At 39.8% G+C, this 278,278-nt stretch overlaps 9 protein-coding genes, 3 long non-coding RNA genes and 1 other non-coding gene across 15 annotated transcripts in view; 5 read left to right on the plus strand and 8 right to left on the minus strand.

Annotated features, from left to right (window-relative positions):
* The window catches only part of LOC134219544 (integral membrane protein DGCR2/IDD-like), a 214,993-nt gene extending 190,387 nt beyond the window's left edge, over positions 1 to 24,606 (plus strand). Inside the window, exon 6 of the mRNA XM_062698290.1 lies at positions 24,080 to 24,606. The gene's annotated coding sequence lies outside the window, so the exon portion shown is untranslated. The remainder of the gene's footprint in view (positions 1 to 24,079) is intronic.
* A 10,750-nt stretch (positions 24,607 to 35,356) lies between these two features.
* Positions 35,357 to 35,872, plus strand: LOC134219886 (large ribosomal subunit protein bL34). The gene is made up of 2 exons (XM_062698773.1): positions 35,357 to 35,508; positions 35,571 to 35,872. Exons 1-2 carry the CDS (start codon positions 35,486 to 35,488, stop codon positions 35,812 to 35,814), a joined length of 267 nt encoding a protein of 88 aa, XP_062554757.1. The 5' UTR covers positions 35,357 to 35,485; the 3' UTR covers positions 35,815 to 35,872.
* A 2,904-nt stretch (positions 35,873 to 38,776) lies between these two features.
* Positions 38,777 to 41,306, minus strand: LOC134225225 (polypeptide N-acetylgalactosaminyltransferase 35A). The gene is made up of 4 exons (XM_062705105.1): positions 41,094 to 41,306; positions 40,443 to 40,982; positions 39,085 to 40,384; positions 38,777 to 39,023 (listed from the first exon to the last, which is right to left on the minus strand). Exons 1-4 carry the CDS (start codon positions 41,114 to 41,116, stop codon positions 38,892 to 38,894), a joined length of 1,995 nt encoding a protein of 664 aa, XP_062561089.1. The 5' UTR covers positions 41,117 to 41,306; the 3' UTR covers positions 38,777 to 38,891.
* Positions 41,307 to 53,114: 11,808 nt separating this feature from the next.
* Positions 53,115 to 121,551, plus strand: LOC134219463 (nuclear receptor subfamily 2 group E member 1-like). Its single transcript, XM_062698194.1, has 5 exons — positions 53,115 to 53,242; positions 82,696 to 82,834; positions 82,935 to 83,050; positions 98,442 to 99,074; positions 121,087 to 121,551. The coding sequence occupies exons 2-5, from the start codon at positions 82,698 to 82,700 to the stop codon at positions 121,428 to 121,430; spliced, it is 1,230 nt and encodes a 409-aa protein (XP_062554178.1). The 5' UTR covers positions 53,115 to 53,242; positions 82,696 to 82,697; the 3' UTR covers positions 121,431 to 121,551.
* Positions 91,866 to 96,698, minus strand: LOC134219464 (uncharacterized). The gene is made up of 3 exons (XR_009981574.1): positions 96,424 to 96,698; positions 96,151 to 96,348; positions 91,866 to 92,253 (listed from the first exon to the last, which is right to left on the minus strand). It is a non-coding gene; the product is annotated as an uncharacterized LOC134219464 (long non-coding RNA).
* LOC134219460 (probable ATP-dependent RNA helicase DHX34) lies at positions 121,504 to 148,904 on the minus strand. 3 transcript variants are annotated; one of them, XM_062698188.1, is made up of 8 exons: positions 148,766 to 148,904; positions 132,881 to 134,876; positions 132,614 to 132,808; positions 123,291 to 123,860; positions 122,590 to 123,001; positions 122,245 to 122,527; positions 122,059 to 122,180; positions 121,504 to 121,741 (listed from the first exon to the last, which is right to left on the minus strand). In XM_062698188.1, exons 2-8 carry the CDS (start codon positions 134,867 to 134,869, stop codon positions 121,557 to 121,559), a joined length of 3,756 nt encoding a protein of 1,251 aa, XP_062554172.1. In that variant the 5' UTR covers positions 134,870 to 134,876; positions 148,766 to 148,904; the 3' UTR covers positions 121,504 to 121,556. The 3 variants fall into 3 exon arrangements, with proteins under 3 accessions (XP_062554172.1, XP_062554174.1, XP_062554173.1); XM_062698190.1 differs by having other exon boundaries at positions 132,881 to 134,872; positions 148,766 to 148,898; XM_062698189.1 differs by lacking the exon at positions 148,766 to 148,904 and adding an exon at positions 148,445 to 148,609.
* Positions 144,996 to 148,901, minus strand: LOC134219461 (GPI mannosyltransferase 2). Its single transcript, XM_062698191.1, has 3 exons — positions 148,766 to 148,901; positions 147,000 to 147,866; positions 144,996 to 146,934 (listed from the first exon to the last, which is right to left on the minus strand). Exons 2-3 carry the CDS (start codon positions 147,766 to 147,768, stop codon positions 146,081 to 146,083), a joined length of 1,623 nt encoding a protein of 540 aa, XP_062554175.1. The 5' UTR covers positions 147,769 to 147,866; positions 148,766 to 148,901; the 3' UTR covers positions 144,996 to 146,080.
* Positions 148,905 to 153,711: 4,807 nt separating the features above from the next.
* LOC134219462 (bleomycin hydrolase) lies at positions 153,712 to 189,223 on the plus strand. The gene is made up of 7 exons (XM_062698193.1): positions 153,712 to 153,844; positions 159,626 to 159,923; positions 182,651 to 182,808; positions 182,889 to 183,272; positions 187,834 to 188,309; positions 188,381 to 188,501; positions 188,571 to 189,223. Exons 2-7 carry the CDS (start codon positions 159,914 to 159,916, stop codon positions 188,787 to 188,789), a joined length of 1,368 nt encoding a protein of 455 aa, XP_062554177.1. The 5' UTR covers positions 153,712 to 153,844; positions 159,626 to 159,913; the 3' UTR covers positions 188,790 to 189,223.
* Positions 157,387 to 157,844, minus strand: LOC134227088 (uncharacterized). The gene is made up of 3 exons (XR_009983608.1): positions 157,733 to 157,844; positions 157,581 to 157,639; positions 157,387 to 157,524 (listed from the first exon to the last, which is right to left on the minus strand). It is a non-coding gene; the product is annotated as an uncharacterized LOC134227088 (long non-coding RNA).
* LOC134225672 (uncharacterized) lies at positions 161,556 to 162,976 on the minus strand. Its single transcript, XR_009983302.1, has 3 exons — positions 162,266 to 162,976; positions 161,780 to 162,050; positions 161,556 to 161,711 (listed from the first exon to the last, which is right to left on the minus strand). It is a non-coding gene; the product is annotated as an uncharacterized LOC134225672 (long non-coding RNA).
* A 3,000-nt stretch (positions 189,224 to 192,223) lies between the features above and the next one.
* LOC134228317 (5.8S ribosomal RNA) lies at positions 192,224 to 192,375 on the plus strand. The gene has a single exon (XR_009983961.1). It is a non-coding gene; the product is annotated as a 5.8S ribosomal RNA (ribosomal RNA).
* An 804-nt stretch (positions 192,376 to 193,179) lies between these two features.
* On the minus strand, positions 193,180 to 195,311 carry LOC134219201 (uncharacterized protein F58A4.6). Its single transcript, XM_062697899.1, has 4 exons — positions 195,268 to 195,311; positions 194,932 to 195,227; positions 193,625 to 193,739; positions 193,180 to 193,557 (listed from the first exon to the last, which is right to left on the minus strand). Exons 2-4 carry the CDS (start codon positions 195,222 to 195,224, stop codon positions 193,279 to 193,281), a joined length of 687 nt encoding a protein of 228 aa, XP_062553883.1. The 5' UTR covers positions 195,225 to 195,227; positions 195,268 to 195,311; the 3' UTR covers positions 193,180 to 193,278.
* Positions 195,312 to 207,022: 11,711 nt separating this feature from the next.
* Positions 207,023 to 250,057, minus strand: LOC134220061 (fatty acyl-CoA reductase wat-like). Its single transcript, XM_062699012.1, has 7 exons — positions 249,507 to 250,057; positions 249,283 to 249,373; positions 211,672 to 211,920; positions 211,112 to 211,551; positions 210,824 to 210,888; positions 210,474 to 210,762; positions 207,023 to 207,756 (listed from the first exon to the last, which is right to left on the minus strand). The coding sequence occupies exons 1-7, from the start codon at positions 249,599 to 249,601 to the stop codon at positions 207,528 to 207,530; spliced, it is 1,458 nt and encodes a 485-aa protein (XP_062554996.1). The 5' UTR covers positions 249,602 to 250,057; the 3' UTR covers positions 207,023 to 207,527.
* Between the last annotated feature and the right edge of the window lie 28,221 nt (positions 250,058 to 278,278).

The raw sequence follows: 278,278 nt of genomic DNA on the forward strand, positions 1-278,278 counted from the left end.
AGCTAACAACCACTTGGTACTGGTGGCGCTCCGCGCCTTCTTTCGAGCGGAAGTGGAAAATACCGCCAGAAGTCTCTAATCTTCCTGAAATCAGCAGAAGAAGTCAATGTTTACGTTTGCGACTTTCGCCCTTTTGAAACAACAATGTCGATTTAATTACTTATGTCACTGGTTTCGAACGAAACTAGCGTATCTTAAGATAGTTGGGTACGCCAATTGTTTAAAAAATTTACTATGAAAACCCAAATTTATTCCTCAGTGGTAATGATGCCTTTCTTCGATCCGAATTGCCTACATTTGGGTTTTGAAGCTATTGATGAAATATTTCAATAGAAGAAGCCCTAGGGGACCATCCTCTTTTCCGTTTGCAACATTTATTATTCAGAAACATTCCAATCATAGGCATATCTTATTTTTCGTGCATCACTAGAAATCATAAAATGTACCCAATAATCCCAATTAATTTGATTGCGATGCGCGCGAGTAGTAAACGTTGCGGACGGGAAAAGAGGGTGTGTGTTATTATGTACAATCTAACTCCCACTGTCTGGTAGTGTTGGTAAAATCTCAAAATCTCAAATCTCATCGGCGATCCAAACCATGCGTGAGTCAAATCCCATCAGAATCATGGCCCAGAGATTTGCTCATGATTCGAATCGCAATTTGCATATTGCATGATATTTACGTGTTCTTCATTGTTGAATGCATTGAATTAACTGTTTTTTTGTCTAAAACAATGGCTAATAATTGCATATACAAACAAAACATACGCCTCGATTGCGATTTGACGCTTTTTAGAACGAAATCATTTTTCGGTGAGTGAGCGAAGCGATGCGATTCTGGCCGAGAAACTCAAGCGCGATACTCCCCCTACAGAATCGCAGGCGAAACCCCGATGATTCTGATTTGAGTAAGATTCTATCAACACTGAGTGTCACTTTGGATAAAATATTCGTGCAACCATTTTATTGATATTATTGCAAGACTTTTGAATCAGGGTGCAAGAAGTTGATACTTCGATTGTAATTCATATAGCCCGTTTCAAGAACGTATGCGTTACGAAGCTTTTGTCGTGTACAATAAGTACCGCATGATTGCACCCACGTATTATAAAAATATCTTAAGTGCATTCACACCACCTGAATCAAAGTTAAATCCTTCTGATTCAGGCGCGCATTTAATTGGACAAAATATTATTAGTAATTGGGAATCTCACGAAAAAATATTATTAGCCCGATATAAATAATTTTTTAAAATATGTCTCCCCCCCTTCGGATTGTTTTCCTCAAAAATAACAATTTGAGGGGCAACAAAAACATCCGGATAATTTTGAGAACTTTCTAAACATTCTTTAACAAATCCGAGGAGTTTTTTAAATTTATTTTTCCATTTTAATATTTATTTTTTACTAGCAGACCCGACGAACTTTGTTTCGCCTAAAATTGATTTATTCTCTGATTAGTTCTCGAGTTATGCAGAAATTTTTGGTTCATTTGTATGAGAGCCCCTCTTTCCAGAAGGGGGAAGCGTTGCAAACCATCACAGAAACATATCTTATCTTCCAAAACCTCCACACGCCAGATTTGGTTCCATTTGCTTGATCTCGAGTTATGATGAAATTGGTGTTTCATTTGTATAGGAGCTAGGTTTCAAAGAGGAGAGGGGTCTCGAACCATCTTAAGAACCTTCCCCGGCCCCAAAAACCTCTGCATTCAAATTTTCACGCCGCTCGATTCAGTAGAAGAAGAAGATTACCCCCTCCCCCTTGACTTTACGGAGACCATAATTCTTAATAAATCTGTGAAACGGCCTTATTAGTTTTCAGTTTACAAAAAAAATGCTCAGCATTTTTCCCAAGTCATTTTTTAATATAAACATGTTTGTACGGGGTTGGACTTTTTTTATACTGTGTATTGAGTGTAATATCACAAAATAAAATTTTTAATAGTAATATTGTATAGTTTCCCGTGGAGATTTTTTTCGATTATCATCTTTCTGCTTCTTCTTCTTCTTCATGCAACATCAAAGCGCCAATTACATTACTAGCAAGGGCATTGGCATTGATGACAATTGATCGTCTCATGCCTGCACATACATGCCCCTATCTGCATCACTTTCAGAGCGTTAATGAATAAAGCTTCCAATGAATGATTAAATTGGTTATGATTAAATCATTCAACTCTATGGTTAAAGATTATGATTAATGATTTATTAATTTTTGACAATGATTAATGACTATGATTAACGATTGAAATATATTTTTTACAATGAATAACGATTATGATTAATGAATAAAACGTTTGGAGTATGATTAACGATTACTGATCGTGATTAAATGGTTACACAACATGTGTATGATTAATGATTAACGATCGATATGATTAATGATTAATGATTATGAATAATCAAATTGAATGATTTGCATAATGACCAATAGTCAAGTAACCTTTCTTCCAAACTGGGTTATTGAAAGGTATAAAAATTATATGATTAAGATTAAAAATTATTGAATAAAAGCGATGTATGCCATGATTAAAATTGATGATTAATGATTAAACTCAAAACAATTATGAATATGATTAGTGATTAATGATTAAATCATATTTTTTGTATGATTATGATTAATGAATAATGATTAAATAACCCATTATTCATTAATCATGATTAAATCTATGATTAATCACTAATGCTCTGCTTTTTATACACTATGCACTACATTAGGCATTTTTGTTACATTTGTTCCGACCGCGGTCACTGGTCCGGCTCCATTGTTCTACTTTTTGTGCGAAATACCGCGCAAAAAGCAGAGTCCAAAAGCCAACCGCACTGAACGGCGACGGCCGAAACGAAACTCTTGCGGACAAGAAAAGAGGGTGCTGCCAAAATGATCCGATACCCTATTTTAACGTTCATAACCCAAAGTTTCAATATAATTGACAAATTGGTAGATAATTTCCGAGTCGATTGATATATAAATCTCAAAAATTCATCGGAAGATAAAGGCGCTATTAAAGTTCAAAATCTTACATGATTTCGTGACGGTCTCGAATTTGGAAATTTTCATTTGTCACCCTGTATCCGAGTCTTCCCTTAGACGTAGTTTACGTCAAAAACAATCAGTGTTTGGGTTGCATTTTTTCCCTGACCTCATTTGAAATTCCCTGACTTTCCCTGACATTCCAGGTCCAAATTGAAATTCCCTGACTTTCCCTGACTTTCCAGGTTTTTCCAGGTAGTCGGCACCCTGTCCTTTCAAGAGTCCCGGAAGTCTCCTTTCAAGAGGACAGGGAGCCTGTTTTAAAGAGGCCCGGAAGCCTCCTTTCAATAGGCCCAGAAGCCTCCTTTCAAGTGGGGAAGCCACCTTCAAGAGGCCCGGAAACCTGCTTTCAAGAGGCCCGCTAGGCTTTCAAGAGGCTCGGAAACTTCTTTCCAAGAGTTCGGAATAATGAAAATTCGCAGGTAATAATTGAAATGCCAACGAAAAGAAAAGAGCTTTCAGAATTCTTGACTTTGTGGCATCGTATACGATGTCTATAGGTAATAAAGATTATGCCACCGAAGAGCATGAACTTTCAGAATTCTGAGTGGATTTAGATATTCTGAAGGGGTACCGCTGTTCTAGAAGCTAGTTGCGATGAATAAGAATCTGGAATGCTCTTGGTCAAAGAGTTATCCAGAAATTCCAATAAAGCGATATGATGAATATTCTGGATTATTCCATCATATGGTATGGTGCCTAGATTCCGAATATGCGTTCCAGAACATTCGGGTCATACGCACTACACCATTGCTTCATTAGAATTTCTGGAACATTCTTTGGTCAAGAGAATTCCAGATTTTTCTATTCATCGCGACTAGCTTCTAGAACAGCAATGTTGTGTTTGGAATCGTATGCTCGTGAACAAGATAATCTTGCAGGATTTCTTGATATTGACAAAACTATGTATAGAGTCCTAAAAAATCAATGAGAATCCTGGTATAACGAAAGCACTTAACGAATTATATTTTTATATGATTTCTATGATTGTTTTAATTTTGGTTGTTTTCCAAAACCAGTTAATTTTGCACAACTTATAAACTCTACATTGCTTTATAAATACAGACAATACAGATTTTTGAGTCAAATATAGTCAGTGTCCAATATATTTTCGTCATTTGGCCGAAACCCATTCGGCCGAATGCCACTAGGCCGAACAAACCATTAGGCCGAAACCCATCTGGCCGAACAAACCATTAGGCCGAAACCCATCTGGCCGAAAGGGTCGTTTGGCCGAAGTGGTCGTTTGGCCGAAAGGGTCGTTTGGCCGAAAGGGTCATTTGGCCGAAAGGGTCATTTGACCGAAAAAGTTATTTAGCAGAATGGGTAATTTGGCCGAAAAGGTCATTTGACCGAAAGGGTCATTTGGCCAAAAGGGTCATTTGACCAAAAGGGTCATAGGTCTCTCTTCTCTTTCCTAATTTCTCACTTTTCAAATGAACTATTCAGCCAAATGTCCTATTCGGCCCAATGACCCTTTCGGCCAAACGACCCTTTCGGGCAAATGACCCTTTTGGCCAAATGACCCGTTCGACAAATGATCCTTTCGGCCAAATAGCCCCTTCGGCCAAATGACCCTTTCGGCCAAACGACTCTTTCGGCCAAAAGACCCTTTCGGCAAAATGTCCCATTCGGCCAAACGACCCTTTCGGCCAAATGACTCTTTCGACCAAATGACCATTTCGGCCAAATGACCCTTTCGCCCTAATGACCCTTTCGGCTAAACGACCCTTTCGGCCAAACGACCCATTCGGCCAAATGACTTTCGGCCTAATGGTCTGTTCAGCCAAATGGTATATTCGGCCAAACAACTTTCGGCCTAGTGGCATTCGGCCAAATGGCTTCCGGCTGAATGGGTTTCGGCCAAATGACCCTTACCCAATTTTCACACACTTTTTTATCTCGTCGTAGCTATTTGCAATCGGGCAGGCTAATGCTTGTTTTAATTGATAATATCATTACGATCGATAATGGCATTAACGTTTTAGTTTTGAGAATGTTGTGATACAATTTTTTTTAATGTATGCTTTTTTTACGATGTTATGCTTGAGAAGGATGGATCACTTTCTCGAACAGTGAATCTGGTCTAAAACTGGTGAATGGACTTCCAGTTCACCAAATGTAAATCCCTTGGATTATTTTGTGTGGTCTCTCGTGCTGTCGAGAATAAACGAGCATTAGTGCTCGTTGCCCACGTAGAGTATTTTCAACGCAACGTGCGCTCAGCTTTAAAACGATCAAAGCCGTAATTCTTTGTGCGTGCCGAATGCGATGGACTTTGAAAACGTTTGAAGAAACAGGTTAAAGCGGTATTATTCCGAAACACATGCTTTAATTGATCCATGATTATTAGCTTTAACCCTTAAAGGCGTAAGGCGATTTTTTTTAGAAATCGTCGGAAATATTTTTAACGTAAATAACCATTGAAATTATTAAAATGAACGTATTCTTGGTTAGTTGTTTTAAAACAACATTGCGCATTTAAGGGTTAAATAAAAACAATAAAATCAGAATAACTGAAGTGAAATAATCGAAGTTTTAATTTGTATGAGAATATATTGGACACCGTGTAGATATTCGTTCCACCTCTGATGCTACTGGTAGTCATATGGCTACTGCTTCTGCCTCATACGCAGGAGGTCGTGGGTTCAATCCCAGGTCCGTTCCATTCTCCTACTTTGTATCTTTCCCTTTATTTCTCATGTTCTAGCAATCGCTAGAACTGGAAATGGACTTCCATACCGTTTCCATTACTATTCCTATACCTTCAACTTGAGTATTCTAACAGTAATCTGCTAGAATTGGAAATGAACTATAGAGCTCGTTTCCTACATCCAATTAGAAATTCCATCAGTTACCTTCTCCTATCTATCACATTGGTAGCTCGTTAACCAAGACGGACCTCTGCCTCTCCAACCTAACCCAGAAATTCCAACAAATTCCGCATGAACTCGTGGCAAGTGCAGAGGCATATTCGGCTTGCAGTGGGCGAGTGATTGCATCATCATTTCCTCCCTACATTGACTTGCATTCTGACGTGGCAGGCGCCAGTATGACCTAACAAATGAGATCACCAGTACTTGTACATTGAAGATGTGTGCTAGTCCCAAGCAAACATCTGTTGGTTCCCTGTGCAAGAACAGCTGATCTGGTCATAATGGAGTAGCAACTACGAGCAGTCAATCAAGCTCAAGCTCAAGCTCACCTCTGATGCTGATTTTTATCATTCTGAATGGTCGGTGTTACAAGTTCGTAAAAGTTTAAAATCTGAGAGTTCTGAGAAACAGCGTTTCTAAGTTATGCCAAAAAACTGACAATTTTATGATTTTGGAAATTTTCCAAATTCAACGGACAACGGACTGACGTTTAGCATGTATGGGTACAAATGGATTACTTTTGTCTGTTTTACCGAAATGAAATTATACAACGAGTTCAAAAAATTTTCCGGTTGTTAAATAAACATAATTTTTAATGTATTGCGGATTTCAACTTGCGTCTTTGATTCAAGACACTTTATACTTTATCATAAAGCGTATATATTTAGTTCATTATTTCACACAATGCAATCTTTTATGGCAAACGAAGATTGAAAATCTCATACTGCGCCATTCTTAATATAGATATACATACAAGCTTCTATCTATCGAGATCGCAATTTTCGCAATATTTACACCTACATAAAGAGATCCCTGCTATGAAAATTAATCATCCATCTAAAAAGCTGCACTGCAACCTTCCCTGCTGGCTGGAGTGGATATCCTCCCTCATATACAGTTTTCTCTTTTATTTCGTTTCCAGATTTTCTTTTGAAGCTTTTATCCTCCCTCGCACAACAGAGCACACACACAGCACACATAGATTGAAATGAACCGCTTTTGGCATTCCCTTATGGACGTCGTGCTTTCCTCGTCCGTTGAGAAAATTAAACCCTTTATTCAACTACCTGGGGATGCAGTGCAACCCGTAGAGTTGTGGAACCGAAACTCTCAATAATTTGGTACACCATGTGTGTAACCGAAAATTTTCAATCCTTTTTATGATTATTTTATTTATTTTTCATCAAATATTCATTACTTGTTGCAGTAAAAATAGTTGATAATAAAACCTTTGGTTTATTATTAGGCGTAGCTTTTTTTTTACAAAGATTGACATACATTTTCTCAGTTCATTAAGCTGACAAAGAATAATATACGCCATACTGCGAATTTCCTTTCAACAATATTGTGATAAAATGTTAGCCCTTCACCACATCTCAGTTTTCTTCGTACGTAACTTGAGCATCTTCTGATAAATATTTCGATGGGAAGAATGCCGGAAACCGAGCCATATCCCTCCCATTCAAACATGACTATGTTGATTCCATCGCTCGAATTCCGCTGCATAGGAGAAAAATACCACTCTGTGTTGCTGGAAATTGGCTGACATCCGTTGTTTATCCTTCTACTAGTTAATGCAATATTTGATCGTGTGGAACTCGCATCTTATTACATACAACATGGGTTGTCATTGATGTTTGGCGTATCTTTTTTTGCTTTTCCATATTTGCCGGAAATACAAGCCCTGTTAAAAATAAATCGCAAAATATAAACCGAACAGATTCCACGCAAGGTATCAATCTCGGATTATTTAGGATATAATTTCCGACTGCCATGGGCGATTTCCCGCGTAATTCCTACCGAGTGTTCTGCGGTAATCTTATTTCTGTTTGTCGCTTAGTCGGTTTCGTGGGAAACGGGCCTAAGTGATATATGTTCACTAGCTAAAAGTGACAAAAACGCCATTTTGATTTAATTTGTTTTGTGCGACAAACAAACTTATCTATCTATATCAACAAATTGTCAAAAATATCTTAAGCGTCGAAATGTTCAATATATATTTGATTCCAAATATTGACTTCTGTCAGTATAGTATGAAACGAACGGTTTCTTTGAGATGCTTCTCGCCTAAACAATGGGGTGACAAAATCGTCGGCGTTGACACCAACGCAACATCGTCGTGTTGAACCAGGTGTCGGCCTCAGGCATCCGCTGTCTGTTTGCTTGAGAAGCGAGCTTATCATACAACTTTCCCCAAACAGTAACGCAACGACTATAGGTCTGGGCTGAGTTTCTTCAATCTGGGGAATGGAGGTGAGAAAGTGTGATCGTTGATTGATTTCTTCGTCCTTTCCTCGTGTTTTGCATTCTGTTTACAAGGATTGCAACTTTGAGGACTTTATCTGGCGTACATGTGTTGTCTCTGAAGATTATGAAATCAATGAACAAGATTGTTCTTTTTTCATCAAAAGTTTTGACTTAGGCCCAGAGCTGGTTTAAAAATTTGTTTGTAAATCATATATTTGTTCTTAAAACAAAGCTTTGATTTTCTATTTACAAGTGGATTATTAATATATGTGTTACATTAAGCTTGAATACCTTCCATGTTATTTTTGATAGTTAATTTTTTAACTAACAGAAATCCTAAATATTTAGCTTCGCTAGACCAATTAATTGAAACCCCATCCATAGTGACAATATGTCGCTTCAAATATGGAGCTCTCGACTTATGTAAGTGAAAAAATATCCAAACTTTTTGGCAAGGCAAAACCATGAAGGACGAAAGCTCGTCTTGAGATGTTCTACCAAATCGAAAAGAGAGTGTACAGACAGTTGAACTTCTGTAACTTCAAATAAGTTTTTATACATTCGTTTCGACATGGCACACCAAAATTGTGTTACTTCATTCGGATCGTTGGCATCAATCACCTACATATCGATTGGATTGTTATACGTCATCATATCACATCTCCGGAACTATCTATGTATACAGCAGCGTCCGCGCAAATTGCTCTCATAGGAAATTAAACGTCCTTGGAACCAGCAAAAATAACGAACAACTATCCAAAAGCTTTAGCGTTTCTCTTCCACCAATTCCGAATTTACTATATTTATGTTCAACTGTTGAGTATTTTATATATTCCAACAGGACCAGTCTTCCCGTGATCAAACAATGGTCATTCGCTACGATGAACTATTCCCCGTTCGACCCGTTCGAGCAGAGCAGTGTTCGTTACACTTGTTGTTAGCGGATACCGATATAAAAAATATAAACGTCCTTCCAATGCGATGAATATGAATTGTTCGAGGCTTTTTGGCGAAACAATACGAACTAAAACGACCCAACTGGAACACGTCGGGAAGTTATGCTGATACATGTGGATACGAGGAAAATCGAAGATACGCAACGCACGTGGTGCAAAATGCACCACCTTTGAGGTGATGAAATCCTCTGTAGTTTTTTTCAGTAGATCTTTCCACTTATTTCCCCCACTTCATGGTGAATCTTGACGTGGATTTTGATCTCCAATAGTGTGGTATTTTTTCATAATTTTAATCGTTATAATAATCAGAACTGGGTGAACTGTCCGATCTTGCTCGGGATATTTTTTTACATAACTGTCAATCGTCTGGTTGATTCCAGCGTCGCAAATTCGAACTTAATGGCCTTCTTCAGAACTCAGAAAACGTAGAATTTTAACATTTGTTCAAATTTCGCAGCAAAATGTTCTGTCTTTTCATGTATATAAACACAGCTGATAAGTAGGAAATCTTGCAAATCGGTCAATCTTGCACGGGTTTGTACCAATTTTATGTGTCAAGGGAAGATCCATTAATTACGTAACGCAAAAATTGGGCATTTTCAACCCCCCCTCCCCCCTATGTCACACTTTTTGTATGAAGCATCTAAAAATTATGTATGTATCGTCACACTTCGCCCAAGCCCCCCACCCCCCTCTAAGCGTTACGTAATTTGTGGACGCTCCTTAAGCTCATTGCAGCGCCGCACTTTATAGATCGACTATAGTGCGAGCATGATTGTTTTCTCCACAACACACCAGATCGTTGCATTTTCATCAAAATAAAGAAAACCAATGCTATTGATTTTCGCACAAAATAGATTAATCCCATATTTATATTATCAAAAACAAAGAAATGAGAAACTAATCCATTCTTATTTTTGTGATTTTTTCAGCAATTAATTTCAGCAATTAAGGGAAGATCCATTAATTACGTAACGCAAAAATTGGGCATTTTCAACCCCCTCCCCCCTATGTCACACTTTTTGTATGAAGCATCTAAAAATTATGTATGTATCGTCACACTTCGCCCAAGCCCCCCACCCCCCTCTAAGCGTTACGTAATTTGTGGACGCTCCCCAATAGTTAAGCTCATTGCAGCGCCGCACTTTATAGATCGACTATAGTGCGAGCATGATTGTTTTCTCCACAACACACCAGATCGTTGCATTTTCATCAAAATAAAGAAAACCAATGCTATTGGTTTTCGCACAAAATAGATTAATCCCATATTTATATTATCAAAAACAAAGAAATAAGAAACTAATCCATTCTTATTTTGTGATTTTTCAGCAATTAATTTCAGCAATTAAGGAAGATCCATTAATTACGTAACGCAAAAATTGGTCATTTTCAACCTCCCCTACCCCTAGTCACACTTTTTGTATGAAATATTTAAACATTTTGTATGTATCTTCACACTTCGCCCAAGCCCCCCACCCCCCTCTAAACGTTACGTAATTTGTGGACGCTCCCCAATAGTTAAGCTCATTGCAGCGCCGCACTTTATAGATCGACTATAGTGCGAGCATGATTGTTTTCTCCACACCAGATCGTTGCATTTTCATCAAAATAAAGAAAACCAATGCTATTGATTTTCGCACAAAATAGAGTAATCCCATATTTATATTATCAAAAACAAAGAAATGAGAAACTAATCCATTCTTATTTTTGTGATTTTTCAGCAATTAATTTCAGCAATTAAGGGAAGATCCATTAATTACGTAACGCAAAAATTGGGCATTTTCAACCCCTCCCCTATGTCACACTTTTTGTATGAAGCATCTAAAAATTATGTATGTATCGTCACACTTCGCCCAAGCCCCCCACCCCCCTCTAAGCGTTACGTAATTTGTGGACGCTCCCCAATAGTTAAGCTCATTGCAGCGCCGCACTTTATAGATCGACTATAGTGCGAGCATGATTGTTTTCTCCACAACACACCAGTTGCATTTTCATCAAAATAAAGAAAACCAATGCTATTGGTTTTCGCACAAAATAGAGTAATCCCATATTCATATTATCAAAAACAAAGAAATGAGAAACTAATCCATTCTTATTTTTGTGATTTTTTCAGCAATTAATTTGCGTTTCATTCTTTGTTTTGAAATTAGATGAATTTAGTACAGTAGGGTAGAAAAACGAACAACTATCCCATGCCTAATGACAGTGTCACGCATACGACTACAAGTTGAGTCAAGTGCGAAACATTGAAGATGATATAATGAATTAACTGTCGATATACGTATCTATAAAGTTACAAACTAAAGGAATTAAATGCAATGCTCATTTTTTAAAACGAACATCAAAGTACACTGCGAATGGAACCGCCTTGCCAGTGAGCGTTTTACTCCCAATGCCCCCACAGGGCTCTCAATTAGAGGAATTAGGGGGAGGAAAACTGGAATAACGACGAACGGCATAAATAATATCATAAAACTTTATCCCAGACGAGCAATCTAGATACATAAAATGAATGTGATTGTCAGCTTGTTGGTATGTAGAGAGAGGCAGCAAAAAAATCATCGTAAACAGCGCTTCACGTTTCATGGCAGACATCGATCCAGTTCCAATATGAAGCAAAGGGTCAATGATAGTAAATAGTGAATAGATCAACTCCGTTGAATTCAATAAACTTTGCAAAAGTTGATCTAGTTAAACTTTTTTTAATTTAAGCGAGTTGTTTTTACGCATTCAAGCCATGTGTTTTACCCAAGTGGGGTTTCTTTGTGTTTTAATTTTAAGTCTCAATTTAAATTTAATTGTTGTTCCGAACATTTTATAAATTCTCTATCTGTACAGTGTACACCTCCAACTTGTCCATCGGATCGCTATCGATAAACAATTTTCACCGGGTTGTTGTCCAACATTCTGGATACGTGCCCGGCCCACCACAGTCTTCCAATTTTCGCGGTGTGAACGATGGATGGTTCTCCTAAAAGCTGTTGCAACCCGTGGTTCATTCGCCTCCTTCATATACCGTCTTCCATCTGCACCTCGCCATAATTAGTACGCAACACTTTCCTCTCGCAATATCCAAGTGTGCGTTGGCCCTCCACGAGCACTATCCAGGTCTCGTGTCTGAAAGTTTTGTAGATAGCCAGTTTGGACGGCGGCGAACTCTATTCGATCGGAGCGATTTATGGAAGCTTAGTACGTAGAATTCCCTGCCATGATGCGTCTCAGAATTTCTCTGCTGGTATCGTTATCAAAGGTCACCAGTGAGCTCAAGTACACGATTTCTTCAACCACCTCGTTTTCGTCACCACCGATACAAACTCGTGGTGGATGGCTTACATTGTCCTCTCTAAAGCCTCTTCTTACCATATACATACTTCGTCTTCGACATATTGACTAGTATAATGTAGGCTTCTTCCATCTTCTCAAAGTTACGTGCCATAATATAAGTGTCGTCGGCGAAACCAAATAGCTGAACGGACTTCGTGAAAATCGTACCACTCATGACAATCCCTGCCTTTCGTATTATTCCCTCCAAAGCGATGTCGAATAGCAGGCACGAAAGACTTCGAGAGAAGCTGCTCCTAGCTGCTCTTCCGTTGGGAGTGCCAGTTCCAATTGCTACGCGTAGTCTTGGGCTAGTCTATCGTCTTGTAGCAGCCCAATGTTAAGCCACGGCGTTTGGCTTCGACGCGTGTTACACACTGTCGAGAGTTTTGAGCGCATGCATACCGCAACGAGGTAGTGGTCGGATTCAATATTCGCACTGCGCTAAGTGCACACGTTTATGATGTCGGAGAAGAATTTGCCGTCGATTAGAACGGAGTCGATTTGGTTCTCCGTTTCATTATTAGGTGACAGAGCTTAAAACATTCATCTTCATGAAGCAACCTCGGTCCGAATTTTGACAAACATCGCATGAATATTCAAAACATAGAATGACATAGTCAGATGACTACTCCACGAACTCATTCATTCGACTGTCACTGAGTGTGTTTACTATGTGCAGATTAAAACATAATTAGCATTGTTTATGTTGATGTTTACCGTTGAAAGTGCCTCGCGGATGAAAATCGGATTCAGTCCTGTGTGATAAATCACTTTACTCATTTGAAACGTGTTCAGATTTCAGATAATGTATCAATTTGTAAAATGTGTATAAATATTCAACTGAATATTGACTGTCCAGAGCCGACTATGAATGTGTTGGAAGTGAAATGACAGGTGAAGAAAAATGGACTTCACCAAAAAATTTCGATTATTTTACACTCTGTTAGCTGATCTCCATATGGCCTTTTGGATATTCTTGCGGGGGAAGCAAGTGCCTCGGACTACTATTCCGCGAAAGGCTGTAAAGTGTACGCATCGTTGGCCGTTATCGTTCGATACGGTATGCAGACTATCCGGTACAATAACCGGTCTATACATTTCATCCCTTTTATCGTATGTTTGCTTCAGCTCTGCATAGAACGCTTATTTCTCGTCATCGAGTATCCCCTCGTGTGGGCAGTGTACGTTGATGATGTTTTAGTTAAAGAAATGGCGTATCTTGCCCAGCACTATGAAGCTGGTTCCCATCTCGATAATGGAGCCACAGCTTGAGTAGAAGCTAGCCGCTCGATGGCCGCTTTTCCACACTTTCTGCCCAGTTCATCGTAGATTATCCTGTTCCAACCTGCGAAGCCTAGCGACTAGCAGTGAATCATGCACTTAGCTTTTAAGGGCCTATATTGAAACCATGGGTTGTTATTAGCTTCGGCCCAGTTGACTTGAAACATCAATTTGGACTGTATGGACATTATGAGTTTCTATTTGATCAGTTCACTTGGTAGATTAAGTGGTCTGAACTCCAGAGTGATTTGTAGAACTAAGAACATCCGATTTGAACATACAAAAATCGTAAACTATGCACATGGCTTCTAAGGGCTAGTATGGACACAATGGATTCTAATTAGCTATCGAGCCCAATTAACTTGGTAGACCAAATGGTCTAACCTCCAGTCTGATTTGGAGAACTTAGAACATCCGGATTGGACATATCTATACCTTGAATCATGCACATGGCCTCTAAGGGCAGGTATGGACACCATGGGCTGCTATTGTTTTGTACCAAGCGTAATTGACCTGGAAGACCGAGGTTCTGAGCTACAGAATGGATTGAAGAACTAGAAGCATCTGCCACCGTTGAAAATGTTCGGCCGATAATGTCCATGTCATCCGCGAAACAAATAAATTGACTGGATCTGTCGAAAATTGTACCCGACTGTTACACCCGGCTCTCCGCATGACACCTTCTAGTGCAATTTTGAACAACAGGCACGGAAATCCATCACCTTGTCTTAGTTCCCGGCGCGATTCAAACGAACTGGAGTGTTCGCCCGAAATCTTCACACAGTTTTGCACACCATCCACTGTTGCTTTGATCAGTCTGGTAAGCTTCCCAGGGAAACTGTTCTCGTCCATAATTTTCCATAGCTCTAAGCGGTCTATACTGTCGTATGCCGCCTTGCAATCAACGAACAGATGGTGTGTTGGGACCTGGTATTCATGGCATTTTTGAAGGATTTGCCGTACAGTAAAGATCTGGTCCGTTGTCGAGCGGGCGTCAACGAAGCCGGCTTGATAACTTCCCACGAACTCGTTCACTAATGGTGACAGACGACGGAAGATGATCTGGGATATCACTTTGTAGGCGGCATTAAGGATGGTGATCGCTCGAAAGTTCTCACACTCCAGCTTGTCGCCTTTCTTGTAGATGGGGCATATAACCCCTTCCTTCCACTCCTCCGGTAGCTGATCAGTTTCCCAGATTCTGACTATCAGTTTGTGCAGGCAAGTGGTCAGCTTTTCCGGGCCCACCTGAATGAGCTCAGCTCCGATACCACCCTCACCAGCTGCTTTATTGGTCTTTAGGTGTTGGATGGCATCCTTAACTTCCCTGGTTGGCTTTCATCGTCCGCTGAATTGACGTTTTCATCCATTGGCGTAACTACCTCCGATGTCTAGGGGGGGCTATAGCCCCTTTATATTTTTTTTCGTAATTGACCCTCTTTGAAAATTCTCGAACATTTTAACATCTCATCAAGTTATCAGCGGTTATTTCGAAAAGAATCCTCCAGCGATCCTGAAGGAATCCTCCAAGGATGTTGAAGCAAATCGTTGAGGGATTCCGATGCAAATCATCAAAGGATTTCGAAGCAAATCGTCGAATGGTTTAAAAACCCAGATTAATCCACCTAGCATTGGTGGTGCCTTTCTCGCATTTAGTTAAGACACCAACCTTACATGGGGTTTATATGGTCCGATGTACCATTTTCTTCATAACTTTTAAACGCAAGGATCGATCGTTATGAAATTCAATAGTGATCAACAAGGCTTTGTCCCCTGTCGAATGAAACTTGTTGCGAGAAAATCGGTTAAGGATTACTATACGAAAAGTTGTCTAATGTTTTTTATAGCTTTTGCGCACACACATACACACACACATACACACATACATACACACGGACAGACAGACATGTGCTCAGCTCGTCGAGCTGAGTCGATTGGTATATAATACTATGGGTCTCAGAGGCTTCTATAAAAAGTTCGTTTTCAGAGTGAAATGATAGCCTTTCGGTACAACTTAGTTGTACGAGAAAGGCAAAAATACGTTAAGGGACTCTGAACAAAATCTATGAGAAATTCTGAAGCAAACCGTCGATGTATTCCGAAACGAAACGTCGAATGATTTTGAAGCAATTCTTCGCGGGATTCCGAAGCTAATCGTCAGCCGGATTCCTTATCGTCTAGAGATCCCAACGCAGATCATTTGCAAAACGTCGAGAGACTCCGAATTAAATCTTCAAAGCAGGGTTGGTCATTTCTCACACTTCGTCTTGAAATGTGTAGAGATTTTACAAATAAAGAGAAGTGTATTGATTCACACTCGAGAGCGTTCACACGTACGTGTGATTGAAGCCAAGAGAAACATGATCGAAAAAGAGTGAGAATATTTTCGGTCGCATGTGTTTTGATATTCTGTACAAAATGGTCTATGTTTAGGCGCTCACAACAGCGTATTTACATGGAAGATTTAGAATATAGCCTAAATATATGCATTTTGGTTAACAGAAAATTACCATTTTCCTGTACTCTTTACACTTGTGGACTTGTGCGACGAAGAGTGGATACTACGCACGCTCCTTCATACAAAGATAAAGTGTATTTCTGCACAATACACTCGGATAACAGATCGAGAAAAGAGAAGTTTTTACACCTTCTCTTGAATACTCCTCAGATAGAACCAACCCTGCTTCAAAGTATTACGAAGCAAATCGCCGAAGGATTCTGATTTGTCAAGGAATTCCTAAACCAATCCTTCTCGGATGCTAATGGGAATCTTTCTCAGAATTCAGAAACAAGCTAATTTTTCTTCCACTCGTTTCATTCAGTATGATAGAGTGATTATGAGAGATAACTCTTTAGTCTTCAAACTTTTTCGGTAATTCATTTTGCTATAAGGTGAAAACTGATATCACTGCTAACTAACTTATCAAATCCTAGGGGGGGCTAATTTTTTTCTAGGGAGGGCTAAGCCCCCCCCCCTAGCCCCCCCTTTTTTACGCCAATGGATCTTCCGCTGCCTTAACTTTCACTGCCTGTACTCTCAGCGCCATTCAAATGTTCCTCGTAGTGCTGCTTCCACCTTTCGATCACCACACGTCCTTATCCTTGCACATTTTGTGGGATGCGTTGAGCTTCTGATAGAACTTGCATGTTTCTTTAGAACTGCTGTTCCATCTCCTCGCACTCCGCTTCATCCAGGCGGTGTTTCTTCTCCTGAAAAGGCGGGTCTGCTGTCTCCGCTTCCGTCTGCCGTCCCTTGCTGCAGCGCGACCGCCCGCGCTGCGTCCTTCTCCTCCAGAATCTGTCTGCACACTTCGTCGAACCAATCGTTCCGTCGATTTCGTCCCACATACCCGACGTGGGGCCCTCCTTAGCCGTGCGGTAAGACGCGGCTACAAAGCAAGACCATGCTGAGGGTGGCTGGGTTCGATTCCCGGTGCCGGTCTAGGAAATTTTCGGATTGGAAATTGTCTCGACTTCCCTGGGTATAAAAGTATCATCGTGTTAGCCTCATGATATACGAATGCAAAAATGGTAACTTGGCTTAGAAACCTCGCAGTTAATAACTGTGGAAGTGCTCAATGAACACTAAGCTGCGAGGCGGCTCTGTCCCAGTGTGGGGATGTAATGCCAATAAGAAGAAGAAGAACCTGACGTTGTTCTACGCTGCGTCGTTAATGACTGCTTTAAGTGTATTCCAGCAGTCCTCAGGAGGGGTGCAGTTTAACCATCACCAGATAGTGGTCAGAGTCGATGTTAGCGCCACATAATTTCATCATGAAATAAACATTTTTCTATGAAATTCCATCCTTAAATACTAATGATTTGATTACATGCATTGGTAACGCTATGGAAAGTAAAAATAGATGATTGATTACAATTTTGTAAAAAAAAAAACAAACACGAGAGTGTCTACTATCCAGCTTTTTATCCAGATCTTGATATAATTTTTGATTCACTACTTTTGACATTTACGTCGTCCATTATAATTTTCTAATTTACGAGTCAAAGTATGCTTTGACTTGTTGAAAAAAAAGTTGTTTACATTTATACGCAAATTAATGTCATTCATTTTCGATATTACGCATTGCAAGAACAATTTGGAAACCTGGAAAATTCAAAGCACTTGCAATGAATAATTTCCTGGTTGATGATCAAAGGAAGCTAACGCTAAATTGTTTTGTTTATATTAATATTTATGACATTTCTATATCTAAATCGTCCCTAATCATTCGGTGGAGAATGAACAATTAGAAAACACATAGTCTATGACAAATAATATGTTTGGATTTTAGGGGGCGGCAGGGATTATGTCCAAGGGATTGACAACCCGTACCCTGGCCACTGCGAGTTGTGGGGATTGCCTTTAGAATGTGATGGGGTTTGACAATGAGGCCTGTTGAACGTCCATGAAAATCTGCATATATAATCAAATATACCCTACCAAGCGAGCGTGCTCAGATCGCACTATCTCAAATCCTGGGGTTAGGTGGGTGACACGATAGACCTGACTCAACGCCCCCTGCGAGATAGAAGGTGAAAGTTTGATGACATGAAACTATACGCTAACGTTCTTTAAAATCTGGCATGACATCGATAGGTTTCATTGATAGTTAGCTGCCATAAACGCTAAACCATTGCAGATTCAATTTTTATGCGCTATGACAGTTGAATTATGTTGATATTTGAAATCAAGTCATCGCACACTATGTACGATTTGTTCTATGCGGGGATTTACCTCTGCGCGTTATTTCCGCGGAGCCATCCAAATTTTTCTTTTTCTCCGTAATAATAAGTATTTCATATATTTTCAATAGGTCTACGGTTCGAGGCAGATAAAGATAGTTTATATAATAGTCTAAAGAAGCTATCAACGACTAATGCTTCAATTATGTGGAGTGAAATTGATGCATTCAAACGACATTTCTATGAAAAAGTATGAAAAATCACAAACCTCGTTTGATGCACCTCTAAATATCCATAGATTTGGCTGAAAATTGGTCAGGAGACTCCATTTAAGACACTCATTGAAATAGAGAGGGTGGCACTTTGAATCTGGAATACTTTTGAACATCTGGTCTTGTACACTGTATCTGTCATGGTTGGCTAGCGTAAAAAGCTAGATAGGAATACTATGGGGGTCCATAATAAGAAGAACATCCTGAAACGGTACATGAAAATCAAATGATGTGTCGACTACAAGACCCCCAGGAAGTCTACTATAGGGCAAATTCAGTCAGACTTTGAAATGTTAATTTCAACGAATAAGATCGTGTATTTAAGTGTTTTATGTATGTATCGTGATAGGGAGATGCAGGACTTGATATAAGACATCATGCGAATTTAATATATTGAAAATTTCCCCTCTTTATGGCAGGAAGAGCGAAATTCCGCTTCTTGGGGAATCACTATTGGGCATTTTATACTTCGTCTAACAATTATTCGATTGACCACATTCCGAAACCAGCAAGTAGTAGTACGGGATTGTATAGACATTAGATATATTATTCAGAATAACATCATATGGTCTATATTACATGGATTTAGATATCGATTGATACCTAAAACTTTGCTAAGTTAAAGTTGATTGGAAAAGAATGATCGTATTCATCATATTCTTTTATTTTTATAACAATCAAATGCAAATTGGTCCTGAGATGAATTTTTTACCCTCCTTCTTCCGATGGCGATTCCGACCATCGAAAAAAAAACCACTTCAGAGTGATTTTATTGACCTAACAAGAGCCAATAGTGGTTCCAAATCACTATCAGACCCACTACGGAGTTAGATTTTTCTTGATCCAAATAGATTCGATAGCGATTTTGTCCGCCAACCGCTTCTTCCGACAAGGCCTATTACGAACATCGATTGACTCACTCCAGATTTGGGTTTTATCTGCCTAGCTAAAACTTTTAGTTTCTCCAAATCAACGACCAAGCCAGACTAAATTTAGATTTTTCATGATTTGGTTAGGTCCGACAGCGATTTCGAACATCGATCAACCGACTTCAATGCTTGGTTTCATTGACTCAACTAAGCCCAAAGACTTACTCCAGCGTGGATTTTTTTATTTGGATAGTTCCGATGGCCCGATGGTTCCGGGCAGACCGGAGTTTTGTTTTCTATTTGGCTAGATCCGATAGCGATTCTGACCATCGATCATTTCACTTCGGAGTGGTATTTCATTCACCCAACTATAGATCCAGTAGTGGTTTCGAACGACCGCCAACCCACTTCAGAGTTTAATTCTGCTTGATCTGAATAGGTCCAATAGCGATTCCTAGCATCTTCCGTTCCACGTCAGAATTGGATTTTTTCTAGATCTAGTTAGTAGGGCGTGGTTTCCGAAAAAAAATGCGTGTGTTTTATTGTAGGAGTTTTATGTTCCTACTGCTACAATCATATTCGAGAGTTTATGAAGGCTTATATAAATGCCTCCTTCTTCTCAAACCTCCCTCTTCGTAATATGTTTTAGATACGGTCGTATAAAAAATTTCCGCCAATGTTCATGCTAGTCAATCACAATTATTTAAAAAATTATTGAATTATTCTCTGAATGTAAAATTTGCTCTTAAATTTCCCTTAGTTAGAGGGAGGGCAAATCAGAGACGCTTAACTCTACGCTACGATTCTTTCTAGCCTAATTTGCATGAACTTAAAAAAAGACTTGTGAGGCAGCACATGCTCAATTTTTCATTCCCTGGGCAGAATTAAAAACATTTTATAATGATGTTTAAAAATAATGAATGATAAAACTATCAGAAAACGGTTCGTGAAAACTCCGTATAAAATTGGTATAACCTATGGGTAAAATTAGTGGATGAGATTTTCCCATATATTTTGTCGATTTCTTCAATCTAAACTTCATGCACCGTTGAGCCGCGAAAATTTTTTTTTGAGTTTTTCATACCTCATTCCTGAACCTAGGGGGAAAGACGGCTTTGGCAGGTTTTGTTCTATTATTGGCAGGGGGGTTTTTGTCGACCAAATTTTATGAAATTTGGCCACAATATTCTTTGATATGCAAAGAATGTTTAGGCCAAATTTGAGCCTAGTCAGTCATAAAAAACCCCCCTGCCAATAATAGAACAAAACCTGCCAAAGCCGTCATTCCCCCTACATAATCTATGTACAAAGTTTCATGATTCACTTTCCTGAAACAACACACCCTGTATCAAAAATACCACCCGTGAGTATTCGATTTCCTGCAATAATATGAAACCGAAGAAATCGATTTCGGTTCGACATCAAAACAAAACGATTTGGACAGTTTAATACCTCTCCCCGTACTGCCATGGAAGCCGAACGACACCGGAGCGGATGTTATTTTATCCCCTTTGAAACATTTCCTAAATTTTCCGGTTAACCTTTTTTCCTGTCCCATGCTGACCCAACACTATTTTTCAATGGAGAAAAAGAATCACGTCAAAGTGGAACGAAGCAAATAAACGCAAACTATGGTTCAGCCTTTTCGTAATTGGGAGAGGCTTATTTTTAAGATGTAATAGATATAATAATAAAATATATGTACTTGTTTATATACATATACCTTCCTATTCAGAATACCTTTTGTGTAATTTGTTTTTGATATTTTTTTTTACAAAAACTACTTTTATTAAGAGCAAGCCCATTGGAATCCAAAACTAAATACACCGTATTCAATACGGAAGCCACGCATAACTGTCTTTGATATTACAGTCGCCTCTCCACATCTCGATATTGAAGGGACCATCGAGATAGGGAGAGATCGAGGAATGGAAGGAAAATTGAAATGGGTACTAGATCCAAGAAAGCTCGTTGCTATCCAAAAACGACAACAAAACGAATGTCGTTTCCTGTTGTTGATGTGTTGTTGAGTTGTTATTGTCCAAAGATGGTCTAGTAACCAAAAAATCTGACCATATCGACATAAGGAGAGTGAATCCTGAACAAAATATGATCAAAAGCCATCCAGATGGAGAGATATCGAGACAGGGAGGTTATCGAGATGTAGAAAGCCCAAATGTATGTAGATTGAAGGGACTGAGGAAACCATCGACATAGGGAGAGATATCGAGATATAGAACATCGAGATGTGGAGAGTCGACTGTATTCTAGTGTTGCTGCGGCTCAGCATGCGACGTAGCATGACAGTTGTGCGTGGCTTCCGTTTTGAATGCGGTGCCCTTGAAATCGCGAAATCATTTAGTGTTGGATTCCAAAAGTAAGTAAGATTTGACTATCAAATTTAATAACGATCTTATGAAAACATGTAAGTATTTCACTCAACTTTTTTTCTATTGTCTATAGAATTTAACGTTTTATTTAACTTAATCATGTCCAAGAAAAAAAATACGCGAAACCACTTTTTGAAGCGACAATACCATAATTTGCCTTAATTAAGGGTGCGTTCGCTCCATAAACGAACTTTTCATAGGAGGCCCGAACACCATGGGCTTTATTTACCAGCCATCTCAACTCAACGAATGGAGGTGATGTCTGTTTGTCTATACGTGAAAATACCTCACTCATCTTTTTGGCACACCTTAACAAATTTGCTCGCTACAAGTTGCATTCGTCATTGCATTGTTTCCTATCGAAAATGGGTCAGATCGGATTATGAGCTCAACAACTATAGCTACAATACAATTTTCATAATAGACGAAAAAGGCACCATTAGTGCTAGGTGGATCATTCAGATTTTTTTCTTGCGTTTTGTCCAAAAATGCGGAGTCGATTTAACATAATTAAGTGCATTTGCCAAGTTACTTCTACACACAAGAGTTTACACATCAGTTATTATATTTTATACTAAATCCCCATTCTCAAACCAAACCTGACGATACAGAATTATAGATTTAAATATTGGATGAATGGAATGTTAAATCTAGTTGAATGACTGCTACCAAAGCCTGTGCAATATGCATAAATTGAATACGCACCGAAAAATATTTTATTGGATTTATTTAGGAACAGTAATAATAAAAAAAGATACACTTCTTTAAATCACTTGTGCCATAAGAGCAGTTTTAGATTTCATAGAATAGACCCATTCTAGAGAGTGGGATACTTTTTTTCCGTCTTATCAGGATAGCTCAATCTTGGTGCAATATGATGTCAAACTGATTTCGAAGGATCAAAACTATTACTAAGAAACGTTGAATTTTCTAAATTTTATCCAGTTTCTCCAGTTTATTAAAGTTTAGGATAGTGAGACCTAAAAAAATAATATATAACAAACTATGATACGATGCGAGAATGAAGCTGCATTTACATAATCTGGTGAACAAATCAAATTCTAAAATTACCTTTCATCAAATGAAAACGAATGTTAAAAAAGTTTCACTTTATTCTAGTACCTACAGTTGAGATTGCTAAACAACCACATCCAATTAAAAAGTTGATACTGCGTTCCGCTCGTGAAAGTTCCACAAAAAGCAGCAAAAAGTCAGTCAGTGGAGAAAATAAAATAGAGAAGAAGAAAGTCCTTTCAAAGGTTGCCTAAAGTACGCCTAGTAGTTAAATTTCAACTCCGTTTCCCTAATAGAGCAAAACGGTAAAAAGCTAAACATTTGAACAGGTACTCATCCGGTTACACGGTTTTCTACAGTATAGTTTCGATTAAGAATGCAAAGCTGTAAAATTGAATAAAAAGGATTGAGGATCAATGAACTGCAATCAGCATGTTCGCAACAATCAGAGTCAATAGCAGTTAACTAGTTCGAAAGTAAATTTGAATTGTATTCATTATAGACTGCTTTTTCCAGCCGAAATATAGTGAATACTTTTTTCTTATCCGCGTTTTGATTTTAAAAATTGGTTTTGATTGTTTTTCTTTAATGACGACGTTGATCGTTGATTCTCTTCTATACTACATTTTTATCTGAATCCAATCAACATCCAAAGAAGCTTTTCAACTTTCCAGAGGAAAAGGAAAACATCGCGAGCTAACAGACCGAAAAAAATATAAAGGAAAGAGCATCTGTGAACCACGAGAAAAGAGGATCTTCTCTCCCCATAAATACTTCAGAGTGCCTTGTTTGGTGTATAATACATTATAAGCTTATTTATGGTTTTATTCAATTTATTACTTCCTTTTTCGAAACATCGACAACGGATCGATACTTGTTTTTGTCCCATTAATCTATTTTTGTCATAGCGTACACATAAGTATTCATATATTATCATATATTTCTCATTGGAACAATCTAATAATTCAGACATGTACTGTTTAAATACGCTTAACCAAATAATTCAATGCCAATAGTCGCAATGCCCTATTTAACTCAGCAACTTTTGGAATTGCGTTTCTTACATTATTCTGTTATTGTACTCTCAGTTTTCTACCAGCTATCTTTTTGTTATCCTTTTTTTGCAACAGGTGCTGAAGTGGAACCAGGAGAAGCACGATGGAAAACTGTGCACGTCTGCGAAATGCTTTACCTTTCTGTTGTTATATCTACTTGTTGAAGCTTTACTGACTTTCGTCACATCGAGACATTTCTCAATACGAAGAAAAACGGACATGAAATTTCATTAACCTAATTGAGTGTAAGTTCGAATACACTGACATAGCTACCGGTAACTACCAATTAAGTCCAACAATCAAGAACAATGGAAAAGATAAATGGAGAAAAAGAATTCAGACGGTGGGGTAAATTAACTAAACAAGTGAAAACTGAATAATTTCACTAAACTGAATGGATAACTAGATAGCAACAAGAAGAGAACAGTGCTAAGCTTAAGTATGACGAATCGAAGCGTTATTTGTGAAGCTAACGACGGTTTGAAAAATCGATACACGCTGTAATACACAGTCAAGTAAAACTACAAGAAGCTTTATTTTTTGTATCAAATAAAACACGATCAGAAGAAAATAATAGTAAGGAAAAGACGATAGACTAAAAATGGTTTCCTGTGCGTTCCTTCTCTGGGATATATCCGAAGTCCTTGCAAATATATCATACCACAATCTTTTTACATGGGGGATGCATTCCGTGTGAAAAAAACAAGCTGTAAGAAAAATCCGTGCTAATTTGAGAACCCGTGCAGAAAAAATCCATGTTAATTCGAGAATCCGTATTAAAAAAGCCGAGTAATAAATTCAAAGGTGCATACCTTTGCCTTGGGATGAAACTCTCGATATTAAAGAGAAAAATAATTAAAAGGTGCAGCCAAATCGGTGACGTTGAACTACGTAACTGTAGGATTGTAATGCATATTATTTTTGAAATATTATTATGTGTGTCTTTAGTACGTTGAAATTTTACTTCGAAACTTTGCCATCACACGCTGGCTAAAATCGTGTTTTACCGCGTTTATTTGTTAGTGTCTTTATTATGTGATTTAGTTAAATAATGTCTTCGAGACATTTTATCAGTCTATGCGCTTCTTCAGAGGTATTCAGCATTATGATCAATCCCCCTGAAAATGAGATGATTTTTTTTCCACTTTACAACATGGAAGGTATCCGTCTTCACGAGAGTTGTAGCAAAAGATCTCCTGAAAAACTTTGTCGAAGACACCAAGTTCATAATTTCTCGCTTAACTTTTCAAAAGGACCTAAGTAACATTTTTTCATGAATTAATTTGAGTACTGCAATCAAAAGCTTACATGTTTTTCTGTTGATTGCGCTATTCAAATTAAATCATGAAAAAATGTTACTTAGGTCCTTTTGAAAAGTTAAGCGAGATTTCATTATTTTTTAGAGATTTATTGCTTCTTATGCCAACAAGCTTTGAGCATGTTCAACGTATGAGCATACGTATGGAGACGCATAGTGCATTGGTTCATCAACTCCTTGAGATGGGAGAGTGATTTTTGCTTTGCATAGTAGGAAATGGTTTTTGATGCAACATTCCTCACGTTCGCTTATAGCTCTACAGTTCAGTTTTACTACAAGTTTTATGAAGAATCAAACCTTATAGGGTAAAATACCCAATCATAGACCCCCTAGTAGCATTCAACATATTAATTTCGCGTGATATCTAATATCAAATTCTGCATCTCCCCTTCACGATGCATACATAAAACACTCAAATACACGACGTTATTCGTTAAAATTAACATTTCTATGTTTGACTGAATTTGCCCTATAGTAGACCCTACACAGAAAGAAAAATCATTAATCAAATTAAAAAAATCGTTGGTTAAAATAAAAAGTTTCGTTTGTTCTTTTTGGTAGAGAGTTGCTTGTGTTCAAAGCAAAAGTACGCAAACTTTTAATTTGCCTATGGTTTGAAAGGGGCATGCTGCTCTGAAAATAAAAGTTTTATACATTCAAAAAAAATTGTGGAACTGTCAAATGAATATGGTCACATTATGGAAAGTATAGTAGAATATTTTCATGCTAAAATCATTTTCCCAAAATTATTTCTTACCCTCCTTTCTTGTTTTTCTTTTGAATAAATTGTTTTTGCTTGTTTTTACATTATTTTAATAGTTAATTATAATTAAAGCAATCACAGTTTAGTCTCAAAACAGTGTCTTCTTATTCCGAACAGCAGGGATACTCGTCGGGGTGTTCATCGTGTAGAAATCTGGACACACGTTTACGAATGAAAGAATATAAAATGACTTACCTTCAGTTTTGCAAAATTGCCAGTAGTTCGGCCTTTTTTATCAGAGCACCAGCGAGAAAAAGTAAAAAAATAACATGCAAACTTTAGTTGCCTTTCGATGTCGTGACCTGGACGTAAGTAAGTTTCCTACCGCTGCTGTTTTCATTACTGTCCTCAGTAAACAATGAGAGAAAAAGAGAGCAGAGGTACTATCTTTTTCTTTTTGTCTATGCTTTATCGCGGGTATGTTTTAAAAGTTCAACAACTTTTAGGTCGATAGAAAGAACTTTTAATATTTTATTGGGAATAGGAGAAACACAACTTTTAAATCACCTGTCATAAGACGAGTTTATACAATCCCATTGAATTCCACCACTTAATTGTATCTTGACAGATACGTATTTCGACCTCAACAGTAAGGCCGTCTTCAGTGTCTCGTACTTGAGTCGAGTCAAGTACGAGACACTGAAGACGGCCTTACTGTTAAGGTCGAAATACGTATCTGTCAAGATACAATTAAGTGGTGGAATTCAATGGGATTGTATAAACTCGTCTTATGACAGGTGAAAACATTCCACTAAAAAGCTCAAAATAATTTTCTTATCAACTTTTAAATGAAAAAGTAATTTTGAATGAAAATATTTTTACTTTTAATTTAAAGAAAATAAAGCACTTTTCAACAGGAAAGTGCATCACATTCTATTAAACCATGTTTGTTCTTTGTGTGTAAGGGACCCTCCTTATCCTTGAGGTAAGACGCGCGGCTACAAAGCAAGACCTGAGGGTGGCTGGGTTCGATTCCCGGTGCCAGTGTAGACAATTTTCAGATTGGAAATTGTCTCGACTTCCCTGAGCATAAAACTATCATCGTGTTAGCCTCATGATATACGAAAGTATGTAAACGCCAGAGCCCAGCATGACGTGGTAAGGGACAATTACTGTGGAGGGTGCCCAGGCTCCGTTAAAGGCCTAGCTCATTATTTCACCCCCCTGGCAATGCATCCCCTCGGCACGGGTCGCTTGACGCCTTGGGATTAGGGGTTAGGGACGATGGTCCCGGTCTAACTCGCAGTGGCCATGGGGAGGGGTCGTCAAGCCCTTGGACAAAGTCCCTGCTGCCCCCGTGATATACGAATGCAAATATGGTAACCTGTCTTAGAAACCTCGCAGTTAACAACTGTGGAAGTGCTTGATGAACACTAAGCTGCGAGGCGGATCTATCCCAGTGTGGGATATAATGCCAATAAGAAGAAGAAGAAGATGTTTAACCATGTTACAACTGCACCTCAACGCCGTTCCCGCATCCGTCGGTAACTTCTCCGGTTCCCGAACGCCATCAGAACTAAACAACAAAAAGTGATTAGGTATCAAAGATTCCTGACTGGATGTTTCTAGTAGAATGAACGTCAACGGCCTTGAATTGACCATGCTTTCCGCCTCTGCCAATACCGTTGCAAACGACTCGTCATCTAATTAAAGCTCTACCAGAATAGACCCCAGTGCCGACTTCACTGCGCGAACCATTCCTTCCCAACAACCCCTCATATGAGGAGCAGCGGGCGGGTTAAACCGCCATTGAGTTTGAATTGAGGGAATTTGTAAATGTGCTCCCCAGCTCGGTGTGAATCATGTTGATCTCATCCTGAAGATCGCTCCTACAAAATTCGTACCATTGTCGGAGTAAATTTCCCGAGGCGATCCCGCCGTGCAATGAGCCTTCTGATCGCCTTCTTGCACGCATCGGTGGATAAACTGGCAACTACTTCGAGGTGAATGGCCCTGCACTTCACTGCACTTCGTCCCACTTTCATAAAATACGGCCCAAAAAAATCAACGCCAACGTATGTAAACGGGCGTACGTTCGGCTCTAGGCGCACCGCTGGAAGCGGACCCATCTTTGGAGGAACACGTACAGACTTGTACACGCGGCACCACATGCAGCGATTTCTTGTAAGTCGAACTTCCACTCGCAGCGGCAGGTTTCATCATTAGCATGGCCGTATATCCGATGATAGAAGTCCAATAGCAGTTCAGTTTACCGATGGCTTCTTGGCAGGATAATAGGGTATTTTGCATCGTATACTAGTACATGTGCGGCAGAAGCTATGCTGCCTACGCGCAACACCCCATATTCGTCGGCAAATGATGACTGCTTTACCTGACAACTGGAGGTCTCTATTTGCTTCTGTTGACCACTGCTTCGATTCAAGTTCTGCTTGATAACTTCAACTTCTTCTGGAAACACTTCGGATTGAACCATCGTCCACAGGGTTTCTCTCGGCTTTTTGCATTTCCACACAGGTCACTCCGATTTTGTCTGTAGAACGACTATACTTTGAGTTTCTCAAACTGTTCACGAAATGATGAACATATGCCACGGAACGCAACATTCTCTCGAACCGTGAAAATCTTGTATTAACGTTCACCATTGGTTGTTTGATATGATGGCAAAATATGTAGGCTTCGCGTAATTAAGTGTCACTTTCATCCTTATCTCTTCCGTATTCATCGAACAATTAGACCCGCTGCCGTAGAGGAATTCCGGACCATGAAACCAACGGCTGTCAACATTACATGGTGGACCTTTTCCCCACTTTCTAGCTTCATCTGCAACGTTGATCTTCGTAGAAATCCACTGTCTTTCCTTGATCTTTGTGAGACACAGTATTTCGTCAACTCTGAAGGCGACAAACTGCCGATATCGACGGGTATCCGTCGTTATCCACGAACACACCGTTGATGAGTCGCTCCAGAAGTACGTCTTCTGAATTTTCAAAGTGTGGTTTTCCTCTATCGTTGTTCGTAAGCGAGCTCCTGGCAATGCTGCCATCAGTTCTAATCGAGGAATAGAGACAATTCGAACTGGTTGCACCTTCGTTTTCGACGAAACAAGTGCTACTCTGACCTGTCCTCGGTCCAAGATGCGGAAATATGCCACCGCTGCAAATGCCTGAGCGTTTGCATCGACAAAAACACGTAGCTCCAGAGTGTTGAAGCATTGTGGATCGTATCCCGGAAAATAGCACCGAAGTATACGCAATTCACACATCTTCTCTAAAACTATTATCCAATCTTTCTCGCTTATATCCTCCGGAATCTTGTTGTCCCATTCTGTCTTGCTTCTCTACACATCTTGTATAAGGATTTTTCCATGAATTACAATCGCCGCTACCAAACCTAGAGGGTCGTAAATGCTCATGACCAACCGAAGCATTTCCCTTTTCGTATGAAACGCCGAAATGTCTAGTTGATCACGTACTTTCGCGTCGAACTGCAGTGAAAACGTGAACTCATCCTCCTTTTGAATCCACGCCATCCCCAACAATCGGTCGAATCCAATCTCTTTATCCGACAGCATGGCTTTAATCGACTCTGAATTATCTTCACCTAGATTGTCTAGGACTTTTCCGTCACTCGACATCCAGTTGCGAATATGGAATCCTGCTCGTCAGTGCACCTCGATCACTTGCTTCGCTACTTCAACCGCTTCCTTCACCGTATCAATACTATCTACGTAGTCGTCCACATATTACCACGTAGGAGAACATGGTACTCATTGGATGCTCCGGAGAATCTCTGTAGGGAAATAAAGTGCGCTGCGATCTTCTTGACGAATAGAAATTTGTAATGATATTCTTTGATGTCTGCTGATACGGCAACTTGACGCTCTCGATATGGGAACATTACAGACAATAACGGTGTCAGCAGATCAGGACCCTTGAGCAACATGCTGTTCAATGATACGCCATCAATCTTCGCCGCTGCGTCCCAGATCACTCGAACTTTTCCGGACTTTTCCTGGCTCGTTGTTCTTCCACACTTTTCACGTTTAGCACAACAGCTACACCCAGACCCTCGGTATCGAAAAAGCGACGAACGTACTCATGGAGGTCATCTTCAGGCGACATGACAAACATATGCAGTTGCGTATGCATCGTGTTCGCTTTTGTTTTCCGTAGACTTCCACACACTGTCCATCCGATTCTGGTCTTCGTTGCTATGGGGTCAGTCAGCTTGCCCTCGCGCAGTTTCAACGTGGCTAGTAAATGGCAATTGCTCTGTCTAATCAGGATTTCTGGTACTGCAGGCTTAAAACTCTTCACCGGAAGCTTGCTCAGATGCTTGAAACGTGTGGCTAGTTCTTCATAGTCAGTCGTCTGTTGCGGTAGACCAAGGTTATCGATGGTCTTCTTCTTCTTCTTCTCCCACACTGGGACAGAGCCGCCTCGCAGCTTAGTGTTCACTAAGCACTTCCACAGTTATTAACTGCGAGGTTTCTAAGCCAGGTTACCATTACCATTGAGGCTAGCACGATGATACTTTTATGCCCAGGGAAGTCGAGACAATTTCCAATCCGAAAATTTCCTAGACTGGCACCGGGAATTGAACCCAGCCACCCTCAGCATGGTCTTGCTTTGTAGCCGCGCGTCTTACCGCACGGCTAAGGAGGGCCCTAAGGTTATCGATGGTATACACCTCGGATAATTTGTACCGTTTGTTTTCACCGACCTCGGATATTACCAAAGTAACGATTCTGTTCCAGCGATGTTCTTGTTGATACCCCCTGTCCATTCAATGTGCAAGGTATCTACTCGTCCTCTGGCACCAAGAGCTTTGGCAATTGACCGTTCAATAAGTGTCACCGAAGATCCGCCATCAAGGAATGTGTAAGTGTTCATGTGTCCCTTTGTCCCGTACAAAGTAACCGGGAGAATGCGGAAGAGCATGGATGACGACAACTGACGATGAAAAGAAACCACCGCACTGGTAGTCTTGGAGATATTCGGTGGCTCAAAGTGAAGTAAACGGAGATGTCGTTTGAGACAGTTGTTGATTCCACAAACCTCCCCTTGGCAAGGCCATCGAGCGTGTGACGTGAGGCACACAATTTATTTGTCTTCACCGCCTTCCATTTGCCATCCAAATCTAATCCTTTAAACGGCTGCACGCTTAAAGTCAAGTACACATCGCATGAATAATTTTCACACATCACAGCGACGCCTTGACCGACTCTCACAATGATTGAAAATTTTGTGTGAAACACGCGCAGTCGCTGTGTACTGTCTCACATACGCATGATATGTGTAAGTGAGTTTGTCTCGAACTGTCAAAGTCCCTTCGGGTCGCTATGATTGCGAACGTGTGCAGAACGTACCGCAAGGACTCGTACTTTTTCGGAGGTTAGGCTTGCCAAAAACTCCTCGCCGAGTAGAAAATGAGCAAGAGCAAGCGTTTTTTTGAGGAGCAGAAGTAAGCATCAAAACTCACAACATTGTGCATCATTAAACCCGAGCATGTGCGTCGCAAAACAAGAGCGAGTCTATCTGTTCATCTTTTTCTTGTGGTGCGTCACTCACTTACACTCACACTCAAAACAGCCTCCAAGATTTTTTCACATACAAAGCGTCGCTCCGGAGGCTCAATGAATGCTCTTTCGCCTGACGCCTCACTCACATGTGTTTTTATTTTGCTTTTCCTCACTCTGCGTTTTTGTACCTCTGCTTTTTTACGCTTCCACTCAATTGTGAGGATGCGAAGGCAGTATTTTGCTGATGATGATTTTATTTGACTCTAGCGAGGGTGAGGAGTTTTGTCAAGCCTGGTTAACCTTTTGCTTCGATGGCGAAACAACAAAATGTGCGAATACAATCATCGCACTTTGTTTTGTTGATCGAAACGATTGGAGAAGCCTCCGAATATGTATGGAAAAGTTGGTTTCGTGTAACATTAATATGAAATCATACAATTTAGGTTAGGTCCGGTTTTCGACTGCTCCCTCGCTGTGTGAAATGAACTCACCGAAAATCGTTGGCCATCGGTTACACAAAAATGAGTAACATGGTAGTTACTCGTAATATGAGTTGTTCCAGGAGAGGCCCGTTTTGTGTGAACGGAACACAAAAATATGTAATTCATTTTAAGCGTGTGGCAGTTCTCGATTCAATCTGGTACTGCTCGCTCCGCTTATGGGTCAAACACAATTGGTACGTTTGCGTGCGTTTTGACAGTTTTTCCATGGGAAAACTGTCAAAACGCACGCAAACGTATCAATTGTGTTTGGCCCATTACTCTTTCCTTCAGCTTTCCACCATCAGTTTCAGTTTTCTCCATCTCTTCGCGAAAACTCGCTTTCGACTTGTCAGCGTACACGAGCGTGTTTAAGAACGATCTTTCCTTCTGTCGATTTTTCTCTTACCTGACAACATTCTGCGGAACATTTAAAAGCAGCGTTACCCCGCTTGCAGCAGAAGAAATCCTTGCCGTGTAGTCGCTAAACACATTTAGATCCACCACTGCAATTTGTTCTTGGTAGAGAGCCCAACTAAACTTCACCGTACCCGCAGGTATCCGTAGAGTGTTGGTAGCTGCTTAGAAACAGTGGCCAATCAATCGGATCTCCAGAGAAAGTTGGAAGCTCCCTTGTGACAACCTGTCTAGCAACTAAATGTTGAGGCGATGGTCCAAGTTGGGTTGCCACAAGCGACTGAGCAAACTGATTCGGTTGAATTCCTGGTATTAGGGTCTCGCCGACATTTCTCACCAACACGAACGCAGGTTCGTGGTTGCAAACAATCCCATTTGATTTTGCCGTGACAGCTGCTCGTGGTTGCAAACAAACCGAGTAAAAGTGTGAGTGAAACGTGCGTGTACGTACACGATCGCTGAAAGCCTAATAGAGAGGGAAATGGGAGGAATAGAAGCTGGTATGTTCGTTATTTCAACACCCTCAGGCACACCACATTGCGCCCAGGGTTGCCACATTTAAATCTGTATTTTTTCTTCCGTAAATCTCCATATCTGTATCTCAAGTCAAAAAATCTGTATTAATAATCTGTATCCATCTAAACCTAATTAAAATGGTTTTTGAACAAACTTTGAAAAATGTTTTGAAAAATATGTAAATTTGATAATTTTTGAACGGAATCTGTCGAGAGTCCGTCTTTAACTATTGTAGCCACTTTAGTGGACCAACCGCTCAGTCACACTAAACCTACTGAGCAGAACTACTGTTTCTGGATATGTGAATAAAGGCTGGATCTGATTCTCTTTTAATATTGCTTGAGCTTTTTCTGAGATCACTTTATTCAAATATAGTCTGAACATTTTACGAACCGCCATCGGGGGTGACAATGGATCATCGCTCTCACCGGCAGTCTGGTGGTCGTAGAGCAAAATAGTTCAAAATAGTCTCTTATATTTTAGTCTTCTTGCCCTCAGATACATTCAATCTATTCTACAAGCATTCTATGTAGTTGAAACAGTGACCCATTCTCACCCCCATTTGACCCACTGTTACCCCCGACGACGGGAGCATAATCTGGTTTCATTCATCGTTGATTTGCATAAACTGCCAATATGTTCTGTCTTTTCAAATTAAGATTTTGCTAATATGATAATGGTCTGTAATAAAATCAGTTTGTCAAAGAATTTAATTGTATAAGCTTAAAATATTATTGAAAACAGGTATTCACTGATAGCAAATTATTTATATAATTTTTATTATAGTTTTCAGTACTGTACTCTTCAAGAAATCTGTAAAATCTGTAATTTTGTCAAAAATCTGTATATCTGTATATACAGATTCTTGGTCATCCCTCTACCCCAAATATCTGTAAAATACAGAATAATCTATATATGTGGCAACCCTGATTGCGCCACGAAGCCCTGTAGATTATGACACACACCATCATCAGCCGAAGTCAGTATAGGAGGTGGAGGAAACGAAGAAACACTTTCTTCGGGAGAGATACCGCCATCTGCAGACCTAACCTGATTGCGGGTAACAAGCCGTTGTACCTCGTCGTGTAAGTCCCAATACTCTGTAGCTGCTTCTTTCTGCAGACGATCCGCCTCATAATCGCGCTGGCGAGCCGCCGCTATCTGGGATTATAGTTGCTGCTCAGTTCCGCGCAGACACTCAATTGCGTTCTCCAGTTCTGCCAGTTGGAGTTGAACCGTTGTGAGTTCCCTGTTAGGTCGGTTGAGTTTGTGAATAGTTTCATTGGCTTAACGGAATAGGTCCCCAAAGAATTCTTGTAATAGCTAGTGGAGGACTGGGGCCTCATTGCACCCTTTCGACATCTCTTTCGTATGACAGTTTGCATGATTTGCTCGAGTCGAGGTGCGCAATGCCACCCCTGGTTTTGCCTTCTCGAACATTAAGTGTACGTAAAATCTATAGGTTCACCCCAAAGATAAACTTTTTATAGGAAAAATGAGGCTTACAGGGTTATAAACTAATCAAATTAGTTTAACGAATTGAGGTGATGTCTGTGTGTGCGTGTTTGTATGTATGTGTGTGCGCAAAACATGTACAAAATTATCTCCTATTTTTAAACACTTGTCCTTAACCAATGAATTATTGGCAGTGGCTGATTTTCTACTCGCCGCAGCCACATCCAGGCGCTATAGTATATGTACAAAATAGCCAGCAAGAGTTAACCGCCAGAAATTTGTATGGCGAAAGACATCTAACGCTGGTTTTCTCAAAATTAGGAACTTTTCATGAAAAACTATTTGGTATCGGTTATGAGGGATGGTGTCCGCTACTACGCCTACCAAATATTTTTTCGATTAAAGTGCTTAATTTTGAGAAATCGAACCTTAGATGCCTTTCGCCATACTGATTTCAGAAAGTTAACTCCTAGTGTGCCGCTGTAAGCACGCTCAAAGCAGGCGATTCATTTGTTCGCGCGAAAAATTGCATTCAACGGTAAAACTTGCTATAAATATAAATGAATGTGAATTATGGAATATATGCACCTACCGGTGCTATTTTTTTTTTTCTATTTCAAACATTTTTTCATATGTAAAACAAGCGCTTGCTGGTTGCTGATGAAGTTACATTTTTCCTCTTTGCAAGTCCCGTCGCCGTCCCAGATCAAAATGAGCCTTCAGTCTGTTTTTTCTCTGCTCGGGATTCCAAACATTATGACAACTCTGAAATTGTTGTGTAATTTCGAATAATTCTTGTTTTCGTGATGAACAGATAGATGTCCGCTATTGCATTTTCGAGAGGGTTGTGTCTCTGCTGCAAATAATCCAGCGAAGACAAAAACGTTTCGAACATATGTCGCGTATGTAACGTACCGCTGTCAAATAAAAAATAACGCGTTACAGTAAGTTGAATGTTTGGGCTGGAAGCAATTTCGTTGAATCAAAATAAAACCTTTCTTACGTAAATTTTAGGATTTGTTTTCCAAAATTGGAATAATTTAAAATTAAAATGGCTTTGGTGCGCTCATTACAGTAAGTAATAGTACTTCTTTGCGTATATAAACAATTTTAAATAATTCATTTGTTTACTGCAGAATGCTCATTCCGCTGGCCATGCCTAAAGCATGCATGCCCGCTTTGACTGCCGCCAGTGCGATACCGGCTGGAGGCGCGTGGTCCACCCTGTCGGCAAGAACCGTAGTGCGGAATCAGTTCCCCAGGGCACGGGAAGTCAAACGTATCCGCGTACATGGATGGTGGAAGCGCATGTCCACTCCGGAAGGACGGCGCATTCTGATGCGAAGGATCCTCAAGGGCCGACACGTTCTATCGCACTGATCTACCATTATTTTGTTTGTCCCCTTCTAGTTCAAGGTAAATATAAAGCAAATGTGGAGCCGATGAAAAGTTCAGTCCATTCCGAAAAGCCTTGGTAAACGATTATTGTGTTTATTTGCTTTTTCGCATGGGTCGAATCACCTGGGCTAGAGGTAGATTCGATTTGCTCAATTTCGTCATTAATCAAATCGAACTGATTGCTAAGTTCAATAGGAGAAGAATTATTTCCAAAGTTAGAGTTAGAAGGGACATCATATTCATAATTGTTTTGAGTTTATTCATTCATCGTCAGTTTTAATCATTGCATGCATCGTTTTCATTCATTAATCTTAAATCATAATCATATAACTTTTATACCTTTCAATAATCAAATTTGATACCTAGCCTTTGAGAAGAATTACTTCATTATTGAGCACTATGCAAATCATTCAATTTGATAATGTAATAATTATCATCGATCGTTAATCACTTGTCAAGCACATATTGTGTCAACATCGGTAATCGTCAATCACACTCCAAACTTTTTATTCATTATCATTAATTGTTAATCATTGTCAAAAATTAATTTAATCGTTAATCATAATCTTTAATCACAGAGTTGAATGATTTCATCATAGCAAATTTAATCATTCATTGGAAGCTTCATTCGCGCTCTATTTTTAAGTAAGGGAACTGTTCCATTTTTCATCTCACTGGACATATATTCATCTAATCGCAAAACAAAAAATACAGCCCCAATCTCGTCGCTTCTTTTTGCTAACATGCGGGCTCACTGGTGAAAAAGATCACAAAAATAAAAAACAAACCAAATTCCTTTTCATTGCTTTGTTTTTGATGGGATGTGAATAGGAGTTATGGGATGAAGTGCCGAACCGTTCCCCTAGTTAGTTTCTTCAAATTTGTCATCAATATCAACACTAAGTCCATTGCATATGGTCATTATACTTAGTTACCAGGCATTACAAAACTTAAAATATTGTCGAGCCCTTGTTTTCACATATTTAACATGTTTTTTGCTTTACCAACGCCAAAGATATTTGAATTTTATGCCATACTGGTGCCAACACGGAGTGAAGGTAAAGTACTCACCGCATTTTTTCGCATTTGACACACTTTTGGCTTCTTTCACGCAAAGGGCAAATTTGAGTGAAAGGAACCATAAATTGAGTTGATCTGCGGTTCCGTAAACATTCCTATACACCTCCAATGAAAATTTAACTAATCTAATAGCTATAAGTTTTTTCCTACGGGATTTTTCAAGAGAAAGCGCCCGAAAAATGGTCTATTTGTGGAAATCAATGACACAAAAACCCAAAATAGAAGCTAAATATTTTCTAAATTTGACGCAATATCACCGCAGAAGCAATGTATTCGGCAAAATTACAACACGTTTATTACATGTATTTTTTTTTTTTTTGTATCTTTGTTATAAAGATTTTCAGCCCAACTAATTAAATAGATATCATCTATAATAGGATACATTGACTTTTTTTGGAACATTACATGCAGTTCAATTTTCCGAAATTGTTTTAGTGATGTTATATTAGCTGCAACAGTCTATAGTCAAATGTTCCATGTACGGATGGTGTTTCAAACGACTCTAAAACAAGTTTAATGAGTTTTTAATGAGTAGTGGCGCTTTTTGAAGAAAATGGGTGAATTTTTCACGGTGGGAATAATATCAACAATAACACAGTACCCATTAATGGGTAAAGTCATCTAACCGTGTGTGGCACAAGTTTACACTTAGTTACACAATGACAGTTGTCGCTTTTAACGTGGATCGCTTTTTAACGCTGTTTTTTAAAAGGTTGGGGGATACGGGAAACCGCAAAAAAAAACAATTTTTGTTGAAGTTGTTTTTTACGTGATTTATAGTATTCACGCATTGTTTGTGTAAATTTTGTGATTTTCGCGGTTTTAATTTATGCCCCGCGTAAGAACCGGTTCAAGTGTATTGTGTATTCAGTGGCGTCGCGTAACCTCACTTTTTACCTATGCACTGACCCAAAAAATGAAAATTTTGATATTTTGGCAGCCCAAATCTTATATATAAAAATGAAATGGTCTGTGTTCGTATCCGCATAACTCGAAAACGGCTGGATGGATTTTTTTCATTTCTTCAGCAGAAACATTCGTTATTTGAAAATAAAATTATCTGAGTCGTTTAGTCAAATCAAAATCTAGTTATTCTGTGCATTTCCGCACAACAATTCATTAAATTTAAGTACAGTGCACAGGTAGATTGAGGTTAGGGAAACGCCACTGAGTGTATTATATTTTAAATTTATATGATACAAAAACCCAGATTAATCCACCTAGCAGTGATGATGCCTTTCTCGTCAAAAGGTCAAAAAAGCTCTTTAGGAGAATAGATCACTTTTTTTCGATCATTTTGCATGTTTTTGCATTAGTTAAAATGTATTGCCCCCTTTTCCGGAAATTTTTTTTTTCGGTTTTGAATTTTTTTTCCAAGGGGAAAAACAATGATTTTTTAATAATTCCGAAATGCAATGTCCGATCGAGCCAATTTTCAATAGCAAACAATGGGACCGCATTCCCCGTCGAATGCAACTTGTTGCGAGTGAATCGGATAATGCTAAGTTCCAAAAAGTGTGTCTACAAAATTTGTACACATACACACACACATACAGACATCACCTCAATTCGTCGAGCTGAGTCGATCGGTATATAAAAATCGGCTCTCCGGGCCTCCTATCAAAATTTTATTTTTGAAGCAATGTTATAGCCTTTACGTACACTTAGTGTACGAGAAAGGCAAAAAGATGTATGGAATCAATATGGCGAATTATTATGTATCGATCGAACTATTAAAATGTTGATGTTTTAGGCTATGAAGGAGAAAGTGTGAGGAAGCTAATGAGAGTTAACTTAAAGTTAATGAATATCTTCCTTTTGGCTTATACCTACCACAACCCACCACCCATTGTAATAATAAATCTTTGTAGAAAAAGAAACATTGCTTATATTTATCAAGATCTGGAATTATTCGAGCTACACTACACAACAAATAGCTGGCAAAGAGAATACCGTCCTTCTTTCTAACATCCACGCTACTAGGAAATCACTAAATCCCAGGTGCTACGTGGCGAGTTTACGCACAAATCCAAACCAACAAGGGCGCCCTTTCGGGCTTCCGTGACGGCCAAGCAGCTGCCTGACGCAATGTTGTAGACTGGAGTTCCTTTCTGTAAATGAAATCAACATTTTCTGAATCTATTAATTTAAACAAAAAATGCCAAAACATACCGTCTTTCTATGCTTCCAAGCCTGATCGCCACCCATTTCGTGGCATTTGTTGAGCATCGGTGATCCTTTGGTTGCACTCGAAGGCGCTTCCAAGCACAGTAACTGCCCGAGCACCAGTTCTGCCCGTTCCGTTTCGTACCACGTCTGCGCTTTTACGCGCAAACAAGGATGCAGCACCAAATGAGATCCTTTCTTCCATAGACTCTTCTCCTTTGCATCTCCCGTTGTTATACATAAACTGCTATTGCTCAGCCGAATCTGAAAACTGCTTATGTAGTTGCGCTTTCTGGAATGCCACGGTTGGAATTTGGGTTGGGATACGTTGCTATCGGTAGTCTTCTCTCCTGGAAGCTTCAACTGAGGGTAAATGTTCTTCAAGTACCACTCGAAGGACTTACAGTCCAGACGTTTCCTCAAAGCATGGCGATCGGAAAGATCCCCAGCATCAACATTCTTGGCTTGCGGTTGATTTTCAAAGAAATATTTAATATAATCATCCATCCACACTCGCGACAGACGCAACGAATTCCTTATCATCGTATCCGAACCGTCAGGAGATCCGTAGGGCCGTCTTTTACGAAAAACATGTCCAATTCTCGAACAAGGGACCAACTCGATGGATCCACCGCACTGCCACGTGCGGAATGAGATTTCGAGATTCTCTCCTCCCCATACATCCATACCTGTGTCATATTCACCGAGATCCTTAAAATACTGCCTGTCCACAGCAAAAAGTCCTCCAGCCATGGTTGGCGATTGGAATGGTCCAACAAAATCACTTTCGTGTGCTAAAGTACCCTTCGGAAGGTTATCCCACTTAAAATGTAAACCCCAATTGAAGCCTCCCCGTACCAATGGGCTCGACGTGTAAACAAATGTATCGGAGTTAATAATGTCAATCACCGGCATAGCCAAAATGGTACGATTGAATTTGATCCGCTGCAACAACGGTTCAATCCAATCCACGTTCACCTCAATATGACTATCCAAGAAAATCAACACATCCCCTGTAGCATTCCGAGATCCATAAACGCGTGATCGCATCAGTCCCTCTCGTTCAGCATTTTTTATCAGTCTTACTTTGCTACTCTTGAGAGCGCTCAATTCATCTTCCAAATTATCTCGCAATTCGTCCAAATCACTGCAGTCATCGACCAAAACAATCTCCTTCAATAGATAGGAAGGAGTTCGACGTATAACTGAATTCACCGAACGAATCAACGTCTCCAAGTGTTCATTATAGAAGCACATTATAATAGATGCAGATGGAAGCACTTTATCGTAGCTTTGCTCTTGGCACCTAGAACAAAACCTCATTGGAAATTACAATCATTATGACCAACATCAAAATAACTTACAATTTATGTCTCGTATCGGGTACATCCCGGAACGAACCGATCTTATTACTGACCAGCACATTAAACGCATGTTTCCTATATCCGACGTCTCTGATGAACTGCTCTTCAGAATTCCGCACCATTCCAAATTCATCCGTTCCATTGGGCATTATTGGTTGCAGCTCATCCATTAGCTTATGGCTTATCTTTCTGTATTTCTGTTCCTTTTGGTATCTTCTGTATTTCTCTTTGAAAAAGCTAAAACTTTTCCCATCTTCTACTTTTCCTTCGAACAAATCTGGTCCCTCAAGATTGTTCTGGTGACCATTTTGGAAGACTGCTTGCTTGTCCACAGTATCCACCTGTTCCACTGGTCCAACAACTGGCAATGAATTCTCGTCGTCTTGCCGCAAGCCTTGTTGCAGTGCGGCTAAGGTAGGAGTTGAAGTTACAGAACCAGAACCACTGCTCAAATTCCAATACAGATATAAGCTGACAGCCCAGGTGAGCGATGCTGCAATCACGCCCCACAGAAACGATTTGCTTACCATCCTTGAGATTCTGTAACGAATAGAAGTTAATTAATACATATCGCAAAAATCGAAATGCTCCGTACGCTGTATACAGCACCGATAGCGGAAGCACTTTCACTTACAAGACCAAACCACTTACCTTTTACGTTTGTCTTTCGTCATTTATTTTGATCGTAATTAACAAACTTATGAACAATTACATAAAGCGTTTCATCATTGGTGAAAATTATCGTAATATTTTCGCTTCACAAGATGTTCAAATTTTAATTTTCAAGTTAATAATTCACAGCAAAGCAATGCCAGTCCAATTTTCATGATGGCTCACAACAATCGACTTCTGTCACTTTCTGACAGAATGAGAAAAATATTTCAGGCTGTTGCTGGGATTGGAGCATCGCGGGAAAAATATCAAAATAATTTAAATTATTTTCCTCCATATTCTCTTCTCGAAACCTGGTTGAGCCAATCCATGTAAAAGATAATACACATATTAATGTTATAAGAACATTACTTATACTAACAAACAATCAAAGTTCGCCTTTAGTAATAGTGTGATAATAGGAAAAATTAAAAGATTGTTTTTAGAAACTTACGACTTTTTTTCTGGAAAAGCTAAATTTTCCCTTCAGAAACAACTAGCGCTGATGGACGCACATTTAACACAGTGGACCCGAGCAAAATAAAATCGTTTTGTAATAAATAAATAAGACTGAAAATCAGTAGTGATTCAGTTTCATTCCGAATTTTTTTGATTCTGTTGCAATCGATCGTTTGTAATAAAATCGTTTTGTAATAAATAAATAAGACTGAAAATCAGTAGTGATTCAGTTTCATTCCGATTTTTTTTGATTCTGTTGCAAAATAGCACAGACTTGCTGGTTTCTCCAGCAGTGCACAATGGGGAAATCCGATTTCAAAGGTGGAATAAATTGATAACTTTCTTCACGAACCACTTACAGAAGAGATCAAGAGCTTATTCGAAAGGGAATTTTGCAAAGAATAATTCAATGAGTGTTTCATGGACTTGGAACGCTTCTGTATGTAGTTATTGAGAGTACAACTGTGTTGAACTTAATCCTAGAATTAAAAAAACACATTAACAAAGTTAAAAAAAAATGTTATTGAGCTCGTTTTGCCGTAATACTAAGGACACACCTGTGGTACTTGTACCATGGTACAAGAGAACAAGAAAATTATTCCAAGACTATCTTTGATAAAGACAATAATTGGTATGGTACTCATTTCAAGATTCTTGTACCATGGTACTTGTACCGCCAGTGTGTCATTAGTATAATGCCCCATATATCGCGAGGTTCCAAACATTTTGTCATTTTATCTTGAAGACATTGTTCTAAAATTGTGTTTATCTCTTCACTGTGGATCCACAAAAGGGCACTAAATGTATTTTGTTGATAAAAGTTGGAAATTTAAGGGATTTTGGGGTCAAATAAGCATCAAAGTGCATTTTATGTGCAATTTTCATGTATTCTGTAGAAAAATAGTAATATTTACAGATAAGTGTTGATATTATTGTCTGAAAGTGTTGAACAGATATTGACAAATGTTTGCCGAACAAAAATTAATGGAATAAATCGTTTCACAAATGTTTTATTTGGTTATTATTTTATTGAGTAAAAAACGATTTTTAAAAACTTTTGAATAGCACCGATGCCAAACATTTCCAAACCATACCCGATAGCACAACTAAACAATAATAGTCATATATTATGAGTTTTGATCTGATCATAGATAGGAGGTGATGGGAGATACTCTTTTTTCATACCTTTTTGCCCAAATTCCTCTATGAAATAATATAGCTCAATGATTCTGAGCAAGGAAATGATGTAGTAATGTTAATTTTATTGATATTTTCCAATGATATAATGAAAATAACAAATAATCATATAGTTCATTAAAATATTGAATTATAGGGGATGTAGGGATCATACAGCTCATTTAATGTAACTTTTTATACAAAATAGGATAACATTTTCACGGACGACGCATATAGAAGATTAAGGGCTTATTCGAAAAGGAGTTTCCCAAGAAATTCTGTGAGAGATGTTTTATAGACGTGAGACACTTCTGTATGTAGTTATTAAGCTCGATTGGCCCCAATGTCCCATACATCACAGTTTATCATATTTTTTGTGCTTTTATCTTCCAAGTATTGTACTAAAGATGTGTTCTTCTCTTCATTATGGATCTGTAGATAAGCACTATACATGCTTTGTTGGTAAAAGTTGGAAATTTAAAGGATTTTGGGGTCAAATAAGTATTAAATTGCACTTTACGTGAATTTTTCATGTATTCTGTAAAAATTAATAAAAATATTATTATTCTCCCAACATGTTGCGAAACAATAACTAATGAAGTAAATCAATAGATTTTATTGTACGTTTATTGGAACAACAATAAGAAAATTTAATTAGTACAATAGAAAAACAATAGAATTGATTGTTCGTCAATAAAATGTATTGTAATTTTATGATATTTTAATGTAATTCTATTGTGTTTTCTATTCGGGAATCTCAATTGCAAAGTGGATAAAATGCCGCATTTATACACCAAAACAATTGAAAAATATTTGAATCTCGTAATTCATTTGTGGTTCAAATTTGCAGAAAATAGAACTGAGCGTTAAACCAGTTTTAATTTTTTGACAGTTGACTGGTATAAAAAGGAATCTAGACTGCTATGGGAAAATTTATGTTTCAGATTCATATTCAAAACGACATCCCCGAACAATTTAGATCACTGCTGATTTCACTCTAACCAGGATCAGTTTTTAGTATAGATAGTAGATGAGCGAAAGCATGGCTGAGTCGGTTTTATGACGTCGGCGCATATGACGTCACAGCCCTTAACATTTCCATTGAAATTGTGACGTCATGCTCGTTTGGAGACACGTTTGACAGTTCGTTTGGAGACGGAGGATTTATCTTCGCTATCTATATATTCTATATATTCCACTATCTATAGTTTTTAGTAACCAATATTGGTCATTTTTTTCCTAGAAATACTAGAAATACTACAATAAGAGATCGGCGACGCCGACGCCATCTTGTTTCCAATTGAACCGTCAAAAGTGGTTCCAATTCTACTTGTTTACATTTTCCATTCACAAGAAGCAAGCAAAAAGTTCAAGTGATGCCAGTATTATTTTCACAATTTCATGCATTTTCATACGTTGAAATGGCAACGACAGTTTTTCACTCCGCCGGTCTCTGGTTATAGGGTGGCTAAGAAATACTACACGCTAACTGTCACCTACTCAGTGACTGAGTAAAAGTGTATTACTCTCTCTTTCTATCCCACGGAAATTTTACTCAATTTCCGTCAAAAGCAGGACAACTCAAAACTATGAGTAATTATCGTAATCGGAGAACGTGAATTCCGGGCGGTGGATCCCATAGCGAACACTTCATTCAAGTACCACATCTACTATAACGGCGGTGGTACGGAAAGCCTTCATTCCGTTACCAACGATAATGGTTTGCGACTTGTAACCTTTGCTGCTGCTAGAGGGATGGCAATAAGCAGTACCTACTTCGCACGTAAGAATATCCGCAAACACACCTGGCAACATCCGAGTGGAGATACTTGCTCACAGATAGACCACGTGCTGGTCGACGGACGACATTTCTCGGATGTTATAGATGTAAGGTCCTTCAGAGGTCCGAACATCGACTCGGATCACTATCTTGTAGTTGCGAAAATTCGGGCGCGACTTTCCAGCGTCACGAATTCACGAAACAACAGAACGATGCGTTTCATTATTCAACGCTTGTCAGTTGAAGGAGTTGTTGAACAGTACCACCAGAAGCTGGGCACGAAGCTGTGACTACAACAGCGCAGGCATTGTACAGCGACGCCAACGAAATGGTTGGGTTGATGAGGAGTGCCAGCGAGTGATGGGCGAGAAAAATGTTGCTAGGAGTCGAATGCTAGTGGCTCGTACCCGTTCCAACAGAGAGCGGTACAGTGTAGCTAGGGCAGAAGAGAAACGAATCCACCGCAGAAAAAAAAGCAAAACGAAGGGAGTGTGATAGCTGAACCGCAGGAGAACATAGAGAGAAACGATATGCGGAGGTTTTACGCAACTGCCAATGGCGCGCGGCATAAGACTGCGCCAGTGGCCGCCATGTTCAATGACCGAGAGGGGAATTTGCTGACAGACAAGACTATGGTGGCAGCTAGGTGGAAGGAGCACTTTGAAGCTTTGTTGAACGATGAAAATGAAGGTGTATTAAGAAGTAGGTCGGCGACGGTCAAGCTGTGGAACCACCAACGCTGGACGAGGTTGAGAAGGCTCTGGAACGAGATGAAAAATAGTAAAGCTGCTAGGAAGGACGAGATCCTGGTCGAGCTTCTCAAACAAGGAAGTGAGCAGCTGCATCAATCAATCCACCACATTATCCAGAAAATATGGGAGGATGAAGAACTGCCTGCCGGCTGGTTGGATGGCCTCATATGCCCAATCCATAAGAAAGGGCACAGACTAGAGTGTACCAATTACAGAGGGATCACCCTTCTCAACTCGGCGTACAAAATCCTGTCGCGTATCCTGTTTAACAGACTGAGACCGCTTGAGGAGTCCTTCGTCGGCGAATACCAGGTAGGTTTTCGTGAGGGCTGATCAACGACGGATCAGATGCTTAGCCTGCGGATGATTTTTGATAAATTCCGGGAGTACAACTTGCAGACTCACTATCTGTTCCTTGATTTGAAAGCAGCGTACGATTCAGTGAAGAGAAATGAGCTGTGACAGATAATATCCGGCGAAACTTATTAGACTAATACGTGCAACGCTTGATGGCTCGAAATCAAGTATTCGGATTGCAGACGAAGTGTCAACCTCGTTTGTGACCTTAGATTGATTGAAGAAAGCTAATGCAATTTCGAATTTATTGCTAAACATTGCACTCGAAGGAGCTATTAGGAGATGTGGCTTGCAGAGAAACGGCACTATCATCACACGGTCTCATATGCTCCTGGGCTTTACGGACGACATCGACCTTATCCAGTATTTTGCGCTCGGTAATGGCGGCGTGAGTTCCATCCAATTTGGCATTCAAGAGGTAGAAAACATTGGAACTCATCAAGTTTGCCTTGATTAAATAATTTTTCAGCATAAATAAACAGACGTCAACCATTTTGCGTGTCGATACCTGAAAATCAATTCTGGTCCAATTTTCTTTAGAAAATTTCTCTAATAGGTATATGTATTTATTATTTACGAATTCCAGGTTTTCCCCTAACGTATGTAGAGTAGAGTGGGGCAAGAGTGCGCGTGGGGTAAGAGTACGTTTTCGATTTTTTGAAGTTATTTAAAAAGATAAACTAGCAGCACTGCATCAGTTTGACAGGTATTCTGACCAACTATTGTCATGTGTAATTGTAAACGATTTGAATAAACGATAAGGGAGATATGAGGTTAGTTAACTTTTTGGCCATTTTGCTAAAAATAATTGTGTTTTCGCAACTAGTATTCCATTACCATATATACGTTCAATCAGGTGAACATTATACCATTTCGATAACCTATTGTACACAGTACTTTATGGTGCAGAACATCAATTGGGTTGGTTTTCCAAGAGGTCAAAACCATTAACTGTATACATTTTGGGGCTGTGGGGTAAAAGTACGCAGGAACGTGTGGGGCAAGAGTACGCATATGAATCTTCAAGTTCTTATGTCAAACCCGTATCTTCGGCCGAAATAAGATTACTTTCGAAGCGTAAAGTTCAACAACAATCAAAAAGGGATAGAAATCGAAAATTAATAATTAAGTTCTCCTTCTAAGGATAAGCTGAAGTCATTTGGTGTTAGCGAACAAAGCGCAAATCATGAAATTGTATTAGGTATTGTTTTACATCTAAACATAGTCTGAAAACATAATTTCATCTAAATGATTTTTTCATTTTATCAAAAGCAATATCCATTACTTACGCAACGCTTAGGTTACGTGGGGAGGGGTTGCGAGATGTATGTCGATCCATGCATTTTTTTTTTTATTTTTTTTTTTTTATTTTTTTTTTTTTTTTTTTTATTTTTTTTTTTAGAGGGTTCATACAAAAATTGTAAGATGTGGAGGGGTGTGAAATGGCCAAATTTTGCGTTACGTAATTAGTGGACTTTCTTTAAGGATAATGCCTTTGTTTACGCTACGCGAAACCTGATATATTTTTACCTCCTTAGTTTTTTGGTATATTTAGAAAAACACAATGTTTTTTTCGTATGAAATTTCACATTTCTAGGACCCCCTCCCTCTTTCAAAGTTACGTAATCTTTAAACATTCCACAATATACTTTCAGTAAACATCAGTTAAATGTTATTAGATCCTTTACGTGTTAATAAATACTTAAAACAGGAATGGAAAAGTGCGCACTTTTACCCCACCCAATGCGCACTCTTACCCCACCGGTGGAGTAAGAGTGCGTTTTTTAGGTGTCTTGCAATAAGGGTTCTATTAGAACGAATTTAATTATATCCATTATTTTTTTCACTGGGTAACATAAAGGAATAGTATTGCTTTTTGCATTGAAACTTTTCGTTTCGTCGTTGAAGACAATGACATTTGTCTTCAGCGACTGCTTTCCCGATAGACCTTTTATACATGTTTTTCACTCATGCATGAATAATACTGTCAAAACTTGCATTTGACAATGAAAAAATCAGCTAAAAGCTCTATTTTTTGACATCGGTGCACTCACACAAACAATCGACATTAATTGTCAAAAATCAGGGTTACCAACTTTATAACTTTCACCTTGTCGCCGAGTCTTGCGCTGAGTGCTCGGCGCGGAAACCCACAGTGGGAATAAAATTTCGGGATTTATTCGCAATATATGAATCGTCGACATTGATTTGATATGCAGAAGCTTGTTTCATAAGGTCTCCATGTTCGATTGAAAACTTAGTGCGTACTCTTGCCCCACTCTACTCTACTGGAAAAAGTATCTACAGAATATATCTAGAGTGCTTTGAGAATAGGTCGTATGTGCAAAAGAGAGTTTCTCTTTGCTTCCTTTCTCTTTCGACTATTACAGATCTATACTACACTTTACTCCATGTTTCTTGGCAGATGACTAAAGATAATAGCTTTGTCTAGCGTTCTGAAGTGAAAATGTACCAAAATATGCAAAACTAGTTTATATATTAGCGAAAGAGAGCGTGACCAAAGAGAGTCTCTCTTCTGCACATACGACCTATTCTCAAAGCAATCTAGATATATGGTTGGGCACCGCTCGAAATATGGAATTAGCGAATTCGTTATGTGGAATATGATCGAAAGAAAACTGGCGTTATCTAGCACTTGACTAAAATTCAGCAATGAAAAAATTGTGAAGCTGGTTCAGTCCTTAACCAAATTTATGGAAAGATTTTATTTAATTAGATTACTACTATATAGACTACGATCAAACTCAATACGGTATCAGTAATTTAATCATGTCCTAGCTCTTCCAAAATAGGATAGATTCACGTCTTTCAATACAAACAATCGAAAAAAAAACTTTCAATAATAACTTATATTTATGTACTAATTTGTTTATTCGAGCAATGTCTTTGATAGATGGTAGCCCGAATATAACGCATGCCATAATTGAGTACTTATGATTCCAAATTACAATTTCATAATTCACTGTGATGGCTCATTTAAAATCTCCAGCTTTTAGCAACCTGAATTTTATAGGAAATCAAAAAAACTATACATTCCAAAAGGATAGCACGATTGGTTTTCTGCATTTTGCTTTCGCAGATGTTTGACGTTAATTTATTTATCTTGGAAACATCCTTCGGATCAATGCCGACTAGATGAGTTCCAGTGTTTTCTACCTCTTGAATGTCAAATTTAATGGAACTCACGCCGCCATTACCGCGCGCAAAATACATACTGGATTGGAATAGATCGCAGAGCAGTAGTGGAGGCTTTTGTCCCACTGAAGAGGGAGACGGCGAGGATCACGTAAAAAAATAACCTTATATGTTTTGGCAAATAACTATTCGAAAATACTTATACTCTTCATTATGCCACCTAATGAATGATCCCATATCAAAAAGCTAATAACATTCATAAGTTAATGAAAAGTATAAGTTTCGGAAAGTATGTGACTAATGCGATGTATAAGTTTTTTCTTATACATATCATTAAGCGCCTGCTTTGGCAAAAAAGTATTAGAAATATTAATAATAAATAACATTAATTTTTTTTACGTGTAGGCTTAATCATTAACTCTACCAAGACAAAGTACATGGTGGAAGGTAAAGATAGGGGAAGACCTAGTGGTGTTGGTGCAGAAGTAGTGTTTGATGGGGATGTGGTTGAAGTTGTTAGAGAATTTGTTTACTTGGACAGCTTGTGGCATGTGACAATGTCGTGAAGTGAAAAGACGTATTGCAGCTGCAAATAGGGCCTTTTACCACAGAGAACAGACATGGATGCTCGAACAAAATTTCGTTTAAAACGTGTTTTTTTTTTAATTTTAGTTTTTTAGTAAACCAACAGGCTATAGACATCCCTATCTAACTCCCTTAGCCTAAAAATAGCCACCATGTCCCGGGCACAGTATGCAGATAGACCGCTGTCAGTTGCATGAGATGTCAGCAATCGTCAACAACACCAATGATTGTAGCTTGATAATTAAAAATATCCACAACAATAAAAGAGCAGGATTTATTTTCAAATTCCGCTCAAGCTTTTCACGGTGAAATAAAAGACAAATTGTTGTTCTCCATGTAAGTAAAATCAAAATTGATCATGTAGATAAGTTTAGAATCAATTAAACTCATTAGTCATATTTAGTGAATATCCCGATTAAAGTTGCATATTGAAGAAAGCTGAATTTGGATTTTTTACGATGTTAAGCTTTTTTAGATTTGACGTACGTTGCTCGGCATTGGTGTTGGTGTTGGCTACGCTAAACATGAGTTCTTAGCATAGGCCTGTAGACCAACGACGTTTGTAAGTAATAAACTCCCGAATCACGGTAAAAAAATATATTGATTATGTAGACGTGATGAAAAAATCATTAAATCCGTAAATTTCTGAACAGCACAAAAAGTCTGTAAAAAAACGCCACCGGTAAAAATGAAAATTTAGCGGCTATAGCTGTTACTTAGAACCTTTTGAAAAGTTAAGCGAGATTTCATCAAACTCCTGTATGAAGGGCCAAAAATGGGTGGGGTGGTTCCATAAGCAAAGACACTTATGCGAATCCACGGGATGACAATCTCCGTCCAGAAGAAAGTTCGTACATACAATAATATAATCTAGCCTTCATTACCCAGATTGACCCAATAGATAGTTTAAGATTTGTGCTGACTTCAGAGATGTTAAACCAATAGTTCGGAATATTCTTGAATAAGTTGAAAAATAGACTTGTTGATTTATTATCATATTATTGATTGCATATTTCTTACTTGTTGAGCTCAAAACCATTTTGTAAATTATTTCCATCTACCGTAATTCGACAAACTGGCAACCCTACACGAATGAAAGTTTTTGCAACTCTATTTGCTTTTTTGTTTTGGTTCATCCCATTGTGTTGTGTTTCGCGCCTGATGAGAAAGTGTTGGTTCGGCTAGAGCGAAATGTGACAGCTGAGCATGTGTTCCAGCACTTTTTAATTCGACAAGTGTCGAATTACCGGGCACGAATTAAAAAGTGTCGAATTATAGTGTCGAATGAGCGGGGTAATATATGTTTGAGTTTTCTAAATGTTACTTCGATCTGTCAAAATGGTGCACACCAAAAAAAACCTGGGCACTCACACAGCAAATAGATCGGCGTGTATTCGCATTGACGAAGTTGAGCTGCTGCCATCTCGCGGAGACAGACGTGTACGTGAAATCACGGTATTTCAACATGGTGAAGTATATGAAGTATATTTTAAAATGCCTCTAAAATGATATTAACAGTGATATATTGAAAACTTTTAAATACATAGGGTTAGAATTTTTTAAAACTACATGTTAGACTACAAATCTACACATGTTTTTTTAATCGAAATAATAAGACTTCGGGACTGATTTGCGATTTGGGCGTAACTTATTTTGTAAACAAACATTGTTTTATGGATTACGAAGAATGCAAGCGTTTTCATCCTAAACTAATTCCCTTATCTGGTGGAGGAAAGCTTAATCTGTCGGATCCATACCGTGGTTTCCTCATGAAATGCTTGTTTTAGCAGGAATTCGCCTTCCAATGTTTGTTTACAAAATAAGTTACGCCCGAATCGCAAAGCGGTCCCGACTTTTGTGTTGCTAATCTAAAAGTAAATTAAATTTCTAACCCGAAAAATCAAACTATTTTTAGCTAAAATGTGTTTTAACGTTTTAACAATCATTTTCAAATTGACGTCCTATATCCCTTGCCGGGTGAAATAAAAAAGCATCATCCGACCCCCATTTTGTTTTCTCGCTTTCGCTAACTGACCTGTGGGCGCGCTTGTGTGGCTCTGGCGTGCGAAAATTTCGAAAACTCAAACATCCATCTACCTATTAGTTAAACTCTTTGATTTTAGTCTATCGCCAGCTACTCTACAGCGAGTTTTTACAGCATACTTTCGTTATATTGTAGGTAGTGGTGTATTTCTTGTGTATTATGATTGATGTGTATGCTTGTATAATGATTAGATTCAACGATAATTTTGACCTTATAGTCATTGAGACATCATCATTATTATGGAATAAAAAAATATTTTGAAGTTTTTTTTATTGTAAAATAAAAAATAAAAAAAATCACTGTATGAATTTTACTTAACTGTTTTGTGAAAAATAAAAAAGCAGATATTTTGCCAACTATGTAGGGCAACTCTAACCAAAAGGAACCTAAAGATATTGAAGACTGAATATTTTAAATGAAAACTAGAATTTTAGGCAAAAAAATTATAATTATGTTACGGTTCTGATTATATTCAAAGAATTGTGGCATAATGAAGAGACTTTTCTGAATAAAACTAGCATTCCCTTAGGAAATCCTAATGAATATTAGAAGATAAACTAATTTGATGATTCTGATAACAACTGGAATTTCTGCAAAAATACAACTAAAAGGAACAACAGTAGGAGTATATTTGCATTTACAACATTTTTTCTAAGTTTAGAAGCTTCTCGAAATATATATTTTAAGATTGTCCACTTCCTGAGCTACGGAAGGTCCCAAATACTCTTAGGAATCAAAATCAAGAGATATTGCGGAAAATTTCTAAACCAAAACCGATCGAAATTCTTAAAACATATTCACGAGTCTTTATTTTGTATCCTGATGCATTGAAGGGGCGTGCGAGTTTTAGATATTCTAATATCTGATACACACTACAACATTTTCGAATACAGGAAAATTTGTGATTCCCATGGTGCATTTAATTAGATTATATATTCCTGTTTTTGTTCACAGTTGTGAAAATTGTTTTATTTAAGTACGGAATCCCACGATGGAGATAATCTTCTCTAGGGTACGTTCTGCTAGTATCATATAATAGTCTATCGATAATATCGATATTCGCTTAAAGACCACATGTGTTGTTCATCTTATTAACATAAGATCATTATGCGCAAAATTGCAGCATCAAATTTAAACAGCTGAAACATCGCGAGCCAGTTTCTGCTCTTATGGCTTCATATCAAGCCTTCATACCTCCATATGAGTAATCGCCTAATCGGTCTCGCTCGTACTCACGCATTTTCCGAGAGAGCGTATTTTCCTATCTATTACCCACCAGCATGGTTCTCTTGTTATTGTAAACTACATCACCCAAGGGGGCGAAAAGTCAACGCCGGTCGCGAGAAGACCAAACCACACCCACTTTTCCCTATCCATCAGCAGAAGGAATATGCGCGCTGCAGTAGGGTGTAGAATAGACCGCACGCGGTAGCACGCTGCTGTTCGGTGCGGGCAAATTAGCACAGCCACGTGCGATTGGGTCTCACGCGCGCGAACGATAACCGTTGCCTCTTCTCTGACCTCCTGAATGCGGCAGCATGCGGACCGGAGGGGCCGAGTCATGATCTTGCGTGATGATTGGTCGGTGGTCGAAGCAGCCAAACTGTGGTGACGAAGGTGACAAAAGGGCGAACATCGGATCACGACTCGACGGTCATCAAATTGGGTTCGAGTGGGTGTTTGCCTTTTCCTGTCGAACGATAGATCAATTGCTCGCGGAACGGCAGACCGGAAGGACACGCGTCGGCAGTTGGTACCTACCTAATTTCATAACTGAAGTTTTTCGTTCGTGATTGTGTAAAAGAAAAGTGGTTTCTGGTGAACTTGTGTTTCATTTCAGGTTAGTGAACTGTATTGAGGAGGTTTTACTTAACTGATAATTGGATAACACGAAGGAAGTACAGGCCTCATTCGACTTTGGCAAACATTCAGTTTGGCAGTATTCGATTTTGGCAACAAAATTTTGTATTTTTGATATTGTTTATAAACCGCGTTAAACTCATTTTCCGCTAAAAAAAATTGCTTAAATATCAAATCCAGCGTAAAATAACCGCATAAAAAGAATTTTTCATGAAAAATGCTTATATTTCAAAATCCGTCACAGTGTCCAGTGTCACAACAAGTGAAGAAATGTGAAATATCATGGAAAAATCGGTTTTGGAGTGATCCTATAGCCTTTACGTATACTTAGTTATACGCGAAAGGCAAAACAAGGACCATTCTATTTTTGTAACATTTGATTTTTGCTACATGAATGTACCGAACGTGTTGCCAAAATAGAATGGAATCAAAATTCATACCAACAAAAACGGATATTTTTGACCAGAAACATTTTTATTACCTATCATCAGAGCCGTAGCGAGGATGTGTCTTGTGCACTTCTGGATTTTCGTATCTGTCCGATATCTATCCGTAGTCGTGGGAGGTCGCGTACACGGTGGTTGTTTGCAGTTAATGTTGTAAAAACATCCAGAACGGGGTGGAAGATAATTAAAAATGCTTTACTTAAATTGTTTAAAGTTCTTATCACATGATTCATTCCATCTCATACTGTTCATATTAACTGGTTCTTGCACTAAAATGAGAAGAACCGACGTACTTTAAATTACATCACGAAGAAGGGGGACTCAGATGGTTAGGTCAAGAAAATGTATCTCCAAAATGGATCGGTCGATGGTCGGAATTGCTATCGGATCTATTCAGATCAAGGAAACCCCAACTTTAGGATGGGTCTGTCAATAGTTTGAAGGCACTGTAGTACTTTTTTGGGTCAATAAACTTTTGATGAATTTTCTGTTGAACTTCTAAAAGTAATCAGAAATAATTTCAAAAGTATGTTTATCATAATAAATATTGTGTTAAAGGGAAGTAAGAAAATTAAATGCATAAGGATTGGCATCAATTTATTCCTTATGATGATATTTTTTATCATGAATGGCGAAATCTGAAGAGGCTTTTAGATAGTTTTGGTGGAGCGATATTGAAAAATTTACAATTAAAATTCGATAGGGGGAGACCCCTCCGTGCCGGACACATAAGCTATTTAACGGAACACTCTCTAATTATTCGGATTATGTTTTCCATATACACGAAATATGAGCATTGATGATCCATATAAACTATATTTGCTCGTTTGAACACGTTTTTCGACGATGTGTGTTGGTGTAAAATTTCATGGTTCAGAAAAGTGTCCCCAAGTGAATTGCCTACCAGATAGACCTGTGCGCCGATCTACTTTGAATATTGTACGGTGTTAAGTATTCCTCCAGGACTACCATAAAATGATTCACCCAGGTTTCCTTTAAAAAAAATCAAAAATTTCTTTACGAACTCCTCCAGTGATTTCTCCAGGAAATTCAAGACTTCAAAGCAAGGCCTTGCAGAAGGTGACTGAATTCAATTCATGATGTGGTGTAAGTTTTTTTAGTACTTTAGTATGTCTAAGAACATCATCGTGTGAGTTTCATGAAACAGAAATGCGAAAATGGTGAATCACACAAACACAACATCGATGGTTACACGATCGGAAACCCCTTTCCTACGTCTAACTGTTCTTGCACTTTTATGAACACTAAAGCTGCGATACGGCAATTTTCAAATGGAAGCTGTAACGCAAACAAAAGAGATCTAATGAGATAATTCCAGCAGAACATACTTGAGAATCCTACGGGAATTTGCAGGAACTGATAAATGAAATTTTCTGGGAGATTCCCGTCCATTTATTCCTCAGAGCTTCTGGAGAAGGAAATACCTGAAACTCCTGACGGAAGAACTTCTCCTAATTTCTGGAGGAATGATTTCTCAAAAATCAAGCAATAGAAATTGCCCTGGGCACTTCTCCAGAATTCCTGAATGAGTATTCCGGAGAATTTATGTGGAAGACATTCTTGAAGGATTAATTTCCCAAAACTTCTGAAGAAGAATTTCTCCTGAAATCTTGAAGTATGAATATTCCGTAATCCCTGTATAACGAGATCCCAGAAGTCCCGAAGAAGAATTTTACCAAAAGATTTCCAGAGAATTCGAGAAAAAGAAGGAAAGGTTTGATGGAGGAGGGTAGGCTGCTGCTGCTCAGAACTCTTGAGTAAGGAATACCCCAGAATATCTGGAGAAGTAAGAACCCAGAATGCTTGTAAAATCAGTTTCCCAGAATTCTTGGAGCAGAAATTTCCTAGAATTTCGTAAGAAGAACTTGCTCAAACTTCCTTAAAGCTGCTGGGAAGGAATTCCCCAGACTTACCTGAGAAGGAACAACTCTGTAGATAGAATAGAATGTATAGAATAGCTCATATTACAGCTGATATTTGCTGTACCGTGAAAGCTTCGACTAGTTGTGGACCAGATGGAATTCCTGCGTATGTCTTGAAGAATTGTTCTAATAGTCTATCCGTACCTCTAGCCAGTCTCTTCAACGTATCGCTTCAAGTCGGAACGTTTCCGGAGCAATGGAAGAAATCTTACCTATTCCCGGTCTTTAAAAAAGGAAATAAGCGTGATGTCAGCAATTACCGTGGTATATCCGCACTTTGCGCCACCTCAAAGCTGTTTGAGAAAGTAGTCTATAAGTTCTTATTTCACAATTGTTAAGATTTCATCTCCGAGCATCAACACGGTTTTATGCCAAGGCGTTCAACGAATACAAATCTGACTCTCTACACGTCATTCATCGCCCAATCTTTGCAGAAAAGATATCAACTTGACTCTATCTACACTGATTTTTGGGCTGCTTTTGATAAGATCAATCACAGGATTACAATTGCCAAGTTTGAACGCCTAGGTTTTTCCGGACCCTTTCTGTTATGGCTTGAATCCTATCTAACTGCTCGGGAAATGGCCATCATAATTGGAGACTCTTTGGTGTTACGTCAGGTGTGCCACAAGGTAGTCACTTAGGACCTCTGATATTTCTAGTATATCTGAATGATGTGAATCTTGTGCTCGAATCCTTCAAGCTTTTTTGTCGATGATTTCAAATTATACTGGACTATTAATGATGATCAGGATGCTCTGTTTCTACAACGTCAACTCGACATTTTCGTCAAATGGTGCGAGATCAATTGCATGGTCCTCAACGCCAATAAATGCTCTGTAATTTCATTTTCCCGCAAGCGCTCTACTATTGACTTTTGTTACAAAATCGAATCTACAGCTATTAGACGAGAATCTGTTGTTAAGGATCTAGGCGTTTTATTAGACTCTAAGCTGACTTTCAAAGACCACATCGCCTTTATCACATCGAAAGCGTCGAAAACACTTGGATTTATTTTCCGCATTGCGAAGCACTTCGATAACATTCAATGTCTAAAATCGCTCTACTGCGCGTTAGTGAGGTCATTACTAGAATATTCATTAGTTGTATGGGCTCCTTTCTACCAAAACAGCACAATACGAATCGAAGCAATTCAGCAAAAAAATCGTTCGTTTTGCTCTACGCCGTCTTCCTTGGAATGATCCAAATAACTTACCAAGTTATGAAGCACGCTGCCAACTTATTGGTTTAGATCTGTTAAGTGAGCGTCGTGACGTTTCCAAGGCGCTTTTCATTGCAGATCTCCTGCAATCTAGAATTGATTGCCCGGCCTTGCTCTCTCAATTGAACTTTAACATCCCCTTTCGTCCACTTCGGTCAACACCTTTCATTTTTTTGAGAGGTGCTCGCGCAAAATGAGCCATTCACTAGTATGTGTCGTATCTTCAATCGCTGCTCCACCGCATTTGATTTTCTCACCTTTCACGGGGTGTTCTTCGGAAACGGTTTTCTACACTCCTCTCAGCTTCCAACAGTATCACACATTAGCATAGGCCATTAGGATATATTCTATAATATTAAGTAATTTAAGTCAAACAATGTATCATTTGGAATTATTGTATTTCTGTTGATATGAAAAGATGAGGAGGTTTTGCGCCCATTTGAGAAAGATTCCATGGTTCTGCTCAAATGGGCTTTTCCCTGCTCCAAATAAACAAATAAACAGCTTCCCAGAATTCCTGTACAAGGAATTTCGCAGAATTCGAGGAAAATGAAGTCCACAAAATTCTTAAAGGAGCAATTCCCTAATATTCATAGAGTGATAATTCTCCAGAATTCTTGGAAGAATCATTCCTCAGAAATTATTTAGAAAGTATCGCTGGTAGCAGAGCTACCAAAAATTAATTTTCCAGAATTCCTGGAGAAGAAATTTTCCACGAAGGGTTACCTAAAAATACCGTAATTCACCATCTTATGGCACATTAACACATTATATCAAAATGTCTGTCGTCAGTAATAAAGTCAGACTTCTTAAAAAAGATAGCATATCCGGTAAATTAGTGGCGTGTGGGAGGGGGCTGCTGAATTGAGTTCGATTAAGCAACTAAGATGCTAAGGGGCTTTCCTTAGCCGTTTGCTAAGATGTGCAGCTACAAAGAAAGGCCTGCTTTTGGTGACAATTCTGATCTGAGGTATAGGCCTTGAGCTCCTTGAGAGCTGCTAGGCTTTTTAGGTCAATTAGGCATGCTAATTGAATCATTTGTTTGAGAAACGGGATATATCTATTTTACACAATTTCGAGAAAACAACAAAAAACTGGCATCGATTCTTTCGATTTCTTCGATACAGATTGAATTGGATGAGCGTTCAACAACTTTTTCATTCCAGTTCATACAATAAATTCTCTGGAGTTTAGGTCTTAAGGTCACTCCTGACAGAATCCAAGCTTCAAAGTGCTCGCGTTTTCGGGGGCAAAACACTCGATACGGAGGCGGCGGACAACTGTCATTTTTGTTGATTCAGCTTTGATTCAGCATGCGTGAAAAAATAAAAATGACAGTTGTGCGTTGCTTCCGTATCGAGTGGTGTGCCCCCGAAAACGCGAGCACCTCGAAACCTGGACTCTGTCAGGAGTGACCTTAAGGTTTGCACGTGTTCCCAAATAACCGTTACTTTTTTCCAGGTATTCCGAAAATGGCCTTTAAGTCTTTCCAAAAATGTTTCATGCCCTATGGGATCCATATAACCAAATTGGAGTTCTTGGATGCTTTGGAGTGACACCCCAAGCAGCACAAGTTGTTTCACTATTGAACATTTCACTGTTTCAGCGCAAGAGGTTTTACTGCAATCCTCGATTGCATCGATTGCAGTAAAATTGCATTAATGTTGCAAAATACTACCTCGAAAAAAAAAAATTAAATGAAAATATAAAACTGGATTTGATTTATGGATCTTATGATTGATAGTCCTTCACTCTATCACAGCACCATTCAACACTTCAAAGGAACTGCATGTTGACTCACCATAAAAACCATACGATTGTGAAGTTTTGTACTCGGGTTTCTTGTTACTTGATTGCACCATCACAGGAAAAAAATGTGAGTTGTCAAAACGTTGAAGGATGCTAAATTAAACATGAAGACACACTCAACTTATCTGCAACTTAATTTAAACAAACAATAAAATTTTTAAAGACGCATTTACCCTAAATAGCAGCACACATGTTCCATTTAGCTTACTGCAACTCAAATATGACCAGATTTAGTCTCAAACAAGTTGCTGAAAATATTTTTGTCTGACTTGTGCTGCTCGGGTAAGTTACATGGTAAAAAATCAGAAGGGTTATATACAAGATACGACCGCCCGACGTAAACTACGTAAAACAGATCATAAGATAAAGCTATGTCCATTTAGAATCCAGAATAATAAAATTATCTGTATCTCGGTAACGGATTGACGTACAAATAAGGTTAATACATCAAAACAAGGGTAATTCACTGTACTTTAAGGAAAAAATATTGATAGAAATAATTTCTTCTTGTTTTTAGTGAAAATTCGCACTTTCTTCATTTTTCCTCTCATTAAAAGTTGCACACCTCCGGAGTCAACTTCCTTTGCACATTTGTTCCACATTTTGGTCATCTGAGTCGCGAACCGAGCTGTTTTTCCACTTTTCCTGAGCTTCCACTTCATTACTACCTAAAATGTCTCGATGGGCCGGAGCTGTGGGCAGTTGCGTGGATTTATGTTTTTATCGATGAAATCTTCGTTATTATCGCGGTACCACTGGATGACTTCCCGGCTGTAGTGGCAAGTCGCCAAACCTGGCCAAAACTTCACGGGACCTTTATGGGCTTTGTGGAAGGTAGACCGCGGTTTTTGAGACATTCCTCCTTGTACAGCTTCGAGTCCATCGTCTTCTTCGTCATAAACACTTAGGTCTTTGCTCCACAGCTGCATATCCTTTGCCAAAATCGTCTGTTTTTTTTGCAAGTTTGTCCAAAAAGCAAACTTAAACTTCTCAGGAACTACTCATATTGCTGTCGCCATGTAGAATTTTTGGCTAGGAAGTTGCCCGAAATCCTTTTTGACGTAGGTTCCATCGTCGATAAGCACACCCAAAATAATTGTCACGTTGTAGCTACGTGAAAACATACGTGGATTTTTTCCACAGCATTTTTCACGTAACAATTAAGTGATTCAAAGGTGCAGGAACTCAGTTCCACTCAATCGAATGTCACCAGTATCCCACATGAAGGTTACGTGACTGCTTCATGACCTTCAAGGTTTTATTTGAAATGGATTTATTTATTTATTTTATTTTTCGTTTGAAGAAATAAGAAACAAAAATAGAATTCGTTTTCAGTTTGTATTTAAGGAAAAAATTTAATTTTTTCAACATGTATAGTAAAATGAGATGTATAGTGAAAAAACTCGGTCGAATATTCCCGTGTGGTAGATTTCTTTTGCTGACCGGGGAACGGATCCGAAAGCGGGGGAAGTACCTGAGAACTTGGGCAGTTTATATGGCGGATTTGCACATGATCCGATAATTTTGCTGCAAAAGCATATGAAAGCATCATTACACAACGGATATATAATAAGAAAATAGTACTAACCTTATGAGGAACTGATTTCGCGAAATGAACATTTAGGAATATTATTTTGTACACAACACTGACTTGCAAATGCTGTAATGGTCGATTCTGACAGCTGAGTGAGTTCCCAGCCAATGTTATAAAGACATGAAATTCACGTAAATCGTACCGTTTATTTTGGCGAATTTCAAGAAATTGTATTTAATGTTCACTATATACCATTACGTTTTACATGTGTCAGGTGAAATTAATGGTGTCAATAAAATCTAGTGGTTACGTGATTTTTCACGTGTAGTTGACGGGTTTATTATTCTGAGTGCAGGATTATCAACGTGGGTGTGTAGATTTTTTTCTCTCCTTTCGGCTTCCATCTGGAATAATTTTTGACTCGCTGCACGAAACATCGTGAAATTTATACCACAGTAAGTGGGCGCCTAGGTAGACAAACCACTGTAAAAGAATTCTTGTAGCGGTCACTTTCCGTCCGCTGCAATACAATAAATGATTCCGGATTTTAAATGGACATAGCTTTAATTATTTTGGTCAGAGCCTAGAGTGATTGAAATTTGCGCACCCTTATGCTTGAACGATAACATTTGCTGTTTTGGTGAACCTCCTAAATTTTCAACTGAATTGGTTATAATTTAACTGAGTACGAGCAGTTGGAAGTTTGTATGGAAATTACTATAGAAATCGCCCCGTATGTGAGAGATCGTTTCATGAGGCGGATCATTAACTATTTAGGGAGAAATTTCTCACCGCCGGACACCTGCCAATACCGGACACTTCTTAAAACGACACTACTTGCAAAGGTCCGTCCAAGGTCCTCCGAGGTCCCGGCAAGGAAAATCAGATCTTCATGTGATAAACTTTGTACAAAATTTGAAGTTGAATAAAAATTCTTCACACCTGTTTTGTTACAATTGTTTCTTCTTGCTGAGAAAGCCTCAGAAATTAGCAGAAACAAAAATTGAAGAGATCTTTGAAAAAGGTGGGAATTTGGATTAGGATTTAAAATATTTAGCTGAAGAGTCAAATAAGCTCCACTAACAATGTTTAATATTTACAACTTAAAGCACGTGAATAATATTACTATTCTGAATGATGTCTTTATTCATGTAACAGGAACTTAATCACATTTTAACATGATGCAATAGCGTCCGGTACTAGAAGACATTTATCTAAATCGTAAAATTTTTCACCAAAATTCATCGTCGAAAAACGTGTTCAAGTGATCAAATTCAAAGTTTGTATGAATCATCAATGGTCAATGGTCATATTTTCTGTTTCTTTCTTCTATCTATTCTTCCTTTGAGGCATTATAACTCACGAAGAGGATGACCGATTTGCGAGATTTCCTCACTAATCGATTCGTATTGGGATCAGCTGTGTTTCTATATGCAAAAGGTTAGTACATTTTAAAGGAAAAGTTGGGAAAATTGTCAAAATACAATAGCGAGTTTGGAGAAAACCTAATGCGATCGCTCGAAAAATGATCTAGAGTGCGGCGTCGCAATCAACGCAGAAAATGACATTTCGAACGTTAAACGTAAAAACCCGAACAATGCAGGGTACGTTCTGCTAGTATGGTATAAAAGGAAACATAATCCGGATAGTTAAAGTTTTTTTTGTTAAATGGCTTATGTGTCAGGCACTGGAGGATTTCCCCCTAAATATAATAGACCCGAAGATTTCGTAGAATATTTCTAAATCTGTAAGGCGATTGTTGTTGCAAACCGATCGGATTTTGGTAAGCAAAGTTATAAAGAAAATAAAAATGCTCATTATTGATATGTTATTCTTTTACGTGCTCAATTGAATTTCCCACGATTTAGTATTTCCTTTATATTTTTTCTTGCAAGCAGCGAACTGTTTTGCAATAAAGACGGTTTATTCACTTGCTAAGTTTCCTATGTTGCCGACGTACTAATAAATTTTTAGATAATAATGACCAACGTTGCAAAACGGTTTTCCGAAAAATTTACTGTTTTCATAGTAATTCTCATAAAAACTTCGAACCACGCGTGCGTGCTTAGTCAAATTACAACCATTGGGATGTTGGATATATGGGGTCGGGAGGTAGCGAGGTTTGTTTTGTTAAAAGTTTTGCCGCGTGTAATGTGTAGTTTTTCCGCAAATCATGTTTGATCGCACACCAATTCATTTATGTTTCCAACAAAATTGACGTAACTTACTACAGTCAAACCTCCATGAGTCGATGTTCTACGACTCGATATCGACTCATGGAAGCAAATTATTCCATATTAAAATTTTTTTCTGGGTTACTATGATGGTCCCTTCAAACAGCTTCCCAATGACTTTATATTCCTCATCTCGATATTTCCATAAGTTGATGGTCCCTTCAATATCGACTCATGGAGGTTTGACTGTATATATGAAAATGGTTGGATATGACAATTTAAAATTTCCATTTAAAAACCCCAAATTTATTATTCCGCAGTGGTGATGATGCCTTTCTACGATTGTTATTCGTCTTAGAGTGATCAATGCATCTCATAGTTATTTGCCTATTAAATGGCGATTAAATGTTTTTGAAGTGCTATTTTAAAGGGATGCTGCCTAAATAGTAGGATACACGCTAACTTTCACCTACTCAGTAACTGAGTAAAATTGCATTGCTCTCTCTTTCTATCCCACAGAAATTTTACTCAATATCCGTCAAAAAAAGTTGATAATCAATTTTAATATTCACCTCTTGCTAACATGAACATGTCCAGCATCTGTAGCACTTTTTCATAAAAAACCCAGATTAATCCACCTAGCGGTGATGGTGCCTTTCTCGTTCGTTCAAAAGGTTTGGAAAAATCTAAAATAACACCAATATGTGGATTGGTCTTATTTTTCATATTTGTTTATGTACATAAAAAAAATGCTCGCCAAACGCAATTTGTTGCAAACAAATCGGATGAGCATAAGAGCAAAAAATGGCATTTTATTTTGGTTTTAAAATTAGTATTTTCGCCATAACTTTTGACCCAATTGTACGATCCGGCCAAGTTTCTATAGGAAACAATGGGACAAGATTCTGCGTCGAATGCAATCTGTTGCGAGCGAACTGAGAAGCACACATATTGCACATCAATCACAGTAACTTATATATGACCGGATTCAGTCACAATACACGGATACAAATTTCATCCATTTGCTTAAAAAATATGCATGTTTATTTCCAAAATGGTAATATGTTTGAATCAAACATATTTATTTTTAAAACCAAATTAAATTCCTGTTTGTTTTATATATACACTAGTGGACAGCCCCTCACTCGCTCTTGCAAAAGTAAACAAAAACTCGAGTTCGGATCGGATCCGATCGGAAGTCAGCAGAGGAGCAGGAGCAAAAGTAGAAGCATCGGAGACGAGCCAGCCTCGGGCTGAAAGTCTCCTTAATAAAGACACAAAAAAAAAAAAGTAGAAGCATTTGTTTTCTTGCTTCCAAATTGATGATAGGGATGTTTTTCAGGTACAGAAAGGTAATTAAATGAAATATGAACGTTTGGAATTGTGAAATCTGGTAGTCAAATGCTACCAGAATATGAAAATTGGTAGAATTGATAAGAAAATATTATGAGGGGTCGAACCAAAACAATAATATCCATGTTTGCTTCAAACATTTAGCTGGTTAAAACAACATGAAACATACATTTGATTCAATAAAAAGTTTTTGTTCGCTTCAAATGCAACAATATGTTTGTTCCAAACAGATTTATTTTTGATGCCAGAACAAACTGAATTTATGTTTGGATTTACCTAGAATATGTTTGTTTTTAACATAGTTTTTTCTGCGTGTATGGTTACTGCGAATCTATGACAAAAGGTCGAAAGACAAAAGGTCGAAAATACAAAAGGTCGAAAGGACAAAAGGTCGAAAAGACAAAACGGCGAAAGGGACAGAATGTCGAAAGGACAAAAGGTCGAAAAGGACCAATGTCGAAAAGAACAAAATGTCTAAAGGGACAAAAGGTCGATAAAAAACGAGTTGAGTGTATTCTAAAGGAATTTGTTAAATGCATTTATTTTCATGCAGAAATACCACACTTATCTCATCAATCAAAGTTGAAGAATGAGCAATTTTCAAAGAAGGAGTAATTACTATGAACCAATATTATGAATAGCTAGATAGTTCTGTTAGAAATGAATAAAACTTGTATTGCGCGAGACAGAGTTGTCCTATACAGTTGGCAAAAAAAAATGCCCTTTTATTTTTCACTATTTTTACAATTGAATAAAAATCGTTGAATGAGTGCAAATAATAGATGGAGATCTAGATTTTCTAAATGTCACTTCAATCTGTCTAAATAGTGTACGCCGTAGCCACGCAAGTGCGCGCATTAAAAATACACCGGTGTGTAAAGGCTCCTCAAAGTCTAAGCGATTTCATCCCCAAGACGGCGACAGCTTGTTGCGGCGATTATATCGTTGGGTGGATGCTGGCAATGCTCGATTTACGCATCCATACCAACAGAATCGCAGTCGCCAGGCAATAGAACCTTAATACACGCCGATGTGTTTGATGTGCGGCGTGCGCCATTTTGAGAGAACGAAGTGATATTTAGAAAACTCAAACATCCATCTGTACATATTGAATGAGTTTTATGTATTTGTTAAAATTGTGAAAATATAAAAGCAGAGTTTTACCAATTGTGTAAGGCAACTCTGGTGCGCAATTGATTCTCTCCGTTTCAGTTTCTTGTCTATTTCGACCTTTTGTGACTTTTGACCTTTAGATCTTATTGATCTTTTATTATTTTCGGCCTTTTGTTCCATTCGACGTTTTGTCCCTTTCGGCCTTTTGTCCCATTCGACGTTTTGTCCTTTCGACCTTTTGTCCTTTTCGGCCTTTTGTCCTTTTCGACCATTTGTCCCTTCAACATTTTGTCTTTCGATGTTTTGTCTTCCGACCTTTTGTGCTTTCGGCCTTTTGTCTTTCGACCTTTTGTCCCTAACCCGGTTACTGCAACCAGATTTGTTGAACTTGTGTTGCTTGGGGAATAGATGAAGTCTAAGCGCTAAAAAAGTGAGCTAGACTTTTTTGAACTCTTTTTCACAATAAATAGTAATTTTACCATAACTTCTAAGCCCATAGTCCAATCTGGCGAATTTTCAATAAGAAGCAATGAGACATTCTGCGTCGAATGCAATTCAATGCAAGCAAATCGGTTGAGGAAAAGTGCCTGAAAAATAAGTAACCTTTTTTTAGCGATTTTTCCATAAAAAATGGTATAATTTTCGATCCCATAGTCCGATAAGGCCAATTTCAATAGGAAACAACGGGACAGGATTATTCGTCGAATGCAACTTGTTGTGAGTAAATCGATTGAGGATAAGTGCCCGGAAAATGAGTGACATTTTTTACGCGATTTTTTCGTATGAATTTGTATTTTGGCCATAACTTCTGATCCCATAGTTCGATCTGGACAATTTCAAAAAGGAAATAATGGGACAGGATTCTGCGTCGAATGCAATTTGTTGCGAGTAAATCGGTTGAGGCTAAGTGCCCGAAAAATGAGTGACATTTTTTACGCGATTTTTTCGTATGAATTTGTATTTTGGCCATAACTTCTGATCCCATTGTTCGATCTGGCCAATTTCAAATAGGAAATAATGGGACAGGATTCTGCATTGAATGCAACTTGTTGTGAGCAAATCGGTTGAGGATAAGTTCCCGAAAAATGAGTGACATTTTTTACGTGATTGTTTCGTATGAATTTGTATTTTGGCCATAACTTCTGATCCCATAGTCCGATCTGACCAATTTCAAATAGAAAACAATGAGACAGGATTATGCATCGAATGCAACTTGTTGCGAGCAAATCGGTTGAGGATAAGTGCCCGGAAAATGAGTGACATTTTTTACGCGATTTTTTCGTATGAATTTGTATTTTGGCCATAACTTTCGATCCCATAGTTCGATCTGGCCAATTTCAAATAGGAAATATTGAAAAAGGATTCTGCGTCGAATGCAATTTGTTGCGAGCAAATTGTTTGAGGCTAAGTGCCCGAAAAATGAGTGACATTTTTTACGCGATTTTTTCGTATGAATTTGTATTTTGGCCATAACTTCTGATCCCATTGTTCGATATGGCCAATTTCAAATAGGAAACAATGGGACAGGATTCTGCATAGAATGCAACTTGTTGCGAGCAAATCGGTTGAGAATAAGTTCCCGAAAAATGAGTGACATTTTTTACGCGATTGTTTCGTATGATTTTGTATTTTGGCCATAACTTCTGATCCCATAGTTCGATCTGGCCAATTTCAAACAGGAAACAATAAGACAGGATTTTGAATCGAATGCAATTTGTTGCGAGCAAATCGGTTGAGAATAATTTCCCGAAAAATGAGTGACATTTTTTACTTGATTTTTTCGTATGAATTGGTATTTTGGCCATAACTTCTGATCCCATAGTCCGATCTGACCAATTTCAAATAGGAAACAACGGGACAGGATTCTACGTCGAATGCAACTTGTTGAGAGCAAATCGGTTGAGGATAAATGCCCGAAAAATGAGTGACATTTTTTACGCGTTTTTTTCGTATGAATTGGTATTTTGGCCATAACTTCTGATCCCATAGTCCGATCTGACCATTTTCAAATAGGAAACAATGGGACAGGATTCTGCATCGAATGCAATTTGTTGCGAGCAAATCGGTTGAGGATAAGTTCCCGAAAAATGAGTGACATTTTTTACGCGATTTTTTCGTATGAATTTGTATTTTGGCCATAACTTCTGATCCCATAGTCCGATCTGGCCAATTTCAAATAGGAAATAATGGGACAGGATTCTGCGTCGAATGCAACTTGTTGCAAGCAAATCGGTTGAGGATAAGTGCCCGGAAAATGAGTGACATTTTTTACGCGATTTTTTCGTATGAATTTGTATTTTGGCCATAACTTCTGATCCCATAGTCCGATCTGGCCAATTTCAAATAGGAAACAATGGGACAGGATTCTGCGTCGAATGCAACTTGTTGCGAGCAAATCGGTTGAGGATAAGTGCCCGAAAATGAGTGACATTTTTTACGCGATTTTTTCGTATGAATTTGTATTTTGGCCATAACTTCTGATCCCATAGTCCGATCTAATCAATTTCAAATAGAAAACAATGGGACAGGATTATGCGTCGAATGCAACTTGTTGCGAGCAAATCGGTTGAGGATAAGTGCCCGGAAAATGAGTGACATTTTTTACGCGATTTTTTCGTATGAATTTGTATTTTGGCCATAACTTTCGATACCATAGTTCGATCTGGCCAATTTCAAATAGGAAATAATGGAAAAGGATTCTGCGTCGAATGCAATTTGTTGCGAGCAAATCGGTTGAGGATAAGTTCCTTAAAAATGAGTGACATTTTTTACGCGATTTTTTCGTATGAAATTGTATTTTGGCCATAACTTCTGATCCCATAGTCCGATCTGGCCAATTTCAAATAGGAAACAACGGGACAGGATTCTACGTCGAATGCAACTTGTTGTGAGCAAATCGATTGAGGATAAATGCCCGAAAAATGAGTGACATTTTTTACGCATTTTTTTCGTATGAATTTGTATTTTGGCCATAACTTCTGATCCCATAGTTCGATGTGGCCAATTTCAAAAAGGAAACAATGGGACAGGATTCTGCATCAAATGCAACTTGTTGCGAGCAAATCGGTTGAGGATAAGTGCCCGGAAAATGAGTGACATTTTTTACGCGATTTTTTCGTATGAATTTGTATTTTGGCCATAACTTCTGATCCCATAGTCCGATCTGGCCAATTTCAAATAGGAAACAATGGGACAGGATTCTGCATCGAATGCAACTTGTTGCGAGCAAATCGGTTGAGGATAAGTGCCCGAAAAATGAGTGACATTTTTTGAGTAGTTTTGCGCACACACACACACACACACACATACACACACACACACACACACACACACACACACACACACAGACATCACCTCGATTCGTCGAACTGAGTCGATTGGTATATAACACTATGGGTCTCCGGGCCTTCTATAAAAAGTTTGTTTTTGGAGCGATCATATAGCCTTTACCGTATACTTAGTATACGAGAAAGGCAAAACTACTTTTTTGCTCCGACCGCGGTCACTGCTCTGGTTCTATTGTTGTACTTTTTGTGCGAATCACCGCACAAAAGTAGAGCGCAAGAACCAACTGCAGACGGCGCGGTCGTAACGAAACTGTGAAATTTTACTGAGTTTTTAAAGATTTGGAATTTTCAATGTTTAATAATCAGTAGTTCCAATGGGCTTAAAAAATTGCTGGAGAGTTACCGATTCGATTGGTAATAAAATCTCGAAAATCCATTGAAAGATAAAGGAGCTATTAGCGTTTGAAATCTATCCTAATTTTGTGACGGTCTCGAATTTGGAAATTTCCGTTTTACACCCTGTATCAGAGTCTTCCCCTTAGACGTAGTTTACGTCAAAACAAGAGGAAGGTGTAGTATATAAGATCAGGTCTATGAAATTTTGGAAATAAAATAATCACTTGTGTAATTAGCAATCATTCAATTTCGAATTAGAGTATATCTCTTTGTAGTATTTTTTTCAAGCGTGTAGCGCGCTACCTTAGACTTCAAGATATTTTGATTCTAGCCTCCAAGGGAAGAGTTCGGAATAAGAGTGGCAAAACAGAGTGAGATTCAGTTTGCTGAGTACAGTGAACGTTCGCTAATTGGGGTTTTTCTAGTTGGGGCGCTTTTTAGTTGGGGGTTCGCTAATTGGGGCGAAACCCAATTAAAAAGCGGTCAAACCTCAGAATGTGATGTCAAAAACGCGTTGACGTTCTGTTTCCGTGTTTGGCGGGATCGATATTTTCTGGCGCGTAAAATTTTCCTTTGTTCAACGCAAAAAGTAAACAACATTGACGCTTGTCAAAACGCCCCAATTAGCGAACGGCATTCGCTAGTTGGGGTGAGGTCGTGCCCCAATTAGCGAACGATCACTGTACTGTTAGGACGAACGGTCGAGACTAGATATCTCGTGCGGGTCACGACAGAAGGGCGAGTCAAAAACAAGGTTTCAAGACCGTCCTGCCAAAGCGCGGAAAAAATAGAAGGAAGCTGGAGACTTCAGATATTCGTTCTAACTCTAATATCGGAAATAATTCTTCTCCTATCGAACTGAGCAATCAGTTCGATTTGATTAATGATGAAATTGAGCAATGGTAAGCTTTACCCACATCGATGACATCGACGACAAATCGATAAAAATGCCATTATAGTGAATAAATGTCGGACCGACACTTACGCCATGATTCCTCTACCAGCGCAGCGCCATGCGATTATGTTTTTAAGAAAGTTTATCTCGGAAACGAAAATTCCATAGTGTGTGCGCAGAATTAGGAACAATATAGCAATTTTCAAATCGATCAATAATAGGGTAAATGTTCCCATATTAATAACAGCCCGTATATTAATCACAACCGTCGATAAACCAAATTAAAAATCAATTCAATTACAATTTCGCATATCGAATGTACACAATGATTAATGGAACACATTCTTCGATGTTTGGAATAATATTTAAGATTTTGTTTAGATAATATTTCAGTTCACAAGATTCAAATGATCAAGAACAAAATTGTAAAAGCCATTTATTTTCATTTTGATACCTCTGAACTGTTGGTTTGATGCACTGCTTGATTATTACTAGCAGATACATCTGTTTTACACGACATTGTTATCCACTCATTTTCTAACTAAAACATATGTATCCTTTTGAAATTCACATCACATTTTCACTGCCCTTCTACGCATAGTTGTCCCATGTTAGTTTTTGAGGATTTTGACTTTTCACCATAGAGCAGTCTATTTTGATGTATACTTTTAGAAAACTCTAACAGATTTCGAACTTTGTTCGGAAAATCATTGAAAACAACATCAAGTCTATTTGTCCCATTGCTTAATTTCTACGCATAATTGTCTCGCGCTGATTTGATTCATCATTATGGCGGATTCTGATATTTTATGAAGTAATACACATTGAAATAGCATTTTCTGTTTAAATTTTCCAATCTTAGCCAGTTCCACTGATTAATAGGGGGAAATTTGTACAATACTCATTTTATGCGACATAGTCACTTCAACCACGTGGATGGTTCACTTTCATAGATAAAGCATGTGGAGACATATGTCAATCGTAGTAGTCATTCACGAAATCATGCACTGAACGGGGCTGATATGCGTAGAAACCACAAAACAAGTGCTCTATTTCTCTGCATAACTGTCCCGCCAAACTATTTTCATGATCGTTGTCGCAAATTATATTTGTGGGTGAAAAATAAGAACGATTTTAATGAAATTAAGTCTTCTGAATGGTTCTGTGATGTAATAATCTTATATTTCATTCAGGTTATGCGTCAGCAATGAAAATTATGATTCAATTTCAAATGCCATTTTCTCATTTGTTGTTTTTTGAATTTGGTGCAAGCATGCGTAGAACGGCAGTTTACTATTAAGATGATTATATTTGAAAAACCAATGCGATTTCCAAAAGTTTGATATAGGTTTAATTCTAACAACGTCTCAATTATCCTTCACCGTAATCCAAACTGTTAACATGGCTGGCATTATCCTCAAGGGTTGCCGACTTATATTTTTATTTCAAAATGCTTGAATATACTTTCATTGTGAAATGATCACCATGATCGCAAAATAAATGCATATGATTTGACGCAAGTCATAGAGTAGAGTGGGGTAAGAGTACGTCTTTGATTTTTTTAAGTTATAAGAAAAGTTAAACTAGCACCACTGCATCAGTTCGATAGGTATTCTGACCAACTATTGTCATGTGTAATTGTGAACGATTTGAATAAACAACAAGGGAGATATGGAGTTAGTTAATTTTTTGGTCATTTTGCTAAAAATAATTGTGTTTCAGCAACCAGTATTCCATTACCATATATACGTTCGATCAGGTGAACATTATACCATTTCGATAACCTATTGTATAGAGTACTTTATGATGCAGTACATTAATTTAGTTGGTTTTCCAAGAAGTCATAAACATGAACTGAATAAACTTTAGGGCTGTGGAGTAAAAGTATGCAGGAACGGGTGGGGCAAGAGTACGCATGTGAACCTTTAAGTTCTGATATCAAACCCGTATCTCCGGCCGAAATAAGACTACTTCTAAAGCGTAAAGATTCACAACAATGAAAAAAGAGACATTAATCGAAAATTATCACAAGTTACAAGGATAAAATGAAGTAATTTGGTGTTAGAAAGGACTTAGCAAACAAAGCACTGAAGCGAAATAATGAAATTGTATTAGATATTGTTTTACACCTAAAAATAGTCCGAAAACACAATTTCATCAAAATATACACCCATAAATTACGCAACGCTGAGCTATGAGGAGATACGATGTATAACGATTCATACAATTTTAAAAAAGTGTAAGGTAGGGGGAGGGGTGATGAAATGGTCAAATTTTGCGATACGTAATTAGTGAACTTCGTGAACGCGATACTGCAGTTCCTCTCATTAATATTCCTGGCTGTATGGTGATTTCTAAAATAATACCATTGTCCCAAATACACTGGGGTCGTGACTTTTTGATGGATTTTTTTTAATTACGCTTTGTTTCTTCCCGCGGAATTTAAAATTCATGTCAATTCTGTAAAACATCCATCGATAATCATTTAGAAAATTTTGTATTTGGCTAAATCATAGGTCTGGCGTAAGTGTAAAGATGACCCTGCAGACGTTGTCCTGCACAGTAGGCGAGAATGCGTGTTGTGATTTACCTTTTAAAATTCCTATACAAATTCTAATTTCAATTTTTCATATTTTTTTCCAACTTTAGTCGAGATTTTTACATGAGAAAATATTCTGCAAATCCGTCGGACATGTTGATAAACAAACTTGCTGTACGAATGAAGAAAATCTATCAAGCCGTTTCTTAGTCATGCACAATAAAGACTAATACATTTTTATATATAAAATCAAGAAGAAGAAAAACATTTTCATACGGTACTTACGTCAAACTATGTCACATATATGTTGCAATGCAATCATTAGTGCATGAGTTATACTTTCCATTACCTAAATAAAATTCTGCCGCATTTTGCCCCTAAATGTATGCCGTTAATGTTAAAATGCTCATTTTTGAACCAAAAATCGTCAATAATTTTGTCAATATTGAAAATAAAACGAAACTGGCTTCGAAAGGTTCATGTTTTTTATCGCGATGGAGATCTTTGTAGAACATTTGAAAAATAAAAAAAAATATATTGTCGAAAGTATCGTGAAAAACCTGATTTTTGGTGGTCGTTCATAAATAACGACCCATATCTCAACTTCTATAGCAGATAGAAATAAAGTTTATATGTTTATATGTCGAAGCATCTGTTAACACTTTTTACAGATTATTATCTGACATAATCTCACAAGAAACTCCACTAAAACGAAAACGACGTCATAACAATAATCATAATCATAATCATAAATCAAGAATTTAAGAAATCGCAAGCAAAAGGCACACAAAATTTACAAAAGTCATAACAGTAATGAAAATTTAGCGAGAATACTTCCACCCTACATGCTCTGCGATCGCTACTGCTATGGCACAGCAGAGTGCGATTGATTCGCATTCTATACCAGCCCGCCCAGCCCGTTGCCGGGGGGCATGGAGTGCGATCCTTTCGTTTAATAAACAATGTGCACTCGCTTGACTGTGGATATACAACAGTAAAGCACATGTGGAGATTGGACAAATCAAGCATCCGAAAGATATTCAATTTGCAAAAAAAAGCTAACCGCGGTGGAGGTTGGTACTCGGATTCTGATGGCTTTTCCGCAAACGTGAAATTTAAGTGGCCTTGTTGTGTAGGGGTTATCACGCCTATCTAGAGAGTAGGAGGTTGAGGGTTCGAGTCCCTCCAAGACACGTGGATTCTTTTTCGCAAATTTCATATCAATTTGTCCATTTCGAAACATATGCTGTGCATATGCACAGCCAAGATATTTAACAAAAAAATGGTTCCATTGCCGCCAAGCCCATCGTCCCTTCGGTACAACCAGAAAGTAATGCTTCAAAGGGGGGTCAGTGCATAACGCACCCTCGAGGTTAGCTGCGTGTCCTTGCAGCATCGAACATCGTGACTCGCTTTTTTAGAAGAACACCATGGTATCGTGCCAGCGCATTGCCGGCTTTCCAGGTGGCCTTAAGGTAATTACCACGCCCTATGTCCTCGGAAGGTGGGAAGGGTCGACTTCGCGCCTGCTTCCCTCTGCACGACTGGTATCAAGAATGATGATGCCGCGTGCACCCCAAATTGATTTCTGCGATAGGGCCTATTCGCCAGCACACAGAGGGGGTTGCCGACGCGGTGCCTACGCCTGCCCCAGCCTTGACAAGGACCCCTTTCCGTCCTCGGGCTCGGAACCCGCCCGGTTGACCGACGCCGTGAAAGCGACGATACCATGTTGTTCTTCACGCGGCCTCTTGTTCGATAAAAGTATCTAGTTCGACCACAGGGCACCGGTATGACCCATGAAGCCGACTCCGAACCCTTGGACCACCTCTTATTTACGCCTGAACTAGCCATTCCTCGAGTCCACGCGCCACCTTCTGTGTAGCTCCGGGACGATTTAGACGATAGCCGATAAAACGGCGTTCCAGCCAACTTCATCTAGTAGTGTCCAGACCACATGTGGCAAGCATGTGGTCACGCATTGTGCGAAAACGCGGGCACACGAACAACACGTGTTCCGCCGTTTCCTCTAAACCTACGCACACCGGACACTCGGGCGAGGCCGAGTGTCCGAACCGGTGTAGGTACTGTCTGAAGCAACCATGGCCTGTAAGGACCTGGGTCAGGTGGAAAGTGATTTCCCCATGGCGCCTCTTGACCCACGTACCTATCTCCGGTATCAACCTATGTGCCCATCTACCCTTAGTGGAACTGTCCCACGCACGCTGCCATTTGACCATTGAGGCCAACCTGACAGTCCTACGGATGCCTCTCGTGCCGCACATTTCGAAGCACTCTATGTCTTCACCGATAACGATGTCAATAGGCATCATACCGGTGATGACGCAAAGTGCATCGTGCGACACGGTACGGTACGCGCTCGCAACTCTTAGGCACATGAGCCTATACGTACTTTCTAACTTCGTTCTGTAGCAGTTAATACGCAGGGCCGTGCCCCAAGCTGGCCCCCCATACCTCAGTATGGACAGAGCAACGCTAGCCAGAAGCTTGCGCTTGCTGGCATAAACCGCAGAGCTATTGGACATCATCCGGGACAATGCCGCTATAGCTGTGGAGGCACGCTTGCAGGCGTAATTGACGTGGCTACCAAAGGTGAGTTTATCGACGATCATTACCCCCAAGAGTTTGATGGAGCGTTCAGAGGTGACCGTGCAGTTGCCTGCCCTTATCACCGCTTGTTGCTCCGACTTTCGGTTGTTAACAACAACCACCTCAGTCTTGTGGTGAGCCAGTTCTAACTTCCTGGAACTCATCCACTCCTCCACAATTGCGATCGAGTTGGCTGCAGTCAACTCCACCTCTTCGATCGATTCGCCGTAGACCTCCAGCGTAATATCGTCAGCGAAGCCGACGATTGCCACGCCCACCGGGAACTTCAACCTCAAGACACCGTCGTACATGACGTTCCATAACACCGGACCCAGTATGGAACCTTGCGGAACCCCTGAGGTTATGTCAACGCACTTCCGACCTGCCTCCGTGTCGTATACCAGTACTCGATTCTGGAAGTAGCTTCCGAGAATCTTGTACAGGTACTCGGGAATTCCAAGACGCAGGAGCGCATCTGCAATAGCTGCCCAACTGGCACTATTGAAAGCATTCCTCACGTCGAGAGTCACTACTGCACAATAGCGAACTCCCCTCCTCTTAAGCTGGATAGCTATCTCCGCGGATTTGGTAACCGACAAGATAGCGTCTACGGTCGACTTACCCTTTCGGAAGCCAAACTGGTTACTCGATAGACCATCCGCACCCTCCGTGCGTATCAACAACCTGTTGAGGATGATCTTCTCGAGCACCTTTCCCGCCGTATCAAGCAGGCATATTGGTCTATATGCCGACGGATCCCCGGTGGTTTTCCCGCCTTTGGCAATAAGACCAAGCTCTGCCTTTTCCATGCTTCAGGGAAGACTCCCTCGTCCAGGCATCTCTGCATGACAGATCTGAACATCTCGGGAGCCTCGGCAATGGCCGCTTTGATGGCCAGGTTCGGAATACCATCCGGTCCTGGCGCCTTACCTACACTAAGGGACTGTGCAATCCCCGCAAGTTCCGCCACCGGTACTCTTCCCTCGTCGGCCACCCTGGCCCGTGGCAGCTGCACAAAGGGAGGCCAGGGACTTGGGTCGTGACGTGGGAAGAGTCCCGCGATGATCCTCTCCAGCATCTCTGGAGACCGCTCTGTAGGGGCCATCGCCCCACGTGTCTTGGCCATTACGACCCTATAGGCGTCACCCCATGGATTCGCGTTGGCACTTTGACACAGGCCCTCGAAGCAGGCTTTTTGCTTGATCTAATCTCAGTCTTCAGAGCGGCTCTAGCAGCCACGAACGCCACCCGTCGTTCAACACGCTCCTCTTCTGTGCGTGCTCGCTGCATCCGCCTCCTTGCCCGTAGGCAGGCGCGGCGCAGGTTCGCAATTGCTTGAGTCCACCAGTAAGCCGGTGGTCTCCCATTCCTAGGGTGGACTTTCCTAGGCATGGTGGCATCGCATGCACGCGAGAGTACTGTTACCAGCTGCTCGCCTCTCAGACCGAGAGTATTGTGCTCGCGGCGGAGCGCTTCCTTAAACACCTCGTCGTCGAAGTATGATGTCTTCCACATATCCCTTCTTCCGTCCGCTGAATGCTGGTCGTATAGTCGATACTGTAGCGAACCGCCAGGTGGTCGCTGTGAGTGTAGCCATCATCTACCCTCCAGTTCGAACTACTCGTTTGGCCAGGGCTCCAGAACGTAACGTCGATAATCGACTCGGCACCGTTCCAGCTGTAGGTATTTTTGGTACCGACATTAGCCAAGTCCACATCCAACATGGCCAGTGATTCCAGCAGGATCTGCCCCCGTTGATTCGTGGATCGGCTTCCCCATTCCACGGCCCAAGCGTTGAAGTCCCCCGCTATCACCACCGGCCTACGCCCCATCAAGTTAGCCGTCAAACAATCTAACATTCGACCGAACTGCTCGATCGACCATCGAGGAGGCGCATAGCAGCTGCAGAAGAAGACCCCGTTGATTTTGGCAATGACGAAGCCCTCGTGTGTCGAAGACACCAACTCTTGAACTGGGTATTTCCCCGTTGTCCATATCGCCGCCATTTGAGACCCATCGGTGACCCAATTACCGTTCCTGGCGGGTACCCGGTAAGGATCTGCTATGATGGCGATATCCGTCCCCCATTCAGCAACTGTCTGACACAGCAGTTGCTGGGCTGCATCACAGTGGTTCAGGTTTAGCTGCGTTACCTGCACTGTGATTTTGCAGCACGCTTAAACGCCGGGCACTTCGAACCCCCCATGGGGTGCTTGCTGTTCGCAGCTTTGCTGGAACAGATCAAACAGTTGGGAGGGTTCGCGCAGCATTGTGCCTTATGTCCCTCCAATCCGCAGCGTCGACAGAGCTTGCTTCTGTCAGGGCCTTTGCAGTCCCATTGCTTGTGCCCCTGTTCCAGGCACTTGAAGCAAACTTCGAGTTGCTCATATATGCCCACAGGGCATACCGACCACCCCACCTTGACGCTCCCTAACTTGACTACCTTGGAGGCGTCCGCTGCAGGTAGCCGAACCAATGCTACCTGTGTCCTTGCCGGACCTTTCCGTAGCCGAACGGCTGCGGTGGACGCCTCCACTTCGCACTGTCGCCGCAGTGCCGTGACGAGCTCTTCGACTTCGGTGATCTCGTCCAGGTCTTTAACCCTTAGATTCACCTCCGTCGTGAGTGCCCTCACCTTGACCGTCTCGCCTAGGACTTCCTCCGCCAACTTCTTGTAGGCGGCGCCCTTTTGCGAGACGCCCCGCTTTAGCTCGAGGATCATCTTGCCCATCCGGGTACGTCTTATTCGACGTACGTCGGCGCCGAGTTCACCGAGCTTGACGTCACTCCTCATCGCCTTCAAGACGTCCGAGTACTTAGCCTCGTCTGTTTTGATGACTAGGGCATCGCCCCTGGAGCGATTGGCGCCTACCCTAGACTTCTTACTATCCTCATTCGCCCGGGCCTTCTTTTCGGCCCTTGACGTCTTCGGTTTCCTCTTGTTCTTGACCAGGGTCCAGGAGGCGTCATCCCCCTCTATTTCCCTGGTCTGGGGCGGCTGAGAGCTCTCAGCCTGCCGTAACCCCTTACCACCGTCTTTCCTGGGTGGACGGACCTTTCCAGGTCCTTCCTCCCCCGGTTTTGGAGGTACCTGGCCGGGGTTCAGCTTCCCAGCCCCACTACCTTTGTTCGGGGTAGTAACCCTCCGCGTTTTGGGGCGGCCCCCAGGGAGCTCATCCCCTGGAGACTGTCTCCCCCGTTTTTGTGTCTGCTCCGTTGGAGCAGCCACCCCCGACGTGCCTGCGAATACTTGAGCCTCAGTCTTGGTAGACTTTGGCACCACCGTCTTCGCTGGCACGCCCTCGGTCGATTCGACCTTGCCCAAATCCGCGAATTCTTGGGCCTCAGTCTGGGTAGACTTCGGGTAGAGTCGATGATGGCGTCCAGCTGTTCCGTCGCCACCTCGAAGGCCGAAAGCCCGTCGCGTTTGCGGTTCATCGCCTCCGCAAGCCATGGGCCGTCAATAACCTCTACCGGCGTTTTTTTAGCCGAGAGGAAGGTTAAGTGACCCACGCTGGCGCTGCGCACTGAGCTGCCGATTATTGCCTCTGGCCTCCTAGGCGGAGACCTGAACAACCCACCTCTTGCGAAGGGGTTGTCGCCTACACTACTAACACTAGTTGAAGAATTGTCTTGGTTTTCCATTTTGATCCCACGAGTTGCTCGGGAAAAGAGGTCCACCACGCCAGAGCCCAGTATCACGCGGTAAGGGACAATTACTGTGGGGGGTGCCCAGGTACCCCACAGGCTCCGTTAAAGGCCTAGCTTATTATTTCACCCCCCTGGCCATGCATCCCCTCGGCACGGGTCGCTTGACGCCTTGGGATTAGGGGTTAGGGACGATGGTCCCAGTCTAACTCGCAGTGGCCATGGGGAGGGGTCGTCAAGCCCTTGGACAAAGTCCCTGCTGCCCCGAGAATTTGACTTGTGTGCTCACCTCTATCATGCCATGTGAGTCTGACTTGGATGCTCACCTCTTTCATTCAATTCGCGCTAACACATACTACTCTAGTCATTCGACCTAACTCTCACTCTGGCATCCCTTATGGGACATTTTGCTTAGGTTCCCACTTCTGGCATACCATGTGAGTCTGACTTGGGTGCTCACCTCGCTCATACCATATGAGACTGATTTGTGTGCTCATTCCTTTCATACCATGTGAGAATGACTTGGATGCTCACCCACACTCCTCTGCCACGCTGCGGGGTTTCAGTAGTCAAGCGGTAGGTGCTCTCCAGTTTCTGCAAGTAACTGCTTACCCCCAGTGCTTTTGCCCAGGACGGGCCTACGTCTACTGCCGCACACCTTGGAGCTGTTGGACATCATCTTGCACGCATATTCGACATGGCTACCGAAGGTAAGCTTGTCGTCTATGATCCACGTGAACAACTGCATGTGGTGCCGACTTACGGTTATTGACGATAACCACCTCCGTCTTATGTTGAGCGAGCTCAAGGCCTCTCGCATTCATCCAGTCCGCCACAGTGCTGATCGCGTGTTCTGCGGTTAGTTCTACTTCGGGGATTGACTCCCCGTAGACCTCTAGGGTTACATCGTCAGCAAAGCCGACGATCTTCACACCAGGAGGGAACTTTAGCTTCAGAACCCCGTCATACATCAGGTTCCATAGTACCGGGCCCAGGATTGACCCTTGCGGGACTCCTGCGGTAATTGGAACACTTTTCTGACCGGTATCGATCTCGTATAGCAGCACGCGGTTCTGGAAGTAGCTTTCCAAGATCCGGTACAGTAGCACCAACTTAGAATTCGGAAGTCGGGACTTCCGAACCGAACTTTCTTCCGAAGTTTTATCTGTCAAACTATTTGATACGTTGTTTAGCGCATCTTTAGGCGAATCCAGCGCACTACTTCCGAAGTTGGGAAAGTTGCCTGTATCTGGAGAAAAATCTAACTTCGGTATAAAATGCGGTCTAACTTTGTTCCGGATAGACAATAAATGGTTTGCTGCCTCGATATTTGTGTGATCGAATTGAAAGAGGAAGTGACATTCATAGATATAACACTAGAAACGCGGAAGATGTAAGAACATCTAACTTTTTGCATGGAGCTTCACAAAATTCTTTGTTTTTTAAAGGTGGTATCAATGATTTCAATTCGATGCCTACACATATCAAACGTGCAACGACATTATCACAATTCAAGAGACTTTGTGTTTCACACGTAAAAGCTGTATTTTAAGCTACTTAGTTGACTTTTTAAAAATCATTAATTATTGTATCTTGACGAAGTTTGACCTACGGATATTTTGTTTGGACAATTGTGTTTTTCAATTATTGAGGCACTAATAAACTATTTTGTTCGCCTCGATGATGATGATGGATTTTATATTTATTGACGTAATTGTAATTTGACCTTTTTCTTGTGTAGTCTACAAAAGTTTGAGTCTCGCGCGCGTAAAGCAGATATGAATGATTTTTAAATTTATTTACAGACTGGCGCTTTTTCGGCTGTTTGAATGATTCTGCGGATTAGTAATAGGCTATCTAGTAGAGTTTGGTTTCCGCGGTTGATACCGAAACTTTTGATATCGACGGAGCGGTAACACAGGTTTTGATTTTGTTGACAGCGACATAGTTTATTAGATTATTATTGATGCTTTCGTGTGGCTAACGTTACTTGTAATAACATGAAACGCGATTCTTGGTGGAACTTTTGAAATCTGTGCGAGAGGTATCACAAGTTTTGCATTTTAATGAACTCGAAGCATCACTACTGATACTTATGAGAATCTGTAGATGAAAAAAACAGTTTTTCACATTTAATATTTTTGCTGGATAGTAATGGAAAGTTATGAAATTTATATCTGTGATGGTAATCAGATCATTTTTGATTTGTTTTGCAAATCTGATTCTGATCTGATCAAAGATAAATCGTCTAGCTCAAACCTTTGTAGGGGTATGTGGCGGGACCATCATCATCATCATCATAACTCGGACAAAGCCGCTTCACATCTCCAATAAACGATTTTTTTTAACTTCGAGGTATCTAGCGAAGTGTGTTTTATGCGAATGGATTTAATAAATTTCTCGGTCTATCTGTATTTCCACAACTTTTGAAATATCACTTGATTTTTCTTCGTTTTTTCGTAGATTTTTTCGTGGGGTCGACCCAATGTTTTAATATATCCAGTTAGGTTATAAAATTTTCAAATTAAATTAACTAATGCCTCCTCAAATAATGTAAAATTTAATTTAAAATTCAGATTATAATCATGAAGCAAACTGTATGCAAGAAATTTATACAAGTATAAAGGAAATTTATTGCTGTTTAATGCTGAACCAGATGAATCCTAATATGAAAATAATTAACCGTGAAAATTGATTTGGACAGCAACTAAAATTGTTTGTCGCCGTTTTGCGAAAAAAAAACTTTTTTTTATATATTACGAACCACCCAGCATGATGTCCCATATGTGCCACACATGAGTAGGTTAAAAAAAAGTTTGAAACTGTCTTTAAAATAAGCCTTGTGATCGATAGCAGCGTAGTAAAAAGGAACTTCAATGGCAGTCATGCCTTTCTTTCCAACTCCTGAACTGCCTTTATTACGGCAAGAGTCAAACCCTATCACAGCCGACACTGCACGCCTGATTAACAATTGAATAATTGATGGGAGAGACATTAAATTTCCATCAACCGAGCTCTGCGTCGGGAACTTCGATCCTGGAATCAGGTAGGAAACACAAAGGGAAACCGACGTAATTAGCAGTAAATGGTGCGGTTTCCGCAGCTGTTCAGGTTAGTCCGGTGTTGCATTCCACGTGGACAGTATTATATCTATGATTGCTGCCGACTGATGATTGCGTATACGAGTTCAAGCTCTAATTTTCTCCGATATCAAAACAAAGGCGCGTGCGGAAAATTGAATGGTAAACGTTTTGACTTTTCCTGGCCGTGTTTGAAATGCAAAAGGGGTAAGAGGTTACATGAAAGTTGTTGGTTTGATTGAAAGGTTGTAATCATTACCGCGTGTCCTTAAGTGGTGTTTTCACTCCTCTGGCGGAGAGATAAAGGACAACACTGACCGACGACGACGCATATGTTGCAGGGGAGTTAAACGCAGGTGCGCAGTATATTCGCCTGGAAAACCACGAACGATATGAATTATGAACTGTGTCCTGCAACGCAAAGGGGAACGTAAAATGAATAGCGAAATATTCCTAGAAGAAAATCGATAGAGTTTTGATTTTGTACTATCGATGTTGATTTTTTTTTAAATTTGCATGGAGTAGTGCAACTATAGGGGTCTCCAGTTAAACCTTTCGAAAAAAAATTTGAAGGAGTTATGAAAATTCTAAAACCTGTTAAATTGGAAATTCAATCTAATTTTAATGAACAAAAATCCAGGAAAATTCTGAAATAATAATGAAATAACGCAATATTCTTCCGAAAAAAAAAAAATCATAAGTTTTCCTCGGTAAAATCCAGAAAAAAACCCGGAATCAATATTGAAAAATTGATGAGTAAGAAAACACTTTTCTGGTTGCTATGGCTCTATCGCGGTCATGACTTCTTTCTCATGGAATGTAAAACTGAAGTATTGCCAATGACAACAACTAATGATTGTTTGCCGCGTATCTATAGAGAAGTTGCCGGATCTTAACGATGATTCCTGAGCCAATCGAGCATTGAGAGCTGTCAGGATCTGAGCCAAATGAACTTTGTTATTGTTGCGGATTGTAATGCGATTGTAATGAAAAGGGTTTTACGAAAAGTTTTGTCGAATAAACAGTTTATTTTACATTGGAAAGTTGAAGTAGTCTAGTTTATGCATGGTACTTTGTTCATTTGTATTGCACTTTCATTTTAGTGATAATGCACTGTTGGACGTTAGACAACGACATCTGAAAATGCCATTATACGCAAACGGATGGATGTGCGTGCAATGACAGGCAAAATAATCGTAGACTTTATTCAAATAAGATTCGATTTTGTTCAATAAATGCTTTGATAATTTGGCTCATTTGCATAGCACAGTGTCATTGTGAAAAGTTGCACTTGAAACGCAGTAATAAATCAATGAAATTCATGTCATGATTTATGGATTGTTAATAATTAGGTTTTTTGTATTCCACATTCGTCTCCCCACAGATATGGTCGAACCCGGGCTGAAGCTATCTAATGGGCCAGGTGCCCTCTGTAAAGTTTGCGGAGATCGCGCATCCGGTAAGCACTACGGTGTACCATCGTGTGACGGTTGCAGAGGATTCTTCAAACGAAGCATCAGAAGGTACAACTTGTAAATAACTTCTCATCGCGTGAACACTAGAGCGAACGACCATAAAACGTTTGTGTTTTGTCCTTTCCATGTTTTCGCCATTCCGGAACAGGAATCTCGAATACGTTTGCAAGGAGGGTGGAAAATGCGTTGTCGACGTATCCAGGCGTAACCAGTGCCAGGCATGTCGGTTTGCAAAGTGTCTGCAGGCGAATATGCGTCGGGAAGGTAAGCAAGCTTCTATACTTAATCTAATGCTTTCAAAGAAATAGTTCTGTGATTTTTAAATTTAAATTAAGAGAAGAATTTTTCTTGTTATTTCAGTACTTTAATGAAAAATATATACATCGTTCTTCTGAATATTGCATAGTCACAGTTATATTCAACTTCTACACAAAATCACGAGATCATTGATATCTAAATCGCTAACCATAATCGAACACTCCACCCGAAGAGGTGAGAAAAGTTCAGATGGCCAAACAACGAATAACAACAAGCTGTTGATTTAGCAATTAGGAGTCCTTGAATGTAAATACATTTTTCGATCCTATCCATTCACCGCGGCGCTACCGAAAAAGTTTAGCCGATTCAAGGAGGGTGACACACCCAGAAGCGACAGACACCACCGAGTACAAGCATTTTTCCTCGGATAGGAAACCACACCATGCCATCAAAAAAAAATCCACTCGGCACAGATAGGAAGAGAGAGACAATTCACTTGCTAAGTGAGCGAGCGTGGCAAGGATTTTTCCCATTATACCGTGATCCGTTCAACGATGTTGTGTGGCGAAAGAACTATTTTGGGGTGAAAGGTTTTCCGCCTTGCTCACGCCACGTGTTCCGGCTCGCATACTGGTTTTCAGTTATAGGCGCTTGTTGGAGATTCAAGACATGGACGGGGTTGCACTCTGTGGTTAAATGTAAACATATTTTGTTCCGATTGCTGTTTGGTACTTGTGTCCTAATTGCACCCTGAGAGATGGAAGTGATATGACAAGTGTTTGATTTCAGTTCACGTTCACTTCCCGCCTTATGTCAAATGTCGGTAGCATTTTATTTGATTTGTCTGCTACAGCCGAAGCAATTGGCCTGGAAGTGGAGAAGTAAATACTTCGCGGCGTAATGTAGCGATTGTTTGGGATGCATGTTTTTGAAACTGTGTCAATTTTACGTCATGAAAGAGACATCCTCGTCGGTGATTGAGGTTTATTACATTAAACCCTTCATATTTGATGAGTATTTGGTAAAGTTTATACCTTTTCTTCCTTTTCCGTAAAACTAGCTCATAGAGAGCATTTTGACTGATTATGAAAATATTCCATGTTCCTATTTATGTCCTTTGTTTCTTGCCAATAGCCGTTGCCGTTAAATAAGTATCGGTTTTGGCCTAAGCTTCCTATCCACCGGAAGATGGCTGCCATCTCAGATATAGCTTCCGGGTAAAGCATGTCTAGATCAGTCGCTGCATGCCAGATCAGACGCTGTTGGAGCCGCACGTGCTTATTGGTGGACTGAGGCTCGATCAGTCGGGTCAAATTTGTTTAGAGTCGCACCAGGACTAGGCTATTGCGTTTTGAGTAGCACACCGTCGCTATGTTGGGGCTTGTTTGCAGGTACATGCAGCTTTCAATAAAAGTTTAGCAGAGGCTACTGTCGAGCCCTGAGGCAGGCCTCAGGTTGTACCCTTCACTCTAGCTCAGTGATCCTCGAAGTGCGGCCCTCGAAGCCTTTCCCTGCCGTCCGCGAAGGGTATCAGAATATGCACTACATGTGGCCCATTGAAAAACATCAAATACAGGAAAAGCTTTCATCGTGTCCAGTTTTTCGTTGTACTCTGGCTGGGCATATGTCAAGTTTACATCATTATGATGTTCAAGAAACATATAAACCAAGAATCGTTTTATCATCATGATTAAATAAATTTCTCACTTCATACATGCTTTGTTGGCTAACGGCAACATACTTTGATGGTATTTTTGGCGCTTTAACCGAGCTGAATATAGAATGTTCTTAGTTAAAAAATAATGATGTCATACATTGAACCCTAATATGAATTCTTTCATTCTTCAGAATAAGTTAAGTTGTGGCAAAATTCGATTGGAAATTGCTTGATTTATAATTCCTGAAAACGTACTTCACACTAAGAAAAATGTTCAACGAAATCAAGATTTTGTCATGCTGCGATCAGTTAGGATGATGAAGAAAAGGTTTCCGGAAAATTTAATTACTTGGAAATAAAGGAAACGCGATGAACAGTTCAGATTTACTTAATTTTCTATTAAATAATACTACTGGTAAGTGGTAGTAGTTCGACTGAAATAATTGTTCTTATTTTCTGAATTTGTTAGTTTGCCCTATTCAAATGGGTTTACATTTGCAGAGTCCGACGTTTCGGCCCGTTATGGAATCTTTTTCTTGATGAGCATTTCCCTTAAAACACGAGTCGACACGACACATGGCTTCACAAACACGTTTCAAACATGCTGTCGTTATTTGCAACAACTTTCATTGAACAATAATCCTCGAGGATAAAAACAGTTCGAACTCTCAGAATCGGTCGACAAATGGTAATGTGGTAAAATAGTTTTGTCAACTAAGCCGAGGAGATTTTGTTGCGAAAGAAAAATTTCACGCCAAGTCTGGTATCGCAGAAGTGTGTAATAATGTAATCTCGACTACGCTGTAGAATGTAATGCCCTAAACCCTACAAGTATGTTTTTAAACAGATTCTTTTAATACTTTGTATTATACTTCAAAATTCAATTCGAAATGACAAACAAATATTGCAAATATATTGCGGCCCGCTTCAACAGTTCAAAATTGCTGTGTGGCCCTCGATAGTAAGCTGGCTTTGGACCACTGCTCTAGCTGTTGCCAAAAGTACAACTGCGCCCAGTTACTTCTAGGAAAGTACGGGGCTAGTCCATACAAGTAGAAGGCCAAACATATTTTTGCGTAATTTCTTTAATATTTTACATTAATTTCGAAGATTTATGGCTGAAATATGTTTTGACGTAGGACTTACGTCTCTCTTCACTATACCGGGTGTCATTCCAAAATATTCAAATCGACCGCGTTACGCTGTGTTGAAAGATTTCAAACGTTAATAGCATTCGTCTCAATGGACGAATTTCTGCGGTAAACCCCTCAATCGACAGATTTCAAGTATGCTTTTCATGTCCATGCTTGATAAGACCCGAAAAACTTGTTTCAATAGGCATGAAACTGTTTTCAATGAAAAACATTGAGATCAAAGGAACCTATAAATATGGGTACCGCATAATTCTTGCATCATTCCATTACCACGTTCTGATTGGTGCAGACACCAGCGAATGAGCAGCCGCTGGGTCTGCCGAGAAGCCATAAAATAGCGCAACGCGATTTTTTTCCTTTCATTCTGACCGCGACAAGCGAAGCAACCGCATCATCGATTGAACAGCATTCACACCTTTTAGCAGGGAATGAAGTCTGCACCGACCGCTTTTTCGGCTCGGCACCATCGAAGCCACCATCATCAGCCGAAACCTAGCCAGTACATCAGCAGTCCATCCTACAGACCCGACAAAGCAGCAATGCTGAGCAGATACCGGCAGCAGCAGCAGAGTCGAGCCGAGACCGGCCGGCATCGGTGCTGAGCCGAGACAGGCTGAAGAAAAACCACATGATGCAGCATGTATGTCCAAAAAACAAACGGTTCTTCAGAGAGCCAATATCAATATCAATGCTTTCAATACACTTCGGGATAGAAATTGTACTTGGGTGTCAAATCCAATATTCTAGTGATAAAATTGTATGCGTGATTTTCATAAACAGCGTCACAACTAACAGTGGATAATTTTTCTGATTTAACCGCGAAGTGGACGAAGGACTTCACTTGACCATGCCTAAAAAGAGCAATGGGTAATGTTTTCAACATAACCGTGAGCAGACGTAGGATTTGTATGAACGTAACGTATTTACATTCAACTTCTAATAAATAAATACATAGTTTGCTTTGTTCCTAACTATTAAGCCCTTATTTACTCAAGCAAATGTAGGTCATTTATATATATATATATTTTTTTTTTATTAATGATAGTATTTGAAGTTCAAAAATTCTATTTATAAAATTTTCAGTCCTGGGCAAAATGTCCCGTTTTCCAAACAAAGAAATACAGCACCAATTTCGTTGCTTCTTTTTGCTAACAAGAAACAAGTCAAGGAGCAGTAACCCTACTAAAATATAGGAGGTACTGCTAATGCGTCAAAGAAAAATTATTCAATGTTTTGATTCCAAATTCTACGTCAAGTTTATTAATACAATTTCTCAGAAAATGCAAAACAAAGAATAAGATAAAGTTTATTTAAATATTATATTGGAAATCATTTTTTGAGAACTTTTTTAAAACATTTACAAGTAATTTGATATGAAATGACTCGTACCCATCCCGGGATAATGTGGATTATGAAACCAATCACCTGGATGAGCAGACCAAATCTCTCTAATTTTATTCTTCTTTGTCCACCACCGCTGCCCTCGCTGCTTCAGCCATCATCGGCCTCTAGCCGTGAACTCCGAGCGATACGATGGGCGATTGCATCCATCGCAACCGACCCCACTGCATCCGACCATCATCAAGCACAGAATGACAAAAAAATGCGCCCACTTCTTTCATGCATATTCGCAGACACACCGGCAGTTCTACCGCTGGTGACTGCATGATGTCGCTGTGTAGGTAAACATAGCGAACGAACGAACGAAACGAAAAAATGCGCGAGCAAAAAGCACGTCAGTACGCGCTGCTGTCACAAATTGTAATGACTCGCACACGGCAGACACTGCTTCTTTTATACACAAAGAAAATCTTCCGATAGACCCGAAGGCCCGTGACATATCGCATTCTGATGTCCGTGTTAGGAACGCACGGGATTGGTTACATATGAAATTTTTACTGGATTTGACAAGAATTGAAATTTTTAATAGCTTATCGTTAATAATCTCAAGTTTCAATAAAATACGCAAATTGCTGGATAGTGTTCGAGTCGATTGATATATAAATCTTAAAAATCCATCGTAAGATAAAAGCGCTAGTAACGTTCAAAATCTTCCCTTCCAGCGTAACGCTCTCGATTTCCAAAAATCTAAATGACACCCAGTATAGTAAAGAAAGACGTAAGTCCTACGTCAAAAAAACATGAGATGTCCAAATCTCTCACATAATATTTGGATATTTGGATTAAAAAAAACACCGATAACAGCTCAAACATTAATAAACTATCAATCGATTTTTCATCAAATGTTGGATTATATGGCATTGATCAAGAAATATGTAGATAAACATTGTTTGATACTGACCGCACACAAAGCGAACATGACTGAATGATCGTCCCATGTTACCAATTCTAAATCTTATCACCCGAAATCCCATGTCCGGGTGTTTCCTTCCTTCTACTACTAACAATGTTGTCTCAGAAAAGAACACGTACTTCTCACCTGAACTGCAATTCTAAGCTCGTTTGCCCGGCTTATTGGCCTGTATCAAGCGAAAAGTCCCGTTAGGAAATAGACGCCAGCAGCGAGCAACAAGCGTAAACAAGAAGAAGCCCTTCTCGAACGCGTTGATGATGATGACGCTTTGGCTGACAAAGAAGCGGGATACAAGACACTGGCTGATTGGCCCACCAATTGGGAAGCAGAGAAGATTCAAAATCTATATAATAAAAATGAATTGAGATTTCCTTCCTGACGATTTAACTAGCGAACGGGTTGATCAACTTGCAAGATTTATCCCTAACCAATTCGGTTTGGGATCCGCAAGGTTTGTATCTACAAAAAAGTTGGTGAATTTAACGGGGAAATGTAAAAAAATCATCTGAATACAATTTTGGGCCAGCTGTTGAGGAAAACATAACAAACGCGCGGAAATTGATCTAGAATGCGGCGCTGCAAATAGTTCATTTTGACATTTGCAACACCCGGGCAAAGCTGGGTCTCTTTCGCTAGTAAGGTATAAAAGAAAAGTGCATTCGCTCGCAGAGCATTCAGTCTTTTTTATACCACCACTAGAAATTCGCGGTTATTTGAAAAGATCGTTTTCTTACTTTTTGGACATAGCCGAAGCAAACAGCCTTTTTCAAGGCTCTAAGAGTTAAAAATAATGTTCTCCTTCAGTCGCTATAGCACGGATTAGGAGGCCCTACATCCCCTGCTGGGCCAACTTGTGGCTTATTTCAGGCAGTCCTTCAGTGGGAAGGTTGCCACTGTCGAGGCTAATATTCCGTGACCGGACAGATACTTCCTGAATTGCTTTTGATGATTCTTGTTCGAGGTAGATTTGATTTCTGTGTCGGTTTGATGAGAAGATTTTGCCAAGGAATGGTATGCAACGCCGATTATTTATCCAAAATAGTTGATGTGAGAAATTTGGACATATTATGTATCTTAAAGGCATGGTCAAGTCAAGTCCTACGTCCACTTAGCGGTTATGTCACAGACATTACCCACTGTTCGTTTTTTTAATCAAAATAATTCAACTTTCGTGTTACCTGTATGAAGGTAAATTAAATTTCTAATCCAAAAAAGTGAACAATTTTAGGCTAAAATGCGTTTTAACGCTTTAATAAGCATTTTAAAATTGACGTCCCATGTACCTTGCTGGGTGAAATAAAAAAGCATCAGCCGGCCCCCATTTTGTTTTCTCGCTTTCGTCAGGGCCAATTGGAAGTGAACGGATGTGTAAATTGTAAAAAAAAGGATGAAGAAATTTGAAAAAATGGATTAAATATACAACTGTATTTTGATTGTTATAAATGGTGTTTTGAAGCAGAACTATAAACGAATTCACCCGACACAAAAATATTTGGAATCAAAACCATTTAAGGTACCATACTAATCATATTGCTTGATCATGACTTTAAACTACCGGGAAAATCTATTACTTTTATTTTAATTCAATGGATTTCCAACTAAATAGTCGTTTCTAAATTTATCATTGATGTGGGCAGTGAATATTTTGAGCAATTAAATAATTGTGTGACATCGAAAACGATTTAGAATTTTTAATTGAAGGCAAAATCTGCAATTTTCATTTGCCCTTGAGTTTTAACATACATGGGGCAAGTGGGACATATTTGAACAACATTTTTTAAAAAGCTATTTTAATTGTTTTTAGATGGTTGTCTAGCGAAAAATAACTTCGTCATTTATATATCATATGGATCTGAATCAGATGCAGTTTGATTTCGTTGTTAAAAAGTATTGTACAGTTAATTACCAAATGTGTATTTTATATTCTGAAAATTATCTCCCGCGTGAAGAAGAGCAATGGCTATAACTATGCGATATTCTTTCGTTTACAGTACAAATCTAGAGTGCTTTGAGAATAGGTCGTATGTGCAAAAGAGAGCCTCTCTTCGGTTACATTCTCTTTCGATTATTACAAAGCTATACACAAATTTATGTTGGATTTTTTGGCAGATATCTAAAGACAATAACTTTGTCTAGCGTGCTAAAGTGAAAATGTAGCAGAAAATGCTAAACTTGCCGATCTATTAGCGAAAGAGAGCGTGAACAAAGAGAATCTCTCTTTTGCACATACGACCTATTCTCAAAGCAATCTAGAAATAATCTATTTTTTCTACAATAAGTCAACAGGAATTGTCTTGTGTTTTGTTATTTTCAAACTTCGCATTGATATGTTCGAAGAACAAGACTGGTTTGATTACTACACGGATAAAAATAAAAAAGCTAAATAGATTATCTTTTAATCTAAAACCATATTCGGTCTATCCACTCATTGAAAAGCTTAGATAGACAATAATGTTAACTTGCTTAACCAAAGTTTAATCATTGGAATGATTTTTTAAAAAATATCCAACAGAGATTAATAATCATTTATTCATTGGAAAGTATTGGTTTGACGTTTCAGAAATAAGATAAACAACATGTTTTCAAAATTTTATTTATTTATTGAATATATGAGCAATAAATATACAAACAGTATTAAATTCGACATTGTGGGGTAACAGCGAGAGGTAACAATAAAAGAAAAACAGTTCGAATCTAAAAAAAAATATCCGTCGTGACCCGACTATTCCGGATTTTTCATCTCAAACGACGGAACGGCGACGGTGAAATCCTGCCGTTTCCGTTCTGTGCAACAAATGATGAGCGCAGTGGTGTGTTCTGACATCTATTAGATGTATTTTCTGTCGAAGCACTCCGCTGCGCTCACTTTCACTTAGGGGGCTTTACAGTCTGAAACGTAATACCAAATTTATTCCGTATCACTATCGGACGACCTGATTTGACCCATTCAAAGGTGCTGTTTCCGTCATTTATCAACATCTTCCGCCATGCGATTCCTGGTGCGATCAAATAATTCCCGTGAACCAAATCCATCTGTTCCGGCTCCACTCCCATCATCACCATGTACAACACACGTTGGAGCATATTTGGACTTATTGCTGTGGAAATCAAAATATGTTTTCATATAATACTCCTCGTCGTATTTGGTTTAGGATAACACTCACCGTATAGGTCATCATTGCTCATTTTATTTTTAATCCTGCAGTCTCCTAGGGAATATTCCTGAACAGTTTGAACTAAATGAAGGGAAAAAATGACAAGTCCCAGCAGTAACGAAAAATCAGAGATAATATTAAACTCGATATTAAATACTCGAAAAGCATTACAATGATTAAAATAAATAAATAAACGTTTATTTTGTATGCTCTCAGAAGAATAAAATTTAGAAAAGCTCGAAAAATATTAAAAATTAAGCTAAAAACATTTTTAATTTTTATCCGTGTAGATAGAAACTGAGCCACTCACTCTTTATTGCTCATGCTATTTATAGATATCAAAATAATAATAAAGCTTTTGTTTACTTATGTGTAGCAAGTCTATGTACACTTTATAATAGTATTTCAATTCAGCACCGGGGGGCTAGCAAATCTATCAGAATAGGTACGGCTATTTTCACTTCCTACAACTAACTCAGACTATACAATATCTTCCCCCTTTAATTAACCTTCCTACAACCTTTTGATTTCAAATCGATAATTAGTTTTAATTTGTATAATTCAATCCTAGTTCAATAAACATATTCATCACACACTTTCTTTTTCTTCTTCCGTGTAGATCGCCTTAGAATAGGATGATGCTGTGGAGCTGTTGTTTCCGATGCTTGGTGACAGGGTCGTAGCGAATTTGGATGCAGTTCGCTCGACGCTGGAAGAGGTGGCTCTGGGCTAGGAGTAAACCCCCTGAATTCGTCTTCGCTTTCATCCAGCTCTGCATATTTCCTCTTTGCGCTTCGGTGCTCATTCGACTGATCATTCCCACTGCTTTGTTGTGGTAACTGGAGCGTCACAATACGCCTGCGTCCAGGTTGACTTCGAATCTTAATCTGCCCCTTGTGGGCCGAGACCAGAGTTGATCCGATGGATATCTGCAATATATTCGTAGAGATTCTTTTAATAAAAACTGCATCTAACCCATTTTTCAATGTCTTTAGTATTATGATTTTTGTAGTAAACCTTGTCTCCAAATTTCAAATTAGTATAAGGATCTTGATCGACATTTTCAATTTCTTTACTTTTTCGTTCTAATGGCTCGGCTAGCTGTCGTCTGTAGTTATTCTTTGGGTTGACTAAATCCAGTACTGTTTTAGGTTTATAATTAAAAACACTCTCAGACGGATACTTTCCTCCTTCAGATAGACAAGTGTTGCGGTAGTTAAAAAGAAAATAGTTTATCTTATCTTGAAGATCCATACTCCTCATATTTGAGTCTAACAGAAATTTCTTTAAAACCTCTTTTGTAACTCTCACTAACCGTTCCGCTTGCCCATTGCTTTGAGGATGGTAAGGCGGGCTTTTGAAAACTTGGATTCCTTGTCTTTCTAGGAACCCCACGAAATTATTTGAATTGAATGGTGGGCCATTATCTGTCACTACTACATCCGGAAGTCCGAATGTAGCAAAGAATGATATAAACTCTTTGACAACTTTCTCCGCATCTGTACCATACTTCATCCAGCTTATTTCTAACCATTTAGAAAAACTATCAACGATCAATAGAAAGGTACGTCGTTCGAAATAAAAAAAATCTGCATGAATTCTACTGAATGGCCTTGTAGTAGGAATCCATTCAGCAGTACCTTTATGTGTAGGAACGACTGATGTTTTAATGCATACTTCACATCTTTTACAAATGACTCAATGTCGTCATTAATACCGAACCAGTATAAACTCCTTCTAGCCTGCTGCTTCATTTTAACTATCCCGGTGTGATTTACGTGCAGTATTTGTAGAATCTTTCTTTGTAATGAAACTGGTACAATTACCCTATCTTGAAAAAGCAAACAACCTTCAATTTCCTCCAAGTCTTTATGCTGTGAGTAAATATTTTAAAACATTGATCAATTCGATCCGGCCAACCGTTTCTCATGAACGAAACGATTTGTTGTAAATAAAAGTCGTTTTTAGATTCTTTTGCTATTATTGTAGCGTCTAAAGGTAGCTCCTGAGAAAAATTTAAAAAATTTATGTGTTGTTTTTCTAAGCTTTTAGGGACTTCTATTTCCAACGGAAAACGCGAACAAAAATCTGCGTTCGCCATTTTACTCGCTGGTCGGTATTCAATGTTGTAGTCGTATATTGCTAATTCCATTACATAACGCTGTATTCTGGTTACTGAAATTGAATTCCGCCCTTCTTGCCCAGTATGCCTAACAAGGGCTTATGGTCTGTAAAATGGTAAAGCTTTTACCGAATAAAAATTTGTGAAATTTTTTTACTGTCGATACAACCGCTAACGCCTCCAAATGCAATATGGGCTAATTTTTCTGAGCTTGATTCAGAGAGAAAGATGTGAACCATATGGGTTGTTCCTCGCCATCTATTACATGTGAAATTACTCCACCAAGCCCGTACGAAGAAGCATCTGTACTAATCACTATGGCCTTTTTTGGATCATAAAACGTTAGAATGTTAGCCTTGAGTAACTTTTCTTTGCAATTCTTAAATGCCTCTTCACAATTGAATCCCCAATGAAACTTCACCTCCTTTTTTAATAATTGGTACAATGGGCTCAATGTAGCCGATAAATTCGGTAAAAACTTTCCATAATAGTTTATCAATCCCAGGAATGCTTTTAATTCTGTTGTGTTTTTTGGTTTTTGTGCCGCCACAATGGTTGAAACTTTTTCAGGATTAGGAAGAAGTCCTTTGTCAGTTATAAAATGGCCCAAATATGGCAGTTGAGTTACGAAAAACTTGCATTTTTTTAGATTAACTTTCACGTTTGCTTTCGATAATTTATCTAGAACCATTATTAGTCTATTGTAGCATTCTTCAAAATTCTTTCCTGCGATAAGGACGTCGTCGAGATAAACATAAACGTATTCAATATCTTGTAAAATGGTCTCCATCACCTGTTGAAATATGGCTGCGCTCGATGATGCGCCTTGAGGGAGCCGATTATAACTAAAAAGACCTTTTATTGTATTAATTACCATTATTTTTCTTGAATTGGTCGATAGCTGTAATTGTGTGTATGCTGTCGCTAAATCTAGGGAGCAAAATATTTTACATCCAGCCAATGACGCGAACAAATCCTGAGCAGTTGGTAACGGATAGGTGTTGGCAATTAAAACTTTATTAATTGACGCTTTGCAGTCTATGACCAGTCTGATGTCTCCATCTTTTTTAATAATAACGACAACTGGAGATGCCCACAGACTGGTTTTAATAGGAGTGATTATTTTGTCTTTCTCCAAAAGATTCAAATAGTCCAAAACTTTATCCCTGAGACGATAAGGCACATCGTAAGGTTTTCGGAAAATGGGGCGGTCTTCTTTTAACACTAATTCCGCTTCAAAACCAACAATAGGGGACGAAAAATCTCTATTAAAAATTCCACTGTAACGATGTGTTATGAAATCCAAAATTTGCCCTTGATTGTTTTCTATACTATTAACAGCCAAGTTCTCTGAATTAGGCAGTTGCAAAAACTGTTCTCTCCATCCGCTGTAAAATATATCCAACCAATCCCTTCCTATAAGCGAATTGAATCTATGGCCTCCATTTAAAACCACCAATTCCAATTTAGCAGAAACACCATTTAGGCAAACTGTAACAAACGCTTTTCCATAAATTTCCAAATTTGATCCGTTGATCACAACCAATTTCCTATCACTGTTTCTCAAACCAATACCACTGAATTTTGTTTGAAATTCTGTTCTACTAATTACCGACACAGCCGAACCACTGTCCACCTCCATTACACACGTCTTTCCTTCTATTCTTACTTCGAGTAGACAAGGCTTGCTTATTCTTCTTTTAGACGAAATCATAAGACACGGATAATCACCTTCTTCCTCGCTTTCTGAGCTATAATCAACTCGAAGACGCTTGAAATAATCGTGGACTTCCTTTGGTTTTACTTCTTCTTTCACCGCATTCACCGGTTCCCTCTGACTGTCCTTATACCGATAGCAGTTCTTTTGGATATGACCTCGCTTCCTACAAAAGTGGCAGACAAAATTGGCGTATCTGCCCCGACTCGAACTACGTTGGCCCGACCTTGACCGTCCTTCAAATTTTCTATAGCTTGTTCGATATTCACTGTTCCTATTATTATGCCTGTTCATGTCTATAGATCTACTACGGCTACGATCTTTTCTGTCTACTCTAGAATTCCTACCACCGAGTCGATTTTTAATTGAATTCACCCCAGAACCTCCAACTGCTTCGGCAAAATAAAGACTATTGTTGTTCGCCATCTCAAATCCTTTTATTATTCGCTCCGCTGACCGTAAATTTAGATCTTCTTCATTCAATAAACGCTTTTGCAATTCCCTATTAAACACGCCAAAAACTAGCTGATCTCGAATGGCGGAGTCACGGAATGCACCAAAATCACACGATTCAGCCAAATGCTTAACCGCAAGCACGTAATTTTCTCCAGTCTCGGTTGGACTTTGTCGTCTGCATCGAAACTTATACCGTAACATAATTTCGGAATCTATTTTATCTAAGCGTTCCTTCAATTTCTTCGTGATTTCCGAATACGATAACGTTTTGAGATCTGTAGCCGGGTACAAAAGTTTCAATTCCTCAAAAACAGCTAATCCTGCACAGCTCATAAAAATATCTTTTTTCCGTTCTTCCGTAATGTTATTTGACGAGAAAAAATACTCTATCAATTCTACGTAGTTCGACTGGTGCCGGGCACATACGGATCGATTGTGCCGATCAACGCCATTTTGGCTGCACCGAATCAAATTAACGAAATGTCCGCGCTTGAAACCAACAATAAACCAACAAGGAAAATGACCACGTACCTGTTATTCTATTCGTGCGAAACCCAAACGAGATGTCCGCCTCCCGCTGTTCTTAACCGCTCTTCTAGCCGCCACCGGGGAATTACGATGGATCTGGACCGGATTCTGCTACACGTCAGCGTTCTGCCTCCTCTAATTCACGTACCGCTACCTCTTACAGTAATTATAGGTGTACTTTTTGCGTCGCTTTACGACCGGCTAAAACACAATATAAAAATGTAATGGCTTCTCCAACAATAACTTTTATTCACTATTCGCCTGACAAGACCTCACCTTGTGCGAATCACCACCGTACACGAGCTTGAAAAACACGGTTATTTCACCGCCGCCGGTATTCAGTGCTCTGGACCACAAATCCCCAATCTGGAACAATCACGACTCTACCGTGTCACGAACACTTCACCAATCACAAACTCAACTAAATTCTCTAGTTTACTAGTTCACTTTTCGTTTTTCCCTCGTCGCCAGTTGATATGTTCGAAGAACAAGACTGGTTTGATTACTAGATAGAAACTGAGCCAATCACTCTTTATTGCTCATGCTATTTATAGATATCAAAATAATAATAAAGCTTTTGTTTACTTATGTGTAGCAAGTCTATGTACACTTTATAATAGTATTTCAATTCAGCACCGGGGGGCTAGCAAATCTATCAGAATAGGTACGGCTATTTTCACTTCCTACAACTAACTCAGACGTTACACGCATCAGGTTTTCAGATATATAAAAAGCTTAACACATAAATTGGCTAGTTTGTTCTGTTACAAATTAAAAACACTGCGCATCGCCTAAATGAAAATGTTTCTTCTGAAGTACTGATTTATGTAATAATTTGTGTTCTAAAAAGAGAAATATTTATTCATATGAAAACTGAATAAAGATTTGCTTATCCTTGCACCTAAAACATTTGATACCAAAGTAAGCTAATGGAAAACAAGACAACAGCCAGCTAAACGATAAATCGGCTGTTGTCTTGTTTTCATATCTGCTAACATTATAATCCCTTTCTTGTTGCAAAAATAAAGTCCGACATGCAACCAATCTCCATTCATGATGTGCCAATACTAATACTCAGAAATAATATGAACAGTATATCTACATTCCTCAAATTAGTTTCGTTCGACAGTAGAAAACAGAACAGGTCCCACTTGCCCCGTTTGATGGGGTAGTGGGTACCGAGGGTAAATTTATTTCTAGCACTACCAATATTGTTATAATTGAATAAATGGCTTCCAACACCTCTACACTTCAACAATGGAAGTATATAATGATGTATCAGTGGTTAATGTTCGGAAATAACCTGTGTTCTAAGCATGCGTTAACAATTTTGATGAACTAGCGTTTTTTTAGGTCCCACTTGCCCCGGGGTACCTTAAATAAAACGAAAAATGTGTGCAAATCATAATAATGGAACCCGATTTAGCACGAGGAAAAAAAATACATTTGCTCTGTTAAAGAAATTGGAACGCAGAACAAACTTTAAAACTTGAACTGTGAATACAAAATAAATGTAAGTGCTAACTAATTAATTTTGCGTAAGACGAAGTTCGGCGAGTCAGCTAGTATTAAATAATGAATTTATAAAGAAGAATCTCACTCCCGTTCTCCAGAAATACGCCAATTTTAATGTGCAACTGTGGTGCAACTTTTGTTATCAGTAAGAAACATGTCAACTGTCACAAGACGAGTTTGGTACTTTCCATTTAATTCCACCACGTTTTGTAATCTTTGCCGATACGTATTTCGACCTCAACTGTGAGGGCGTCTTTAGTGTCTCGCACTTGACTCGACTAAACCCATATGAGACACTCGGGACAGTAATGCTTTTATATGCAGTGATGTGCAACATATTTCAGTAATCGTATGTTGACTTAAATCAAATGTTACGAATACATATTTTAAATATAATTTCATAACTCCATAGTAAGATTGTGATTCAATAAGCGTTTAATCAAACGTAATACGCGTAAATTATTAGCAAATTGGCAATAACTAGTTATTTATCAAATTGGAACATTCCTACCTATGTAACAGCAAGATGTGTTCATTTAATGATCATAATCTTCAACTCCATTATCATTGAACGCCAGCTTTCCTTTATTCCAGTGCTCAAGGGTGACATGTTTACGACAAACACTCTTCGTGAGAACCACAACGGCTGCAATCAATACCATCATCGTTAACTTGTTTCTAAAGTCATTGTATTCCCGCCACCACATGCCCCATTACAATATACCACGCGTCACTTAGACTAACCGGAAGCATATTTGTCTTTTTTTTCTTGTTCCCAGCTGTTCAACACGAACGTGCCCCTCGCAATTGTGCCTCACTTGCAGCCATGAATGGAATAAATCCTTCCGATTTCTACACCTCGCGAACGTTCGCGATGCCACAGACAAATCTATTCTTCCCGCTCCCGCTACACATAACGGCTTCGTCGGCGTTCACCCCCATGGACCCAACCCGCTTCATTCCTCCGTACGGGAGTACAGCCATGTTCGATCACTTTCCGCCGACGGCATTCGGGGCATCTTCTGCGCCACCCATGTCCGCCAATGTGAAAAGCGAAAAATCAATTTCGGAGTCAATTTTCACCAAGATCACCGGCGACACGGCTCCACTTCAACCGCCACCGTCCTACACCATCAGCGCTATCCTGAACTCCAGTAGCGTGGCCGCGAAAGAGAACGAAGTGAGCAGCTCAGAGGAAAGCATCAGCAACCAACCGACGAATAGTGAAAAGTCGGAAACGGACATGCTGCTCGAAACTGCAGCCAAGCTGCTCTTCCTAGCCGTGAAGTGGGCTAAATCGGTGCCATCGTTTCTGCAGCTGCCGACCGCCGATCAGAAGGTGTTGCTGGAGGAATCGTGGGCGGAGCTGTTTGTGATAACCGCAGCCCAATGGGGGCTACCGATCGATAATGGTGAGTTTGTGCAGTGCGGATTTTAGCATTGGAATGGGGAATGGTGTTAGTGATTAATGAACAAAGACTTATAGGTTTGTGGTGTAGAGTTAATGCTCTCTGGTTTATGCTGATAGTCCATAGTCATGTAAGGAACAGTGGGGTAAGTTGGTGAAGCAAATCTCATAGTTCATATCATCATTAAGGTACAATTAAAGTTGAATATAATATTGAAATCTATCTATCTATATTTATATATATATATATATATATATATATATATATATATATATATATATATATATATATATATATATATATATATAAAACAAAGTTGGCATTTGTACGACCGCGCATCACTCAAGAATAGACAACCCAATTTTTGCTGATTTATATCCCTTTTCTTCTTCTATTTACGAGGAAAAATGTTAAGATGAAATGGAATACTTTAAAGATCAATGCCCAATCTTTTCGTTGGAATGGTTTTTCGTACAATTTTGCATGATTTTTTTCAATTTTGATCTTCTATATATATAAAACAAAGTTGGCATTTGTACGACCGCGCATGGCTCAAGAATAGACAACTTAATTTTTGCTAATTTATTTCCATTTCTTTTTGAAAAAAAAATGACAATCGAAATAAAATCTCTCCGATGAAATGGTTTGTCGTGCATTTTGTATGATAATTTCAAACCATGTCATCTAAGTTGACATTTTCATCAGATAACGGAAAGATCGATTTTTGTTAATTTTGGTTTGGCTACTAAATTAATTCGAAAAGTGTCATGATAAAATAATTTCGAAAAAGGAAAAATTATTTTGAAAAACCGGTTTGTTTTTTAGATAAATTGTGTCGTAAAAAATATATCAGCAAATTGATCAGTTTTGGGCCAGACAAAGTTCGCCGGGTCAGCTAGTTTATTATATTTATGACAAGATTTATAAAATGATTTCAGGATAAAAAATAATTGAAAAACCAAAAAATCCCTATCGTGATGTGCCCTAATTTCGCAGGCGCCCTAACTTCGCGCATTATAAAATAATTTATTTTTTTAAATTTTTAAAAATCTGGGGGATTATAAAATATCATTGATGTTGAATGTATTTCACGAAAGAATTTGAAAAACAAACTTGGTTTAGTACATCAAATAAACTTATTTCAATTTGATCCTCCCATCGACCGCCATATTTGCTTGTGCTTAGCACAAAGACGAAGAACATGACCCAAGTAAACAAATCATTTAATGATTTTACGGCACAAAACTGGCTACTTTTTGGAAATATTTGTATATGTTTATTCGTCATTACTATTGAAAAGTGTAAAATTTTATGTATTTTGTGTTTATTTAGACTTTCGCTTTGTGCGCGAAATTAGGCATATGAGAGTAATTAGGGTGCCTAATTTCGTTTATTGTTGTTACAACATTCTAATGAAATAAAAGCAATATACAGCAACAGGACAGTTTTACATTGAATAGAACCCGAAGAGTTCATTCCCATACGCTTTTTATCTAATTTTCAGGCGGATAACCACCGACATCGACTAATGTTGACTTGAAAAATCTCATAAATTGCAATACAGTGTTGACCCGATTTTGTCACTCCCCGATTTTGTCTACCCCCGATTTTATCACGTTTTCGACCCGATTTTATCACGTCCCGATTTTGTCACGTTTTCGACCCGATTTTGTAACCCCAAAATTTTTTGTCATTCTTTTTATTTTCGTAAATAATACCAAAAACAGCATTGATTTTCATGAAATAACTTTCACCGCCTGTAGTTTATTACGAAAGACTTCTGAGTACCTGGGAAATTTTCTGTAAGCAATTTCAACAAGAAATAACGGGTACCGTTCACGCATTTGGCTTTTCCAAGGCATAAAATGATTCATATTTGTGGAATTAATTAAAAAAAGTGATAATATTTTTTTTTCCAATTTTGTCACATACCCTGTTTTATCACCCCGAAATTCACCAGAAGGTGATAAAATCGGGATATTACTGTAGCTACCAAATCCGATGTGTAAAATTTTCCATTCCAAACATGAGCGAAGTTAGGAACACTTTTGCGCGAAATTAGGAACTATCCTATTTTTATGCGCGAAAGTCTAAATAAACACAAAATACATCAAATTTCACACTTTTTAATAGTAATGAATAAACATATACAAATATTTCCAAAAAGTAGCCAGTTTTGTGCAGTAAAATCATTAAAAGATTTGTTTACTTGGGTCATGTTCTTCGTCTTTGTGCTAAGCACAAAAAGATATGGCGGTCGATGGGAGGATCAAATTGAAATAATTTTATTTGATGTACTAAACCAAGTTTGTTTTTCCCTGTCCATGGATAAGGGGATTGACGTAGGTAAATCAAGTGTTGAAATAAAAGTACAATCAAATCGCAATTCCCTGTTAATGATTAGGTGTTTTCAAGCTAAAACTTATTTAAATTTGAAGCCATCATAAATCACGTTTAGCACACTAATCAATATTTTCTAGAAAATATTGTTCTATATTACGCGTTGAGTGAAATTATATACTGTAGTGAAACATTTATCACATTTGTCTTAAAACATGTTTTGGTAATTGACGCTTGATTTACCGTGCCTCCAAGCTACTAGTAGTCGTGGTGTCGCATGATCTAACAACATCTGCCTATCAGTAGAGTTGGGGGTGCCGGCAGGGCTCAGTAGGGGTCTAACTAACAATTATATTACTAACAAGACCCTGAAGCGAACGCTTATCCGCTTCTACAGTCCGATTCTATTAGTTATTCACTTATAGTAGTTAACTAATATCCAGTTGTAGTCAATTATGTTTGTAGCTGTAACTGTATACATAGATTCTACTGTAGCTATTGTAACTATAGATGTGTTTGGGGTTTGACAAGACACATATAGAACTTATAGGGTATATGTTGTGTTTATATTTGAATTTGTAATATCAGACATAACCAATTACTAACAATATTTTATACTATTTTGTTAACTGCTTTTGTATCATACTAATATTATAAACCTAGTTCATATTGTTAGGAGGCAACCCCTATAGCAAGCCGTCCCCATCTACATCACCAATAGTGTAGGTGCTATTATCATTCTCACCAGTTGACAGTTCATTTTATGTTATGTTCTTTTGTATTAATTATAACAGATAACCTTGTAATAACAAGATCGCGTGTTTTAGTTTCTTCCGTAATTTCGTGTTTTATTCCGGTTTATTCCGAGGCCATCCGAAAACCATTTCAGGTTATGGGCCCAGAACGTTTTCGGTATATCGGTCGAAGTGGTTCGCGTGATGGAGGAGAAGCCGGAACGTATGTTTTTGCCTCTGTTTGATGGCACAAATTTTTCCGCCTGGAAGTTCAGGATGATTATTCTTCTGGAAGAACACGAGCTCGTCGAGTGTGTTCGGACGAATGCCAATGAGATGGATGAACTGACGGATGCACCAGGGGATACAGCCGAAATCAAGAAGAGGAAAGAAGTGGAACGGCAGAAACGGTCTAAGCTCGACAGAAAATGTAAGTCCCTATTAGTGTCTCGTATTCACGACTCGCAGCTTGAATACATTCAAGATAAACAGTCCCCGAAGGATGTCTGGGATGCCCTGCAGAGAGTTTTCGAACGTCGGAGTATAGCGAGTCGAATGCACCTCAAGCGGAGGATGCTATCTCTCCGTTTCGCCGGCGGGAAGTTTGCAACAACATTTCCTGCTGTTCGATAAACTTGTCCGCGAGTATCGCTCAACTGGTGCAGATCTGGAAAAGTTGATGTTATCTGCCATCTACTGTTGACACTAGGGCCATCGTATTCTGCTGTAATAACGGCACTCGAAACGATGCCAGAAGAACAACTTTCCATTGAATTTGTGAAGTGTCGACTACTGGACGAGGAGACGAAACGGAAAGGAGTAGATTCATTTTCCCTCACCAACGAACAGACTGCTTTTGCCGGATCGAAGCAGCAGTATCCGAAGAAAACATTTAAATGTTTCGGCTGCAAGAAGGATGGGCATAAGATATCAGATTGCCCGGTCCGGAAAGAGAAAAGGAAGACAGAGGAAAGAAAGTCTAAGGCGCACCTTGCCAGTAAAGGTGACGTGTGTTTCGTAGGTGTGAGCAAAGGAAAAGAAGAAACAGTGAAGTCGGATCGAATACAGTGGTATATTGATTCTGGCTGCTCAGATCACCTAGTTAACGACAAAACACTTTTCGAGGAGTTAAAACCTTTGCGAAAACCGGTGTAAATAGCGAGTGCGAAAGTCGGCGAGACAATCGTGGCCAGGTATTCCGGCACGGTAAAGGTGATTTCAAGGATCGGCAATGATCATATTGAGTGCACAATCAGAAACGCTTTATTTGTCCCTGCACAACCATGCAACCTATTCTCTGTTCTGAGAGTAGCTGAAGCAGGCATGCGTCTTGCGTCTGATGGCGGACAGCTAAAAATCCATCGTGGATCGGAAGTTGTGGCATGCGGCTTTCGCACTGGAAAATTATACCAACTCGATTTTTGGAAAGTCGATAGCGTCGCGAGTGAGTCGATGCTAACGTGCGGTCGTGTTCCGATGCAAATGGAGCTATGGCATCGTCGTTACGGACACCTTAATGCCAAGAGCCTAGGAGAAATTTTTCGATGTGAAATGGTTACGGGAGTGAAACTGCCCCTTCATGCGAAAGACAAAAACGTTGTTGTGTGTGAGCCATGCTTGTTGGGGAAACAGACTCGGAATCCGTTTTCCATACGTGAAGCAAAAAGGTCGTCACGAGTGCTCGGAGTAATCCAGTCGGATGTCTGTGGACCAGTGACACCGGTCGGACTAGATGGTGTAAAATATTTTGTGACATTTATCGATGATTGGTCACATTTCGCGATGGTGTTCCTAATCAAATCGAAAAATGAAGTACTGGAACAGTTTCGAAATTATGAAGCTTTCGTGACCGCGAAATTTGGACAGAAAATAAGTCGCTTTCGATGCGACAACGGTGGCGAATATCGCAATAGTGAGTTCGAAAGATTCTGTAAGGGGCGTGGTATACAAGTTGAGTGGACGGTTCCATATACGCCCGAGCAAAACGGGATAAGTGAGCGGATGAACCGTACTCTTGTAGAAAGAGCCCGTTCTATGCTGGAGGATAGTAATATTGACAAACGGTTTTGGGGTCAAGCAGTTCAAACCGCGGCATATCTAGTGAACCGCAGTCCATCGAATGCGATCCAGTCTGGAGTGACGCCGTATGAAATATGGGAGGGGAGTAAGCCGAACATTTGCAAACTGCGCACTTTTGGATGTAATGCTTTCGTGCATGTTCCAAAGGAGCATCGAAAGAAAATGGATGCGAAGGCGTGGAAGGGAATTTTCGTAGGTTACGCTCCCAATGGCTATCGTGTGTGGGATGAAAAATCGCAGAAGATTGTGCATGTGCGTGACGTTGTGTTTGACGAGTCTCGTGTCCCGACACTGAAGAATCAGCAGATAAGCAATTCGGATATGTTTCTGTATCCGACTTCGAAGAATGAGTTAGCTGTTATTGACGATTCTCCTGATAGTGATGAGCAAGTTTCTTCCGAAGAATCTGAAGAAGAGTTTGGAAGTTTTATGCAAGATAGCGAAATTGAGCCGCATGACGACCTCGGTTCTCCGGGCGAGGATTCTGGTGATGAGCCACAAGTTGAGCAGCAATCACAGCAGCGTTCGCAGCGTGTACGAAGTGCCCCTGAGTGGCACAAGGACTATGAGGTTGAATATGCAGCATATGCTCTAAATGCAACAGGGTACGTTGATAACGTACCGAATTCCTTGACAGAGGCTCGAAAGCGAAAAGATTGGTTAAAATGGAAGGAAGCAGTAGAGGACGAGATAGTTTCGTTGAAAAAAAATAAAACTTGGTCTTTGACGGAGTTGCCTGAAGGTCGTACCGCCATCACAAGCAAATGGGTGTTCCGGATCAAACGTGGGATAAATGGACAGCTGGATCGGTATAAGGCTCGTTTAGTTGCGCGCGGTTTTAGTCAACGAAGAGGTTTCGACTACAGTGAAACTTATTCACCGGTCGCGAAACTAGACACACTTCGCACCGTCTTGGCGGTTGCAAATCATGAAGAGATGATCATCCATCAAATGGACGTGAAGACCGCCTTCTTGAATGGAGGGCTTTCAGAAGAAATCTTCATGGTTCAGCCAGAAGGTTTTGAAGCTGGGAAAAATCTTGTGTGCCGTCTGGAGAAATGCTTGTATGGGCTGAAGCAGGCATCGCGAGCTTGGAACGAGCGGTTCCATTCGTTTGTGGAAAAACGGCTGAAGTTCACGAGGAGCATGAATGATCAGTGCCTGTACACGTGGAAGACCAATAAAGGGACAGTGATTATGGTTATTTATGTGGACGATATCATCATCGCTGGTACTTCGTTGAAGCTTGTCGAGACGGTGAAGCATTGTTTGGCTAGTGAGTTCGAGATGACTGATGCTGGAGAAGTGAAATGCTTCCTTGGCATGCGCGTTGACCGTGATCAGCATAAGGGAGTGATGTGTATCAGCCAAAAGCAATATCTCGAAGGTTTACTGCGGCGTTTCGACATGGAAGACTGCAAGCCCATTTCAACTCCCATGGAAAATCGATTGAAGCTATCGCGTGGAGAAGAGATCAATCGGACGAACCAACCCTATAGAGAGTTGATAGGGTGTTTAACCTACGCTGCTTTGACAACTCGTCCTGATTTGGCAGCATCTGTTAACTATCTCAGCCAATATCAGAGCTGTCCCACGGACTACCACTGGGCCTATTTAAAACGAATTCTGCGCTACATTAAGGGAACGTTAGACATCGGTCTTGTGTTTCGGCGGAGTTCCGATGCGGTAACAATGGAGGTGTTTTCAGATGCAGACTGGGGAAATAACGTTATGGACAGGCGCTCTGTAAGCGGCGGCGTGTTCAAAATTTTGGATGTACTGTGGCGTGGATTGCACGAAAGCAACAAACCGTATCGCTCTCATCAACTGAGGCGGAATTAACTGCGCTGTGCGTGGCTGTTTGTCACGAGCAGTGGCTTATGCGAATAATGCAAGATCTGGGATACGATCCTGAGAAGCCTGTAGTATTTCACGAAGACAATCAATCGACAATGCGGATTGTCGAAGATTCGAAAGATTATGGGAGATTGAAGCATGTAGACATCAAGTTCCATTATGTGCGGGATCTAGTACGACTGAAGAAAATTTACCTTGAAGTATGTTCCTCTGACTGACAGCAAGCCGACATGATGACCAAGAGTCTACCTGTGGCGGTTTTTCGGAAGCACTGTGCTAGCATTGGGCTGGCTAACTGCAGCGGTTGAGCAGGGGTGTTAGGAGGCAACCCCTATAGCAAGCCGTCCCCATCTACATCACCAATAGTGTAGGTGCTATTATCATTCTCACCAGTTGACAGTTCATTTTATGTTATGTTCTTTTGTATTAATTATAACAGATAACCTTGTAATAACAAGATCGCGTGTTTTAGTTTCTTCCGTAATTTCGTGTTTTATTCCGGTTTATTCCGAGGCCATCCGAAAACCATTTCACATATTACCTAGCATTAAGATTATTGATAGTGTAATGAACAATATATCTGCTATTTAAAATATATCCCTAACCTATTCTACGTATCGACATAACTTTTAGCATACACATCGTATTCAAAACGAGGCGAATATCAGTACGGACACTATTCCAATGCAAGTTGAAGAACATACATATTTGAAAAGTGATTTCTAGTGTTTCAATAGTGCCAATATTCACGGAATTAAGACAAAATGGAAATAATGCGATATGATGGTGGCGCGGTGCTGGTGAAAATTGTAGCAGGAGATGGACACTGCTTGTTCTCTGCCATCGTCAACCAATTGTATCATACGGACGTTCGGAGTGATGAACACTACCGAAAAGTTTGGGAAACACGACGCCAAATAGTCCGGCATATAAGGTGCAACCTTCGATCATTTAATGACATATTAATGACAACTATCAATGAGCCGGGCGCATCCATGAAAGGACGTACAGAAGAGGAAAAAATTCAAAGCTTTTTACATAGCCTTGAAACAACATCCGAATGGGGAGGTGCGGAAACAATTGTAGCGGCATCCGAGGTGTTCATGAAACGAGTCGATGTTTACTGTGAAGGCGGAAATATACTGCAGTTCAATCAAGATGCTACCATTAATGGAGTCATAAAAATCGCCTATAGGCTTTCGGCACACACCAGGAACAGTAACCAACGTAACCACTACGACAGCGTAATACAAAGGATTAATATGAACAACCTACCTGAGGCGTCGAACGTGGCAAATCGCGCATTCAACGCCCCTATAAGTTCTGTCGAGGCATGGCAGATGAATCCTACGGTGGACGCCTCGCAAATCAGTATTCGCAGCAATACTACTGAAGTTACGGGTAATAGTAACGTAATCATTGATAAGGAAGAATTCAGATTTGCCAGCTGGAACGTTAGAGGCTGCACAGCAAACGAAAAGAGGTGTGAAGTAGATGAGGCTTTGATGAAACAACGTATTCAAGTTGCAGCGATTCAGGAAACACGGATGCCGAGCTGTATCATGAGAACTAATAACTATATTTGGTACAACGTAAACAATGACGATACAACAAGACAACGGGAAGGGGGAGGAACGGCCATCATTGTTCATAAAGAAATACACGTGCCTAATATGTTTCGGAAAATATCTTCTAACTCATCATCTTATTTGTGTCAGGTATTGGGACACTCCATACTATTTATCGCAACATACGTAAGACCAATAACCAACGAAAATAATGGAGAATTCGCTGCCCTGATCCAGTACACACTGAACCTACCTCCGGACATGCAAAATAAAATAACCATTCTTGGAGACTTCAACGCTCATATTGGGATTCAAAGTTTGACCGATGACGATAAGAAACGCATTGGACCAAACCTATTGCACCAACATTGCAATACCAACGGTCTTGAGCTAAAAAATCTAATACATTGCCTAAGACTGAAGAACTACCTCACATTCTCAAAGTCACCATCAGTGCGTGCCACCTGGTTTAACAGGAGAAGTGAATCACAAATAGATCACATTCTCATGAGCGTCATGAAAAGTTTCAAGCATCCAGAGGTAAAGGCAATTATCCATCCGGATAGACTAAGTGACCATAAAATGATAATTGGAATATTAAAAGTCAGCAATCCAACCAACGACAGGTCGGCTAATATAAATCATAATGTCAGCTTAAACTCCACAAAGCGTCTGAAACTTGATTTGGAAGGACTAAGAAATAACGAAGAAACACGGGAAAAATATCAACGAGCATTGCACGATAACATAGTTCACTGTAACCCTATAAATTCAGTGGACACGAATGTTAAATGGAACGTTCTGTCGAATGCCATAATGAAAGCTGCGAATTCAACGTTACCGAAACCAACATCACCAATGACACCTAGAAGAGAACATGCATCGAGGAACTATGTAGAATGGCATCAAAAACTTCTTAGGGATAGGTCCAACGCAGACTTGAAAAAGGAATGCTCCAGAGCCAGAAGAGAAAAGAGGATCGCATTCGAACAACACTTCGAGGAAAAAGTGCAAAAATTTATCGAAGAGACATCGAACGACAATGGATTGGACAAGATGATCAAAACATTCCGATTTATCAAAGGGCATAGGAGAAAATCGAACCAAGGACAACGAAAGTTTATACACATTAGAGAATGGGAAATGAAGATAAGAGAACAATCATGGGGAAAGGATGCGGAACTGGTACAAGAGTCAGACAACCGCTCTGTCGGACCTGAACCGACTAGAATGGAAATAGCGACGATCCTTGCGAACATGAAAAATAATTCCGCACCCGGACTGGATGGGATAGTCAGCGAGCTGCTTAAAAACGGATCTGAAAATATGATGGATATTCTGGTGGATCTTATTGTAACTATTTTCAGAACAAATAACGTCCCTTCGGAATGGATGAACACATTACAAATTCCTATTCCGAAGATCCATAATGCACAATCCGTCAATGATTATCGATGCATCACATTATGCTCAGTCGTGTATAAAGTGTATGCAAAAGTATTACTGGATAGACTTGAAAAGCAACTCCCTGCATTACCGCAATACCAAATGGCCTTCCAACAGAAACGCAGTGCATGCGACCAAATCTTTGTGCTACGTAGAATCCTAGATGAGAGATGGAGAAAAGGTAAACCAACAATTCTAGTTTCATTGGTCAAGCATTCGATAAAATTGACACTTCTAAGTTGCCACTAATCTTGAAGTCAATGAATATACCACACGCATTAATCAACCGTATACTGAAAGCCTGCGTGAATGAGAAAACATCAATACAGTGGTTCGGCAACCGTACTCCAGATATTCATAAGAATCGAGGTATCAAACAAGGATGCCCGATCAGTCCGATACTGTTTATCTTGATGCTGCATCATGTATTATCAACATTGAAGGAATTTTTACCAGAACTAAACATCAATGAAATCAGCACAATCGTCTTACCATTTATCCTTGCTTATGCTGATGAAAAATCATCGCGTTACTAGAACCTCTCCTTTTCTCAATTGGATTGGAAATCAACCAAGCAAAATCAAAAGTGCTGTATCGGATTCCACAGGTGGTGGACAACCGGAGCAAGGATCGTTTGCAGCAATTTGGAAAGTATTCGCTGACGGTAACTACGAAAATCCGTCACTTGGGTGCGTACATCACGAGCAGTCTTTCGAGAAAAGAAACCACGTCCGACCGCATCAAGAAGGCATATAAAGCATTTTATTGTCTAAGCAATTTCCTAAGGGAGCATACACTAAAATGGAGTACTACAAAAAAGCTGTACCATTCATTAATAACACCCGTAGTTACGTATAGCATGGAGGCTGCTACACTTCTGAAGCGAAATCGGAATTCACTACGACGGATGGAAAATACCATGCTTACTGCCCTCAAGTCACTGAGCGATATATGTAGATGATCCAGCAAATAACGGATGTTCCGATAATTCCAACCAACGAGATGATGACAATCTAGGCAATGAAGAGGAATCCAACTCTCAATTTCTGGCAGTACGAGAATTAGGAGGCCGTACAATCAATAACAAAATCAGAATCGCCCGATTGAATCTCATGGGACATGTATTCCGGAATGATCGAAATGGTATTATGAAAAAAGCGCTCAACTACAGGATTCCAGGGAAAAAGAAAGTTGGTAGACCGTGCTTTACCTGGAAAACAAGCGCTAGACAAGACGTGGAAAGAAGCGGATATTCTCTGGAATATTGGAAGGGTATCGCCAACGACAGAGCGAAATTCAAGCAAGTCACCAAACAACTATACCAGGAAATTGTTGAATCAGACTATGACGATGATGACGACTTCCTACAAACCGACAGTGATGACGATATTCGAGATTCGGAGTTCGAAGGCTTCAGCGACGAGGAACCAGGAACTTTCCAAGGATTCGATAATGACTAACCTCTGGAATGTTGAATCTAATTAATGAAAAAGAAAATAGATTATAGTTGATAAAAAGAACATGAAATTTAATTTTTGATGGTACATAACCCGACCTACTCTTAAAATTTATGGTTAATTTAATATTTTCTTTCTTTCTTTTATTTTTATCTATATGTTGGCTTACACGCTATATGGAGGAAACAGGTTGGTTCAATAAATGTTTGTCTTATAAACCATCGGAATCAAAGGTAAAACACATAATCATATTCAATAACTCTCCGCATAAATATCCGTCATAAAACTATCCCCTACCTACCCATGCTCCTTAGGCGGTGATATACTATCAGTGTGTCCAGCGAAACTTAAAACCCCCATGGGTAAAGATGTTGCGAAGCCTAATCCTTTATTCCCTGGTGTATCATGGACGATGTGAACTTCAAATTCACATCGGCGACCTGGCCCCATGGCCCCCTTATACATCAATAAAATAAAATAAAAAAATAAAATAAATGTACTAAACCAAGTTTGTTTTTCAAATTCTTTCGTGAAATACATTCAACATCAATGATATTTTATAATCCTCCAGATTTTTCAATTTTGACTGGTACCTAAAAATTGAAATAATAAATTATTTTATAATGCGCGAAGTTAGGGCGCGTGCGAAATTAGGGCACATCACGATAGGGATTTTTTGGTTTTTCAATTATTTTTTATCCTGAAATTATTTTATAAATCTTGTTTGCAGGCGTATAAAGATTGAATAGATGGTTTGTTATGTCATAAATATAATCAATTTCAATATTATATTCAACTTTAATTGTACCTCAATTATGACATGAACTATGAGATTTCCTTCACCCACTTACCCAACTGTTTCTTACATGACTATGGACTCCTGCATAAAACGGTCTCAAATTCATAACGCTATTTTTTTCAATAGTTTGCAAGTAACATTTTTTTGAGAACCTAGAATCCTTCTACTACGTGATGCAGTAGCAAATGTTCCCAAATGGCCACTACATGTTTTTCAATGAAAGTTTTAACTTTGTCAGATCTTAAGTGCGCGAAATTAGGGTACTTCACGGTATAATCTGTTGTGATGCTTTTTGAAAGTAAAGGCATCTGGAGTGCCTTTATTAAATGATTTTCAATTTTCTAGTTTTTGAACTATTTGAAATGTAACATTTCTTTTCCATTTGTGTCTAACATTACTTTCCGTTTTAGGTTTATAGCACTTTGTAGTAAGATAATGAATCTAGGTGATAACGTTGCTTTTAATGAAAATTTTCTTGTAACATTCATCAAACTTGGAATCATCAGAGTTGTGCTTCATGAATAATCCATTTAGAATTTCAAGTGAAAGAATCGCAATAACAAATAGATAAATTTTCTCAATTTCGACTAAATAAATAAGTTATTGATATACTAACTGCTGCAATAGCAGCGATTTTGTATTTAAGCTCCATAAATACCGCGTTTTTACGAATTATTTATCAAACATCGAGTACTCAATATGCTGACATGATTTTCACTTTAGATTCTTGATTTAGCATTACTTTAATGACATGCAAAAGCCTTTGAATGAGTTTGAATTTGTATTATTTGCTCATTTACGCTCAATAGAAATTATGTGTTTGAAAAAAAAACAATGAGAAATGCATTCACTGACAGGAAATTTTTACTTGCCCCAGTGGTAAAAATCAGACAAAGTCATAACACATTTTTTTCATGTCAATATTTTTGTTGCTTTTTGTTGTTCACTTCAATATTTTTGTTGCTGGAATTCAAAACTATAGAGAAAATCAACTTATCAATGCACTAATTTCAACGTGTTTTAAAAACCAACATAAAAATATTCGGGTGTTGACTCTTGCTAAAAACTATTGATCTGTATCGAAGAAATCGACAGATTTGGTGCCATTTTGTTCAAAAACAGTTTTTTGTTGTTTTCTCGAAATTGTGTGAAATGGATATATGCAGTTACTCAAACAAATGATTCATTTGTAGTGTCTGCGTGTAGTTATGAAGTTGTCTATATTTACCAAAAGCCGGACAAACTTTTTTTTATAGCGTCGTAAAATTGTTGTATCGTTGATGTGTGGAATATCACAACCATATCGCAATAAGCGGTTGTTAAGAGATTCTGAGGAAGGCCGAATAAAAATTGATTTAATTTTCATAAATTCATAAATAGTTTTGGGGATGGATTTTATTTTATCGTTTTGACATTATTTTTACATATTTTTCCCAGTGTGCGATGGCTATGACTGGTTGAACAATGGTTGGAATAAAATTCTTGTACAGTCAAACAAACTGTAGTTTGACAGAGGTTGACTTATTGAGTAAGAGTCCAATTATGATGCATATTCAGCAATTATTTATTTATTATTATTTATTCAGACTAAGGCCGAAGTAGCCTGTGCGGTATATAAGAGTCTTCTCCATTCGGCTCGGTCCATGGCTACACGTCGCCAGTCGCAGTCTACAGAGGGTCCGCAAGTCATCTTCCACCCGATCGATGCACCTTGCCCGAAGCGCACCTCGCCTTCTGCCCGTCGGATCGTTGTTGTTAGCCACGAACATAGTAGTCAATGATTACCACCAGTCGCGACCCTAGCGACTAGTTCAGCCATAGTAACTTGATAATCAACAAATGTGAAAATTTATTACTTTGTACCCAACCATCCTAGAATAAAGTCGTATTTAAAGTACAGCATTTTGGCGACGAGGAATTTTTTCAAGAATTCAACGCTTTGGAGGAAGAGCTGCAGTTCTCAAGATGCCTGGATCCGTCGACTTTCAAGTAATCTACCAGCAAATCCTGCGGCAGAATCAAGCGATGGCGGAGCAAAACACCCGGCTGATGGAGATGATAGATCGTTTCGGCAATCAAGAAAATGTATCCAATCGGTCGGCGGGCAGCCCGGAGTTCATCATCGAATCTCTGGCCTCCAACATCCGGCAGTTCGTCTACGATCCCGACAACGGGCTCGTTTTCTACCGGTGGTACCGGAAGTACGAAGACACTTTCCTCAAGGACGGAGCGAAGTTGGACGATGCGGCGAAAGTGCGGTTGCTGTTGAGAAGCCTCAGCGTGACTGTGCACGACAAGTACATCAACTTCGTGCTCCCAAAGCACTCCCGTGAGTACTCGTTCGATGAGACGATGAAGAAGCTGACAGAGCTTTTCAGCGTCCGAATTTCCCCGTTCAGCAAGCGGTACCAGTGCTTCCAGCTAACGAAGCACGACGCGGACGACTTTCTAACGTACGCTGGGACGGTCAACCGAGGCTAACGCGGCGGATGAATGCACTCTGGAATCACTCATCACGGAGTGCCAACGTCTGCAAAACCTCAAGCACGACACGGCCATGGTGGAACACAAAAAAACGGTGAGTACAATCTGCGCAGTCAAGCAGAACAAGCTTCCACCGATGACACCGAGTTCCAAAGAGAAGAAGAAGACGAAGTCCGAAGGTCCAAAAACACCCTGCTGGCAGTGTGGCGGAATGCACTACGTCCGGGACTGCACCTACACGAAGCACGTTTGTCGGGACTGCAAGCAAACCGGCCACAAAGAAGGGTATTGTGGCAGCTACACATCGAAGGCGGCACTCAAGAAGAAGAAGCACGTGAACGGAATTTTCTCCATCAACCAGGTCAGCTGCACTTCTAGACGGTGGATATCAACGGGTCTCAAGTCACTCTGCAGTTGGACACCGCGTCCGACATCACCATCGTTTCGAAGAAGCAGTGGAAGAAGAACCTGGGCTCGCCAACGCTGACTCCCACAACACGGACTGCCCGGACTGCGTCGGGTGACGCTTTTCATCTACTTGGTGAACTCTGATACCCAATCGGAGGTGTCACCAAAACCGCAACTTTCTACGTGACCAACAACAGCATCAACCTGATCGGTCTGGACTGGATCAAGCTGTTCAAGCTGTGGGACACCACGCTATCTGTAATCTGCAACCAAGTCCACGTTGCCGATGGTCAAGTCAATCAAATCCAAGTGTACAAAGCAGTGTTCAAGAACGGCCTCGGACACTGCAAGAAGATGAAGGTCCGACTCTATCTCAAGCCCGATGCCAAACCCGTTTTCAAGCCGAAGCGCCCAGTTCCTTTCACGTCCATGGAGAAAATCGATGCGGAGCTGGACCGACTTCAATCGCTGGGCATCATCACGCCTGTCGATTGCTCGCAGTGGGTGGCTCCGATCGTCGTAGTGAAGAAGCCCGGAGGAAAAGTACGAATCTGTGCCGATTACTCAACTGGACTGAACGCTGCCCTGGAGCCCAACCATTACCCGCTACCGATCCCTGATGACATCTTTACCAAGCTCAATGGGTGCCGGCATTTCAGCGTCATCGACCTGAGTGACACCTATCTTCAAGTGGAAGTTGACGACGACTCGAAGCAGCTGCTCAGAATCAACACGCATCGAGGTCTCTTCCGCTTCAACCGGCTCGCACCAGGAGTAAAATCCGCTCCCGGGGCCTTCCAGCAGTTGATGAACAGCATGGTTGCCGATCTCGAAGGAGTGGACACGTTTCTGGACGATATCTTCGTGGCCAGCAAAACCGAAGAGGAGCACCACAAGATGCTCAACGTACTGTTTCAACGCCGTCAAACCTACGGTTTCGTTCTGAGGGAAGAAAAGTGCAACATTCTGCAGCCGGAGGCAAAGTATTTAGCGCACATCGTAGACGAGAACGGTCTCCGTCCAGACCCGTCCAAGGTGGAAGCCATTGTCAAGATGCCACCGCCCAAAGATGTTACAACTCTACGCTCGTTCCTTGGTGCGGTGAATTTCTACGCAAAGTTTGTCCCGGAGATGCACCAACTGCGGCGCCCACTCGACGCGCTGCTGAAGAAGGATGCCAAATTCGTTTGGAACAGCGAGTGCCAGAAATCGTTCAGGCGATTCAAGGAAGTTCTCCAGTCGGATTTGCTTCTGACACACTACGATCCATCACTAGACATCATAGTTGCTGCCGACGCCTCGCAGTCCGGAATCGGTGCCTGCCTTCTACACAGGTTCCCCTATGGCTCACTCAAAGCTGTTGCACTCACCCCCGCGGAGGCAAATTACGGACAGATCGAGAAGGAAGGTCTTGCACTGGTGTTTGCCGTAACGAAATTCCATCGGATGCTGCTCGGACGCAAGTTCACCCTCCAGACGGATCATCAGCCACTCCTGCGGATATTCGGACAGAAGAAGGGTATTCCGGTTCACAAGGCGTTGGGCCCTGACGCTTCTGTGCTACAACTTCAACATCGAGTATGTGTCCACCACGCAGTTTGGATATGCCGACGTACTGTCCCGCCTCATCAACGGTTACGTCAAACCAGAGGAAGACTTCATCATCGCATCGATTCAACTGCAGTGGTGGAAATACTCGCTTCACGAGTAAGAAAAGAGTGTAATTGGGTCTATCAAAAATGCCATACTCGCGCGAACCTACTGCCTGCATTTTTCTGTCGCTTGCTTTGTTCGCGAGTATGGGCAGAGCAAAAACAAAAAGCCGGGCTGTATTTTGTTCGGGAGTAAAAACACGGTCGCGAGTTTTTGTGATTACTTCGAATACAATGGATAGATTTAACTGGGCATAAACACAATAACAATAAACAATTGTGTTCTTGCTCGAACATCAGTGAGAAATAAGTTCCGAGGTTGTTTTATGACTTTTAGCAAATTAACCCGAATGACTCGCGAAGCTTCACGAACATTTTTCGGGGTTCGTTTTTTTGTTTTCTCTGCGAGTAGTAGGTAGGCAAGAAAAAGGCAAAACAAATGTTCGCGAGTCTTTTGCATTGCCTACTTCTTGTTTTGTGAGTAAGATTCGCAGATTTCCACCACTGTTCAACTGGAAGACGCGGCGCTACACTCCAGTGACCGGTTCTCCAACAAGTGATCCAGTACAACCAGCGTGGATGGCCCTCCAAAATCGATGACATCACTAACCCTGAAGTTCGCCCTTTCTTCGCTCATCGAGACGCTCTATCGGTAGTGAAGGGGTGCGTCATGATGTCCAACCGTTTCGTGATTCAGGACAGTTTTCGGCAGCGGATTCTCAAGCAACTCCACCGAGGACATCCGGGAATGGAGCGGATGAAAGCTATCGCACGTACTCACGTGTACTGGCCGAGGATCGATGACCACATTGCTGATTTTGTGAAGAGATGTGAAAGCTGTGTCACACATTCGAAGACACCGTCTAAGGTTCCGCTACAGTCGTGGCCACTCGCTCAATCTCCCTGGGAGCGTATCCACATCGACTTCGCCGGCCCAATCAACGGTCTGCCCTTCCTCATAGTGGTGGACGCCTTCACCAAGTGGCCGGAAATTCGCATCGTTCGATCCCCGGCAACATCAGCAGTGACCGAGTTCCTCGACGAGCTGTTTGCCCGTTTTGCCGTTCCCAACGTCAAAGTCTCCGACAATGAAACGCAGTTCACGTCGGAACAGCTCGCGGTTTTGTGCAGGAAGAACGGCCATTCAACATTTCCGGACATCGCCGTATCACCCACAGTCCAATGGCCAGGCGGAGAGATTTGTGGACACCTTCAAGAGGTCGTTGCGCAAAATCAACGGGGGGGGAAGTATCTCGGAATCGCTCCAGACGTTCCTTCAGGTCTACCGAACTACTCCCAGTCGTGTTCTGAATGGCAGAACTCCTTCGCAGCTGATGCTTGGTCGAAACATCAAGACGGTTCTCGATCTCCTGCATCACCAACAACCGAAGCCAGTGGTGCTCAATCAACGCCAAGACGAACAGTTCAACCGGAAGCATGGCGCAACTCCTCGTGGCTTCCGAAAAGGCGACATGTTCTACGCCAAGGTCTACCGCAGCAACACCTAGTGGCAGTGGGCATCCGGCGTAATCATCGAGGTCATCGGACGGGTCAACCACAACGTGCTACCCCAAGTAACAATGTTCATGCTTGTTGGATTTATTTAATTCTTATAGCGGATTTGTGACAGCAGTCACCATGGCTAGTTGCTCAGATTTATTGGCGATCTTATTGCTATCAATAAACCTCTAATAAATCTGCACGAAAAGCTTCAAACGTCAAATGCCGATTGGTCTTGTAAGCAACTCTATGGTTGTAACGAAGAGCGTAATAAGTCCAATTTTCAAAGCTTGATCAAAGCCATAATTTTTGGTCATAATGTGGTCAAATGAATAACCTCAATAAGAATATTTACATTGCAAAGGGTTTATAACGGTATTCATTAAGAGCAACATTTTTCTAATCGAAATCTATGATGGCCATATTGGAAATGGAGAACCATCTTCAAGTCAGTGAAATTTATCACAGGAATTTATGATTAGACGGTGTTTTCGCCGCAAATTACACGTTTTTGGTAAAATCTATAAAAAAAAACAAACATATTTGAGTGTAATATCAATAAATTTAGTGAAGATTTACGTTATTGATGTTATAATAATTTTAAATTTATTGCCCAAAACTATATTATTTTGCGGGCGCGTAAAGCGGAATAAAACTTGAAATGTTACTTGAGACTGGACGATTGGCATGGACGGAAGAAGCTCATCAGATCGCACTCCAACCAGCTCAAACATCGTTCCAGTGAAGCAACAACCGGCGTAGCAGATTCCACACCACTGGGTATCCTGGTGGACATGTTTGGAATTCAATCTCCTGGACCAGCAGCAGGTCCTCCTTAGACGTGCGGTAAGATGCGCGGCTACAAAGCAAGACCATGCTGAGGGTGGCTGGGTTCGATTCCCGGTGCCGGTCTAGACAATTTTCGGATTGGAAATTGCCTCAACTTCCCTGGGCATAAAAGTATCATCGTGTTAGCCTCATGATATACAGATGCAAAAACGGTACCTTGGCTTAGAAACCTCGCAGTTAATAACTGTGGAAGTGCTTAATGATGAACACTAAGCTGCGGGGCGGCAATGTCCCAGTGTGGGGATGTAATGCCAATGAAGAAGAAGAAAAAGAAGAAGACCAGCAGTACAGCCCGCTCAACAAGGTCAAGCCGAGCAGGAACCACTTCCTGTTCCATCAACCTCCAACGTCCGATCCCAGGTCCAGCCACGAACCGAGGTGCAAGTAGTGCCAGCGGTTTCCAACCAAGAAGTCGAAGCAGGTTCCAGTCAACTCGATGATGTTCCCGAACGCGGTCGCACCCAGACCGACCAACCAGAACCGGAGCATGAAGAAGATAACCAGCCACCTATAGATCCCGTTCAAGAACCACCATCGGTCCGGCCACAGAGAGTGATCCGGATGCCGGATGATTCGAGCCGTACCTGTTCTGGAAATAAGAAGGGAGGAATGTTAGCCACGACCATAGTAGTCAATGATTACCACCAGTCGCGACCCTAGCGACTAGTTCAGCCATAGCAACTTGATAATCAACAAATGTGAAAATTTATTACTTTGTACCCAACCATCCTAGAACGAACGGACTCTATTCGATCGGAGCGTCTTGTGGAGTCCAAAGTACGTACGATTTTAGCCACTATGCGTCTCCGAATTTCTCTGCTGGTATCGTTATCGGCGGTCACCAGCGTGCCCAAGTAAACGAATTCTTCAACCACCTCGATTTCGTCACCACCGATAGAAACTTGTGGTGGGTGGCTTACTCTGTCCTCTCTTGAGCCTCTTCCTATTATGTACTTCGTCTTCGACGAGTTGATGACTAGTCCAATCCGTTTAGCTTCGCTTTTCAGTCTGATGTAGGCTTCCTCCATCCTCTCAAAGTTACGTGCAATGATATCAATGTCGTCGGCGAAAACAAATAACTGGACGGACTTCGTGAAAATCGTACCACTCGTGTTAATCCCTGTTCTTCGTACTACCCCTTCCAAAGCGATGTTGAATAGCAGACACGAAAGACCATCACCTTGCCGTAACCCTCTGCGCGTTTCGAAGGGACTCGAGAATGCCGCTGAAACTCGAACTACGCACATAACCCGATCCATCGTCGCTTTGATCAACCGTGTCAGTTTATCCGGAAATCCGATCTATTGTATCATATGTGGCTTTGGAGTCGATGAATAGATGATGTGTGGGCACGTTGTATTCGTGGCATTTCTGCAGTACTTGGCAAATGGCGAACACCTGGTCCGTGGTGGAGCGTTCGCCCATAAAATCCGTCATTTTCGTCTGCCACATCGCCATTCAGGTGTTCTTCGTAGTGCTGCCGCTACCTTTGGATCACCTCACGCTCGTTCGTAAGAAGGTTCTCGTTTATGCCCTTACACTCGCCCGTTTATACCATGCTTCGTTCCCTCGTGCGGCGTTGCAGCAGTCTCGCCCATGCTGCATTCTTCTCTTCGTTTTCTCTGAACGTTTTGAACGTGAACACGCGTTCTCGTATTCAGATGCATCTCTGTTCAAGATACGTTGCGCCTAGCTGCTCTTCCGTTGGGAGGGCCACTTCCAGCTGCTGCGCGTATCCTTGGGTTAGTCTACCGTCTAGTAGCCACCCAATGTTAAGCCGCGGCGTCCGACTTCGTCGCGTGTTGTACACCGTCGAGAGTTTTGAGCGCAGGCATACTGCAACGAGGTAGTGGTCGGATTCAATATTCGCACTGCGGTAAGTGCGACCGTTAATGATATCGGAGAAGAATTTACCGTCGATTAGAACGTGATCGATTTGGTTTTCCGTTTCTTGGTTAGGTGATCTCCATGTGGCCTTGTGGATATATTTGCGAGGAAAGAAGGTGCTTCGGACTACCATTCCGCGTGAGGCTGCGAATTTTATGCATCGTTGGCCGTTGTCATTCGATACGGTGTGCAGGCTATCCGGTCCGATGACCGGTCTATACATTTCCTCCCTTCCTACCTGTGCGTTCATGTCGCCGATGACGATTTTGACGTCCCGCAGTGGGCATCCATCGTATCCAGCTCCAGCTGTGCGTAGATCGCTTCTTTCTCGTCGTCGGGTCTCCCTTCGTGTGGGTAGTGCACGTTGATGATGCTATAGTTGAAGAAACTGCCTTTTATCCTCAGCTTGAGGAGAGGATAGAGGCAAATTAACCAAGGGAGTAATAACAAAAATCAATACGCACAATACTTCAACCATAACATACTCTGTTATTTACAATACCAAACGCATCGGATATGCATAGAAATGAACGTAAACACATGTAAATTGTTAGAAATAATGGGATCTATCCACCTTAAGTGCTTTTTATACCTTTCTTTGTGGGCTTCGTAGTCGTGCAGTTAGCGGCAGTCATCTATGCGCATTTGCATTCTCCACTGGTCTACTGGGGGTTGTGTAAACGTCCCGTCTTTTGTGTAGTGCTAGCAGTCAAGTTTTCAGTCTGTGCGACCTCTGGCCAAAGACGGTGATCCTGTCTTTTATGATGTTATTTTTGATACATTTTATAATGTACAAGAAAGGCATTATCACCGCTAGGTGGATGAATTTTTATTTAATAATAAAATTCAATCTGCTGATTAGTATTTACGAATTTTAACAGATCAACAAAGAGTAATCAATAAATAAAATAAGAAGTTAAAATAAAATAAATTTCTACTTTTGTACCCATTCCAGATTTCATTACCCGCAACCCATCGGCCAGAAGGCTGCACGCTGCTATCCAGCAGTTTGCCCTCGCACGTGTCGACTACCGCGAGGCAGCATGTTTAAAGGCGTTAATCTTGTTCCGTTCGGATAATTCGAATCTCTACTCGTCGCACGAGATACTACTGTTACAAGATCAAACCATTAGCTTGCTGCATGAAAAGTGCGGAGGAGTCCGGCTCGGTCATCTGCTGCTTTTGCTGCCCTGTATCAAATCAGCAGCCAATCCGAAAACGTTACAGGAGATGTTATTCCGGAAGACAGTAGGAGAGGTTGCCATCGAGCGGTTGTTGGGCGATTTGATGAGAACTTAATGAACACGTATGGAAGCGTAGGATCAGTTACTTCGGATATCATTCTAGTCATATAATAATGTAACATAGTGGATGTAATTGAATGCATTTTTATTGTGGTAATGAATAATAAATTATTCAAACGATTTACTCAACCTCTTCTTTGATTATTTTGGAACAAGATTTCTTATGCTTAAGAATTTCAATCGATGACAAGTATAGAACTTTCTCACAAGTTGGACAATCGTATCGTTTTGATCCAGGTTTCTGGTTGCTACTTGTCCCGGCACTTTCCGCTGACGGATCAATTTCCCTTGTACAGGGTTTACAAACTGCAAATCAATAGCAAAAACCAAATTTTAGATACAATTTACTACACTTTGAATCTATTTAAATTTAATATTTGATTTTTGATTTTAAATAACAACAAGGAAAAGGTCCGAATAGATAGCAATAAGAATATGTCTCGCTTAACTTTTCAAAAGGACCTAAGTAACATTTTTTTCATGAATTAATTTGAATAGCGCAATCAACAGAACAACATGAGAGCTATTGATTGCAGTATTCAAATTAATTCATGAAAAAAATGTTACTTAGGACCTTTTGAAAAGTTAAGCGAGATGTATTTGAAAAAAAAATGTTTTCTTACCCATTTTGTGCTGCAGTTTTTGCATTCCAGTCAAATTATACGTACAACTGCAATTATTGCATTCCCAATCATTGGATTCGATATCATCCAGCATTTGCAAACTCCAATCTGTTTCATTGATACTGAAAATAATAAAAAAAAATACGTTACCGATATAAACGGTTGTTGCAAATGAATTGTCTTTACCATCCGTAGATAATATTCTCTGTTATGTGCAGTCCTCCTTTGGTGTCATTGGCAATTGGTACAAACTCTTCTGCGAATGGGTTTGGATCTACCACAAGCATTTGATCCACGAATGGTCCCTTGTACATGGTTTTTACATCAGCGGGAAGCAGCCGCTTCAAAGTGTAGCAAACCTCCGTGTTCATAAATTGTGCCAAATCGTGCCACAGTTCGTAGTTCATCCGTTCAATCGATTTTTCGCGATCACTTCTGGATAGCTCTTCATCCGCTGTATGATTCAAAACTGAAAAATGGTTGTTCGCGAATTTAAACTTCAGTGAAGATTAAATCAATACCAATAAATACCTTTCAATTTCTCTGCCAACATTTTGTTCCATAGACGTCTCAAGTTTGACGCTTTATGGAGTAAAATTTGTCCACTTTCTGGTGATGGGAAATCAAGACACAACCAAGAATCACAGATTATCCGAGAAAATGTTAAATTAGTATCGATCGTATGTGCAAACAGTAAGAGCGTTTGTGCAGCCGGCATTCGTAATGTGTTCATCAGATATGTTTTGTTCGTCTCCAGAAGTGTTAAGTAGCACAATATTTGATGCTTCGAGCTCAACGGTTGTCGCGATTTGTACAAGCCAGATTTTTCTATTATGTCATCTTCCGTTAGTTGAAGAACGTCTGTATTATTACCGAAATAACCCATAGGATGAAGCGAAACATAAGGCTTGGTTTGGGTATGGAAAAATTGCTCAGTTGGATTCTGTGAAATAAATTTTCTTCGTTAGAGACAGAAGCAGGATACCTTTTCTATTACCTGAATACGCATTATTTGTAACATTTACATTTTTGATGATTTAGAGTCGAGTAATTTTTATCTACATTAATTTTTGTCAATCCATCAATTATATTGTGCAATTTTGTTTCATTTTCCATTTTTTTTGTTAGATTTTTTGGTACGATTGCAGACTTATACCACGAAATCAAGAAAATATAAATGTTACAAATATGCTACCATGAGCAGCATAGTAATTAGCATATAGTGTTCGTACCTTGCAATAATTGTAATCATCTGCTATAGCGACCTGTGGGTACAATCCACTGACCAGGATCAGTTTCAGTGTCATGAGGTCACGATAACTGCAAGCGGTAGCCCCGGATACCAAATCTTGAATCTTCGACGAATCGTGACTCAAACGAAATTCTACATCTCTTATATCGACTTTCCCATCGTTCTCTTCGCCATCATCAAGCCCCCAAGGATCCGATTTTAACAGCTGTCGTTTCCTAGGAGCTTCCATTCGGTGCGACTTTCGCAGTTCCTTGAGCTGTTTCAATTCGCCGTGTCGGATTGCACGCTCAGCACTGGTCATATTGTCCGCGTTGGCGTTCTCCATGAGACCGCAGTCTTGTAGCAAGTCTTGGAACTGGCGTCTCAGCTTGGTGATTTCGTAAAACCTTTGCTCTTCTAGGCCTCGTCTGCGGCACCAACTTTTCGAACTTTCACGATGTTCATCTCGTCGGTACTCAAACCCGTTCTGCTTTAGCTCTAGCCATTCCTTGTAAGCGTTTAGCAACGTAACGGGATCGCCGTGATCCGACTCAAACGACTTGCGAGCGCGCTAAAGTATATAACATAATTTTATTAGTTATTCTGATATTTTTTTTGTCATTTTTCTTTTTGTGAATTTTGATAACAAATTTTTTTCACTTGTAGCTAAAATAGTGGAAGGTAAGTAATAAAAAGATCTGGTGTGCAAAGAACCGGATCCATCAACAAGTAGTACATGCTCCTTGATTTTACGGATAACGTCGATATTATTGGTGTTGATCGTAGAGCAGTGGAAGAGGTTTTCGTGCTTTTTTAAACGGGAGACTGAAAGATTAGAGCAGATTATAACCTCTGTCAAAACAGTACAGTACCAGGTTGTTGGCAAAGAACGTGGCAGTGATGGTCCCAAGGTGGGAATGGATGGGATGCGATTTAAGATTGTCGACGAATTCATATATCTTGGCTTGGAACACTCGTTACATGTGATAATGACGTCAGCCGCGAGGTGAAAAGACGTGTTGCGGCTGCAAGTAGAACTTTCTATGGTTTGCATAGCAGCTGAAGTCTCGCAGCTTACAGAAACGGGCAAAACTAGCTCTGTACACATCGTTTATTCGTCCAGTCGCCCTGTACGGCCATGAAGCATGGACGTTAAAAGATGCAGACTATTGAATTCTCGGAGTTTTTGAGTGGAAAATATGATAGGATAAGTAGCTAAAATAGTGACAGTTACTTTAACATTGCTTAAAATAAGCACCAGTTTGGAATAATGTGTCGAGTAGGAGAAAGTAGGATGAAATGGCCATCCTATAACGAATACTGCAGATCTGTTTTTGAGGCATCTTCATAATGCCTTTAGTGTTATTTACTCAATTTTTGTTCCAAATCGCACGCTTTCACGGGTCTGCCGATGATAATCGCCAGTGAACCGTTGGGTACTTAGGTGATAGTGTAGCCTGTAGTCCTTCTGATATCAGCTAGAGTGAAGGGGTGCGACATGCGGGACCTGCCTAGGATGTGGTGTGGTTTTACAGTGGGTTCTGTAGAGCTTCTTATAACAAACTGCATGTATCCGCTCCGCAAGCAGGTCCTATCAAAGCGACTGTGTGGCGCTTAAACCGTACTAGCTTAGTCCTGGGGTAAGGATACTCTCAACAAATCTGCATGCATCTGTCTTTCATGTTAGGGGCGGCCCAAAACAGCGTCTGACCTGTAGCAGGTGGCTGAAACAGAAATGCGGTGCCACATCAGCTATTCTTATACTGGCATCCCCATCACCAAGGTAGGTATCGCAGCCCTGGTAAGGCGGCATATCGAAAAACAAACAATTAACATAAAAAATACAGGATTGGAAAAATCTCCAAAGGACACTTCATGGAAACTAGAAATACTAGAATAAGAGATCGGCGAAGACGCCATCTTGTTTCCAATCGAACCATCAAAACCGGTTCCATTTCGGCTTGTTTACTTTTTGCGCCCATAAGAAGCAAGCAAAAAGTTCAAGTGCTGCCAGTATCATTCTCACGATTTCATGCATTTTCATACGTTGCCATTTCGACAGTTTTTCACTCCGCCGGTCTCTGGTTATAGGGTTGCTAATGGAAACTGGATACTTGGAACCTGAACGAGGTTTCCTTCTTGCTCGAGAGCTAAAAAGTGTAAAGGTGGATTTTGCAACGCTTCAGGAGATCTGATGACGAAGAACAGGAGAACGGAAATTCCGCGAAGTGAACCCGATTGCGGGTACCTCATGCACGTATAATATCTACTACAGTCTTGCTGTCTTTGGCAAGCAACATCGTAGAATTATTAGGTGGAGGCCAAAAAGTGATCACTTCAGCGTGTTCAGAATAAAGGGCAGGTACTTCAACTACGGCTTGATCAATGCATACGTATACAAACCTGATGATGTGAAGCACGAGTTCTATGATAATTTCGAAAAGACCTACGGAGATTTCCCAGAACACGATGTCAAAATTATCATCAGTGACACAAATGCAGAAATTGGAAGGGACGTGTTCTTTGGCACAGTCACTGGGAAGGAGATCTTCCATGCAACTACCAATGACAACGACCTGAGGCAAGTCAATTTAGCCGCAGCCAGAGGAATGGCTATCCGTAGCACCTATTTTGCACCAAGAATATTCGAAAACACACCTGGGTACACCCGAATGGCGATACGGGTTCTCAAATTGATCATGTTTTGGTGGACGGTAGGTATTTCTCAGATGTCATAGATATGAGGCCAAATCTCAAGTCTGGCCACTATCATGGTCAGATTGGTAAGATTCTTGTAAGGCTGTTCAACATCACATGTTCTAGGCGTGAGAGAACCGTGTGAACGCATTGTGGCAGCAAGTAGACAAGAGGGTTAATGCAACAGCCACAGAGGTACCACACAAGGAAATAAGCGGAAAAGCAAGTTTGATGTGGAGTTCCACAAAACCAAAGCTGACAAAAACCCGATGCTCGTAGCTAAGAAAAAACTCCCCGACGTAAGAAACATGGGTACGACGAAAAAGTGCTGTCGGAGGCACAAGGAAGCTTTGCCAGGAACGACTCGCGGAATTTCTACAAAACCATCAACAACATTGCCCAAGAAAAGCTCACCGGCGCCAGTCGTGAACAATGATAGCTCTGAAAATCTGTTGACCGGCCGAGCGGGGTGGCTGCTAGAATCATTAAGCGCCTGCTTTGAAAAAAAGTATTGAAAATCTCAATATTAAATAACATTATTTTTTTACGTGCATCTTTCGTTGCCATGTTGACCCAATGTGTTTATTCTTATTTCTGTTCATGATAACAAAGCTTCGGATATATCGACGTGATTTTTTTTCGATTTCGGTCAAGGCAATTTCAAAAGATTTTCATCTTTTTGTCATACTCTAGAAAGATCGTAAGCTCAGGGGAAACGTACTGCTATAGTGAAGTTCCAGCAAGTGGGCGTTGGTTTCTTTGTTTTTAGCCCCTACGACGATGAACTGAAATACCTGCCGTGTCCATTGTTTGCCTAAACATCAATAAAGTCCGTCTATATTAAACACTAATGTAATATCTAAATGATTCGACGTAATTTCAATTATTTGAACGAGATTTGAAACATACTTGAAGCAGCATATTCGTTTCTGAAAGAATCAGCTGTCAGTTGTTTCAGAAGTTCGTAAAGTATTTTAAAAGTACACTACGTTATGGAAACATCGGAACATCGTGCCACTCAGGTGCACCAATTGTAGTCAGACAACGTGGACGACCCAAACTGCCGGATCAGCAGTTTATCCATTATAAATAAACCGCGAACGCGTGGCGCGTTCTCTTTCCTTTGGCAGCTTTGGACAATCACCGGTGGTGCTGTATTGTGTTAGTATTATAAATAAAAGTAGTTTAGAGTTACTAAGTCTTTTTAAAAAGTGAATCCATATCACGATTCCCATAAGTGGTGTCAGAAGTGGGATCGTGAGGTGTTTAAAAAGTGGTAAAAATCCCGTCGCACGCGAACCTGAAACAACGTGAACATTGTAACTAATGGGGCGATCCCTGCCCAGCACTAATGAGACCCCCCTTATTCAATAGCCTCAGGGTCGGCGTACGCGCTTGATTATCGCGGCCAAGAAAATACAGGAAACTTCCACTTGAACACCAAAACCGGATTCTTCAAATTACACACAGGTACCTTTATTACTCCTTCGTATTCCCACTTCCTTAATCTGCCTCCTACCTCACTTCTCTTCGGTGGGGGCCCCCTTTACGTTCCGCTACTCCAACCGCTTCCTCTAACGTCGCTACCGCGTAGCTCCAATTATAGCCCGTTTTGGTCTGTCTCGGGGGGTAGGGGGACTACCTCGAGGTTTCGATGCTGGCTTGTCTCCTCGAACCCAGTCACGGAGTGCCTGCAGCGTTGGTGATATCCACAAAATGGCGGTGTCTGGACAGTTGTGCCACGGACGTGCTAGAATAGCAAATCTGGCCCAGAGCGTGTAGGGTCGAGCTTCGGACGCAAGCGGTCCACCACTGCTTGGTTAATGGCTCCAAGAACACTCCACGGCCGAGTTCACGTAGACTGATGTGGGTGCACTAAGGTCTAGCCAAAAAAGGGGTCCTATTGGAGGGGGTGTTGGGGTTATTTGTGGCGGTTAGTGATGAGGGACGATCGATGGTCAGGTTTAAACCATACCTGGATATTTCCTCCTATGTCGCGCAATTCACTTTTTCACAGATCTTCGACTTTAACTTCTTGGTTTTAATTTTCCGGATAGCTAATCGACTCACGTCTTTTTCTAGCAAAAGTTGCAAGCTAATTGCCATTTAGCGATGGTGGTCGTTCGCGCGAAAAGGCTTGGCATTGGGCTTGACCGTTACCTTTTTCCCTCATCACATTTTCGCCCTATCGCTGTCCCCATTACACCACCCACCATGGCCTCCCATGTCCTTGCGTACACCTGGTGTTGAGTAGCGGAACTATCCTATGCTGCTGATGTCGGCACAGTGGGTGTTGATTGGGTCAAGTTTCAATGGATCAATAACTTTCAAGGCATATACAACAAAAACCGAATACAAAAACCACGAAAATCTCAACAATCTTTGACAGATCAACACACCACTGGTTACAACATCAAACCCCTCGGATGTGGATATCGGGAAGTAGACGAGCTATAATGCATAATACAGTGGCCCAGCCTAGTATGGGGAGAAAAAAAGAGAAAAAAAAGTCGTCGGATTCTACGGGGCACCCTCCAGGATTTTGCCTTTAGGTAAGAAAATCATTCTCTGAAAATTTCAGCCTGATCGGTTATTGCATAAGCTGCCGCAATTGATTTGAAGTTAATATGGGGGTTACAGCCGAAATATATGGGAAAATACACCTCTGTTACTATTTCGTACAGGAAATTGGATGGAAAAGCCCGAGTGAGCCCAGATTTGCTGGAAATGAAGTTAACATGCCCATGAACAATTCGACATAAAATTCTACTATTACTGAATAAACTTTAAATCAGTTTTTGGCTGATTTATTTGGAATTGGGTTGAGCACTTTGAAATTCATTAATTGCCAGAAAAACATACGCATGCAATCAAAGGTACCTGCGATGCGTGATTTCGCGCGCACTGAAACATAAGTAACTGCACGCGCGCCACAACACATATCGCAGCTACCTTCGATTACATGCGCTTGTTTTCAAGGCAATTAATGAATTTCAAAGTGCTCAACCAAACTCCAAATAAATCTGCTAAAAACTAAATTAAAGTTTATTTAATCATAGTAGACTTTTATGTGGAATTGTTCATTGGCATGTTAACTTCATTTCCTGCAAATCTGGGCTCAATCGGGCTTTTCCATCCAATTTCCTGTACGAAATAGTAACAGAGGTGTATTTTCCCATATATTTCGGCTGAAACCTTCATATTAACTTCAAATCAATTGCGCCAGCTTATGCAATAACCGATCAGGCTGAAATTTTCAGAGAATGATTTTCTTACCCAAAGGGAAAGTCCTGGGGGTGCCCCGTAGAATTGGACGACTTTTTGTATCCTGGGCCAGTCTAATGCATAAGCATACATTTATATTTTAAGTTGATCCGTTTAGTGTCAACCGGTTTCAAGTTTCAAGTTCTATTTCACGCAATAATGAGTGCTGACAACTCAAGCTACTTAAGATCATGAGCAGAACGGAGGTAGGCATAACTTCTAAGGATCAACCACCACCAAGGTAGGTTCTCCCTATAATATTTCAAAAAATAAAAATGTTTATATTATGCTGTAATAATACAAATATGACTGGAGGGCCCACTATTGGTAAGGGGTTCTCAACCTGGGGTACATGTACCCCTGAGGGTACCTTCGCTGGCCCTAGGGGGTACCTCGGACAAAAATGCGTAATGGCGGACATATTACAATTTCAATCAAAATTCATTGATAAAGTTTTGATAATTGTGTTTTTTCTATTTCAAAAATTCATATTGTACATAATATGTAATGCGATCAATAAATCCCAATTGACACAACCAGCTCAATGTATGAAGGGCTGCGAAGCGAATGAAAAAAATGATTTTTTTTTGCACGAAAACTCGGTTGCTTTGTTGCAAGAGGATTAGAAGCATCCTTTTACGCCTCTCAGAAGTCTTCTTCCAAGCAGCTCGAAGGCTTCCTTTTAAGAGGCTCGGATGCCTCCTTTCAAGAGGTTCGGAAGTCTCCTTTCAAGAGGTTCGGAAGCCTCCTTTCAAGTGGTTAGACTGCCTCCTTTCAAGAGGTTCAGAAGCCTCCTTTCAAGTGGTTAGGCTGCCTTCTTTCAAAAGGCTCCGAAACCTCCTTTCAAGAGGTTCGGAAGCCTCCTTTCAAGATGTTCAGAAGGCTCCTTCCAAGAGGTTCGGAAGCCTCCTTGCAAGAGGTTCGGAAGCCTCCTTTCAAGTGGTCAGGCTGCCTTCTTTCAAGAGGCTCGGAAGCCTCCTTTCAAGGGGTTCGGAAGCCTCCTTTCAAGATGTTCAGAAGGCTCCTTCCAAGAGGTTCGGAAGCCTCCTTTCAAGAGGCTCGAAAGGCTCCTTTCAAAAGCCTTTCTAGAGGCTCGAAAGCCTCTTTTCAAGAGGCTCAAAAGCCTCCTTTTAAGAGGCCCGAAACTTTTTTCCAAGAGGCTTGGAAGGATCCTTTCAAGAGGCTCGGAAGCCTCCTTCCAAGAGGCTCGGAAGCCTTCTTTCAAGAGGCTCGGAAGCCTCCTTTCAAGAAGCTCAAAAGCCTTCTTTTCTAGAGGCTCAAAAGCCTCCTTTTCTAGAGACTCAAAAACCTCCTTTCAAGATGCTCGGAAGCCTTCTTTCAAGAGGCTCGGGAGCCTTCTTTCAAGTGGCTCTGAAGCCTCGTTTCAAGAGGCTCTGAAGCCTTTTTCCAAGAGGATCGGAAGGTTCCTTTTGAGAGGCTCGGAAGCCTCTTTTCAAGAGGTTCGGAAGCCTCCTTTCAAGTGGTTAGGTTGCCTTCTTGCAAGAGGCTCGTAAGCCTGCTTTTAAGAAGCTCGGCAGCCTCCTTTCAAGAGGCTCGGAAGCCTAGCTTCAAGAAGCTCAAAATTCTTCTTTCAATAGGCTTGGAAGCATACTATCAAGAGGCTCAGACGCGTTCTTTCAAGATGCAACGGAAGCTTCCTTCTAAGTGGCTCGAAAACCGCCTTCAAGAGGCTCGGAAGCCTCTCTACAAGAAGCTCAGAAGCCTCTAATAAAGAGGCGCGGAAGCCTACTCTAAAGGGACTCAAAAGCTTAAAGGAGCTTCCCTTCAAAAGGGCTCGGAATTATGTTTTCAAGAGGATTGGCAGCCTACTTTCGAGAGGGGTACCTCAAACCATGCAAAAGTTCGAAGGGGTAATTCGAGACCCCTCCCCAAATAACCAGAAGCTCCTTTAAGAGTGCGTTTTTCGCTTAAGCAGCTCAGTGAAGCTTATTAAGCGAAAAACGTACTCTTAAAGGAACTTTTGGTTACTTGGGTCCCCTCTCCGAAAGGGGTGGAGCGGGGGGCTTATATACAAATGAATCACAGCTTTCTGCATAACTCAAGAAACGAATCAAGCAAATGGAACCGAATTTAACATGTGAAAACAAACAGAAGTTATGACGTTTGCTCTGCGATTACATTTTTGCCTCGGAACACATCATCGTCTCAATTAATTTTGGGCGCGACAAAGTTCAACCGGTCTGCTAGTAGTTATATGTATAAATGTAACAATTTATTGAATAAAAATTCAAGTCATTTTAGGCCAGTTGGCAAAAAAAACAGCCCAATCAAAACGCTAAGAATCAAGATATCGACCTCCCAACATAGTCATTTTGGATGGAAACTAAGCTTGTTTTTATACTTTCATTCTAGATACTACAAAAAAAAACCCTGATTAATCAACCCAGCGGTCTTGGTGCCTATCTGATCCAAAAAATACTAAAAACCCAGATCAATCCACCTAGCGTTGGTGGTGCCTTTCTCGCGCATTAAAATAATAAGAAAAACACATAAGAGAGGTCGAAATAGCACTTTAGGGGGATAGATTCTACTTTTTCCATCAATTCATATGTATTTGCGGTCATTTGAATGCATTGCTGCAATATTTGGAAAAAAAAATTTTTTTCGTTTTTGAAATATTTTTTCCCAAGGGTAGACCCTTGGCAGAAAAACAATGTTTTTTCAATAACTTTGGAACGCAATGACCGATCGGGCCAATTTTCAATAGGAAACAACTAGACCGCAATCCGCGTCGACTGCAACTTGTTGCGAGCAAATCGAATAATGCTAAGTACCAAAAAGTGTGTCTCACATTTTTGTACACACACACACATACATACACACATACAGACATCATCTCAATTCGTCGAGCTGAGTCGATTGGTATATAACACTATGGGTCTCCGAGCCTTCTATCAAAAGTTCGGTTTTGGAGTGATCCTATAGCCTTTACGTATACTTTGTATACGAGAAAGGCAAAAATATAAATAAGTATTTTTTAGCGTGTTTTGGGCATAAAAATAGTATTTTGACCATAACTTATGATCCCATAGTCCGATCTAGCCAATTTTCAATAGCAAACAATGGATTTCCCGTCTAATGAAACTTGAGTAATTCGGACAATGCTAAGTTTCAGTGTCTACAAAATTTGTACATATACACACACATACAGACATGATCTCATTTCATCGAGCTAGGTTGATTGGTATATATAACACTATGGGTCTCTGGGCCTCCTATCAAAAGTTCTTTTTTGGAGTGATAATATAGTCTTTCGGTACAACTTTGTTGTATACGAGAAAGGCTAAACAATAGACGCAGCAATTTAAGGTTCAACCAAGAATTATCTTAACCATGGCATACCTCGCACTCGGGTTCACGATAGGCGCGATTCGTAAACGGCGACTGGACACTCAGAGCTGCAGCTAGTGTCAACACTGGCTGTAACTGTTGGAACACACACCCCATCAGCAACATCTTACCGATACCAATATCCACAGGAATTTTCGCCAATGCTTTCCCTAGTGGTGTCAGTTTTTCATCCGCTGTCAATGCCTCCTGTCAAAAGGGAAATACACGATAATTACGAAAAATGTCTTCTAAAGCTGAACTTTCGTATATGATTCTTACATGGTGTTTCAAATTCATGATGGCATTCTCAATGTTCTCAGCGGGGGGCGATTCGATGAATGGAAATAATCGTGCATTAGGCAGCCCCATGGAAATCATCTGCAACAGTAGAGACTCCAGCGGGACCTTTAAAATTTCCGCTGTAGTGTACGACTCGAAGTCGCCGAACTGTTTTTCGGAAAACAAACGATAACATATACCGGGACCCGTTCGACCCGCACGTCCCTTGCGTTGCTCGGCCGAAGCCTTCGAAATCCAAAACTCTTTCAATCGCTGCATCTTGGTAGTAGCATCATAGCTCATTTCTTTAACTTTACCCGAGTCGATGACGAATCGAATTCCATCGATGGTCACCGAAGTTTCCGCAATGTTAGTCGAAATGATACACTTCCGAACTCCATCGGGTGCGTAGTCAAACACTTTGTCCTGTTCAGCGATTGACAGAGTACTGTGCAGGGGGAGAATAATCCAATTCTTGTTTTTCTCAGCATAGTCTTTGGCAGCATCCACGATTGTTGTGATTTCGTTTAAACCGCTGAGAAAAATTAGAACGTCACCTTTCTCTGTAGGCGGATACTTTTGATCGATCAACTGCAATATCTGAATGTATGGCTCCGGACTGATGCGATCAGAAGTCTTCTGTTTAGTTTTACCAGTGCTGGTGGTACAAACATCTTGAATCTGTGGCATGTAGTGTAATTTAATCGGAAATAGTCGACCGGGGACTTCGATGATTTGTGCCTTCTCTTCTGCAAAGTAGTCACCGAATAGTTTGATATTGATCGTTGCAGACATCAGAACTAGCTTTATATCCGGTTTTGCTCTTATCAGACATTTAGTGATGCCGAGTAGAAAATCGCCATGTAGATGTCGCTCATGCACTTCATCTAAGATTATTACCGAATACTGGGACAAATTTTCATCTGTGGATAGTTGGCGCAGCAACAAACCTTCTGTGATAAACAAAATATTCGTTTGAGTACTCTTACTTTTCTCGAACCGGATTTGATAGCCGACTCGAGTTCCGTACTCGCATAACATCTCATGAGCCACTCGTTTGGAGAGTGATATACAAGCAATACGCCTCGGTTGCGTGCATGCAATCTTTTCGTATCCAGCGTGGTACAAATATTGCGGCACCTGGGTAGACTTCCCACAACCCGTATCCCCTGCCAATATAATAATCTGCTCATTGTTTACCGCGGCTATTATTTCGTCACGATGACTAGCAACTGGAAGATTTGCTTGAGCTTTTCGGAGCTTTCGCAATTTGTTGTAACGTTCTTTCTGCCTAAACTCCAAATAATGCACGACGATCTGTAGAAATTGTTTCAACTTATGTTCTGTGATCCTTCCGCTTTGGTCGTAGTGTTGCAGTCGACTGTGCAACTCTTCAAATGGCACTGCAATCCTCATTCTGGAACAGAAAGCCTTTTCATACCGACTTGGAGAAGCTTCGGTTACCGTACGCGGTGCCGTGGGATCGGGGGGCACCGGTAGAATACACTGCCCAGACCGTTTCAGAAGATGTTCGTATTTGTTTAGAAATAACCAAAAATCGTTGGCATCGGTAACCAATTGATCTCGGCTGCAATAGCCGAGAAGAACACGATTCAACGAGCTTTTGTGATCCAGGAAAGAGAAATTAATCAAATTTGTTTCCTCCGGCTTATGGCGGGGAGATCGTTGTTTTGTGTCGGAGTTAATTGGACTTTGTGACGAATAACCGGTATTTGGACTAGTTGGTTCAACTTTGTATGGATTATGCTCAGAGCTTGAACTTTCACGTTTTAAAACACCAGACTCAGGACGGTTTCTAGAGCGGTATGCTTTTTCGGGTGTTCTCGAGCGTAATCTTTTACGTTTCTCTGATGGTTCGTGATCTGACTGGTGACTTCTCGAATGTGTTGATTTATTAGCTTCACGGTAACGTGAGAGATGTCCGCTGCTCCTGCCATCTTCCTTTCTATGGCGATCGTGATAGCTCATGGTCTACCTGAGAATATATAGAAATATCATTGTAATGATTTGATTATATAATAGGACGTCATTAATTTTGGGGAAGTAATTATAAGCGCATTTAATCGCATGGTGCTGCGCAGTGCGCTGCGTGGGTTCTATATCCTCACCTCATACACAAAAACACAAGTAAAAAGTTTTTGGCAGTGCCAATGGACGGTTGAATGGTGGCAAAGAGCGAAACGATCATACATGGGGACCAAATCTGTGACACAATTTCGAGTGTGTCACTGTAGAAGTATTTTATTGTTGAATCAATTTGGTAAAGAATGGTTAAATTTCTCGAAATTGAACAACTTTGCCGAAATAAGCATTTAGATGATGAAGTTGCGAACTTCCCTGTGCACTTGGTACCAAATAATCTTGACTTTGGCCTGGCCTCAACCATAGTCAATTTTCTGATCTGGTCATGATTTTACCCCAAAAATAATAATCACTCTTCAAATATATAAAGATTATTATAAATCACCGTACGGGGTACGTAATGTGCCCAAAATACGAAATAATTTTAATTTACTCGACATGAGCATGATTGACCACCCACGTCTGCTATTCGTTATTGCCAGGTCAGCTGTAATTACAAGAGAACCAATAGTTGATGTTTGATATTAACCCTCTCCCGCCCATGGTGTCTGTGGTGCACCATCAAATTTTGCACCTTCTAACCTTCATCGAATTGTTTCAACAACAAAAAGGAATATTGGACACATCTTTATGGTTCCATTAGACTGGAAATATAATCAATTTTGAGTACAAATAGTGAAACTATTGAAAACAATCAATTAACTATTGATTTACAATCAAAAACTTTTTTTTTCGTTTTCCATTAATTTTGGCTATGCCAAATAACTTTTGTTCTAGCATTTTTCTCAAAGATGATTCCTTCCCATTGAAATCTTCGAAAAAAGTCGTGGACGGGAAAGGGTTAACATCATCTTCAATATAAAAGAAATGGCGATTCAAAATTAAGGAATACCAGCGCCGGGCGTGTCCTTCTTATCTTCTTATGGATCCTTTACACCTCAGGTGTTGCAAGGGCCGACTTGAAAGATCTCCATCCAGAGCGTTGTCCAGCTATCGCTTTAACCTGTTGCCAGGATAGATTTCAATATGGTCCACACAGAATCTTCCGGCACGGAATCCGGCCTGCTGCCGCCGGAGAGTCGCATCGATTTTCTCCTGAATCCGGGCTAACTTTGCATAGAACTTTTAGAACGGTACACAGCAACATAATGCCTCGCCAGTTATCGCATACAGTCAGGTCACCCTTTTTGGATACCTTCACTAAGATACCTTGCATCCAGTCGACCGGGAAAGTTGCGGTGTCCCAGATATTACGAAATAAACGATGCAGCAGTTGAGCGGATGTCATGGGGTCAGCTTTGAGCATCTCGGCTGATATGCGATTTTATGAATTTCTAGCAGTAATGGAGCTTCGGTATTGACGCGTGTTATACGTTGGATCCTAGGCAAATCATGCAGAGGTGGTGGTGGCCTGGCTGGCACTTAAAAAAGTTGTTCGAAGTGCTCGAACCAGCGTTTCAGCTGATCGGTCAATAACTGATCATTCGCGTCTTTCACAGGCATCTTTATCGTTATCTTCGCCCCGCTTAAGCGTCGTGAGATATCGTAGAGGATGCGAGTGCCCATGGTTGCTGCGGCTCTCTCTCCCTCATCAGTCAGAGGATCTGCCCAAGCTCGCTTGTCCCGTTGACATGAGCGTTTTACTCCCTTCTCAAGAGCCGAGTATCGTTGACGGGCTAAGACTTTGGCTCCTCTGGTTTTTGATTTCTCTATCGCGGCTTTGGCTTCTTCACTTCTCTATCTTCCCCCAGGTCTCATCGGTGATCCATTGTTTTCTCTGGGTGCGCAATTCGCCCCGATTGTTCTCGCTGGTGGCGATGAAGGCAGTCTTGAAGGAGGTCCATTGTTCTCCCACGCTGCCACCTTTCGGAATATCTGCAGCACGTGACTTCAGTTCTTCAACGAAGGACCGTTTCACCGTGGCATCTTCCAGTCGGCGTGTGTTGAACCGTCGACCAACTCTCTCCTCTTGCCCACGAATCCGCGCAATGCGCAGACGTATTTCGTCGATGAGGAGGTGATGATCAGACGCGATATCGGCACTACGTTTATTCCGTACATTGAGAAGGCTCCGTTTTCATTTCCGGCTCATGCAGATGTGGTCGATTTGATTTTCTGGAAAGCCGTTACGGGAGACCCACGTGACCTTGAAAATCGTTATTACCACAAAATTCTGCAAACAGTTCTCCGTTTTCGCTCATTTCTCCGAGACCGTGGCGTCCCATAATGCGCTCATGGTTCGAGTTGTCGGATCCGATCTTCGCATTGAAGTCGCCCAAACAGATCTTGATATCACCCTTCGGAATTCTATCTACGACGGCATTGAGTTGACTGTAGAAATTCTCTTTGTCTGGAAACGATTATCCTTTTACTTCATAAGCGCAGAGTGTACCTGAGCGCCTAGTAGGAAGCCAACTCCGCGATGCCGGGGAGCGTGTTCACTCCGTAAACCAAAGTATAGCAGAACATGTCCCGACGGCGTTCTGTATTCTCCAAAGTTTGGCCAATGGACTTCACTCAGTCCTAGGATTTCATGCTTCATGCGGCGTTCCTCATTGGCAAGTTGTGCCAATTTACCCTGCTGGGCTAGGGTTGAAACGTTCCATGTTCCTATTCGTGTCCGTTGTTTCGCGCTAAAAATCGTCACCGTAAAATCAGTCCGTATTCTTTCATTATCGGATTCTCGAACAAATTGATGTTTCGGGAACAGTAGGTTGTAGGTTGTCCAAGGTTCCAGCCGTGTCCGAATACAGTTAAATTAGGGAATAGGTAGGAAAATGTAGACGTAATACTCGCTTTTATGAATCTGCCAAATCTGCTATTCTACGAGAAATCATTAATATATCAATGGGGATAGGAAAGAACCCTGTTTTAGTTAACGATATGTTGGATCTAGTAAATGTTGGGTAAAGCGTACCATTGGCACTTTGCATACTCCATTTCTCTTTGCCTAGCAACTCTTATCCCTACCTGCCAGTGGTGCCCGACCGGGATACGAGCAAGTTTAGGAAAGATCGGGTAACCAACCCTGATGGGATGGTCGAATGCTGAAAGGGTGAGGGTAGGGGGCTGAGGGAGTTGCGACACGACGCGCCAGTGCAATTTAACAGTTTATTGATATTAATAATAATTGTTATTTCTTTGCGTGAGCCGCTTCACATCACACTCGCGTTTACTCTGGCCGGCATCTAATACTGCGCCAGTGCTCGCCATGTGCAATGATCAAGAGGAGAATTTACTGACAGAACGATGCTGGCAGCCAGGTGGAAGGAGCACTTCGAGAATTTGTTGAACGATGAAAACGAAGGTGTATTAAAGAGCAGGATGGACATTGGACATAAACGACAACGGTCAAGTTGTTAAACCACCAAAGCTGGATTAGCTTAACAAGGCTCTAAATAAGCTAACAGTAAAGCTACTAGGAAGGACGTTATCCCGGTTGAGCTTCCTAAACTTGGAAGTGAGCAGCTGCATCAATCGAAGCCAGAGGCATTGCAATTCCTAAATGTGAAATTAAATTCAACTCCATTATTATTGACGACTTACATTATACAAAAATAAGGGGCCTTCCTCAATCGTGCGGTAAGATGCGCACGGCTACAAAGTAAGACCATGCTGAAGGTGGCTGGGTTCGATTCCCGGTCCGGTCTAGGAAATTTTCGGGTTGGAAACTTTTTTGGTTTTCCCTGGGCATAAAAGTATCATCGCGTAAGCCTCATAATATACGAATGCAAAATTGGTAATAAGGCTTAGACACCTCGCAGGAAATAATCGTGAAAGTGCTTAAAGAACACTAAATTGCGAGGAAGCAATGTTCCAGTGGGGGATGTAATGCCAATATCAAGAAGAAAAAAAGGGAGGGCGCCTACTGGCTGGTTGGTTGGCCTCTATTTTTTCACAAGGGAGAATGCAATTACACACACGTGCATTGTAGTTACCAAACTACCACACGGAAGTGTGCTGGAGTGTCGGACTCGACCGTACCGGTAATACCGACTAAACTCCCTTGGGCTCCGCCATCGTTTCCCCCAGGAATTACCTCCCAGTACTACTTCTGGGGGATGGCAGTACTAAACGTACTCGCTCATTCTCGCTCACACAGGCACCCGTCCCATGCGAGTCTTACTTGGGTGCTCACTCTATCGCACGAGGACATACGAACAGTATGTGCTCTGCAGTTTCGTCAGAGCAGACGGGGACCTCCGCGTGCCCAAACCTATGGTGGTACTGTCGGAAACAGCCATGGCCTGACAGGAATTGTGTCAGATGGAAGTGAACCTCCCCATGGGGTCTCCCCATCCAGCTTGATATGTTAGGAATCAGCCGGTGGGTCCACCTACCTTTCGAGGAGTTATCCCACTCGCGCTGCCATCTGGCACCCTGGTACGCTCGTGGGCTCCTCTGGTGCCACGTAGCTCAAAACACTCCTCGTCTTTCCGGATGACCAGCCCGTCACCAGATGCGTCGTGCGATAGCGTGCGGTAGGCCGATATCACCCTGAGGCACATCAAGCGGTAGGTGCTCTCCAGTTTCTGCAGGTAACTGGTTACCCTCAGTGCTTTTGTCCAGGACGGGCCGCCGTACCTAAGGATAGATGCGGCAACGCCTGCCAGTAGCCTACGTCTACTGGCGCACACCTTGGAGCTGTTGGACATCTTCCTCGATAATGCCGCCACAGCAGTCGAAGCCTTCTTGCACGCATAATCGACATGGCTACCGAAGGTAAGCTTGTCGTCTATGATGACCCCAAGAATCTTCAGACTCCGCTTTGAAGTGATCGCGACGTCTCCCACGTGAACAACTGCATGTTGTGCCGACTTACGGTTACTGACGATAACCACCTCCGTCTTATGTTGAGCGAGCTCAAGGCCTCTCGCACTCATCCAGTCCGCCACAGTCCGCCACAGTGCTGATCGCGTGTCCTCTGGTTAGTTCTACTTCGGGGATTGACTCCCCGTAGACCTCTAGGGTTACATCGTCAGCAAAGCCGACGATCTTCACACCAGGAGGGAACTTTAGCTTCAGAACCCCGTCATACATCAGGTTCCATAGTACCGGGCCCAGGATTGACCCTTGCGGGACTCCTGTGGTTATGGGAACACTTTTCTGACCGGCATCGGTCTCGTATAGCAGCACACGATTCTGGAAGTAGCTTTCCAAGATCCGGTACAGTCCCACCGGCAGGCTAAGCCGGTGTAACGAGAGCGCGATGGCATCCCAGCTTGCGCTAATGAATGCGTTCTTCACGTCCAGTGTCACCAACGCACAGTATCGAATTCCTCGCCTTTTCCGTTGGATCGCTACCTCTGGAGTCTTGAGCACTGAGTTGATAGCGTCCACCGTGGACTTACCTTTTCGAAAACCAAACTGGTTACTCGACAGGCCATCCGTACCCTCTGCGTACGGGGTGAGCCTGTTGAGGATGATCCTCTCGAGCAGTTTACTTGTCGTGTCGATCAGGAAAATTGGTCTGTACGCCGATGGGTCGCCCGGAGGCTTCCCGGCCTTCAGCAGCAGTACCAACTTCTGCCTTTTCCATCTCTCAGGGAAACGACACTCATCCAGGCATCTCTGCATAGCTAGCCTGAACATGTTCGGGTTCGCTATGATCGTTTGGAACTCCATCGGGGCCTAGAGCTTTGTTCATCGCAAGGGTGTTAGCCACTGCGAGTAACTCTTCGTTCGTCACCGGAGCCACCATTTCAGCAACACTCCCAGCGCCTTGCAGCGCAGAAGGAGGCCAGGGACTTGTGGCTCGGGACGGGAAGAGTACTTCGATAATCCTCGCCAACCGGTCCGGTGACCGTTCTGGGGGTGAAGAGCCCCCTTTGATCTTGGCCATCACGATCCTATAGGCGTCACCCCACGGATTCGCATTGGCACCCTCCCACAGGTTGTCGAAGCACGCTCTCTTACTGCTCTTAATGGCCTTGTTAAGGGCCAGTCTCGCAGCTCGAAACACTTCCCGGCGGACCGCTTTTTCCTCCTCGGTGCGGGCTCGTTGCGTCCTACGTCTAGCCTTGAGGCAGGCTGATCGTAAGGCTGCAATTTCGGCACTCCACCAGTATGCCGGGCGTCTACCATTTCTTGGCAGGGCTTTCCTCGGCATAGTAGCATCGCACGCGCGTGATAGGACAGCTACCAGCGCATCCCCGCTTAGACTGTCGATGTTGCCCTCCAGTTCCAGGGCCGCGGTGAAAACTTCGCTGTCGAAGTGATTGGACTTCCACCCACGGACGGATTGGACCAACGGACTCCGACCTAATAGAACGGGCGACCGACCTTTTCATTGCTTTGTTTTTAATGGGATGGAAATGGGAGCTATAAGATAAAGTGCCAAACCGTTCCCCTATTCTATTTAACAGACTGAGACCATTTGAGGAGTCTTTCGTCGGCGAGTACCAGGCAGGTCTTTGGAGATTGAAACAACAATGTCCACGTTGTTGGATGCAACAATCGAAATAGTTGTTCCTATCGTACAAGATTCTTCTGGCGTGTGGGGGTTTCCATTTGCAGCACCGCACTCTAGATCAATTAACGTGCTATTGTTTTGTTTCCCTCAACCACACTCTCAAAGTTGCATTCTACTGATTTTTTACCTATCCCCGTTAAATGAACCAACTTTTTGTACATACAAGCCTTACGGATCCCTAGACGAATCGATTAGGGAGAAAATTTTCCAAATTGGTTAACCCGTTCATGAGTTAAATCGTCAGGAAGGGAACCTGAACTAATTTTTATTTATACAGATTGAGTAATTTTTTGTCTCTCCGTATTTTTGCTCGTATCCAGTATCTTGCGCTCGGTAATGGCGGCGTGGGCTTCCCTCAATTTGACATTCAAGAGGTAGAAAACATTGGAACTCATCAAGTATGCCTTGTTCATTTTTTTTTCTAGTAAAAACAAACAAATGTCAATTAACTTTTACAGTTGTTCTCGGAAAATGTTCAAGTTGTTTTTGTCTGTTTGATTTCATGAAAATTAACGATTTATTTTAGGTTATGCATTTGACAGGTTTCATAACGGTTTCGAATCAAAACTTTGATTTCTTTTCAGCGACCAGCGCAGGAGCAGCAGCGCAGTTAATGATGGTCTAATTTTTTACATTATGGTATCATATGAATTTATACTTGCCATAAGACGAGTTTGTACAATCCCATTTAATTCCACCACTTGATTGTACATGTCAAGGTACAATCAAGTGGTGGAATTAAATGGGATTGTACACAATTTTCTTACTATTAACGGGAGCGTCCATTCCAGTTAGCAAATCGCAAGTTGGGTTAATTAGACATTGTACAAGTACTTGGTTGTTAGCTCGAATAGATCTAGAAGTTGTTGCTGCTTTGTTGGACAGTTTGCCAAACGATCAAATGTCTTCCTCGCTATAGCAAGAAATTCAGGCACCAAGAAGAGGTTGCTATTACCGCCCTACTGCATATGACTTGTGCATACGAGCCGCACAATGGTGCGGCAATGAAATTGGTGAAACCACCTTGAGAGGGTCGTGAAGGAGGTGGAAGAGGTGCGGGGTTCCGCCGTTCCGTTCTCATCTTTGCTAATTTTTAAATATAGTTTTTGCGGATGGGACACCCGCGATAGTTGGTGCTGTGCTGTCCCCTACAGTTTGCACACTTCATAGATCCTTGTGTTTCGTTTCTGTCATAGTTTGCCAACTCTGCTTTTTGGGTAGTTTGCATTCGACGGACTGATGATTCTCACCACATTTAACGCAAAGTGGAACAAGATTGCAATTCCTCATGCCGTGACCGAATCGTTGGCAACGGTGACATTGAACAGCATCGGTAGGCCTTTTTTCGTAGTATCGCCATTTCATTATGATGTTAATGATTGCTTTTAGCTTTTGTAGATCCGAGAGTTAAACCGACCCCTTTATGAACTGAAGCAAATATAACGCACTTTCCTTCAGACCGATGACTTTACTTACTTTTACTTATGGATCCTGTACACCTCCGGTGGTGCAAAGGGCCGACTTGAAAGATCTCCATCCTGAGCGATGCCCGGCTATCGTTTTAACCTGTTGCCAGGTTAGATTTCGGTCGACTTCTTTTATTTCTTTATTGAGGCTTCGCCGCCATGAGCCTCTGGGTCTGCCTCTGCTGCGATGTCCCGCTGGGTTCCAGTCTAATGCTTGCTTACAGATTTCGTTTCCGCCCCTACGTAGAGTGTGGCCGACCCAGCCCCACTTCCGATCCCGAATTTCTGTTGTTATCGGCCTCTGGTGACAACGACGATGGAGCTCGTTGTTTGAGATCCAGTTGTGAGGCCACCAGGCCCGAATTATATACCGCAGGCATCTGTTAATGAACACCTGCAGCCGTTGAGTGTTCTCCACTGATACACACCATGTTTCGCTAGCGTATAACAGCACAGATTTCACGTTAGAGTTGAAAATTCGTATTTTGGTGCGTTCACTTATCTGCCTGTTTTTCCAGATATTTCTTAAACTCGCAAAGGCAGCCCTTGCTTTCTTGATCCGTGCGCCTATGTCGATCTTGGTACCGCCGTCTGACGCCATTTGGCTACCAAGATATTGGAAGCTTTCAACATTCTCCACTGGTTGCCCGGCTACTGTGAAACTGGAAGGAGTCACCGTGTTTACATCCAACGATTTGGTTTTGTTGACGTTGATGACTAAACCTGCCGAGGAGGAGCGATCGGCAAGGTCGTTGAGCTTACTCTGCATATCAGAGCGCCGTTGCGCGAGTAGTGCAACGTCATCCGCCAATTCGAAGTCGTTTAGGTGCTCCATGGTTATAGGCTGGGAGGGAGCTCTCGATACTACACATCAAATTAATTATATACTGTCGTCATGCAACAAGTAAATTTTCAACAAGAAAAAACAATCAACGTAGGCGCCACCTGAAAAGACTAAATTCTGTTTTGCGTGTTATTGTTGTTATATTGCCTTCACAAATTTTCTTGCCGAGAGTTTCGTTTTCGGCTCACACTGACAGCTAGATTTCGGCTCGGCTTGACACACACATTTTTCGTATCTGTTTCTCCCTCCCAGGTTATAGGCTGCCATAACAGCCCGCGGTTTGGTTCACGGTCAATCGTATCTACCAGAAACTCATCGATTACGATGAGGAACAGTAACGGTGATAGAATACATCCTTGCCTCACACCAGCTACGACCCGGATAGGGTCGGACAGGACCCCATTGTGCAGCACTCTACACGAAAAGGTCTCGTACTGTGCTTCGATGAGGCCGATGATTTTCTCAGACCGATGACCTCGCCAGAAAACATTTTCACTTCGGTTGTGATCACTCCAAGAGTGGCTAGCTTCGATTTCAATTCGGCGATGTCAACCACTGGTAGCCCCGATAGAACAATGTTCACCGATTGCTCACAGGGGGGGTGTAGGTATGAAACTGGATGTTCGATTGTTTCTTAGCCAAAATAGAACTGCGAAAAGCCTCTTCTCCCGAGTCCCGAACAGTAAACACCCGTCTTCGTCGATTTCATGTTATACTCGTTCTGCGCAATATTATTGTGAGACGAATTCGCTGGGTCGTGATATTCATTACCGAAATGGGGGGAACACGAATTTTCTTCTCCTCGCGCGCCGTATTGAGGACGGTGCTCTTTGGTGTAAGCGTTCTGGCATTTCGTCGTTCAATTCGTCTGCTTCGTTGGCCTGCAGCAACTCAAATTAATTACTCACAGTAATATTAATCACGTGGCTACCATTGCCACTAGCAGCTGCTGATGATGTTGACATCGAATTATTGTTTGCCATTGTTGACATTTCGTCTATATAAGGACTCTTCGCGCCTTGACTGCCTTGACTGTATGGCTACGAAGAGCACGACGTTTGGGCGGCCTCATATCGTCCGTCCGGATCTGCGGCATCAGGATGTCGATTCGCGATTACTACTTCGGAAATAAATTAAAAAGGCGATAGCACAATTTCATCCCCCAGGCCCATTGCCACCCCCTTTTACGTATTTACAGACAATGATAGGGCATTAAAAGAAACACAAGAATTTGCTATGAAAGGAATATATTCTAGCAACCAAACATTAATTGCTAATTGATATGGATATTATAATGTAAATCGAAAATAGTTGATAATGTTTATAACGTTTAGCTTTGGACTAATTTCACGACTAGAAATGGGTTAACTTGTATGTTTTATATCAAAAAATAGCACAAACAAATCTTTTTTGTTAATAAATATTTGAAAATGATGATAAGAACATTCAAAAGTGGACATTAAAAGATTTTTTTAACTTAGTTGAACAATTAACGTACAAATCAATATAGTAAAGATAATGCCTCTACCTGGTAGATTGCTATTAAATATATTTGGTCGCATGGTAGATAATCTACCTATAAAGTACTTTTGTTTTGTTACTGTAATTTTTCGTCGAAATTTTAAGGCATAGAGATGTGCTCAAGTTTGAACTAGTCTGTCTACTGAATGGAATAAAACTCGAATAGTTTGTTAACATTTTTTTCCTACCGATTAAAATTGGCTTGAGCAGCTTTCGCCGGGCATGTTTTGTTTGTTCTTTTCTAAGATTAAAATTGTATCAACAATTGCTACGTTAATATGTTTACGATAACTCTAAAGCTCACGCACTGACTCTACTGGGATGTTAACCCCAGGTATGTTCTAATCAAATCAAACACCTAAGTGATGTGAAAAATACTCGAGTAATCCCATAATAAACTTCTTTAACAGCATAGATACGTTTGTTTGAACGCTCGATTCCAGTAGTCGCAATAAAGAGAGAGTAAAAATGTCTACCACTTACTATCGCTATAATTAACCTTTAATAAATAGTTGTTTTGAACTACGTCAATCTTTATCTAATAATGCTAATTTTGGTTCCATATCTGGTTATTGAATATAACTCTCGTTAAACTCGAATGTTCCTTTATTGAGTAAATGTTTGATTGTAATTGATATTATCAACACATTTTAGTGTAGAGTTGATCATAAATAGTGTATAGTTAAATTTAGCTCATCTATTTGTAGTACGTAACTGATGCCATTTAATTGTAAATTTAAGTCTACTAACATTTTCATTCATTTGTATAAGTTATTATTCATGTGATATAAAGATTAAGTCCAGGGCAGAAAGTTACTAAAAAGAACGGTGCCAATAACGGCGTACCCTATGAAATATGTCAGAACGGATAATTGCTTTAAATTCATCGATTTTATGTCTAAAATTTCGGTCAGTTCGACGTGGTTTTCCACATGAGCGCATGGCTCTGTTCCATCCTGGACCTGCCTGGATAGCTTCCGGATGACCTGGCGCCGAATGAACGCTTTGTCGCCGGTAAAATATTCGGCTGCGAACCAATACAACACAGGACTTGAAGATGCCAGCATCCGGGTTGTGACCTGCACATGCACGAAGAAAACACTAAACAAAGCCAGAAACAAGGCATGAGCTATGAACACAAATGCATTTCGGTCGTAGTTCCTCATGTTTTTCAACTGCTTCTTACTGAGCCGGAGCAAACCAATTCGGGCGCAAAAGTCCCAATTTTCGTGAATGTACTTGCAAGAGTTACTCACTACTAGATAGATGGCAGGTAAGGCAAGAAGAAAGTTCGGTAACTGTTTCAACTCGTAGTATTGCATAAATCCTACATTCCAATAGTGGCTTTGTACGTAAGAATAAGATAAAGGCAAATAGTTTGAGCACCAGGGCGACGATTCCGCTGTTTTGTTGCCAGCCAGCACTAGGTTATGGGCTACTGCGTACTCCTTGACGTGCAGCGGGAAGCTGAACTTCTGCTCGAAGCAAAACAAATAGTAGCTGTAAACCTGCGCTATTCCGTAGTGAAAGATTATGATGATCAGAATCGAAAAGAGCTTTGATCCAATGCAAATAATGTTATGGAACGAATTTTGTGACAGGATACGACGCATGTAGAAAAACAGCAAAAAGCCGATGTTCAACATTCCTGAAACAAAACAAAATGTACATTATGGTGTGAATGTCCAATTAATTCGTGTAATACACATTTACCATTTGATCGACACAGAATACTCAAACTCAGCGGTACCGTAATCAGTATCGAATTGATGTCATCGATACATTGCGCCATAACGGCAAACGAAAGCCATGAATATAAACTTTCCGTGTATGGGGCAGTGAAGAAAATAGACGCTGGGTTGAAGCAGAACAGGATTACGGCCAGCTCACTTTTCTTCTTGTTGCCCAGCACCACATTGCTCAGCTTGTACAGGGCTTTCGCGGCAAGCACAAAGAAAATCACGTTGAGCAACACGGCTATGACCAGCGAGAGCTCCCGATATGTCACCAGCGAGGAGTTTCCTCCCAGAACGCTCGCAATAATTTTGATAATGAACGGAAATAATGGGAAAAACGCCAGGGTATTCTCGTACGAATAGCCATGCTCGGAGATGTGCAAAAAGTATTGTGAATCCCAGCGGTGCAATCCTCCCAGTACGGTTTGTACCAACCCATCAAACTTTCCGGGTATGGCTTCTGGGTCGCGTGGGGCCAGGAATACCCCCGCATCGTGGTCCGGGATCAGATGATTCGATATGATTTGCAGTGCTATTACCAGCAAACGACTTAGCAATGCTAGAGATGTTATCGAGATGTGTGAGGTGGTGGTATCGTGAGCTCCTGATTTTAACGCAGTAGAAGGCATTTGCGAGAAGGATTGGCTGTGCTGTTTTTGACTATGCTGGTCATGATGATGTCTCTTACTGGTATGCTGCTGGTCCTTATTGGTGGTTGTTTGATGATTGTTTGTATGTTTGGTCATTTTCAACACTTGTATGTATCTCACTCACAGTTGAACTGTTGGTTCACATTGACTTTTAGATTCGATAATTTCCGTTTGAGCAATTTTGCTGTTGGATCCTAAAACGGGAAAAATTATTTAAGTTGTAAGAAATTTATGAATGTATATCTTGAAAAGAAATTAAAGTTTTAGGATCCAAAGCAAATATTGATAACGTGCGATTATTCGTACAATTAATAGAGAACAAAAGATCGGTAAAAGTACGGCATTCATACCAAGCCTGTTTTAACTCTTGGTCCAGAAATTATCTTGATACTGAATTATCTTTAGTTCCAGACAACTGTTAATCAGTCTAAACCCAAATATTCCGGGTTCGAAGTAAAATTTTGACTATGATGATAGAAATAGTCATCAACTAAAACTATTTGTTCAACTGAAACTTACAACAAATCTGCAAATTTAGGACAGTAAAAGTTATTGATATTTGCAAACACAAGCATAGAAAAAAGTTATTATTCTACCTATTTGATTTTACTACTATTTTGTTTAGAAAATAAAGGCATTCTTATTGTCGAAATGCCGATAGTGCAGTAATTAACAAACTGATTATAATATAATATAAAATACTATAAAAAGGTGTCAATAAATTCCGAAGATGTGTAGTATGTATACATTGAATACTTATTATAGTACTTACTGATTTCGAAGATTTCGAATTTCCGAAAATAATAAAAAAATCAGACAGTTAAATCTAAATTTAGAATGTAAGACATAGTTTAGAATAATTTTTAATCAACATATAATATCTATTATGCAATTGAATCATAATTTAACACTAACAACAGGCCAGCAACTCGATTAAATGTATCTAAATAAACAAAAACATCCATAAACACTTCGATACGCTCATGAGTGTCCGCCACCTTCCACCACTAATAAATTTGCTGGGGCGGGGCGGAAGACCAGATGAATGCAAAATCCCATCAAAACTGTGTAGTAAGGAAGCAGCGATACTCACATCAGTATTAACACCTTTTGTTGCAATATTATTGAAGCGTTTCGATCACTTTATACCGTGCAAAACTCTCGCTCATTGTTACGACCATTTATGAAGAAACCGAGGCATATTTAATACAATAAAGTGCAAAAATAAGGAGGATTTTTTTTCTTCAACACGAACACCCCGACATGTTTTGATATTTTGACGGTAGTGCAAATTTATGGCAACGAGGGGAGAGAGCTCGTTGGTCGAATGTGATAATAAATAATGTTTATCAGCGGGTCTTTGCAATAGTGGTCGAAACGCTATGGCGGTATTTGCAGCATTTCGAAGTGAGTGCCGGATCCAAAAATCGCCAGCGGAAGCGCATGTCAAAATGTTAATAGGCGGTGGTGTTTTTTGCGTTTCATGCTTGGTTAATTGCGAGGGCGGATCACTCACGCATTTTCGAAGCAGTCGCAAGTATTGATGAACACATTTGCGTATTTTTGAGCATTTTTTAAATGCATTTGAGTATTGATGCAATGGAGTCCGAATAAAAATGTACTATTGGTTCAATAGTATAAACAATTGAATTACCATACAATGTACGGTATACAATAGGATACATTGTTTCTTGATGGTTGCACAGATTGTATCAACACTAAAGGCTCCGTCAGACGTTGCAAGCAAATCACTCGTGCGAGCGATGAATGATTTCTGAGAGCACTTGCAATTGCAGTCACACGTAGCAGTTTTTTACTTTAAGCAAATGTCGGATTTACTCTCAAGCAAATATAAACAAAAACGAAAAACTTGTTTTCGGCCACAAAATCTAATTTCATTCCTATTTTTGCAATGCAACACTGCCACCTGAAAATGTTTTCTCTTTTGCGAGCGAAAAATTTGCTAGTGCTGCACTAGCAAGCGCAATTTCGTTTCTGCGAGTTGAAAATTTTTAACGTTTAGCAGTCACACATTGCAAGCGAGCGTTTGCTTACGAGTTGACATTTGTTTGCATGCAATCACTTTCAGTGTAGTCAGACAGGCAAATTTTTGACAGTTGTCACTTTCTGCGAGCAAAATGCTGGTTGCGAGTGATTTACTTGCAACATCTGACGGCACCTTAAGGATACAATACATCAACATATTTCTCTAATGTAACAATACTTGCAATTGTTTTTGAAACGTTTTGACGTAGGACTTACGTCTCTCTTTACTATACTGGGTGTCATTTAGATTTTTGGAAATCAAGAGCGTTACGCTGGAAGGGAAGATTTTGAACGTTACTAGCGCCTTTATCTTTCGATGGATTTTTAAGATTTATAGATCAATCGACTCGGACACTCTCCACCATTTTGTCTATTTCATTGAAACTTAAGATTATTAACGATAAGCTATTGAAAATTTCAATTCTTGTCAAAACCAGTAAAAATTTCATATGTAACCAATCCCGTGCATTCCTAACACGGACATCAGAATGCGGTATGTCACGGGCCGTCGGGTCTACCGGAAGATTTTCTTTGTGTATAAAAGAAACAGTGCCTGCCGTGTGCGAGGCATTACAATTTGTGACAGCAGCGCGTACTGACGTGCTCGCGCATTTTTCGTTTCGTTCGTTCCTTTGCTGTGTTACACAGCGACAGCATGCAGTCAGCAGCTGTAGAACTGTCGGTGGGTGGTTCTTGTGGTGGTGGGTCTGCGAATATGCATGAAGTGGGCGCATTTTTTGTCATACTGTGCTTGATGATGGTCGGATGCAGTGGTGTCGGTTGCGATGGATGCAATCGCTCATCGCATCGCTCGGAGTTCACGGCTAGAGGCCGATGATGTCTTTTATTTTTTTGCAGAAAGCATTAGCAATTAAAGATGCACAATCAGCAATAGCATTAATATCCATTTTAGATTAGAAAATTTCGCTGTATTACATGTAAATGTTTTAAGAAAAACCTCAAAAAATAATTTCTAGATTTTAATCTAGAAATAAATTTAAATAAACTTTATCTTATTCTTTGTTTTTCGTTTTCTGAGAAATTGTATTATTAAACTTGACGTAGACTCGAAGTTTGGAATCAAAACATTAAATAATTTTTGTTGACGTATTAACAGTACCTCCTCTATTTTTTTTAGTAGGGTTACTGCTCCGTAACTTGTTTCTTATTGTTGTGATTTTTTCAGCAGTAAGCACGCATGTTAGCAAAAAAAGCAACGAAATTGGTGCTGTATTTCTTTGTTTGGAAAACGGATCAGTTCCTCTAAAATAACACATTTTTCCCCAGCCTGAAAATTTTATAAATAGTAAACTTCAAATACTATCATCAATAAGAAATCTATAATTGACCTACATTTGCTTGAGTAAATAAGGACTTAATAGTTAGAAACAATGCAATTTTAATTATGTATTTAATTATTAGTTTTATTTCCAGAAGTTTTGAATAAACAAATTGCTAATAATTCTACACGGCATGGAAGTTGTCGTTTCCAATATCAATATCTATAATCAAACTCCATAGATCCAAAAGTTATAAGTTAAATGTAAATACGTTACGTTTATACAAGTCCTACGTCTACTCGCGGTTATGTTGAAAACATTACCCATTGCTCGTTTTTGTACATAAGGTTCATACATTGATAACTTTTCAAACGTTTCTTTACATTGCATAAAAACTATTTAACAATATTTGCCTCATAGCGCCAAATATGCATTTTTTCCCCTTTAAATTGCATTGTTGAACAGTGTAGCTGTCACAACTGAGAAATCAAAATCGTATTGTTTTACTATACAAATACAATACAATCCATTGTATTTTGAACAGTTTTGTACGGATATTTCAACAATATAGGGTAAAGTGCCCAATAGTGGACCCCCAACCAATAGTGGACCCTCCAGACATTTTTGCATCATTACAGCACAATGTAAACATTTTGCTATGAAATTCCATCGGGAGAACCTACCTTGCAGTCCTATGATTTGATTACATGCATTGGAAATGGTATGGAAAGTAAAATTTAATGATTTTTTACAATTCTATAAAAAATAAACACGAAAGTGTCCATTATAGGAATATTTTGGGGGGTCTATAATAGGGAAGAAGAACGTCCCGACACGGATACAAATTTCATCCATTTGCTTCAAAAATATACATGTTTATTTCCAAAATGGTAATATGTTTGAATCAAACATATTTATTTTAAAAACCAAATTAAATCCCTGTTTGTTTTATACATTCACTAGTGGGCAGCCCCTCGCTCGCTCTTGCAAAAGTAAACAAACTCTCGAGTTCGGACCGGATCCGATCGGAAGCAGCAGATGAGTAGAAGCAAGAGTAGAAGCAGATGTTTTCTTGCTTCCAAATTAATGATAAGGATGTTTTTTAGGTACAGAAAGGTAAGTAAATGAAATATGAACGTTTGGAATTGTGAAATCTGGTAGTCAAATGCTACCAGAATATGAAAATTGGTAGAATTGATATCAAAATATTATGAGTGGCCGAACCAAAACAATAATATCCATGTTTGCTTCAAACACTTAGCTGGTTGAAACAACTTGAAACGCACATTTGATTCAAAAAAAGTTTTCGTTCGCTTCAAATGCAACAATATGTTTGATCCAAACATATTTATTTTTGATGCCAGAACAAACTGAATTTATGTTTGGATTTATTGTAGATCCAGTTGAAAACCGAACTGAGCTCTCGCGACAATCGCATTTTCTCCCATTTCCAAGTGTCGCAACTGCATCGCGAGTGGTGCGCATGATGGCGCACGACTATGGCATAGATGCGCACTACTCGCGATTCAGTTGCGACATCCGGAAACGGGAGAAAATGCGATTGTCGCGAGAGCTCAGTTCGGTTTTCAACTGGATCTACAATACCTAGAATATGTTTGTTCTTAACGTAGTTTTTTCTGCGTGGAAACGGAACATAAAAATCAAATGAAGTGTCGACTATAGGGAAGCAAATTCCTATTATGGACCCCCAATGGGGTCTACTATAGGGCGAATTCAGTCAGACTTTAAAATGTTAATTTCAACGAATAACGTCGTGTATTTGAGTGTTTTATGTATGTATCGTGAAGAGGAGATGCAGAACTTGGTATTAGATGTCAAGCAGAATTAATATGTTGAAAATTTCTACTCCTTATGACACAAAGAGCAAAATTTCGCTACTAGGGGGTCCACTATTAGGCATTTTACCCTATTAACCATACACCCTATTTTGTGACGAAAAAATTGTATGGAAAAATCTCAGATTTTGTATAGTTACGATATTTAACAACCCGTACATTCTATTGCGAAAAGTTCATTTACATTTGAGTAAATGGTTCATAACAATGCATTCTAATGTATTTCTATAGTTTCATTCACAATATGATCTATTGACAATTTAATGTTATTAATAATAGTGTTACAATAAATTGTATTGTTATTCTACTGTATTTTTTATTCGGACGACTACGTGAAAGATAAAAATGAGGAAATTTCACAAACTACTGGATGTCAATGCGATGGCCTCGGCGATGGCCATCAGTTTGAATTAGTTTATCTTTATTTTTTCACCCAAATATGGGTAAATGCGATTACTCAAATATAGGTAAAGCCAATTTTTTCAAAATATCAGTAAATTTTACCGATTTTTTGTGTAAGATTCACTAATAATATTGGTAGAATTGCAATTACCCACACACTTAAAATAAATCGCCGAATTCGGTAAAATTTTACCGAAATCTCAACAGCAGAACTGTTCGGTAAATAATTTAACTGATTTTCGGTGATTTTGACAGTTGAGCAATGGAAAAAATTACAAAAAATCTGTAAAATAGATTACCGAACAGTTCAGCTGTTGAGATTTCGGTAAAATTTACCGAATACGATGAAATGAGTTAAGTGTGCATATATGAGTGAATTAAGTACCCATAAATAGGTAAACCAATCTAAGCGTGTAGAGCATTGCTATAAACAGTGAACCACCCTCCTCCTAAAAAATGGACGTTATTTTTAAACGTTGCATAAAATCCGAACCCTCTTTGCTCTTTTCATTTTGCTTGACTCTTCCGTCGTTCCTTTTGTTCAGTGCTTCTTTCTGCTGGCGTGACTTCGGTGATCAGGCAGAAGCAGTGATGCCAGATTTGAAGACATGTCTTCAATTTGAAGACATTTGAATCTCTGTGAAGACATTTATTTTATGAAGACATTTTGAAGACTTTTTAAAACATTTGAAGACTTGCCTTCTTATTTAAAGATACTTGAAGACAATCAATAAGCCAGCGAATAGAAAATGTAATTTAATGACTAACTTTTAAATTTTGTGACGTCTATGTGTAGATCATATCGAGGATCATATTAATAATTCAAAAGTTATACATAATAGACTAATATCTCGGGCTTAAAATTTCAAACGTAAAAACACATTTACACTAGCCGGTTGATAAGGTTGACCACTGCAACACATTATAGTTATGTGCTGGTTAAATAAATCCCGATGGCAGCATTCGTTTAAATTTTCCTTGGTAGCGGTGGCATTTTCTACGTGTCTGCTAAAAAGGATTTCAATCATTGTATCAGAACTCAATGACCGATCTAATTTATTTCAAACGGCAAATAAATGCAGAATTTTACTATGAGTTATTGGGCTAGAACTATTTTTTTTAAATTTATTTATAGTTCATCTGATCTTTTCGGTATTCCCAGAATACCCGTCGAGAAAGTGAATAAATTTTGAAGAACTCGATGAATTTTCCGTGGATTTTTGAAATAAAATTTCATTGAAAATTCGTTTTAAAAAATTAATTTGTGGCAAATAAGGAGAATTGGGTCCCACAGCCCTACCTCGTTTATGTTTGCAAACGATAGTGCATCGGTCAGGAATACTTAAACCGAAGTTATAAAAATTCTGGTAAAAGTCTAAATTAAATTTCAAATTAAACAATGTTCCTTTTGATTTTTAAGTGAAATGAAAAACTGACGCGTCCAGGATGATTAACTTCATCATTCTCTGAAAGAAGTTGATAACGATTTTTCATTTTGGGACCAAAAAATCGTGTAAAATAAACAGATTTTCCCATTAATAGTTTGAGGAATTTCTCATAAAAATTCAAGAGAATTGAAATTGGATTTTTTTTTCAAATTATTTTGGAAATTTATAATAATTCCAGTATGGGCAAATAAAGGAATTCCCCCAAAATTTTAAGGGAAATTCATTTTAATTTCTACAAAATTATTTCTAAGTTCTTGCAGGAAAATCATCTGAACTTCTACAAAAATCATGTTTATTCTCACAAGAAATTTGTCTAAATTATCGTGGGATGTACTCCGGATTTGCATTTGAAAGTTAAGGAATGTCTCTTCGGATTTTCCATGTACCACATTTTTACAAAATTTTTCGCAGGAAATTATTTTCATTTTCTCAGAACATTTTCTTTACTTTCCATAGAAAATTCTTACGAATGTCGACAAGAAATTGAAATTGTTCTGGAGTTAAATGGATATTTCTCAGAATGGCCACGGTAAATTATTTTCAGTTTGTTCAAGAGAATATTCTGAAAAAAAAATCAGAGGAATTTCCTAAAAAAGTCTGCCAGAGTTTTTATTAAGGACTCTGTAGAAAATTCAGGGTGAAATCGTTACAGTTCCATGTTGAATTCTTCCTTGAATTCCTTTGATATTTTTTCAAGAAATATTTTTGGGCACTCTTCCAGTATTTTACCTGGGAATTCCTCTAAGAATTTCTCCAGTAAATATATCTCTGGAATTCTTTCTGAAGTTTCCCATGAAATTCCTCCAGGAATTCGTCCAGCAATTCCTTGAGAGATTTTTCAGAAAATTTCTCCAGAGTTTCCTTTGGAAGTACCTCTAGCAGCTCCTCCATAAGTTCGTCCAGAAATTTCTCCGTTAGATCCGCTCAGAAAAATCCTTCAATAATTCTTCCAGAAAATCCCTCCGGAATTTCTCCTGTAATTCCTCCGGAAGTTCCATTAGCATTTCATCCGGAAGTTCTTTCAGAAATTTATATGAAAGTTCCTTCAGAAAACCCTTTGGATGTTTCAACAGCAATTCCTCCGGAAATTTCTCTACAGATTCCTTTAGAAAGTATCCGAAAAACCCATCAGGAATTTATCCTGAAGTTTCTCCAGAAATTCTTCCGGAAATTTCTTCAGAAAATCTTATGGAAGTTTCTTCAGGTATTTCACGGTGATTTTTTTCCGAATCCCTACAGGCAATTCTTCAAAAATAAATTCAGGAGAATTCCATAAGGAACACTCAAAATAATTTTCACTTAGAAGCTACTTGAAAACATACACAGAAAGAAAAACCATTAATCAAATTAAAAAAATCGTTGGTTAAAATAAAAAGTTTCGTTGGTTCTTTTTCGTAGAGAGTTGTGTATGTTCAAAAAAAAAGTACGTGAACTTTTAAAACGCCAACGGTTAAAAACTTTCATGCCGCTCTGAAAATAAAAGTTCATACTTTCAAAATAAAATTGTTGCACCGTCAAACAAAAATGGTCACATTGTAGAAAAAATAGTGAAATATTTCAATACATACTGAAAACCTCTAAAAATAACATCCCAAAAAATCCTCTTCCCTTAACCCTTCATTTTTGTTTTTCCTAAAGGGGATAAAATAATTTCAATAAACAGTTTCAGTTTTTCTATGTCATGTTTAATTAAATCAATTAATTAGATCTTAACACAAACGCGATAGTGTCCTCATCCCAAACAGCAGCTGCAAGTTATACCGACAGGCCTTGATCCGGTCACTCTGCGGGGTGCGCCTCGTACAGACATTTGAGCACAGGGTTTTTTTTCGATCAGAAATCCCGCATAATCATGAACCATATGTGGATTATTTCTCAAAACGTTCATGACTATAAATAACTTTACCTCTACTGTTCTGGCTGTTATTTATACTAAAGATACACCAACCTCACCATAAATGATATTCACAGTATGGTATGTTGTTATTGGCAAATCGACCATACGGGTAATGGGCGGTTAAGTATAATTACCGTATAAAAAAGGGCATTTTTCAGTACATTAATTTCATAATACAACATGTGGTATGGTCCAGTTATAATCCGTGTTTGAGGTGAGAACAATATGAAATATAGTATGCAAATAGTAGAATTATATGACAAAAAATCGGCACACCGTATCCCTTACCTTACCTATAGTAAAAGGAAATTAGTTATCATTTTCTCTCACAAAAAAAGAATACAAGTGTTTGATACATCTTAGTTATTTATTTGTAAGATATATATTTTGATCTCCTTGAAAATAAAATATAAGCAAAGTAAAATTGAACCAGCTTGTCTTTGCTTTTTCTTTGGGCATCCGGGAAGCTGCATGCAAGAGAATCCGAAATTTACCTACAAAACACGCAGGAGGAAAACCCGTACACTATAAATATGCAGAGTACATATCTTATTAACAAAATACTTACCAATATCACGTTATTTTGGAACTAAGGGAGCTCTTCTTCCACACTTTTCGCAATCATAACTGTTGAGAATTGAAGAAAAATTTTGTTATTTAACACCATTTGAATGGATTACACAAATTTCATTACTTGCCAATGATTTTAAGTACAAAAGTAAGTAGAAAGTTCAGCAAAACAACTGAACAAGGAACATTTTGATTCCACCGAACTAGTTTTGTCCAACGAAATCAACAACAGCTACACGGGAAAATAATTCTGTGGTCTTTTAAGCATCATTGCTGAACTAATATGTTAATCGCATATTTATCATTGGAAGATATAATTCTTAACTGTGATTCAACACCGGAACAAAACAAAACTAGATTTAGAAGATACATAATTATTTCACAGCCATATATCATGTTGTTGACATACCTTGTATAAATTATTTACAGTTTATTATTGTTTATTTCGAAAGAACGGAAGATAAGGCACTATAAATAAACAATAAAATATGACATTATTACATATGATACTATCGATGAAACATGCTGTATGGTATTGATTCTATGTCAACATATAGTTACATTGTACATCTATGATTACACAATTAGCTACAGTACTCCTTAATGCGAGTGAATAGTAGCAAGAATACTGTAGATGGTTTTCATTTATGCGGGATGCCAAAACCGATTATCTGTAAGCAGTGGAAGAACTCGGATGAGTGCCGTTATCTTGATATGCTTAACTTCGATATGCTCTAATTTCAAACAATAGAAGTAACACTCAGTTTCATCTACGCTTCATCATTGAAGTGCCGGAGCCAGATTCTTGTGTTTATTGATGGAAGGAATTAGAGCACACTGGCCATTTTCATGATTACGATTAAAATAATATAAACTTACCTTTCGGTCCCGCGAAATCTTCCAGCAGCTCTGTGGTTTCCTCCTCCTGGAATAACCGCACAAGGGTTAAAATAACCATGCGTAAACGCATGTAGTTTCTTACTGCTGCTGATTTTTCTTCCGTGCTGTCATAGGCTTAGGTAAATACTTAGAGAAAAAGAGAGAAGCGATATTTTCTTTTCCTCACTTCACAATGGTTCATCGCTTGATGTTTTAAAAGTTCAAGAGCTCTTAGTTTGATAGACACAATTTTTAATGTCACGTTGGACACAAGAGAAAATCAACTTTCAAATAAAAAATAAATTTTAACTGACACTAATTTTACTTTTAATTTAAAGAAAACGAAGCAATTCTTAACAGAAAAGTGCATTACATTCTATAACACAATATTTGTTTTTTGTGTGTATGCAAATATTTTCCATGTAGTTTCGAGTGTAAAAGTTAAATGAATCATTAGTGATGGCACTCATTATTCTTAATTCACTAGAAAATAAAATAAAATTTAAGTGAATTTTCGTTTGACCATATACTTAAATTTTAAGTGAAACTTCGATAATTTTTTTCTATAGTATCCCTGTAGTTGTTATCCCGCCCACTAGAAGTGGACGAGCTCAAAAAATGAAGTAGAAAATTAATTCACATTCAAACAATTTTTTTGCAAATCGTTCTCATAATGCTTCTGCAAAATGTTTTATGAGCGATTGTTAATAAACATACATTTCGCTCTGAGAACCCCACTCATATATTTTTCATATATTCATTTTGAGTAGAATTCACTGGAAGAGTATAAAGATATTATTTTCTATGTTTTCTAATAAATTCCACTACATTTCTTATTAAGATGCACTTGTGATATAAGTAAGTTTTATTTGATTCCAGTAAAGCAGATGAAAGTTTCAATTTTTAAAGTCTACATGACTTTTTATAGTGGAATTAAAGTGACAATTATTTTGAGTGAAATTCAGTTAGAAAAATCCGTTGGAATGAATTATTGGCAGTGGCTGATTTTCTACTCGCCGCTTCCATATCCAGGCGCTAACGTATATGCGCAAATCGCCAGCATGAGTTAACCGCCAGAAATTTGTATGGCGAAAGACATCTAACGCGGGTTTTCTCAAAATTAGGAAGTTTTCATGAAAAACTATTTGGTACCGGTTATGAAGGATGGTGTCCGCTACTACGCCTACCAAATATTTTTTCGATAAAGGTGCTTAATTTTGAGAAATCGAACCTTAGATGCCTTTCGCCATACTGATTTCAGAAAGTTAACTCCTAGTGTGCCGCTGTAATTACGCTCAAAGCAGGCGATTCATTATATTTAAAGACTCATTAGAAAATCCAAGGGAAAGTCATTTCCCTTACTCATTAAGATTTAAAAGAATATTCTCTTGAATTCTAACAATTTGAGTGTTAAAAATTAAACGATACATAAAACAAGGAGATGATCGAAATTACGAACCTATTGAATTTTAAATTTTTTTCACTGATAATTTTGATATTGAAGACATTTGAAGACATTTTTACTCGACTGTGGAGACATTTGAAAATATCCCCTGGCATCCCTGGGCAGAAGAGGTTGACAGATCCATCATCAGAACGGCCCCGTCGCACTCGCAGAAAGATTGCAGTTTTTTGTGCTCTGTCGCATCAGTCATCCCGAGTTAAGCGGCGCTCGTCCATTAGGTTAAAATTATTTGCATTTTCTGATTGATAATCGCTGGTAGTGAGTTTTTGGGTCATTTTATCCACATTTGACTGGCGTTGTGCGAGTGATAAGTGCAGAATCTAACAGAAACAAAACCGCCTTTTGGATTTGCGTGCAAGACTGAATAGTGCAAACGCGATTCCCCGGATCAATCAATAATGTTCCCAAGTAAGTACCTACCTAATTTTAAAGTCTCGTCATCGGTCGGTACGTGCAAGGATATAAACGCGTCTTTCGCAGCTTTCAGTTGCACTGGCTTATATAATAATTATAGATGGGATTGCTCCTTTTTTCAAGGGATAACGATTGTCCGTTTTTTGTGTGTGGTCGCTATCTTTTGTCTGATCTAATTTTCTGCCCTTTTTTGTCTGCGAATACACTGGCGAGGAGTAGGTTGATTGAGACTTTCTTTGTTGCGACGGCGGGAGACGTCGATCCATGCACATCCTGTTAATTATCTCAATAACCTGGTCAAAAATAGATTTTTTCTTCGGAATAAACAGAATTCAGAATTTTGATTGAATCTATGTGGAGTAATTGAATGCTGAGATCCTATGTCCCTCAATCCTCTATTTGTATAATGATTCCGGGAAAAAATCGGTAATTGTGAATTGATTCATAAGTTTCTGAAGGAATCTCGAATCAAATCATCGATCATAACTTACTCCTTTTTGAATTTAAATTGGAAATTATATTTTGAAAGCATTTCACACAACGAACTTCGATTATGTTAAAAAAAATTGAAAATGTTTGAATTGTTGGTTTCATAGATAAATGAACATCAAACAACTTGTTTTTTACCTTAGATTTTGGACTTGGACCACAGTGCTATGACGACAACCGATGCAAATGTGACACAAAAAATGACTGCTTATGGGCGGTGAATGTTTATTTGGTCGGGTCGAAAAGAATGAGAATTAATGTGAAAGTTGGTTGGGATGCTTTGCGTTCAAATATTGAGTTGTGAGGATCGATAAGCAAGAAAAACTCATTCAAGATCGCACATATTATACGAAATTCATATTATCTACTTCTGCACTCATTAGGGTTAGGATAACACAAACAAATTACGATCTGTGGAACAGAGGTTCTTAACCTTTTTATTAAAGAACACTTCTTCAGAAATGAAAACTTTGGAGAACGAACTTAATTCAAATAATTGAAATTATCCTTCGGCTACTTATTTACCTTCCTTTTAAAATATAACTGAATTGTTTATTATTTCAGAGGAATATCTACGAGACTCTCATGATTATACATAAAAGCTCATTTTTCATTTTTTTGTTAAATATCTTAGCTGTGAATATTTCACAATCCTACTGAATGATAAGGTTTAAATTTTATTTAACTTCTAATAATTTTATTGAAGGTTTGATAGATGCGCTACAACTTTTTTCCGAAACTTTTAGTCTTAAAATTGTTTTTTTTTCTGGGGCTCATTTCTTTGATAAGCTGCAAAATTTTACCTACACGCTCATTTGAATCTACTCAAAAGTGAGTCAAATTTGACTCACTTTGGAAAAAAGTGGAACAGCTCACTTTTGAGTAACCGTATGTTTACTCACTTATGAGTATTGTAGCATTATGCCAAAATTAGAGTAAGACCTACTCACTTTTTCGCTATCCAAAGTGAGTAGATCTTACTCACTTTCGAAAATGATGGCTGCATCGATTGATATTGAAATGGCATATTTTATTTAAATAAAAGAAGCTATCCGCCTCGCTTATTTCATTTAATAATTTATTATTTGAATTGAAATACAGCATATAAATTTCCAGTGACCGTAAACGTCGTGGAAAGGTTTCTTCTAAGGTTGTTTGACGAAGAACTAGACGAGTCTGATCCGGAGGGGGACTATAGGGGGTTTATAAACCCGAGACCGAGACTAAATCGTCAGTCGCGAAAGTGACGCCCATGCTTTGGCCGCGGGTATCTTCATCCAATTCTGCGTATGTCTAGAAATAAGAATCGAGGATAAAATAATAACAGAATTAAAACATTTAGCAGAACCAAACATTATTACCTGCATCAGAGCTACCTGTTTGTTCAGTTTGATCTGGACCTAGATTTCCAACTGAACGTAATCGTCGCCGGTGCCAGTTATTGACCTGTTTAAGACCCTTGCCACGGAGACTGATGCGGGTGTGCTACGATGTGTCAGTGTCCGAGACCACCTGGATGGTTTGATTTTCGTAGACGCCCTGCACCCGTATCCTGCCATAGAGGACCGCTTGTGAGAGGAAAATTATTGCTTCAGAGTGCACATCGGAACCGTGTCGCTACACTTCTATACGCTGTGAATATAAATTTAAAACATGGATAATTTCATAACGCATTACAATGCAATGGAGAAAACGCATTTTTATTCCTCTATCCATCCAACGTTGACAAACTAATTGCATTACAGAGGAAACAACAATACAACACTAATTTTGTCGGATGCTTTTATCAACATGCGTATCCACAGTTGGAAAATAGCACGTAACGAGTCTAGTTCTTAGAGACTTACTTGAAATTAAGAGATCCTTTTTTGGATCCGTCTGTCTATCCCAAATGCCGGCCGGCACTATAGGACGGATACCCGCTTCCGCATGACTATCTGTCGTCTTCAGGCACACTCCACATTCAATATCTTTAATATACAATCACGGTCCCTGACAATACCGACAGTTGAAACGCATCACAAATGGTCCGGAAGATACTCTCCATTGCGGTTCCGTTGTAATACTGGCCCTTGGCGGTCCGGGTGTCGGTTTGCATCATGATCCGGTACATTTAGGGCATATATCCATGACACTTGGGCAAAAGTCAAGTTCCTGGGCACCATCAAGTTTCATTAGTTCCTGGGCGACATAAAAGCCATAATCGGAGATAATATATAATCAAATCCGGCCTTGAATCCTCCGTCGTCAAAAAATCAACAAAACAACTCCAGATCGATCGAGCTGCGGAACTACCAGTTTCTGCAAGAATCCTTGCGGACCATGCCTAGCCAGATCACCACCACCACGCTCTGCTCACCACATCAAATTCACAACAAAACTCAAAAACTTTATAAAAATATGAAATTCTTTTAATGGAAAATTTTCAAACTGTTTGACGGTTTGAAAACAATTACGCAAAAGTGAGTAAACCTTTAAACTCTGACAAGTGAGTGAAAATTGACTCACTTGATAAATATAATGTTACTCACTTTTTGACATTTCCATCAAAATGCTAAAGTGAGTCACTTTGACTCACTTTTGAGTAGATTCAAATGAGCGTGTAGAGGAAATGACGGCTTCGGCAGGTTTTGTTCTATTATTGTCAGGAGGTTTTCTGTAATTAATTATGCTCAAATTTGGTCTAAACATTCTTTGGATATCTAAGAATCTTGTGGCCAAATCAAAAAAAATATTTGCAGAGTCTTTAACGAAACCTTGGGATTCAATTTAAAATTGAAAAATTATGTGAGCTAGTTGTGATGAGTAGGCCCACGTCACATATGGTCGGGGCTCTGCTAATTCGCATCAAGCACCAATGAAAAATCAGCAGCTTTTATTATTCACAAACTTTATCGAACATTCCTTCGCTCAGTAATAAGGACATAAAATAGATATGAATATTTTTTCGTCTTCTTCGTTTGTTCGAGGCGAAGTCGCCCATACAGGTTTTATTACCACCCTTCGGAATTCTATCTACGGAATTCTATCTTCAAGATCGGTTGTCGTGTAACATTGTATTATATTAAAGCTCTAAACCGCTCTGAGTCGATCAATGGTTATTCTTTTATTCATAGGTATTTTACGGTCGCTTTGATAGGGCCTGCTTGCGGATTCACGCAGCACATTTAGGCAGTCCCTCAGTACGCATCCTCTCACTATAACAGATTCTTTAGCATTTATCCAACTAATTTATGAGATAAAACTGCCTGCAAGTAAAACAGCTAAATTCATTGCACAAAAGTATTGTTGTGCAAGTCATCTTAAACGACTACAAACAAAACAAAATAAACTGTTGAAAATGATCTTCGCCTTGCCTCCGCATTTCCGAACGGATGAACTGCATAATATAGCTGAGGTGGAACCGTTAACAACATTCATCGACAGAACATCAGCCAGATTCCGGACTTCCTGTCAAACTTCTTCAAATCCTCTGATTGAAGCATTAAATCCAAGACTGTGATAATGGCATAGATAGTTTAAGAAACAGATTCTGACTTTTAGGTTTTTTTTTGTCAAAACTTTTTCCTATCAGTGTAATGCTCAATTAATGTAAACTAAAGGCTATTTTCCAAGACAGTGTATAATGAACTTATGATGCAGCTGCAAGATAAATCATATTTTTCGGATATTTACAAGATTTTATTGAATGTCATGTTTACACTCTTAAGCATTTCTATATACATAAAAATTAATTTCTGTCTGTCTGACCCTTACCGTGCACGCACCATACTTTGCGCAGTTGAGGAAACGCAAAATTTAATCAACTCGTACAACTTACAGAAAGTAGCTATCCGCCTGAAATAGTTTCCATGCTGTAGTATTATTATAATACTATTGTTTTAGAACTAAATTTGGTACAAATTTTTTAAATAAATAGTAAATTGAGCTTCAAAGCAGACCCCTTCTTATATGCCTAACTTTGCGCCTATCATAAGTCTAACTTGAGTCTATCATACCATTTTCTATCCAGCATTTTGAGAAAATTAGGATGCCCGGCATTATTTTCTTATGATTCGACATATTTAGTATGTTTTCACGTCTGTTGGTGGATGTACAGCCTCATTTATGTACATTGCCCACAGCTAACAAAAGTTCTTTTTTGCGCTAACCCTTTTCCGATGTGGGAACCGGATCACACATTCAACACATCAACACATTTTCTTATGTCGCAATTTCAAAAGAGTATCTTATGATGTTCATACGACCCGTTTCCTCAGTGTATGATAGTCTTATAGCATACCATGAGAGACGTTTTTCGGTCGCTGTTACGATAATGAACTGCTTTGGGGGGCTACAATACCCCATGATAAATGCCTTTTAATAAGCCCCAATTGTGGGGGCACCGGTTATGATGATGCATTTCAACTTGTTTTACTCAGCTGTGCGAAAAAAATATGGTCCCCAACATGAAATGAGCGAGAACAACGCTTTTTATCAAAACCCCTCGGTGGGGGCCGCCTATCCGAATCAGTTTTTTTCAACTTGTTTACAACTGCGATAGTTTTATTTTCATGGCTTGTTATGATTCGAAGAGGTTTTCATCTCTCTTTAATCGTTATTTGTTATCAATTGGGAGCGATTTCTGGAATCCCTGACATTAACCCTTTCAGGCCCAAATTTTTCTAAGTAGTATTACGCAGTAAATTTGATATGTTCCATTTGTTTTCGTGAATTATAATGGAGAACTGACAAAACAAGTTGAGAAATATTTTTTCGGGATGTACTAGATCATTCAAACTGTCCTTGTGTCCGGAACTTGCGATCTACAGTTAAAATGCGAGCTTTCTTCGTCACTCTAAGGGTCTGTCTCATTTGGAGAATTAAACTGAAATTAAACTTAAAAGTGACATTTCAATAATTATCAAATAACCCTGCTCGCAGAGCAAGATTACTTTTGACAGATATCGAATCATTATGCATCGATGTCTTATTGGAATTGCTGGGTAGCACCAGCCATTATTATGACTGGGTTATTTGCTAATTTTCGAACTGTCACTTTTAAGTTTAATTCTCCAAATGAGACAGAGCCTAAGCTTCGATATGTATTCAACCATATCCATAACATATTCCTAAAGATCAAAAGACATGGTCAGATGGTTTTGAGATATCCCGGGTCATCCAAACCGTCCTTGAGTTCAGAACTTGCGATCTACAACACCCACTTTAGCTTTTTCCCTTGCGTCAAGCTTGGGTATGTATTTTTTCGTTGTTTCAAGCTTGGATATGTATTCAACCATATTTATAACACATTCATGAATATCATAAAACATGGTTAGATTGTTTTGGGGTATCCTGAGTTATCCAAACTGTCCTTGAGATCCAAACTTGCGATCTACAGCTACGACACCAGCTTTCCTTGTCACTAGAAACTTGGATATGTATTCGAGCATGTCCATAACATATTTCAGAAGACCAGGAGCAGGCTTGCCTCGCCGAATAGAAAATGAGCCAGAGCAAGAGTTTTTTTTTTTGAGGAGCAGAAATAAGCATCAAAACTCACAACATTATGCATGATTAAACCCGAGCTTGTGCGTCGCAAAACAAGAGCGAGTCTATCTGTTGCGATATCTTGCGATTTACAGCCACCACTCTAGCTTTTTTCGTCGCTTTAAGTTAGGATATGTATTCATCCACATCCATAATACATTCCTGAAAACCAAGGGACATATTTAGATGATTTTTGGATATCCTGGGTCATCAAAACCGTCTTTGAGTTCAGAAAATGCGATTTACAGGCACAGCAGTACATTTTTTAGCTAACCGTCAGTGCACAGTGCAAACATGCTTTAAACTGGCTATGGTCTGTGCTATGGTGCTAATGGTTACTTTGGGTATCCGTCAAAGCACTCATATATCGGCACCAACATTTAAAATTTTCTCAAATTTACTAGGGGAACAGACGGCTTTGGCAGGTTTTGTTCTATTATTGGCAGGGGGGTTTTTGTCGACCGAATTTTATGAAATTTGGCCACAATATTCTTCGATATGCAAAGAATGTTTGGGCCAAATTTGAGCAAAATCAGTCATAAAAAAAAACCCCTGCCAATAATAGAACAAAACCTGCCAAAGCCGTCATTACCCCTAGATGTATTTGATTATTACAGTTGAATATACCAGCACCAACATTTCAAAAGTTTTTTTTCTTCAGTAATAGATCTGTAATGGATATAATTGAACTAATATTGAAGTTTTGAATAACGAAAAGAGCTTCTAAGCAGGTATAGATCTCAAGTCCTCAAGAACTCAAGGACAGTTTGAATTTCCAGGAATATCTCGAAACTATCTCACCATATCCGTTGACCTCCCGGGAGGTGTAATGGATATAATTGAAGCTTTGAGTACCAAAAATAGCGATTTTATATATAAGTTTTTCTGTTGGGGTCATGCAGCATTCAAAATCCGAGAAATTATTTCAAAACTTTTGGAGCAATTTTTGCGGAGATTCTTGGGGTGTTGACCACAAGAATTAGTTAAAAAAAATCCACAGGAATGCCGCCTTGAATTTACGAAAGAATTCCCGGAAGGTTGTTCATATTTAGGAATTAACCAAAGAATGTCTGCAGAAATTCCCAAAGCAATTTCCGTAATTCATGGAGGAAATTCCGAATGTAATTCCGGAAGTTTTTTTTGCAAAGAGAAATTCTTACGTGTTGAGTATTTGGCTTAGCAGTTTTATTATTAACTCGAACGAATAATGTTCTTGCTCCGACGTTTCGGTCCGGATTTGGGACCTATAGACATTAGAGTGGAGCGTCATGGTAATTTTTTCAAATCAATGGTTTTTCGAAGCCATTCTGGGTCCTGAACAACTGTGCAGAATTTGGGACCGATTGGTTGCTTCCTCGCTTTCCGCATCGCGTTTGAAGTTTTTATGGAAATTAGTATGGGAGAACGTATATTTTTGCATTTCTACTACTAGAGGTTTCAGTTCATCGTAAATCAAGTGGCACATTGCGTTAAAGTATGACCCAAAGGATGCCGAAAAACTTTGCTGAAGAAGGCATGTTGCTGGAACGTCCACGAAAAAAGTTATAACGCTTCAAAGATTGAGTGTTCAAACCATATGCAAAAAATCGTTTATTCTGCCAGCACTGCCGAACTACGTAGACCAATAATTTAACTGAGTGTTATTTTAAAATAATTGATCTTATAGGGCTTTAGAGCTAATGGGAGTTACATCTGCAATACAACTGCTCCCCACTCTAATAGACATAGACACGTTCCAGTGAACATAAAAATGAAGAAAATTATACTATGTTCGCACTACGGCCTAAATAACATGTTATTCAAATTATCGACAAAAGAAAGCTCATAAAACCCAATGAAACTATTTGATATGTACAAATTTATTGGGAAAATTAAAAACATCGAATCTTCATAGGAAAAATGGTGTTTGAAACCGTATGATATTGATATCTAAAGAATATGTTCAAAAGCTTGAATGAACTTCAATGGTTTGTGTCATATTTGATGTGATCGTGCTGGTTTTTCAATTTTTTATATCTAAATTTCTCGAGAAAAAAACTGGCGACCTGTCTTAAATTTCGCCGTGTCCAGGAACAGTTAAACAAATTAAGTATGAAAATAATAAATTTGTTCAAATCAAATCGCGACATACACAATCTTAGCGTACTTTATTTGTACAAACTAAGGAAATTGGATTCACGTTGCAATGTTAAGTTTGAAAATCGAAAATATTCTAAAAATAACAATATTTAAAAAGAGTAGGGGAACTGTTCCGATTTCCATCTCACTGTACATATATTCATCTCATCGCAAAACAGAGGAATACAGCACCAATCTTGTCGCTTCTTTTTGCTAACATGCGTGCTCACTGCTGAAAAAAATCACAAAAATAAATAACAAATCAAATACCTTTTCATTGCTTTGTTTTTGATGGGATGGAAATGGGAGCTATGAGATGAAGTGCCGAACCGCTCCCCTACATATAATCTAAGCCTAAAAGTTTTAGGACAAGAGTGACCAATTCTTTATTTCTGAAGAAGGTCCCAAATCCGGACCGAAACATCGGAACATTATAGTTCATTCGAGTTAATAATAATACTGCTAAGTCAAGAACTTAAAAAGTATTAATTAGAATCCAGTCGAACCTCCATTAACATTCCCAGAGAAACTTCCGCAAAAATTCAAATTGCGTTTTCTAATAAATTCCTGTAGCGATGATCACAAGAATTTCTTTTAAAAAAATCCTTAAAAATAGCGCCTTGAATATAACGAAAGATTTTCGGGAGTTTTTCCGCCGGAAGTCACAAATCAATTTCTGCGAGAATTTCCAAAGCGATTTCCGCAGGAATTAATGAAGGGATTTCCACACGTGTAGTCTCTGAAAATTTCCCGTAGGTTGTTTTTGAAGAATTTTCGTGAATTTATGACAAAATTCCCGAATGAATTTCCGCATATATTCTCGGAAAATTTCCGGAGACAATTTTGGAGCGACCTCTGCAGAATTTCCAAGACCTGTTGAATTTCTGTAAACATTTCCTGGATAATTTCCGTGAGAATTCTCGGTTGATTCATCGCAGGAATTTTTGGGACGAATCTGCGCACGAATGATGGTTTTTTTTTCGCAGGAATCGACACAGCAATTCCGAAAAATGGTGGATAAAATAGCGATGAAAATGTTAATTGGCAGAATTTCTTGCATGAAAACCTATAGAAACTGGTCACAAGAATTTTAGGGGCACTTTCCGCACCAATTCCGGACTTATTTTCGCTGAAGTTTACGCAAATTATGCATTCGTTTTTTAAAAAACGAAGTTGTCTGGTCTAATTCCATAATCTTCATGCAAGTTTATTTGGTGATCAATAATTACAACGAAGTAATATAATTTTATTTATTACTTCAGAAAAATGCAGTTTCGGCAGATTTTTATTTATTTGTAAAGTTTAACTATAAACAATTGTGATCAAATCTATCCTGAACATCACATAAAGCTCGATCAATAAAAATTTCACTGACAATATCAGAACAAAACATGCCAAAAAGCGGTCTTTATTGAAATAGTTTTGACTGTTAGTGCTTGTTCACTCATGCCTCAGTCAGTACTTCTAGTGTGGTTGTTATATTGACTGCGATTTTCGTAGTCTGGTTTTCAATTTGGTACAAACATGTGTAAAGTTGAAATTTAAAATCATATTTAAAATAAGTAATATTATAAAAACAAACTTAAAGAGAAGATATTTAGTAAATTGTGGTAACCAAAATTGAAATTTCACGTATATTTGCTTAGATTTTTTTCTGGGTCGCGCGAATTCGGCGCGGAATTGATTTCATGTCGCGCGGAAAATATTTCAGAATCTCCGTAACAACTCTGCAATAGCTTAAAACTCATTCAACAAGCACATTAGGGTCTCGCTGACATTTCTCACCAACACGAACGCAGGTTCGTGGTTGCAAACAATCCCATTTGATTTTGCCGTGACAGCTGCTCGTGGTTGCAAACAAACCGAGTAAAAGTGTGAGTGAAACGTGCGTGTACGTACACGATCGCTGAAAGCCTAATGTCTTGAATGAAACATCAATATTTTAATTATTACACTATTTCGTTTCAACTACAACCTCGAATCAATGACCGAGGCTGAGATTCACTGCTGTACAACCTTTTTCTTGAGAGGTACCCCTTCGAACTTTTACATTCATTGAGGTACCCCCTATTATTTCGCTGTGAATGAAAATAAGCATTACTTTTGAGATGTATAAAAAACGGAACTGAAAACTAATGAGATATATCCTGCCTATGATCGCATATCAGTCCCATCGTGAAACTTTGCAATTCAAATTTAGTTACATCAAGTCTTTGAAGACATGTGAAAGGCTCGAAAGCAGCTCTTGAAAGTAAACTTCGGTTCATCCGAGCATCTTGAAAGCAGGCTTCTGAGCATCTTGAAGGGAGGCCTCTAAACCTTGTCGAAGAATGCTTTTCAGCATCTCAGTAGGACGCTTCCTAGCCTCTTGAAAGAGGTTTTCAAACTCCTTGAAAGAGGAATTCCAAACCTTTTGAAGGGAAGCATCCGAGTCTCTTGACAGGAAGCTTTCGAGCCTCACGAAAAATGGGAGGCTTCCGAGCCTCTTGGAAGGTGTCTTTCAAGCTTCTTGAAAGAAGAATTCAAAACCTTTTGAAGGGAGGCTTCCAACCGTCTTGAAATGAGGCTTTCAAGCCTCTTGGAATGAGGATCTGAGCTTCTTGATAGGAAGCTTTCGAGCCTCTTGAAATGAGGCTTCCAAGCCTCTTGAAAGAAAGCTTCCGAGCCTCTTAGGGTCACTTCTGACGGAATCCACTTTTAAAAGTACTCGCGTTTTCAAGGGCACATTATTCGATACGGAAGCAACGCACAACTGTCATTTTTATTTTTTCACGCATGCTGCGACGCAGCAAAGCTGAAAAAATAAAAATGACAGTTGTGCGTTGCTTCCGTATCGAATGGTGTGCCCTTGAAAACACGAGTACTTTGAAAATTGGATTCCGTCAGGAGTGACCTTAAAAGCAGGCTTCCGAGCCTCTTGAAAGGAGGCTTCCGAGCCTCTTGAGAGGAGGTTTCTGAGTCGCTTGAAAAAAGGTTTCCGAGCTTCTTGAAAGAAGGCTTCTGAGCCTCTTGACAGGAAGCTTCCGAGCCTCTAGACTTGAAGCTTTCGAGCCTCAAGAAAGGTGGCTTCCAAGCCTTTTGAAAGGAGGCTTCCGAGCCTCTTGAAAGTAGGCTTTTGAGCCTTTTGAAATTAGGCTTCCGAGCTTCTTGATAGGAAGCTTCTGAGCCTCTTGAAGGACAGCTTCCGACAGCTTAAAAGGAGGCTTCCGAGTCTCTTAAAAGGAGGTGTCCGAGTATCTTGAAAAGAGGCTTCCGATTCTCTTGGAAGGAGGCTTCCGAGTCTCTTGAAAGGTGGCTTCTGAGCCTTATGGTAGGCTTTCGAACATCTAGAAAGTAGGACTCTGGAAAGTAGGCTTCCGAGCCTCTTCAAAAGCGGCTTTCAAGCATCTTGGAAGGAGGTTTCTGAGCTTTTTGATAGCAAGTTTTTTGAGTCTCTTGAAAGGAGGCTTCCGAGCCTCTTGAAAGGAGGCTTTCAAGCTCCTTGAAAGAAGAATTCCAAACCTTTTGAAGGGAGGCTTCCGAGTCTCTTGAAAGGAGGCTTCCGAGTCTCTTGAAAGGAGGCTTACGAGCTGCTCAGAAGAAGCCTCCCGAAAGACTTCGAAGAAGATTTTTGCAACGAAGCTACTGAGCTTTTTACAGGCTTTGATAAACTGATCGCATCGCTATGCATATTATGTACAATGCAAAGTGTTGGAATCAAATATAAAACAATTATCAAAACTAATAATAAGTTTTTATTGGAATGGTAATACATCCGCCATTAAGCATTTTTGTCCGAGGTACCCCCTGGGGCCAGCGAAGGTACCCCCAGGGGTACATGTACCCCAGGTTGAGAACCGCTGCTGTAGAAGACTGTATCAAAATAACAAACGATACCGTTCGTCGAAACTTGTTTTCATAAACATCCGCCGTATCGAAGACCCTTTCTCTTACACCTCGCCTATCCGTACAAATAAAGTCATTCAGTCAGTAGGTGAATAATGGCTTGTTATATCAAAATCCGCGCTACGATACGCTCCAGCCAACAGTAGTCGTGAATCGTACATATACCGTTCGTCTAGCGTCACAACACAACGCAAGATCTTATGGATCAGTTACCAGAGGCTCTCAAACACTGAGCCACAACACACTGAATCGCGCAATTTTAATCAAATTCACCGTGATTTCTGTAATCGTTATCATTACCTCGATAATTAAAATAAATATTTTTCTGATAACTAATTCTTAAATATTGACAAAGCCTTTGGAAAACACAAAAATTTGATTTTTTACAAATGTAGCTGAATGTTTGCTGAATCCGCAAAATTATCATTATTAGCTATTCTCTTAAAAACGATATTTAAAGTCCTCGTTTTTTAACGGCTAACATAATCGAAACGGAATCCAAAATTCAAACAATATACGTGTTTCATTTTGGAAACAGGTTGCAGTACTAACAATCAAAAGAAAACTTTCTTTTCACCAATGCGTTAATTTATAAATGTTTTGCACATGTTTAAAAGTTGGAGACCACAACGATCGTCTGTTTAATGATCTACAAACCGCCTCTTATCGTTTGCTTTTTGACTACCTTTTCGTATTTTGACGTTTGTATTCAACAGCCAATTAATGATTTCGTGGAATTTCATCTAGTTTGGTGGAATCGAACTATCCATAAGTGATCTCGTTCACTGTTGTTGTTGCCTTGTGGTTATTGATGAATCTGCATATCGGGACCGATTGGGGTGTAACTTATTCTGTAAACAAACATTGGCAGGCGATTTCCTGCTAAAGCAGGCATTTCCTGAAAAACCACAATAAACATGTATTCGACAAAATAAGCTTTTCTTTATCAGATGATGGAATTATTTTTGGACCTTTCTACGAAATCCATGAAACAATGTTCGTATACAAGAAAAGGTAATCGCAAATCGGTCCCGATATGATCAGATATAGATCGTCCATGCGTCAATGCGAGTAACGTATATGAGGTTTCATATTGAGATGCAGTTTATCAAGTGATAAACTGCACTCACTCACATATCAGTCCCATACGGGTTTTTCGCATATTGAGATAATAGCCATTGAAATTCCAAATCGTATCTTCCATATGAAACTTCGGAAAAATCTAATAAATTGAATCATCGAAATTGTTCAAATTTCGCTAAGTTGTTCATCATTCGATGGTTTACCGTGAAACGATTTAGTTTGATTGGAACATTGTTTGGTTTGGTACAATCAGGTCATGTAAATTTTTAATAGGACTGTTATGCGGGTACTCTCAATATGGGACGTATTTTTTTCACTCATGGACGTACAAAATCGCAATTTTTATTATGATTTATGAAAGTACATTATAAATGAACACTATTTATTAGGTTAATTTAAAAGTGATAAGTCAAATGGGACTGTTATGCGAGTGGGGGCATAACATAGTCTGCCTATTACGATGGATCCAAATTATTATTTAGCATAATCCCAATTCACATGAATGTTGTTTTGATTCGCTTTTCATCTTCCCTGTGCTTTATTTGCTATTCTATGCTGCGCGGACAGGTTGAAAGGTAATCCGGTTTCCCATTTCGACGAAACATTCGCCATTGAGCTTTCTCCTACCTTTTGCTTGGTTGTTTACACTTGAAACTGGCAGACTCGGCGCTGTTCTCATACGCTACTACTGCTGCTGCAATCAAGATGGGTAAGAAAGCACGTAGGTTCTATGTTTTGAATCGCGCTTCCATGTCATCTGCACGTGCAAATTTAGACTATCGTAGCTTAGAACTAAAAGAAACAGTGATCTAGGTACATAGGGTAAGGTAAGGGAAGATGGCTCAGTAACGTTTTTGAGCATCGCATATATTTCAATACAGGGATTATTGCTTTGTACGAAGAATTAATTTGGTTCTACTCTATTGTCACTCGTTTTGAGGATAAAATTTTATTTTCGAAGGGTAAGTCAGGGTGAAATATTTTTCAGTTATGTTTCTTATGCGAAACACACTTCCAATAAAACGTGTGATTTCGTCGAACAAATTTAAACATTTTTAGTAATAAAGTGTATCATATGTAATGCAGGTGATGTTGGTTGTACTGATTGACTGGGGCAAATGCCATCTAAACGGCATAGTTCGTATTAAAAAAATATTTTTCATTGCTGATTTAATAATTTTAAGGGTGTCTTTGAGCGTAATGGTGTTAATTTGTTTATTAAAATGTTACATTTTTGTCTAATGATTTGTTTGATGATTTGATTTTTGTTAAATTTTTGTCTAAGAAAGAAATACAGAATCGGATTGTTTTCATAAGAAATGGCAGACATTTTTCAAATGTAAGGCCATATTTACTCGTAAGTCGAGTCAAGTACGAGACACTGAAGAAGGCCTTACTGTTAGGGTCAAAGTACGTACCTCTTTAAGACACAATCAAGTGGTGGAATAAAATGGAATTGTACGAACATAATTTTCTTATCAGCACAGCAAATAATTTTGAAAATTCAACGACGTGTAAAATTGCAGCTGATCCCATCAAACGAATTATCATTCGATATTCAATTAAATATGACTGAATTTTACAAGCAAGCACAGTTTAAATTTATTTCGATTCGAAAGAATAGTGATATCGATTGAATGTTACGTTTATTTGTATGCTCCAAATATGTGCATGGCATACATTTAAAATCACAACATATTTGTGAGACTTTCACTTTTATTACTCAAAATGAAATAAAATGTGGATTAATGTGGTAAGGGAAGATGGCTCAGTAACTTTTTTGTGTATGATAAATGTTCACGATTCATACAAATATTGGAAAATTTATATGAGCAATTGTCCACGCTGGGAGAGGGGGTACCAACAACGGATTGAAACCTGTCCACGTGGTACGTGGACAGCCCCTTAATTTGTTTACTGAAATGTTATTTTTTTGTCTTATGAAGAAAGAAATATAGAATCGGCTTGTTTGCATAAGAAATTGATTACATTTTTTAAATGTAAGGCCATATTTACTCGTAAGTCGAGTCAAGTACGAGACACTGAAGACGGCCTTACTGATGAGGTCAAAATACGTACCTCTTAGAGACACAATCAAGTGGTGGAATTATATGGAACTCGTCTTATGACAAGTAAAATCATTCCACTGAAAGCTCGAAATAATTTTCTCTTCAGACCTTCACTTTTATGACTCAAAATGAAATTAAATGTGGATTTTTCGTTATTTCGTAGGATTTTTTTTTAAATCGGTACTTTGTACTGCATTTTGCAATGGCTAATCTCGAAATTCATGTGTCACCTGTACCTGGGCGCTAAGTATAATAAACCAATGCATCTCGGTGCCGAGTAGCGTTGTCGCCGTGAATACCAGAATATAGCAATACTAGTCACGACGGTATTTGTGTTCTTTTAAAGTTGGTCAATGGAACAACGGATCTGAGTCCTAGGATTGTGAACTTCGTGCGCCGCTTCTAGCTGGCAAGTTGTGTAATCCTTGATGAGCTTATGATAAAATGTTCCATGTTGCAATTTATGTTTTTTGTTCTATGCGAAAAGATCTTACTCTGTAGGTTTTTCGAACAGTTTGTTCGGCTTTGGGAACAGTAGCTTTGAGTCCCTATCCGCCATTATTAGGCTACTGTTTTAGGTGTAACTTCCGGGAGGATCATTCCATATTCAGCCAATGGATGTCTTGAGTCATGTAGATAATTTGCAGCGAATGTTGCAGATTGTTTCCCTCTTTTAATTTCTTTACCAGCTTGAAACTTTTTCCAAAACCAGTACAGGAGGAACATTTTGATTTTTTCACTGAGAGCTTGCCCCTTCAAGTTCTTCTATACTACTTGCCACAACTCGCCAGTTCAATTTTTTTCAAAGTGAAACATTCTTAATAAGGTGTAAAACACTTTCGATTGTATTGATTGTACTTTGATGACTTGGCCAGCCAAACAACAGAATTCTCTTCATTGCCATATCCGAAACGATTGAATCGAAAGTGTTCTACACTTTGAAGTAACTGTTACTGACTAGTAGGGCGAGACGAAGTGTATTCCACTTTAATTAAATAATCATCTCACTTGATACCGGTGAGTGACCGCTAATTGACTTCTCAAGTGTTTTAGCACTTGAACTCAAAGGGTCACTATGAGCAAAGAAAGCTTCGCTTGTGGAAAGTGCCCTGGCTTGACTCCGCAAAGTGGAAGATGCTTGCTTACAGTGTCGGAAGTTACAGAATGAATCGCCTGCTTTGAGCGTGCTTACAGCGGCACACTAGGAGTTAACTTTCTGAAATCAGTATGGCGAAAGGCATCTAAGGCTCAATTTCTCAAAAATAAGCACTTTCATCAAACAAATATTTGGTAGCCATGGTAGCGGACACCTTCCTGCATAATCGGTACCAAATAGTTTTTCATGAAAAGTTCCTTATTTTGAGAAAACCCGCGTTAGATGACTTTCGCCATACAAATTTCTGGCGGTTAACTCTTGCTGGCTGTTTTGCGCATATACTATAGCGCCTGGATGTGACAGCGGCGAGTAGAAAATCAGCCACTGCCAATAATTCATTGATAAAAATTATGTTACTAGGAAAATGACTGGAAGCTTCCTACCATCATTTTAAAGTATGACGAAGCGACTCAAGGCTGTGTGAATGAACGCAACAAGGCTGTGTGCAATGTAAGCAAGGCTGCAAGGCAAGACAGCTGCCACTTGAACCACGGCAAAGAATCATAGCCGCATAGCGGTTTACCTTATTGAAATTAATTTCTTATCATCAGGTATACTTTCTCCAACAAACAACGAGGAAGATGTCATTTATTTGTCTAGCTGTTATCTTATCATTCGACAGTGAAAATGAGAAGTTGTCCAAAGCTATCTGAATGCAAATAACTTTCTGTTGATTTGAAATACTTTCGTTTTGCCAAGGTTAACAATGCAATGGCAACATATAAAAATTATATCAAATGATTCAATCAAATCAGATAAAAAGAATCGTTCGGTTTTATGTTTCTTAAAAATGCGATTCCAGCAAAGCTGGAATAATAAAAATGACAGTTGACAGTTGGCTCCCGTTTCGAATGGGGTGCCCTTGAAAATGAGAGTGGATTTAGTTTTGGATTCCGGGAGGCTTGTCCTTAAGTCGCTGGCTTCTAGGGGACTTCCTTTGGATGTTAATGCAGGATTTCCTTCGGAAGTTCCTCCGCAAGTTCCCCGAGGAATTCCTTTGGATTTTTCTCCAGGGATTCATTCGGAAGAACCTCCAGTAATTTCTTCGTAAGTTCTTCCAGGATTTCCTCAACAAGTTTCTCCTCCAGTAATTCCTCTGCAAGTTCCTCCAGGAATGCTTTTGGAAGTTCCTCCAGGAATGCATGGAGGAGCATCCAAAAAAAATTCCCGGGGGAGCTTCCGAAGAAACTCCCGGATGAGCTTCCGAAAGAATTCTCGAAGGAGCTTTCAAAAGGAATTCTTGGAGGAAATTCTGGAGGAATTATTGGAAGATCTTTCAAAGGATTTTCTGGAGGAACTTCCGAAAGAATTCCTGGAGGAACTTTGGAGGGATTTCCTGGAGGAATTTTCGAAGTATTTCCTGGAAGAACTTCCGAAGGAATTCCTGGATTGACTTCCGCCAGAGTTCCAGGATAAGCTCCCGAAGAGATTCGTGGAAGAACTTTTAAGAAATTCCTGGAGGAACTTCCGAAAAAATCTTGAGGAACTTCCGGAGAAATTCCTGGAGAAATTTCCATGAGAAATTTTTTGAGGAACTTCGGAGGAATTTCTGGAGGAAATTCCGGAGGAATTCCTGGAGGAACCTCCGTAGGAACTTCCGAGGGAATTCCTGGAGGAACTTCCGCGGTAATTCCTGGAGGAACTTCCGGGGGAATTCCTGGGAGAACTTCCGGGGGACTTCCTGGAGGAATATCCGGAAGAATTCCTGGAGGAACTTCCGGGGGAATTCCTTGAGAAACGTCCGGGGGAATTCCTAAAGGAACTTCCGGGGGAATTTCTGAAAGAACTTCCGGGGGAATTCCTGGAGGAACTTCCGGGGGAATTCGTGGAGGAGCTTCCGGGGGAATTCCTAGAGGAACTTCCGGGGGAATTCCTGGAGGAACTTCCGGGGGAATTCCTGGAGGAACTTCCGGGGGAATTCCTTGAGAAACGTCCGGGGGAATTCCTAAAGGAACTTCCGGGGGAATTTCTGGAGGAACTTCCGGGGGAATTCCTGGAGGAACTTCCGGGGGAATTCGTGGAGGAACTTCCGGGGGAATTCCTGATGGAACTTTCGGGAGAATTCTTGGAGGAACTTCCGGAGGAATTTCTGAAGGAACTTCCTCCGGAAGTTCTTTCAGGAATTCCTCCAGGAGTTCCTTTAGGAACTTCTCTGAAAGTTCCTTTATGAATTCCTCCGGAAGTTTATCTAGGTATTCCTCCAGAGGTTTCTTTCAAAATTCCTCCGGAATATCCTTTGGGAATTCATCCGCAAGTTCCTCAAGGAATTCCTCCGGAAGTTTCTCCAAATTTTTTTCTGGAAGTTCCTCCAGGAATTTACCCTGAAATTCTTCCAGGAATTCCTCCGGAAGTTCCTCCGGGAATCCCTCCTGAAGTTCCTCCAGGAATTCTTCCGGAAGTACTTTCAAGAACTTCCGGAGGAATTCCTGAAGAGCCTTCCGGAGGAATTCCTAAAGGAACTTGTTGAGTAATTCCTGAAGAAATTTTCGGAGGAATACCTGATGGAACTTTCGAAGGAATTCCTGGTGGAACTTCAGGAGAAACTCTCAAGGGAATTACCGATAGACTTCCGAAGATTTCCTGGACGAATTCCTTGAACTTTCGAAGGAATTCCTGGAGGAGCTTCCGGATGAATTCCTGGAGTAACTTGCGGAAGAACTCCTAAGTTACTTTCGGAGGAACTCCTGAAGGTACTTCCGAAGGAATTATTGAAGTGCCTTCCGGAGGAATTCCTAAAGGAACTTGTTGAGTAATTTCCGAAGAAAATTTCTGAGGAATTCCTGGTGGAACTTAAGGAGATACTCTCGAGGGAATTACGAATTACCTTCCGGAGAACTCTTGGACGAATTCCTTGATGAATAACTGAACAAATTTCCTTAGGAATTGCTGGAGAAAATTCCCGAGGAATTACCAAAAAAACTCCTGGAAGAAGAATAACTCTTGAACGAACTTCCAAAGAAATTCCACGAGAAATGAGGAAAGAAATTCCTGAGGAATTTCCAAAAACAAAACTCTTGGAAAGAAGCTTCCGGAATAACTTCTGAACGAACCTTCAAAGAAATTCCATGAGGAACTTCCAAGGGAATTTTCTAAAGGAAATAGGAAGGACCTTTCAGAGGAATTCTTGAATGAAATTCTGGTGAACTCTTGAAGGAGCATCCGGAGAAATTCATAATTGAACGTCCGGACAAACTCCTGAACGAACTTTTGTATGAATTTCTGATGAAATTCCTGAACGAATTTCCGGAAGAATTTCTGAAGGAACTTTCTGAGAAATTCCAGAAGAAATCCGGTGGAATTGTCGAAAGAATTTCCGGAGAAATTCTTTAAGGTACTTTCGGAAAAAATCCTAAAGAAACTTCCCGAGGAATTTCTGAAGAAACTTTCTAAAGAGTTCCTGAAGGAGCTTCCGGAGGAATTCTCAGAGCAATTTCCGGAGTAATTTCTAAAGGAACTTCCGGAGGAATTCCTAAAGAAACTTCCGGAGGAATTTCCAAAGGATATTCCGGAAAAATTTTGAAAGGAAATCCTAAAGGAACTTCCGGAGCAATTCCTAAAGCAACTTCCGGAGGAATTCCTAAAGGAACTTCCGGAGGAATTCCTAAAGGAACTTCCGAGGAATTCCTAAAGAGAACTTCCCGAGGAATTTCTGAATAAACTTTCTAAAGAATTACCGAAGTAGCTTCCGGGAGAATCCTAAAGTAACTTTCGGAGGAATTCCTAAAGGAACTTCCGGAGGAATTCCTAAAGGAACTTCCGGAGGAATTCCTAAAGGAACTTCCGGAGGAATTCCTAAAGGAACTTCCGGAGGAATTCCTAAAGGAACTTCCGGAGGAATTCCAAAAGGAACTTCCGGAGAAATTCCTAAAGGAACTTCCGGAGGAATTCCTAAAGGAACTTCCGGAGGAATTCCTAAAGGAACTTCCGGAGGAATTCCTAAAGGAACTTCCGGAGGAATTCCTAAAGGAACTTCCGGAGGAATTCCTAAAGGAACTTCCGGAGGAATTCCTGGAGGAACTTCCGGAGGAATTCCTGGAGGAACTTCCGGAGGAATTCCTGGAGGAACTTCCGGAGGAATTCCTGGAGGAACTTCCGGAGGAATTCCTAGAGGAACTTCCGGAGGAATTCCTAAAGGAACTTCCAGAGGAATTCCAAAAGGAACTTCCGGAGGAATTCCGGAGAAATTCCTAAAGGAACTTCCGGAGGAATTCCTGATGGAACTTCACGAGGAAATCTTGAAAGAGGTTCGGAAGAATATGGAAGAATTTAGGAAAGAATTCCTGGTCGATCTCTCGGAGGAACTTTGGAGGGATTCCTTTAGGAAGTTTCGGCGGAACTCCATAAGAATTTTCCGGAGGAATTCTTCAAGAAACTTCCGAAGGAATTCCTGATCGAAATTCCTTCAAGAAACTTTCTAGATATTTTTTTAGAGGAATTTCTCAAGGAACTTCCTAAAAATTTTCTTGGAGAATTTCAGGAGAAACTTCCCGAGTAGTTATTTGAATAGGTTCAGTATCAATTCTTGCAGGAACTTCCGGGAGAATTCCTGGAGAAACTTCCGACAGAATTCTTGGAGAAATTTCCCAAGGAATTGCTGAAATAACTTCGGAAAGAATTCCTGATCGATCTGCCGGAGGAATGCCCGCAGGAACTTCTCGAGGAATTCCTAGAACAATTTCTGAGAGAATTCCTGGTTGATCTCCCGGAGAAACTTCGGAGGAATTTCTGAGGAATTCCTGAAGGACATCTTGGAGGAATTTCTGAAGGAATTTCCTGAAAGAACTACCGGAATAATTTGTGAATGATTTCCCGGAAGAATTCCTTGAAGAACATCTGGAGAAAGTCCTGAAGGATCTTGAAGAAACTTTCCGTTGAATTCCTGAAGGAACTTTCGGAAGAACAATTCACGAAATATCTTCAGAATGAATTTCTGAAGGATACTCCGGAGGGATTCCTAGAGAGCCTTTGATGCATTTCTGACAACGCTTCCGGAGATATTTCGGATAGTTTCCATTGCATTCAATAAGTTCATGCTGATCCATTCCGTCCCAACGGCGTGAAGCCGCCTCGCCACCGCTGTCTAAAAATGATTCACCACCAAGCTCATCACGCTGCAGGCGATACAATTTCGATAGTATCAGAGTTCTTTCTTAGAAAAAGTATATAGCACAAATTATAAAAAATAACCAGTCGATTTATCAGTCATAAACGTCATATACTTCTTTATTGTCCGATGAGTTTTGCGTTTATTTGTATGCCCTAAAATAATGCGAAGGAAAGTGTTTCTAGGTATAAAACCGATTGTCCCATATTATTCAGACTGTAAGCTATAATTTAAGACAAAACAATTTGACCCCCCATCAATGGCCTAACCCATTAAATGACGCAAACCAGAATGTGTAAACGGGAAGGCAGAACTAGTGGCAGAACATCGCACGAAGAAGTGGATCTCAAGCAATTTGAGATGTATGTTGAGCAATCAGTATTAGAAGTATAATTCCGCCTGTAGGAGATTATAGAATGTAGAGTTGACTGCAGTGCAGTGTAGAGTCCGTTGAACGTTGTGGAACACCTTCAGGTACCAAAACGTTACCAGACAAGAATAATCAGCTAGTAATGTGGAGGAAGTGGCATATTCTTCTGGTGACGTCGCTTGAAATAATCATCTTATTTCGGTATATTATTGGACAAATTCATTACATGCCATGCTAGAAACCACCGTACGCACTGCTCACAAAGCATTACACTTGTCCACTTTTTTGGAGGTTTCCATTCACGGAACTGTCTTTCCAATTCCAAGGAAGTTCTCGTATGCGCTGGGGAAAGCAAACAAACTTCAGAGATATGGCTTCGGCTGGACGAGACATCTACACCTACGACGATACAAGCGAGGAGATGCTACAAAAGATAATTATTTTTCGGAAAAAAAGTTGCAGCTATTTATTTCCAAGCTATTACCTGTTTGTTGACAGACAAAAAATGTTTTTATTTCGCCTACTGTAACTACTGCTTTTGCGTTGAAATTACTTTGGTAATTTGATCAAATTTTCCTTGACCTTTTTCCTTAAGAACTGCGTACTAGGCTTAATGTGTTATTTTCAAAGCTTTAAAGTAATTTTGTTCCATACCTTCCTACTCGATTTTGAACTTGACTTTCAATCGCTGATTAAAGTACAAGACATTGATGATACACACATCTCACGCATTCTGGGATTAGCGTTTTTCTGTTGCAGTCTTCTTTATTGCTCATAGCGAATGGGTTGAAAACATGTACCTCTCGACGGTAATGCGTCTCTGCTTTTGCGGTTGCAATCGAGGTTCGAGTTGATGTGTCTTTCGCTAATAGCCAAATTCTGAAACGGTAAAAAATATTTTTTTTTGCATTCACACAGCACCGCTATCTGAGGATTTTTTCCAAAAATGTCGGACAGACTTTTACGAGTGCCCGAAGAATGTCCTCGCGCAGAACGTCTGCACCCGGATAGATCCATTCGAGGCCTGCATGTCGAGGAAAGCGTTGGAGAATACTCAACATGTATTCACATATAAGGTATGTACCTTCAATAAAAAAGTTCAATGACATCTTATCTCACAAAAATGAAAAAAAACCTCATAAAACATTTATTGCAGATTGAAAACGAGGGCAAGCCGCTGACGAATCAGAAGAGCTCTGGGCGTTGTTGGCTGTTTGCGGCACTGAATTGCATCCGGATTCCCTTCATCAAGCAGTACAATCTGGACGAGTTTGAGTTCTCCCAGGCGTATCTGTTCTACTGGGACAAAATCGAACGAGCAAACTACTTCCTGAACAATGTGGTCGATACTGCCCGGCGGGGGGAGAAGGTTGACGGTCGGCTCGTCGCATTCCTGCTGTCGGATCCAACCTGCGATGGTGGTCAGTGGGACATGCTGGTAAATCTCATCAACAAGCATGGGGTGATGCCGAAAAAATGCTTCCCGGAGAGCTACAGCTGCGAAGCGAGCACCCGAATGAATTCCGTTATCAAAAGTAAGGTAGGTCTGATGATAGCGCGCGGTTAGACGACACGGATGGATGTGTATTGCACATTCATGTTTCGAGTGGATGTGCGATTCCAGTGCATGAGATAGCGTCGATAGATTAGGTGTTGCGATATTTTATGTTGTTTATTTTGTAGATTTCAGTGGTTTATGGGGCACTGCGGCCGTTGTCAACAGTGAAAAAATGTACAGTTTTGAATTTTTGGTTTTCACAAAGTTGATTTCAGTTAAAGTCCTAACTGTAAATAAACGAAAAATGTACATGTTTCGAGATATTTAACAAAACAAATATTTTCGAACGGCCGAGTTGCCGAATAATATGCAATTAAGGTGGTTATACAACAAAGCCACAAATCGGCCATCTTGGAAACCACGTGGTTTTTCTAGTGATTTTTCAAGAGCACGAATTGAGAGAACCACAACGCCCATGGGGATGAAACATCCGTAGATCGTTTGTTTACTCATGCTAAACAATCGACTTTAATTTCAGCATTGTACGAAAATTATTACGCTAGATTAGAACTTTTGATAATAGTAGTAGAAACCCGTGTGGTGAATTTGGAATTCACCACATGGCTTGATTGTATAATCACCTTAATTGTAATCAAGCGTAGGTCTTCCACCTTCATTAGTCGTTTGATTAGACGCGACCGCATGAGTAGAACAGTCACACTCATCAAATTCTTTAGCCAAGCAAATCCTTGGCACAGAAGAGTGTGATTGATTCACACTCTATACAAATCATCCCAGCTCTTTGATGGGGGCATAGAGTTTGATGTTCTCGCTAATAAACAATGTGAGCTCGCTTGACTGTGGATATACAACAGTAAAGCACATGTGAAGATTGGACAAATCAGGCATCCAAAAGATTCAATTTGCAAAAAACCGCGGTGGTTAGTACTCGGATTCTGATGGCTTTTCCGCAAACATGACCTTTAAGTGGTCTTGTTGTGTAGGGGTTATCACGCCTATTTATAGAGTTTTAGGTTGATGATTCGAGTCCCTCCAAGACACGCGGATTCTTTTTCGCAAATTTTATATCAATTCTTGTTATTCTTGGTATACTCAACGTATCCCCGGGCCGTGGCCAATCTACGTTGTATGACACTAGGCAATACGTTTACACTGCTGGCTTAAATTTTCAACGTGACGATTAATATATAGAACTCATGACATCAATGTGAACTCGACTCGTGGAAAACTTATTCCAGGTTATCCGAGGCTTGTGATAGACCCTTTATCACAACGGACCTTTCCATCCACTGACTGGTAGGCTCGAGCGTCTCGTCCTCTGCTTCAGACCCATAAGGGGTCCGAAACAGTTCAGTTTCAGGGTAGTAAACTTGTGAGAGAATAGAAGATAGAGGAGGAGAGTGTGGAGCGGCTTGTGAACCGCTTCCGGCTCTAGCGACTGCTATGGAACCTATGTATTAGAGATTTGTTTGTAAAGATAGAAACGGTTGTGTTTATGTTCATGATAGATGTTTAGACAGTTCGGGATCCCAACGATAGAGTTTGTAATAGCTTAGAAACTTTTCAGATGATTTATACTTATGGTAGAAGGGAAATGATTGAAATCCGTTTTCTGATGATTGTCGAAAAAGCTATGTAGATTGATATGATAGAGGTACGTGCAGTTTGGGATTAGCATGATCACGTTGGTTTAAGTTTAGAAACATAAAATAGAAAAGGAGGGAGCCGAGGGGTGGGGGGAAAAATACCTAACCATTTGACGTAGAAAGATTAAAATAATTAAACTGAATTGAAATTAATCAATTAAATTTTACACTTTTGATCAAACTTGTGTTAAAAATGTGTTCCAAGCGTGCCCATCGAATTAAGTATATTACGAGTACTGATAACCGTATGCTACTAAATAAAGCTCGTGATTAAAAGATGAAGGTTGGCTCATCAAAATATAATATTATTCTAGATATTCTCTTAAGTATGAAAACTGAACCCTAACTGTACCGAAACTGCTTTCACCATTTTGCCGCCCCGAGCACAGCCGCCTCTGCCACTCATAGGCAATATCCCTCCCACCGCCTTGACAGCCTCCAGAAGTATCTACCAAAATATTTGAGAACTAGAATGAATTATTAACATGTCCAGCCATTACATAAAATGATTTGTTCAAGCAAAGGCGTCATAGATGCGGGAACGACATCGCCATAAACGACACGGGGCAACCATGCTCCACACGACAGTGCAACAATGCACCAAATCTGGGACCTCCTAAACTGTTCTATGCAACGCAGAGTTTTACCCTCTCTTGCGTTATGTGATGCTAAAAATAAGCTCCCAATCATTTGATGGCAAAAATAAAAAATAAAATAAAAACAATCAAACAAAATTAAAATATTCTAGCTAAATTTTACTATTTTGGTCGAGCATGGGTCAGCCGCCTGACACCCGCGTTGAAAAATATGTTCCATGCGTGCCCCCACATAAAATAATAACGCGTGCTAATCACTAATGATACTAAAAGATTTAAATGGAATTAGATATTGTTCCCGCTTATCATTTTAGCACCGCCAGGGGGAACTTGGCCGATACCCACTGCACTTTTCTTTCCCTTACCATAAACAATTACCATCATTTGTGATATCTCAACGGAATCTTATTGGGAATTCTGAAATGGCAGAAAATCAATGCAGTTAGATTGCCAGGTAATACGTGCACATCGTAGCACTGGTGATGCATCACAATCATATATATACAGTAGAGTGGGGCACAGTTGTATGGAAAAACGCAAACTTCGTCCGATCAAGTGAGATCAAGGTTTTTCTGAATCGTTTTGGGACCCCAATCAACTATGCTAAATATGGGCTCGATTGGTTGCGACCTCGCATGCCGCATCGCGTTTTAAATTTACATGGAGATCAGTATGGGAAAACTTTCTTTTTCACATTTTTGCTATTAGCGGCTTCAATTTATCATCAATCACGTGACTCAATACGTTAGCATGTAGTCTGAAAGATTCCGAAAGACTTTGCCGAAGAAGGTACGTAGCTGAAAGGTCTACAAAAAATGTTATTACGTTTCGAAAATTGATTGTTCAAACCATATGCAAGAAATCAATGTTTCTGCCAGCACTACCGGACGACCTATAGTTATCGAAGGGCAAAACCCATCTTCCTTCTTGTCGGTTTTTTTCTTTGTGAAATGATTCAGGATAGCTCCCATGAGCTATAAAACCCTATAAGAACAATTATTTTGAAATAACACTCAGTTAAATTATTGGTCTACGTAGTTCGGCAGTGCTGGCAGAATAAACGATTTTTTGCAATGGTTTGAACACTCAATCTTCGAAACATTATAACTTTTTTCGTGGACGTTCCAGCAACGTACCTTCTTCAGCAAAGTTTTTCGGCATCCTTTGGGTTATACTTTAACGCAATGTGCCACTTGGTTTATGATGAACTGAAACCTCTAGTAGTAGAAATGCAAAAATATACGTTCTCCCATACTAATTTCCATACAAACTTCAAACGCGATGCGGAAAGCGAGGAAGAAACCAATCGGTCCCAAATTCTGCACAGTTGTTCGTAGCCCAGAATGGTTTCGAAAAACCATTGATTTGAAAAAATGACCATGACGCCCCACTCTAATATACAGGAGTATATGCACTATATGATGACATTGACCGGAAGATTAGATAAGCATTCCCCCCCTTTTTTCGCAAATTTTATATCAATGTGTCCATTTTAAAACATGTGCTGTACAATGCACAGCCAAGATATTTAACGAAAAATGACGAAGTAGTGAATACTCATATGTGAATATGTACATTATGTGGAAGATATTGATTTGAAAAATGTATTGGAGGTAATCACTTTCCCTTCGATAGGACTGGAACCCACGACCCTCAGTACGTTAGACTGGTGCTTTAACCAACTAAGCTACGAAGGACCTCCGTCGACCTTCGCAACCTAGCGGCTACTGAATGAGCTCGAGATTCCCAAATTGGACGCATAGTCAAATCACTCGCAATCCATTTGTCAAGCCAACACTTCCACATGTGTATAGTACAAGTTCACATTAGAGGTTCAGGAGCGTGAGTATTTAGAATGTCTGGCGGCCACTTTGGGAATCTCGAACTCATTCAGTAGCCGCTAGTTTGCGAAGGTCCTTCGTAGCTTAGTTGGTTAAAGCACCATTCTAGCGTGCTGAGGGTCGTGGGTTCGAGTCCCATCGAAGGGAAAGTGGTTGCCTTCAATGCATTTTCAAATCAATATCTTCCACATAATGTACATATTCACAACATTGTAAATTAATGTCCAAGCCGGGTGGTTTAATCCCCGGAATATATTGAATTGAAAAATGACGTTTGTAAGCTAATTATCCACGAAATCAATCAACAAAACACCACATGTACTTAAAACTAGTCATACAAACTTCTCGACTATAAAAATACATTCGCAATATTTCAAACCATGTATTTAGGCGGAGGTCGTGGTTCCGGATGATCCCAATTATTATAGTTCTCGTTGTAATAGTTGTTGTTCTACTTTTTTGATGGCTTAGTTAATTCAAGTACAATTCCGATTTCTAGCTGCGGGAATACGCCAAAGTCCTGCGTACACTGATCGCCGATGGAGCCAGCGACGAAGGTGTGCAAGCCAAAATCCAGGAGCAAATGAACGAAGTGTACAACGTGGTTGGCATATGCCTCGGCATTCCGCCGGAGAAGTTCACCTGGGAGTATTATGACAAGAGCAAGAAGTATCTGAGCATCGGTCCAATCAAGCCGGTGGACTTCTATGAGAAGTACGTCAAACCATATTTCAACGTTGACGACAAGGTGTGCCTGGTTACGGATCCACGCTCGTCGAATCCTTACGGACGTTCATATACGGTAGATTGCCTGGGGAACGTGGTCGGTGGAAGACCGGTGCTGTACAACAATCAACCGGTGGAAACGCTGCTAGACTTGGTGGCAAAAGCGTTAAAGCTTGGCGAACCGGTGTGGTTCGGCTGCGAAGTTAGCAAACGTTTCGCCGGAAAACAGGGTATTGAGGATTTGGACATGTAAGTATTGAATATAAATTGAATCCAGTTTGCCATTTACTGATACTTTCATTTTTTTTTCTTTTCCGCAGACATGACTTCAAATTAGTTTTTGGGGTAGATATTCAAACGACTATGGACAAGGCGGATCGTTTGATGTATGGCGAATCAATGATGACGCACGCCATGGTGTTTACTGGAGTTTCAGTGGATGTAAGTGTCTTCACTTTTCAGTTCAGTGATGTGTAATAGAATCTGAATATGTTGCTTTTTTACTTGCAGCCCAACACGCAGAAGCCAACTAAATTCCGCGTGGAAAATTCATGGGGTGAGGACCGTGGCGAAAAGGGATATCTTATTATGACTGCCGAGTGGTTCAAAGAATTTGTATTCGAAGTGGTTGTGGATCGCAGCATAGTTCCGCAAGATGTGTTGGATGTGTTCGATCTAACGCCAACGACTCTGCCTGCTTGGGATCCAATGGGGACGTTGGCCAAATAAATATAGGCGTTGCTTGCATCACATCTAAAAGCAAGGGCGCTTTTATAACCATTCTTCGATTTGCATGAAAAAAAAAATAGGAACTAAAATATTTGAAAGCATACACAAACATAAGATAGCTGCTATGAGCAGAAGGACGCCAAGCTTTTAAATAAAATGCAGCTGTAGTAGGAAACAACAAAAAACGAATATGGCATGAAATTCAAGGCTTAGCGCGATTTTCAATATTCGAACAAGGTAAAGCAAACACGCGTGCAAGCTTGGAGAACGCCATTCTTGTGTATGACAAGAAGTAATATAATCTAGCTAATATATAAACTGTATTTAAATGAATAAAATATGATTCTTTGTCACATATATAAAACAACAGAAAGAAATATGGAAGACGTAACATTTTTTAAAAAGAAAAAAAATATACGAAACGGAAATTATAATATTTAGTGATTTTCAACTCATACGATGACTTACTCAACAATTTGACAAGGTATTCAATAGTTGATGTCGCTTGTAACTTCTATGTGGGGAAAACATCTAAAAAACAGCTACGAATATGTACCTATCCCTAGGACAGCTATTTTATCAAAAGATCAATGACATTGATCCATTATTCTACCGTGGCCTTTTGCATGAGGTGGTTCTTACGCGGATTTTGGGATTAACGTGGCGAAAAATCTTTCTTCGATTAAGTCGATCATTTTCATTTCTGTTGAAAATAAGGGAACCCACGCCATTCTACTGACTGACCAGGTTTAAACAATCGGCACGGAAAACGGTGGGTAACGCGTACCGTTGGTACTTCGCGTACCTTAAGGAATAAAATAGATTCTATCTCGCGGTCCTTAGTATTTTACCCTGAAATTCCTTTCCCTACCTCCTCGTGACACTGGCCGGGATACGACCAACCTTAGGGAAAATCGGGTCTCGTCTGTTCTCCATGTTAGGAGCGGCTGGTCATCATTCGAGTGCCAGCGAGGGACTCAAGCAAAGTTGTGCACCGTGTTCCACTGGAAATGTAGAGGGATCGGTCCTCCGAAAATTTAGGGGGTATATGTCAGGCCTTGCGAGCCAGTTTAAAAATAAAACAAGCAACGAATCATCAGCGAGAGAATACGGATAGGAACAATCGGCGAAGTCCACAGCAACGAAAAAAGACTAGCGATTGGAAGCTCGGTTCGTGGAACTGCAAATTTCTCCAGGAGCACACGCATGCCCGCCTATGTGCTTAATGACCGCGGATTCGGTATCGTAGCACCAGGGTCCAGGAGGTTTGTTGGATGGAAACAATGGTGCTAATGTTAGAGGTAGCCATACCATATACTAGAGCTGCAGCAACACTCACGAGCTGGGAACAGCTTTCATAGTGACGGACGATATGCAAGGGCGCGTGATCAGGTGGTGACCGGTTCTTTTACGTCCATAGCTTACACTCCGGAAGCATTGTACGTACGATAAGTACGCATTCTACGCGCAGCTGGAACTTGAGGACGACAGCTGCCTTAGCCACGACGTCAAAGTCAACATAGGGGATTTTAACGCTCAGGTTGACCAGGAGGAGGAGGAGTTCAGATCGACTTTTGGAAAGTTAATCGCCCGCCGTCCGACGAACGAAAACGGCCTCCAAGTTCCGACTAATTGATTTCACCGCCTCCAAGAATATGGCCATTCGCAGCACCTACCGCCAACATAGCCTTCCGTGTCGGTACACCTGGAGATCAACACTGCATCTTCTTCTTCTTATTGGCATTACATCCCCACACCTGGGACAGAGCCGCCTCACAGCTTAGTGTTCATTAAGGGCTTCCACAGATGTCAACTGCGAGGTTTCTAAGCCAAGTTACCAATTTTGCATTCGTATATCATGAGGCTAACACGATGATACTTTTAAAGACTAAAGAGGGGGGGGGGGGGTAATGGGTCGACCTCACCGGTTCGTTGCAGCCGTTGCTGCTGCTGATGATCGACGGATGCTGATGCTGCTGCTTCGTTGGATGATTACGTAGGTGGGTTTAGTTTTTCTTCTAAACTGAATTGCCTCTCTGCCGCATACTTGTCGCTCGCAGCCAGGTATCCACAAACGCAAAGGGAGAGGGGGGGGGGGGGTATTCGACGGTAAGACCTAATAACCAGGGATTGAACTTATAATTTCATTATCATTTAGTATTCAGCCAATAACTCACTTCAAAGACAGAATTCCAGAATGTGTTGTATAGCGAACTTCTAGCGCTATACTCCCTCTGCTGTGCCAAAGGCTTGCTTGGCTAAAGTATTTGATGAGTGTGATTGCTCTACGCATGCGGTCGCGTGTGCGGCTGAGCTTATCGACGGCTTATCGACTATTCGCTGATGATACCTCATTACTTTATGAAGCAAATTGCGTTGCGGATCTACAAAGACAAATGAAGGAAGACTTCGTTGTCCTACAAGACTTCTTCAATACAAATCTGCTTTCCCCAAATCTCGCCAAAACAAATTACATGGTTATCCACTCTTCCCGAAAACGTCTGCCTCCACGAGATACTTTAGAAGTTCATGGATGTCTGATCGAGGAAGTTTATGAATATTCTTTTCTTGCACTTATTTTGGACTTGACGATGAAGCGCATGGACTGCACATAAGCTCCATTTGTGGAATATTTCGAAAGATTGTTACCTTTATACCCAGGAAGTGGATTATAAGGCTATACCATACTCTATTCCACTCCAGACTTCTGTATCTGGTTACTTGCTGGGGCTCATCTCGTCGATCTTCAATGAAGGAACTGAAAGTAATTCAAAATAGGTATTTGAAGATAGTCAAGACCATCGCTATCCCCAACAATCACACTATATAGAGAAGATGCTGATTCAATTTTGCCGATAAAGCACTTCAGGCTTTTCAAATCCGGGTAGAAATACGCAAAATTCTAACCGATCCCTCAACGCACCATAATACGAATATCCAAAGAACTGTTCACAACAGAGAATTAAGATATGAAGGAAGCCTCACTTTAGCAAGATTCAATACGGAGTTTGATCGCAGAAAATTTGCCTATACCGGGAGTAAGCTGTTTAATGAACTTCCTGCAGCATGCTAACTGTAAAACGGCTTCAAGCCTGAACATGTTCAAAAAATCGTTAAGAAAACATTTGAAAGAGAGCATCCATGTTTACGTCCTAGGGAAAAGTCCCATTAATAATAAAAACTTCCTTCTCATTCCAAACAATTTTCATTAGCCAATCTATGCTAATGACTTCGACTTTCAAATGAAAATCATCCATCCAATCATCCATCCACTCGTTTGGTATGATTATCATCTGAATGATTATGTATCGCGTTATGGATGACAAACATATGGATTTTCAAAACTGAATGATGGCCTTCTGGAAATCATCCGATTTTTGTTATGGGGCACGGGTGAGGCAAAAGTCATACTGTAATTGGCGGGATTTTTCGTTCAGTGTAGGCAGGGGATCACTCGGCTCGTGGATCGATGAAGACCGCAGCTAAATGCGCGTCAGAATGTGAACTGCAGGCCACATAAACACCGACACGTTGAACGCATATTGCACAGCATACTACAGTACGATGTACATATTTTGAAGTGCCCACATGTTTCGCTGGCCCTCGTCTAGGCCCGGAATGCATTTCCGGTGTATCGAACGGTTGCAACCTCTGTCTCGCCAATCATTTGAAGATATTAGAAGCCAACTTAAGTTAGAAAGAAGAAGAGTGCGAGCAGAATCTTCCTAACTAGCAGCACTGCCATCTTCCGAAGTATTTTCCTATGAAGTTATGAAGAATCTCTCGACGAAATTCTGAAAAATTTTCCGACGAAATTCTAAAACCAACCCTCCTGAGAAATTTCTAAAAAATGGCCGTGCAAATTCTATAGATTTTTCCGTGGACATTATGAAGAATTACCAGATAAAATTTCGAAGAATTCAGAACACAAAAAAAATCAGAATAATTCACGAGAATATTCCGAACGTTTCTGGACCGGCGCATATGATTCGCATTAACCTAGAGTTGGAGATAATAGAATATGGAAAGCATGCATTGACCCGTAAACAAGCAAATCAATATTAATAATTCTTCTGATGCGCGTATTTGATGGCAATAAGAAAAAAGAGGGAAAGAACATATTTGCCCGCAATTACATGATATACGATCCAAAATAGTTTTATACGCCGAATCACTCTTACTTATCACATGCACACAAACTGTGTGGTCTAGAGATTAGCGCTTCTGGTTTATGACATCACTTACCATGGTAAATTCTGATTTATGCTTCTGTCTATATGGTTCCTTTTTGAAGCATTAGTATGGAATAAAGCAAAAAAAAAAATGGCACTCTAATAATACGGGAGTAATTCATTCTGTGGAATGACTTTCTGAAGAATTGGTTCCAAGGGAATTTCATACAATAAATAACACTTTTTTCATTATGTAAACGCAATCATTTCATCATCTAATTAAAATCCATTTCAAAACAAATTTTTCTATTGACTACTTATTGTTTTGGCCTATTCAGCTTCTTTTGGTACATGTCGTATTCGTAACTCATCTTGGCCCAAATTCCCATACACATTTTCACCAATCTAGTGTCTGGTTCAGTTTTTCGCTTTTCCCGACGATAAATTTGTTTCACGATATGTTTAGCCGCTGCGAATTCGTACCTTTGAATCAATGCAATGGCCATATAAAGACGACATCGTGCTATGACCGATGGTTCACCCAAACGGATTGCTAACTTCATCTGTTGCACTGATATCCGGCCAGCGGTATCTGCCTGAAAAACAACCAAAAAAAAAGCTTTATATGCAAGAGAAACTATCCCTATATGGTTGCATTCTTACGCAAGTTAGTTTATAGTCACCTAGAGCAGAGAATGCTCCCCCCAATGTCGACAACCAGGACATCATTTCGTCTAACTCGATTCGTTCCCACATCATTTGATTGGCTCGTTCACCCCTATGAAAACAAAGCATACAAATGTAAATTTAATGTAATTTAATTCCGCGCATCGCCTAATACCGTGGTTTTCATCAAAAATCAGAACCTGGCTATCATGGACATCACATTATTTGGAGAAATGTTCAAAAATAATATGTTTGAACAGTTCACCAAATAATACAGTATGGTCCATAAAAAAATGCGAAAACATCAAAATTATAGTTACGTAGTTACAAAGTTGAGAGACTATGTTACATAGTAACAATTTTTTTCATTAATACATTCACTAGATACAAATGTTTTTTTCATGATACGTTTGCTTACACACATATATATGAATAGTAGAAATAACCCTTTAATGTACAAAAACATAAGTTGAAAAATATTTTCGCATTTTTTTATGGACCATACTGTACAATGTCCATGATAGCCAGGTTCTGATTTTTTATGAAAAACACGGTATTAGGTGATGCGCGGAATTAGGGCAGGTCACGGTATCATGATATGAGTAACCTCAACTCATTTGCATTTACATAGATAAGTCAGCATAATGTGACTGTTATTTATAAAAATGTCATACATATTTATGTTAAACCGTTGGCAACAAATTTTCCGAAAATTAACGTTCAAAATGTGATGTTTGAGAATGTAATTTTAAAATGAATCCCCAGGATTTTGCCTCTGGATAAGAAAATCATTCTCTAAAAATTTCAGCTCAATTAGCTTTTGCATAAGAGAAGAAAACCTAGATGCCAGCCAGAGTAAACGCGACGTGCGACGTTTTGTTTTGTCAAATCGGCCGTTTGTTGTACATTTAGTTTACTCTAACATTAGTAACGGAGTTATAGCTATAGTTCCAGTAACTTAGACTAAATTAATATTACAAATATTCCAATCATTTGGTTTAAGTTACTGCAAGTAGCGCTATAACTCCTTTGTTAGTTGAATTCTAAAAACGAACCATTAGGCAGAGTTGTAGAAAACCCTTCGCACTAGAACTCCACCAACACATTTTGAATTTCAGCTTCTGGAACGAGTTATTGACAACCTACTACAACATGATCGATAACATCCTTGCTCATGATATACAAATGCAAAAATGGTAACTTGGCTTAGAAATGTCGCAGTTAACAACTGTGTACACTAATCTTCGAGACGGCAATGTCCCAGTAGGGGTTGTAATGTCAATCAGAATAGGTTTTTTACATACCACGCATAGTCCATTGGTTCCCGTGAGGGTGGATGGATTCTAATCACGACTCTCTGATGGTTACTTCTCCAGATATCCGCAATAAGATTTGCGATCATTAGCCGATACAGAGGGAAGCATTGGAGATCCAACAGGAACCGGTTGAGCTCGATGGAATCAATCGAAAGGAAGCAGAAGGTGTTTTCATCGCTGCCGCTGAGTTTATAACGCTTTTCCGATTTGTTAAAACAATTTCTACATATTGAATACTTGTCAATAGTGTTAACATAGTTTTGAACTAGATACGAAATCATTTTCTGTAAAAAAATTATGCTATTTTACCAGTTTTGATTAAACCTGTTTTTTTTTCGATTGAAAAACATAACACAGCTGATCAACAACGTCGGATAGCACTGACTGTCAGATATGACATAGTAAACAGCTTGTGCTACCAGCACGACAGCTAGCACAATTCATTACAAGCATATATAGCGCTCCTGGTGGATTCTAGCGCAAACAAGAAGATTTCAAAAGAAGGGGAATGGCCTAAAATGCTTCCGCATATGCATTTTAGGTCCGTACTTTTTTGTGCGTTTTGATCCCGTGACTTAGCTTGGGCCAATGAATTATTGGCAGTGGCTGATTTTCTACTCGCCGCTATCACATCCCGGCGCTATAGTATATGCGCAAAATAGCCAGCATGAGTTAACCGCCAGAAATTTGTATGGCGAAAGACATCTAACGCGAGTTTTCTCAAGATTAGGAACTTTTCATGAAAAACTATTTAGTACCGGTTATGAAGGATGGTGTCCGCTACTACGCCTACTAAATATTTTTTCGATTGAGGTGCTTAATTTCGAGTAATCGAATCGTAGATGCCTTTCGCTATACTGATTTCAGAAAGTTAACTCCTTCTGTGCCGCTGTAAGCACGCTCAAAGTGGGCGATTCATTTAGATTATAAGAAGGCATCAAGTACATGCTGTATAGATTTGGCAAACATTTTCGACAGGTATTTTTCAGGTTTTCAACTCGTTGATTATACTAAAGACACACTGGTGGTACAAGTACCACGGTTATATACCCTAGTACATATTGTACCATGGTTTTCCACGTTGTACCAGCATGGTACAAGGTGACACACTAGTGGTACAACTTGTACCATGGTACGAATACCACCAGTGTGTCATTAGTATTAACAAAGAAAAAATGAATTATTGGCAGTGGCTGATTTTCTACTCGCCGCCGTCACATCAAGGCGCTATAGTACAGTGAACGTTCGCTAATTGGGGGTTTTCTAGTTGGGGCGCTTTTTAGTTGGGGGTTCGCTAATTGGGGCGAAACCCAATTAAAAAGCAGCTAAGCGTCAGAATGTGATGTAAAAACGTTGACGTTTTGTTTCCGTGTTTGGCGGGATCGATATTTTCTGGCGCGTAAAATTTTCCTTTGTTCAATGCAAAAAGTAAACAACATTGACGCTTGTCAAAACGCCCCAATTAGCGAACGGCATTCGCTAGTTGGGGTGAGGTCGTGCCCCAATTAGCGAACGATCACTGTATATGCGCAAAACAGCCAGCAAGAGTTAACCGCCAGAAATTTGTATGGCGAAAGTCATCTAACGCGGGTTTTCTCAAAATAAGAAACTTTTCATGAAAAACTATTTGGTACCGATTATGCAGGAAGGTGTCCGCTACCATGCCTACCAAATATTTTTTTGATGAAAGTGCTTATTTTTGAGAAATCGAGCCTTAGATGCCTTTCGCCATACTGATTTCAGAAAGTTAACTCCTAGTGTGCCGCTGTAAGCACGCTCAAAGCAGGCGATTCATTGCTTTTCCTTTTATCAGGTCGAAAAAAATTCATATATCAAGATTGATATATAAGATTCATATATAAGATAATATGTTTCAAATTATGTTCTCTTTCGTGTCATCATATTTACTAATGAATCGCCTGCTTTGAGCGTGCTTACAGCGGCACACTAGGAGTTAACTTTCTGAAATCAGTATGGCGAAAGGCATCTAAGGTTCGATTTCTCAAAATTAAGCACCTTAATCGAAAAAATATTTGGTAGGCGTAGTAGCAGACACCTTTCTGCATAATCGGTACCAAATAGTTTTTCATGAAAAGTTTCTTATTTTGAGAAAATCCGTGTTAGATGACTTTCGCCATACAAATTTCTGGCGGTTTACTCTTGCTGGCTATTTTGCGCATATACTATAGCGGCTGGATGTGACAGCGGCGAGTAGAAAATCAGCCACTGCCAATAATTCATTCTCAACTTTTGAGATAATTTTATGGATTCATGGAAATTATTCGCACGACCTATATGAAAATGATCTCAAAAGTTGAGAGTTAAGCCCCAAACACAATGTCAGCGAAATGAATAAATATATATCACTATCTATCACCAATAGTAAATGAGTTCGTGGGAAGTTATCAAGCTGGCTTCAATGACGGTTGGTTGGTTGGTTGGTTGGTTGGCGTTATAAATTACACCGTCGTTGACTGGGAGCGGTATCGGCCAGTGCACCGCGATGTCACGCAATGCACCAACTGCTTCAATTTCGGGCACGGCACCAGGAACTGCCGCATGAAGCCGCGCTGCAACAAGTGTGGCGAACCCCATCCGACGGACGAGTGCGACAAAATGAAGGTGGCCGATCCCAAGTGCGCCAACTGTGGCGACAAACATCGGGCCATCACAAAGGGCTGCCCAAAGCGAGCCGAGTTCCTGGAAATCCGGAAGAAGACTTCCACCAGGACCATTCCGAAGAAGAACCGTGTTCCTGTAATCAACGAGGTGAACTTTCCAGCTATCCCGGCTCCCCGTCGTGTGATTCCAATACTCCCACCGCTACAGCCGCACAAGCGACTGGCAGCGGCAGCTGCATCGGTCCAAGCTCCAGCATCGTCGGCACCATCCACCAGCGAATGGCCCCGCTTCCTCCTCCTGGGTTCCGTCGGCAGTCGGAGAACGAAGCCGTCCCACCGGAAGAATCTGCCCCGCTGTACACTCCGGAGCAACTGATGCCGATCTTCGCGCAGCTCGCCACTCGACTGCGCGGCTGCAAAACCCGATTCGACCAGGTCTTCACACTTGGCATGTTCATCATTGAAAATGGCTGCTAGGGTGGGCCTGGTCAACTGGAACGCTTGCTCGCTAAAGAGCAAAACAATCGAGCTGAAGGATTTCCTTGAGGAGAAGGAAATAGACGTGGCGTTCATCACCGAAACGCACCTAAAACCGGAGGTGAACATCAACATCCCGGACTTCCGCATCGTGCGACTCGACCGGCCGACCAGGGAGGTGGTGTGGCCATCGCTCTTCGCTACAACATCAACTGTCGTCTGCTTCCAAGCTTCCAGCTCAGTGTCATCGAGGCCATCGGTGTCGAAATCACCACTTCGGTGGGCACAATCGCGCTCATCGCGGCGTACTGTCCAACGCAAGCCAAAGCCGGCGATGGATCATCGGCTGCCCTTCGGAGAGACATCGTCAAGCTGACGCGGAGGCAAGGCCAGTATATCATTGCCGGCGACTTGAATGCCAAACATCAAGCCTGGGGCAACAGTCGCGGCAATCGAAACGGCACCATCTGGAGCAACGACATGGAGGAAGGCCACTACACGATCCTGAGCCCGGATTCCCCCACTCGGCTGAGTCGGTCCGGTGCCCACGCAACGCTCGACCTCTACGTAACAAACCTGAGTGACCACGTCTCGCAGCCGGTTGTATACCAGGAGCTCAGTTCGGATCACTATCCGGTGGTGGCGGAACTGGGCTCCTCGGTCAATCGGCACCAGCAGTTACGGCGGAACTACCACCGAGTGAACTGGCAGCGTTTCCAGCAGTGCGTCGATAACACCGTCGACTACGAGGTGCGCCCGGAGACGCCGGAAAGTATCGACCGCCAGCTGTGCGCTATCGAGGAGGCGATCACGGCGGCCCGAGAGCAACACGTACCGACGGCTCGGCAGGTAAGCAACTCCTTAAACATCGATACACTCACCAAAGATTTGATTCGATTGCGGAATGTCACTCGCAGGCAGTTTCAGCGTACTGGACTGCCTGAGCTTAAGGCACGCTGCAATCGAATCACAAAAATTATCAAGGCCAGAATGGTGGACCTCAAAATAACGACTTCTCGAATAAGATCCGCACTCTCCCAGATTATGCTAAGCCGTTCTGGAAAATGACCAAAATTCTAAAATCCAAGCCTCGGCCCATTCCACCTTTGATCCCACTAGACAATAATGGCTCTAAGGATCGCTTGATAACTCCTGCAGAGAAGGTCGCTGAAATAGGTCGTCACTTCGTCAGCTCACACAATCTTGGGCAGAACATCGTCAGTCCACACGAAGCAGCCGTCAACGAGCATGCTAACAACATCCATTTGATTCCCAACGACTTCTCGGAGGAGTTGGAGATCTCAGCTGACGAATTGACGGCCTATATCAAATCGTCGAAGAACATGAAGGCCCCAGGCTTCGACAGCATCCTGAATCTCGAGCTCAAACACATGAGTGCTCCGTTCTTTGAGCACCTCTCGCTGATCTTTAATCAGTGTCTCCGGCTTAGCTACTTCCCATCGTCCTGGAAGTCAGCGAAAGTCATCCCCATCCGGAAGCCTGGGAAGGATCCTTCCTCCCCCAAAAGTTATCGACCCATCAGCCTTCTCTCAGGGTTATCCAAGCTATTCGAAAAAGCTATTCATCATCGGTTACTTGAGTCTGCCGAAAATCTCAACATCTTGCTCGAGGAACAGTTTGGTTTCCGACGCGGTCGGTCAACTGTACACCAACTGATCCGAGTTACCAACGTCCTCAGACGGAACAAGTTTGTCTCGAAAACATCCGCCATGGCCTTACTCGATGTCGAGAAGGCATTTGACAATGTATGGCATGATGGCCTGGTGTACAAACTACAACGCTACAATCTTCCCAGCTACCTGGTGAAAATCATCAACAATTACCTGTCGGCAAGGACATTCCGGGTCTCAATCAGCGGAGCGAGTTCCAATGCGCACAACATCGTCGCAGGCGTTCCCCAGGGCAGTATCCTTGGGCCCCTGCTTTTCAATCTGTTCACCTCCGACATGCCAGAACCTCCAGAAGGCGGCATTCTGTCTCTGTTCGCAGATGACACATCCATCGTCTACAACGGTAGAGTGATCAGAGCGCTAGTGGCAAAACTCCAACGAGGCCTGGATGCCCTGACAGAGTACCTCACCAGCTGGAAGATCTGTATCAACGCGGCGAAGAACCAGGTCATCATTTTCCCCACTCCAAATCCCTAAACTTGTTCCGCCTGGGGACTGTAAAATCATCCTCAATGGCACGACTGTGGAATGGGCCAATGAGGCCGACTACCTTGGCTTGACCCTCGACAGCAAGCTTATTTTCAGGCAGCAGGTTGACAAAACGGTGACAAAGTGTAATGTCTTGTTGAAACTACTGTACCCTTTGATCAACCGCCGGTCGTCATTGTCCCTGAAAAATAAGCTTGCTGTCTACAAGCAAATCATCCTCCCTGTGATCGAATACGGCATGCCGGTCTGGGAGAGCTGCGCTAAAACCCACCACCTCAAACTTCGGGTCCAAAACAAATTCCTGAGGATGATCCTCAATACCCCTCCCAGGACAAGAACATCCGAGGTCCACCGTCTGGCCAGAATAAAAACCTTACATGAACGCTTTGGTGAGTGTAAAGAAAAGTTTAGGGTCCGTTGCTTGCACTCGGACCAACAAGCGCTTAGGGCGCTAGTTCCAATCTAGGTAATCAAATTTTTATTGTAAATATTAGTGTACATAGTAGTTAGGTTATCAAATTAAAAAAACACTAGCGCCTCCTGAAGGCCGTCATGATACATTATTTTTTAAAAATTAAGTCAAACATTATAATTATAATAATAACAATAATTGAAATTGAAGTTGGAGGGCCAACCGGCCGATCACTGTACATGTTAAAATTAATTGTAGAACCAAAAATGTTTTAAATAAAGAAGAATTTTACTACTTTTACTAGCCGGTCGACAACGGACCAGATCTTTACAGAAAATGCCGTGAATATCAGGCCCCAACACACCATCTGTTCGTTTATTTCAAGGCGGCATACGACAGTATAGACCGCGTAGAGCTATGGAAAATTATGGACGAGAGATTGATAAAAGCAACGGTACATGGTGCGCAAAACTGTGTGAAGATTTTGGGCAAATTCTCTAGTTCGTTCGAATCGCGCCGGGGACTAAGACAAGGTGATGGACTTTCGTGCCTGTTGTTCAACATTGCGCTAGATGTTTGTCGCACGGATTCTTCACCTCACAAGCACCACCATGTTTTCTCATGCATTTGCGACATAATTTGAATTGCTTAAGCATTGACCATTGACCATCGTGTACTAATGTCGAGTGTGGAGAATAAAGTGAGTCGAAAAAAAAGCATTCGTATTTTTAGTTACTTTGGATTCACGATAAAAATAATGAAATAAACTAAACTATTTTAAAATGACAATAATAAAAAATAATGATAAAGTATTTGAAATTCAATCGTAGTAGGCATTTGAAATACCAGCACACTTAGAAGCTAATGAGAAGAAATTTGAAATTCAATCTCAGTAGGCTGACAGGGAATTCTAGATTGTTCGAATGAAAATAAACGGTGATCATTCAGTGTTCATTTCTTGGAGCGTAAGCACGCTTTCAAATTTTCGGAGTTGAAAACAAATTTTCCGCTGATTTCAGAGCGAGGATTTGTAAGGCTACGACATCGAGATGCTGGAATTTCTTACAAGCCGCTGCACTACTACAGCAGATTTCGCATTCCTTGTTGATTTTCTTTTGAACTGGTTTCAGTGGCGTGACTTCAGATTCAAAATACACAATCAAATCTTCTCTCTAGTTACGTATCTTCGGCTTCATGGCTACAAATCGTTGCGTTAGAAGGTATGGTGACTAGACATGCTGCATCTACCAGCTTTTCCAACCAAGTTCCGAAGTCTGAGAGTTTCACGACTCGTAACGTTTGACGATGTAGAGCCCAATTGAGTTTTAATCGTCAATGGCAACCGATCAACCAGCTCTTGGAGCAGCGCCACGTTGCACAGTTGCTCTACCAGGCCGCTGGCCTCGATAGTCGCGCACATATTCTGAACAGCTATTCCGAAGTTGGGAGCTTTTCAGTCCTCGGCGATGGCATACTTTGAATACGACTCACCAAAGAATGAATTACTTCCACCGGCCGCACAAAAAATACGCAATGTTTGAATTACTCCTGCTAGTCCTGACGGATATAGTAATCGGCTTCGAACGGATTCCAAAGCTTTTCCTTTCAGACTGCATTGTAAGCAAAGTCAGTTCTCTTCTTTGCTGTATCCACTCATTCGAGTGGTATTCTCGTAGGTGGCAATAAAAAGTGTCTACTCCTCTGGCGCACCCGCGAATCCAGGAAGCTCCTTTGCTACTGCTTGGCGTGCAGCCAGTTGACTCCTGCTTAGATATTGATACAAGTACGTAAACGTGATTGGGTCCTCCGTTGGTGAGAACTCTTGCGCTCCGGGATTCAATCCCCGGATCCCACCATCATTTTGGATTGTTTAGTTTTAATGTACCTGATTTATCCAATAATATTCGATCTCTCCGGCTTATCATCCATCACAGAGCTACGTTCTAATAAGAGCTAGTTTACGCGGACAAGGTAAACGGTTCCGCAAAGCTGTATCGGTAGTAGTACAAGGTAGGCAGATACTCAAGAGGTACGGAGAAATGAAACTACACGTCGACGTTGGTTCTACTTAAGAAGACGTTGGTACTCAAGAAGACGTTGAGTACATCAAAGGGAACCCGAGCAGGAGAAATTAACTCAATAATACCTCAGTAATCTGTTATTGATAGCATACTCGGTTATGAACTATAGCCTTGCATAAGAGGTAAAATATCAAAAAATAATACCAAAAATTTATATGCACAATTTACTTCAGGCATAACATACTCTATTATTACAAAACCAAATGCATCACAAATTATTATTCGTTTGGTATTAAAATACCCAATCGTTCCCACACTGGGACAGAGCCGCCTCGCAGCTTGGTGTTCATTAAGCACTTCCACAGTTATTAACTGCGAGGTCTCTAAGCCAGGTTACCATTTTTGCATTCGTATATCATGAGCAGGGTTCGTATCGCTCACTCAATCTCAGGAGCACAAGATACTCAATCACGAAAAATTTCGGGGAGAAATCGCTTTTCGGGAAAGAAAAACTGCTCGGAGAGTGATAACCATTTTTCGCTCACTTCGATTGCCGCCAAACGTTGGTTTGCTCTTTTTCTTTCATATTCGAGTCTTTTCGTGGCATCTTCAATGCAAATGGTAGTAGCTTATGTAAAACAAATAACTTATTGCTTTCATACAGATAGCGTGGTTATGTGGCTTGAGTAAGCGCATCCCTACGGCTATTATTGTTACTATTCTGGGTTCGAATCCCGGCGCGGCCATACAATTTTGTAATTGTTCTGCGATAATTCTCGCGAAAAGTGAGTGAGTGGGTAAAAGTGATGAAACGAAAAAGGTTTTTCATCTAATAGGCAAGATTTTCGTTTATCATCCAAGGCTAAATGTAGAGAAAGATTGATGGGTGAAAGATGATCCTCCACATAAACAACGAAAAAAGATTCTCTCTTGGATAGAGAAACGCTTGCTTTGGTCTCATTGAAACGAAAAGTTGAAACCCTGATCATGAGGCTAACACGATGATACTTTTATGCCCAGGGAAGTCGAGACAATTTCCAATCCGAAAATTGCCTAGACCGGCACCGGGAATTGAACCCAGCCACCCTCAGCATGGTCTTGCTTTGTAGCCGCGCGTCTTACTAAGGAGGGCCCCCACCCAATCGTGTTATTCCTAAAGTATTTTGCATATTAATTTTTGATATTATGTGTCAATCGGCTCGATATGGTGGTCTACGACAAAAGGATGAATCGACATTGCTGTACCGCTAGACCATAATGTCCAAATAACATTCTCCAACAAGGTAACGATGTACCACGACTTGGCGGAGGACTTGAAGATGTCCTGGATGATATGCATATAATTCCGGTTGCTATCAGTGCACAATGGGGAAATCCGATTTCAAAGGTGGAAAAAATTGATAACTTTCTCTACGAACAACTTACAGAAGAGATCAAGAGCTTATTCGAAAGGGAATTTTGCAAAGAATTCAGTGAGTGCTGTTTCATGGACGTGGAACGCTTCGGTATGTAGTTATTGAGCTCGTTTTGCCCTAATGCCCCATATATCGCGAGTTTCCAAACTATTTGTCATTTTCTCTTTAAGACATTGTTCTAAAATTGTGTTTATCTCTTCACTGTGGATCCATAGAAAGGCACTAAATATATTTTGTTGGTAAAAGTTGGAAATTTAAGGGATTTTTGGGTCAAATAAGCATCAAAGTGCATTTTATGTACAATTTTCATGTGTTCTGTAAAAAATAGTAATATTTACAGATAAGTGTTGATATTATTGTCCCAAAGTGTTGAAAAGATATTGACAAATGTTTGCTGAACAAAAAATAATGAAATAAATTGTTTCACAAATGTTTTATTTGGTTATTTGTTGAGTAAAAAACGATTTTTAAAAACTTTTGAATAGCACCGATGCCAAACATTTCCAAACCATACCCGATAGCACTACTAGACAAGAATAGTCATATGTTATGAGTTTTGATGTGATCATAGATAGGAGGTGATGGGAGATACTCTTTTTTCTTACCTTTTTGCCCAAATTCCCCTATAAAATAATATAGCTCAATGATTTCGAGCAAGGAAATGATGTAGTAATGTTAATTTAGTCAATATTTTCCAATGATATAATGAAAATAACAAATAATCATATAATTCATTAAAAATATTGAATTATAGGGGATTTAGGGGTCATACAGCTCATTTAATGTAATTTTATATTCAAAATAGGATAACATTTTTCACAGACGACACACATAGAAGATTAAGGGCTTATTCGAAAGGGAGTTTTCCAAGAAATGCAGTGAGAAATGTTTTACAGACGTGAGACATTTCTGTATGTAGTTATTAAGCTCGTTTTGCCCCAATGTCGCATACATCACAGTTTACCATATTTCCCGTGCTTTTATCTTCCAAGTATTGTACTAAAGATGTGTTCTCCTCTTCATTATAGATCCATACATAGCACTATACATAATTTGTTGGTAAAAGTTGGAAATTTAAGGGATTTTGGGGTCAAATAAATATTAAATTGCACTTTACGTGAACGTATTCTGTAAAAAATAATAAAATTATTAATATTCTCCCAAAATGTTCTACAGATATTGATAAATGTTTGCGAAACAATAACTAATGAAGTTAGTGTCGCAAGTGTTTTGTTTTGTAATTTATTGGGTAAAACACGATTTTTTAAATGCTTCTGAAAAGTGCCGATGCCAATCGTTTCCTAACCATACCCGTTTGCACAACTAGATAAGAGTAAATATGTTAGTCGATGTGATAATGGATAGGAGTAAATAGCTGAAAATGACGTTTCACACAAATTCCCCTTATAAAATAATATAGTTCAATGATTCTGGGTTAAGAAATGATTGAGTAACATTGATGCTGTTTTAAGATTTAGAGCTACTTCAATACTTACATGTTTTTAAACCACCGTATATTAACCCTAAATGATCATTTGACGTAATATAGTGCAAATGATTTCTTGGGTATTATTATTTTTTACAGAATACATGAAAAGTTCACATAGATGCACTTTGATGATTATTTGACCCCAAAATCCCTTAAATTTCCAACTTTTTCCAACAAAATATGTATAGTGCTATGTATGGATCTATAATGAAGAGGAGAACGCATCTTTAGTATAATACTTGGAAGATAAAAGCACGAAAAATATAATAAACTGTGATGTATGCGACATTGAGGCAAAACGAGCTTAATAACTACATACAGAAATGTCTCACGTCTATAAAACATTTCTCACTGAATTTTATGGAAAACTCCCTTTCGAATAAGCCCTTAATCTTCTATGTGTGTCGTCTGTGAAAAATGTTATCCTATTTTGAATATAAAATTACATTAAATGAGCTGTATGACCCCTAAATCCCCTATAATTCAATATTTTTAATGAATTATATGATTATTTGTTATTTTCATTATATCATTGGAAAATATTGACTAAATTAACATTACTACATCATTTCCTTGCTCGAAATCATTGAGCTATAGGTAAAAAGGTAAGGAAAGGTAAGGAAAAAGAGTATCTCCCATCACCTCCTATCTATGATCACATCAAGACTCATAACATATGACTATTCTTGTCTAGTAGTGCTATCGGGTATGGTTTGGAAATGTTTGGCATCGGTGCTATTCAAAAGTTTTTAAAAATAGTTTTTTACTCAACAAATAACCAAATAAAACATTTGTGAAACAATTTATTTCATTAATTTTCGTTCAGCAAACATTTGTCTATATCTGTTCAACACTTTGGGACAATAATATCAACACTTGTCTGTAAATATTACTATTTTTTACAGAACACATGAAAATTGTACATAAAATGCACTTTGTTGCTTATTCGACCCCAAAATCCCTTAAATTTCCAACTTTTACCAACAAAATATATTTAGTGCCTTTCTATGGATCCACAGTGAAGAGATAAACACAATTTTAGAACAATGTCTTAAAGAGAAAATGACAAATAGTTTGGAAACTCGCGATATATGGGGCATTAGGGCAAAACGAGCTCAATAACTACATACCGAAGCGATCCACGGCCATGAAACAGCACTCACTGAATTCTTTGCAAAATTCCCTTTCGAATAAGCTCTTGATCTCTTCTGTAAGTTGTTCGTAGAGAAAGTTATCAATTTTTTCCACCTTTGAAATCGGATTTCCCCATTGTGCAGTGGTTCATGGAACTTGCAGCATCGTCAGAAGGTTCCTAAGCCAAGAGCCCAATCCCCCTTAGCATTTATATTAGGGGTAGGTGAAAATTCCCAGCATTTTCGCTGAGGAAGTGTAAAAACTATGTAATAATGATAGATATGGAAAGGTCATCTAAATAATGCTCCATTTTCGGAATGCTTAGACTGATTTCGATTCTCCCTAATCCATTGTGTTGATTGGATTTATTGACTATATCAAATAAGTTTAGCATTTAGTATACAAAGCACTCAGATTCGGTTCAATAAATACGTGTATGTATGGTGAAAGTAAGACTGTTACCTAGATTTGAAGTTGACCGGTTTATGCACAATCGCCTGGTTGGTTCTTTTGCTTGTTTATACTTAACTCTTTTAATACATTTTTTACAGTTCCCTATTATTGCAAAAAGCGTATCGAATCACATGCTCCTGGCATGGCATACACTTATATGACAATTATAATGAACATCTGTTCAAGGTCTCACCGTTATGCCCTAGAGCATCTATGACACAACATCTCCCCGGGGCCCCTCTGTCGTTTTACTCTACCGAACTTGCGGCAGGGGATTATATAATTTCTTTTAATCAGACCTTTTTGCACAGTGCATGCTGATGGTATGGTAATCACACACTCTGTGCAAGAAGGCCTAATTAAAAGCTCTCTAGTTTTTTTTTTAGAAAAGCATATAATACAGCTGAAAAACCATGATAGCGAATATGAGCGCCAAGATGCTGTTGACCGTTAGTTCCTTCTTGCGCATTGCTTGGTGGGCCTGCTTCACATTGTTGAGATCTTCTTTGAAGAAGGTCTTCTTCAGACCTGGAACGATGCGCTCAAAATACAGCCGCCAGCTGTACGAGCGATTGTCACATGGATATTGTCGATGGTCGTACGAGTTCATGCTGGAACGAGATGATATACTTAAGTATGTATACTAAATAAGTTGGGCTACTAATCACTTTCTAGTGATGAAGAATTTCAATAGAGAATATGCTAAATTTCCCAATTCAGATTTTCGGAGAAATAAATAATTTCTATGAACAGCATCACAGAGTTGAAAATGGTATCTAATTCTGGTACCAATTAGATACCATGTTTTGATGTAAAAACTCAAAATTCAATGAGCTTCAAAACAGTATATATGCAGTAATTCTGGAAGTGGGACGCCATAGATAACACTGCAGCCAGTGCAATAGACAATAAGAGAAACGGCCAGGAGGACCAAAAGGCTATTGGCCCGTTGAAATACAGCAAAGCCCCTGAGATTGACCAAATAATAAAATACGATGGTGAGGCATTGGCTGGAAGAGAAAGTTCTACCGAAGTAGTGAACAGAAGGTGCTGTGAATCCAACCCGAAAAAAGGGAATCAGTAGATAGTTGCAATTATCACCCGATCATATTGTTGAATGTTATCTCTTCCAAATTTAATGCCGTCGTTCTACCGCCAACTGATAAAGAGCTCCTAATATATGTATGCTCCTTCTCCCTACTGCAGAAATCTATTAATCGACTTCAACGTCACAATTCATTAAGATCAGCTATTCGATTCTACAGCATGACGTCACGAATAAATTCGGTCCTCGTCGAATGAACTGACAGTTTTTGATTAATACAAGAAGTTCTACTAATCTGTCACCAGATTAAGGTTACATACAGACGGTGCAGAACCTAATGGTCAATTAGGTTCTGCAGCGTTTGCACGTAACCTCAATTTGGTGACAGTTTGGTAGTCCTTCTTAATGAACTCAGGGACCACCAACCAATCACGAAAGCCATTGTCGGAATCAGTGAATAGGACTACTGAACTACCAAATAAGTTCATTCGACGAGGACCGAGTTAATTCGAGTATGCTGCAGTATCTAATAAGGGAATGTACATCAATTAGATTCTGCAGCATCTGTACGTGACAGACAATTGTCCTGTCTCATGGACAATCAATCCATCACGCACTCGAAACCTTGTTGGAAACTGTGGAACTGTCAAAGAAGTTCATTCGAAGAGGAATGAACTTTGAATTCGGTCCTCGTCGAATGAACATTTTTTATACCAGTTCAATAATCATATGTCTACCTACTGACTCCGACAAGGCTTTGAGTTCGTGATTGGTTAAGGTGGTTATACAACAAAGCCACAAATCGGCCATCTTGGAAACCACGTGCTTTTTCTAGTGATTTTTTAAGAGCACGAATTGAGAGAACCACAACGCCAATGGGTATGAAACATCCGAAGATCGTTTGCTTACTAATGCTGAACAATCGACTTTAATTTCAGCATTTTACGAAAATTATTGCGCTATTTTTGAACTTTTGATAATAGGAGTAGGAAACCGTGTGGTGAATTTAAAATTCACCACACGGTTTTCTACTCCTATTATCAAAAGTTCAAATCTAGCGTAATAATTTTCGTACAATGCTGAAATTAAAGTCAATTGTTTAGCATGAGTACGCAAACGATCTACGGATGTTTCATCCCCATGGGCGTTGTGGTTCTCTCAATTCGTGCTCTTGAAAATCACTAGAAAAAGCACGTGGTTTCCAAGATGGCCGATTTGTGGCTTCGTTGTATAACCACCTTAATGGTCGCTGATTCCATAAAACAGGACTACTAATCCTGGATATTAAGCTCAGACGTTGCAGGACCTTATTAGACTGAAGAGCAACAGACCATCAGCGCGTCGACGATAAATCACATGATTGGAGGCTGAAGGAAAGGAAATGTAAGCCACGCCACGTGTTTGTATCGGTGGTGACGTGACCGCCAGAAACAATACCTGAACAGAAATTCGGAAACGCATCGAGGCAGAAATTCGTACTTAGGTAACGTCCATAAATTACGTAACGCCCAGAAGCAGAGGGGGGTTACAATACGTGTGACATGGAGTCGCAAAAGTATCCTATAGAGCTGCATCAGTTGTTGGGTGAGCCAAATATGAAATCGATTACAGCAACAAATTGTCGACTAAGTGCTCTCTAACTGGATTACTTTTTGGTTGGGCTAGTACAGTATAAAAGCAGTTATTCGTAAAAATAAACATTTTTTTGCAAAACACTAATAGCAGTTATGCATTAAGTATTTCCTTAGAGGGTTGTCGTTTAGTCCAACTTCAGTTTAAAAGCTGCATTTGTCAACTGGGCTGTAATTGATCTTTCTCGTCAAACATTTAATATCATTTTAATGCCTCAATCGATTCTTTGATTCATTTAGAGTCAACTTTCCCGAAGAACTCATATTTCTTAGGCCTTCAATTATTTTATAAATCGTAATCAAAACATGAAAAAGTGCTGCACTTGTGAACCGGCCTGAATAATTGGCCTGATGTTGGTCCAAAACTTTTTAATTTTTTAAAGGTTAGACTGCCGTTCTACGCATAAATGTTCCATGTACATAGGAAATCCCAGCAAACATGGGACAAATATGCGTATGACGGCAATAGAGGTGTTAAAAAATATGGTTTGTTTAGAAAAGTTGACCGGTCAAACAAGTCCAACGTAGATGTTCTAGGTTCTCCGAATTGTTCGAATATTTTTTTTGGACGAGAAAGGTCAATTCCAGGATGTGACTCGGATCGATCATAGATCCGTTCTAAGAAAAAATGTTATTTAAATATCATACTCACAGTACGTAGAGATCTCGCATGTTCCCGTTGTCGAAGAAGAACGTAGTGTTGGTGAACACTTTAACGGTTTCGACCACCTTATCAATCTTTTGGTAGGTACTGACTAGTCGTGGCTTCTCTCCGCGCAGCCTCAGAGCTGTGTCCATCAAGAAAGCGGGCAAGTAGTGCAGTAAGAGAGAATAGAAGCGGAAAAGCGTATCGCTGGTGGTGCACACACTCATCGGTTTGTACAGTCCCGTCAACAGTGGGTGCTTCTGAATGACCTTTTCGCACTCAATCCGCCGCTCGTCTGTCGATTTCGAAATTCGATTTTATTCATTATTTTAAATTGAGATGCTACCAACACTTACCAAACGTCAAGGGGTTATCGGTGGAACTCACGCAATTGTATACTAGAACGTCCTTCTCTTCTTCTCTGAAAATAGTGGATATTGGGTTAACTCAATGATTAAGGGCAGAGTTGTTAATGTCATTTGCACTCGTTTTTATTATTTTTCAAGATGCAAGATGGTTCATGAGGTATAACGAACTTGCCTAAATTTGCCCAAATTTGGTATCTAAGCAAAATTTAGCTCATATAGTCAAATGACATTTCACAACACTGGTTCACGAGCTCTGAACCTATAACAGCTACATACCGAGTGGCGTGGGTTTTCCACGCGACGGAGATAATTGTATTACTAACGTAGTCCACAGGAACGGTGTCGATCTGTACTTGTGGATTGATTTGGCTTGTCCGAATCAATCCATAATACCAACCGATGAACGTGCCATTGGTTCCGTATATACTATCACACCAGCCAGGTATCGGTTCGTCTAATGCAGGCATCACACAGGATGGTCGCACTACTGCAACTGGGAAATACTGACGGTAACCCTGTGTCAGAGCTTCCGCTAGGGCTTTTGTGAAGGTGTACGTATTAGGCCACTTAAGCGAATATTTGTGGACTTCTTGTTTCATTTTGTCATCGTTCAGATTTGCTAGAATTTTCTCCGGGCTGATGTCGAGTGTATAGATCCGTTCTTCGATGTGTTCCGAGAAGCTGTTGGAGTAAGCCGTCGATACGTATATGAAACTCTGTAAGTAGGTAATTTCTATATGAAAACTTATAGGATATATTTTCTCTGAATGTTGGATGTAGGCACTATTAGTTTATTCACTTCTTTACAAGACTTATAAATCGCGTTCGACACTCACCTCTAGATTTTTGGCCTGTTTGCCGATTTCTAGCGCCTCTCGTGTACCAAGCAAGTTGATGCTCAGTGCTTTGATGATTTCTTCGTCGAATTTAACTGTGGCAGCGATGTGAAGGATGACGTTGACATTTTCGTGTAGATATTGAATGTTCTCTGGGGATAGATCCAGTCCAGCCTTTTCCAAGTTACCTTCAACGACCTTGATGCGATCTTTGAATTTTGGTGATTTCTTTTGAAGCCTGTCGAACACCTGTAAGAATTTAAAATGCAATATAATAAGCACTGTAAATAATGGTTTCTGCATGTATTATTTGTAAAAGTTTTTTTTCCAACAGTAAACCCTGAGTAAACTATACATTACAATGAGAACCTAAGAACGAAAAAGAACATTCTGAAAGATATCTTTGACGGGGCATTTCGGACATCGAAAAAAACATCAAGCATGCCTTCTTACAATTCATAATGCTGTGAATGTAGAAAGGAATATTATAAAAAGAAAATTACCGAAATAATAAGGTAAAGCTCTAGAGTCAACGAGTACTACATAGATTAAGCATCCCACACTAACTTGTAAGGATCATTCGTATCATGATCAACGACGAAACCTCATTGAAATGTAATGCGTTTCGAGTACTGAACGTTTCATGGGAATCAATAGATTAGCATTCAAACTTGTTACCATTTGCGGAACAATTTAATTTTTAATCCTTTTCTACTCTTGATGTATACGCGGGAAGCAATTAAGTGGCCCCACTCTAACTACGTAAGCACTTATGCGGGAGAGGGGAGGTCTGCCATATAAATAATGACATGTTCCACATAAATAAATAAATAAATAAATAATTTGAATGGAAAAAATCTCACATGGGAAGAGGACGGCTGTAAAACTCAGATAAATTCCATTACGTACAGCCCCTAATGAAGTATCGTTATAAAGTCAGAATGCTAATAAAATAAGTTTGAAAATTAATAGCGGAAATATCAAAACAAATTGAATAGTTAAGTTGCTAAAGAGCACTGCATCACAAGGAGTAGGAAGAGCATCTAGGCGCAGCTTCTCTTGAAGATGGCTGGAGAGAAATTCGATCCACCATTGGAAGCATCGCAATCGCAACCACTGCACTAGGCACGTGCCCCCCGGATCAAAGAAACGATTGATAAGACGGCGAATGTAAAAAGAGAAGAATGCAGAATGGGCGAGATTGCTGCAACACAGCACGAGGGCGAACGAGGCATACGATACAAACGGGCGCAGAACAGACAAAACTCGACTTTTCGGGGGAAAAAGTGCCAGCAGGAAGATCGAGGCCGTGAAGAGACGGAGCAACTGTACCGCGCTAATAATGCATGAGAAGTTGAACCTGTATGGCGATGAAGCACCTGTATGGCGATGTGGCAAACAACGATATATAGCGTTACGGCAATGAACCGCAGGACACTCGTCTTCCGACTCCAGATCTCAAGAAAATCCAGGCGAAGATCGGCCGGCTAAAAAACAACAAAGCCACAACATCTTCATTTCATTTTTATACCCAAACTCTTAAAATATTTCGTTAAAGAAATTTTGAAGGAATTTTCGAAGAAATCTCGGAGTCGGAAGTAATTTTCGAAGAAATTCTCAAGACGCAAGTGTTTCTTAAGTATTTGTCAAGGTTTTCCCATAGGAATTTTCAAAGGAATATCTTGATGCATTTCCAAAAGAATTTCTGGATCTGTCTCCGAAGTAATTTCCTTAGTCGAAAGAATCCCTGGAGGAAATTTCAAAGGGATTTTTGGAGATATGTTCAACGAATTTCGGATTTTTCCTTAGGATTTTGTTCACAAAATAATTGAAGGTTATTGCTGTGGAACTGCGGGAGCCGAGAGAATGTAATATCCCGACCAGTAGATAGTAACAGATTCATATCAGAACTTGTTATTCTTTTACAACAGTTTTTTTTATAAAAGCGGTTGTTATAAAATATGTACCATTAGTAGTTAAAACAAAAAATGTAACAAAATCTCTTCTAGTTTTAACAAAAATATTACAAAAATATAACTCGATGTGTTACATAAAAAGTGGTGAAAATAGCTTATACTTTAACCTTCGTTTTCTTTCCAATTCCTATCTACCACAAATGTAGGCAATTTTTTTTTCGGTAAAAATAAACATAACACATTATGTTATAATCATGTTATGACGATCTAAAATTTTCTTTCTTCCATCTTTGACAGAGAATTTATATCAAAATTATTGCAAGTTTTGTTATTTGTAACATATATTGATAGAATTGTGATAAAATTCTGTTATGACTAACTGGTCGGGATCTTGAGGAATTTCTGAAACTATTGCTAAAGGAAAGAATTCCCTAAGGAATTTCTGTAGGTATTTCAAGATTTATCAGCGGAGCATTTTTGAAAAGATTCCTTGAGGTATTTCACTCTGAATCACTTTAGGAATTTCCGAATTTTTAAAGGTATGCCTGGATGATTTTCTGAATGACTAACTGAATTAATTTCTGGGGGTATTTTTTACGAAAAAATGTTTGGAGGATTTTCTGAACGAACTTCTGGATAAATTCATCGAATATCACCTGAATGAATACGAGAGAAATTTTCCAAGAAGTAAATTCTCAGGGAATTCTTGAAGATCCGAAGAAATATTATGATGAATCGACCACAATTCCGATATATTTGGGCTTTTATATTTGGCATTAAGTCTTTATTCCAGATTCTAAACAGGGTTTTGTTTTATTACCGTTTGGATTTTCGAAGGAATTCCCGGAGAAATTCCTAGAATTCTTGCAGGAGTTTCTGAAGTAATTTACGAATAAATTCCATTAATAATCCTTTGGGAAAATCCATTTCTCCAGAAATACATTTGGAAATTCCTCCAGGAATTTCTTTCAAAATTTCTCCAGAATATTCTTCAGAAACTTTTTTACGAACTCCTCCAGGAATAATTTACAAAAGTCTCCCAGTGGTTCATTTGAATACTCCTCCAGCGATTCTTGTATACAACCTCCCAAAAAGCCTGTGTAAATTTCTCCAAAAGTTTCTCTAGCAAAACAATGTAAAATTCCTGCAGGAATTATTCCGGAAATTTTGTTGAGCTCTTTCCGAAAATTATTGAAGAATGAAATCTCGCTTAACTTTTCAAAAGGACCTAAGTAACATTTTTTTCATGAATTAATTTGAATAGCGCAATCAACACATCAACATGAAAGCTATTGATTGCTGTATTCAAATTAATTCGGGAAAAAAATGTTACTTAGGTCCTTTTGAAAAGTTAAGCGAAAATAGGAAATCATAAAGGAATTTTCGAAGAAGTTTCTAAAGGAAATTCAAAAGGAATTTCCAAATAAATCTCGAAGGAATTCCCAAAACAATTTCCTAATGAAATTTACGAAGAATTCGTACAGGATTTTCCCGAAAGAATGCTCAAATAAAATTTCGTGTGATTTTTTTTCAGAAATTCAAACAGAAATTCCTTTGTTAAACCCATTGGAAATATATTTGGAATTCCTACAGAAAACCTATTAGTTCCTTTGAAAACTGCTTAAGAAATTCCTGCGGAAATTGCATTGAAAACTCTTTCATTTGTTAAGTAATTGCATCAGAAATTTGTTTCAAAATTTTCCCAAACGAATGCTTCCAGAAAATTCTTAAGAAATCCTTTCCAAAACTCTGGGAAGAAATTCTTGGAAATTCCTTCAGAAATTTATTTGGAAATTCCTTCAGAAATTTATTTGGGAATTCATTAAGAAATACTTTTAGGAATCATTCGGAAATTATTTCAAGAGTTCCTTCGAAGCTTTCATATGGAAAATTCTTTAATATTTCCGTTAGAAACCCTTCCGAAAATTCGTTTAGGATTCCTTATTTCATTCTTTCATAAATTTCCACAGAAAATCTTACAACAAAATTTCCGGAATTATTCCTGCAGGAATATCGTATGGTTTTACTAAAAGCCAAAGGAAGTGCTGGAGGAATTTCGGAAAAAATTTGCAAAGGCCTTTCCAGAGGATATTCCGATATCCCGGAATCCCAGGAGGAGTGTCAGAAGGAGTTAATGACGTAGTTTTCTAAATTATTCTTGGAGGAAATTTCTGAAGTGGAAAGAATTTCTGTAGAATTTTCAAAAGAAATTTTCACAGAAATTCCTTTAAAATGAATTCTCGAAGAAATTGTCAAAAGTAGAACCTAAAAAAAATCCGTAGATTTGCAAAGGAATTTCTGAAGGAATTGCAAAAGGTATTTCAGAAGAATTCTTACTGGAATTTACGATAGAAAATCCTAGATTTCTTCAAAAATTCTTTCAAAAATAACTCCAAGAATTCCTCGGGAAGTATTCCTTTCCAAAATTAATAAAAATTGGCGGAAAATCAGTTTTTTATTCTCTCAGAACAATTTGGCGTGTAAAATTAAATTTCAGGGATATTTTGATTTGGTGGGTCACGTGCTCTATCGTGCCGCAGTTTGACTCCGCCAGTGCATATACCTACACAGTTATTCTATTAAACATAACAATTCTTCAATTCGAGGAATAGATTGAAATATGAATCCAGTGTTTTTTCGTTATGCTCCGAGGTTTTGATCATTTTTTTCTTGAAAAATTCAATTCGGCTACCAGATTCCCCACAGTGCACTGGTTTGCCGATGGCAGTTGCCCGTCAGTACAATGTTTCATACTTGGCAAGCAGTTTTACCTGAGCACTGTTGTCCTTTTCACATCAGTTAAATGAGGGAGTGTGGTTTGACAGTGGGTTCTGTTAAACTTCTATAAAAGCTGCATGTATCCGCAAACATACATGTACTAGCGTCTGTTCCCCTATGCTCCTCGTGGGACCCGAAAAAAGGGTATCTGGCCTGTAACAGGAGGTTGAATAAGAAACGCGGTGCGACGTCAGATACACAAAATAGCAGCCCCATCACGGACAAATGCGGGGTCCTCATTTTTAGATAAAATAAAATAAAAAAAATCAAAGTAAAACATGAGAATGCCGGAACTAATAAATTCGTCAAAATTCCAAAAGTCTTAATAATAACTAAGATAAATTACTGTTTCTCTTTAGAATCTTAATGATTTTATATTGAGAATAATATTTCGTGTTCGATCGGGTTTCCTTTATCACGCAGAAAGACCGCGAGATCATCAAATTATTCTGTTCTGCTGTGTGTGGTCATTTAGTCAATAAATTAGTTTGATTGTGCTTCTTTTACCCTCCATAAAACTACACGCTGTACTCGGCATACCATTTTCCAAAACAAACCCTGCTACACTCCCTACCCAAATTTTCAACATCCCAGTGACTTCTCGTATACAGATGACACATCGGGTTACATGGAAGCAAGTATCGTGTCCAGGGTTGTTAATCGTTAATTTATCGTTATCGCCGATAAAGTTAATTGTGTTCAACGTTATCGGTTGCTACGATAAAGATGCATCAACTTAGTAATTATCGGAGTTCGATAATTTAACGTTAATTTAACGTAAGTTAACTCGATAATTTTGCAATAATGTGGTTACTAGATTACGAGAGAAAAAAAATTATATATAATTTTGACAGAAGCCGAGAATTATGTAAACTGATCTTTTCCAAAATTTCTCAATGATGAACCTCATTGTAGCAGGTTGACCAGAGATGATTTTGATTGAAGCGGGACTTTCTAAAAAAATGCTCAATGCCGGAACACGGCACGGAACGAAGAAAAACGAGGTGTTCTGTTACTGGCTTGATGGACTATTAAGCACTACATAAGTGTTTGGAATATATGGCACTGGCTACAAATATAACGCGGATATTTGTGCTAACCAGACAGACTTGCTTTGAGATGGAGACATATCAATATACCCTTCTATTGAGAACGCATGATGATTTTTTCTTAGACAATTTTCATCGGATAATCAAGAAGATGTAGCTGGAATCGGAACACTTCGGGATTTAGAATTGGGTTTCAACTGCCAAAGAATAATACAGCGACTTGTAGTATTTCATGTCAGGCATAGGTACCAAGTGAAAATACTCTCCGTGATGAATTGAGCACGACTCGGTTAATCTACTCTCTGAGTCATAAAATAACCATAATTATGTTATACATGTAGGCTCTCCGGATCTCCAAAGTAGATGTTTTGTGATTCAAAACCGCGACTCTCTGTGGAATTGAATGAATGGTCATAAGAATGTGTTTGATCAATTTGAACCCCAATTTAATTGCAAGATTTAAATGAGTTACCTAATATTTCAGGGCAATGCTAGAAAAGTATATTGCAAAACCAACTTGTATATATTATGTTTTTTTTTACCTGCAGGACATATTACAGTTAACTCGATAATTATCGATAAATCAACGAAGACTCGATAACGATAACGACAAATCAACGCTCACTTTATCGTCAACGAAGCATCATCGTACATTCGTTATCGTTATCGAAGATGGCGTTAAATTAACGACAATAATTTATCGATTAACAACCCTGATCGTGTCAATATTTTCTTAGCTATAGACTAAAGCAAAATGAACTCCCCCAAGAAATTATGACGTTTGAGCGGGTCGCATAATGAACGCAAAATGAACTTTTGTTCGAGAAGACGACCCGCTCAAATGTCAAAATGCATCAGGTGAGTGAATTTGATGAACTCCTGCACAGGTCTATTCTTTAAGGTCACTCCTGACGGAATCCAAGTTTGAAAGTGCTCGCGTTTTCGGGGACACACCACTTGATACGGAAGCAATGCACAACTGTCATTTTTATTATTTCACGCATGCTGCGACGCAGCAAAGCTAAATCAACAAAAATGACAGTTGTGCGCCGCCTCTGATCATACAATGAAGTCCGTGGTGAACTTCAAATTCACCACATGTTGTTCTACTCACATTTCCAAAAGCGTAATTGAAGACGATTGTTTCGCAGAAGTAAGCCAATAATCTACCATTGTTCCAATGATCTACCATTGTTGCACATAACGGTTTTTCCAACTCGTGCGCTTGAAAATAGAAATACTGGAAAAAGCACGTGCTTTCCAAGATGGCTGATTTCTGGTTTTGTTATATAATCACCTTAATTGATCTGCATTCGAACAAAGCCGGTCGCTGGTTTTGCATAATTTTTGGTTACCAGTTCTTTAACATTGGAGATGATATTAGTCCCAACCATCATCAGTGGTTCTCTGTGTAATAACGACAATAGCGAAGTGGCAACCGTGGGTAACCAACCATACTCATGCTCATGCTTACGCTCAGAATTTTGACGATTTTCTGAAGGTCTCAAGACTTTTTTCAAACCCATATCGACCGGGGTTCTGCCAAATCGCACCAAGCCCCATGAAAAAATTAACATTTTTTTTGCCTAAGTTTTCATGTAGCATATTCAATTAATCAAAAATAGTATCGGATATCTCTTAGCCAAAGAAGGCAAAGCACATGCTTGTGGGCGGAACTTAGCGCGACAGGGCCCGATTGACGGGATACTTTCGAGGCGGTCGAAGAATTCGTCTACCTTGGATCCTTGCTAACGGCTGATTACCTATAACGTTAGTCGTGAAATACGAAAGTGCATCATCTGTGGAAGTCGGGCCTATTATACGACATCCAGAAGCAACTGCGGTCAAAAAAGATTCACCACCGCACCAAATGTATCATTTACAAAAAGCTGATAAGACCGGTAGTCCTCTACGGACATGAAACATGGACAATGCTCGAGGAGGACTTGCAAGCACTCGGAGTATTCGAGAGGCGCACAGAAAGAAATAATGAAAAGTAATCGACGCGTAAATAATAAAGACGTGGAAAATTACACTATTCTGGGCGTACTTCGATCTTTCCCAACAAGTTCGCCCTAAATGTATGCAATTTACGTAGCATTAAGACACTTATTCGTATAAAAAGTATCGTAATGCAATACAAATTGCATACATTCAGGTAATAATATCGTTTAAATTTACGCTTTTTGGCATTCCCTTTATGTGCATTACTTTCGTGTAAATTTCAAAAACTTTTTCTATCTATGCGGGTGCAGGACCAGTATCCAGAAGGTAGCTAAAGCCGGAAGGGTACGATGGGCAGGGCATGTTGCAAAAATGCCGAATAGGAACCCTGAAAAGATGGTGTCTGCTTCTGGTCCGGCAGGTACGAGACGGCGTGGAGCGAGGTGGTTCCAGGCTGACCAGGTTCAAAAGGACTTGGCGAGCATAGAGCGCATTCGAGGATGGAGAGAAGCGGCCTCGGACCGTGTATGGTGGCGTCAATTTGTTGACTCAGTGTTATCTGTTTAGATGTAAGCTAAATAAATGAATTAAATGAAAAAGTAATTACTACTTCCTGGGTCTTTTTTATACCAAATGCAGATTATATTATATTCGATTGGGGTTTTGCAAAACCACACCGAGCGGCTTTTTGACTAAGTTGAGATATTTTGATTGTTCATAATTCATATCAATTCATGCTTGCGTTTGTTGAAGAACATCCTCAGTAATGGAGATTATGGATACCCGATTTACTACATAAAAACAGTAGTAGTTTTTTTATTGCATGGTGCGATTTAACAGAACCCCGGCGATTTGTCTGGCAGTTTTTAAAGCACTTTGAAGTGGTCTTTCCATACTATACCATCTATTGTCTTCTTCTTTTGCCGACTCGAGTTCGTCTATATTTTAGAAATGCAAATTAACTGGTTTTGGCTCTGGATTTTGTTTCTATCACGAACAAGTTTTCGCTGCAGTTCAACATTTTTTCAGCGGTGACGCAGACATGCTTCCCCGCTAACCACGACCTATGGTCACCAGAAGAAGTATGAGGTAGTCAATGCAAAGATAATTTCATATGCAGATGTTGATCGATGCTTTAACTGATGATAATCGTACAAATATACTGAAAAATTCTAGAATATCAAGAATTCATGTCTAAAGGATCAAATAATTAGATTGAATGCTCAGCAATAAAATGAAACTTACCTTAGTGTATACTGACCCGAGATAAGAATCGGGACACTTATTACACCCATTCTTCTTTCATAGCTAGTTTCAAACAATAAGTTTTTTGTACATACTGAGATCCCAGCAAAGCTTTCGACGAATCTCGGTAAACAAATTTACTTGTCATAAGACGAGTTTGTACCATCCCATTTAATTCCATCACTTGATTGTACCTTGACAGATTCGTATTTCGACCTCAACAGTAAGATCGTCTTCAGTTTCTCGTAATTGAATCGAAGTCGAAGTGAAGACATTCCACTAAAAAGCTCAAAATAATTTTCTTAAAAAACATATTGTCGAGGATTCAGTCAACTTTACCGAGATCTCATTGTTTTAACCGAATTTCGGTAAAAATAATTGCTGTTAGATTCTCGACGATATTGAGGAAGTCTAGAATGCAAGGGCTTAGATCTGAATAAAAAGATACCGACATTTTTCTATCATGTCAAAAAGTATACTCGTGGGGCGTGAAAATGCACAGTTAATTTGATTTTAGTTTACATTAACATCTTAGCACATGCTTGGAGTTTGCAAATAAACACAACATTGAATAGAACTTGCCATTAGTTTATTTCATTTATTGAATAATTATTTGTTAGTAAAAATCATTTAAGAAAAGCCCTTAAAAGCACTGATGGTTGAATAGGTCTCCTTATTCACATTCGTACTCATGGAAAAATCACGATCTAACGCAACCTTTCGCGAGAAAATCGGATGAATATATTTGCTTAAATTGAGAATTTTCCTAACTTATGATAATATATAAACACATTGACCGATAGGGTTTATTATCGATATAAAATGATTGAAAGGATTTTCCGTCGAATGCAATTTGTAAGATACAATTTGAATGCATTTTTTGTACACATGATCATGAAAAACATGAAATTGAAAAAAAATCACAAATAGTCTTCGTCTTGTCGTTGCAAAACATTATTGTCCATTCAAAACTATCTATATAATATGCTAGCATATCTAACATATCGTGTATCCATCAAAGTCCCCATAACTACATACATGGAACCATTCAACTTCCCAATCACCATCTTTCTCTGCGTCTGCGTTATTATTGGTTCCGAAAAAGATTTAATCCGTTAGAGTGCCACATTATAAAATATCACTTTTGAACCGAACAGCGCTGTCGACCTTCGGTAGATGCATGCGGCTCGTGGATTCATTCATGTTCAACAAATATGCCATTGATTCCGGCTATTGATAGACGAACAGGTTATTGTGCATTGGGTGACCGACCGTGGCATGCTGTTTTTCGCTAGCATAGGGCCTCGCTTGAATCCATGTGGAAGTCGGATTGTTGCGCCTTTAAAAAAATGGAATTTTTAGAAAGTGCTGGCATAGCATACGTCCAAAATTTACCATATTACATAATTCAAACTGATTCTAGTGAGGTGTAGTAAATTTATCAATTTGGGAGCTTTTTAAGTTAAAAAAACAAGACCAAGGACTATATTGTCTATCTGGTACAAAGTTAGATGACTTTTTCTACCGAAGGTGGATTTTTCTCGAGATACAGGCAAATTATCCAGCTTCGGAAGTAGTGCGTTGGATTCACATAAAAATGCGCTAAACAACGCATCGTTTAGTTTGACAGATAAAACTTCGGAAGAAAGTTCGGTTCGGAAGTCCTTACCTCCGAATTCTACTTTGGTGCTACACCGGCAATATTTTGCGCTGGAATCGATTTATTGTGTAATATATGTATATGAAACAATATTACTCCATCATACTAAAGCTATCAATAAACACTTCGTCATAATTACAAAAAATTGTCAAATCTGTCTGGTACCCATGTTGATCCTAATCAATTTGCTTGATGTCTGAGTGAACTTGCCAAATATGTTGTCATTATTACAAAGAGTGAACCGAACATATATGTAGTATCAAGAGCTAAAGATCGCATGGCTGAGTGAATAATTGACACTCAATTTAACGAGGTTTACTCCTTGCCATCGATTGTGCTAAACCGTGGGAAATAGCATTGTTACCCAAGAATGTAATTCATTGTATGTGCGTGGAAGCCTGATTTTATCGTTTATTCCATTTTATTCAATTAGTGAACTAGTGCATTGATTTTTCATGCCAATTATCTACACTTTCACACAGTTGTGGAAAATGCAAATCTAGGTGCGCGAATTAATGAAAATAATGAATCGTGACGATGAGTAGGATAGGGCGTTGTTACATAAATTATATTGGAATCTTAAATATTCCGTAGGTTGCATGATAATGGATCTACTTGGGCACGCCCCATATTTCCGTTCTCAGCCTTTTTACCCAGTCACAGTCAAATGAAATGACGTAAATCTTTTGCTAGTTAGTACAATCGAGACAGAACACCTAAAAGGCCAAGGAAGGCAGGCTAAAAAAATCTCATAACTTTTTTTTTATTCTTTATTAAGGTGTTTTTTTAAACTACAGATTTAAGTTCAACACCGGTTCTCATAACTCTGTTCGCTGCACTGTCCTGCACTTTCTGTATAACATTCTGCTCTTTTTAATTTGCACCATCCTGGATGGTTCGGTAATAATGTCGTTACAGCATTAGCCGTTCAAACAATTTCCATTAAGAAAGTTTGGCAAAAGAAAGCTGACTTATCAATTAACTGTCGATCATATGGCCCTTGGGAAACACTGTTCATAAATACCATATAGATAGGCAAAAATCCGCACAGCCGTCTGCCCTGCAAAATAAATACTGATATCGCGGCAAAAAGAACGTTTGTTAGCTGATTTTCGGCAATTTATTTGCTGATTTTCAGCAACTTTGACAGAAATCTCGGCAAAAACTTGTTTGCTGGGGCACGGCTGTGCGGGTAAAAAGTAAAAAGTAAAAGTTAAACATTCTGCTGAGATCTCGGTTAAAAAAATTAAGTGTGTAAGCAATTACACGTGAAATGTCAATTTTCTAATCAAAATGTACTGAGCGTTTTCTCTTTTGCAAATTTACAAATATATTATATTTGTAACAAAATTGAAAATACGACTCGCAGCATCCCGCAGCATTACAAACCTTCTAGCTGGCCACTAGAAATACTTAAGCTACGCGAACAACTATTTCAAAAAGCTCCTGATGTTTTTGGCATGATTTGTTCCGTTATTGTCAGTGGAGATGAACTTGGTTAATAATAAAAAAAACTGCCAAAACTTTACTAAATTATGCAACTTTTTTGTAACAAACTTGCTTAGGGAATAAGAAATTCTGTAAAACAATTATTTGAATTCGTATCAAAAAACAAATAATACAAAATCTAACATATAGGTATACAGTTCCAGAAATTATAAACTCACTTGAACATAATCGGTGAATTGGAATGCAAGTAATGTTCCATGAAATTTGCGATGCATCCTATAGATAATATTCATTTAATAAACATGATGTAATTTTACCGAATATTTTATGTCAAATTCAGGAAATATTTAGCTCCTACTTTGGGTCAGAAAATTGGTTTACACAAAATGACCATTTTTAGGTGCCCTTTTTATTGAAAGATCAGCTAGTAAAAAACTTAGAGCTGTTAGATCAGTCGAGTTTTCATTGGATGTGAGTCTTGTCGTCGAGAAGTGGTTGCAAATATGTAGCGAAGGTAGAAAAACTTCGAAATAGTGCAAAACTTTGTTTTGGTAAATAATAATAAATTAATACCAGCGTGGCATAAAAAAACAAATTACTTTGGCGTTTGGCATATGTTGTAGTGCATAAGAATTCTAGTCACAAGCCAACACTGATTAAATAAAGCAAAAATCATGTTAAATGAGTGAAAACGAGGGCTCGACATTTATTTGACGTTTCTCGGAGCAGCACCCTGTGAATTTCCAATACCTCTAATTATCCTTTGATTACAATATTTTAACTTTCGACTCCTGTAATACTTGGTAAATAAGTATAATGACCATATGCAATGGATTTAGTGTAGATATTGATGAGAAATTTGAAGAAACTACTTGAAACTGTGTTGTGCAAATAGCTCAAAACCGTGTGAAGGAAAAAAAATCTAAAACATGACTTATATTTCATAAAATCCGCAAAACTCGACACTAGATGAAAGTAGACAAGATAACAAACTATACGTAGTAAAAAAACTTGTAAAAAATGAAAAAAGTCAGAAATCAATGTGCTGTGCTGTCAATGAAACCAAGTGTGCTTACAATTTCTGGAACAGTCTATAGTTGCTCAAGCTCCGTTGATTTACTAGTCAGAATCCTGAGTTTCGAGCGTTTCGTTTCGTTTCGTTTTGTAAATTCAAGGCGGCATTCTTGTAAATTTTTGACAGTCATTCCTGCGGTCACTGCTCTTATAAATTCCGCAGAAATTTCTCCAAAAAATTATTACCATGTTTTTTTTTTGTTTTTTTTTTCATATAACCCGTTGGCAGTCTCTCGACTCAAACTCTACTCCGCGTCTATCCCTGTTATTCCCCACGGTAATTAAATTTGCTTCTATGAGCCTCTATTTTAGATCAATAACAGACGTTCCTAAGCCACGTTGCTCAAATGGTCACTGTTTTAGGCCTGATCCAAATAGTTTTATTAAATAGTCCCCTTCAATAACATCACTGATCACCGTTTTCATCATTATAACTATCACTCATCACTCCAACTTAACACTGGGTCAATCACCTGTTGATCCGATGATAAAATTTGCTTCTACGAGCCTCTTGTTTGATTATTAACAGACGTTCCTAAGCTACGTTGCTCAAATGGTCACTGTTAAGGCCTGATTCAAATAGTTTTCTACAAAATAATCCCGGTAGCATCACTTATTATCGTTTTCACCACCATCACTATCATAATTACTATTGTCCCTATCATCACAAATATCTTATTTACAGTCATGAACACACACAATGAATCGATCTTCAAAACAGCGCTGTTATATATCTTATAAGAACCGACACTTCTACTAGCTTTCATTGGACATGTACCGAATATTTTACATTATTTCTAGCACCTCAACTCAATATTGCATTTCATTCTTCATACTCACTGCGAACATGTTCCCATCCCAAATCAACTCTATATTTTACCTAGCTTCTTCTGTCACTATGTCTACACCACCAATACCAACTTGTGTATTAACCTTTTCACTAACACTTACATAACCACACAACATCACCATTTTCATATCAACAACCATTTTTTTTCACAATTTCATCGAGATCAGCAATTATCACAACTATCCATACTATAATGTTAACGCAAACAAAAACTAGTCAGTCATTTTTTTTTTTCGAAATTTGCAGTTTCCATCAAACAAATGAAGCTCAAAAAATAATAAGCTTAAAATCTATCGCGAGAGTCAGTCTTATTGTAGATATGATGACAAAGAGAGAAAACTCAAAGAGAAGAGCATTTTGAAACAATATTATCGCACTAGATTTTAATAAATATGACTCGTTCAAAATTTATTTTGGAATCTAATCTAATTAGTCTGTTTACCAGGCCACACTTCAGAACCGTGCACCCAGCAATTATCAAAATTCTCAACTTAACAACCGAATACTGTTGCTATGGGCCTGTTGGTCTTCAAAAGCTTCGAAATCGCCTCCGAATAAAATTCAACAGGTAATAATTTTACTGCTTCGAATTTTTGATAGGGTTAGGAAGTTTTATGGTAGATCTTTATGTCTATGGATCTACTGCCAATCTAGTCATAATTATGTCGAATGTTTCGCACTGTGTCATTATTACTCTGTCTGTCTTAGTTATCTTATGTTTCCTACAGTTATTCAGTTCAATTCTATACTCATTGTAGTTCAATTCAATTCTATAATCAGTTCAATTCTATACTCTATACTCATTCAGTTCAATTCTATACTCATTGTTGTTCAATTCGATACTCATTGTTATGTTACGTTTTGATGTCAGTTCATTGTCTCTATTGCTAAAGGTCACCTCCTCTCAGGCAAGTATCCTAGTTCAAGCGTATAAGTAAGTAGCGCTTAAGAGTTAAGCAAACGTGAAAAAATGCAGAATGTCTTGATGATATTTTCTACTGCTTAACTCCTACCTAGCTATGTTTAAGCGTGGCTACGACTCATCATCATCAGGGAACGCCTCTGAAAAGTATTGCCGCATAGCAGAGATCATTATCATTGATGAAAAGGACCTCTACCGGTCTGCACCACCATTCAAGGCACCAAGATACGATGTCCGTTAAATCACATGCACATGCGTAAAATCAGTGCATCAATGCCAGATTATATGTGACGCGGCATTAATCAAAAAATAGTCAACATGTGATATCACCACGACAGGATATGTCTTTGGTTGCCATATCAGTGCTAATGGCGTAAGCCCACCCATCGCGGCAAGATAACCTATCCGAGGAGGGAGAAATAATGTAAGAAAAATGCTTGAGAATATCATTTCAAGACCAAAGTCTCAAAACTACCCATACGCTGCTGCAAACAAAGACCCAAACGACGACCCGACGGATCAACAGCTCTCTCATGCAAACCAACACCATCAACACGCACGCGAGGGTCTCTGCTGTTGACAGTGCTGGTCCGCGCGAGAGCGCCACCAGACTCCCGAAATCGACACTCGAGCTCGAGTCCCCGCCCACAAAGACAAGTCACTGTTCAAACGAATGTTGCCATAATTGACTCCCCCATCCCGGGCACAGATTCTTTCCGAAGGATACTCAATATAAGTTCCACCGGGAAGCCAAGCACCAGAGATTGAGGAAAATCAGATAATCCAGCATCAGGCGTCTCGCGTCTGTTATTTAAGGTGGTTATACAACAAAGCCACAAATCGGCCATCTTGGAAACCACGTGTTTTTTCTAGTGATTTTTCAAGAGCACGAATTGAGAAAACCTCAATGCCCATGGGTATGAAACATCCGTAGATCGTTTGCTTACTCATGCTTAACAATCGACTTAAATTTCAGCATTGTACGACAATTATTACGCTAGATTTGAACTTTTGACAATAGGAGTAGAAAATCGTGTGGTGAATTTGAAATTCACCACATGGCTTGATTGTATAATCACCTTAAGCAGAGAAGATGTTATAGGTGATATTCTCAATACGACCGTTCAGAATGGTTCAGCAGATGTAAATTATGGATCATTATTAGGTCTTGTAATTTTAAATAAAACATTCTGAATACACGCGATAAACTATGAATATTATTATATCGGAGTTTTTAACTAGGATCGCGAATCAAGTAAAAATACTGATAAGTTTGTAATTACTACCGACATTGTATTTGTGGTCAAAACTGACATTGTGTTTTTAGTTAAAACTCAAGTATACTAAATACGTAACGGAATAAAGTAGTGTTATTAAATAAATTATAATAATTTACATTATAAATTCTGATTAATATCAAGATACTGATCCAACATCACATCTTCAAGGGCTCATCACAAGCTACACATTTCATTCAGGCACTTTAGAACGTCCATGTAGTAACTTGTTCACACTTGAAATCTGCCTCGACCAAGTTGGCAGAACGCGCCCTTACCCTTTCTGAACCAAAGGGCAGGAACATTCTTGTAAATTTTTGACAGTCATTCCTGCGATCACCGCTCTAATAAATTCCGCGGAAATTTCTCCAAAAAATTATTTCTATTTTTTTGTATATTCAATGCTGCTGCTCACAAGGAATTTTTACAAGGATCCTATAAGGGTTTTTGTTGAATTTTTTTAGAAGATTTCTGTGTTTTAGTTGTCGCCGTTGCGGCGGTGGAATCGCTTAGAACTGTGGGAGTCGTAGGCTTGATTTGTCCGTGGATGACAGGTTCACTCCCCCTGCATTTGGTCGAATAGTTAAAATTGATTTCTTATGAAGTGAAGTGAGAAGTGAGATGTTCGAAGTGTTTTTCGAAAAGTGAGAACTGAGAAGTGTGAAATGTAAATGTTCGAAGTGAGTATCGAGAAGTGAGTACTGAGAAATGAAAGTATTTAAGAGGTGAAAGTGAAAGAGGTGATAAATGATAGATGATAATTGAGCAGTGAGCAGCGAGTTGTTGAGAAGTGAGAATTGAGATATAAAACAGAATTCTTTCTGGAGGAAGAAGGAGGTAGTAAGAAGGGAAAAGGGAAAAGGAAGAAGTAAGAAGGAGAAGGAAGAAGTAAGGAGTAAGAAGAATGATGAGGAAAGGATGAAAGAAGAAAGAAGGCAGAAGAAATTGGCAGTAAGTAGAAGGAAGAGGGAAGAAAGAAGAAATAAGGGACAGAGTAAAGGAAAAGGAAGAAAGCAGAAGGAAGAAAAAAATTACAGGAAAAAGAAGAGAAAAGAAGGAAGATAGGAGAAAAAAGAATAAAGAAGAGAGTGGAAGGAATAAGGACTAATTTCATAATCTTACATTTCATTTCTCACTTGTTACAGCTCACTTCTTGCTACTGGATTCACACTTCTCGCTTTTCACTTTCTCAATTCTCACTTTCACTTCTTATTTCTCACTTATTATTTCTCACTTCTAACTTATCACTCGAGGGGCCCTCCTTAGCCGTGCGGTAAGACGCGCGGCTACAAAGCAAGACCATGCTGAGGGTGGCTGGGTTCGATTCCCGGTGCCGGTCTAGGCAATTTTCGGATTGGAAATTGTCTCGACTTCCCTGGGCATAAAAGTATCATCGTGCTAGCCTCATGATATACGAATGCAAAAATGGTAACCTGGCTTAGAAACCTCGCAGTTAATAACTGTGAAAGTGCTTAATGAACACTAAGCTGCGAGGCGGCTCTGTCCCAGTGTGGGGATGTAATGCCAATAAGAAGAAGAAGAAGAAACTTATCACTCCTCACTTCTGACTTTTCACTACTCACTTTTCTATACTATACTTTTCACTACTCGCAAAAGTTTTTTTTAATTATTTGGTCAAACAACATCCGGGCAAATGGCGCGACATCGTGTATATCGTGCATGTGAACTGTTTTGACAATATCGAGCGAGGTGGCTTATGGAGGGAACGCAGTATGCTTGATTCGAGGGGTTTTAATAATGGATTAAGGGAAAATATTGAGTCAGGGAGAGTACGCTAAAAACCCTCGGCAATGTGATCAACGATAAAGTTTATTTAAAATTATCGGAATAGTCTACATCAAAGTTTCCCAAAGTGGTGGGTCGCGACGCCCCTCCCAGCCTGTGTAAATCTTATGGAAGGAAGAATCTATAGTTTAGCTCAGAAGCAATATTCAAATAACATTGTATAATTTAGGGACAGCAGGGATTATGTCAAAGAGGGGCTCGCCTAGTATGTAGAGGGGTTCGTCAGTGAGCTGTGTTAAACTTCAATAACAAATCTGCATGTATCCACAAGCCGGCTCCACCAAAGCGACCATGGACCCTCCTTAGATTGCGTGGTTGACGTCTTGCAGCTATGGGTCAAGCTGAACATTAAACTGAATATTGTACCTTGGACGTAGCAGAAATTAATAATCAAAAGTTTCAATTAACATTCAATAATGAATAGCAATTGACAGTTTTGGTAAATTTTTACTCTTTCGTCTCTTTTTGTAGAATGATTTGAAAGCCGACTCTGTTTAAAATTTTTACTCGCGATCTGAACAATAAACAAACAATTGTATTTGTACTAAAATTAATATTACAGCACTTTTGATTGATACAACCGTGCTCTGAATAACATCTTCTTCTTCTTCTTATTGGCATTACATCCCCACACTGGGACAGAGCCGTCTCGCAGCTTAGTGTTCATTAAGCACTTCCACAGTTATTAACTGCGAGGTTTCTAAACCAAGTTACCATTTTTGCATTCGTATATCATGAGGCTAACACGATGATACTTTTATGCCCAGGGAAGTCGAGACAATTTCCAATCCGAAAATTGCCTAGACCGGCACCGAGAATCGAACCCAGCCACCCTCAGCATGGTCTTTCTTTGTAGCCGGGCATCTTACCGCACGGCTAAGGAGGGCCCCATCTGAATAACATACCAGTAGTATTATTAGACTTTTACTTAGTGAGTTATTGATGTGATAGATCTTCGATTGTCGAATTATCAATAAACGCTTTGTGTATTGAATTTAAAATATTTGTAGGAACATATGCGAACCCAGTATCCTGAAGGTAGCTACAGCTGGAAGGGTACAATTGGCAGGGCATGTTACCAGAATGCCGGACAAACAACCTTGTCAAAATAGTATTAGCTCCTGATCCGGCATGTACAAGGCGGCGTGGAGCGCAGCGTGCTAGATACAAAACGATTAGGCGAGTGGAGATGGGGCGCAATAAAGGATGTAGAGACGTGGCCCGAGTCATGTCTTGTGGCGTGAAATTGTTGATTCAGTGTTATCTGAATCAAACATTTCACAAAATAGCAAAATTCCCCTTTTTAATTCTCATACTATACCAAGAACAGGATCCAAGTTTTGCATATACCCAGCCGCACGCGGAAAAATGCTTCTCGCTCTTTTATCGTACTTCATTCCTACGGTAGATACGGATCACATATCTTAGTGACGCCTTCCTCATATATATGTCTGTGACTCGAATGACCAATGCTCACATCTGTATTCACTGTGAACAGCGTCGAGATTCGCTTTGAACGAGACATTCAGACAGTATCTTTTTATTATTCACGGCATGTCACGATCGAACGATTCCAAGTGTCTGCCCGAAGGCGAAAAAGGTGCAATCCGAATTTGGTTTTGGTTAGTGTCGTGTATGCTTGAGTTGAAGCCGTGTCTCCACGGGTAGCGTAGATAATCTGCTTAGGATTGGAATGTACGTGCGTAAGGGATGATGTGTTACGCAGGCATGGCTTGGTCCACCGACTGTCACTTGGAGTTGAATTAGTATATGGTTTAGTCATCTGCGTCTCATGATGGTGGGTGCACAATTGTATTTAGGGTCAGAGTGCAGCTTTTCGAGTAAATAGTGAGACGAATTCATGGTAGGTAATGCATTAGTAGGTCAACCAGGTCAACGCTTTGAATTGAATAAAGCTGAGACGAGACAACACAGCACATAACTGAAATTCCCCTTGACAATTTATGCCAGTTTGACCAAAAACAAACAAGTTGAATGAACCTAAAGCTACTGTTATCAATATGAATCATTCAAACTGCAACCGTGAATGAAGTTGTTTTACTGATCACAGTTAGAATTAATTTTGAGTTGGAAACGACGTAGGGTTACGACAGGTATTTCCTTCTGTGGTTAATTCCCGTCTTAAAAACCAATGAAAGAAACTTACATTTGCTATAACTCCACCACATCAGAACGTTCCTTCTGAGCCTACCTTTGGGTACGGAGGTGTTATGGCAAACAAGTGTCACGTTAGTTTGCTCTCCAATGTCCACTCAAGGATGTGCTTATCGAACCAACCAATAAGAATTGGTATTTTCTTATAGAAAGATGTGGTACAAACGACAGGCAGCTGTATTTTTTTCTTATAAATCAAGCACAGAGATTCAGTAGAACTGGATGGTTGGAATTATTCAAAGCAAAAAGTCAATATTCTGGTTTCACGGTTATCTGCGATCGTCCTATCGAATCAATTACACTGGATTCTGTTTTTAAACGATATACATTTTCTCAATTTTGCACTCATCCTAAATGTTTAGCGGATATTAATTACCATGTGATTTTTTTATATTTATTTAGCATTTTTTTATACAAGTTTTAAAGACTTTGGTGGTAAATTTAAGTCACATGATCAAAATTACGAGCGGAAAAATATCGTGTAAAAACAAAATCCTGTAATAACAAACAACTTTTAAAGCATCATATTTAATGCTCATTCAAATTTCTACAGAAATAGCTTACACATCTTCCATAGATTCTATTTAAATCAGTTCCGATTAAAAATCGCCACATGGCTGCTTCAATTTCACGTTAATGATCATGCTTTAAACTTGTAAAATTGGACGTCAATTTTCAATATTTTTGGTGGTGCACTTTAGCTCATGAAACTTACGCTATGAAGAAATTAGATGTTGTTGATGATGCTTACATACGGAACAACTTCAAAATGATCAATTTACAGAGCTGCGGTGTTTTAAAATTCTGAATTATCAATCAAAGGGTAAAGCAATTGTTGCTTTCCATGCCTGGCCCCGCAGGCTTTTGGAAGATCGTAAGTATTTTCAGTTCATGTTAGAGCTAGTTCAAAAACCATGCAATATCTTAAACAATTTTGATAGCTGGTAATACGATAATCAATTGTCGCCATTAATGCAACATGTCGCAAACCGTGAGTCAGAATTGGGAAATCATTATAGCTTCAAAACTGCTTAGATCACGGTTATTCATTTCTGTAGAATGACGACCGAAATTCCGGTGACGAAATGTATTTTGGTAAAACGACACAGAAACGAGCACAACTGCTATTTACGATCATCCACCAAATAACCGTTCCGGAATAGCAAACGTGGAGTGCCATTCTTCGGGTGGTGGTTGCATGTTTAATTGGAAAATAAACATAAATTCTGCTCACGCAGACAATCGTTTTATGTCGCCGCACGTGAGTTGATGTTATTTAAACGCAACCTTTTGTTCGGTGTTCTGATAAGGAACTTTGTGCCTTAACTGAGGGGATTTTTCGGTAGCACTTCGATTGGGAGTGCCGACCATAGACAATTCTATTGTCTCGCACACTTATGACTACTTATTGGATTATCTTCCACGATTCTTCTACCTGGTGATTGTTTTAGAACTAAAATTGTTCTGATGCTGTTTCTCAAATGAGTCGGCGCTTTATATTTATAATGAAACTGTCACATGGATAATTTCCGATAGTGACTCATGCCACTTTAAACATTTGTGATTCGTTTAATGCAACTGTTTCTCATTACACATTAATTGTTAAAGGGTACGACTGTAACATCAAAAAACAGAGGCTATGGAAGTTATTATTTACAATATTAATTCGAAACTATAGTACCCGTAACGCAGGATAGACACCATTACGTAAAATCTGTCATGGACACATTGAAATAAGCAACAGACATATCTTGAATGGTCCCAATTATTAAGTCAGTAAACCAGAGTGTGACTCATTTGCCGACAAATCACCACAGAAGCTGATTTTAAAATGGATTGTACGGTGGACTTGTAAGCACTGTACTATCTTGCAAATTTCTTGAACAGTTGGTTGTATTTATTTCTCTAGATATGGAGCTAAAGCGTTAGTTACACATAATTATACTAATTGATTGAAATTTATTATCATTCATTATACACTGTAAACCAGTGCTATGCTATAATATGGTTGTTTTTACATATTGGGGAGCTATATATTTTTAGTATGGGCAGCAGGGACTATGTCCAAGGGCTTGACGATCCCTCCTCAGGCCATCTGCGAGTTGTGGGGCTTACCTAGGATGTGGTGGGATTTGACAGTGGGCCCTGTCAATTTCCTGTAAAAACTGCATGTATCCGCAAGTAGGCCCACTAAAGTGACCGTGTGCCGCTCAAAGCGCACAAGCCCAAGTCCTGGCCTGGTGACGACTCGATATAAGCGGCAAAGACCTAGGCAATGAATAAAGAATCACGATTGGAAGCTTGGAACATGGAAATGTAAGTCGCTAGGTTTCGCAGGTTGCGACAGGATGATCTACGATGTATTACATCCCCGCAACTTCGACGTCGTGGTGCTGCAGGAGATTTGCTGGACAGGTCAGAAAGTGTGGAAAAGCGGGCATTGAGCGGCTACCTTCTACCAAAGCTGTGGTACCACCAACGAGCTGGGAACCGGCTTCATAGTGCTGGGTAAGATGCACCAACGTGTGATTGGGTGGCAGCCAATCAACGCAAGGATGTACAAGCTGAGGATAAAAGGCCGTTTCTTTAAATATAGCATCATCAACGTGCACTGCCCACACGAAGGGAGACCCGACGACGAGAAAGAAGCGTTCTACGCAGTACGCACAGCTGGAGCAGACATACGATGGATGCCCACTGCGGGACGTCAAAATCGTCATCGGCGATATGAACGCACAGGTAGGAAGGGAGGAATTGTATAGACCGGTCATCGGACCGGATAGTCTGCACACCGTATCGAATGATAACGTCCAACGATGCATAAACTTCGCAGCCTCCCGTGGAATGGTAGTCCGAAGCACCTTCTTTCCCCGCAAAAATATCCACAAGGCCACATGGAGATCACCTAATCAAGAAACGGAAAACCAAATCGGCCACGTTCTAATCAACGGTAAATTCTTTTCCGACATCACGAACGTCCGCAGTGCGAATATTGAATCCGACCACTACCTCGTTGCAGTATGCCTGCGCTCAAAATTCTCGACGGTGTACAACACGCGTCGAAGTCTGACGCCGCGGCTAAACATTGGGCGGCTACAAGACGGTAGACTAGGCCAAGGATACGCGTAGCAGTTGGAAGTGGCACTCCCAACGGAACAGCAGCTGGGCGCAGCGTCTCTTGAAGATGGCTGGAGATATATTCGATCCGCCATTGGTAGCACCGCAACCGCTGCACTTGGCACGGTGCCCCCGGATCAGAGAAACGACTAGTATGACGGCGAATGTGAGCAGTTAGTGGAAGAGAAGAATGCAGCATGAGCGAGATTGCTGCAACACCGCATGAGTATCGCGCTAATAGCACACGAAAGTTCTATGAGAAGTTGAACCGTTCACGTAAGGCCCACGTGCCACAGTCTGATATGTGTAAGGACATAAACGGGAACCTTATTACGAACGAGCGTGAAGTGATCCAAAGGTGGCGGCAGCACTACGAAGAACACCTGAATGGCGATGTGGCAGACGAAAATGGCGGTATGGTGATGGACCTGGGAGAACGCGCGCAAGACATAATTTTACCGGCTCCGGATCTCCAGGAAATCCAGGAGGAGATTGCACAGTGTTTTATTTCGTCATTTTCACGATCGAAATTCAAAAACTCGAAAGTGTTGATTTTGGATATAGGGTTTGTTCACAGAAGTTTCAAGATATTTAGGAGCGCATCTTCCGATAAAAACAGTTTGATGATTAATCCCCCTAAAAGTGAGTTGAGAAAATTATTTTTCCACCAGAATGAGATAGACACGTAGTGTCTTCCGCAAAGTTGTAGCAAATGTTAATACGAGCAACTTTGCTGAACATCCCGAGTTTCTATCTCTTATATATAACAAACTTAAGTCGTTTTAAGTAAAAACCCCATTAAAATCTTATTTTTCATTCTAACTCTTTCTAAAAAAATTTCCCATTTTCCGTCTCTTCTACAAAGTTGTCAAACCAGCAAAATTACATGTTTTTGCTGAACATTGTAACTTTCTATCTCTTATAAAACAAAAGTTATCTTTCAATTATACATATTTTTAGAGGTTTCTCCACTTGTGATTACTCCCTTAATTGCAAAAAGTCGCAAATTTCTTCATGATATGCAGAAAATCGCTTATTTCATTTTATACTGACATTGAAAACTTTTGTCGACAAGAGTCTTCTCGAATGGTGTGTTAAAACTTGTAAACCTAAGAAAAATCATAATATTTGAATAACTTTTGTTTTATAAGAGATAGAAAGTTACAATGTTCAGCAAAAACATGTAATTTTAATGGTTTGACAACTTTGTAGAAGAGACGGAAAATGTGAAAAATCATTAGAGTTAGTTTAAGTTAAAAGAATGAAACCGTCTAAGACGAATTAAGTACTGTCCATTTAATTCCACCAGTTAAATTTCGTTATCTTTGCAGATACGTATTTCGACCACAACTGTGTGGTCGTCTTCAGTGTCTTGTACTTGACTCGACTTTGACTTGACAATCGATTGGCCGGCTGAAGAACAACAAACCCCCTGGGGTTGACCAACTACCAGGAGAGTTATTAAAACACGGTGGTGAGGCACTGGCTAGAGCGCTGCACTCGTTCATTACCAAGATTTGGGAGCAGGAAGTTTTGCCGCAGGAGTAGATGGAAGGTGTCGTGTCGGAAAGGGCGATAAGCTGGATTGTGGCAACTACACAATTGCATGGGAGTTCGTGGGGCAGTATCAGGCGGGTTTTATGGGCGAACGCTCCACAACGGACCAGGTGTTTGCCATTCGCCAAATACCGCAGAAATGCCGCGAATACAACGTGCCCACACATCATCTATTCATCGACTTCAAAGCCGCATATGATACAATCAATCGGGACCAGCTATGGCAGCCAATGCACGAACACGGATTTCCGGATAAACTGACACGGTTGATCAAAGCGACGGGTGATGTGCGTAGTTCGAGTTTCAGGGGCATTCTCGAGTCCCTTAGAAACGCGCAGAGGGTTACGGCTAGGTGATGGTCTTTCGTGTCTGCTATTCAACATCGCTTTGGAAGGGGTAATACGAAGAGCAAGGATGTACCACACGAGTGGTACAATTTTCAATAAGTCCGTCCAGCTATTTGGCTTTGCCGATGACATAGATATTTAGGCACGTAACTTTGAGAAGATGGAGGAAGCCTACATCAAACTGAAAAGGGAAGCTAAGCGGATCGGACAAGTCATCAACACGTCGAAAACGAAGTACATGATAGGAAGAGGTTCAAGAGCAGACAATGTAAGCCACCCACCGCGAGTTTGCATTTGTGTACTTGGGCTCACTGGTGACTGCCGTAAATGATACCAGCAGAGAAATTCGGAGACACATAGTTGCTGGAAATCGTACGTACTTTGGACTCCGCAAGACGCTCCGATCGAATAGAGTTCGCCGCCGTACCAATCTGACAATCTACAAAACGCTCATTAGACCGGTAGTCCTCTACGGACACGAGACCTGGACGATGCTCGTGGAGGACCAACGCGCACTGGGAGTTTTCGAAAGGAAAGTGCTGCGTACCATCTATGGTGGGGTGTAGATGGCGGACGGTACGTGGAGGAGGCGAATGAACCACGAGTTGCATGAGCTGCTGGAAGAACCATCCATCGTTCACACCGCGAGAATCGGAAGACTGCGGTTTGTCGGGCACGTAGCCAGAATGTCGGACAGTAATTCGGTGAAAATGGTTCTTGAAAACGATCCTACGGGAACAGGAAGGCGAGGTGCACAGCGGGCAAGGTGGATCGATCAGGTGGAGGATGATGAACGGACCCTCCGCAGACTGCGTGGTTGGCGAAGTGCAGCCATGGACCGAGCTGAATGGAGAAGTCTTTTATGTATTGGACAGGCCGATCCGGCCTTAGTCTGGTAATAAATAATAATAATGGTCAGCCTATTGTTGTAGAATGTGTTGCATTGAATTAACTAAGAAGATAAAGGTTATGTTAGTCAGTATTTTGCCGTTCTCATACATAACGGGGCTTTTCTACAATTTGGACGTAAGTACATGGTTTCATAAACAAGCCGTGGAACTATTTGAACCCAAAACAAGCGCCTTATGTAAAAATCGCGGTGCAAAAAAATCTGCTCTTTGATTTTACTCCACCTAAACAATTTTATAATCTTAACTAAGTAAGTGCAACTAATAAAGGCATATTTGAATTTTATATCTCTGTATTTTAAACGCGCGCGCTTGTTGCTCTGGCGTGCATTTTTCCGCCCAGCCCGTTATTGGGGGCATAGCTGTTCGGCCACATTGAGAGTTGACGTAAAGTCAATGTCAACTTCTCTCCACGAACAGCCTAGATAGCCGTGTGGTGTCGGCAGCTGGTTATCTGGCTAAGAATAACATTACGGATTGCCTGTTCCAGTGGTAAAAGTCCACCATACAGGTGACCCCTAATTTTCGGTGTGATGCGGCTTTATGCTTACCGTGCCTACGAATGAATGGTTAGGGGGGTCTAATAAGAACCTAACCGCAAACGGAGCCTGTGAAGCACCAGGGCCCCCTTCACAGTATTTTAGCCCTCGCTGCGCTAACCGGAGCTATGGCGTAGTTGACTTTTTACTTCTCCGAGATAATTGGCTACTCTTATTCAACCTCATCGTGAGGTTAAATAAGAGTAGGTTAATGAATATGTGTTTTAATTAGTTTTCAACAAATTATCACCTATATGGTTTCACATTATGCGTTTTTTACAATGTGCTTTGTGTATGTTACCTATATGGATTCGCATTATGCGTTTTTTCACAGTGTACTCTGTGTCTCGTCCTTGACGTTTGGCTTCGGCTACTCTTGTTCAATCTCAACGTGAGGTTAAATAAGAGTGGGGTTATGAATATGTGTTTTACTTAGTTTTCAACAAATTGTCACCTATATGGATTCGCATTATGCGTTTTTCACAGTGTACTCTGTGTCTCGTGTTTGACGTTCGGCTTTGGCTACTCTTGTTCAATCTCAACGTGAGTGTGGGGTTATGAATATGTGTTTTACTTAGTTTTTCAATAAACTTCCACCTATATGGATTCGCATTATGCATTTTTTTTACAATGTACTTGGTGTTTGTCACCTATATGGATTCGCATTATGCGCTTTTCACAGTGTACTCTGTGTTTCGTCTTTGACGTTCGGCTTCAGCTACTCTTGTTTAATCTCAACTTGGGGTTGAATAAGGGTGGGATTATGCATATGTTTTTTACTTAGTTTTTCAACAAATTTTCACCTATATGGATTCGCATTATGCATTTTTTTTACAATGTACTTTGTGTATGTTACCTTTATGGAGTCGCATTATGCGTTTTTCACAGTGTACTCTGTGTCTCGTCCTTGACGTTCGGCCTCGGTTACTCTTGTTCAATCTCAACGTGAGGTTCAATAAGAATGGGGTTATGAATATGTGTTTTACTTAGTTTTCAACAAATTTCCACCTATATGGATTCGAATTATGCGATTTTTACAATGTGCTTTGTGGTTGTCACCTATATGGATTCGCATTATGCGTTTTTCACAGTGCACTCTGTGTTTCGTCTTTGACGTTCGTCCATTGTTACGTCCTCTGTGTTTTTGTGACACCTCTCTTTAGTCCCTAGCTGAATGCGTGTGAGTCTACATAATTGGCTTTCCTATAAATGGTTCCACTCTCCTTTCCAACTTCACTTCCTCTTCCTTTCCCCTTTTCACTTCCTTTTCCGTCAGGTAAATGATGAGAAAGGCCAGTGAAGGCGATGGCACAAATCTCCCAAATTGAGGGGAACGTGCCTCCTGAGCCGACGTTCTGATACCTGAATACCTGATACGTGGAGGAGGCGAATGAACCACGAGTTGCATGAGCTGCTGGAAGAACCATCCATCGTTCACACCGCGAGAATCGGAAGACTGCGGTTTGTCGGGCACGTAGCCAGAATGTCGGACAGTAATTCGGTGAAAATGGTTCTTGAAAACGATCCTACGGGAACAGGAAGGCGAGGTGCACAGCGGGCAAGGTGGATCGATCAGGTGGAGGACGATGAACGGACCCTCCGCAGACTGCGTGGTTGGCGAAGTGCAGCCATGGACCGAGCTGAATGGAGAAGACTTTTATGTATTGCACAGGCCGATCCGTTCTTAGTCTGGTAATAAATAATAATAATGGTCAGCCTATTGTTGTAGAATGTGTTGCATTGAATTAACTAAGAAGATAAAGGTTATGTTAGTCAGTATTTTTCCGTTCTCATACATAACGGGGCTTTTTTTCAATTTGGACGTAAGTACATGGTTTCATAAACTAGCCGTGGAACTATTTGAACCCAAAACAAGCGCCTTATGTAAAAATCGCGGTGCAAATAAATCTGCTCTTTGATTTTACTCCATCTAAACAATTTTATAATCTTAACTAAGTAAGTGCAACTAATAAAGGCATATTTGAATTTTATATCTCTGTATTTTCAACGCGCGCGCTCTTGTGGCTCTGGCGTGCATTTTTCCGCCCAACCCGTTGTTGGGGGCATAGAGTGTGATATTTTCGATAATAAACAAGGTGGGCTCGCTTGACTGTGGATATACAAAAGTAAAGCACATGTGAAGATTGGACAAATCAAGTACTCGGATTCTTATGGTTTTTCTGCAAACGTAACCTTCAAGTGGTCTTGTTGTGCAAAGGCTATCACGGCTATCTAGAGAGTAGGAGGTTGAGGGTACTAGTCCCTCAAGACACGTGGATTCTTTTTCGCAAATTTCATATCAATTTGTCCATTTCGAAACATGTGCTATGCATATGCACAGCCAAGACATTTAACAAAAAAAATGATTTTCTTACGGCCGAGTTGCCGAATAATATGCAATTAATTATAGATGTGTTGACTGTCAAATAATCTAAAGCAACTATTTTTTATTATTTTTGCATCAACAATCCTGTTAAATGGTTTGGTCACCATGTTTCTTCTTCACCATGAATTATAGAAACTACATCAGCATATTGTTGCTAGGCTCTACCGAAACGAATCTACATTTGTGCCATCCAAATCGCAAAATGAACGCTAATTCTGCCATGTTTGGGACTCCACCGAACAAATCATTCGCCACATGTAGATCTTGCGCAACAGAGGCCCGGCAGCTGAAAACTTCTCGCTTTTTTGGAACAGCAAGATGAGTATTTAAATAAGCATTAACCCGCTCAAGTGCCATTTGCATTATTTCCATTCGTTCGAATTAACGAGCTTATACGCAATTAAAACACGATTTTACGATTCGATCTACCAACTTTGATGCTCTCATTATTCTGCACGCATCCAGACGAAGAGCTTTATCTGTGTGATTGGATCAATGGTATGGAAATCGCATATTAATTAGCTGAAGGAGCTTCGGAGTGCTTCCGGTAAGATTTAAATCAGCACTCGTAACGTAAAAGGTATGCAATTGTTTTTTCTATGAAAAAAAAAAGAATTAGGAAGTGATGCAAAATAGGTAGGTATGGCATAGGTTCAGGTTTCCAGTAGCCTTGCGAGCAACGGCGTAGGATTGCCAATCCGCAGATGGTGAGATCGATTTTCGATCCGGTCTACGATGTTTTTCGGGTTGGAAACTCTCTCACCACCTGGGCATAGTGTATCCATTGTACTTGCCACACAAGATACATACTAATGCCATGGCGGGTAAAAAAACGCTTTCAATTAATAACTGAGGAAATGCTAAAAAAGTACTAAGTTAAAAAGCAGACCAAGCTCCAGTTGGAATGTAACGCCATTGAAGAAGAGAGAAGACATAGGTTCATGAACTGATAGGCGAAGTAATTAATTAGTAATAATTTTTTTTATCACAAATTTACTTATCATTGAAATACTAATAATGTTAGTTTTTACTACTGTGAGACGATCAGTTTAGTATATTGAACTAAAATCATAAATAATGCTTTTTGTCAATCCCATAAGAACATGAGCTATGTTTTCAACCACCCTTACACAAACCGATTGGTAGAAACAATAAGACATTATTCTACTCTCAACTGGAACATACATAAGTACTTGCGAAAGTATGAAATTTCTGGCCGACCACTGTGTTGCTATCAAAATTTTGCCTCCAAATATCATTCACAAATGTTCTTTTTAATTCAGCAAATATCTTATTGATCAAAATATCTGAACTTGTAGAACAAAGAATCCCAAATACATCGGCTTGTAAAAAGCCACCGAACTTTTAGTCATCGTGAGTGGCACAATACAACGGAGCGTATTGTTTTGCTCATTGATTCCCTTTCATATAAGAAATTTTCCACACGAACAGGTAACTTTCCTTGACTTCGTAACAGCCTCACTGTGACTCGCTCTTATAGGCATTTAATCTCGCTTGATCACATTGTGGTTGATATTCAGACTGATGACCACAACTTGTTATGTGGCCGCGAGGTGTTCTACATTTTATCGCAGTTCTACCGCTTGTATGATCATTTCGTTCCCTGAACTACTGAGGCTGCTACCTTCATGGTGACGCACATACCTTCATCTAGATCCTAGAATGAGGGTGTGCTCTGTGCAGTGTACAGCGGCAGGGAAATACCGATCTGATATATTTTCTAGTGCAACTTGATGAGAAATAGAAACTGCACTTGATTTGATGCTGTAGCCCCCCGGAGCCAGTGCAAGGTGATCTACAATATTGGCCCGCCAGGGTTAATTTGTTTAACTATGGGATTTAATTTGTGCAACCTCATCACTTCCGAAACGTGTGATACTGTTCAACTGCCTTTTCCTTTACTTGTAGCGTACATTCTAAATTCTGTATTTTAACTTTTTGGTCATTTGATTTGTCTAAATAAGGTATTTTCATTGCATTAGGTATTCAAAATAATCAACTTAATTCGAATGTGATTCTGGTATATCTGGACTTGTATTCGTGCATTAAAGATGTGTGTGAAACCCAATTAAATATCTGTTGATTCTCTGTACAACAGTTGGAGCATTTTTTTTATTGCGAACCACTGCGTTCATAATTATACCCGTGACAGATATTATTCCGTAGCAACGACTGGTGACCAATTAAACATCAACCTCAAACTGCAGCTCTTTTTTCTCCTTTCTCTTCGTGTTTCATGTTCCATTTGAAAAAAAAAACTTTATGTAGTTTCAAACTATCTACTGCAATCTCATCACGATCAGGCATTTCTCGGCCATTTATGTTCGCATTCAAATAAATTAATAAGTGCCGCTGTTAATAATGGAACAATAGATTAACGAATGGCGTAATAAGTATATTTGGGTTAATGCTCTGAGACTTAAGCCCATCCATCCAAAAAAGAAACGGAATGAGAAGACAAAATATAGGAACGTGTTCTAAATAACAAAACAGATATCTTAAGCAATCAACAGGTGTAGCCTAAACTTCTTATAAAGCTTAAGGTATTTGAATTGAAAACATATTTAAATTGTTTTAATTTAATGTTCATTATTTTACGTCAACTATTTGTTGAGAGTAGGAGGTTGAGGGCTCGAGTCCCTTCAAGACACGTGGATTCTTTTTCCCAAAATTGAAAACAGTTTGTCCATTTCGAAAACATAACAATATATTCAACAAAAAAAAAGAAAGATTGTTTATCAGAAAGCCATTTGGCCAAAGGCTACAATTGGCCGAAAATGACATTTGGTCAGAAGGGACATAGGGCCGAAAATGTCGTTCAGCCGAACAGTTCCGTTGGCTGAAGAAGTCGGTTGGCCGAATAGCTTATTAGGCCAAAATGGTCGTTTGGCAGAAAAGGCCATTTGGTGGAAATGAACATTCAACCGAAAGTGCCGTTAGGCTGAACTGGTCATTTTGACGAAAACATCATTTAGCCGGAAAAATCATTTTGGCCAAAAAAATGCCGTTTGGCCGACTGGTTGTTTGGCAGAAAAGACATTTTCGGGCCAAATGGCTCCTCCTCTGGCTGATTTCCGGCTTAACATGCTATCGCCCGAGTGGCATTCGAACAAATGGCTTACCGCCAAATGCCAAATGACTTTCGGTCAAACAACGGGAAGGGACGATTGGGTGGACGCCACATGGTCGAAAAGTGTTTGGCTGAATTTATTATTCGAATGCAATCTATCTGGCCAAAAATGTAGCATAGCCGAAATGGACATACAAATTTAAAAAATGGACTTGCGGCAGAAAATATCGTTTGCCGAATTGGTCATCTGGTCGAAAAAGTCGTTTGAATAAATAGGTCACTTGACCTAAAATACCATTTGCCGAAATGGTCCTCTGGCCGAAATGGTTGCTGATTCGCCTCTGATCTGACAGAAAAGTAATTTTACCACAAAACCCTGATTAATCCACCTAGCGGTGATGGTGCCTTTCTCGTGCAAATAAAAAATTGCATTTAGTTCATAACTTCCGTGCCCATGATCCAATGTAGCCAATTTTCAATAGGAAACAATGCGTCGAATGCAACTTGTTGCGAGCAAATTGGTGCCCGAAAAATGAGTGACACTTTGCCAAACAAACAGTGCCCGAAAAATGAGTGACACTTTTTTACACAATTATTTCGTAAAAAAAGTATTTTGGCCAAAATGCAACTTGTTGCGAGCAAATCAGTTGAGGATAAGTGCTCGAAAAATGAGTGACACTTTTGCTACATTTTGGTACGTGGGTGCGCACAGACAAACACATACACACAGACATCACCTCAATTCGTCGAACTGAGTCGATTGGTATATAACACTATGGGTCTCCGGGCCTCCTATAAAAAGTTCATTTTTGGAGCGAACATATAGCCTTTACGTATACATAGTATACGAGAAAGGTGAAAAGCATTTGGCCAAACGGGTCGACATTTTTGACCATAACACCCGTTCAGCAAATGACATTTCCGGCCGTATTTGGACAAATGGCCATTTCTGTAAAAAGATGATTTCAATCGAACGGCATATACAGCCAGATGACTTATTCGGTCAAATGACCTGTTAGGGCAAACGCTTTTCCCAAATGAAATTTTCAACCAGATCGTTTTCGATTTAATAACCGTTTCGCCCGAACGTCTATTCCGGCTCGACGACTTTTGGCCTAAAGTAGAATTGTAAAAGAATTTCTTATGGACAATGAAACAACGAAAAAAAATCACATTCAAATACCGAAAGGTTTCCCGCTTTCTCTTGCTTTAGGAAAAATGCTGAAAATCTGTTACTCAACCAAAAGAGTGCCAAAAGGCTTCAATGGCCCACTGACTTTGAATGACAAGCGTGGAGCAAGAAGCATGTAGGAAGACGGAAGGAAAGCTTAGAAGTAATTTCACCAGAAATCCCAACATATCGATAATCATGTTGCCAAAAAGGTCGGCGTTTTCCAAAGGTACGTCCCAAAGGTGTAGGCAAGAGCTGGATTAAAAGCCTATAAGGTTCAAAACTTCCCCAACCGTGATAAACGGCAGCAAACTGCTGCTAAGACCCGTGCTAGAAAGCTCTACACGGAGCTGTTGATCAAATACAAAACATACGTGAAATCTGACCTCCAACAATCCTCCTTAGCCGTGCGGTAAGACCATGCTGAGGGTGGCTGGGTTCGATTCCCGGTGCCGGTGTAGGCAAATTTCGGTTTGAAAATTGTCTCGACTTCCCTGGGCACAAAAGTATCATCGTGTTAGCCTCATGATATACGAATGCAAAAATGGTACCCTGGCTTAGAAACCTCGCGGTTAATAACTGTGGAAGTGCTTAATGAACAATAAGCTGCGATGCGGCTCTGTCCTGTAATGCCAATAATAAGAAGAAGAACAAATGCCTGCGCAGGAATTTTACACCGGGAAGATAAATTCCAAGTAGATGATCGTTTCAAAAGAAGAAAATGTGAAAATTTGCATCGAAATTTCTAATTCGGCAGGCTATTTGCACCAGTGGAAAGCGAAGCGAAATTTTCGTCACAACAAGTACCATCAATGGTGAAATTTATGAGACTGAGTGCCAACAAAACCGTCTTTTGCCATTTTTGGAGTTGCACAACGAAAAACCTTTATTTTGACCGGATCAATGAATGGAAAATTAAAGCAAACTAACGGTGTTGCAATAATTTCGTGTTCGCCCTTTAGTTCAAAATAATAATATACAGAAATTCCGAAAAACTGTCTGAACAATTTCATATAGAAATTGAGGACAATTTCCTGAACAATGTCTCATGAAAATTCCAAAGAATTTTCACACAAAAATGAAAAACAATTTTCCGGAAACTCCAAGCTCCTCATGAAAAATTTAAGAAAACTCTCGTGAAAACTTCAAAGTAGTTGCTGTTGCGAAAATAATCTTCAAACAAATATTTCGGAAAAACTATGATTTTTCTTTGTGGAAGTTCAAAAGATTATCCCGGTAATGTCTTGAAAATGTCCTGAAAAAAATCAGAAAAAATATTTAAGAAACGAACGCAATGAAAAAAATCCCCACGCCGATTCACGCCGCCTACCAAAATTATGACAAACTCCACCATCGACGATTTTCGGACCACTACACATCGAAATCTCGCTTAACTTTTCAAAAGGACCTAGGTAACATTTTATGAGTTAATTTGAATATTGCAATCGACAGACCATTATGAGAGCTTTTGATTGCAATAGGGTATAACGACCTGTTATGGTCAAAACAAAACTGATTTCGAAAAATATTTACAAATGAACTGTTTATTGCACATTGTTGTAGTTGTCGAATAGGATGCTCATTAACTATAGTTTCGTAAATATTACATCCATTGTGCTAAATTTATGTTGTTTTGTTTTCATCACAATAAAAATAAACTACCGCAATAATAGGACGCAGTTGCCTATCGTTGCGATATTTTTTAAAGATCAATCAAAGGTATTACCTATATTTCTTATGGAGAGCGATACCACAAAAATAGGACCTTAGCACAATAATAGGCTCAGAAGATGCAATTTTTTTAAAATAAAAATGTTGATTTTTCATAATTTCGATTGAAATTTTGTCAAACAAAAAGTGTTCTAGTGGATATTTCGAAGATTTTTAGCATATCCTCAATTATTTTTGATGCTATTATATCCAGAATGGAAATTTTAACTTTACCGCAACATTAGGACATACCACAACAATAGGACGTTTTACCCTACTCAAATTAATTCACGAAAAAAATGCTACTTAGGTCCTTTTGAATAGTTAAGCGAGAAATCTTCAATGTTTTCTGTAGAGCACAGTTCGAATATAAATAGACCTTATTCGTTGTAGTGCATAAATGCCTAAGTTTAGCACTTTAACGAATAATAAAAAGTTTGGGAAAATAACGAGTTAAATTAAATAAACTGCTCTTGAATCGCAATACATCCACCGTTGAAGGGTTTTGAATAAAAGGATTTAAATCTGTACAACTGTTTCACGATTTATAATTTAAATTATAAAACTTGATTGATGGAAATATATTCCGTGGCCAGATAGTATAAGTATAAGAATGATAATGTCGTTCCTGTTCGCGTGACTAACAGCTAGGTTACTTCGACCTGGCAGCCAAAGTACCGGTACTACAAGTGTCAAACCGATGTTGGTGATGAAACCAAACATGCACTTCAATACAACATGATACATACATTATGGCCAATTGAAGCTTTTTGAAGCATAATTTGGCAAAATATTTCAAATGACTACAGCGCGTTCTAGTACTTATGCTTCTACTTGTCATATAAAGTTGTGCATTAATTAATTTTCACTTTTGCATAGCACACACGTCTTTCTTTACTATACTGGGTGTTACATACCAATATGGGGGGAATGACGGCTTTGGCAGGTTTTGTTCTATTATTGGCAGGGGGGTTTTTTATGACTGACTAGGCTCAAATTTGGCCTAAACATTCTTTGCATATTGTGGCCAAATTTCATAAAATTTGGTAGACAAAAACCCCCCTGCCAATATTAGAACAAAACCTGCCAAAGCCGTCTTTCCCCCTATATATTTTTAATCGAGAGCGTTACACTGAAAAGATTTCGAACGTCGACCGAACAGATTTTCACGATAAACCCCTTCATCAAAAGATTATAAAGTACAAAGTACAAGCTTCACTTTCTTTATTATTAACATCCGGAAAACTTGTTTCAATAGGCCAAAACTGTTTCGAAAGCATAAAATTAAAATCATAGTAGTCAATTACTATGGGTGCCGCTTTTCTTCACATTAAATATATACATGTGATACATTTTGTTCCAATAAATTTGAAGACAAAGTGATTGCTCCAACAAACTTGACGTTTGTGAAGATATTTCGCATATTTCTCATTATTATCTTCAGGCACATCACTCACAACAGGTTGGTACAAGGAGTATTAGAATATTTTAAACTAGAATCTATTATACGAGGTCTCTAAGAAAACCGTTTCCTGTAAATTTTACTCGATTTGATATGTATCACTTTCGCAGGCATATCACAAAAAATAGTTAAAAACCTTCATTAAGGAGCGGTCCTAGCAGCAGTCTAGGAAGTATTTAACAATCACAGGTTATGCACTATACTGCCGTTATACGGATAACTGTCACATGTACATAGAAATCCTCACTTGTCATAAGACGAGTTAATACAATCCCATTGAATTCCACCACTTAATTGTATCCTGACAGATACGTATTTCGACCTCAACAGTAAGGCCGTCTTCAGTGTCTCGTACTTGACTCGACTTAGTCTAAGTCTAAGTCGAGTCAAGTACGAGACACTGAAGACGGCCTTACTGTTGAGGTCGAAATACGTATCTGTCAAGATACAATTAAGTGGTGGAATTCAATGGGATTGTATTAACTCGTCTTATGACAAGTGAAGACATTCCACTAAAAAGCTCAAAATAATTTTCTTATAGAAATCCTAACAAACACGGGACAAATATGCGAACAGTAGAGAGAACGACGCACTCATTTTTTATTAGAAAAGGAAATAATCTAAGCCCGAATGAACGCTTGGTAGGTAGTTACTTTTCGATTTATTTTATTTCAAATTCATGACCTGCTTTTTATGTAAATAGTTTCAAAACAACATACAAAACAATAACCCTTCATATTAAATATAATTCATAAAAAAAACTTTCGTATTTCTTGCCAGAATACTTTATATATAGAATATATGAAAATCTCATTTTGGCCAAAAATGTCACATATGCAGTTTCTCAAACAAACGGTTCAATTGTAAATTTCGTCGCTGATAGTAGAATTTCTGAGACTCAGAGCTACCAAAGAATTACTGCAGCAATTAAGAAAATCATGAAGTATTTTTATTGAAGAAAATACTGTGACCATGAATAAGGTCATTATCTTCCCAATTTATTCCATTTAATAAGTTGGAAAATCCCATTTCATTAAACTGTTAATTACTCACTTCACAATTCCTACCTTCAGAATACCCTTGTTTTATAACTAAGAATACACGTCAGTATACATGACCATACAATGATACACATAACTCAATCTTAAAGATAAATGTATGATATTTAACATACTCACCGGTGAAGAACATAAGTCCTTGATCCTCTGCTCCGGTAGTGTATTCTTCTTTTCCCGTACCAGCAGAATGACTTCTTTCACTTCACTCGTTCTGTTAGGAAAAGAAATATCCAATAGAAAAGAAAGGATCTGTAAGAACGAAGCTGTATGCACTTCCGGAAATCATTCCGACAAGATTTTTTTTCTCGTATGACCACTTTGCCATTGCACCTCACTTCGCTTACCGGAGCAACTTTTCAACCACGATTTTTCCAATAAACCCGGTCCCACCGGTCACGAACACGACCTTGTCGCGATAGAATGCACTAATGTTCGACATCTCGCCGTTGCAGTTCTTTTCCGCGATTCTTTATCGATTCTACTGGCAGCAAACTTGCACCCACTTTATGCTATCACAATCGAACACCACCACGATCACTCCGCGCGTTTACAGCAAAGCCCTACGAGAGCCACCCAACGAGATCCGTCTCGTTTGAGGTTCAACACGATTCTGAACCGCGCGCCCCGCTGAAACTAAACAGCGTCGATTCACTAAGCTGTGGCCTTCGGGTCCTTGCAAGGTAGTAGCAGATATGTAGCAGCAAACGCAAAACTGAACTTAGTCTGTGTCACTCACGAAAGCTCACAAATCCGAGAGGAAGGAAAAAACTAATCAACGAACTAGCGCGGAAGCGCAGAGGGAAAGATCCAAACGCATAGGTACGACGCACGTTTCACCGTTTGTCCGCGCACTGCCGACTTGTCGATCGATACCACGGACGGTTGACTAACGAGTAAAAGTGTGCTCCGAGCACGGTGTCAGCTTTATTCGCGAACGTTTGAATCTTCGATGAAGGGGTTTCTATGCGGGGTTCCGCGAATCGCAAGACTCTCCGTTCATATTCAACAACTCTAAAGCATATACAAATGTGACAACGCCAATGGCGTCATAGAAAAGTCATTTTCTTCTTATTTAATGGAGATGAAATATGATCTGACAATTTGAAAACAAATAGGCTTCTGTAAAGCTGGCGAGCGCACTGAAAATTTGCCGGGTTTGAATTGATAAAAATCAAAGAGCAGATTTTGTGCGCCGAAAGCGTAGGCCAACTACCATATCGCTTATGGTAGGGGAGGAGGTTCGGTTGTGGGCACCGCACTATGGGGCGGCTCCATACAAGTAGGTGGCCGAAAATATTTTCATTTCATTTCTGCAATATTTCACACTTATATCGTAGATTATTGTCTAAAAGATGTGAAATACTTGTTTTGCAGGTCGTTATTACTTCTAAGGTCTCCAAACTCCCTGGAATACAGACCTTTGATCTCTATGGAATATATCCCTTTTATCTACGAATGTCTCATGTACACAGCAGTCTATAGATGTGTATTTTATTGCAGCGCAGACCTGTAGAGTTCAAACTAGAAAATTGTATACTGTTTTTATGTGAATTGAGTTGTACAGATGTTCTAAGTTGCACAAGTACTCCGTCAAATACAGGCCATTGCATCTACATACGTAACAGGTTGTCTTTATAGGATTTTTCAGATTGGTTCAGGCTCTTAACCCGTAAAACAAGTAAAGGGAATACAATATAAAGCTCTATTAAAGCTAAACGAACTCCATGCAATAAAAGCTTCAAGATATATAAGTATACTGCAACAACATTTATTTATTCATTATGTACATGAACATCCTCAACAAAATCATCATTTATTTCTTCAAGATCGATTAAAATATCTGCAATGGTATATTTTTCTGTACTCGAATCTGTTGTATTGCAAGAAGTTTCAGTCACTAAAAAACTTTGAACATCTTCTGGATATTCCAGATTAGATTTATTTTGAAGTCGCTTACCTAAGTTGAGGGAGCTTATCAAAGGATCCGACGAGTTCATAGCACGAATGAAAACGTCATGTAAATTTTCTTCTCTTGAGGCTTTCCTGGCATGATGAGTCCGACTTTTTGCCTTTCTCGTATACTAAGTATACGGTAAAGGCTATATGATCGCTCCAAAAACAAACTTTTTATAGAAGGCCCGGAGACCCATAGTGTTATATACCGATCGACTCAGCTCGACGAATTGAGGTGATGTCTGTGTGTATGTGTGTGTGTGTGTGTGTATGTGTGTGTGTCTGTGCGCACCCAACCAAAAAAAAAATGTCACTCATTTTTCGGGTACTTATCCTTAACCGATTTACTCGCAACAAGTTGCATTCGACGCAGGATGCTTCACCATTGTTTCCTATTGAAAATTGGTCAGATCGAACTATGGGCTCGGAAGTTATGGCCAAAAAACCACTTTTTTTATAGAAAAAAATAGTAAAAAAATGTCACTCATTTTTCAGGCACTTATCCTTAACCGATTTACTCGCAACATGTTGCATTCGACGCAGGATACTCTACCATTGTTTCCTATTGAAAATTGGTCAGATCGGACTATGGGCTCGGAAGTTATGGCCAAAATACCACTTTTTTATAGAAAAAATGAGTATAAAATGTCACTCATTTTTCAGGCACTTAGCCTTAACCGATTTACTCGCAACAAGTTGTATTCGACGCAGGATACTCTCCCATTGTTTCCTATTGAAAATTGGCCAGATCGGACTATGGGCTCAAGAGTAATGGCCAAAATACTATTTTTATAATGCACGAGAAAGGCACCATCACCGCTAGGTGGATTAATCAGGGTTTTTTTAAGTGCAGATATATTCCAAAGCTTTTTCAACGCGATCTACCTGACGTCCCTCGTGAGCTCTAAATACTTCAATGAGTTGCCTATAATTCATGATTCACCAAATAATAAGTACAAACACTTCACACGATTTACCTTCGCAATCACAGCTCACTATGCACTCAGATAGACATTCATAAATGTTCTGTTTATTTATTTCACCTAGGTACATACCAATAATTATCGAAAGATGTCCTTAGGTACAGACATTTTTGCTTCTTGTATTCACATATTGGATTTTAATTAGTATCAAAATTTTACTTTTTATGAAATAATTTCAAATGAAGCCTAGAGTATTTTCGTAACCCTCAAGAGTATATTGTTTTTTTTTTCATATTTATTTGCTTGATACTTGATAGATAATGAGTTGTCTCCTCTTGGTGAGCCTGCGCCAAATGGAGTATCATATAGCTGCATAAGCTATCGTGTACACGGCCTACCACGAAGCCTACGACACTTTTCGTGTTATCTACTATCTCTATTTTAACTGTTCTTGATGCTCTTTTGTCATACGCATGGGATTTGTATCCAGCCCATCACAGTCTGCCGTGTATTATGAGAATAATTACATTTAAAGTTTCAAAATTAATGATTTCAAAATTAAAAATTAGTGATCGGAATCGCAGATTTGCAGCCATAAGCAGCTGGAATTTGTTTTAATGCCTTCTGGGAGGTCCAAAGAAAGTCGTAGTGGTAGTCGCTAAGCGAAACTTTGAGAAACTTTTTTTGTATGGAACTTTTTGTATGAAAAAAAATTTTTTTTCTTCGGGTCATTTTCGGATGTTTCACTACCTATTTTCCCATAACTAACCCGTTCTTCGCAAGTCCATGAAACAAGCTTTCAGAAACTTTTTAAAGAGTTGGAAAAGAGCTACTGTAGCCGAAGATATTGACAGTTGAATAATGCATTGATTTTTCAAGAACTAAAAAGTATCTGGCTCTAATGCCTATATCTTGATAACCATATGGCTTAGAGTGCTGATATGCTGGGGTTTAATGCTCCAAAGCATTAGCATTTAGTAGGTCAACTTGAATTACGAATCAGAGAAAGTCGATTTTTTTATTTTCGGCCACCTGATTCCCCATAGTGCACCGTTCGGTTATGGGCACCCCTATGTATCTTTTGACAGATAAGAGATGCTGTCATTCTGACAACTGTCATTTGTTTGCTATAATAGCATGATGTTTTGTGCTCAATATCAAACCGGATGGGCATCTCTACTTTGAACTAGAAACAAATAAATTTTTCGTACAAGAAAAACAACACGAAAGTTTTTTTTTGGCCTTTTTCAAAGTGTCATAAATTAAAGGATTTAATTCAAAAAGTGAGTTCTAATGCGTATTTACACAGTAAATTTAATCTATTTTGAGGCCCAATGTCGATTGCCATCAAAATTTTAGCGCGAATTTTTTTTTCTTCTCGTTCCAAAAAGGCTGCGAAATTCGGTTGTGGGCACCTTTATTGGTTCGGTTATGGGCACCCTCATTTTATTGATAAATCATTCAATATCGTTTTACTTGTCCCTTAACTTATTTTTAATAACGTTTTAAGGCAGTTTTTATAATTAGTTTGACATAATTGTTCGAAATAATGAGTTTATTTAATATTTTTGTTCTTTGGGCATGTCTAGTCATTATACACACACTTTTTGGAACAAAGCGTTGACCGATTTGCTTGCAACAAGTTGCATTCGACGGGGAATGCTTTCCCATTGTTTCCTATTGAAAATTCGTGCGATCAAAATTTATGGCCAAAATATTATTTTTTGAAATGAACGAGAAAGCCACTATTGCCGCTAGGGTGATTAATCAGGATTTTTTTGACTGTGATGCATACCAATAAAACGTAAATCAATGAAAAATTAAAACCCATTTACCTAAAGTGCTATTTAGACCTTTCTTATGTGATTTTTTTCAACATCCTCCTTAATGCACCGATGGAGACATCATCACTGCTAGGTGAATTGATTTGAGTTTTTTTAGCGTCTCCTGGCTTTTAGAATGAATAAACTATTCCTTGTCTTTAAATTTGGGTGGTTTTTATTCATGCTTCTTTATTTTTAGCTAAGTTTTCAAGGGTGCCCACAACCGAACCACGAAAGAAAATGTCCAAAAATGTCAAATTTTCTAAATTGTCAATATTTTCTTACAAATCGATGAAATCATATTAATTTCTTTGCTAGTAGTAAGGTTATAAGTTTAGCTTTCGATTGCTTTGCAAATGTCGACATAAGATCAACCAGGGCCAAAGTTATGGATCAAACACAAAAGGGTGCCCACAACCGAACTTCCTCCCCTTATTAGTAATCTATCGTCAATTTTCAAATTGGTATTCTAATTCTCGCTTAACTTTTCAAAAGGACCTAAGTAACATTTTTTTCATGAATTAATTTGAATACTGCAATCAATAGCTCTCATGTTGTTCTATTGATTGCGCTATTCAAATTAATTCAAGAAAAAAAAAGTTACTTAGGTCCTTTTGAAAAGTTAAGCGAGAATTGCTCTTCTGCCGTTAAAAACATTACCGACTTTGAAATATAAAGCGATTTATACTTCTTGGAGTCGCATTAATTTTCCTAACTTGGCAACTCGCATGTTCTATAAAACTGTATGAAACTCTATTTTGCAGGCATTGCAATTTATCCCATCTTTCGATCTTCTGAGAAAAGATACTGATGATATGCTGGGATATCGATCTTAGTTATCCATCGGCTCAGTAAACGAAGGGCAATGTTCGCCATGGAGAAAAGTTTTTTCACTATTTTTGTTGTAGCAACGCCTTCGCAACGTGAACAAACCCCAAACCACGCTGGCTATCAGGATCATCATCAAATGCTCAAATGATAATAGGGGGATTCACTTAACGTCGTAGGTTGCTGAGTATCTGTTTATGGAAATGTTTCATAGGTGATTTGAAATATGTCCCTTGTGATTGAGTGTGAAACATTTCTATAATCAGATACGCAGCAACTTACGCCGTTAAGTGTATACCCCTAATATCTTTCCAGAGTGCTCTTTGATTAGGGATAATAGGGGTATTCACTAAACGGCGTAGGTTGCTGCGTATCTGATTATAGAAATGTTTCACGCACAATCATAAGGGACATATTTAAAATCGCCTATGAAACATTTCTATAAACAGATACGCAGCAACCTACGCCGTTAAGTGAATCCCCCTAATATCTTTGCACAAGCAAAGATGATATCCTGTGCTCAGATGATATTGCAATGCCTGCTATTTTGTTGAAACAAAAAACGTGGCATTTTAAAGATTGTTCAAGATGGTAGAGGGTAGCATTGTGTATCTCGATTTGATGTGAGTTCAATTATTCGTCTTCAGCTATGCTGTACACTGTTAGATGACTTTACCCATTAATGGGTACTGTGTTATTGTTGATATTATTCCCACCGTGAAAAATTCACCCATTTTCTTGAAAAAGTGCCACTACCCATTTTAATGAGTAGTGGCGCTTTTTGAAGAAAATGGGTGAATTTTTACGGTGGAAATAATATCAACAATAATACAGTACCCATTAATGGGTAAAGTCATCTAACCGTGTATAGACTGCTGCATCTAACAATTAACCTACATCTACACTTACACTCCAAATTATTTTTTCAAAGGAAGTCCTACTAACGTTAGAATTGAAGTCAGTCAAGTTATTGAGCAGGTTAAACCATCTTTCTAAAGGATGGTTCTGACCGAAAACAGAGGTATGTCTTCTGGCCCAAAATAATTACCGTTGACGGGAGCGGCGAGCCGTAACATATAAGGCGACACACTGCAGCAGCTCAGCACAGTCGAGATGGTGATTACAGATAGAAGGCGAACATCCTCTGCAAATATGTGCGTCTCTGGCGGAGAGGTTCCAAACGTATTAGCTGGCAACGGTGCTCATACTGTGGTAATCGCAAAGGATTGGTCCAGGGCAATTTCCTGAGGGCGAACCGTTTTGTGTATGTATTGGAGAGACTGCGGACAGATTCCAAACATCTGGGAAGACACCCTGCGTAAGAGACAAATTAAACAGTAAACAAACCGTAAGTCCCAGCTCATCGGAGCACTTATGAATTAAACCTGGCGGCAGTTTATCCGGATTAGGGCCTTTTGATGGATCAAAAGAGCTCAAGGCGCTTACTATTTCCGCAGTAGAGAATTTCAGGCCTTGTAGCGAGTCACTTTTTAGTGACTTGGTCACTATTTTGAGCCTAGTCACTAAAAAGTCACTATTTGCATCCAAAAGTCACTAAAGTCACTATTTTCTAGAAAATGGTCACTAAAGTCACTATTTTCTAGAAAATGGTCACTAAAGTCACTATTTTTGCATTGCCTGTTGTAAAAAAGTTCATAATAAAAATCTTTTTTAACTATTATCATCAACCAAATCAAACGTGAATCTGATAGCTATATTTTAAATTTGGGAAATAAGCATCAAAAAAGTTCCAAGTGTGTTGTGAAAATCCTGAGGTTGTTTCCGATTCACATATACTATGATCTTTTTCTTCACGAATGGAATTTATTAAAATGCGAAAGTTTAACATCAATTAAAGAATTGAGGAGTAGCGGAACCAGAACCACGTCTGTTGGTGCGCCGTAATACGCTCCGGTGACAAAGATAGTGAACAGCCTCAGTTTCATCAGATGACAATGATGTTTGATGTATCTCAACGTCAGGGAGAGTAATGAACGACGAGGGCGTCGATGACAGAAAGTACATTATGATTGTTAAATGATTGTTAAATCCGTTTATGATTGTTAAATAACAGTAGACGTTCGATAACTGCAAGTCATTTAACTGAAATGCTTTTTAATTGCAATTCGATAGTTGGAACAGTTTTGCAGTTATCGGACCGCTAGAATAAAAAAAGTCAACCTCTATGACAGCTGCATTGCGCTGCCAATCAGATTCATCTGACGTCCATTGACAACCGTTTGACATATAAAATACGTTGCAGTTATCGAACGGCATTCGCTAACTGAAAAGTAAACATGTTGCAGTTATCGAACGGTTACTGAACAAGTTATGTCAGAAGTAAATCTGGCACAAGCCACCTAATTTAAAACTTTTTGATTGAAATTATTTCAGAAATATCAAATTTTTATAACAAGATAATGTTTATTGACAAATTAAGAATAGATACCAAAAAAACTAGTGTGGAGGTGAATAAATTTATCGATTTTTTAAAATCTAAAATAAAACAAAAAACTAATTAGATTTAAAAGATTTTTTAACTCACACATTTTTAATCAACTTTATTACCAAATTCTGCCGTTTAGAAATTTAAAGTTCATTAGAATAGCTGGATTGCTAATAAGAGATCATGGTTTTATTGGATTTTCGAAATTTTCCTCAGAATTCAAAATTCAGAGTTTAAAATCTAAAAACTTCATTTAAATTTGTTATTAAACCATAGTAAAACCAGTTAAACCAGGTAAAATCGTATTTTTCAGGCATTATTTTAATTATTTTATATTTTTCAAACAAATGGTCCTACCAAAGATTTATAAGATTTGTGAGTCCAAATAGTTCACCGTCTAGGAATCAATTAGATCATTTTACATCATTCGTTGGCTGTTATACAGAAAACTTTGAGCTCATATTAAACAAAAAAAGTTGTTGCAATTATCAACATAATTTTGTGACACAACTTGTAACTAACTACCCGTTCCCATGACGGCGGGTGGTGTGTTACGTAATATGAGGTACAACACTGCTAGCTTCTGGCTGATCCAACAAATACCATCCTCTATATCTAACTCCGAGGTACTTATGAGAGTGTCGCAATCACTGGCCTCTTGCTTCCATCCTCTCCCTCCTTATGATGAAGATGGGCGTGGCCAGTAGCAGTAATCCTCATGCTTTTGTTGTTTTTGCCTTTTCATTATTCATTCATATTATTCATTCTAGATAAGGATTTCAATAATTAAACACTAGTTTGCAATCTACAAATTATACCGAAACAATGCTAATGCAATTTGTTGCTCTATACCCGGTTCAAAACTTCATACAAAAGTCACTATTTGGTCACTTTTTCTGCAATTGAAAGTCACTATTTTTTCACTTCTTTCGTCATCGTTGGTCACTAAAGTCACTATTTTGAACGGCATTCACCGCTATCAGCCCTGCATTTGGCATAATTGCGTCAAAAGCATAACCAGCGTCAAAAGTGAGGGTCTTTTGGCATAACGGACATTTGGCATAATTTTTCTTTGCGTTCGCTAAATGGTGACTAAGTGGTGCGGGAAACGTTCCAGAAAAGTAAATATAACACCCGTCGATAACAATATTAAAAAGACATTATTCTCTCGTGGAAAGAATGCATTTGCAATGCAATGCTAAAATAGGCGCATGCCCAGATTGGAGGAATGGTGAATGTAATCCCCCTTTAAAAGTGGGCTTGTGGTCGGATTATGGCAATGGAGGATATAATACCTTCTTTAAAAGTAGGCGTGTGGCCGTATTATGGCATTGAAGGATGTGATCCCTTCTTTAAAAGTAAGTGCTTTCCCAGATTATGGCAATGGAGGATATGATCTCTTCTTTAAAAGTAGGCGCTTGCCCGGATTAAGGTCATGGTGGATGCGATCCCTTCTTTAAAAGTAGGCGCTTACCCGGATTATGGCAATGGAGGATGTGATCCCTTCTTTAAAAGTAGGCGCTTGCCCGGATTATCACAATGGTTGATGTGATTCCTTCTTTAAAAGAAGGCGCTTGTCCGGATTGAGGCAATGGCGGATGTGATCCCTTTTTTAAAAGTAGGCGCATTCCCGGATTAACGCCATGGTGGATGCGATCCCTTTTTTAAAAGTAGGCGCTTGCATGGATGAGACCCTTCTTTAAAAGTAGGAATTTGCCAGGATTATGCCAATGGTGGATGTGATTCCTTCTTTAAAAGAAGGCGCTTGCCCGGATTGAGGCAATAGTGGATGTGATCCCTTTCTTTAAAAATAGGCGCTTTCACGGATTATGGCAATGGAGGATTTGATTCGTTCTTTAAAAGTAGGCGCATGCCCGGATTGAAGCAATGGTGGATGTAATCCCTTCTTAAAAAGTAGGTGTGTGGCCCGAATAGTGGCAATGGTGGAAGTGATCCCTTCTTTAAAAGTAAGCCTTGCCCGGATTATGGCAATGGTGGATGTGACACCTTCGTTATAAGTAGACACTTGCCGGGAGTAAATCAATGGTATATGCGTATATGCGTCTTCCCCGAGTAGCACAATTCAGATTGATTTGGTTGCAGTAACTCATATGTGACTTGATTGGTTTTATTAACTTGTCTACGACAAGTGTATTGCTTGAGTTTTTAAAGTTAGGCGCTAGCCCGGATTAAGGCAATGGTGGATTTGTACCGGTCTTAAGGCGCATGTTCGGATTGAAGCAATGGTGGATGTAATCCCTACTTTGAAAGTAGGAATGTGGCCGGAATAAGTCAATTATGGATGTGATCTCTCCCTCGGAAGTCATTCTGCCGTTTTGTTATTTCGATCTTCCGGAAAATGTCTACCATCAGTCTAAATTTATCAAAAAACAGCCTCGATCTACTTTATCTACGCTTAACATAACATAAAATATCCCTTTCATTTTCACTGTTCGAAATTATGCCAAAAGTCCGTTATGCCAAATGACCCACTCTTTTTTTGCAGTTCAAAATTGATGAAAAATGACCATTATGCCAAATGGCCTTTATGCCAAATGACCTTATGCCAAATGGCGTTATGCCAAATGACTTTATACCAAATGACAAAATCCGGCTGCGAGAAGTGTGACGATCCATACAAAAAATTCAGATGTTTCATAAAAAAAGTGTGACATAGGGGGTAGGGGTGATAATAACCATTTTTTTCGTTACGTAATTAATGGATCTTCCATAAGATGTCTCGAAAACCGAACTAGGGTAACGGTAACAATAGTGGAGGTATTAGTAGATCCACAAATGAAAATATTTTTAAAAAAATGATAATTATTAAAAATTTAAAGCTTTACAATTTTAGCCAATATATAAACTAATAAATTTGCTAACAAAAATGAGATTGATATCATTTAACATCAACAACAACAACAAAATATTTCTTGCACCACTAATGAATGCACCACACTGTTCCTTTAGTGGCGGTAAAAATTAATTTTGGTTTCCATAGTGGTGCTATCCATTGATTTCTTATGAGACTCGCCACTATTGGTACAGTTGCACCACTATAAGTTCAAGGGAGTCAATTTTATTAAGGAAAATCATTGTTTCCAATAGTTTTTCAAGCGAAATCTTTGGATAAACAGGATATTTGAAGCACGCCGCATCAACTGAAACCATAATTGGATAATTATGATAAATCGCATTAAAACCCCACTACCTCCACTATTGGTGCTACCTCCACTAAGGGTACGGTTACCCTATTACTATACGATTCAAAGACCCATAATGATATTATGCATTTAGCGCAAATCCGAAAAACTAGCACTGCAAAAACAGTTGAAATAATCATTGGCGTAACTACAGGGGGGCTAGGGGGAGCTATAGCCCCACCTAGAACTAAATTAGCCCCCCCTAGAATTTTTGCCACTTTGCATGAATATTTGATTTAAAATTGGTTTTCTCTGCAAGTATTTAATTTTTAAATATTTTAAAGTTTTTTCAGAGTTTTGCGAGTATATTTAATTAAACCCAGCGTGTTCATAGTTCTTGAAGATGCATGGCCTTTCTGAAAGAATTATCAAAAGAATCCAAGTGAGAGCCAAATACTACGTATCATATGTCTGTATCGATCCAGATATTTTGGAAGCATTTCTTTCTGTAGCTTTGAATGGTAATTTGTGTTTTTTTGCTATTTCCAGAAAATCAATTGAGTGATTCCAGAAAGGTAAAAAGCTTGAGTTTTCAAGAAGAGGTGACAAAAATTTAATTGAGAAAGAAATTGAAATTTTTTCGGATGGATAAAATTCCACAGGCGTCTTACTATAAGCTCATATGTCTTTCTAATCGCATAAAGTTTTTCTGGAATCTGACGACAAAAAATTCGTCATTCACACTCAACCTTCTGTGAAATGATGGTTCTGAGACGAACTGACAATGCGCCTTTACAATCACAGCAAATCAGAATTTTGAAAGAAAACTTCTTTTGTCTACTCTGACATCAACGTCAGACGATTTGCCATCCAGAGAAAAAACTTCTGCAGCGACGCCAAGTGATTATGATTTTGCACTTTGAAGTGTGTTCGTCTCGGCTCAACCTCCTCTAGTGTATCTGAGAAAAACCGATTTGTTTTCAATAATGTTCCTTTCCAATTACAAACAGAAATAAAATCTGAATTTTGAAAGAAAATATCACTTGACTGCTACTGACGCCAACGTTTCTGCAGCGTTGCTCTCCGACGAGCGTTTGTGATTCTGATACTGACGGAAACTTCCTTCAGTACCGCGGGAATGCAACCGACGCCATTGTTTGCTATCAACCCTTTCTTTTCATAAAATGCTGGTCCTGAAAAGAGTCGATTTTCAATCCACAATGCGTCTTTCGAATCACTCACAGCAATCAAACGTTAATCCGAACCTTGCGTTAAAAATTCACTGCTGCTGCTGTCCGACGGCCACTCGATGATTTTCCGCTAAGACGCTAAGAATAAAAGTTCAGCACCGCCACTGATATCCCGAGACCGCAATCGACGCCTAAGAAGAACAGATTTTCTTTTCACAAAGCGCTTTTATAATCACCAATAGAAGCGAAACGATAGTCTGAGCATTGCGTGGGTATTTCTCTTGAGTACTGCTACTTTCGGCAATGGCCAGCGCATTCTAGTCCATTGTGGAACATCTTAAAGAGTTCGTTGATCGATTGATACCAAAATCGCTAAAATCGCTACTTTTCGTGAGGGTCTCAAATTTGAATATGCAGAATTACCTCCCTATCTTCGCAAAGGACGTAATCCTACGTAAAAAATTAGCCCCCCTAGAATTTTTCGTTAGTTACGCCAATCGGCAACCGTTCTGAATGATTCTAGCATAACATCAGAAAAGATCTTTTTATCGAAATTAAAACCAAATTGATTTTTCTGTGACATTACAGAACATCGTCGCATCGCCTAGCGTTTACTCTGGCGAGCACATTAAGTGTACGAGAAAGGCGAAAAACGAAAATTTAGTTTATTGTAACAACATTTCGAAATTATGACAGCGAACGGCTTGCGGTTAGCGGCAATATATATTTGATACACTTTGATCTTAGCCTTTAGGCTGAGAAGCGATACCGTATATATTTTGTCTTTAGAAGGCTATACCGTTATTACTAAATTAAGTATAATCATAAACAACTTATCCATTGTTTAAATGCTCCGTTACACAAAATACTCATAGAAACACCCGCCCTTTGAGTAACCACGCAATGCGACTCCCTAAAACGTGCGACACAAAGCTTATACTATGCCTAGATGAGTATATCTGCGGCTTAACTTATTCACCGCAGTCCAGATAGCCGGTTCAGATGCACGCAGGTGATGATGATCGCCCGCGATCGGTTTATAGTCCGTGATCGTTTCGTCAACGTGTCGAATGAAGCTGAGTATAAGGTAAAGTCGGTAGCGTTTTACGCTGAGATATTAGACATGAATGCATTGCATGTAGATAAAGCTGTGATATCAGTTAATATACGTTCGTTATATGATTGAATTGCAAGTTTAATTGATGATTTGAATACGCGCCAGTGATTGTTGCTGTTCAATTTACAGCTGCACACTTCGATTTAATTAACCAGATAGCATTCTATAAGGAACGGAATGGGAAAATCTAGGCATAAACATACTGTTCTTACTTTGCGTGTCAAAAACTAACACATTTTCAGTGCATTTGAAAGTTAATCGCTAAGATGGCATGGGCAGATTTACTCGGAAGTTTGGACACATGAGAGTTTCCGACAATTCCAAGATCGGCTAACTACTGCGCAATCGAGTTTTTCGTGATAAAAAAAAGCATCAACGAGGAGCTTTCATTTTTTGATGTTTTTTTATATTGAAACCTTATGTTGTGGCGTGTGCGTAATAAAAAAAATGTTTTAATTTGAAAACCTAGTTCTGTTTATAGCACCGCTGCTTTTAAGCTAGAAATTAGTGATACTTTAACTATGTAGGGGAAATGACGGCTTTGGCAGGTTTTGTTCTATTATTGTCAGGGGGGTTTTTGTTGATCAAATTTTATGAAATTTGGCCACAATATTCTTTGATTTGCAAAGAATGTTTAATGTAATGTAATGTGTAATTAGTTATAGAAAACCCCCCTGACAATAATAGAACAAAACCTGCCAAAGCCGTCATTTCCCCTACTTTTTGAGTATTTTTTAATTGAATGAATTATAAAATTAACGCGTCAGAAGTATTTTGACATTATACAAACTTCCCAGCAATCTCCAACATATTTTTTTTTTATATATACACAAAAGGCTCAAGACCCCCTAAAAATTTCCCCTTAATCATAGTTATCCCGAATATCCAGAAGTATAAAAGAATTTTCAGAATACTACTGGTATATCGAGAAAATCAGAAAAATATCAATGTCAATGCCAAGAACATCTCACGCCCACGAATGTTTATAATCATGATTTTTGGAAGCTCTCACATATTCCTAGTAAAACCCTGAATTAATCACGATTTTAATTAATCCCCAATGGCAAAGGCTATTTTTTTAAAACTGCCTAGGCCTGAATAATACAATGTTTATCCGAATCAATTGTGCGTTGGTCAATGATTTTGCGTGCGGTCAGTGATTTAGTACAATCCGGATCAAAATTAGCACAAACCGCAAACTAATCCGCAATCTGGACTGGATCCATTGTGCGCCGGCTTTTAGAGCTTTGTACGTCCTCAGCGACTGCCAGTATTTCAGGTGTAATGACGATAGCGATCTCTCTGATCATATTAACATAAATGGCATTGTTCGGAATTGATTCGCAGTGTCCTCCTCGGAGCTCCTGTTTGAGTTGGGAATCCACGTTCGTGGCTACCGGCCGGTATGTGGATGACGACGATAATGATTGGGGATGGCATGGTTAATTGTAATTCATCCGGACGTCTGCTGTCCAAGCACGTCTCTGTGAAGACGAAGCCTTATGAAGATTTCTGAAGCTTTAAAAATGGATGAGCCGTATATTTCCATCGCTCATGACGTGGATTGAGCTCAGAACTACTTGCTTTGCGTAAATCCCAACAATGGTGTCAACGACTGATGAAACGTAGCATACCAAATAAAGTGATTAACATTATTGTATGCATATAATTTGGAAGAAGTTCGTCGCAACTAAAATTACTGTGTTAAAAATAGAAACAAAATTTATTTGGTACGTGCGTTTCGTAGTAAAAGTTCTTACCCAGACAATGAATTATTGGCAGTGGTTGATTTTCTACCCGCGGCTGTCACATCCTGGCGCTATAGTTTATGCACAAATAGCCAGCATGAGTTAACCATTCGAAATTGATATGGCGAAAGACATCTAACGCGGGTTTTCTCAAAATTAGGAGCTTTTCATGAAAAACTTTTTGGTACCGGTTGGTGAACTATTGAAAACTATTTGGTAAGTTTGAGAAATCGATGTAGATGTAATTCCTAGTATGCCGCTGTAAGCACGCTCAAAGTAGGCGATTCATTAAGATGACTCGGGGCGACGACCATTATGCACCTCCAAAGCAAATCTCTTAATTTAATGGTGATTTCATCCGAAACAATGTATTTCCAAAGTGTTTATCAATAATCTAGCATATCAGTCATTATATGCTCCAAAATTGCCAAGGAAAACCAGCAATATTACAAAAAGACAATTTTTTTCAAAATTGTGTATTTACATTTAAAATGAACGATGCTTGGCAATATCCGCCACCCAAAAATGATAATCAAAATATTCCAATATTTTTAACTGAAGTTACATTCTTCTGCATTAGATTAGTGTCAGTCTTATACTTTAAGATATTCAATGTCTTAGACTAATAATAATGAGGAGAAAATAGTTTTTAGTATCTAAAGACAAAGCATTGCTAACGTAAACGACGGAATTACATCAAAAAGAGTCAAAACACAATTTAGTAAAAAAATAAATGCAGAGCTTTTGACTATTTTTTTTTCGTGTAACGGTGTGCAAATGTTTATTTGATTCAGTCGCTCACGATTTTGAGACAACATTTGGATTATTAACGAAGAAAACGTGGTGTCGCATTTTAGCCATCTGGTGAATTTTATACACATTTCCCCTATTTTTACCATCTAGCCGGAAAAAATTATTTCAAATCAAATTCCAAACCCTAAATAGACAATTAGGTTTTACTGTCAAATTTGAAGATTTGCACGTTTTGACCCATGTTAGTAATATTTCAAGTATATTGAAAATTTACTGTTATAAAATAACTCGTGCTCGACAAAACACTACAAAATCAATTCTACTTTATGTGATTTATGGCAAAAAAAAAAACCGTATTTAGCTGTTTAAAAGCAAGTGTTCTGAAAATCAGTGAGGAGCAATAAAAATATGAATTAAAAAAAATTCTTTTATTTTGGAGGAAGGTATTGAGACGAGGGATGCTAGTGTAGCTCCATTGGCTCATAGGTTTTGTATTTATTGTTAAAGCACTTATTCGAAAAAGCAATCTGCAAACGCTGCTTTGTTTATCGCTGAAGCACTAACACTAACAGCTTTCATTCATATGGGTGAATTATGCATGCAATCAAAAGTGAAAATCCTCCGCAATATGCAAATACAATAATAAAAGTCGAATCAAGTACGAGACACTGGAGATGGCATTATTGTTGAGGTCGAAATACGTATCTGTCAAAGGTACAATCAAGTGGTGGAATTAAATGGAATTTTACAAACTCGTCTTATGACAAGTAAAGACATTCCACTAAAAGCTCAAAATAATTTTCTCATTAATAATGTCCTTCATAAAATCCGGAACATCCGTAAAAGTAGCCAATTTCAAAATAAGCGTAATATTGGCCAACGACAGCGGCGTGCCGGTGTTCCTCCTTGAATTCCTCCGAATCTTCTCCTCTGGAAGTTCTTCCAGAACTTCCTCCTGAAGTTCGTCCGCCGGTAATTCCTTCGGAAGTTCATCAAGTAATTCCTCTAGAAGTTCTTCCGAGAATTCATCCAGAAGTTCCTCCGCAAAATCCGCCAGAAGATCATCAAGTAATTCTTCGGGAATTTCCTAAAGGCATTCATCCGAATATTCTTCTGGAAATTGTTCAAGGAACTCCTCCGAAAGTTCTTCCGGAAGTTCCTGCGGGAATTCCTTCAGAAGTTCTTCTGAGAGTTCATTCGGAAGATCCTTCGGGATTTTCTCAGGAAGTTTCTCCGTGAATTTGCTTTGAAATTGGCCACTTTCACGGATGTTCCGGATGGTTCACAGAAGCCTTTCATTATTGCCTGCATACACAAATCGCCAGGAAGGGTGGTTACGAAAAACTCGCGATGCTCTGAGATAAATTTTTGGAATTGGCCACTTTTATGGATGTCCCGAATCCCCCGGAAGATTGTTTCTGCGACATCTATAGGCTACAGAAGACTTTCACTATTGATTGCACCCACAATCCGCAAATGGATGGTTACGAAATAATCGCGAAGCTCTGGGATGAACTTTAGGAATTGGCCACATTTATGGATGTTCCGGATATTCCGGAGAGCCATTTCGGGAGCATTTGGGGGTAACAGAAAACTTTCACTATTGATTGCACCACCAATTTGTCAGTATGGATTGCAGCGAAAAAATCACGAATTTCTGGGATGAATATTTGGAATTGGCCAATGACCGTTTTACGGATGTTCCGGATCTTTCGGAGGACCGTTTTTGTAACATTTGCAGGTCTCAGAAGACTTTTACTATTGATTGCACCCACAATTCGCCAGTATACATGGCTACGAAAAAATCGCGAAGCTCCGGGATGAGCTTTTGAAATTGGCTTCTTCTACGGATGTTCCGGATCTTCCGGAGCATTTGTGGGCCTCAGAAGAGTTCCACTACTGATTGCACCCACTCTTCGCCAGGATGGATTGCTACGAAAAAATCGCGATGCTCTGGGATTAATTTTTGGAATTGGCTAATGAATGGTTACGAAAAAATCGCGAATCTCTGAGATTAACTTTCAGAATTGGCCACTTTTACAAATGTTCCACATCTTCCAGAGGGCTTTCCGATGACCGCACGAGGGATAAAATTTTCCAGAAATGGCATATACAAGATGGCAAATACAATTGGAATCATCAGAGCACATATTAGCAAGCAATTTTATGTTTTATAAAACGAAACTCGAAAATCAGGTGTCAAATTGACAAGCTCAAACAGTACCTCTTTAGTATAGATTCCCCAGGGCCTAGAGAGGTCAATTTGGATGAATCACCCCATGGGTTTGGTCTAGGAATCTACAGCTTTCGATCGAAAATCGGTTTAATTTTGATTTTTTGTGATCGTGATGAAATCTTGGGTCCAAATGGACCCCAATGCACAATGTGTCACTTTTTTTTTTGGTTGCGCCTCTCCTAGATGTCGCTGGAAGCAGATTTTCTCAGGGAATCTTTATTTCCGTAAATTATGATAAGTCAGATTTTTTTTAGATTTTCATCTCGTTGCGTTACAAAGTTACAGCGTTGTTTTGAGTGTGCTTGGGTCAAATGGACCCCAATGCACTAGGAAGGTTAAACTACTTAATGTATTACGCGACGCAGAAAATACACGAAAGCCCATCTCAATCTAGGTTCTAGCGAAAAGTGCTTTAATAGTACCAGAATCCATCATTGTTACCAAAATGATACTTCCTCCAATTATTGGTACAGTGTTCCAATAGTTGCGGTATTTTCTAATTTGTGTTCCTGTTTGTGAATCCCATTGTTTTCATATAGAACTCGCAACTATAGGAACACTACCGCAACACTGCGCGTGGGCGTCGTTCAGAATAATTTGTCGCTTACCAAGGCGAGATCCATCAGAATTCCTCCCCAACTAACATACTATTCCTGAAGGTCTGAGGGTATACTGAGGGTCGTGGGTTCGAGTCCCATCGAAGAGAAAGTGGTTACCTCTAATACATTTTTCAAATCAATATCTCCACATGATGTACATATTCACATATGAGTTTTCAGATACTATTCCTTCCAGTGCGCTCTGAAGATGCAGAGGATTCCTCGGTCTCTTGTAGCGATGAGTGTCGAACTAATTTTCCTCCCCTAATCCTAGTTGACTGCGATGACGTGGCCGGCATCATTATTGGTCTTAAATTTAAGGAACTTCAAACCATGTACAGTGAGAATAGCTTTCTAGTCCCAAGAAAACACTACATTTCGTGAGCTGTGCATATTTGTTGTGTCTCTGCCAATCAAAACTAGCAACTACGATGTGTACAGTCAATTAAGCTAAGCTAAGCTATGGCAATTTTGCATTGTTTAGGAAAATTTTATATTTATTTATTGCTAATACCCTGATTTCTTAATTGGCAATTTACTATTTTTTATGAAAAAAAAAAAAATATTTTTTAGGGGAAGTTTTTATTTTAGTCTTTCCCGAATCTCGGGATTTATTGCACAAAATCCTGAAAATCCTGGGATGCCCTGGACAAGTACAAATAGAGTTGAAAAACTTCACTATTCCAGTCGCTTGGATCGATTCGTTGTCGTCTCGTGGGTAGTAATCTAAAGAGCCAGGTGAATTCGTTTCCTTGATCTTTGCTTAGCAAGACTTTGTTTGTAAATTTCTAAGCTTTTAGCTAGGGGAACAGGGGCAGGTTTTGTCCTATTATTGGCTTTTATTGTTCTATTATTGGGGGGTTTTTGCCGACCAAATTTTATGAAATTTGGCCACAATATTCTTTGATATGCAAAGAATGTTTGGGCCAAATTTAAGCATAATCAGTCATAAAAACCCCCCCTGCCAATAATAGAACAAAACCTGCCAAAGCCGTCATTACCCCTACGTCAAGTTTCAAAGGATTTTGGATGTGTCTGAAAATCCGTAGCTTCAATTGTATTGGAAATGTTTGAGTCCCCGAATTGCAAAAAATATGTTTGCGACACATAGGGGAACTGTTCCGTTTCACATCTTACTGAACATATATTCATCTAATCGCGAAACAAAAGAATAACGGCACTAATTGCGACGCTTCTTTTTGCTAATATGCGTGCTCATTGCTCACTGATGAATATCGGAGCTATGAGATTAAGCCTACGAACAGTAACCCTATATTCGATATGAAGTTTTTTCTCAGAATAAAATATTTTTCAGATCAAATTGAAGCCGTGCCAATTCCGCACGACTTCAATTATCATCCGAGTTTAAACTAATGGGAGGAAGTGGAGAATGTTTCCTAGCCGAATTCTAGACCGGACCGAGAATCAACCTCGCCAGCTCCGGATTGGCAATATTCAGAATATACGCATGACTATTGCAGACAGAAAACACTGTTTGGCAACATGATTCTGAATCTCTGTGTTAAAACTAATTCATAGAAAAGAACATGTTTGAAAAACGATGGACTTGTTTCTCTTATACTAACTTTTGAAGAAGGTTAAGACATTGTTATGAACAAAATATCTTTTAGAATGCCACAAGTCGAAAGCTAATAATAAGAGATGTGATGTACGGTGTGTCATATTAAGCCCTAGTAGCCCAATTTATATCTATTTTGTTGCAGCAACTTCAATGTGACTTAATTTGGTTGCATATGAGTCACAGTGTCTGATGTATGACAAATGTGTTACTCGGGAGGGATCAAACGAGTCAATCAAAATCTGCATAATTATCTGACAATCTCGAAGAAAGTGACGGAAAAATATGAACGTTGATGTTTTTGACAAAACGTGTTCACCTTTAGTCATGTTACGAAAATGCTTGCTAATTTGTTGATAGAATCAAAGTTTTGCTTTTTTACTGAACTAATTTCGTATTTACCGGGATATGCACCATTTTCTATCCCGAAACCCGGGACAAGGAATAATATTGGGAAATGGGCTCTCTGGTTTCACACAAACAACGAAGATGGGTGCTAAATTATTTGTTTAGGTATTCTAATCAACTTCATGTAATAATTCACAAAACTTTATACATTGAACGTGCTCAGGAAACTATGCTGGAACTGGATTGTCATAATCATTTACATATTTATCATTTTAGCATATGCATTCCAATCGTAAAAATAGTCTTCATCACAACTTGTTTCTGAATATATCTCACCATCACGAAATGGAGATGAAATTAATTCAATAATACATAACAGATCAGACTCATGACCATAAGCTCAGACATAATCAATGAGATTCTATTTTGGCTCTTCTATGCAAAATGTTTTTTATGTGTCTGCCTTAAAAGTTGAATCACATTGATATTGGCATAGTCTGGTCATTGGCATTGAAAAGAAACTCTACCGTCCGCATTAGTAAATTTGGCGTCATCTTGTCTTGAGTTGAGAGAATAAATTATTCGTTAAGTAGAGGTAGATTGGTTGTAGAGATGATTATGACTTTCACTGGTTTAGTTTTGGATAAAAAGAAATTGATTTTAGGCTGGGCTGGTTTACCTCAGTAAAAAATATTTTCAGTTTGGATAATACAAATTTGACCTGTTATAAGACGCGCTTAGTACCATTCCATTTAATCCCACAATGTTGTAACCTTTACAGATACGTATTTCGACCTGAACGTGCCCCATAGTACCATAGTTTAACTCCGCCAATGACTGTCATCATCATTTAAATATTTATCATTTTAGCAGTTGCACTCAAATGTGTCTCAGAACCTGTTACTGAATAATTTCTAATCATCACGGAAACGTAGATTGAACTGCAGCCAAACCTCCATGAGTCGATGCTCTATGACTCGATATCGACTCACGGCAGCAAAGTTTGCGATATTAAAAATTGTTTTCTGGGTTACTATGATGGTCTCTTCAAACAGCTTCCCAAGGATTTTCTATTCTACTTCTCGATATTTCCATGAGTCGATGGACCCTTCAATATCGACTCATGGAGGCTTGACTGTCATTTGATAATATCAGGACCAGACCCATGACCATAGGCCCAGATAGATTTTATTTTACCTCTTCTATTTTGCCGATTATTTTTCGGCTGTCGGAATATTCCTTCTTCCCCAATGTTACGAGATCATTCTTTTTGACCTACTGAAGCACAAGCTATAAATCTTTCTAAGAAAAGCGAAACGTCTCTGTTTGCCCAACATCGAATGGACTGAATGTAGGACACTCCAAGCATTATTTTCTACAGGCCGATGCGATCTTCATTTAGAAGGATTAATATTTTTTTCGCTGATGTTGAGCAGTAATCGAATATGAAATCTACGTCTGAGAAATCAACCTTTTGATGCTCTGGATCCGATGATTGGGCTGGATCCGAACTGCTGTAAGGGCGGTTTGAAGCGAAGAACATGGTGCCACCACAGACAAACAGACATAACACATTGAACATTTACTCATCAAATTCATCGTAATTTAAACACTAACGACATCTGTTGATTTCAGTTAGTTGGGCAAATCACGAACCAGATGGCGGTAGTGAACAAATGTCAAACTCGAGCAAATCCGATGCGCGCGCCACTAGTGTCCGATTAGCCAACTAATGATTATTTGAATTGACCAGTAAATCAGTGAACGATGGAAATTTGACGAGTGTTGTGTCTGTTTGTCTGTGGTGCCACCCTCAAAAGGCATACACAGGAAGATTTCCCGGAAACTGCCATAAAGTGATGCCTAGATACGGATTTGTACTAGAATGGGCTGCTGGCTGCATGAATAAAATTGCCGAGTTTCAGTTTTGGTGAGATCAAACCTTTATATTTCATTGAATGATTGCACTTTTATGAATGCAACAATTATGAATGTTATTTTTACATTGCAATATGTTGCTCATAAAAGGTTTCGACAGCACAGTCGATACTGTTACATATTTATGCCTAATTTATATCGATTACTACCTTATTCGACCTGATGCAAAATGCTCTTCAGGTAGTTGAAAGTTGGTGTAATGGTGTCGCCAATATGGCCTTTCGGTCAATCCGAATAAAGCATCTATTGTTCTTTTCACAGAAAAACGTAACCGTAATGGTATTCGTCCATTACATCTTTTTGGTTCTGAAATCAATGTAACTGATCAGGTAAAGTATGTGGGTCTAATTTTGGATTCAAAGCTTTCCTGGACTCCTAACATTGAGTTCAGAATCAAAAAGGCGTGTATGGCTTTCGGCCAATAAATCAAATGGATTTACATAACAGTTGTACGACCAATTTTGGCTGATGGATGTCTTGTGTGGTGGCAAAAAGGGGAAGCGAGGACAATCCAGTCTAAATTAGGCCATCTTCAAAGGATGTGCCTAATGGCAATGACTGGTGCATTCTCTTCAACTCCCACGGCTGCTCTCGAAGTTCTCGTTGACGTGGCCCCACTACACATATGTACATCTCAAACAAGAAGCATTTTCTTGTACTTACCGACTATGGGTACTCGGTTTTATGGAAGAGAATCGTGTAAACCGCAGTTCTACACACACTTCGTTGTTAACGCTTATGGTTAAATGGGACAAAATTTTCCTTGCTCCAAGTGATCTCACACACGTTAGTAGTTTTCCTTTTAGGACATTTTCAACACAATTCCCCTCGCGAGATGAGTGGACATCTGGCTATTTGGAGAGAAGTATGTCGGACAGCATTGTTTGTTACACTGATGGCTCCCTCCTCGAAGGTAGAGCAGGTGCAGGCGTCTATTCGCGTGAGCTGAGATTGGAACAGTCACACTCACTGGGTACACACTGCACTGTCTTTCAAGCGGAAATATTTACCATCATGTGTGGAGTGCAATCTGCACTGCAGCAACGCATTATGGGCAAAGTAATATACTTCTGTTCAGATAGCCAAGCAGCTATTAAAGCTCTCGCCTCGGCCAACTCAAGATCGAAGTTAGTAAGCGTTAGTTAATAAGTTAATACTTTACACCTTATATGGGTACCTGGCCATTCATCCATAGCTGGAAACGAATTGGCTGATGAGTTAGCTCGTAATGGAGCATTACATGACTTTATTGGTCCTGAGCCAGCTATTCCAATATCCAAGTGTTGGGTGAAGCTTTTGATCAACTCTTGGGCTGTCACTCAAAACAAATGGTATTGGAGTAGTCTGGATTCATATCATTAAACAAAATTGTACATCTGACTCCCGGTACATCTGCTCCGGTAGTAGCAAGCTATTTAGCTAATCTGTCTAAACAGAATTGCAGTGTCTTAGTCAAGGCCTTGACAGGTCACTGCCGACTGAACTATCACATGGCAAATATTCAACGCGTTGAATCATCTGTTTGTGATAGTTGTGAATCCGATTATGGAACTCCTTATCATCTAATATGTAACTGCCCAGTCTATGTACGATTGCGCTTCCAAATATTTGGTAAACACTTACTTAGTGAAATTGACTTCAGAAACCTGAACCTTCAGAGTATTTTGTTGTTCATAACCCGTTGTGGTAAGGAGCTATAAGCTCTTGTACGCTTATGCGTTGTATGCCCTCTTCAGGGGCCCTTTTCCAATTATTCCCTTTGTTCTCCCATCCACATTCCTTTCCTTTTTGTTTACGTCCTTTTCCATCAGGTGTGTGATGAAAAAGGCTGTGAAGGCGAGCCTGGAGCGGACGTTCTGATACCTGATACCTGATAGGGGCTATTCGCCAACACACAGAGGGACTTGCCGACGCGGTGCCTACGCCTGCCCCAGCCTTGACGAGGACGCCTTTCCGTCCTCGGGCTCGGAACCCGCCCGGAGTTCGACCACAGAGCACCGGTATGACCCATGAAGCCGACTCCGAACCCTTGAACCACCTCTTATTTGCGCCTGAACTAGCCATTCCTCGAGTCAACTTTCCACCTTATGTGTAGCTCCGAGACGATTTGGACGATAGCCGATAAAACGGCGTTTCAGCCAACTTCATCTTTACACATCCTACGGACTAGGTTGTCCGGGGTAGGGTCTAAACCACATGTGGCAAGCATGTGGTCACGCATTGTGCGAAAACGTGGGCACACGAACAACACGTGTTCCGCCGTTTCCTCTAAACCTGCGCACACCGGACCCTCGTTCGAGGCCAAGTGTCCGAACCGGTGTAGATACTGTCAGAAGCAACCATGGCCTGTAAGGATCTGAGTCAGGTGGAAAGTCATTTCCCCATGGCCGTGCCGCGCATTTCGAAGCACTCTACCCGAGTAGAAGAAAATAGCTCAATAATATCAAATGTTGATTAAATAGCAAAATGAGATATGGCCATGATTGATATAAGAGATAAAAGATCAGACGACGATTTTGCACTAAAATATCATAAGGAGATCATGTTATGCTTTTTGTAATAAGTGATCAATATCATGTGCCATTAGTTAGTTCTTATCCATAGCATATCTTGATATTTAAATGATATTTCGGTGCAATTTTTTGATATTGTTGTCTGTTATTTTATCTCTTATATCAATCAAGTCCATACCATGTTTTGTTATTCTGTTCATGGCTTCTACCCGAGTATGTCACCGATAACGATGTCAATAGGCATCATACCGGTGATGACGCAAAGTGCATCGTGCGACATGGTACGGTACGCGCTCGCAACTCTTAGGCACATGAGCTTATGCGTACTTTCTAACTTCGTTCTGTAGCAGTTAATAAGCAGGGCCGGGCCCCAAGATGGCCCTCATACCTCAGTATGGACAGAGCGACACTAGCCAGAAGCGTTCGCTTGCTGTCATAAACCGCAGAGCTATTGGACATCATCCGGGACAATGCCACTATAGCTTTGGAGGCACGCTTGCAGGCGTAATTGACGTGGCTACCTAAGGTGAGCCTATCTTCGATCATTACCCCCAAGAGTTTGATGGAGCGTTCAGAGGTGACCGCGCAGTTGCCTGCCCTTATCCCCGCTTGTTTCTCCGACTTTCGGTTGTTAACACCTCAGTCTTGTGATGAGTCAGTTCTAACTCATCCACTCCTCCACAATTGTGATCGAGTGGGCTGTAGCCAGCTCCACCTCTTCGATCGATTCGCCGTAGACCTCCAGCGTAATATCATCAAACTCAAGACACCGTCGTACATGACGTTCCATAACACAAGACCCAGTATGGAACCTTGCGGAACCCCTGAGGTTATGTCAACTCACTTCCGACCCGCCTCCGTGTCGTATACCAGTACTCGATTCTGGAAGTAGCTTCCGAGAATCTTGTACAGGTACTCGGGAACCCCTCCTCTTACGCTGGATAGCTATCTCCGCGGATTTGGTAACCGACAAGATAGCGTCTGTTGAGGATTTATTAAGAATTTATTAAGTCCTAAATTTTGATTATAATTAATCATCCAAATTTCTGATGTATTGTTTCATTCAGCACACGTTTGTTTGGATTTTCCCTTGTTTTGACAATTCTCGTGTATCAGTATCAGTTACATAATCTCTTCTTCGTTGGCATTACATCCCCACAGACAGAGGACAGAGCCGCCTCGCAGCTTAGTGTTCATTAAGCACTTCCACAGTTATTAACTGCGAGGTTTCTAAGCCAGGTTATCATTTGTGCATTCGTATATCATGAGGCTAACATGATGATACTTTTATGCCCAGGGAAGTCGAGACAATTTCCGATCCGAAAACTGCCTAGACCGGCACCGGGAATCGAACCCAGCCACCCTCAGCATGGTCTCGCTTTGTAGCCGCGCGTCTTACCGCACGGCTAAGGAGGGCCCCGTGCGGTTACATAATATGTTTGTATTATTCCATAATATGTATGTATTATATATTAATGAACATGAATGCAATTGTTTGTAATAACTCATACTTATTAAGGGTAACTGTGTATTTTGTACATTTTTTATTACCAGACTAAGGCCGGAGTAATGCACTTCGCCAACCACGCAATCTGCGGAGGGTCCGCAAATCGTCCTCCACCTGATCGATCCACCTTGCCCGCTGTCCACCTCGCCTTCTTGTTCCCGTCGGATCGTTGCCAAGAACCATTTTCACCGGACTACTGTCCGACATTCTGGCTACGTGTCCGGCCCACCGCAGTCTTCCGATTTTCGCGGTGTGAACGATGGATGGTTCTCCCAACAGCTGATGCAACTCGTGGTTCATTCGCCTCCTCCACACACTGTCCGCCATCTGCAGTCCACCATAGATGGTACGCAACACTTTCCTTTCGAAAACTCCCAGTGCGCGTTGGTCCTCCACGAGCATCGCCCAGGTCTCGTGTCCGTAGAGAACTACCGGTCTTATAAGCGTTTTGTAGATAGTCAGTTTGGTAGGGCGGCGAACTCTACTCGATCGGAGCGTCTTGCGGAGTCCAAAGTACGTACGATTTCCTGCCATGATGCTTCTTCGAATTTCTCTGCTGGTTTCGATATCGGCGGTCACCAGTGAGCCCAAGTACACGAATTCTTCAACCACCTCGATTTCGTCACCACCGATAGAAACTCGTGGTGGGTGGCTTATATTGACCTCTCTTGAGCCTCTTCCTATCATGTACTTCGTCTTCGACGTGTTGATGACTAGTCCTCTGACAGGCTTCCTCCATCCTCTCAAAGTTACGTGCCATGATATCAATGTCGTCGGCGAAACCAAATAACTAGACGGACTTCGTGAAAATCGTACCACTCGTGTCAATCCCTGCCCTTCGTATTACTTCCTCCAAAGCGATGTTGAATAGCAGACACGAAAGACCATCACTGTGCCGTAACCCTCTGCGCGTTTCAAAGGGACTCGAAAATGCCCCTGAAACTCGAACTACGCACATCACCCGATCCATCGTCGCCTTGATCAACCGTATCAGTTCATCCGGAAATCCGTTTTAGCTGCCATAGCTGCCATAGCTGGCATTAGCTGCCATAGGTGGTCCCGATCGATTATATCATATGCGGCTTTGAAGTCGATAAATAGATGATGTGTGGGCACGTTGTATTCGTGGCATTTCTGCAATACCTGACGTATGGTGAACACCTGGTCTGTGGTAGAGCGGTAACCCATAAATCGCGCCTGGTACTGCCCCGCGAACTCTCTTGCAATTGGTGTTAGTCGGTGGCATAACATTTGGGAGAGTACCTTGCAGGCGGCGTTCAGCAAATGTGATTGCGCGGTAGTTGCTACAATCCAGCTTATCGCCCTTTTTGTAGATGGGACACACGACACCTTCCATCCACTCCTGCGGTAGAACCTCATCCTCCCAAACCTTGGTAATCACCCAGTGCAGCGCTCTAGCCAGTGCCTCACCACCGTGTTTAAACAGCTCTCCTGGTAGTTGGTCAACTCCAAGGGCTTTATTGTATTCCAGACGGCCGATCTCCTCCTGGATTTCCTGGAGATTCGGAGCCGGAAGTCGCATGTCCTGCGCGCGTGCTCCTAAGTTCATTACCATATCGACACCGTCGTCTGCTATATCGCCATTCAGGTGCTCTTCGTAGTGCTGCCGCCACCTTGGATCACCTCACGCTCGTTTGTAAGAAGGTTCCCGTTACTTACACATATCGGGCTGTGGCACGTGGCCCTTACGTGAACGGTTCAACTTCTCATAGAACTTTTGTGCGTTATTAGCGCGGTACAGTTCCTCCGTCTCTTCACGGTCTCGATCTTCCTGCTGGCGGTTTCTCCTCCGGAAAATCGAGTTTTGTCTGTCCGCGCCCGTTTGTATCGTGCCTCGTTTGCCCTCGTGCGGTATTGCAGCAATCTCGCCCATGCTGCATTCTTCTCCTCAACTATTTTGTATTTTGTATATTAGAAAGCCCAAATAAAATGTTTAACAGATGTATTCTGATCGTTTTATGTGTCTTAACGTATGCTAAAAATTATTGATTGTTTGGCGGAGCTATCACTCCGGTTCCTTATTCGGTGTGAGGTTCTCAATCCATTGACAACTTCAATAAAATTATTTAGAGTTTTTGGTGGAATGTCTTCACATGTAATAAGATAAGTTTGTACAATTCCATACGCATCCAACCCTACGCTGCACATTAAATGCACATATTTTCAGACTGCCCACGGAAGCAAATCTATGTGTTATGCTACGTTTAGACAGGGCAAGCGAATTGAACTCTCAGCTCAGTTCAATTGACTTGCCAAAAGTTGAGCTTGTTCAACTTTATTTTCGTTCAAGTGAGTTGAAAGGAGGTGTTTAGACGTTCAGTTCGCGTTCAATTTAAGCAACTAGTTAAATTCACTTGCCTTGTTTAAACTTTAGCATTAAGCTTTCTTTTCTGTATTATCAAATCTCGAACAAAACGCGAGTGTTTTGAGTGTTTTATTAATTAGAATCGA

The sequence above is a fragment of the Armigeres subalbatus genome, chromosome 3 (genome assembly GCF_024139115.2).
Source record: "Armigeres subalbatus isolate Guangzhou_Male chromosome 3, GZ_Asu_2, whole genome shotgun sequence".
NCBI lineage: Eukaryota > Metazoa > Arthropoda > Insecta > Diptera > Culicidae > Armigeres > Armigeres subalbatus.

Bases quoted from the DNA above. Each gene is read 5' to 3' on its own strand.
- LOC134219460 (XM_062698188.1), bottom strand. From the start codon at position 134,869: ATGAGCTATCACGATCGCCATAGAAAGGAAGATGGCAGGAGCAGCGGA. The intron at 122,181-122,244 runs GTAAAGACAATT...TATTATTTTCAG, and splicing joins GAGAATATTATCTACGGATG to TATCAATGAAACAGATTGGA. The intron at 121,742-122,058 runs GTAAGAAAACAT...ATTGATTTGCAG, and splicing joins AAAACTGCAGCACAAAATGG to TTTGTAAACCCTGTACAAGG.
- LOC134219463 (XM_062698194.1), top strand. From the start codon at position 82,698: ATGGTCGAACCCGGGCTGAAGCTATCTAATGGGCCAGGTGCCCTCTGT. The intron at 83,051-98,441 runs GTAAGCAAGCTT...TCTTGTTCCCAG, and splicing joins GGCGAATATGCGTCGGGAAG to CTGTTCAACACGAACGTGCC. The intron at 99,075-121,086 runs GTGAGTTTGTGC...TACCCATTCCAG, and splicing joins GGGGCTACCGATCGATAATG to ATTTCATTACCCGCAACCCA.
- LOC134225225 (XM_062705105.1), bottom strand. From the start codon at position 41,116: ATGACGAAAGACAAACGTAAAAG. The intron at 40,983-41,093 runs GTAAGTGGTTTG...TATTCGTTACAG, and splicing joins ACGAAAGACAAACGTAAAAG to AATCTCAAGGATGGTAAGCA. The intron at 40,385-40,442 runs GTAAGTTATTTT...GTTTTGTTCTAG, and splicing joins CCCGATACGAGACATAAATT to GTGCCAAGAGCAAAGCTACG.
- LOC134219461 (XM_062698191.1), bottom strand. From the start codon at position 147,768: ATGACCAAACATACAAACAATCATCAAACAACCACCAATAAGGACCAG. The intron at 146,935-146,999 runs GTAAATGTGTAT...GTTTTGTTTCAG, and splicing joins TATTCTGTGTCGATCAAATG to GAATGTTGAACATCGGCTTT.
- LOC134219462 (XM_062698193.1), top strand. The intron at 182,809-182,888 runs GTATGTACCTTC...CATTTATTGCAG, and splicing joins AACATGTATTCACATATAAG to ATTGAAAACGAGGGCAAGCC. The intron at 183,273-187,833 runs GTAGGTCTGATG...TCCGATTTCTAG, and splicing joins ATTCCGTTATCAAAAGTAAG to CTGCGGGAATACGCCAAAGT.
- LOC134219201 (XM_062697899.1), bottom strand. From the start codon at position 195,224: ATGATTTCGTATCTAGTTCAAAACTATGTTAACACTATTGACAAGTAT. The intron at 193,740-194,931 runs GTATGTAAAAAA...TTGTTTTCATAG, and splicing joins GAACCAATGGACTATGCGTG to GGGTGAACGAGCCAATCAAA. The intron at 193,558-193,624 runs GTAAGAATGCAA...GTTGTTTTTCAG, and splicing joins GTGACTATAAACTAACTTGC to GCAGATACCGCTGGCCGGAT.
- LOC134220061 (XM_062699012.1), bottom strand. From the start codon at position 249,601: ATGTCGAACATTAGTGCATTCTATCGCGACAAGGTCGTGTTCGTGACC. The intron at 211,552-211,671 runs GTGAGTGTCGAA...ACCTACTTACAG, and splicing joins AACAGGCCAAAAATCTAGAG to AGTTTCATATACGTATCGAC. The intron at 210,889-211,111 runs GTATGTAGCTGT...CACTATTTTCAG, and splicing joins TGGAAAACCCACGCCACTCG to AGAAGAAGAGAAGGACGTTC.
- LOC134219886 (XM_062698773.1), top strand. From the start codon at position 35,486: ATGGCTTTGGTGCGCTCATTACA. The intron at 35,509-35,570 runs GTAAGTAATAGT...TGTTTACTGCAG, and splicing joins GCTTTGGTGCGCTCATTACA to AATGCTCATTCCGCTGGCCA.